The following is a 259,491-nucleotide window of genomic DNA, read 5'->3' as shown; positions in this document are numbered from 1 at the left end:
TCAACCAACCTGACTGGATGCGGTAAGGGAGGCGAATGACATATGTATGCATATATATAGTGGAACGGCTCCGGTCATACACATCACGTTTCAGACAAATGCCTCAAGGAATTTTCTAAAATAATATTTTGTCGATGCCTTTGCGCGAACTGCACGGGCGACACGGGTAGCACCATAATAGCAAATCAAATGTCGAAGTTCGTGATATGGGCGCGTTCATCGCTATTCGGTTCGGCGTCCGTTTAACTATCAATAACTACGCTTGGCAACATTGACATCTGGCAATTTTCATATAAAATTTTTCCCCGCATGTGAAAAGTGGTTTTTCATGTACATAAAAGCGCAGCGTAGCATGTCAACTGCTTCCCATTTAGAAAATAAATGATCGTTAGAAAATAAATGAGAAACCCGTCCAATTCCAAACGCTTATTGCTCATTCATGTCGGCACTCCATAATAATTTTTCACATTGAATAAAATAATATATATCATGTAACTAACTATCGAACAATTAAAAAACCCCTATCCAAACAGAGATAACTAGTCCTGATTGGTCGAAATTGACGTCATTTGACAATTGCATGACAATCGAGTAGGAGGTGCCTACTTCACACATACCAAATGATATAAAAGGATGGAGCATTCGTGGATTTGATTCATTTTTACAACGGACGTGGAACGGACAACAGTGGAGAGCAGGAGCAGTGGACGCGGCTAATATATAGACGAGCATCGAAGCTGTGTGGTCAATAGGCTAGCTGTGCCTCACATCGAGCTTCTATGGCAGTATAAGCAGCGGCAAACTACTACTACTCTACTACTAGCATTTCGGGCACGCTCTCTCCATCAGAAGTGCGAGCACACGCTTCTTGGAATCGTGAAAGTGCAGCAGCGAACTTCAAGACGAGCATCGAATCTGAGCGGCCAACAATTGAGCTGTGTCTCATATCGAACTTAAGTGGCAGTAGCAGCAGCAGCGGCGGTAAACATCGAGGCCTAACATCAACAATCGAGCTGTGTCTCGCATCGGTCCAGTACTAATGGCAACAAGTTTCAGGCATGCTCTCTCTTTCTGCTGCTGCTGCTACTCAGTCAGATTTCTCATTTTGTTCGAGGCTCAGATCGATGAACATCTATGTTTTAGTGTTTCAAGTGTGATCACATCAGATCAACATCAACCAACATGACTTCATGCGGCAAGGAAGACAAAGGAGGATCGAAGCGTATCGCAAGGTTCTACATAACAATATCCAGTGTATCAAACTCGCTATCCGCCGTTTAGCTCGACGTGGTGGTGTCAACGAAAACCACCAAAATAAAAACAGAAATAAGCAGCAGCGGCTCCGAATAAAGCTACCGCTGCCAAAAAAACAACAGAAGTGAATTGTTGTTTTTGTTGCTCCATAAAGTTTTACGCGAGTAAATATGTCGGAATATATGTTCACGCAATATGAGCGCCAATCACGTAAACGTGCATCGGAGCTGAAACAACTTTCTATCACTGATACCGAAAGCTCGATTGTAACACTGGTGAAGTGAACAAAAAATACCAAATAACCAAACCAAACGGCCCTTTTTAGGGCCATCAAACATATCAAAGAGTTTAACAATATATTTTTTCAAACATATCCAAAATCAGCATGCGACAGATAGCCCAACGTAATCCTACGTCAACTATGCGGTCGTGTCTCGGACACAATCTTCTGTGACTTTTCATCATTATTTACTAATCTTACTCAAACAGCAACAAAATAAAGTAATATACGCTATGTTTCTGGGTTCTGGGTTTGAAGTGAAATATGCGTTATATCGAAGATACTCTGTAAATGTTCTCCCGAATTTTATACATTCTTCGTTTGGTTTCTCTGTGTGTAAACAAAGATAAAGGCCAACAATTTCGGCAGCATCGGAATCAAACCGTTGTGAGCGTCCATTGCAAATCGCTAACAACTAATTCACGAAAATTTCGGTAAACTAATCGTTTGGAAACCAACTGGCATATACGCAGTCATCCGCAGCTTCTTCAGATAACGCTGCAAGGTGTAAAGATGATGCTACAATGTACAGGCAAACCTGTTTTTATGCGTTTTTTTTTTGACGTAGGACTACGTCTTTCATTTCTATACCGGGGTGTAAAATCATAGTTTCGAAAACGAAAGCGTTACGCCGGACACCGAGATTTTGGGCGTTAATAGCTTTTAAACAACTGAACGAAATGGTATGATACATACTTCATTCGAAAGATAAAATGTCTACGCGTTATATACTTGTTACTTTTTCATCCAAGAACTTGTTTCAATAGCCTTAAAATTGCTTTCAAAGCAGGCTATTGAAATCACCAATCGGTATATAAGCGAGCGCCGCTCGTAAACCCACTCAGTTATAATTGAACAGCGATTGGAGCATGCTGTCGCTGTTGTGGTGAAGCTCTTCGTTTATCATGAAAGCGCGGATGAACGGTGTCACCAAGAGCCTGTTTGTGCACCTTAGGCCAGAAGAGAATCCATCAGGAGGGGAGTGATGCCACAAACGGTTCCCCGGGAAAAGATCGGATCAGCCGCCACACACACACACACACATACACGCGCGGAACTCTTCGTTTGGGTGCCATTCAGCATCGAGAAAATTCCGGAAAGATTCAATCGTTGCTGAAAAATAATCTGCCAGTTCCCCTGGGAACTGAAAGATACATTCATGCGAAAGAGTTTATTTTAATGTTTTCTAATCATATAACACAGCGATCAAATACATTTGGTTTTGTGATTTTTCAATCAAGTACAATTAACAGGTGGTTATCAAGTTGGCATTAACCACTGGTGGTGGACTTCGAGAAAAATCGAGAAGAATTCGGAAAGACGTTACTGCAAAATAATCTGCCAGTTCCCCTTGCAATTGAAAATTACATTCAAGCGTAAGAGTTTATTTTAACGTTTTCTATCCATGTTATACTGCGACCAAATACAATTGGTTTTGTGATTTTTCAATCAAGTGCTATTAACAGGTGGTTATCGAGTTAGCATTAACCACTGGTGGGCTTCGAGTATCGAGGAAAATCTGGAAAGAACTAAGCGTTGCTGAAAAATACTCTGCCAGTTCCCCTGGGAATTGAAAAATACATTGATGCGAAAGAGTTTATTCTAATGTTTTCTATCCATACAACACTGCAACGGAAAATGTTTCGCTTCGTGAAAATTATGTAACTTTCAATCGATTATTGCTCAGTTGCCGAAAGTTTCAAACTCAGAGAGTTCATTCCCCTCTAGTTTGCCTTCCAAATTGCCATCGTAAACCACACCTTCTCTTGATTCAATCACGCACAAAAAGCATACTTAAGCGATATTCTGGTGGTGAAACGCATTCATTTTTCGTGAAGATATCGACATAACAACATCGTAATTGAACGAGGTGAACGTGCTGGACGGCGAGGGATCGAGGGATTCGTTACCTAGCCTGATCTGACCTGAAAGACATGCAGTTTATTTGGAACAGTGAGGGAGGGCAGAAAAGCCGAGCCATCAGAAGGAGAAGAGAAGGTGACCAAAAGAGTATCAGCAAAGATATTATCGTTGCTGATAAATAATTACCAGTTTCCCCTGGGAATTGAAAAATACATTCATGCGAAAGAATTTTGTTTTAATGTTTTCTAACATATAACGCAACGACCAAATACTTTTGGTTTTGTGATTTTTCAATCAAATGCAATCAGCAGGAAAGCTTCTGAATATTATTCTTCCCCATCAGTAGGATATGTTCGTTTCCAATATTGGATGCGTGCGCAACGGAAAATGTTTCACATCGCGAAAAACATAATTCTCAATCGATTATTGCTCAGTCGCCGAAAGTTTCAAACTCAGAGAGTTCATTCGCCTCTAGTTTGCCTTCCAAATTGCCATCGTAAACCACACCTTCTTTCGATTCAGTCACGGACAAAAAGCATACTTAAGCGATATTCTGGTGGTGAAACGCACCATTCTTTGTGTGGACACCGACTGGACAACATCGTTGCTGGACGAGCTGGACGGCGAGGGATCGAGTGCCTTTCTCAAGGCAATGAGGGTGGAGGTATAATGCAGGAGTTAGAGTAGAGTTCCAAGGGCCTTTCTCAAGGAGCGCAGAAAAGTCGATCCATCAGAAGAAGAGAAGACGACCGAGAGAATACCAGCATCGAAAATTGGTTCCGCTTGAGACATCGGAGCAACCGCCACACACACACACATACACGCGCGCAACTCTTTACGTTTGCTGGTTATCGAGAAGAATCCGGAAAGAAGTGATCGTTGCTGCAAAATAATCTGCCAGTTCCCCTTGGAATTGAAAATTACATTCAAGCGAAAGAGTTTATTTTAACGTTTTCTGTCCATATAATACTGCGACCAAACACATTTGGATTTGTGATTTTTCAATCGAGGGCAATTAACAGGTGGTTATCGAGTTAGCATTACCCACTGGTGGTGGACTTCGGGAAGAATCCGGTAAGATACCGCTGCTGCAAAATAATTTGCCAGTTCCCCTTTGTTGGCGCGTTCCTCAGCGCCAAGGCAGTGGACTGTATAAGTGGAAGACTGGTCAACTGCGTGGAAATAAAACTCTTTCTCCGCCTTGAAAAAGGCAGGCAATGGTTTCCACAGCAGTCTACTAGCCAGATATCGATGGTGCGAAGGTTTGCTCGGAAGGCAAGAGTGCAGAATGGAAATCAAAAAACACTGGTACTTTTCTCCTAGGTTTTATTTAACGATGTTACAATATAACGTGTAAAAACTGAATACCTTAATTCCTCGACCGCCACATCATTTTATGTGAAAGTGAACGTGTGGCGCTAGCGATGTAATTCGGTGCGCAGTGCTGTCGGCGATGAATAAATCTGCCCCGCGCATGCGCTCAATGTGTGCATCGATGACGTCATTCCGGAGCGGTCGAATCGGGCGCGAACATACTCCCGCCGGGCTGGCAAGAATTTATGAGTCTCGAATCCTGATACTTGTTGCTCCTAGTAATTTATCGGGACCTCGGCTGGACAGCGAATTTCTCACTAACTGGCTGGGTTTTTGGGGTTTTGTAAATATCGGCGTATGTCTCTTCTTGATTGCTGGAACGATATGAACGGTTGTCAGCTTATGCTGCGGTTTCTCGTCATCGGGGATGTCATTCGTGGTTTCTGATATGTATTTGATACTAAGGTAACCTTGGGCATAACAAGATGATTTGCAATGATCGGTTTTCTTCTGCAGATTTATTTCCGGTGGAAGGAAGCGTCGTATTGTCGGATTCCGGTTGTTTTCATTATCTTGAAACGATACTCGCGATGGCTGGGTTACCACATATCTCCTAGTGTCGTCTATATTGATCATTGGCTGCAACAACTTCTCGCGCTTCGGAACCGTTGGTACTGCGGAAATTACTTCGGTGCCAACAAAACATTGTTGAATGTTGGAAAAGTCGATATCGCCGGCAACTACCCATCCGAGATGCGTTTCAAGTAACTCCGGCAGGTTGTCGCCTAGTTGGAGGCGCCCGGCCTTCAACAAGCGCAAAAATTGTGACACGCCGATCAGCATATCGATGGCTCCTGGGTGGTTGAAGTTTGGATCTGCGAGGGGTAGGTTTCTATCAATCGGCCATGATGAAACGTTTATTTTTGTTGCTGGGATTGCTTCCGTTATAGTTGGAACCACTAAACATTCGACATCAGTGCCGAAATTGGAGTGTGTCGATTTTATTTGCACCATCACTTTTTCCTTGGCGAAGGTTTCGGCTCCACCGATTCCTGCAATGGGTACTCGTGCTGGTCGTCGAGTGACAAACAAACGGTCAACTAAATCTTTGTGAATGAAGTTCACTTGCGATCCACTATCCAGTAAAACTCGGCAAGGTGTTGTGCGTCCACGATTGTCCTTGAGTTGAACTATAGCCGTCATGAGCATCACTGTTCTAGCACCCCTGTGACAACTGCAGGAAACGACGGTATTGGTGATTGGCTCGAATTCATGGGGTTCATCCGTCGTGACCGAACGGGAATGGTGTTGTTCTTGTAACTTGTAATCAAAAAGCTGTTCCTCTGTATACGATGGCTCTTGGTGCAATAGAGTGTGGTGCTTTCGCTGGCAACGAGAGCAGGTCTTCTTGGATGAGCAGTCAAGTGTGCGATGTCCTGGACGGAGACAGTTGAAGCAGATTTTCAAGTTTTTTACCTTATCATAACGCTGATCCGGAGATAGCTTGTGTAATTCTGGACACTCGAAATGACGATGATTTTCTTTGCATAAAAGACAGGATTCAGCTGTTGTATATGATTTCTGATTCGACTGCTTAGAACTCACGAACGGCTTGATTTGTGTCTGTTTCGGTGTAGCCTGGTATCGGTTTTGGAATCTTTCCAATATCTGACATTCGCTTCGAAGAAAAGCTACAGTGTCTTTCAGGTTCGGTAATGTGGCGTGCTGCTGGTTTCTCTCCCAAAGCTGCAGTGTTTGGTCGTCCAATCGTGACGTTAGGATTTTCGTTAGAATGAGGTCTGAAAGTTCATCCACTTCTAGCCCCTGGTACTCAAGTCCACCAACGTGGCGATTAAACGTTTTCACCAGCTCGAGTAAATCCTTTTGGTTTCGCTTGGTCATCGGCTTCAAATCAAGCAATCCGTCGATATGTGTGTCGACGATCACTCTCGGATTTTCGTACTGGTCGATGAGCTGCTGCCATGTTTGCTGGAAGTTGTTGTCCAGAACCATCTTTGCTGTGATCCAACCCGCTGCATCGTCTTTTAGAGCCTTGTCGAGATGGTGCAGTTTAACTGCATCGGAATCTCCACTGCGAGCGAAAATATCCTCAAACATCGTGCGGAACTTCGGCCAGTTCTCCACTTTGCCGTCGAAGGTTGGTACAGGAGCTCTGATTGGTTGTTGGACAGTAATGTTGGGACTCGAAACTGGTTGTTTGTTATTGCTGGCAGGCGAAAGTGACTCGGTGAGTTGCTCCAACAAAATGAGAGTGTTTGTATGAAGCGCATCAAATTCATTCAACACTTCACCTTCCGCCTCGTTGTCAGATGATACGGTGGCTGCAAGTATTTCACGATGTACTTCTGTGAACTCCTTGTAATGAAGCTCCAGTTTCTTCGCGAACACCTTCAGCAATGATGTGCTTATTTGTTGTGGCTTATTTTCGGCTTCCTCAAGATGGTGACTAATCATTTTTATTTTCCTGGTGATCTGCTGACGCTGGTAGCATAATTTTTCTCTGGAATCCACTGCTTCTTTCTTCGTTGGTGTGGCAGCTTTCACCTGCTGTCGCTGACAGCATAAGGATTCTCTGGAATCTTCCTCCTTCTTCGATGGTGTGGCGGCTTCTTTATTCGAATCTCGGTCGAATTTCGGTGTGTGTCGTACTCTCGGCATTCTCAACGTTTTCTTACGCGATTTCCGGTTTACTTTTTCCCTATCTGACTTCCGTTCGCAACACTCTCACCGGATAACCAATTCGCATAGCACGTTGATTCGAGATCCGGTTCGAAGGACCATATGTTGGCGCGTTCCTCAGCGCCAAGGCAGTGGACTGTATAAGTGGAAGACTGGTCAACTGCGTGGAAATAAAACTCTTTCTCCGCCTTGAAAAAGGCAGGCAATGGTTTCCACAGCAGTCTACTAGCCAGATATCGATGGTGCGAAGGTTTGCTCGGAAGGCAAGAGTGCAGAATGGAAATCAAAAAACACTGGTACTTTTCTCCTAGGTTTTATTTAACGATGTTACAATATAACGTGTAAAAACTGAATACCTTAATTCCTCGACCGCCACATCATTTTATGTGAAAGTGAACGTGTGGCGCTAGCGATGTAATTCGGTGCGCAGTGCTGTCGGCGATGAATAAATCTGCCCCGCGCATGCGCTCAATGTGTGCATCGATGACGTCATTCCGGAGCGGTCGAATCGGGCGCGAACACCCTTGGCATTGAAAATAACATGCAAGCGAAAGAGTTTATTTTAATGTTTTCTAACCATATAACACTGCGACCAAATACATTTGGTTCTGTGATTTTTCAATCAAGTGTAGTGTGTGGATGGTGAATGTAATCTCCCTTTTATATCTAACGTATTCCTCCCGAAATGCGCAGTCTAACCTTTTATACATACCGTGTCTATGCGATGCAGCCCTGTCATACATATTTCGCCCGCTTTGAGGTTTGCCCCAGCCCTGCATCATGCAACCAAATCACGCAGCACCAGTTCTCGTCCTCTTTCTCATTCGGACTGCGGACAAGGTAAGTCATGTTCTCTACGACTGTCTAGATCGTATCCAAAATGGCTGGGGTCCGAGTGGCTAAAACCACACATGTAGTTAGCAGGGAAGCTTCTGAAGATTATTCTTCCCCATCAGTAGGATATTTTCGTATCCAATATTAGATGCATAAAACCTTGTACCTCCAACGTAACGCTCTCGTTTTCGAAGTCCCCCAAATATTCATTTATTCATCATTCAGAATGGATTCAGATTCAACAACACTAAATCAACGATAGTCCTACGTCACCATTGCGGTTATACCATAGACATAACCCACTCCCTGTTTTTTGTAAGCTAGAGAATCGGTTTTTCAGCTCGCTGTCCGATGTGACATGTGACGATTTTGACCGCCTTTGTATTTTCCGACGAAAGCGATCAAAGCGCGATTCACATACAACATCCACGTCATGTTCACGTCACGTCACGTTGCGTCAATTATTCTACCATGAAATTCCTATTGAAGCATTCACATATACCAGCAACGGCAAGTCGAAGTTGCCGTTACCGGTGTATGTGAATGTTTGCATAAGAACTGCTTGGAAGAATAATTGACGCAGCGTGACGGGACGGAACGTGAACGTGACGTGGATGTTGTATGTGAATCGCACTTAATTCACTCCAACATTCCCACCCTATTTTTATCTTCCACTTTCATCCCGGGTCCCCGGCTTTTAACAGCAAGAAAAATTACCAGTGCGTTTAGTTATTCGGTTCCAAATCGAAAGACTTATAAAAGTGCTTTTACCATGGTTGAAAACATACGTTGAATAGAAAAGAAACGATGAACATTGATAACCCTATGCTTGCAACTACCATGAATAAAATTGCCCGATCAACTGGAAAAATTCTACCGATTAGCCGATTACCGATTACATTCAAACGTGATTCGAAATAAACTCTTTAATTTTGATTGGCTTTAGGAAAGGGATCGGGGCAACTATCGTTTTTCGGGTTGTTTGGTTTGCTTCTTGCACCCTGTTTTGGTTTGGTATACAGACTTAATTAATTTAATTTTAATTTTCTAGGAAACATTCCGGAAACGCTCCTAGATATGCAATTGAACACAAGAAGTTCGAATAAGAACATGACTCGATAAAATTGAGTCGATTCACAATTTTTTTTTCCAATTTATACCATACAAACAGAACACAAATTTCTGCAAAACTCGAGTAAATTAATAAAGTCAAGTTAATAGAGTTACTAGAGTAAATAGAGCCAAAATTTTAATGTGACTGTTTAAGAGTACAAGAAAAGTAATGTAAATACTCTGGAATAAGAAGGAGGGTCCCATAAAAATATTACATAAGCGTTTTTAGTTCATTTGATGTTTGCGCTAATGAAATTGATCTTTGTTCGAAAGTGGAAATGGATTTTCAGGTTAAAAAACCGGAAGTGGGTTATATCTATGGTATAACCGCAAGGGTGACGTAGGACTATTGTTGATTTAGAGATCATTTGTTTGAAGTTGAATCTAAATCCATTCTGAATAAATGAATAAATGAATACAGTAATCGTTCGCTAACTGGTCCTGGTTTAACTGGTCTGCTGTTTAACTGGGCGAACGTTAACTGGTCCTTGGACCAGTTAAAAAGCAGAATTTCGTAAACAATCGACGCCATATTCAAATGGAAGATTTGCTGTGAGGGGCATTCGAATGTAATTTTAAATGTTATGAAAATTGACATTATTTTCGCACGACAAAAACATTGATTAAACTACAGAAAAATAATTTACTCAAATAATATGGTATACCTGTTGTCGCACTCAATGCGAAACTTCCATTGGAATCATTTTGTTTATCCAATTACAGGAATAATGCGAAACAAACAATTCATTGAAGTTTCCCTCGATTTTATTTGACGTTTAACATGCCGGACCAGTTAAAACGCGAATGTCGATAAGTGGTCTTCCCTTTTCGCCCAGTTAGTGAATGTTTACTGTATTTGGGGGACTTCGAAAACGAGAGCGTTACGTTGGAGGCACAAGGTTTTATGCATCCAATATAGGATACTGAAAAACCTTGTTCTGAAGAATAGTCTTCAATAGCTTTCCTGCTAACTGCACTTGATTGACAAATCACAAAACCAAAGGTATTATATGGATATTTTATGGATAGAAAACATTAAAATAAACTCTTTCGCTTGAATGTAATTTTCAATTCAAAGGGGAACTGGCAGATTATTTTCCAGCAACGATTAGATATTTCCACATTTTCCTCGATACTGGAAGCCCACCAGTTAATACTAACTCGATAACCACCTGTTAATAGCACTTGATTGAAAAATATTTGGTCAGTGTTACATGGATAGAAAACATTAAAATAAACTCTTTCACATGAATGTGTTTTTAAATTCCCAGAGGAACTGGCAGATTATTTCCCAGCAATGATTAGATCTTTCCGGAACTTTCTCGATGCTGAATGGCATCCAAACGGAAAGAATTCTGCGCGTGTATGTGTCGATCCTTCGCCGTCCACCTCCTCCAGCACGTTAGGCAACGATGTTGTCTTGTCGATGTCCTCACGAAAAATGAATGCGTCTCACCACCAGAATATCGCTTAAGTATGTTTTTTGTTTGTGATTGAATCGAGAGAAGGTGTGGTTTACGATGGCAATTTGGAAGGCAAACTAGAGGGTAATGAACTCTCTAAGCTCGAAACTTTCGGCGACTGAGCAGTAATCGATTGCGTGCGCATACAATATCGGATACGGAAATATCCTACTGATGGGGAAGAATAATCTTCAGAAGCTTTCCTGCTAATTACACTTAGTTGAAAAATTACAAAATCAAATGTATTTGTTCGCTGTGTTATTTGGTTAGAAAACATTAAAATAAACTCTTTCACATGAATGTATTTTTAAATTCCCAGAGGAACTGGCAGATTATTTCCCAGCAATGATTAGATCTTTCCGGAACTTTCTCGATGCTGAATGGCATCCAAACGGAAAGAATTCCGCGCGTGTATGTGTGTGTGTAGCGATGTCTTCCCGGGGAACCGTTTGTGGCATCACTCTCCTCCTGATGGATTCCCTTCTGGCCTAAGGTGCACAAACACGCTCTTGGTGACACCGTTCATCCGCGCTTTCATGATAAACATGATAAATTAGAACTGAGTGGATTTCCGAGCGGCGCTCGCTTATATACCGATTGGTGATTTCAATAGCCTGTTTTGAGAACAATTTTAAGGCTATTGAAACTAGTTTTTGGATTAAAAAGTAACAAGTATATAACGCGTAGACATTTTATCTTTCGAATGGAGTGTTTATCACACCATTTCGTTCAGTTGTTTAGGAGCTATTAACGCTCAAAATCTCGGTCTCCGGCGTAACGCTTTCGGTTTCGAAACTTTGATTTTACACCCCGGTATAGAAATGAAAGACGTAGTCCTACGTCAAAATATCCTCCTATATCTTCTTACTATAGAAATAAAAATGAATCGCCAAATATGTTGGTAAGTCCAAAACTCGTGAAAGGAATAGTCCGATTTGAGCTGTCTTCATTTTATTATATTTTCTGTATCAAACATGTATTCCATGTAACGGAAAACATATTATTTGCAAGTAACTGAAGAATCTTGAACGCGAATTGTGTCTGAATATAATGTTATACTATGGGCCCTATGGGAGACGAGCGCTCGTCTCGTTTATTTTCATATTCCAGAAGCCGAGCTCGACTAAAAACAGACGAGTAGCTCGTCTGGTTCGACGACCGTTTGGCCGCGCTCGTCAATGAATCAGCCGAATCGTCTAGTTTGTTTGATGTGTTTTGTTGATTGAAAGCATCGGTATTCTTCTGATACGCCTTTATCTTCGAAAATTGTTTCACGGCTGAACTATTATTGCATAAGCAATGTATGTTTTCAACTGCAACCATCAAATTCAATTCAGTAATTGCAAGATTTTACAGATTTTCACATGGGCCTCTTCTAAACAACACAACCAAATGTAAACATTGAACTCACTCATATCCAGGGATGCTAGATGACTGTTTTGAATCTATTAACATGGCACGAAAAGGGTCTTCACATATTGAACGAAAACGGGTAATTCAAAACAACTACTTTATTCTAAATGCATATATATAGATTTGAAATTTTTCTTGATAAATCATTGATTAGGTGAACAAACATTGCCTCCAATAAATCCATAATAACAAAACGTCTGAGTGATGAAACCATACGCTCGAGGAAAAATATCAATAAAACCAAAAGATATATGAAATTCATTCATTTTTGTTATGTTTTTTTAAATATTTTGGCACTGAGAAAAGAGTATTGATTGAACAATTTTAAAACTGTTTGTTGTTTTTCTCAACAAAAACAAAAACATGTCTTCTCATCTGACATCACTGATCATACCGAGAAAAAATGACTGAAGTCTCTCCAGTCTACCAAATAAAACATTTCAATGAAACTCGTGTACGGGAATGGGATATTTTGCTCGTCTCGACAGTGACTGAAGGCGAGACGAGACGAGACGAATTCTCGCGTAACTTTTGAAAAGGTCCTATGTAACAAATGTAAACAAATCGAATTAATGGATGCACGCTATTAGTTTTCAATCATTGAATGTATTACAAAAACAATCGTTCACGTATCTATCTTCTTCATCTTTTTATCGCCGATACAAAAAATATCCAATGTACAGATTCGAATTTTAAGCACCCGGCTGTTACTTCGGACGCCACTTTCCTCCGACGGCCGAAACGTCCGAAGTAACAAAGCAGTCAATACAACTCGCAGTCGTACTTCGGTCGTTTTGGAATTTGTTTCTTACAGGTGTTGTTATCGATTTCAGTGCAATTCAACGAGTGATAACAATAATAATCAGTCTTTAGAACGAAATGTTGATATTTGGATTGTTGTTTATTAGTTAGTTTCAATTTTTTATAGTGCAACGTAATATGTCCAATGTGCAAACGCGGGCAGTCAAAACGTCCAATGTAACATTTATCGCTCCGAAGCTTCAACCTTAATCTCAAATCACGGAACAATAGTTACGATTGGTTTGACGGAGTTATTCTTGACAGCTAGTGGTGAAAACAGTGGTAAAGATTGATAGCTTTTAAGACAATTCGCGAAATAATGTTCGGGTCTTCAACTACGTTTTTCTCGAGTTGGCGAAAATGTTACATTGGACCTTTTCAAAAGTTACGCGAGAATTGTTCGTCTCGTTTTATGGAATAGGGCCCTATATCGATGGAAACTCATGCTTCACAAAACTTAAAGGCGGTTTCTTGCAATTCAATATACTGTTTTTCGGATTTTTTGGCCAAATATTTAATAAAAAAGTGTTCTTCAATGTTTTTTGAAAAGTACAACTTTTTTTTCAATGCGGGTATAATGGACATATAGTGGGGGGAATGTTGAGTATTTAAAAAATGTATTTCATAATGATTCCACATTATGAAGCAGAGTTTTTGTGGAATGTCAGGAAATTTATAAACAAATTGTTAAGTAAAAGTCAGGTCTTTTACGTTAACTACAAGTTTAATTAACATGTTGAGCCCCGCGTCGATCCCTGGGCATTAAAACTGATGTTTTCTTCTTCGACAACAACGAGGTCTTAAAACTATTTTCAGGAAAGTCCGCTATAGACACGTTGGAACCGACGTGGGTCAGATGAAAATATTGAATCATTTAATAATAAGATAGATAATAAACGAAATGAAAAGCATAACACAAGTACGAACCAGAGATTTTTTTATGTAGGGAATTATGACAGTTCCCATTTACAACCAGGAAAACTTCGGCAGGGGCAAGGAAAGTGAAGCGGAAGGTAAAACGTAATGTCAGAATTGCCGTTCGGACCTATCCCGTAAGTTTAATTTATTTACATAGATGGTATCCAAACAACACTAAACATTGACTACAGTTTCGTGCCGGTGATTGCCGTTATGAACCAGCACAAAAAACAAAGCTGCAAATTATGCGCCAGTGGTGGTACCACGATCAAAGCATTCCCTGAATAAATCATATCACATTAGCCGAGCCAGCGGCTAAGGAAGCATATGCATAAAGGTTACTAGGTTACTATTTTCAACGACAACTGTTTATTTATTATACTGCTTCAAATACCTTCGACAAAATCAAATGTAACCATACCAAGTAATAACATAAACAAATCCAAACTTTTCGCCTTGCCATTCCTCATACGTCTTTTCTAAATAGTGTAAATTACAAGCCACCTGTTAACTCCACCATCTTGGGCCTTCAGCAGGGATCCGAGTATTTTGAAAACGAATAATTTTCACTCCAATAAAGCAAAAAGTATAAAAATCAGGAACATTTAATAAACTCAGGCAAAATTGAGCGTTGGTCAGGATATCAGGGAATGTGCCTAAAAGTCTGAGAAATCCTAAAAAAATCAAGAAGGTTGGCATCCCTGAGAATAGGTAAGAATTTACTATAAATGGAAGAACATATAATTCCTCAGAACAAACTCATCGAAACAAAAAAGATAAGAAAATAGAAAATTGATTTTGTTGGGCTTCCCCGGGCAGGAAGAAAAACAAACGTGGATGTAACCGTGAATAACAAAAGAAAGCGGAATAGTTTTTTTTATCCCATTTATTAGGCTCATTAGCATTTTATCTGTAACAGAGCCGGGTTTTATCGTGTACATGTACATATGTTTATGTTTCTATAAATTGTAAATTACACAGTAGTAGTAGTAGCTATTTAGGCGTTAGGTTTTTCTGTTCCATTACATTATGGTAAATTTCACTGTAGTAGCCCATTTAGGCGAAAGGGTTTTCTATCTGTTCTTCCATTGTTCAGCAGACCGGACAGCGGAGACAGTTGATATTGATCATTGTTGGGTTATTTATAGAACAGCAGCCCGATGTTTCTTGCAGAGCAGAGCAGTTTTATGGATACTCGATCTTTGTTCCACCGTGGATCGATTTCCATCGCTGATGATTGTTGCGTGGACGTAGTTATTCTACAACAACACAAAGATGGTCAATTGAGGGCCCTGAGTTTGAACTCACGATCGATCGCTTAGTAAGCGAACGCGTAACCAAGTGACTACGAAGACCCCCCATCGAATAGTTTTGGTTTTAAACATTTTGAATATGAACTTGAAGGAAATGAAAATGTGACTTGCACATATTCAAAACAATTATTAAGGTTTCGCATATTATTATTGCAATACTTTTTATTGTTTTGATGGGATACATATGCATTCAGTTATCTTGTTTTCAAACAGCATTTTCTTAAATGTTCAACATGAGAAGCCTATTGTAACGTATTATTATGACTATCATTCACGGACTTTGATTTTTGCCACCTAAACTTAGACAATTATGATTAGATAAGTCAGCATTTAACACTCGCGCTTACGATATTTGGTTACGTTTATGCGCTGCTCAAAGCATCAACACCAGGCAAAACTTTGCCTTCCAGCAATTCCAGAGAAGCACCACCGCCAGTGGACACATGTGAGACTTGAGATTCTGTTCCCCACTTAGCGCAGCACGAAGCGGTGTCACCACCGCCAATGATGCTTACACATCCTGCCTTGGTAGTAGCGACTACACCATCCATGAGAGCTTTAGTTCCTTGGGCAAAGTTTGCGAATTCGAACACGCCTGGGGGACCGTTCCACACAATAATCTTTGCGCGAGCAATCGGTGCAGCGAATGCTTCGCGAGATTTTGGTCCAATATCTAGACCCATATGACCAGCAGGAATTCCGGCCTCTACAGTAGCGGATCCAACAGCGGCATTTTCGGCAAACTTATCCCCGGTGACAAAATCAACAGGCAGATGCAGTTGAACGTTGTTCTTTTTCGCTTTGTCCACAAGCTTTTGTACAATCTTTGACCCCTCCTCGTCAAACAACGAACCTCCAATTTCCATGTTGTTCAACACCTTCAAGAAGGTAAATGCCATACCACCACCAATAATCATCTCGTTAACTTTGTCGAGCAAATTTTCAATCAACTGAATCTTATCAGCTACTTTGGCGCCACCCAGGATGGCAAGGAATGGACGGGGTGGATTATCAAGAGCTTGCGAGAAGTAACGCAATTCTTTGTTCAATAACAGTCCTGCGGCACGCTGATTGTATCCCTCGCCCATCATAGAACTGTGAGCTCGGTGAGCTGTTCCGAAAGCATCATTGATGTACACATCGGCGAGCTTGGCCAGACTCTCGCGGAACACCTTCACCTTCTCCTTGTCGGCCTTTACCTGTGTAATTCAACAGTGCAGAATAAGACGATAACGACAGTTGATTAATGATTAAAATGACGTAATGTTATGCAATAGATTTCATCTCAACGGATACTTAAACAAACATGGTCAAAAATAGAATGTTACTGCCGTGGTAACTTACTTTATTGCCAGACGCGTCGACGCCTTTGCCTTCCTCCTCGACGTAAAAACGAACATTCTCTAGCAGAATCACCGAGCCGGGTGCTGGGTCCTTACAAGCAGCTTCAACCTCAGCACCAACACAATCATTCAGGAAGGTCACATCCTTTCCCAATAGAGTTTTCAACTCGACAGCTACTGGGGCCAAAGTGTACTTGGCATTTTTATTGCCATCTGGACGGCCCAAGTGCGACGCAAGGACAACTGATTTAGCCCCCTTTTCTAGGGCATATTTAATACTGTCCAAAGCGGCAACGATTCGTTGGCTACTGGTGATTTTTCCTTCCTTGATTGGAACATTGAAATCAACGCTAATAACAGGAACAATAGGATGAATACTTATCGATACGATTTAGCTCAAGAGTAATAGTTACCGCATGAAAACTCTCTTTCCCTTCAGATCAACGTTCTCGATGCTAAGCTTATTCAGAGCCATTCTTGCTTTACTTAGTTGAAATTTGCAAAACTGAGCTAGAAATTCACTAATTTTCACACACAACGAAACCGATAGTACTCTAGCGAATGCCTCCCCGATAATGATTCTCTGGACGCAGCAAAAACTGAATTGAATGTCGGGCCAAGGGCAAACAAGACAGCCGCTGTGAAACATTAAGGCGCGTTGCACAACACAGCGTGTTGGAAAACCGTCGCTTCTATTTTGTATTGTGCCATTTTTGGATAGCATTTTTTCTGATCCCTAAGATATTGAAATTATAAAATTACCAAACACCTAACGTAACACAGGAGCTGTACTTGAGCAACAGTTTTCCTCCTTTAAATATCAACATAAAAACTTCAGAAAAGGCTCTGGCAACCATATCCCAACTAACACAAATCCGCGTTGATGGCATTGAGCTTCGTTTACTAGTTTAGAGGAGCATTAAAGAATAATTGATTTTCAGGTGGAATGAACGCGTTTTTGAAATTAAGATTATGAATTAAAATTAACTTTTTCGTTTCAAATTAGTATTCTATTTGAATGAGAAACAGTTTTTTGCATGTGGCGAAAGAATTTTACAAAAAAAAAATGTTTTTGAAGACAACTTTATATTATGATGAAAAGATCCAGTAAGAATGTTGGAAATGTATAGATAAATGATCAAATAAAAGTCAGAAATACGTGTTTCAAGTAAATCAAAAACATTATGTGAAAATTTTCATTCAAATTTTAACATTTTAAAACTGGCTCCGTGTCTTCTAGTCTGATAGAAATGACACTAACGAGTTTAGGACCCAAATTATGCCTCTAATTGGAAGTCGCTACCAGTCGTTGACACCAAGGCGCCTAGAAGTATATCCTAAGGTGAGACCGTTTCGTCACTAAGCTGGTTAGGGAGGCGGTATATAAAAACAGTACGGAAGAAAGCAGAAGGGGAATTATTTGCTTGAAGCGTGTAAGAGACAGGCTGATAACGAGCGAGCTTGGGCACTAATGTATTGTGTTTTGTTTACAAACAAAACACAGTAGACTTCCAAGATGGCTAAAGAGTGGTTTTAGCAAGTTTAGGATATACCACCTTAGGATATACCAAGACGGGTCTATGGTACTAGGTAGAGCCGTTTCGTCACTAAGTCGGGAGCGGTATATGAAAACAGTACGGAAGAAAGCAGAAGGGGAATTATTTACTTGTTTGGATACCCATCCGGAAAATCACTACTACAGGATCGCGCGGAGCACTTCATTTTTAATTTCAGGTTATGATTTCTATGCTCATGCTTGTCTATGCTGGCTATAGAAAGGCAGACATCTTAGCAATCCCTTGACTATCGCCCTGTCGTTGCGAATTGAGCGTAGACAACATAAAGCAGGGCTCGCGCTCAGGGGGCTCACGTATTATTTACTGTTTGGAGTCATATATGTTCAACATTTGATTACGTTGGATAGTTTCCTTTGACAAGCGATGTATGGATACCCATCCAAAAGTGTTCTAGGCAATTTCCAATTAAAATCACTGCTGCAGGATCGTGCGAAACACTTCAGTTTTAATTTCAGGTTAACGTTAACTGGGCTGTGGCCCAGTTAAAAAGCAGCAATGCGTAAACTATTGACGTCATACTAAATTTGAAATATTTTGCTGTGGGGAGGCGCATTCGAATGTAATTAGAGATGTCATCAATATTGACAATATTTCCGCATGACAAAAGCATTGATTAAATTACAGAGAAAAAATTCTCCAAATTATATTGCATACCTGTCGTCGCACTCAATGTGTGCATGAAGCTAATAAAGGTTAACATAGATAAATAAACACATTTCTACATGAAAATAATGAACGATGATTAAATTTTCGTTTTGATTGAGTATCCTTTAATAAAGTATCAATTTTTTGTAGATCTATTGAAAAATAATAATACTGGTCGAGTAAGAGTAAGTACTAAGAATTAAGGAAAGCCAAGAACGTCAATCAATTATTACGGGTCTTTGTAGCCTAATTGGTTGCGTGTCCACTACCAATTAAACGATCATGAGCTTGAATCTCAGGACCAGGGCTCTGCATAGTCATAGCCAACTGAGGATAGTCAGCTGACTAACTAACTGACTATATCCGTATTCAGTTAGTAATGACTTTAGACTTCTTCACGCAGTTTCTCCGTCAAAACGACTAAACAGTCATGTCGTGACTTTTTTTTTCATTCAATGGAAAATGCACCGATAACGCACTTATGCGACCGTTCGCTTCAAAATTACTCGAGAGAATAGTCTTTTGTAGATTTTATGATATACATCAGATGTAGAGAGAATGAGATTCCTGAAACTCTCATTTTTCTCATACTCACCTTCTGAATTTTGTTCAGAACATAGAAGGCATATCGACGCATATTTATTATGCGCTTTTACTCTCTACTGCTCTCACTTCCATCTCTTTCATTTATGGGGAGTCCAAAATCTCCCTTTACGCTCAGTCTCAAATTCGCAAAGATTTGGAACAGACAAAGTACTAGGAATGTTTACACCAGATTTGTCACTTTTAATATTTAGTTTCAGTTCATTTAATTATCTTTATCTTATCTCCCACAAGTCAGTCGGGCGTTTTGTCGCTATCTCCCTCTACCAACTCGACTATATCTTTCATTCTTCCCAGTCAAATTGTCCTCATTGCATTTTGAAGTGACTTCCCCCAAAACGAATTCGTTCCTCTCTTTCTCTCTCCCATGTACATGTTCCAGCATCGATGTTTGAGTTCAACGTGGTTTGACATACGCTACAGGTGAGCTAGATTCTTTTGTATCGTACACGAAAATTACTCACACGTACACAATAGCGTGCAGTGTGTGTGCGCTATTTTGCACGCTATTTACTAATACTAACGCGAGCATACTTGATAGATGTCTAAGTTCGTTGGTTTGAGTTCAGGATGAGTAGACAATAAACCGTCCATTGATGGGGTAACTTCTTTTTTGCATCAGAAATCATGTTTTCGTTCCTCTTTATATGGACGTAAAAATAAGACTGCGTACGCGGGTATAAAATTAGTGTCAGGGGGAAATGCGTGTGTGAAGTGTGGATTGAAGTTAGTTGAATGAAGAGGCAGATTTGCATTCATTAGTCGAGTCAGTTAAAATAACTACTGACCGGACTAATTCACCAGTCATCCTCGCTAGTCAAGTAACTTTTTTTTTGTGCGACTGCCCACAAAAAAAAAAGTTACTAGTCGAAGTCGTTCTAGTCGAAGTGAAGCTACTGAGAGTAGAGTCGGTCCTCATTTTTCACCTTCGAAGATTTCGGGCCCTGTTCAGGACCCTCAATAGTGTGTTATTCTAGCTACTACGTCCACGCAACAATCATCATGTGACGGTGATCCCAGCCTCTCACCGTTCACAATGCTTGCAGCATGTAACATCGGTTACATTGAAACTGTCCCGCTGTGTGCGGTCCAACTGTGAACATTCGAACAATAGGAATACTCTTACGCCAAAAAGTCGACATTGTGTGTAATTTACAATATGTTATAGATTAAATAAAAATAAACACGAATGAACCCGGCTATGTTACTGCTGAAGTACTAAATGAGCCTACAAAATAAACAGATGGGAGAAAAAAAATCAATCAATTATTTTCATTCAAGATTAAAAAAAAAGCTGTCTTCAGGGATGAGAATCTGAAAGAGGTTACACACACTCTACTACAAATCAAGACTATCATAGAGGGCTATCAAATCAAATTATCAAGTTAATAAATTTAACAGCACAATAGTGGTGCAGTGCGTAAGGCTTATGAAATTGTTTGAAGAAATAGCAAAAGTTACAAGTTTTGGCCGCTTATATCCGAGGTAATTTCGCATGTTGCCGCATAAAAAAGAATTTGGACAAAAACGAGACTGCACATAGAACACTGAACTTACCTCGCATGAAAGTAAATATGCTGGGTTGGGATGCCATTCAATTACTTAGATCAACTACCACTCAGATTTGGATTAAGATCCAAATTACCTGATTGCGACCCTTTTGGAACTGAAGTTCAAGTCAGACGAGTAAGGGGTTCTTGAAAAGGTATCAAATCTTTTGGAGTATATAAAATATCTTACGGCGAATCTTCAGAGAGCAACAGCTCGTCGACGTCTGTTATACGAAGTTATACGAAGCAAAAGAGACGAAACTGAAACAAACCTCACGACATCTTTCGGGACTGTTTCAACGAAGTGGCAAATGAAAATAATAGTCAGTGTCGCGTTTAGGTAAAACATCCCATTGCTAACAAAATTGAATGTTATGTGAAAACATTTCGAATCGGTCGCAATCATGATCGTTAATTTGATCATTAACTACTAAGCAGTGCCCCCAATTGGCAAGGTTAGCTAGAGTTTATCTCTCAGCTCCTTTCAGTTGGGTTTACAGCAAAAGATAGTTGTCTGTTTTTTTAAGCGGCGAGGAACGCTCTATCAGCGTTGTCTAGGAAGGGTCAACCCAGACGTTGAGTGGGGCTTTCACCCACTAAAACCAAGCCCTCTGTTCGAAGCCTCATTCCCTCCGGGACTACATTTAGGCGACTACTTCGGGGGCGACTGTGCTCATGCACTTCCTCTGTCTGCAACGCTGAACAACGTTGTTTGTACCCTTTTTTATTCTTTCTTCGTTCCATTCCATTCCGTTTACCCGTCGAGACGTGCACCGATTAGGAACTGCCCTCCAACTTGACGCGCAATCCCTCACAGTCCCCCTCGCGGAATTTCTCTTCCCAACGGAGCGCCGATTAGGCAGTGTCCTCCATCATGACGCGCACTCCGTCAGAGCTATTCTCGTGGAGTATACACCGGTTTAATGGTGACTCCATCCATGCCACGATCAGGCGTTCTCAGGCAGGCATGTTGTTGTTCTCCGCGCCAGTATCCGTTTACCCGTCGAGAGTCTACCGGTTAGGAAGCGCCCTCCAACTTGACGCGCGCCCGGTCACAGCCACCCTCACAGAATTTTCAAAATCCGGATTTTTAGCGTTACGTAATTTGTGCACGACGCCTTACGAGTTGCCTGGTGTATAAAGCAAAGCGTTCGACAGTCCAGATCAGATTACGACTGGGCGTCCGACGACAGTCCTCATTTCTACCCTGCGTTAGGTCCTCCAGTTAGGTTTGTAATACGACATCTAGGCCACCGCTTAAGCCGTATCGCTTTCGAACGTCCGCAGTTCGCACACATTCCGTTGTGGGACATACCCACTGTCAGGCAGGTGCCACAACAGGTCGGGGCTTTTCTTTTCTTGATAGGAAGTTATAAGTCAGCCTTCTTGGATGGCACTAACGTTCCCAGTGGAACTTCTGCCTTCTCAACGTAGGTATTACTTGCGTCATTTTTATTAGTAGAACTTAGTTGAAATGTCTATGCCGGATAACACGCCTTGAATGTATTCTGCAGCGGCAAGCTCTAGAATACGCGTGACCACAGTGCAAGTCGGAAGAAATTTCTTGGACCAAAAATCCCGGTCAGAAAGGGAATCGAACCCAAACCCCCGGCATGATAATGTGGGATGCTAATCACATTTGTACGCAGAACACATCAATGGTTTAAGGTGAAATTTGACTCTGTAAATGTTAGATGATATGTAATTTAGTCTAATAAACGTTTTTGAAAAAAAAAACATGATGGTGCGCAAATATGATAAGAAACTTCATTACAATAATGATAATAATTTTGTATATTTTTGCTAATTTCATATTCAATCTGATTGAGGATATATTTTTACTTATTTAATGCAGATAAATCAATTATTTCTCTCCATAGTTCGTTCTTTTTTCTCACATTTCAATCCTAAACCCATATGCATATGTGGAAATTAAACATTTTCTGTGTATAGTTAGAATCGTGTATTACATTTTTTTCTGTTATTAATTACCTGTTAAACAAGTAAGTATGTATATGCTAAGGTAAGATAATTGATTCAACTTCACGTTCAATAACAAACATCTAAGTAAAACATCCCGCTAGTACAAATATGTTATGTTTTACTATTTTCGCACATGTCCTTGTTTAATACATATATTTCTAAATTGGGAAAATAATTGTGAAGTAATAAAAAATTTTAATGAATCATAAGAGACAATGATAACTATTACCACTTTCCCATGAATGCTTTACGATATCGCAACGCTCTGGTACGGTTCTGCGAGATGCTTCGGCCAGGCGAGGCTGATTTACAGTGATGATGATAACAGTCGTGGGATTGTTCCTCTTGTTGTGATCCTTCTTCATCGCCCTCATCCTCTTCCTCGATGGTATCATTCTCATCCTCATCCCCATCGTCACTCGGCGGGCGTTGGATATAGTGACCATAGAATATCGTTCTATCATTGCCGTTTACCTCACTGCCATCAACCATTCGCTGACATTTCGGGTTATCATTGTTAACCATTGATGTCGTAATATTGTTACTATTGTTGTGTATATGCTCATTGGATGCGGCGGTGTTGTTGTTACTATAAGTGAATTTGAATCGGTTGCTAAATCTGTTCCCGTTGCAATCCAGCTAGCTCAAAATAGTTCGGATTTCTTTGTGCATGTGACAGAGGAAGTCCACATAGCTGGCAGAGCCATCGGTCATTCCACGATCCTCGACCAGGAAATGGCGCAATACGTTCTCCAACTTGTCACGTTGCTTCACCAGTGTGAGCTGTGTGAGTGTCAAAAAAAAAAAAGATTGTTCAAATCTACATGGTGAAAAACCTATGAAAAGAATACTGACCCTCATGTATCGATGTTTCTCACTCTGTATACTGTCTACAATTCCTCTCACACGCTTGGAAAGTGTATTATCAAATACTGGTAAACCCGTACGATCGGTATCAATTTGTTGCGTACACTGCGTTCCAAAAACTGACTGTGTGAATTCCGTCGATAGTCCCAGACCGAGCCACAAGAACATGTGAATACCATTCTCTGTAAGTGTAGTTCAATATTGAGGAAACAGTCATTTACAGGTTAGTAAAAAATTTAAACGCACCCAAGATATAAGCACCATCCTCCATCATTTTGTCCGCTGTGCATCTGATTGAGGCCGGAACATTAGTTCCTTCAACGTTGACATCGTGAATCGGAATCAACCGAGGATAGAAGTATTGGACCGATGTCGGTAAATCCATGCACATGACATAGTAAATTACATAAGATCTGTCATCTAGGGTTATGTCAGAACCACCCGAAAAGGCGTCATTTTTCAGCAAACACGAAATGTACAATGGCAACAATTTCATACACTCTGGGAGTATCAACTGCCCGGCCGAGGTGGGCGATGCGCAATTCTTTCTGTAGCAAGCCAATATCTGCGCGGCCCGGGTAACAAGGGAATCCTTGATGGCCTTCGGATTATTCTCCAGCAGTTTGAACAAACCCTGCTTCGCGAAGAATAGAATCGTTGTATCTAGATCACAACAGCGGAACAGGTCAGCCAGTTGAGTGCAAGTCTTTAGGCTAAGATTGAGTATGCGCAAACGACGCTGCCCGCCGCAGGACGTGTATAGTAGCGCCACCTGAATGAACACATTCTCGTCGGTCAGCTTGTCGTCATGCTTAATCTCAACGGCTACCGATTTGCTACTATCTGTAAGTATTTTCCGTGAGAATTGATTAGCGATGTGTTTGAAACTTGAGCCTTTACTTACCAATACTTGCGATCTCCATATCGGTAGTGTTAGACATGAAAAAGTGACCAAAGAAATCGGTCGGTCTGACACCTGTAGACGTGCGAACACGCATCACCGTATCGAAAGCGATTGGTCTGGAGATGTTTTTGATCACATCGTTAACCAACCGTTGTCCGTCTATATCAGCCTGCAATATAATTGTGTTTATTATGTATTTGTTGAATGTTTGCGCCTTGCATTGAAAATATTAAGTTTGATTAACTGAAAACCAGACACGAAACATGTTTACCCAAAAAACGTTCGTGTGAATTTAACAAAAATGATATTCGAGGCTCATCCGAATATAACACCAATCCGAATGTAACATTTACTCGAATTTGGCATTTGTCCGTAGTAATATTTACCCGAATAGAGACGGAAAAATAAAAATAAATTGATCGTAATTTTTGTGAAATCTCCTTAATAAGTCAATACAACATGAGATACGAGGGTCACTATTTATATTTCGGGAATTGGCAACACTGATGCCATGTGAGTTCATCTGACGGTTCCATCGTAAAGTTTGACATTTTTGACGATATACGTACTCAGAACATTTTGTCATACGGACGCTATTTGTTTATTTTATAATTAGTTGAAAGTTTGGTCTCGGCAAAAAAATGGAGCTGAATCGTGAACATTTTCGTGCGATGATTTTTTACGACTTTCGACGTGGATTATCACAAGAGTGCATCAATCAACTTAATTTGACTTTTGGCGATGAAGCTCCATCAAAAATCACTGTGTATCGCTGGTATAATGAATTCAATCGTGGTCGTAGTTCGCTGTCCGACGAGTTTCGTGAAGGTCGTCCAAAATCGACTGCAGTGCCAGAAAACATCGATGCTGTGCACGAAATGATTAAGCAAGATCGTCATGTAACCTATTGTGAGATTGAGGCATCCCTAAGCATTAGTTCCACCAGCATATATGCGATTTTACACGAACATTTAGTTGTGCGAAAATTATGTTCACGTTGGATCCCACATAATTTGACAATCGCTCAAAAAAAAGGCTCGTGTCGATTGGAATAAATGCTTTGAAAATTGGTTTAAGCGCATGCAAAAGTGTATCGATCATCGTGTCGAGTACTTTGAAAAACAATAAAAATATATTCGCAGCTTAACTATTTGTTTTTGTTCCTATTCCCGAAATATAAATAGTGACCCTCGTATTAATAATCGTACTATGTAATAGAAGTACCAGTAAGTTTCTTCGTTTTTTTCAAAAATTAATGCTTTATTCTGCAAAAATGGTTACAAATTTAATATTCAAAGTATTGCCCATCGCTAGTCACAACTTTTTCCTGTCATAGATGAACCAGCCTTCGGCTGAAAATCTCTTTAATAAAGAAAGAAAAGCAAAAAAACTTTTTCCCATCTTTCTGGCAATTCACGGATCCCTTTGCGGAAATAATTGGTCGGTTTGTCGGCTAACCACGAATCGATTCTCCATTTTTGACTTCACCAAATTTGGAGAAATGCTGGTCAACCAGGCCATGTTGCATCGATCGAAAAAGGAAGTAATCGGACGGAGTAATGTCTCGAGAATACGGCGGGTGTGATAGGACCTCTCATTTCAGCGTTTCCAAGTATGACCGGTTTCGCGACGGTCGACCATTGTCATGCTGCAAAATAACTTTATTGTGTCTTTGCTCGTATTGTGGCCGTTTTTCCTCCAGTGCAAGGCTCAAACGCATCAATTGTCGTCGGTAGAGGTCCTCTGTAATGGTTTCATTCGGTTTTAGCAGCTTATAGTACACCACACCCAACTGGTCCCACCAAATAGACAGCATAACCTTCTGGCCGTGAATATTCCATACGTTGCCCGACGTTCAGGATTGTTTTACTGATTTCCAACCTATCTCTGTGTGATTATATCTTTCATGAAGCAAGGAAACATGAGTCTATATCTTCTGTCAGAAATGTCTAAAGCTACCACTCGATATATGTTTTGTACATTCACAACCCGTGATTTCGGAGTTCCAACACGACTTCGATAAAAAAAAAACGTGGCGTATGCTGACTAACAGATTCGAAAAGCGGCAACAAGTATTTTGCGTCGGTTTTTCTGAAGCTCTTGATGAAGTTCCCCACGACCTTGCGAATGGATAGACATTACCATCCTGGGTCATAAACTGCTTCGTATTTATCATCCCGCAAAGCTCTGCTCAAGATTCACGGTGCTAAGTCCAAAGAGTTTACGTTTTCATCTGGTGTGCCACAATGAAGCATCCTCGGTCCTCTGAACTATATTTTATTCTTGGCGTAGGACTGCGACTTTCAGTAAGAACGCCATATCGGAAAACAGGTCACGATTTGAGGCAATAGTTGCTAACGGGTTTTGATGAACTGCATACCATTTGAATTGAGCTTTGTATTGGGATTTGTTTGATACAATATATTTTGCAATTCCCTAATCTGTTAAAAGTTTAAGTAGTGGAAATGGATATCATTTCCATTCTTCCACACATTTCTTTTGACAGTTCTGTCCTCGCCTACCTCCGTCATCCGTAACAAGCATCTAATGCAGCTGTGAAACACAGTTATTATAAACCACTACCATTGTTAAGCCTGTTGTCCCAGTCGCACATAAATCGCTCACCCGAAATACAAATGCAGTACAGGAGAAGGAGAGAAGTATTGCAATGTTAGCTCTGCCTTTGAATTGTGGTGAGCATTGAAGGAAATTTAGGAAAGGAAGTTAGTTTTCCTGATTGGCCTTTTCAAGGCTAGAGGCGACTGAACTGAAAACGTTAAGCCTGAAAGAAACCTAACTAAGAAACTGAAAACGTTATGTGTCATGAATATGTTTTATTATTGTATTTACCGCAACGCATTCTCAATCTTGTTTTTTATACCTCTTAAACTGTAGAAATGAAAAGATGCACGGCATCGGTTCCATACCGTCAGGTGGAGAGTGTTTGTGTATGATTGAAAAACACGTAGGCATGATATATATTAGTGTGTTGCAAAATTTTTTACACTTCTGTTTTTTTCATTGAATCCGTGTCAGATTCTTTTTTTAGTCTGTAAAGGGCTTCGATTGATAATTGGTGCATGAAATCAATGAAAAACTCTATTTCCGGTCGCAAGCCCGGAAATGAACAGCGTTGAATGTTAAAACTTAGTCCCAAGCTTTGTAGAATCATGTGGGTAACCCCGTGATCCGTATCCGGGTATCCGTGATAAGGCATGAATGGCCAAAGGGGTTTAAAAGATAGTCTGTCTCTAGCGGAACCTGTGGCGGGCCAGAACACTTTTTATTTTAATTTTTTGTGCAACGTAAGAACTTTCACGACGCGACGCGAGACAAGACAAAACACTCATTGTTCTTACTATTTTGGGCCAGGACACTCTCCACAATATTTTGCTCTTACTATGTTACAGCAAGGCACTGACACAGTGGATCGTTAAGTCCCTTGCGACTCGTGGGATGCAAATGAGTGCAACCGTGAAACAGAAGAAAAGAAGAACAAAAGGACCGAGCGAAAACAGAACGTTAATCGTTCTAGTCGAAAAATTGAAGGAAAACCAGATGCCTCTTCAGCTACTGCCAGCACCTCTGGTAGCTTCAAGCCCGTTGAGTATGACTCAGAGTCAGCATGTTATCTCGATCAAATGATGATGATGATGTTGAATTAAAGAGGCTTTAAACTTTTCGGTTCATTCGCCTCTAACCTCGATCAAAGAAACAAAGGGCTTGATTGAACAGCTTGAGGGTAAGTCAGATGCCTTATTTCAATAATTCGTTCTGTGCCTTAATGTATGAAGCATAGCATTACAGTAAAGTGTTATGAAAAAAAAACACTGAGACCAAACTCATCATCTCCTAAGATAAAAACAACGAGGACACCCTTTAGCACACTCCAACCGGGACACACCCATCGGTATACGAACCTTATATATCCAGTAAGCGCTAATTCTCCGATCGAACAGTGTTCCGGTTAGCGGTGCAAGTCTAGTGAACCATCTCATCAGGGATGGTCGCAGCGGACTAAAAAAGCTAAGCGAGTACAATGATGATGATGTTGAATTGAAGAGGCTTTAAACTTTTCAGTTCATTCGCCTCTAATAGCGAGTACAAGTTGGTGATGTCACGTTTTATACTATGAGGGGAAGTGCGGGCATAGTGGTCGCCTTAAGAAATATGCCCATTTCCAGCGTCCACATACCGCTTCAATTCCCGTTTCTCGAAAAATATTATAGTTCAACCTATACACATAAAGCCTATACACATAAAGTTTCAATTTAAATTTTCTCATGCGAACACAAACGTAGTAAGAAATACATAACGTTCCGCATTGTCGTAACGTGAATAACGCCGACAATCGGTAAAACGGACAGAGCCCGATCTGAGCGAGAGTGAAGTGAAAAAGAGATAGATAGAAGACAGACATGTATAAAAAGGAACAGGAATAATATACGATGATGACTTTTGTGTAAACTACTAACCAAACAGTTTTATTTCGTCAGTACCCGTGAGAAACCCCGTTTATTTCACTCATAATAAGGCTTGGTTTAGTTGGTGTGACATATTTATCCTGGGACAAAGTCACAAAAAGATCCTCTTCAAGAGCAGAATGTGATGCGGTATATCAGATTTAGTAAACAGAACATTGTAAGTTGTTATTCACCTATGACCACTTTGCCCCCAAACATCAAAGTAATTTCTATGCTAATTAATCGCTGAGATTAAACAAAACATCTGTTTACCTCTCCTAGAATATGTGAACAGTCGTCCAAACTGATGATTTGTCCATATCATCAAATATCAGATAGAATAAACTAAATTTTACGAGAAATTTCTTAGATACCATGCGCACAGAACTATCTATACGGCATCTATAGTCAATAGTTATACTACTAAACAAGCAGGTGACCACTTTGCCCCCACTACCCCTAAGGGTTGAGCTGAAATGATAAGTCGATAGAACGAGGCAATTCTAGTAAATATTTTATCAAGCAGATAAATAACCCTTGTGCACAGGGTTGCCACATTTGATTCTGTAAAATTTTCTGTATCGAAAAATTATGGGGAAAAAGTGAAGTTTTTTTTCACTTTGAACTTATTTTTCTTATGCATGGGTTGTTAAAGTCGTGTAAATACAATCAATTAAATCATAGAAAAGCTGTTCGCCTCTGAATTGTAAGATGTTTTTACATGGTTTTGTTGAACTTTGCCTTCAAATTTTCCTTCAACTTCATCCTTGACGCTCCTCCTTGAGCCGATACATATGTAGTTCTTCACATTTATAATTGTGGGAGCCAACCGATTTCCGGACTTCGTTTTGCTGGCACTGTAAAGTAAAAATATTCGCTCAACACAAGCTGATGAATGTCATCAAAAAATGTCTTACAAACGACCTTAGCAATGGATACAAAAATTTCCCATCACACCTTTTGACATCCAACAGCTGAGACCAAGTTATATTTGTGTCACTCGATTTTCGCCCCATAAAATTGGACTTGAGTAGCCTGAACTCGTTATCCAATCCTTGTTTATTACCTGCTTCAATGAATTGAGGAAATTGGCGCATCTAATCATTGAGGTCTGGGAGCTTGACCAAATTTTGAAGGTTTACCATGGCCGCAGTTATGTTACACCTGTTCAATATAGAAGTCACGACAAATCGATTTGAAGATCAACTTTCTAGCTTCATTCAATCCATTTTCAGCTTCTTCTGCATCGATACCAACGCAAACATCCTAGGGCTTCTTCAGAATGTCTTCAAAATCTTTCACATCAAGGTCAGCATCAGCGAATCGTTGCACGAGGATCGCCAAACATGGGTTGCCCAACATGGTCAACAATAACATTCTTGTCTCATTTTAAAGTTCACAAAATTGAGAACTTTCTGATTGAAAAGTGCGCCTGACGTTATTGATGAGCGTTAGAACAATGTTTAGTCATAGGATCGTTTTAATGAGTCAATTTACAATTGGAAGATTATGGTCATACTCAACTTGGAACGAAAGGAAAAGTTTAAGCTATTCAAATCGCTCAAGATTTCGCTTAATAACTCACTTCAACGAAAGCCATCTCGTTGCGTTGCGCTAAACATTTTTATAAATCAAGGTAGTTATGTTTTATTTTTATTTTCAAAAAGTCTGTCTATTCTGTACCTTTGCTGAAAATCTGTAATTCTGTATATCTTCTTCTTCTTATATGGCACTAACGTTCCTAGAGGAACTCCGCCGTCTCAACGTAGTATTACTTGCGTCATTTTCATTAGTACTTAGTTGAGATTTCTATGCCAAATAACACGCCTTGAATGCATTCTGAGTCCAGGCCGGTGTGCGGATCTCAAGAGATCTGTCGGAATCGTTTGGGACTGTCTGCTCTCCAACGTGACATTGGAAAGTGTTATGCGGAGATCGGGCTTCAACATTCGAGGAACGATTTTCAACAAGTCTCAGTTTATCTGCTTCGCCGATGACATGTACATAAAAATAGGGGTCTCCGTAGCCAAATAGTCACGTGTGCTTACTAATCGAAGATTGTGGATTGAATCCCAGGATTCTTCATTGATTGATTTTAATTGGCCTTTTCAAGGCTAGATGGTAATGATTTTGAGTTTTGAAAGCTCTATAATAATCAATCAATCAATATGTTAGCAAAATTAAAGATAAAAAACCCAAAATCGAGAAATGTTGCGAAAATTCGAAAATGTTCCATTTGAAAAAAATGTGAAAAATATATCCAGTTGAATGGAAAACGGGTCAACGTTCTTCGTGTAAACGTTACATAACCACAGATTCAATGCAGACGAAGTAGTGTATGATGTTCTATGTTCATATCAATTACCTGAAAGTAAGTGTACTTGTAGATTTCCCCTCCGGTTAAACGTGATACTTGTCCTATTGTAGCCAAGTCAACATACGCATTGTTAAAGACAAACAAATCGACTGATACACCTGCCCCAACACACTCTTGGCCCAACATGTTGTAAACATTAGACTGTGGAGCTAAAAAAAGTGAAAACATGAAAACAAGCTACAACAATCAAACACTTTCTTTCAACTCACTCAAAACTGTTTTTTCTTTATCAGTTCCCAGCAACTTGCGCTCATCGCGTGACTTGAGCTTACCCGGCGCTTCGAATGTTGGTAGCGAAGAGTGGAACACGTACAGTTTTCCTGCACACTCTGATGCTTTCAATGCTTCCAGACCAGCTTGAATGGCTGGCAGTAGGATTGTTTCGGTTTCCCGTGTATCCCCGAACATTTTCGGAATCTGTTCCATGAGGGCATCGATCACGGCACTGGATTCCTCTGGATCAACAAGGAATCCATCCAACAGAGGCATAAACATTTCCTAGAAGAAAAAACAGAAAACAAACGTTATTTACTTTTCTTCCTCATTGGCTGCTGGAAAACTTACTTGAACATCACCCACGACCATCATTTGCGGTTGAGCTAGACTGCTTTTAACGTTGTAGAAATGAACCGAGTTATTATAGGTTATGAAGCCCACTTTCATAGCTGTACGTTCCTGGCCTTGATCTACCGGTAAATTACGGATAATGTTTTTCATTTCCGAACAGAGTAAATGTACCAATCCTGACTTAACGTTATTGTAGGAAACGTCAATTACAAATACCATTGCAGGAGGTTTGGGTGGTGTGTTATTACGGCAATAGTCTTTCGTGGCGACAAACTCATAGGTGCCCAAAACCAGTTCGGGGCGTTCAAATTTATCCATTCGCTGCCCGGTGTGATCTAAATGTTGAAAATATTCTGCCGGAACATCGGTGGTAGCCTTACAGAACAGGCATTGGAAGCGACGACCACCGTCAATGAACTGCATAAAGGGACACATGTATGCCTTGCAGCGAATGCATCGAATTGGTCCCAGCTCACCAAAGTTAACAATTGGAGGTGCATGCTCATTTTCTGCATTACATGCTAATGGAGATATAATCAGTGAAAAGGGGACTGCACTCAGCTTCATCATATCCGTGGTCGTCGGAACGTTGTACATGGATGAACGGATAAATCTAGGACCGGAATTTCCCTGATCCTGAGTAACGAACTTCGTGGTTACCAATGGGGGAACCAAACCAGCCTGGTTTGTTGTGAATACACCGCCACAAAAATGTTGATTTTCGCTAATAACCTGAATAGGATTCGGCATGCTGTCCGGATCAAGACGCTTCTGCTGGGGTGGCGGAGACATGCCACCGGCACCGGGAAACTGGGGCGCGCCAGGGCCTTGTTGAAATTGTTGTCCCGGCATTTGGTTGTACCCTGCAGGGACAGATTGCTGCTGTTGCTGTTGTTGCTAAAAAGAGATAACATTTCTAAATTTTTGTACTTATAATTGAAGTAAACGAATGAATATTTCTGTGTCCAATATTGATTATACTCATAGCCAAGTACTATCTAGAGCCGACTCAGGTCACATTAGGTGCTCTCTAATTTATTTGATTCAACACATACAATTGAACTTACGTTATATCCGCGCTGATGAGGCGGCAGCATGTGTGGAGCACCTGGCATAGGGGGCATTTGTGCCGACTGTGGCGGATAGCCTGGAGCTCCACTGGGTGCATTATTCGGCATAGGAGGCATTCCAGGATTCATTGCGGGTGGCATACCCGCCCCTTGGCTGGGTTGATATTGATTTGGAATACCAGCTGGTGGCATGGGCGGCATTCCACCAGATTGTGGAGCTCTCGGTTGGCCTGGATATAGCTGTTGCGGTGCTGTGTGTTGCGTAAACTGCTGTTGAAGATGTGGTGGATATTGCTGCGGCTGCGGTTGTTGTTGTTGTTGTGGTTGTTGTTGTTGTGGTTGTTGTTGTTGTGGTTGTTGTTGTTGTGGTTGTTGTTGGAAAGGTTGAGCAGATTGATTGGGAAATCCCATTTGAGTTCCAGGCATAGGTGGCATTTGTTGTCCCAGCGTTGGCATCGGCTGGCCAGGTCTTGGTGGACCAACCGTAACAGGGGGGAATTGGGATGATGTTGCAGCGGGTGGTCCAGATAATGCTGGCGGAGCAGGCGTTGCGCCCATGGGCTGTTGATGGCCATTTTGGATACCATAACTGGGCAAAGGGGGTCTTACCGCCTCAGTTGTAGGACCATTATGCACAGTTGTTTGTACCTGAGGCATTGGAGGAAATCCTCCTGATACCGGACCTTGGGCCGAAGGAGGGCGACCAACCATCGGTTGATTGGGAAATGGAGGTCCATTAGAGTTTGCTTTCGGTGGACCACCAATAGACATGTTTTGAAACTGATTTGGGAGCTGTAGAAACATAAATTTCGTTTATAATTTGCCCATAACCGAATGAAGAATCTACGTTTCTAGAACTTACGCCTTGTGGAGTTCCATTGATAGGCGGAGGACCCTGAACTACGCCTTGCTGTGCCCATCCCTGTGGTGGCTGAGCATATGAATTCATTTGTGGATTCATTATCAGCTACAGCCTGATCAGCGTTAGACTATTTGAAACAAGCTTAACCGTATAATTCTCATACACTATTTCTCGGTCACTGCGTACACATTGATGACTTGGAACCTCTTAAATCAAAGCAGACAGTGGTACTGGAATTTGCGAAGGAGCGAACAGTTGAATTTCTCTTTGTGTGCACTCTCCTGAAAACCATATATCCGTCACCTACACTGTACTTGGACAACTGAATTGTATTTTGATCAAAAAAGCAGTCTGTATGGCATAAATCAGGAGTCTTGAACGCAGAAAACCACCCGAGCCACAACTTTTGCTGCAATTTCCACGTCAGACATGTACAAGAAAACAGAAAAGTGTCAAATTCAGTCGTGTACCTTCCTCCCCCCACAGCCGTCGGCTTTGCAGCAACATTCAACTGTACGATAGGCGAGGGGAGGAATACCAATTATTTTGATTAGCACGGTATATGTCAATTCCTTCATGCCACGTATTTAACGAATTTTCAACGAAACCAAATAGGGTAAACTTCTGAAAAGGTGCTTTTCTTTGGAAAGAAAAATTAAAGTTTTTTGATGTCGTGTTTGGTGGTGATATCAATCCAATAAGACCAATCCTTCAGGTAACCTTAGTTATTGTTTCTAAATTCAATATAAATCTTGTTAGAATCCGATACAATTTCCAACAAAACTAATAAGAATTTGATTGTAGTAGAATTTACAAATTTATGAATTGCACAGGTTTACCTTGTTGCCCAAATCTAAAGCCGGGTTCAGACGGTGCGAGTAAGCATACGAGTAGGTCTAGTCAGTTACTGCAGTGCAGCTACTCACACCGTGTGAACACATCATGCCAGTTAGTGTCATGTGTAATCCGGCGTGCGAGCTACTTCAAAGTTTTTTGAATTCACTCGCACTCGCAACTCTCAAAACGTCAAAAACAGAATTTAGCCTCCGAATCAGGGATGCCAAATGTAAAGACATGTCTCTATTTTTAAGGTATTTGAAAATATGCGAAGATATTTATAGACTTGAAAATTATTGGAAAAACAAATAAAACCCTCATAGTTTCTAAACGAAATCGTTGTTATTTTGATATGCACGCTGGCTGGGCACGCTTTCTTTTTGAGATAGCTTTCTTGAGAATCTCTAATATAGAATCATTATCAGGCATAATTTTAATTCAAAATTTACTCACAACTTGCAAAGAAAGTATTGTTCTAAAAACATAATACACATCCGATTTTAAAAAGTACATTTTCATTCATTATTTCAATTTTGACGCGTATTTATTCCACCTGCAAATCTACCATCATTTTTATTTCAAAAATTGGTACACGAAGCTGCTGGCAAGGCAAACTAAATAAAATTTAAAAAAAATCTTTTAGGTTGTCATTTATAGCATCACATACTTCCGGAATTATCTTAGCTATGAATGCTTTCGAGATTCTAAAAAATATCGACAACAATCTGAACGATATTCCAGAAGCAAGGCACATCAATGTCGTTTTTTAATTTCACTCTTGCAGGTATAGCATCCCTCATGAGTGTATCTTGGCGTTGTATTTTTGGACCAATGGAATCCAACAGTGTTTCCTCTAATTCAGGTGTTTTTCTCAACACTGCTCTGTACTCCAGAGGATCATCATCAAAGAGTTCCTTCCATATTTTTTTTATTGCTCCTTTTCCTTGCATTCAATTCCTGGCCCAAATCATTTCGCCTTTCTGCTTTTTCGGATAGTACCTTCAGTTCGAAGAAATTCAGCACAAAGTATTTTTATTATAAAATTGTGCAACTAAATAAAATATATTCATCTGAAAACCTGAGACGAATACTGCCAATAAAGAAGTCGATTTCGGATCAATCATCTGACAAATTCGGATCTGATTGCTGTTTCTGACGATTTGATGGACATTTGAAAAACCGCCTGGCATCTCTGGAAAACCTGTGCCGTAGTATCTAGTTTCTTGCCAGCAGCTCACATTGTGTGAACGGACAAGGCGAGTCAACCATTTGTCAAGCGAGTTCACCGGGTCAGTAGCTGCTCATTGTGAAGCCAGCTACTAGCAACGTATAAATGGGCCTTAAAGAATCTGAACCGGAATGAATTTCGATGCATTGGGTTATAATTACATTTATAACATAACGATTTGCCATTTATATATATGAGAATATTTATGTTTGTAGAAACAAAAACTATTCAATTGGCTTTTAGTGACAATGGACAATGGAATAAAATTTGTGGTTAAAAAAAGACGGATGGGTAATGTCGGGGACATAACCGGAGTGACGTAGGACTATACATAGGGGACACCTTTTGCTAAATATATATTTTAAATTATTGTTTTATTTTCTTCTCCTACGTGAATATCTACCTATCTACCTGAAAAAATGGATTAGTTTACTGTTTATTCTTTATGAACATGTTGGGGGTTCTGAAAAGAACCAGTGGTGTTGTGTTTTTGCGTTTTTTTTTACAAACTTTCTCAATTTTTTCTCACTATCTTATAGTTGCTTCTTGATTTTTTCTGAAGGCTTTGTACTTATTAAATGTTCAACGCCGGGCATCTTTTGGCGTATGCACATATCGTACAATCAAAATGATGGCTGTAATAGGGAATTCATAGGTGGTCATCAGCTCATTCACTATCATATATTTCACTATTGAGCACATTACCGTATCTTAAACTGTGGTTTCGGGGACGAATGAATTGTAAGATTTGTAGTCTCCGCAAACAATGAAAAAGAACTGAGGTTTTGGAGACGAACTCTACGATATGTCAAGAAATAGACGAGCTATAAGCGTTCTGAAAAACCAACAGTATATACAAGGACGGATGACCTTCGGATTAAAGTCCTTTAAAATAAGAGCAGAGCAGCAGGAAATACATAGCTCATCAAGTTGCTCCTTATTTATGTTCTATACAATGCAGATGTAACGTCAGTCAATTTTCAACATAAGTTATCAACCCAAAAAAAGCAGTTCTTGCTACCGAGAAAATTCGTTAATGCCATCCTGCATACAATGTGTTGTAATTTGAAGCCACTTTTAATTCGGGAACCATGCATGGGTTTGTGAAAACTGAATGATCAATTCAAAAGACCCCAACCACCAATAAGTTCAAAAACAAGCATAAACAAAATAAATCAGTTCATATTATGTCACTTTAGAATGCATTGGTATTGTGAATAACTTTTAATAACTCTTATTTGAAAGGTGCCCTGAAAAGCGCTGTGTTTTACGGTGGCTGGATTTGCCACCAAAGCAGTCTGTATAAACAAAATTTTTCCTTCTTCTACCTGCTGTCGTTTTGCGATTGTGTTTGCCACTCGCTGAAACTAGTTGTTGTCACCGAACCGAATGTGCTCTGTTCTGTAGGCGGGTTTTCTTATTCTCGTGAGCAGCTTTGCAAGCCAACTCGAGTACTCCAGCGGTCGAAGCAGGCTAAAAAGGGTCCTTTTCAGGATCACAAAATTATCTTTAATCTAAAGAGTTTATTGTTTTGTTATCACTCGATATCCCCATCTTGTTCGGCTAAACCTTCCTGTTTAGCGATTGCTGTTGTCACTCGCCACAGCTTTCACAGTTGGAAAATTTCTTCCCATCCAGCTTGTGACATGTTGTACAGTAAATTACATTTAATGCGACGTGCCGAAGCACCACTCAGTGTCAGATTGGAGGCGATTTTAACCTGTAATTGAACATTTGCGATGACAGTGGTACAGTGTCGGCATTCAATGTGGGGTCATAATTTGGACCCCGCACTCTATGTTTACAAAAATATCTAAATAAATATCGCAGTACATGTCCGTCCAATTAGTTAGATGTCGGACTACATGTAACTTACTGTACTTTCAATCTGGAAGCAATTTAAGAATTGGTGAAAATTGAATAATCGGAAAAGGAAAACCATCAAGAAGCTCAGAACAACTGCCAAATTCACATACTCATCATATCCTGGCAAACAAATTATGAAAAAATCAATTTGTGTTTTATTATTATTTTGGATATTGTTTTAGAAAGCATTGAACTGTATTTCGTAAACTCTTTTTTGGATGGATTAATGGCCCTGAAAAGCGCCGTGTTTTATGGAATGGTTCCAATTTAGAAAACTTAGTACTCGTGGTTTTGAAAAAAAAACCATTTCGAACGCCCTCGATGCCGCCTTGTTCTGGATTTACCCCTAAAGCAGTTTGTATCAAGAACAAACTTTTTTCTTCTGCTACCTGCTGCCGTTATGCGATTGTGTTTGCTACTCGTCACTCGCTGCAACTGCCTGTTGTTGTCTTGATGTCCACCGAACCGAATGTGTTCTGTTCTGAATGCGGTTTTTCTTATCGTCGCGAGCAGCTCTGCCAGCCAACTCGATCACTTCGGCGGTCGAAACTATATAATGGCGGCTAGGTGGACTGGTGCACTGGTACTAACGCGCTCGGCCTAGCTACCCTTGCGGGGAACTCCAGACAAACACGGTTCGAGCGGGATTTTGCCTTTCCCTTCACTTTTCCTCCTTTGCCATGTCCAGACATGGCTGCTTGTGTTGGTTTGTTGATGTGATGTGATGCGAAACGATGTGGTGTACGGTTTGGATGATAATGATCGTTACGGCAGCGGAGCGGGGATTTTTAAGCTGACTGGCTGGCTCGAGAATTACGCATGTGTGAGACTGCGACCAATGTTTCGTTCATTTTTTCTTTTTCCTTTCCAATCGTGCTTCATTCTATTTCGCTGCTGCTCTGGTTGCCCGTTTTGGTCGGTACGATTTGAGGAGCACAAAATGGACCAATCAAAAATGGGCACATAGTGAATTTGGACAATGCTTGATATTTCACAATTATTCAATTGTTTATCTCATGAAAAATGAAATGTTATTCGTTATGATAGATGCGTAGATATATTTCCTATCGATTGATGCAAACGCCTTTGCGATCTATTGAGAAATGCTCGAGTTATAAGCATTTCAAATCTTGCATTTTTTCCTACTTTTCAGTGCCTAGATTTTCATTTTACCTCCCTATATCTTCCGGTTAGACGTAGTCCTACGTCAAAACTGCTTCGATGGGATTCAGGCTTTGGTTGATGGTCATGAGCAGGAATTATAGGTGGTGCAGATGGTAGAGTTTGCGAGCGTAGTGTGCGTGATAGCATGCGCTGCCATAGCTGATTTTCAAATCGTGACGTCAAAACAATACAAGTGATAATTTGTGTGTCTTTTTCACTCTCTCACCTTCATAGAAATAAACGAATCTTAATTATACTCGCGATAAGATTATGATATTTTCGATATTTTCAAGGTTCACAGAATCAGTGTATGTGATTTGAGAAAATAGTTTACAGCTAAACAATATATCACTGAAAATGATACCACTCCCGAGGACTAAGAATGATATTGTTCTCTCAATCATTTTGGCTCCTAAAATAACTGGGAAAATTTCGAAAAAACATGTTGAAATCGAAAAGCAAATTACGTCAGTGCAAATTATCTCCAGCGACACTCCTCACTTCTTTCTACCACGGTGCCTATAACGATTTGACTGCTGGCTCGATAGAAATATCAGTTCATTCTCGATGTCACTGAATGATCAAACCGCAAATATCACCTTTCATTTCATCCTAGTGGAATTAAACCCAGTACTCGAATGTGTCATTGCCTATTGCAGTGTGTGCAGTAAGCGGCACAAAAAATGGGACCAGGCTAGAAACAAACTAGGAAAACTTCCACACGAACACGCCTTTAAACGTCTGATGTGGTGTCAGTGAGATGATATTTCTCTGAATGGAATTTTGTTCTCTTCCACTGTCAGTTGACCGAAGATGAGTATGAATATTTCGGGTGTTCATTCTCAGTAATACTTATGACAGACATACAGCTGTACTTGCGTTGTACTTCGAAAATTGTATGTCTGTCACCATGTACAGCGCTAGAACCATGCAAGCAACTCGGTACAATCGCTGTACCTGTACCGACCTGTTTTACCGCTGTACATGGCTACAGTTGTACTGTGCGCAGCGCCATAGACGGTTAGTGGTGGGTAGCATGAACAAGCAGAATCAAATCACTTGATAAACGTTCTTTTCATTGACTTTCTTTTAAGTTAATAACTCAGATTGGAAACTTTTTTGTTGTGTTTGATAGTTAAGACACTAAATAAAAACCTTTTTCATTGAAATATGGGGTGGAAATTGGAAAAATATCTGATTGTCAGTTTGACATACGGTACAATATACAACCAAAGTATGTCTGTCATGGTACGATGGTACCTGTACAACGCTGTACACGTACAACGCAAGTACAGCTGTATGTCTGTCCCTGGTATAAGACAGACGAGTATGAGTATGGGAAATAATGCAAAAACCAAATGTTCCACGTGGCAGAGTGTCGATTTCATGCAATCAAACTCGGTTCGGTTCATATCTTGCGCAGTCAGTAAAATGAATATGAGATTTTGTTACCCTGGTTATATCCTATTACGACTTAATATGTCGTGATAAATGAAATCCATTTTTTCGCATTTTATACGATTTTAGATGTATAGATGTACACATTGTTGATCGGCATTATATACGATTTTAATTCGATCTCACTTTATGTGCGACTCAGAATATGACAAGTTATTCGATTTAATGTAAGCTGGGTGGGAATAGTATACGCCCCCATTTAGTATTGCTATACAAGCGGTTTAATTGTTTTCAAAAATATGTTTGTAACTTAGTGGAGACTCTAAAAATTGTTTCTTCTTTGTAAAAAAAGTCACAGGAGGGTTGTGCCCGAGACACGACCGCATATTTGGCGTAGGATTCCGTTAGGCTATCTGTTGATTTTGAATATGTTTGAAGAATTACATCGTTAAACTCTTTGATAATGATTTGGTGGCCCTGAAAAGGGCTGCTTTGTTTGGTTGTCGGGTATTGTTTGTTCACTCCACCAGTGTTTACCGAGTAATGATGACAGAAGGATGGTAGACAGTCGGTGGTTGGCGTATCAGATAGAAGAAGATACTGAAGTGGAACGAGATATGATGAAAACCGCCCTCTGAGATCCTAGACGAGATGCCTCCTGTGATATGTATGGAAGGAAAAAAGGAAAAAAAAACCAATGTAATATAAGATAATTACTAATACCGAACACAATTATCAATTTTTCTCATCAGTAAAAACATAATATAGTATAGAGAAAACATATTTTAAAGCTAAACTTTCCTTGGGTGAAAATGAACACAACAAAACAGACAGCTTAAACCAAACGACCCGTTCTCAAGCGGGAACACACTTTGGTTTTTATTTATGAACATTGAAATAAATCGTTTCATATATCAAATCATATTTAACGCAGCTGATACCATATACAATTTTACTTTTACATTTGTGCTAAATTTTTCACAATCCTATCACTCACCCTATTTGCAATACAAAAATGTCCCCGACTTGCATATATTTGTAATGCCGATTTCCCCCAGGCAGCTTGATTTTGATGTCTCTGTTAGGGAATACATTTCGGTAGGAACAAAAACTCTCCCTACTTTCATGTATTTGCAATGCCGATTTCCCCCAGGCAGCTTGGTTTTGATGTCTCTGTTAGGGATCCGCCACATGTTTCGTCAATTTCGTCCGATCAGAATAGGGTATTTCCGTTAGGATAGGGGTTAAGATTATTCGATAGTTAGTTTCATGACATATATTATTTTCTTCAATATGAAAAATTGTTATGGAGTGCCGGAACCGATTGACGCAAAAATTTCATCAATCCATCATGAAATGACTGAGCAATAAGCGTTTGAAATTGGACAATTTTCGAGATGTACTCGATTTACGATTTATATGTTCCCGAAAGACGTAATCCTACGTCAAAAATAAATGAAACTACCCAGCAAACATTAAATCACATAACAAGCGTATATATTATATAACATCATATGTCCTAAATTTTGGTTGGCATATTATGCGCCTAACTGGCATATGCATGCAAAAGTGGAGGCCATATACATACATAGCAAATGCTTACCGAATTAGTTTGGATGAATATGCAACTTTGACCGGCTATAATAGCGATTATGTTGAAATTGAATTGTGATCTAATATGAATATATTCATGAATTGTCAAAGCGACTTTTGCCATACTCATATACGATTTATTACAGAGATTACAGATAGAAAAAAAACAAATGGCGCAAAATATTTTCGTGAAATGTTTATTATAGCCTCACGAAGCGCCATTTTTATGTATGAGTATTTATGTTTGTAGAAATAATAATTGTTTTATAGACTGGTGTTGGGAGTGGAATATAAATGTTTAAAATGGCACAGATTGATGTTTGGTCAAAACTGCTTCGAAGTGGGTTCGAACTCCGGTCGTCTGGATTATCATCCACCAGCTATCTCGCGCGGCTATCTGAAATTTAATTTAACAGCGGTTAAAACTCATACATATAATTCGATATGATATAAACTAATACATTCTATGCAGTAGGATCAGTCATTCCTGGTTGCCAATTTTATCATTTAACTATGTTCCAAAGAAAAAGATCTTTGATTTCCCTATCATAGAAACCAAATTTATAATATCATTGAACTGGAATAATAAAAAATAAATGAATATCATTAGCACTATCTCTATTTTTATTACAATTTTCACTGTAAAATTTGTTTTCTCAATCATATTCAACTAAATTCTGATTACTATTACAATAAATATAATAAATCAATCTGGCAACCGTTGCAACCGGATGTTTGCCGTTGTTACTTTCATCGAACATCAGCAATTTGGAGTGCATTTCATTGACATTTCAATATGATGTAATATGTTCTGTATTAGGATCTAATATGATTTTCTGTTTCATGATTTTCTTCAGCATGCAGCACGATTTACTACAGTACTGAATCGATTTAAATTATACGCTTATACGACACACAAACTGCATCAGCGTAATATACGCATATGATGCGGATTAAATATATTTTACGACAATGTACATCATAAAATTGATGTTTATTATACCGAATTGCGACTTAATTTGATAATGCCCAGCAAACATTAAATCGTATAATTTTGCACGTGCCAAGTCTTACAAGAAATCCGAATAAATCATAATCGCATATAATATCAATCAAAGTATGTGTCGTGTATATTTGAAATCGCATAAAATGCAAAAACTCGATTTTATATACCATTATCAAATTAAGTCGCAATTCGGTATAACAAACATCAATTTTATGATGTACATTGTCGTAAAATATATTTAATCCGCATCATATGCGTATATTACGGTGATGCAGTTTGTGTGTCGTATAAGCGTATAATTTAAATCGATTCAGTACTGTAGTAAATCGTGTTGCATGCTGAAGAAAATCATGAAACAGTAAATCATATTAGATCCTAATAAAGAACATATTACATCATATTGAAATGTCAATGAAATTCTGATGCACTCGAAAGTTTCAACCGCTGTTGAATTAAATTTCAGATAGCCGCGCGAGATAGCTGGTGGATGATAATCCAGACGACCGGAGTTCGAACCCACATCGGAGCAGTTTTCACCAAACATTAATCTGTGCCATTTTAAACATTCATATTCCACGCCCAACACAAGTCAATCAAACAATTATTATTTCAACAAACATAAATACTCATATATAAAAATGGCGATTCGTGAGGCTATAATAAACATTTCACGAAAATATTTTGCGCCATTTGTTTTTTTTCTATGTCTGTAATAAATCGTATATGAGTATTGCAAAAGTCGCTATTATAGCCGGTCAAAGTTGCATATTCATCCAAACAAATTCGGTAAGCATTTGCCATGTATGTATATGGCCTCCACTTTTGCATGCATATGCCAGTTAGGCGCATTATATGCCAACCAAATTTTAGGGCATATGATGTTGTATATACGCTTGTTATGCGATTTAATGTTTGCTGGGTGGTATATAAAATCTAATTTTTACATTTTATGCGATTTCAAATATACACTGATGGGTGCGAATGCTTATGGGACGGGGTTTCTCCAAAGCCTTTCTAGCTCGGGTGATTTTTGGAAATATAATCGCGATCGCCACGTGGATCGCGGATGGTTTTGGCGGGGAACACTTCGTAGCGAGAACACTATGTAAATTGTTTCTCTTCTAATCCAATCGGATCTAGAGCACTATAAGGCAAGGCGCAAATTGAGAAGCGTATAGCGCTCATAAACGAACACGAGACTAGCAACACGACTCATACGTGCCACAAACGTAGCGTGGTGGAGCGCATATTCAGTCGCAGTTTGGTGTAAATAACGTGCCACTCGCATACAACGTCTGATTCATACAGATTTGCGCGATATATTTATTTACTAACACAATCACCCAACCAGTACGACCAGCTCGAGAAACTGTGGTTCAGCCACAGCGTCGCGCGAGTCGTGTCTCACGAGCGCTTCACACTCTCGCGTCATCTGGCCAATTTGCGCCGTTCTATCTGTTTTCATTAGTCACAAAACAGGCGCTATATCGTGGCATTATACGATTTAAGGCTAGGCGCAAATTGAGAAGCGTATACACTCGTAAGCGAGCGTGAGACTACCAACACGACTCATACGTGCAAACGTAGCGTGATGGAGCGCATATTGAGTCGCAGTTTGGTATCGCGGCAGTTGTGTGATATATTTATTTACTAACACAATCACCCGACCAGTACAGCCATACAGTGTCAAACCCACGGCGCTATATGATTGTTCACCAACATAACTACCACAACCGGCATGACCAGCACGAGAAACTGTGGTTCAGCCACAGTGTCGCGCGAGTCGTGTCTCACGAGCGCTCCACCATCTCGCGTCATCTGGCCAATTTGCGCCGTTCTATCTGTTTTCATTAGCCACAAAAACAGGTGCTATATCGCGCCAAGTTACTCGCGCTATATGCGTCTCAATTTGCGCCTTGCCTACACTGGTGTTGCTACTGGCAACGCTTCCGATTACACATCCAATACCAACCAAACAGAACCGAAGTGACAGGTTCTTAGAACTGTCACAATTGTTGAATTAAACAATAGAAAAACGATTACTTAAAACTAGAGGAAGATAGGTTCTATTAATTGGCAATTTTCACTGATTGATTTGTTTATAATAAAAATACGAGGTGAGCAATACATTATATAGAAATATAGAAATAATGATTATATTTCTAAATTGAACGTAAAAAATATTATATTTTCTAGTGTTCATACACAATCACATTCGCCATTGCTTAACCTAAAACTAATTTGTTCTGGAACAAGGAAACAAAAAGCACTGAATTTGTAAGGATTTTTTTATATATATCTTTAGATTACGTAAATTCCTGAAATAAATATTTTTTGTAGCTTAAAGCACTACGCTAACGAGAATCGTGCGTTATTCCATCCGTTCCCGAACAAAACTTTAAGAAATTCATCACAATGAATGTTCAAGGTGAGAGCAACCTAACCACGGATAATAGCAACACCTACAGTTGCCCTGCTTGCCAGAGGCCCGACTCCGCCGATAACCTTGTCGGCTGCGACAAGTGTGAGAGTTGGTGGCACTACTCGTGTGTCGGAGTGGATGATTCCGTGCAGCAACAGAAGTGGTACTGCCTCAAATGTATCCCACCACCAGCAAAAACAGTTTCCAACGCCTCGTCAGCGTCCCGGAAAGCTCGCTTGGATCTGGGCATGAAGCGTCTGGAGGAAAAACGAGAGCTTGATAGGAAGCAATTAGATCTGGAGAGGAAATACGTCGATGAGAAGTACCAGTTGATGGAGAATTCACTGTTCGAAGAGGTCGAGAATAAAAGTGTTCGAAGTCGGGTCGATGAGATTGAGTCTCGGAAGCAAGTTACTGACTGGGTGAAGAACCAAGCAGCAGGACAACTATCTTCAGATGTACCACGCGATTCATTAGCAGTACCACTAAACGTACAGCAAAACAATTCAGTTCCGAAGGTTGATAGCATGAATGAGGGAGCGGTTGGAGGGATCCAAGGTGCGAATAGAGTTCCACCAGTCGAAACTAAAAACGATGCATTTCGTTTGCTACAACAAAAGCTAAAAGATTGCCAGGAGATTCAGCTGCCAACTTTGCAGCAAATTCTGGAATTACAAGAACAGCTACAGTTTTGTCAGCTCCAGTTACAACATCAGTCTACACCTATTTCCTCTCGTCCTGTAGACGTAGCGAAAGGAGCTGTTCCTAAAGTACCTCCGAAAAACTTAGGCGAACGGAAGAAAGGGCAGCAGCCTAAACAGTTCTGGCCCAAACAACAAGTGGAAAATAATCCTGCGGGCGAAGAGCCGAAAAGTCAACTCAACAACGAGCAGCAGCGAGACCAATTCGCGCCCTCATTACCGAATGTTCCTCCACATCAACAGCAGCAGCGAGATCAATTTGCGCCACCACCGCCTGTCCCTCAACAGTATCAAGTTCCTGCTGGTAATTCTTCCGTGATTAGACCACTGGGTCCGTCGTCAGAACAGCTTGTCGCCCGACAAGTAATGCCTAGGGACTTGCCAGAATTTTCCGGCAACCCCGAAGAGTGGCCGATGTTCATGAGCAGCTTCAAAAACACAACATCTGCTTGTGGCTTCAACAACGCCGAAAATCTTTCTCGACTTCAGCGGTGTTTGAAAGGAGCCGCACTTAAAATATCTGTTGTCACCAGAATCGGTTCCGGACGTAATGCGAACACTACAAACCCTCTACGGTCGTCCTGAGATAATAATCGGCAAGCTAATCAAAACCGTGCGTGAAACTCCATCTCCGAAGCCGGAGAAGTTAGAGACATTGATTGAGTTCGGAATGGCGGTAAGGAACCTAACTCAGCATCTCATCGTAGCCGGGCAGCAATCACACCTTTCCAACCCGATCCTCTTGCAAGAGCTGGTGGAGAAACTCCCGGCTGGTGTAAAATTGCAGTGGGCTCAACATCTGCAAAATCACCCAGTGGCAACACTGCAAATTTTCAGTGAGTTCATGACGACTGTGGTGGATTCCGTCAGCAAAGTTGTAGTGTACGTCGAACCGCCACAGAAAAATGAAAGATCAGGAGGCCGTGAGAAAGGATACATTCATGCGCACACCGATGCAAGTGGACCAGGAACCCAAACGCCGTTGAAACGTTGTCTGGTTTGTGACAGAGAAGGTCATCGTGTAGCAGATTGTGCTGTCTTCAAGAAGTACAACGTAGAGAATCGATGGAAAACGGTTACTACCTTAAAACTATGCCGTACCTGCCTCAACTTCCACGGTCGCCGAACATGTTGGAACAACAATCGTTGCGGTGTCAATGGTTGTGAGCTGCGCCACCATTCGCTACTCCACACAACTCGTTCTACTATTTCCTCATCTGTAACAACGAGTATGAATCAGTCTCCCGAAAATCACACCCACCACCACTGTGGGCAATCGATATTGTTCCGAATTATTCCTGTTATCCTGCACGGGGCATCTAAGTCCATCAAAGTGTTCGCTTTTCTTGACGAGGGTTCTTCGGCGACTCTGATTGAACACAGTCTTGCAGAACAGTTGGAAATCGAAGGGCCGAGTGCACCATTGTGCCTAAAATGGACGGCAAACATGTCTCGACTGGAATCGGAGTCGCAGCTAATTTCTCTGGATGTGTCGGGGATAAATCAGCAGAAACGCTATCAGCTTACGAACGTTAGAACTGTTGGAAGTCTCAACCTTCCCACTCAGACTCTGCGTTTTGGGGAACTGCAACGAAAATTCCACCATTTAGGGGGCATCTCCGTCCAAAGTTATGAGAACGCTACACCACGTCTGCTGTTAGGACTTCGTGATATAGGACTCGCTGTGCCACAGGAGACGAGAGAAGGGAACCGTGGACCGGTGGCAACCAAAACACGATTAGGTTGGTGCGTGTATGGCAGCATTGATAACACTCTTAAAACAGAACACGTCAACTATCACATCTGCGATTGTGAAATTGGCGGGAAATTCGATGCTCTCATGAGAGAATATTTTAACGCGGACTGCATTGGAGTGCAGCCTACGCCACCTCTGGACTCCGAAGAAAACCAAAGAGCAATTCGGATTATGGAAACAACAACGTCCAGAGTGGACGATCGGTTTGAAACCGGTCTAATCTGGCGATATGATCAAATCGATCTTCCGGACAGCTTTCCCATGGCTCTGCAACGTCTAAAGTGCCTGGAACGGCGCATGCAACGGGACGAAGGACTGAAAGAGAACCTTCATCGTCAGATCCGCGAGTACCAGGAAAAGGGATACGCCCACCGAGCAACGGATGAAGAATTACAGTCGGCTGATCCAAAGCGAGTGTGGTACCTTCCCATTAGCGTTGTTACCAATCCCAATAAGCCGGGAAAAAATAGATTAGTGTGGGATGCCGCGGCTAAAGTTGACGGTATCTCCTTGAATTCCCTTCTTTTGCCAGGTCCTGACCTCCTAGTACCACTAACTCACGTGCTGTTCCGCTTCCGTCAATTTCCGGTCGCAATCTCCAGCGACATCAAGGAGATGTTCCATCAGCTTCGAATCATCGAGTCTGACCGCCAATTCCAGCGGTTCCTGTGGCGTGATAGTCCTGATCAACCTCCACAAGTTTACATCATGGACGTCGCGATATTTGGTGCAACCTGCTCGCCATCTTCCGCACAATTCATCAAAAACACTAATGCGAAGGCATTCGCGGAGCGATATCCCAGAGCGGTGGAGGAAATTATCAAATCCCACTATGTGGATGATTACCTCAGTAGTTTCGAGACGATCGAAGATGCGAAGGTGGTGGCAGAGGATGTGAAGATGATACATTCCAAAGGCGGATTTATAATTCGCAATTGGGCCTCAAACAGCCGAGATGTTTTGGATCATCTAGGCGAAGGTTCAGCGGACGGAGTTAAAGAGCTGAACTTGACTGGAAACGGAAACACTGAGCGCGTGTTGGGAATGCTCTGGAAGTCTGCGGAAGATGATTTAATATATTCTACATCATTTCGAAAGGACATCGCTTCAATCATCGATTCGGGAGTGAGACCAACTAAAAGACAGATTCTCAAGTGTATCATGAGCCTATTTGATCCGCTCGGGCTCTTGGCATCTTTTCTGGTCCACGGCAAGATTTTGATGCAGGAAGTATGGCGCCAAAAGATACAGTGGGACGAGCGTGTCAACGATCATATCTACAGCCGTTGGACAAAATGGATCTCGTTATTCAACCAAGTGCGGGAAATCCGCATTCGACGCTGCTATTTTGAAAACGCAAGTTCCAGCATGAATGAAACCCTAGAAGTCCACACATTCGTTGACGCCAGTGAGGATGCCTATTCTGCCGTTGTGTATTTCCGCGTCAAGGCCCTGAACGGCACCATTCAGTGCACAATAGTGGCTGCAAAAACGAAGGTTGCACCTATTCAACATGCTACGATTCCTCGGCTTGAGTTGATGGCTGCACTGCTAGGCGTTCGTCTTACAAATTTCGTTGTCGATGGGCATTCGGTCACTGTACGGCGACGAGTATTCTGGTCCGATTCAAGGACCGTGCTAGCTTGGATTGGGTCCGAGCACCGCCGTTATCGCCAATTTGTTGCTTGTCGAGTCGGCGAAATATTGTCGTCAACGAACGCGAACGAATGGAGATGGTCGCCAAGCAATCTGAACGTAGCGGACGAAGCCACCAAGTGGGGGAAAGGCCCTTGCTTTGACGCTTCCAGTCGTTGGTTCATCGGGCCTCAGTTCTTGTACTCGAATGAACAAAATTGGCCACAGTCGGTACAGGGGATTTCTTCTACCGATGAAGAGTTGCGTCCATGCAATGTCCATCAAGTAGCACCTCTATCACTGATTCAATTTGACCGTTTTTCGAACTGGCATCGCTTGCTACGGACTGTAGCTTATATTAAACGTTTTGTGAACGCCAGCAAAAAGAAAATGCAGCAACCCTTTAAGAAAGAAATCCTAAGTCAGCAAGAATTGCAGACCGCTGAGAATTTGTTATGGAGAATTGTTCAGCTAGATGCGTACACAGATGAGATCACCATTTTGCAGAAAAACGAGCGATTGCCATTGCATCCGACGCTTCATAGGCAGACGAGGTGCCCCGATCGAGATCTACTCCGATAATGGGAGAAATTTCATCGGAGCCGAGCGCATCCTGAAGGATCAGGTTAGACGGATTCATGAGGATTCAGCGGTTGTCTTCACCAACGTCGACACAAAGTGGATATTCATACCACCTTCCGCTCCTCACATGGGCGGTTCCTGGGAGCGCTTAGTGAGGTCTGTCAAAATTGCAATGAGCAGCCTTCCCCAAGAGCGAAAGTTGGACGATGAAGCACTACGGTATACAGCAGTGGAAGCTGAAGCTATCGTGAACGCACGTCCATTGACTTATTTGCCATTAGACGCGGCTGAACAAGAAGCCCTTACGCCAAACCACTTTTTGCTCGGGTCTTCAAGTGGCGTAAAACAACCGACCGTGAAGATGATAGATCATTCTTCAGCAGTAGGCAGTACGTGGAAATTGATGCAGCACACCCTTGATCTCTTCTGGAAGCGATGGATCAAGGAGTACCTTCCTACACTAACGAAGAGAACAAGGTGGTTCGGGGAAACGAAAATGGTGCAGCCAGGAGATTTGGTTGTGATCATAGACGATTCAAGGCGGAACGGATGGGTTCGGGGAAAAGTATTGTTGGTGACCGCAGGGAAAGATGGTAGAGTTAGACAAGCAGTAGTCCAGACGTCGAACGGATTGTTCCGGCGACCCGTATCGAAGTTGTCGGTATTGGAAATAGACCAGATAGGTAAAGCTGAAGCTGATAGCCATCTTTACGAGGCGGGGGATGTTGCTACTGGCAACGCTTCCGATTACACATCCAATACCAACCAAACAGAACCGAAGTGACAGGTTCTTAGAACTGTCACAATTGTTGAATTAAACAATAGAAAAACGATTACTTAAAACTAGAGGAAGATAGGTTCTATTAATTGGCAATTTTCACTGATTGATTTGTTTATAATAAAAATACGAGGTGAGCAATACATTATATAGAAATATAGAAATAATGATTATATTTCTAAATTGAACGTAAAAAATATTATATTTTCTAGTATTCATACACAATCACATTCGCCATTGCTTAACCTAAAACTAATTTGTTCTGGAACAAGGAAACAAAAAGCACTGAATTTGTAAGGATTTTTTTATATATATCTTTAGATTACGTAAATTCCTGAAATAAATATTTTTTGTAGCTTAAAGCACTACGCTAACGAGAATCGTGCGTTATTCCATCCGTTCCCGAACAACTGGAGAAAAAATTTAGTAAACGCAGCTACCAAATCTTTAGTAGTCGAAGCATTGGTAAAATGTACACATTTTTTGTACATATTACCAAATTTTGTAAAACTGATGTCAGATGCAACGCACATCGCTACCACCTTGAGTGTTTTTATTCTTAAGCAAATGTGTGTGTGTTTGCAATCGCCATTTCTCTAGTGGAAACAACCCAGCAAACATTAAATCGCATCACAAGCGTATATATAACATCATATGCCCTAAAATGTGGTTGGCATATAATGCGCCTAACTGGCATATGCATGCAAAAGTGGAGGCCATATACATACATGGCAAATGCTTACCGAATTTGTTTGGATGAATATGCAACTTTGACCGGCTATAATAGCGACTTGTGCCATACTCATATACGATTTATTACAGACATAGAAAAAAAACAAATGGCGCAACATATTTTCGTGAAATGTTTATTATAGCCTCACGAATCGCCATTTTTATATATGAGTATTTATGTTTGTAGAAATAATAATTGTTTGATTGACTTGTGTTGGGAGTAGAATTGAATGTTTAAAATGGCACAGATTGATGTTTGGTGAAAACTGCTCCGATATGGGTTCGAACTCCGGTCGTCTGGATTATCATCCACCAGCTATCTCGCGCGGCTATCTGCAATTTAATTCAACAGCGGTTAAAACTTCCGAGTGCATCAGCATTTCATTGACATTTCAATATGATGTAATATGTCCTTTATTAGGATCTAATATGATTTACTGTTTCATGATTTTCTTCAGCATGCAACACGATTTACTACAGTACTGAATCGATTTAAATTATACGCTTATACGACACACAAACTGCATCAGCGTAATAAACGCATATGATGCGGATTAAATATGTTTTACGACAATGTACATCATAAAATTGATGTTTATTATACCGATATGCGACTTAACCATTATCAAAATGGTATATAAAATCGAGTTTTTACATTTTATGCGATTTCAAATATACACGATACACACTTTGATTGATATTATATGCGATTATGATTTATTCTGATTTCTTGTAAGACCTAGTACGTGCAAAATTATACGATTTAATGTTTGCTGGGAAAGCAATTCGGAGGTAAACATTTGGATATGTTTCATTATATATAAATATTTTTCTTTTTCAGCATCTAATCGTAGAAAAATATTCAGAGCAACATAATTGCATAAAGGCAATTCGCAATTCGGAGTAAGTATTTTGTTTTTATTGATTTAAAACATGCATCCGTCTTCTCGGTCTAGAAACTATCTTCATGTTTCCACCGGGAAGAAACTTTAATCGATAACATTTCATCATAATTAACCTTCTTTTTCAGTTGGTTTTTAAATGTCATATGCGATCATCAGGTGCTAGAATCAAACAAAAGGTCGGAGCAGCCGCAGAGAAGATTGTAGTTCTAGTACCGGTCAGCCTGGTGCACCGGCCAAATATCAGCTTAGAACAGCCGGATAGATGATTGTTCCTGCTACCGCCATTCGTCCTGGCACACAGCTAAAGGTGAGTGCACGTTTTGTTTCGTTGGGTGATATAGTTGAAACCGTTGTAGACCGTGTATATCGCTCTGAAGTCAACATAAACTTCAAATAGAAGTTTTGATAGTATTATCAAATAAACTGATATAGAAATTTTGCATCGTTCCATTTTTTCTTAGTTATTTTCAACTCCAGCTTCGAGTTTCATATCGCAGGAATGTGTGACTGGAAACTGACCAATCACAGAGTGACGTGCAGTCCACACCAGAAGCAAGCAACAAAAGACGCTTAAACGCCGCCCAAAGACGAGGCTCGGTATTGAGTCTTGTTATTTAGCATTACCGATCTTCTAGTTTGCGTAGATTGTCAAAAGACTCCAAGGTGTGCACAAGAACTTCCACAGGCCGCCACTTACTTGCAGGCTCTTGAAGAGGGTGTTATGTGAGATGCCGTTTAACCACATATTCAACGAAATAAAACGAGCGGTAAGAAGAATTTGTTGGTAGAACTGGAGTGAGGAGTGTTTGTGACGAACTTTTCTCCTTGCAGATGGAATTTAAAAGGAATGAACGTCGCACCAACTAGTTTTTATGGCCATTATCCCATTGATGAATTACTAAAAGGCATTTCTGCAACCAAAGCATTAAGCTGCTTTAAACTGTATTTATTCATTTTTGTTTTTGTCGCTAGTTCGCTAGGATTACTTTTTTTCTGTTAGTTTTTGTTGTGTGGCTCATACTCCTTTCGATTACAGAAGGCCTTTGCAACCAATATTTTGTAGAATTATTTCAATTGAATAGAGAATAAGTTATGAGTGTTGTGTTCTTAGTATGTAGAATAGTATGTAATTCAATAGAGTATTTGAATTAATAATTGATTATTAAAAAAAAATATAATCCCTTACAAATAAAGAATAAAACATTCACTGATATTTTACCAACAAATCTGCCATTTGTCAACCTACAAATCGCTTTTATTGAGTCGATGTTGATCCAACCCTGGGCTTACAAATAGAAGTTTGGCACCTACCAATTTTTTTTCGTAAAATATACTAATAATTAGTAGGGTCGAAAATGACTAGTGAATTGGTAACATGTACCAAAAAATTCGTTATATTTACTAATCATTTCTCTCAGTATAATGTTTGCTGGATAGAAATAAAATTAATCGAACTTGCAATAATTTACTTTATGAAATTCAAAATTTAACGAAAGTTATGATCAAAGTCGAACTAATATCTTGTATACCTAATGGTGGACTAATTTCTAATTTGCTTATGTCAAATTGTCATAAGTCAATGCAAGGCAATCAAAATATTCCATCCACAATCGTCTCTCGTCAACTCTGGTGAGAATAAAGGAAACTCGCCCAATTTTCTAGTTTAGAAGTACATGCTGGATGACAACACCGACCGATAAGAGAATAATTAATGTAAATACGGGGATTACAAACTAAAGGATTATTACCGTAGAGAACAGTGTTTCAAAAATGTCAGAAAGCAACAAAAAACCGGAAAGCTCGGGAGGCTCCGGCGACAAAGAACTTGACGACCTGCTCGACAGTAAGCATTATATAATCTGTTTTTTTTTATTTAATAGTTTTGCGCACTAATTTATGTTAATTGTATGATTTGCAAAGGTGCCCTGGAGGATTTCAGTAAACACTCGGAAGAAAGCCAAAAATCAGCGAGTGCCTCAGAATCACAGCAGCATGATGATCCTCCAACCGAACAATTATGGAATGAGGAATTTATCAGGTAAGTTTGATAGAAGAAACAGTTTTTTTAAATGTAAATCATTGTTCAACAACATCAACACCATCTTTTTTGCGTCTATGTGGAACAGAAACAGAACTAAAATATTTACATTTTATAGTTCACAGGCAAAATTGTTCGAAGAAAAAATGGCTTCCTTGTTCGGAGGAGGAGACGCAGTGGACGCGGATCAGATAGCACTCGGTTTCCAAAGAATTGCAGAAGCAGCTGCCCTCGCTGTTCGTACCGATCCAGCAACAATGCCAACCGATTCGGTGGATCCCTCCGTTAGTCAGAGTATTACAGATGCTCTGCGTGGACTAAGTGAGGGTAGGGAAAATCTTCAGGCACCGTTCAGTCCCGAGGACATCGCAGGGATGTTTGGTAACATCGATCTGAACGATAGCGGCGAAAACAATGCGTTTTTGCCTTTTATGCAAGGTATGATGCAGAGTTTACTCTCGGCTGATGTGCTGCTGCCCAGTTTGAAGGATCTTACCGAAAAGTACCCAGAGTGGCTGCGTGAAAACGGTGACAAAATCTCCACCGAAGATAAAGAGAGATACGAAAAGCAGCTGAAATTAATGGAGGACGTGTGTCGAGAGCTGGAAAAGGAGAAACCAGATGACTCAGCAGAAGTGAAACGAGTTCGGTTCCAAAGTGTACTGGATATGATGCAACATATGCAAGATTTAGGACAGCCGCCCGCCGATTTAGTAGGCGATATGGGTCCAGGTAATCTGAATATACCCATGATAGATCCGACTGCCTTCAACGATCCGAACCAATGCGCCACAAGCTAATTATTTAGCTAATGGTCGGAGGCTATGGGCTTTATTGTTAGTTGTTGGGGCTAAATTTTTCAATTTACCAGTCATCCTTCCGCATCGAGAGCAACTGTGTAACATCCTAGTGGGTTTCTCGCAACACGTTTTTATGAGTTATTAGTAGGGTAATATGGTACAGTGTATTACCTTTTCAGTTTCAGAAAAACGTTTGGCGCTAATTTTACTATCGACTATTTTTAGAACAAACTGCTGGATAGTTATCATTTGCAGATGGCTATATTTATACTTTTGATAAATCAAAATTCAATAAACAGACGAAAATCATTAATCTAGTTGTTCTATTTTTTCGGTGACAAATTATTATAAAAGGACAATTCAACCATCTCTGCCCCATTTTCATTCCAATTATGCATATTCAATATTCAAAGCTTCGATGTGCAGAAATGACAATAGATGTTTTTGTAGAATTTTGAAATTATTATCTTGAGTAATATAGCAACAGTGAAAACCATTTATACAAATTCATTTATCTGTAATGCGTCGATACTTATTTGTTTCTTCATTTACAACGAAACTTAAATATCTTTACGTGCTTTCTCCTTTACAATTTTTTTGGATGACATTTCTCACGTTCAAGTCGCTACTGCTCACTAGGTATAGGCATAGCAACCATGCCCCGATAGGGATTGCGGTTGGTTGTAAGATCACTCCACCGTGTTTTCATTCTACCTAATCGGCGATGTCTAGAACGAACCTGTGGATTCATCTACATTCCACTTCTGTTTCCACCTTCTCATTGAACCAGATCTTGCTCTTGCCTGCACTTCTCTATTGCTCTGCATTTTTGCAATTCTTTTCCTGTAACGCATAGCGTCTTCGCATAGAGCAGTGTTTTTCAACCTTTTTTGCTGCATTCCCCCCTTTACGATAAATAATCCCAGTGCTTCCCCCTATCAGTAATTTGTAAGAAAATCTGTAGCATATCAGTAATATAATAAAAGAATACAAACGGTTTTCGAGTTATATTCGCAATAAATGTGATTTTATACTTGTATCTGATTACAAAAAGGTATATAAAGTTTGGCAAGTCAGTATGGCACCTGCGGATGAACTGTTTTGTTTCAAGAACTTAATAACATGCCTACACGCATGTTTTCGTCCGCCATGGCGAATGTTCCAGTTAACTGCCGGAAGCCGTTCGCAAGGGCGTGGATTTTTTTTGCAAGTAAGCTAATATAATTACCTTCCATGGGAAATTTATCAAACTCAATTATCTGTCATAGTCTTTTTTTGACGTAACGTCTTTCAATAAGGGTGCCAAATCAGAAAACAGGTCACTTTTTCATGAAATAAAGTTAACGTTAATAACTATTTCTACTGCGAACGGATTTCGACGGTTTGCATATTAATCGAATCGGAAATTCTCTAAGATTTGTTTAATATGCAATACATTATAATCCCATAGCATGGAAAAGGTTTAAACTGATGAAAATTGGAAGCACACCTATTTTTCCATACATTTGTTCTGTCCATTTGTGTGCTTACCTAGCCATACCGTTAATGACGATAAAGTTATGCAGATGTAAGAATAGAATCACAGAAGGGGATAACGAAAAGAGAATATTTGCGACGTAAACTCCACCCTTGCACAGTATGAACGCTGATGAAACAAATATTTAATCGTATATAGCCGAGTGCGTGAGTGTGTCAAATGCGAAAAAGACTATCGGGAGCGCGATGAATACTCAGTGCAATGCGTGCATTGAAATATCGAAACAAATTTCGACCCATGAACAGTTCTCGCAAAGGCACTAAAGAATCACTGCTTTTACAAAGCGAAGGATTAATGACTTATACTTTTCTTAGACTCACCTAAACTATCTAATAAAGAGAGATTTATGTAATTTTTTAGCAGTTATAAATAATACATGAATAAAACGAATTTGTAGTCCTACGTCCTAAGCGGTCATGTCTTGGATACAACTAGACTTTCCGAGATCTCGCACAGCACGCAAAAGAAACAGTGTACTTTGCGTTATCCAGTCTCGCATCTCACAAAGTCATTGGGAAATGTCTGCAACAAATGAGTGAGGTAGAAGGCAGCCGAGCGAGCATACTTCCTATGCGCGCTGAAATTCCGAGAGACGAGTATCGATTTTTTCTTCCTCATAGCCCTTCCATGTGCAAGCGATGAGACCGGGCTTTAGCACGCGAGCTTGAGATTGGCTCTTGCTCTTCTCTTAGGTAAAATTTTGTGATGTGTTCAGGAAATGCCTCGTCGCGCTTCGATGCGAACGATGCACATGTGTTGTGTACACGAAGAGATGCTCGTGCATTAGTGCTCGCGAGACTTTCTCGTGTACCTGCCTCAAAGTGACATTTGGTTAGGCCTTCTGAGATCTCGCACAGCACGTAGAAGAGACAATGTGCTTTGCCCTATTCAGCCTCATATCTCACACAATCATTGCGAGCTGTGTGCAACCAATGAATGAATTGATTGGATGACTTTAGCAGCGATATTTATGTGAAACAGTTCTTCATCACTAATTGTTCTACGTGCCATATTACGAATATTAAAATTTTAGCACCAGAAGCACAACTTCCTCCGACAGCACCAAATGTCACTTTGAGGCAGGCACACGAAAAAGTCTCGCGAGCACCAACACATGTGCATCACTCATATTGAGGTGCAACAAAGTATTCTTAAGCGGACCTTACACGGTCAAATTTATTGACAATATGATGACATTTGAGAGCATAATGACAGCTGAACATGGCCGACAACGCAGAAATCCGGATTTTCTGATTTTCGGGCATCAATATCGTGACATTTCATATGGATGCATGATGTTGACGTTTTACCTCACGGACTTCCAGACTGAGTTGCCAGATTTGCAAGCGGACATTTAATGTTTGTTAGTCTTTTTTGCGATTGCAATTAAAATTTATAAACTTCTGAAATTGTAGGAATCATAAATGAAAGCTTTTGGTTTGGAAAGCTGATATAGTAATTTACATTTAATGCGACATGCCGGAGAACCACTCAGTGTCGCACTGGACGCGATTTGACCTGTAATTGGACATTGAAGATGAGAGTGGTACAGCGTCGACGTCTGGCGGCGAATGTCAATGTGGGGCCATAATTTGGGCCTGAACTCGATGTTTACAAAAATGTCTAACTAAACGTGTCGCATACAGGTCTGTCCAATTAGAAAAATGTCGCATTAAATGTAAATTACTGTACCTAAAATAGCAAAATACAGTACTTTTCGCGATACAAATCAAAACCTCAAAGTAACTGACAATGTGATGGTGAGAGAGTGAATGAAAATTAACAACGTCTTAGGAATGTTTTTAACATTGAACTCGGTCATTCTTTGCGTTAGCGAGCGGGGCAGTCACTTTAGTCTAAGTTGTGTGTTTCTTCACACTCTGCTATAAAATTTGGAGAATGAGAAGATCTGGGAAAATCACAGGTGAAAAAACATCACGTGTTAATTCAAGTTACAGTAGAATCCCGATTATCCGTGAATAGTCGGGATGATTTTTAAACATAGAAACTATGTTTTATCAATACAGGAATAGATACAGATACAGATAATCGGGGTACAGATACAGATACAGATAATCGGGGTTCTACTGTCATAGTCTTATTTATCGAATAAAAACATTTGCTTGCAGATAATATAATTTGCATATATTTTCACAATCTAAAATAATTTGGCATCCCTGAAACTGAAAGGATCAGTCTGTATTTGTGAAGCGAGTATTATGATGTGTTTTTGAGAAGGAAAAACGAGTTTTAAAGTGTAAATTATGAATGAAAATTAACTTTTCCAAATCAAATTAGTATTCTATGTGAATGAAAATCACTTTTTTTCTGCAAGTGGTGAGAAAATCCCATACAAAAATTGTATCTGAAACTGACGTTATATAATAATAATAAATTTTAGTAGGAATATCTGAAAATTCATAGAAAATAGGTTAAGTTGGAGTTAGGACTACGCGCTTCAACTAATTAAATAATACCAAGTAGATATTTTCATTCAAATTTTACCAATTGAAAATTGCCTTTTAGCCTTCTAATCTGATGGAGAATAGTTTGGATCCCAAACTCGAATGTCACCACTAGCCATCGCGGATATTTTCGTTGTCTCGGGTTGAGGGCGATATTGACCGTGTAAGGTGGCAAAATATTGATTGAGGTTAGATCGGATGTCGAAAGCCTAGCTGTCACGATATAGAAGACACTTATTGTCAATCAGTTTGATCGTGTAAGGTGCCCATTAAGCACATCTCGATATTTCACGAAAGAGAAGAGAAGGAGCCGAACGCAGGCTCGTGTGCTAAAGCCCGGTCTCATCGCTTGCACATGAAGAGGTTGTGAGGAGAAAATCAATACTCGTCTCTCGAAATTTAGCCGCGTGCACAGGAAGTCTGAAAACCTCTCAATATTTTACGAAAGAAAAGAGAAAAAGTCAATCCCAAGCTCGCGTGCTAAAGCCCGATATCATCGCTTGCACATGGAAGGGTTGTGAGGAAGAGAAAATCGATACTCGTCTCTCGAAAATAAAGCGCGCGCACAGGAAGTCTGGATACAACCCCCTTTATTTTTTGACGTAGAACTACGTCTTTCATTAAGGGTGCCAAATCAGAAAACAGGTCACGTTTTTATGAAATAAAGTTAACGTTAATAACTATTTTTGCCGAGAACGGATTTTGGCGATTTACATTCCAAACAAATCGGAAGTTCCCTAAGATTCGTTTGATATGCTATACAACGAGCAATTTATCGACGAGCAACGAAGGGGAAATCATGAGATTTAAAATCTCCGTGAACAAAGGAAAAGAGAAAGAACGAAGGGAAATATCTGCCTAGTGTATAAACAGTGCATCTCGCTGAGGCAAACTTTCATTCTTTTTGAGGACACCGACTGGATAACATCGCTGGAGGAGCAGGACGGCGAGGGATCGAGTGCTTTTCTCAAGGCAATGAGGGTGGAGGTGTAGTGCAGGAGTAGAGTCAAGTTTTCCAAGAGCCTTTCTCAAGGCTAGAGACGAATGAACTGGAAAAGCTTAAAGTCTATAATACAAAACCTGACTTGACCTGGCAAACTTTCAGTTTTGTTCTGTATTTAAGGTAATGAACGTCGCTTGCTCTTCCATGTTTTGCATCATCACATGTCTACGTTTCGGATTGAGCTTTGGACGCGACCAAATTACTCACTCGCTGATGTCTCTGGAATTGCAATCATGACTGACACATTGGGGAATTATCAAGCTATATATGTTCTGGAGTTTTGTATGTGATTTGGTTTCGCTTACCAGTAGCAAACCTTTCTCCACTAAGGACGACAGCTGCGCTTATCTGCGCTTATCATTGTTGTTGTTTCCATGCGGTGCCAAAGATATATTGATGTAGTTGTCGTATCCGTCCATTTCTTCTCTGAGCATCTCCTCGATGCACGTCAATCCGCCTTGAAAGTAGCCAAGAGAATCACGAATAGTGATCCCCGATAATCGTTCGATTAATCGATTAATCGAATACTTCCTACAGAAATCGATTATTAATCGAACGAATACTGCACAACCCACAATCCAATCGACGAAAAAAACATCGACCTAACAACGACCGTAACGCTGTTACCTATTCACGATGACGACGATTAGGTATCGACATCTGGATACGGCATTAGTTTGTATGAGGCAAACTATTCTCTATCATATTAGTCGGCCCGAATCAGTTTATATTTGCTAAAATTTGTATGAAATTTTTTTCTTGGCATAATTTTTTCTACTTAAAGTACGTTGTCATGACCCTAATTTGAATTATTTTCTATAGACGTTCAGATATTCTCAAAAAAACTTGTCATTATAATATAAAATTATCTCAAAACATATTTTTTTATGACGTTTTTTCACCACTTGCAGGCAATGGTGATTTTCACTTACATAGAGTACTAATTTGATTAAGGAAAAATCATGTTCATTCATAATTTTCATTTTAAAAGTGTATTGATTCCTTCTGCAAATCCATACTGTCATGCCTATTACCCAATATCGTCAACGCGGATAGTTCGTTAGTCGAAAATACTGAATAATTAAACAAACCAAATGGCATCACTGGTGGTTCTTTTTTCCACTCCGCTAAACTGTCATCTCAAACAAAAACAAATGGATCATACAACTGGTGAGTATGAAATATATTTCGGCTTTTTAATTATTAATTATTTTATCTTGTCTTATCAGCTATGAATACATTCGACTCGTTTGCTTCCATCAATCGGTAAGTGAGAAAGATGATTTCTCCCATCACCACAGTACGGATTTCCACTTCTATCACAGCAGCCAACAACATCCGTTTTCCTGCAGTAGTAACCTTCAACCCCTGTTGGCAATGCCGGGGGACAGCATCAACAGCAGCAGCAGCAGAATTTGACCATGGTATGGTATTGCGAAGAACTTTCCCCATTAGAGGTTCCGTGCTTCGCGCACATTCAAAATCCTCTTCAGACACGAAAACTCAACGACAAGGAGGTATTTATCAACTTGCTCAGCTGAATTACCACCCGGAGGAACCCGAATGCACTGATTCCGTTGTATAGTAGAATGAAAATAGGCGAGGTAAGCGAACGTAATCGCATGATATTTTAATAGTTCGCATTTTTATCCGGATCATACAACTGGTGAGTAGGGAATTCATTTCTGCTTTTCACTTACTAATCATTTTATTTTGTTTCAGCTATGAATACATCCGACTCAATCAATCGGCGAGTGAGAAAGATGATTTCCCTCATCACCACATTGCTTATTTCCACTTCTGTCACGCCAGCCAACAGCATCAGCTTTCCCGCAGCAGTATCCTTTAAGTCCAGGGTGCTATTCCGGGCAACAGCATCATCAGTAACAGCAGCAGGACCTGGCCATCGATAGTATTTCGAGCAATTTTCCCCATCGGAGATCCCGTGCTTCACGCACATTGAAGAAACCTCCTCAGCCACATATGTGTGTCAAGGAGAAAAAGGAGCTGGATTCGAATCGTCAATCCAGACAACCCGAATGCACCGATTACATTATATATCTTGTTTATATTTTATATGCATTTTGTGTTTTTTTGAATAAAATGATTAAAATCGATCAATGTTTTTCCTTTTCATGTTTCATAACAAACCAATACAAACAAGAGACGATCAGTGTTGGAAGCTAGGTAGTGCGGACTGGATCAAAACGGCTGTCTAAAAAGATCCAATTGAAATGTCAAAAGAGATCCAACGATCAGGAGTGTTATTTTTCTTATGATAATCAACACTATAAAAGAGGTATTGTTGTCAAGGGCAAAAATAAGTAAAATTATAAAATGAACGAACTACATTTTTCCGTCAATTGTTTAATTAACCATTGCATCTCTAAAAGAGCATCTCAGCCTTTCACTGAGCAACGCATTTTTAATGTCCCCTCTCTTTGTCATAACGTTTTTCCGAACGTAATAAAAACAAACAAAGTCAGAGTCACGTAAATGTTTACTCCTGCAATTTGGAAATATTCGATAAAAAGTGGAAGGAAGAGCTGCCAGATGATTTAAAAAAAAAGTCTGTAAAAACATGTGAATGTCTGTTAAAAATGTGGAAAAGTCTGTAAAAGTGTGCAGATCTATAGAAATGTCTTTTAACGTTAATTTTCACTTATTCTTTAATACTTTGTACATCACGATGCACGTAAGATTGTATTCTGTATATATATATATATACAGCCATTCCATGCCAAACTAATATAGTGGTTCTCAGCTCTTCGTCAAGAGTGGTAATTTTGTTCTTTATCGCAAAACATTAAACTCGTATTTTTTTAATTTGTCATTAGGGTGCCCATTTCCATTTTAGGGTGACCCCAAAAATCATTTTTTCCACTTTTTCCCAAAATGACTTTTTTCAAAAATTTATAACTTTCGAACCACTCAACCGATTTAGATGATCGACATATCAAATTTAAGCCAATGAGCTTTAATTGAGAAATATTTAACTTGCATATAATATGGATACTATTTTTAATATGGATTGAAAGCTGAGAATTTTTGCATAAAATATCTCGATATCAGAGATGCTATTTTTTTCGTTTTAGAAATATGATTTTGCAAAACTAATCGATGGTTCGAAAAACAATTTTTCCCCATTTTTCCCACTACAAAAAGTCATAACTTTCAAACTATTGGACCGATTCATATTATCGACATATAAAATTGAAGCTTATGAGTTATTTTTCTTTGAAAAAATATTACTTGTGCGAAAAAATTAAATTTTGTTTTTGTAATTATGGATTGAGTTAGTTTTTCATAGTTTTCTCGGTTAAAGATAGGAGCGCTATATTTTTTTATATTTTTTATGGAAAGCTGAGGAGTATTTACTTAACATATCTCGATATCAGAGATGCTATAATTATCGTTTTTAAGTTAGAATTTTGTAAATTTAACATGTTTTAAGTCTTCGATCAATATTCATATGTGACTAAACTAGACCTATGCTACTAAAATCCAATCTTCCCGCAAGTGTGAATTTTGCTTATTGGCTTCAATTTAATATATCGATCATCTAAATCGGTTCAGTAGTTCAAATGTTATGATTTTTGCAGAAAGTTATTTTTGGACAAATGGGGAAAAATTATTTTTTTTTAAAATCATATCTAAAAAACGAAAAAATAGCAACCCTGATATCGAGATATGTTGTGTAAAAAATCCTCAGCTTTCAAGAAAAAATATAAAAATATATAGCGCCCTCTAGTCCAAAGTCATAAAAAAATAAAAAACGACTACAATCAATAATTATAATTATGTTTTTCGCAAGTTAAATATTTTTTTATAAAAGGCTAGGTCAATTTTATATGTCGATCATCTAAATCAATTCAGTGATTCAAAAGTTATTAATTTTCATTTGTCATTTTTGGGAAAAAGTGGAAAAAAATGATTTTTCGGACCACTTAATAACTTATGTGCTGTAAGTGTGTTTAAATGTTTCAACGATCTACACATACATACATACACACACATACACAAACATACGCGTTGTTAATTTTTATAAAACACAGTATTTCTCCGTTGATATATTGGACATCCATCAAGGCTTGCGGTCTTGTCGTTTTTATTTATAAAAAAATGCAGTGTATATTTTCCATCCGCCATGCAAGGCTATACAAGTTTTGGATCACCACACGGCCATGAACCATGTCTGTCGTAACAATATCGAACAGTAACCCATATTTCGTCATAAGCAGACCCGAAAGCAAATGTAACTTGTTGAAAATAGAATGAAAAATTTTTTCGATGTTGTTTAAATACTTAGAAGACATAGTCCTGACCCTAACTTAACTATTTTTCGATAAATCTCCTTGCATTTCAGCAAAACAATCTTGTCTAGAACAGAAAATAATTATCAGAGACAATTTTCGTTCAAGATTTTTCCTTACCTGCAGAGAATGCAATTGTTCATTAATTGTGAATAACCGTATCCTCTTTTTCGTCTGCAATGATGTCAAGGCAAAAGTACTTATGTGTATGAGTTCCGAACATCATACACACCAGATGGGCCAACAAGAAGGACTGCCGGGCCGCAGGTTGAATATCGCTGGTCTAACGTCATGTGTATTGATATATACTAAATATAATAACTTTTCTGTATTAAAACTATGGAAAAATGTCATATGGTGAGTCAAATATTTTTGATGTGATGAATGTTTTACAGATATGTCTGTAAATTTACAAACATATTTGTAAATCTGGCATCTCTGGTGGTCTGAGAATTTATTGCAAGAAATCGCTTGAAAACATGCATGAATTTGCTTGAGAATGAAGTGGATTGAGTCCGCACCACTTAGGTTGGAAGCAGCGTTACATGCAGGTCGACGCCTTGCATATGTTGGCAAAAAAGTGGCGTCAAGTTGTTCGATGAATGCATATGAAAGGTCGATAAATCGATTGCAAGGTGGCAGCATTTGAGGTCGATTGTTGACATTTCATCGACCCGATCTTGGCAGGCAAAACGGATTGTGGGAACCAATAATCGAAGCGAACGAATAATTTACATCAATTAATCGATTCAAACCCAGAGCAAAAAAACCGTACAGCCGCTGCAGTTTTATCCTGAAAATCAATAATTATCTTTGACGCTCTCCTAAACTCCTAAAAGAAGTTCAATGCCGTCGATGCGAGATGAGCTTCGTTTACGAGTTTAGGGGAGCGTAAAAGATAATAATTGATTTTCAGGCGTAATGAACACTTTTTTGATTCCAGATGGCTTTCTAACAAATGAGAAATATTAGTCTAACTAATTATTTCTCTCAGTGTGACGATTAATCGCTTAATCGATTATTTGGATCGATTAATCGTATCGAATAAGAATTCCCACATTCCGTTTTGCCTGCCAAGATCGGGTCGATGAAATGTCAACAATCGACCTCAAATGCTGCCACCTTGCAATCGAGTTATCGACCTTTCATATGCATTCATCAAACAACTTGACGCCACTTTTTCGCCAACATGTGCAAGGCGTCGACCTGCTTGCAGCGCTGCTTCCAGCACTGCTTGCTGCTTGTTTGTATTGGTTTGTTATTGAAAGTGAAAAGAAAATACATTGATCGATTTTAATCATTTTATTGAAAAAAAATAATAAAAATCCATGTATAATAAAAATAAGGTATATAATGGAATCGGTGCATCCGGTGCATTCAAATCCGACTGAGTACATTGATGAATACCTCCTTGCCCTTGATGACACAGATATGTGTCTGAGGAGGATTCTTCAATTTGCGTGAAGCACGAGATTTCCGAGGGGGAAAATTGCTCGAAATACTATCGATGGGCAGGTCCTGCTGCTGTTGCTGTTGATGCTGTTCCCCGGAATAGCAGCCTGGACTTAAAGGATACTGCTGCGGGAAAGCTGATGGTGTTGGCTGGTGTGACAGAAGTGGAAATAAGCAATGTGGTGATGAGGGAAATCATCTTTCTCACTCGCCGATTGATTGAGGATGTATTCATAGCTGAAACAAAATAAAATGATTAGTAAATGAAAAGCAGAAATGAATTCCCTACTCACCAGTTGTATGATCCGGATAAAAATGCGAACATTAAAATATCATGCGATTACGTTCGCTTACCTCGCCTATTTTCATTCTACTATACAACGGAATCAGTGTATTCGGGTTCCTCCGGGTGGTAATTCAGCTGAGCAAGTTGATAAATACCTCCTTGTCGTTGAGTTTTCGTGTCTGAAGAGGATTTTTGAATGTGCGCGAAGCACGGAACCTCTAATGGGGAAAGTTCTTCGCAATACCATACCATGGTCAAATTCTGCTGCTGCTGCTGTTGATGCTGTCCCCCGGCATTGCCAACAGGGGTTGGAGGTTACTACTGCAGGAAAACGGATGTTGTTGGCTGCTGTGATAGAAGTGGAAATCCACACTGTGCTGATGGGAGAAATCATCTTTCTCACTTACCGATTGATGGAAGCAAACGAGTCGAATGTATTCATAGCTGATAAGACAAGATAAAATAATTAATAATTAAAAAGCCGAAATATATTTCATACTCACCAGTTGTATGATCCATTTGTTTTTGTTTGAGATGACAGTTTAGCGGAGTGGAAAAAAGAACCACCAGTGATGCCATTTGGTTTGTTTAATTATTCAGTATTTTCGACTAACGAACTATCCGCGTTGACGATATTGGGGAATAGGCATGACAGTATGGATTTGCAGAAGGAATGAATACACTTTTAAAATGAAAATTATGAATGAACATGATTTTTCCTTAATCAAATTAGTACTCTATGTAAGTGAAAATCACCATTGCCTGCAAGTGGTGAAAAAACGTCATAAAAAATATGTTTTGAGATAATTTTATATTATTATGACAAGTTTTTTTTGAGAATATCTGAACGTCTATAGAAAATAATTCAAATTAGGGTCATGACAACGTACTTTAAGTAGAAAAAAATATGCAAAGAAAAAAATTTCATACAAATTTTAGCAAATATAAACTGATTCAGACCGACTAATATGATAGAGAATAGTTTGCCTCATACAAACTAATGCTGTATCCAGATGTCGATACCTAATCGTCGTCATCGTGAATAGGTAACAGCGTTACGGTCGTTGTTAGGTCGATGTTTTTTTCATCGATTGGATTGTGGGAAACTGCTTAAAAGTATTCGATTAGTGGATGAACGATTAATTTCAAAAATCGGGGATCACTAATCACGAACCTCTCGTTCGGACTTGTGCTGCTCACCGACATTCGTTTGCATCCGAATGCGAACGAGGGGCTCTGAAATGTTAGAATTACATAAATTTGCATTACATTTATGTAATTACAATTTACAGCGTTTATAGACGTGTATTTGAAACTCGTGTATTAAAACATTCCGTTCACCTAATATTAATTTTCTCTTTATTTAAATCTTTTTTTTTCTACATCCAATTCCCATCCTCTACAGTAGTTATGAGGAATAATGGTGCTGGTGCAACAAGTATATAACCGACCGTAGCCGAGTCTATGTCAATTTCGAAGAGGCCATGCACTGACATGACTATCCGGAGTCATAAACAAGCGAATTATATTAAAGAACAGTAGTTTGCAGGCGATCTGGCGTGGTGGTAACATCCATACCTCTTACGCTCAAGGTCACGAGTTCAATTCTCACTCCCGACATTCTTCCAAAATTGAAGTAAAAGTGACGAACCAGCCAAAAGTGTTGAAAGTCACTATAATACAGACAAAAAAAAAACAGCGTAGTTCTACCTCAACAATGCGGTCGTATCTTGGATACAACCTCCTATAATTTTTTAGCGCCATCCGAAAAAGTCCATTTTTTAATGCAAACGATATTCCCTTGCACAAATCCCCTCTTTTTAATGACTAAATTCCCCACTAGGGGGGATTTCCCACCTAATCATTGCGGCAATGACGCATACTGCTTCTGCAGATATCGTTCTATAAACGCTCACCCCATTCATCGCCATTATACTGTGTGCTCTGTTCAGCCGCTTGCGGTTTTGTTGCAGTTCGAGCGCTGCCGTCCGTGCCGGATCACCATATCGGAATATTGAAATGGCTACGCTGGCCAGAAAACGCCTCTTGTTACTACTTAGGCTGATGTCACATTAGGCGGATTCGCCGCCGCGGATTCCGCGAGTAAAACCGCAGCGGAGGATCTACAGGGTATTGTGAATTAGCCATGTCACACAGAGCGGGGCGGTTTTGGAAGCGAATTCATATCGAGAAAAAAACCGTCGCAATATCCGCGGCGGCGAATCCGCCTAAAGCCTGGTTTAGAGTTCCCGTGAACGTGAACTTGAACAGGTGGTGGAATAGTACGATCATTTCACGGTGAACTACATTGCGAACATACAACTCAAAAAATCGTGGTGAATAGAATAATTTTGTTCACATTCACGTTCATATTAAAAGTTCGGCAATAAACGTGAAGTAAATAAACATCGATCTTCAATAAAGTAATTCGGATAAAATATACAGTTGTTCACGAATCAACCCGAAGCAACGAAGTTTTTTAACCCGCGCAGAGATCCGATTGAATGAAATTGCATCCATATCAAAATTTTCATTCAAAACTAGAAAATTGCTAAACATATCCTATTACAGTTCACGGTGAAATAATTTTCAGAATGCCTTGGGACATTCGAACGTGAACATGAACGGGGAAATATTTTGACGTCTATATTCACCACTGTTTTCATGTTCACGTTCACCGAAGTCGGTGAACTATGGTGAGTTCACCAACATCTCGATTCCACGGTGGAAATTCAGAACCGTTGTGAAATATTGAATTAATCCACTTTTATCAATATGAATTGTGTTTAAACATGTTTTTCAACTAGAAAATGTTTCTTCCTATCGTTTCAAGATGTTTTCCTCGCGATTTATATATCGACTGATGAATTATTAACAAAAAAGTGTTTGCCCGCGTTCACGTTCACGGGAACTCTAAACCTACTTTAATGTGACATCAGCCTTATATATACGAGAGCGATTTCATTATTCTAAAGAGACGAGTTTAAAGTCTCTTTAATTCAATACCGTTACCGTTATTCTGCCAGAGAACTGTCAGTTTCATTTGTTTTGTTATAGCGAATTCGTTTTTAAAACTGAGTCAGTGCCACACTGACTCTGTAATAAAAAACGTTTTCAGTTTCACGAATGCGGTGGTTTGTTGGTGTGCGTTGTATAGTCTGATTTGTTTATATTTGCGACGACAAATGTACAGTGTCGACGTCTGGTGGAGATATTAGTGCTTGGGAGGTAAAGTATTCTCTATAAGATCAGAAGGGCCAAGTGCAGTGTAAAAATATAAAAGTTTGAATGAATATTTTTACTTCATATTGTTTGATTACCTAACACATGTAGTCCTGACACTCACTTAACCATTTGTCGATGCATTTCCTGTTTGTTCCACAAATAATTACTATTATAATATAAAATCATCATTAGACACAGTTTTCGTTCAATGTTTCTGCGATATCGGAAAAAACCCTCTTATTTCATCACATAAAATAAATATTCGATACGTTAAAGTAAATTTTCATTCCTAATTTTGATTTTGAGAGCATGTTTATTCCTCCTGAATATCCATAATAATTTTCGCCTCCCAATGAAAGCACACGGAGCTTAATGCCGTCTACTCGAATATACTCTTCAAAATCAGAATCCGAATTGGATTACGATTCAAATAATACAAAAGCAAGAGCAGCATGTTTTCCATTTTCATAGTCTTTATTCTTAGATTTTCCAAAACAATACTCGGAACTTGACAGTTCAGTATAGTTGTATTGGTGAACCCGAGTGCCAACCCGTGAAACATCTCAGTGCGAAACTAACAGCTTTCGGGGCGAACTAGTGCGACACTGAGTGCGAAACTGAGAGAATAAAAAAACGTTTTGACAGCAGTTAGTGCGGCACTGGGGTTGAAACTGAACAAAAACGAATTCGCTATTAAAGAGTTTTGTGTCATTTCCACGGCTGAGATGCTGGAACAAAAAATAGTCAACAATAAACATAATATTAAATTGATTGAGTCTTATAGACTTACAGAATCATTTATTTCTTGAAAATCGATACTCTATTATACTATTATACTCCTGCGAGTATATTACGGGATCGTGTTGTTTGTTGTTGGAAAATGACAGTAGAGTTCAAGTGTGCGCGTTTGACAATATTGATGCATAATACACGACATTTCGATGACTGTATAATCGAGTGGATCCATGGCATGCTCACACACAGGCAAATCACCTCGGAGCTGGACGGGTCGCCGATATCTGCAACAAAAGGTTGCCCACAAGGAGGAGTTCCATCAGCTCTCCTTTGGTCACTAGTGGTTACACTGGCGTCGAGTGAAGCTTTTGCACCCAGAGAGGAAGAGTTGATTTGTATCCCCGTTCCGCCAGAAAAATAGAAACATTTGAACCCAAGGATCAGTCGATTTGCACTTCCCCCCTCGTTAGAATCATATTTACCCCACTTCTTCATATAAATTCGGTTCATTCTGCACCCCTAAAATCGCGCCCCCGGGGGCGGTCCGCCCTCTTCGCACCACCCAGTCGACGCCACTGAGTGGTTGACGACCTTCTAAGCAGCTTAGATGGGAAAGGTTTCGAAGTCGTGGGCTTTGATGACGATCTAGTCATAATGGTTTGTGGAAAGCTCGACGACGTGATATCCAGCAGGATACAGATAGCCTAAAACCTTACACAATAATCATGGTGTAACATAGAAGGTCTGAGCATAAATCTCTAAAAACTAAAACCAAAAAGGAAAAAAAAGCATCTGAAATAGCTAGGCGTAATCCTAGATGATAAACTGGAATACACACTTAGATTCAGTTATTAATAAAGCCAAATAGCCCTATTACCATATTCTAAAACGATAGGCAGATCATTGGGCCTTAAACCATGTGAGTTATGTGAATCTACATCGCCATTGTGCGGCTTAGAATATCCTATGTCTCATAAGTATGGTGGCCAAAGACTACGGAGACGATAGCTACAAAAAAGGTAAACTAACTCCAACGACTGGCATGCGTTGTTTTCTGGAGTTTCCATTCAAATATATCTTTTTCTTCAAATAATACCGATAACGCCTAAAAATACTCAATAGCAATGTTACAGAGGCACGCAAAGTCTGTTAGTATACGAGTATACGAGTTTTGCGCGAGTACAGGAGGTTTTAAACTATCAAGTGCTCTTCAAAAATTGTCTGGGAATGCATTTGCCTTTTACGGCAGCTAAGCCAGATAAGTTCGGTGCAACTGTACTGGATTCAAGGCCACTGCGGTAAAGAACAAGCAGATGAACTTGCAAGAAATGGCTCAAGCTCACCCTCCACTGGTTCAGTACCATTCTGTGGAATTTCTGATTGTGTATTGAAGAATGAGCAGAAGAAATGGGAAGACAGGAAAGTGATGGCCATCTGGATGGCTGTACAACTTATTCAGTCAAAAACATATCACGCCCAGTACTAACCCTTTGCGGTCGTATTTAATTTGGGCATGGGTGTCGTACTGGTCGGAATTATTTTTCCTTGAAAAAGCAGTGATAAATACAATATTATGAAAAATAAACATTGTTTTTATTTTTTGTAAACTATGTATATGTGTTAACTTAACAATGTGTTTTGATGTGGTGTTTTTATATAAAATTATATTTTATAATTCGTCTTCATGTGAAATCTTCCGAAACCTTCTCCAAGAGTAAATCATATGAAGTATAATCAACACATAATTTTAGTTTTATTATCCGTTGAATATGAGACATTTTTGCCATTGATGTAATAAATGTGTAATTAATGCCAGCAATGTGTATCCAAAAAGATCAGTACTTTTCTCTTTTAACAAACAAAGGTTTTTTTTACATGAGATTATTCAGATTACATGAGATTATTCAGATTACCTAATACACTTATGCAAACAATTATTTTGCTCTTTGAAAACAACTACTCTAACATAATTTAAACCAGTAGTTACTCAAATAATGATTTCTGTGGTCCGAGATTATCAAAACTTTTCGCTTTAGAAGAACAAAGATTTTGTCGCTTGAGACACTTATGCGATTATTCAAATAATATGAGACACTTATGCAAACAGTAGTTCTGATACTAATGAACAATCTTTTCCATCACAACGAAGTGTTACTATGCTTAAATTCTGCTGTTATGATTTTTGTCCCACATTCCTATGCATTCAACACATTGTGGGTTGTCTTTCGAGGGTCACTACTTTGTTTGATACTGAGTACCGTTATCTATTACTCATAGAAGTACCGTATTGATCCGTGGACAGGTTCAGTAGACCTGTCCACGGTAGCTTCGTTTAGGAAAAGCATAAACTGATACTTGGTTGAGTAAAATATAAGATTAGCATGGTTTCTTGCTGTGATGGCTGAGAGCAGACAATCGACCAGAACGGTAAAAAAGGTATGGTGGCTGAGAGCAGACAAACGACCACAAAGAGTTAAAACTATTCAACCATTGTTGATTCTTAATAAGAAATACCTCGGTACATTCACTGGACTTATAACAGGACACTGTCCGAGCAAACAACGTAAGTTTCACGAGATGGTATTTGTCACTTTTGTAATGTCGATAGCGAAACCTCGGAACATTTGGTCTGCAATTGCGGAACTATGACAAGACGCAGACTTCAACATCTTGATAATGCTATTCTGGAGCCCAAAGAGGTTTGATTTGTGTTGCCGATCAGGATTACAAATTTCTCTAGACAGATATATCTCGCTATGGCTTTCAGTCTACTGCTTTATCAAAAAGCAGTAGAAATGTTTTGGCATACCGCAATAGTTCAAAACAATGGGCGCAGTGGTTCCCAGCAGGGTTACCATATTTACAGAATAATCTGTATTTATACAGATTTTTCAGACTTTTTGGAACCAAGAATCTGTAGTTACAATAGTTTTTTTTGTTTTCTTACAGATTTTTCAAAATAACGATCTAATATTAGTTATGGCTGTAGTGTAGTTCTGCTTTCTCATGTTCAATCTAAGGCAAATTGACACAAAAGTCTGTTGGCTAGCTTTACAATAAATAAATAACACTGTTTACCTTTTTCCTACTGAAACGCAGTGAATGCGAATTCCTACGTGAATGCCATCAACATCGTCAAATTCATAATGACTATGTCTATCAATGATACTAAAGCTAAGTTTTTGCTTCAAAATTGTGCTTATGAATTTAAGATAGATAAAATATAAATTAGATGTGTTGAGCCCAAAAGACAGATTTTATTATGACAACCCTGGTTCCCACCCAACAGGGGAAAAATAATCCCTCTATTATACTCTTTATTTTATCCACGGGGCGTTGTTGGATTTTTACCACAATTAATTTGTTGGGAGCTTTCAGTAAAATATGAGTAATTTCATTAAAAAATCGTATCCAATTCAGATCAGTTCTGATTGAGAGTAGTGGTGATTATTTTGCATATATTCAAATTGTATATTCAGCCCAAGAAATTCTTCAATGACGAATGCAAATTTGACCAGTATCCTGAGAGAAAACTACCAGAACCGGCGGAAATTCGAGGTCTATGTTATACGTTGAGTGCATACAGTAGTGATATATACGCATACAATAATATACAGTTCGGTCCGATATCAGAAGATGACTTTCAACTGCCAAGAGAAAGCAGAAAGCGTAGCCGCGTCAAGCTAAATAATTTTGGCTTTAGGACTATATCAAGAAAAACACAATGATTTTTTTTTTGTTTTATTACCTGAACTCACCACATCAACTTCATACAGGTCTAAATTTACTAAACACTATCGCTTACAAAAAGAATCGCCTCCTGCCCTCCATCATGTGGCGCTTGTTGGTGATCATCCACTCGTAATCTCCACATTTGCTGTCGAACAGACCCTGCTGTAGCGAGCGTAATTTCAGCGTGAAACGAGGACCCAACTCACGCAGCTTCACCCTTTTGCCATTCTTATCGAACTCGTATATGTGATGGCGGAAGAATATATAATCACGCTGGTTGTGGAATGTTGCCACGCGGCGACCTTGAAATTCCGGTTCGTAGTGGAAAAGCGCCCCAAGCATCCGGCCTATGGTTAAACCCAACCGAGTACTGAAGTTCGTCAGTATGACCTCCGGTCTGTGTGTTGTAATGTTTGTTGGGCGCTTCTTGAGATCTTTTAGCGATTTGAAATTACTCAGTTTGAAATGGGCTGTAGGACCTTCAGGCAGATGAATCACGAGCAAACCTTCTGGCTTCTTGTTATTTTCGTTGATCACAACAATATCCGTAAATTCCTCTCGAATGGCACTCTGGCAAACATTTTTCAACTTAGCTTTGTTTCTTGCATGTACCACAGAATTTGGTACTATTTTTTCCAGCTCTGTACCAAATTTCCTTGTTCTAGAGTGGGGAGTAGCGCTGTAAGTAATTAGCACCTTCGGCTCATAGGATTTCTTGTAGTAATCATTAAATTCATCAATCTCTAAATCTTTTGCAACCTCTTCATGGTCATCTTCGGCAATATTGGCAATTGACGTCTGATCCTGTTCTCTCAAACTCTCGATTGTATGGCCTTTGGATTTCGGCCCGTCTTCCAACTTACGAGCTTTTCTTGCCAATTTTTCCTCCTTCTTTTTAGAGCCTTGCAAACGCTTGAATTTTCTGGCCCTGATTTCTTTATTCTTAATTAAATTGATTGGGTTGATAACTGGATAGCTGACTTCTTCTGCCTCTTCCTGGTCCTCAGTTAAACCTCTTTTGCGGCGTTTCCTTAGCGCATCTTCGGCTCGTTCCGTAGCATCACGAATCACTTTCTCATCAAGATAATCTTGTAAACGCTTTTTCTTCTTTGATTCATTTTGCTTTGGAGGTGGAGTTTCCATATCAGAACCACTGTCGTCGCTGGACATATTTAGTAAATCTAAATCACAGATATTTATTATTTCGATAATACTCCAGCTATGCAGAACACTCGAACCACGTTGTTTTGTTTTAAGCCGCGATATAAATGAAATGTCAAACAGCAGCAGGGTTTTGCTATGAAAAGTTGCCCTTGAATCAGCGAACCAAATTTACCGAGTCATTTTTGTTGTCATTTTCTGTATACAGTGATTTGCTTCTAACTGTACTAGCGTTGTCCGTGTACAGCGTTGTACAGGTACCATCGTAGCATGACAGACATACTTTGGTTGTACATTGCACCGCAAGCCAAACTGACAATCAAGAATTCGACCAATTTTCACCACATGTTTCAATGAAAAAGTTTTTTTATTCAGCGTCTGAACCATCAAACACAATAAACAAATTTCCAATCTGAATTATTAACTCAAGAGAAAGTCAATGAAAATAATGTTTACCAAGTGTTTTGATTCAGTTTGTTCATGCTACCCACCACTAACCCACCACTGGCGCTGCGCACAGTACAACTGTAGCCATGTACAGCGGTAAAATAGGTCGGTACAGGTACAGCGATTATACCGAGTTGCTTGCATGGTTCTAGCGCTGTACATGGTGACAGACATACAATTTTCGAAGTACAACGGTAGTACAGCTGTATGTCTGTCATAAGTATTAGAGGCATTATATGCCTAAGAATCGTAAGAGGCATTATATGCCTAAGAAGAGTAAGAAACCAGTTGTCATGGTTTCTTACTCTTCTTCCTCGTCCAAGCGCGAACAACAGAATTGCCAAACCACTCGAGATGTCAAGTTTCCAAATGAGATATGGTTTCGGAAGATTATTTTTCTATATCAGTAACATATGTTTTCCGTATAATATATTCTATGATTTTTTTTTATATTCTATGAATATTTGGATGCTGTAAAGCAAAATTGCATATTTTGCAACAAATTGTACTTTACTGTAATGCTTCATCCATGAGCACGCTATGTAGAAGCGTATTTTCAAATAATATTGGCAACCTTTTAGAATTGACCAATCAACAGCTGATCCGAAAATTATGGCGTACAGACAAATCTTTTTTTGTACAATTCTTTTATGTGCGAATTTCTATTCTTGTGTGATTTTTTGTACGGTATATGAAAAGGAGCATATTTGACGAAGTCATCGTCCATTTAGTTTTTTTCAATGTTTGATATGCCTTTCATCGAACTACATAGGTATTGTGCCTGCCAATTACCAGTCGTATGCTTATTTAGTTTGTTTTCACGTATAAGTAGGAGTTTTTTCCAATAAATAAAAGAGTTGATTTTCTGGTCGGCGTAAAAAAAACATGCTTTTTATTTTTCAATTTTAATAATAATTGACGTCCAGATTTAACGCTTTCTCGTTCCCGGACCATTACGATAAAATTTATTTCGAAGCGTAAGTTGTTCGCAACCGACAGAGCGAAAAGAGCATATTTATCTCTAAATTATCCACATCTCAAATCTTTCCCATCCTTCCATCAAATGCACTATGTTGCGCATGACATAATTTTTTATAGCAACAAGTTTCGACATGCAACTAAAAGCACAACACAGCAACCCGCAACCGAAAAGGCGAGCTGTTCCATCCAGGGATGCCAGGTGATTTTGACGTAGGATTACGTCTTTCGGGAACATATTGAAAATCCAAAATCGAGCACAACGTGAAAGTTGTCCAATTTCAAAAGCTAATTGCTCAGTCATTTCATGATGGATTGATGAAATTTTTGCGTCAATCGATCTCGGTACTCCATAACAATTTTTTATATTGAAGAAAATAATATATGTCATGAAACTAACTATCGAACAATTGGAAAATCTCAGCCCCCATCCTAACGGAAATACCCACTTCTGATTGGTTGAAATTGATGACAAATGCGGCGGGTCTCTAACAGAGACATCAAAATCAAGCCTGGGGGAAATCGACATTGCAAATGCATGAAAGTAGGGGGAGCTTTTGTTCCTACCGAAATGTGTTCCCTAACAGAGACATCGAAATTAAGCTGCTGGGGAAAATCGACATTGCAAATGCATGAAAGTAGGGGGTGCTTTTGTTCCTACCAAAATGTATTCCCTAACAGAGACATCAAAACCGATTTGCCTGGGGGAAATCCGCATTGCAAATACATGAAAGTAGGGGATGCTTTTGTTCCAAATATATGTAATTCGGGGGCATTTTTATATTGCAAGTAAGATGAGTAATACGATTAATTCTAGCAAATAAAATTTAAATAAAATTTAAAAATAAACTTTAATGTTGGTTGCTTCGTGAAATTTCATATCAATGACCGATCGTGTATTGTGGAAAATTTTGCACAAGTGTAAGTGTAAAATTGTACATGGTATCAGTTGTGTTAAAAATGACTTGATATATGAAACGTTGTATTTCAATTTTCATAAATAAAAACAAAGGTGCGTTTGGTTTAAGCTGTCTGTTATGTTGTGTTCATTTTCACCCAAGGAAAGTTGACACTGTCAGTCCAACTAAAATTCGCATTGGGTTGAATAAACACTCAGAAAATAAAAGATATAAAAGAAAATTACCTTTTCCATTTCAAATATGTTTTATCTATATTAAAGTAACATGTTTTTACTGATGAGAAAAAAGTGATAATTGTGTTCGGTGTTGGTAATTATCTTATATTACATTAGTGAGTTTTTTTTCTCTTTATTTCATCCATACATAACATAGGAGGCATCTCGTCTAGGATCACATCATATCTCGTTCCACTTCGGTATCTTTTATCTGATACGCACCATCCAACGTCTATTTACCATCCTTCTGTCATCATCACTCGATAAACTCGGTGGAGTTCTAACGGAATCCTACGTATGCGGTCGTGTCTCGGACACAACCCTCCTGTGACTTTTTTCAAATGTCTTCACAATCATGTCGAAGTCTCATTTTTTGTTGACAGATAAATATGTCAAGACATGTATTATTAAATCAAGTAATGGATTTTCAATGTAAGTAATAGACAGCTTCTTACCGGCTTACAATTCGATTTATTCATTATTTGCGTTGATCAGTGAGGTTTTCCATGAATTCAATCACCCCTCATAAAAAGCAACGATTCAAATAGGAAGCTGAAATGACTTCAGAATCCAACAGTCAAGTAAACTCTCAATCAACCTTATTCCGGTTCACGATCGGGTTTGAAATTAGCACAATGTTGCATTCTGTAACCCGAACGTGATCGACTTGTGTATTCTAAAATCCATCCAAGGTTCAAATCAAATCGACATATGCAAAAGTAGCAACATTGACTTGACGCGAAACAAACGTCAAAATAATTCGTATTCGTGAAGCATTTTACTCCCTATCATATTAAGATGGTGAATGCTGTTTTAAATTATTGAAATATAAAAGAAAATTATCGCTTGGTGTTATTCCAATACTTTGAATATGTATTTGTCACCCTAACTTGACTATTTCTTATAATTTGACAGCCTTTTGTCTCGTCAAAGTCCTGAGCGGAGTCAATTCAGCCCTGATTCCTTCAATATTTTCTGAGCTGCCTCCACGCTAGAACCTCCAGTCGTACAACAAGTACTTTGAGACCGATCGTTTTGGAAGCATTACCAATTCCGTTAGTAATGGTGGCACAGTTTACATTCACCAAAATCGGTTTTACGTTTTGATCTGAGGTTAAAATTTGGAACGCTTTGGAACGCTAATACTTGCTCTTCCTTCACATTACCGTCCATATCTAGAAAGTTTTCCTGGTTGCCTCCGTTCAATTTGGTGAAGTCCATAATTGCCATTACCAAGCCGGCTTCATTCATCAAACAACCAATGTTACCCTCCATGGCGATATAGTTTGTATTGTTTGCTTCCACTCCCTTCGGGTCGGTATCTTCGTAAACATCCATCGCGAAAATGTATCTCAGTCGAAACTCGACGTTGTCATCAAAATTCAACTTGGCCTAAACGGAAAATATTCGGCCGCCATCGGTTTCCACCGGGCGGTTAATCTCAATTCGTATCGCATATTATTTCATAAGTGTGGGGATCTCCGTAGCCACATTGGTTGCGCGTTCGCTTAGTAAGCGATCGATCGTGAGTTCAAAACTCAGGACCCTCATTGACCATCTTTGTGTAGTTACAGAATAGCTACGTCCACGCAACAACCATCAGCGATGGAGATCGATCCACGGTCGAAATAAGATCGATTCATCCATACCACTGCTCTGCTCTGCAAGACACATCGGGCTGCTGTTCTATAAATAACTCAACAATGATCAATCAACTGTCTCCGCTGTCCGGTGGTCCAACTGGATAATGGAAGAACGGAAAGAATACTCTTACGCCTAAATGGCTACTGGGTGAATGTACCATATGTAATGGTATAGAAGGAATACTGGCGAACGGCAACTGTGTAATGTGCTAATTGTAGATATGATAACCATGTGACATGTACACGATTAAAATTCGGCTCTGTTACAGCTAAAATGCTAATGAGCTTTAAATAAATAAATGGGATAAAAAAAAATTATTTCATAAGTAATTTACATAATTTTTCAATCTCACCGGTGGCCTTTCCCGCTAGTGCTCCTTTGAACTCCAGGAAACGGGTAACATCCCCGCATCTGGAAGAAAATATAGAAGAAAAACAATAAACAACATTCATCTTTTCGTCCGATACAATCGATAATCACTGCTTGGAGATATAAACACCTCCCCTGAAGCCATTAATGATCTTTGCCTCGGCGCTAGCGAGAATCTATGCCTTCACAACATATTCACGAATGTCTGAAAGATTCAATTATCAATGACGTTACATGGGTTGCGCTCGCAAACATATAAAGGTGATATGGATTCACTGAAATCCTTTGTCAAGTCAAGGCTGTAATATACCAAGGAAACAGTTTAAAAAGACTCTTTCTTAGAGCTATTTAAAAAAACGTATTTACAGTTCAACTTCAAAAATAAGACGGCCTTTATTCGTCGATGTATAGCTACCCTATTCAATTGACACTCATATATTGAGTTGAGAACTGAGAATCCTACCAGCGGTTTTATCCTTTTTACCGAGTGAACCTTGCCACTACAATGGCTATGTTGCCACTTTTGCGCATGTCGATTGGGTTTGAATCTTGGACGAATTGTAGAATCTAGAAGTCGATCTCGTTCGGGTGGCAGAATGAAAAGTCGATTTCGATCGGACTGTGAAATCCAATCGCCGATCGTGCACCGGAATAGAAGTGAATATCTCTAAAAAATTCACATACGTTATGATACTAAAATGTCTTCACATATTCCATAATGTCTCCAAAATGTCTTTACAAAATCAAATGTCTTCACAATAAGTCAAATGTCTTCAAAATGAAGCCATGTCTTCAAATTTGGCATCCCTGGTTCCATCGCACAGCATGAAAACAAAAGGAAATCAAACGGTGGACAACTACTCTGCTCTGCATGACACATCGGGCTGCTGTTCTATAAATAACTCAACAATGATCAATCAACTGTCTCCGCTGTCCGGTGGTCCCACTGGATAATGGAAGAACAGAAAGAATACTCTTACGCCTAAATGGCTACTGTGTGAATGTACCATATGTAATGGTATAGAAGGAATACTGGCGAACGGCAACTGTGTAATTTGCTAATTATAGATATGATAACCATGTGACATGTACTCGATTAAAATTCGGCTCTGTTACAGCTAAAATGCTAATGAGCTTTAAATAAATAAATGGGATAAAAAAAGGTGGATGGTGTGGATTAGAGTTATTGTCTTGGGGAAACTTTTTTATGCGGTCCCTATCCATCGCACAAAAAAAGTTTTTTTTTCAAATTGTGTATCGAACACGAATTGTTTAAGCTACTGGTGAAATTTTGAACGATTTTTTGTGCGGTCCCTATCCCTCGTTCATCCTATGCTGGTACGAGAAGGATCTGCAGTATTTGAAGTGAAACATATGATATCCATCGTTAATGTAATGCCTAGTAAAAATGTAAATTAAAACACTTATTCCAAGCCATTCTCCATATGTTATGAATGAAACAATATAAAATGATGATTTTACGATGAATACTGAGTACCGGAAAATATATGGAGAAAAATTCTGATATTTGTTGAAAATGTTACTTATATAAAACCAAAAAATAAAACAAAGCATCATTATTTTAATCGCTGCCATCTGGTTGCAAATCTAACGTAGATTCGTCAAATACGATTTCAATCTTGCTGAACATATATGGTCTTCAAGCACGTGTCAAAATCATCACCTGTAACTATAGATATTTTGGGTGAAACGACCCAGTAGTAGGATAGTACCAATATTTTAGTTCTGTGTCGAACACGAATGTTTCCGCTGCATTCATTCATTCTAGTGAAAACTCTTGTTGGATTCGGATGATTTTTTTACGGTTTTTGGTGAATCTTTTCTTAATTTTACTGTTAAGGTGATTTTTAAAAAAGTCGAATTGTTTTAGCGTTGCAATAGTGTCTTGTGATACAATTAACTCCGTTCTCTGTAAGTACTGGAAATTGAAGTTTTAGAGAAAGAAATTGTGGCTTGCATTAAAGGAGCCATCTTGAAAAGAGAACGCAAATCGCACTTTTGTCTTGCTCCTATCTGTCGTGAAAACGTGGTTAGCTGTTCTGTAAATTTATGCGCGTTTTTACGCTGAATGTATTGTGCAAAAGACTATTAGATTGATTATAAGAATTTTATAAATATGAAATGATTAGAATGATAGTAGGTTCTTTTTCAATTTGATCGTAATGAAAACGTGTTTTTTACTATTGAAAGAAGGTTGCCGTCGTATATCTTGAACGATTCCGATATTCTGGATATTTGTTCATCAATATCGTGAACTTGTGTTTTTTTTCTTCTATACAACCTTGCTTTTCTTTTGTGAAAATATCTAAATAGTGAAAACATGTAGCTGAAAGTTCTGTTCATCGCTGCAACTTTTATGTTTAATGTTCAATTTATCTGAAATGAAAATAACAGCTGACATATTTTTTTTATCGAATGAACACTATAAATAGACTTACCATGTGAGTATAAAAATATATACAAATCTTGTGGGAAAAAAAGTAACCTGAAAGAATTAAAGACGCGGTCAGGATCCTATTACAGCTTCAGATGATGCCAACATCCAGTGGGATTCAAAAAGCTCAGCTGTGTTTAGCCTATCTCAGTGAATTTGTCTATTTTATTTTCCGCTCCAATATTGCAGTTTCTAATCATACTTCTCGGGTTTTCTCTAATCTTCTGCCCCCTCCCTATCTGCCAAGTCTCTTCCACCAAGGTACCAACGCTCGCAGGTATGAATTTCCTCGACTGTCAAGATTCATAGATGTTGTGTAGACCAAGATGGTGGAGTTAACAGGTGGCTCGTAATTTACACTATTTAGAAAAGACGTTTGAGGAATGGCAAGATGAAAAGTTTGGATTTGTTTATGTTATTACTTTGGTATGGTTACATTTGATTTCGTCGAAGGTATTTGAAGCAGTATAATAAATAATCAGTTGTCGTTGAAAATAGTAACCTAGTAACCTTTATGCATATGCTTCCGCCAGCTGGCTCGGCTAATTTGATTTAGGGAGTGCTTTAATCGTGGTACCGCCACTGGCGCATAATTTGAAGCTTAGTTTTTTTTGTGCTGGTTCATAACGACAATCAACCGTGCCGGCGAAACTGTAGTCAATGTTTAGTGTTGTTTGGATACCATCTATGTAAATAAATTCAAACTTACGGGATACGTCCGAACGGCAATTCTGACATTACGTTTTACCTTCCACTTCACTTTCCTTGCCTTAGACATAGTGTATTAATTCCGGATTATGGACCCTACAGGCAGGGCGATTGTATAAATGTTTAATATAGAGGCGTCTTGCCTACAAGCTAGCGCAACTGTCAGACGCAGGGTTGCCAACAATTATTTTCAAAAAACAGGAAGAATGAAAATAAAAATCAGGATGAAGTCAGGATACCTCACGTTTGGGCTGTACGGAAAGTTTGTGGCGATTTTTGGTAAAACAAAAGCACAATTTTTATAGGCAAACTCACACATTCAATTTTATTCTACTATACAGCTTAAATACAGCATCTTCCATACAGCTTAAAAATTGTATCCTCCCAGAACATGTTTGTTTTCTCGTATTTTTTATGTTGGTCATAGAATTGATGATTTTATCATTTAGTGAATTTTGCAAGGATCTTTTGATCGTTTATATCTTTTTCTCAAAAACTCCACTACATTGCATTGCTGTGAAATCAATATTCAAAATTCCTTTGAATTCATCGTTCACACTTTGGAATGATTCTCTACTCATTGAATGAGGTAAGCATATCAGCAGTGGATGAATTGTTGAATGTTACTTAATTTTGATGTTGTTTGATACGATTATAGATACATTTCCTATAATTTCGTTATTGAACTAGATTCTACTTTGAATCTGACGAACAAATGTTATAGAACATTTTGTTGTATTGACAATAAATTCTTGAAGTTTCTCTTGAGTAATATTACACGTATCCCTTCATTTTGTTAAACTTTTTATCAATATTATTTCTTAAATTCGTCAAATATTCTGCTGGTACGGTGGTGCTGACATCTTGCAGATACGGTATTTGTGTCCAAATATTACACCCAATATTGGCTAGCTTGGATTTTTTTTCTCGCGGTGTTGTGGTGTGTTTTTGTTTATCTCATCTGTTTTTATGCTATTCAAGTTTATCAGCACTTCAGCTGTAACAAAGCCGGATTTATTCGTGTACATTTTATTTTATCGATAAAATGTGGTAAATTACTCAATGTCGCTTTTCTGGCGTATGAGTATTTCCATTGTTCCATCGTTCAGAATTGGATCGTACAAAAGCGGGAAAATTGATTGTTGTGTTTTTAATATGTAGTATCAATAGTCCGATGTTTCTTGCTGCAAGCAGCAGGCGTGTGTGAGCAAGAGAGATGATTGTTGTGTGGACGTAGTAGCTAGAACACATAAAGGTCGATTGAGAGACCTGAGTTTTTAGCTCACGATCTTTCGCTTAGTAGCGATCACGCAACCAGATAGGCTACTTCTTCTACTTCTTAAATGGCACTAACGTTTCTATTTTATGTGAATGTGGATTGATGCCTGACCAATAACGCATATTTTGTTTATTGACGGAGCCATTCAGCCTGAAATGAGCCTCATCACTGAAGATGATTTTTCGATGAAAATCAGGATCATTTTGAAGTTGTTGCTCAGTCCAATTCACGAACATACGACGCTTCTGGTGGTTAAGCGGCTTTAGTTCTTGCGTCAATTTGATGTTATTTTTTTTTAAAAGGCTAGCTAGTAGGCTTCAATTTGATACGTCGATCATCTGAATCGGTCCAGTAGTTCAATAGTAATAATTTTTTGAAAAAAGTCACAGAACTTGAAGTTGCAGAACTCTAGAACTAATCAATAAAACGGATCCAAATTTGGATCCTCTTTTTAAGAGAGGGCTGCCATACAAATGAAACACAAATTTATGCAGAACTTTATTGAGTTCTGCATAAAGTTAGTTCTAACGAACTAATCAATAAAACGGAACCAAATTTGGCATGTGGAGGTTTTAGGAAGCACGAAACGGTTTTATGGTATTTCGAGACTCCTACCTGCTCTCTAAAGGTGGGCTACCATACAAATGAAACACAAATTTATGATTTCCCATGTGAGGATTTTAGAGGACAGTAAATGTTTCTATGGTGGTTCGACACTACTCCCCCTCTCGATAGGGGAAAGGAGATGCCATACAAATGAAATTCAAATTTTTGCATATCTCGGGAACTAATCAAACAAATGGAACCAAAATTGGAATGTGAGGATTTTACAGTACAATAAATATTCCTATGATGGTATGTCACCCCTCTCTTCTCTGGAAGGGGAAGGGGGGTCCCATAAAAATATCCACATATTTCAATGAACCATATTCGAACCAAACATGACAAATGAAAATTTTCGAAAAACACTGAAGGAAAATGGAAAAATGCGGAAAATTGAATTCCCATATGTTCTACAATTACATCGTTATAAGCGTTGTTAGTCCATTTGATGTTTGTTGTCTATATAAATAAAAGTGGATCGCCAGATGTGTTGGTAAGTGCAAAACTCGAGAAAGGAATCGTCCGATTTGAGCTGTCTTTATTTTATTTTATTTTTATATCAAACATGTATTTCATGAAACGGTAAAATATGCTGTTTGCGAGTGCTAGAAGAATCATGAACGAGTATTGTGAATATTATACGAGAACGAGAATGACGAGTTTTGGTTGAAGCACTAGAAAACTTGTAGTAAAAGGAAATTGTAATTAGAACGTTGAACGTTCTTAAGAAAACGTGTATGTTTGAAAGCATTCACAACAAAAAAATCCATTCTGGGACGGGACGCGGGACGAAGTTTGACGGGTCTGCTAGTAGATAAATAAATTAGCAATAGTAAAAACGAAAATTTTTCAAATGTAAGCTCGGGATGTTAAGAATTTCAATAATTGTGGTTTTCTTTCGCAATATTTGTTTTCTGTAGGATTGAAGCTAAAGTATATTGAAATATATTTCTTTGATTAGTGTTAACAATCTTCAAAATATAAATTTTCATTGAAATATTCTGAAGTTTGTTAAACAATAACTCGTAGGTCCCACTGTCTTTTGCAGACGGATTGAGTTCATAATGAAATCTACTATAAGAAACCAAACGTCAAATGACTGGAAACAACAACCGGTCGATATGTTTATATTTCCCTTTCATCAGCGCAATGCTGTAGAGTACTCTGTCTTGCACAATACTCTGTATAGCTTGTACCAACTTCAGTGTGCGAAGTCAGTACTACTTTGTGTTGCCGGTTAGTATTCGGTAAGAAAATTTATGTGGTGGTTTACTGGTAGCTGTTAGATAAAGCACCAAACTGCGAGTTTAGTTCAGGTGAGCACGAGTAGCATATCTATGGATTGACTGCACATGGGCGAGGGAAGCAAAACTATGGAAATAGCGGCGAAGAGATTGAGTCAAGGCATTTTCGTGCGGCGCGCGATCACTCGCAAGCTAAGTTGTCACTCATCCGCAAACAATTAATGCAATGGAGTAGCGTAGTTTCTACTGTTTCTCTGCTGTTTGGTCAGTTTTTCTCGTTTCGAAATAATTGATATCTCACTTTCTTTTCTTTTTAACTTATTTCTTAACGGTGATTAATTTTTAATCATATGTACTATTTTCCATCTATTCGTTTCTGCAGCGGACATATCTGATTACTTCTTCTCAGTACGTTAGCAACAACATGAGCGAATGGGAAGAAAATGTGAGTAGTTCAGTTGTAATAATTTTCCGTTCTGCATATTCAGCAGATCTTTTCTCTCGACATGAAAGAAAGGAGACGAGTTCTGCATTTCATTTGTTTTACAAGAATTTTGTTTCTTTCTTTAATCATTGTATGTCATTTTAGGAGGAAGCCGGAAAGTCCTTCGGCCACACAAATTATGGTGAAGGGGATGATAATCAGCAAGATAGTGGTTATTCGGAAAATAGGCGAGGTGGTTTTAGAGGTTTGTAAACTGTATGAAAGAATAATTATACGCAATGAATTAATCCTATAAATTTCTTGGTAGGGCGGGGAGGGCGTGGAGGACGAGGAGGTCGTGGCGGACGGGGTGGTCGAGATGGTGATGGTGGCGGCGGTGGTCGAAATTACGAAAACAATGATAGGCGGAACTACGAAAACGGTAACAGACGGAATTATGAAAATGGTGACTCAAATGGCAACGGCGATGAAAACGGAAACGAAGGCTATGGAGGCGACCGAGGAAGCTTCAGGGGCCGTGGTCGCGGTGGACGAGGAGGACGCGGTGGTCGCGGTGGAGGTCGCGATTACGGCGGAGATGATAACGGTGAAGATGGCGGATTTAACCGCAGAGGAGGTGATAGAGGAAATCGTTTTCGTGATACAGAAGATGGCAATAATTATGAAAACGGAGGCGATGAAAATGTAAAGACTGAGAAAGCCAGGGAGTTGTACATTCCACCGGCACCCACTGAGGATGAGAATGAAATATTCGGATCGGGGATTAGCTCAGGAATAAATTTTGACAAGTTTGACGATATCAGAGTGAACGTAACTGGGGAGAACCCACCTGATCCAATCATCTCGTTTGACAAATCCGGGCTACGTGAATATCTTTTGAATAATGTACGCAGATCAAATTATACTAAGCCAACACCAATTCAAAAATATGCCATTCCGATTATCATGGACCAACGCGATTTGATGGCCTGTGCTCAGACTGGTTCTGGTAAAACGGCTGCTTTTCTACTCCCAATAATTAACACGCTTCTGAATAACAACGATGACATGAAACCGGGAAATCCGTTTGTGGTAATCATCGTCCCAACCCGTGAATTGGCGTTACAAGTAAATACATCGTTTTCAAGAAATTCATATAATATATAATAATATTTTCGTTTACAGATTTTCCAAGAAGCACGAAAATTTGCTTTGGGAACGATTCTCAAGGTGTGCGTTGCTTATGGGGGTACTGCGACTCGTCATCAGATGGACAATTTGAACAACGGCTGCCACATCCTAGTTGCGACACCAGGTCGTTTGCTGGATTTCGTCGATAAACAAGCGATCAGTTTTGATAGAGTCAAATTCGTCGTACTCGACGAGGCAGATCGCATGTTGGACATGGGATTTATGCCATCGGTGGAGAAAGTGATGAACCATGAAACAATGCAGCCGAAAAACTCTCGTCAGACTTTGATGTTTTCTGCAACATTTCCGCCGGAAATTCAAGAACTTGCTGGCCAGTTTTTGAGCAATTACATTTTCGTTGCCGTTGGAATTGTTGGCGGGGCCAGTACCGATGTGGAGCAATCTATCTATCAGGTTGCAAAGTTCCAAAAACGTAAAAAGCTCGAAGAAATTCTCGAATCCGGTGACCCAAAAGGCACGTTAGTCTTTGTTGAAACTAAACGCAATGCTGATTATCTGGCATCTCTGCTGTCTGAAACAAAATTTCCTACCACATCAATACACGGTGATCGGCTACAACGCGAGCGAGAGGAAGCTCTGCGGGATTTCAAGAGTGGACAAATGTATATATTGATCGCCACTTCGGTTGCTGCTCGCGGTTTAGACATCAAAAACGTCTCACATGTCATTAATTATGACCTGCCCAAGAGTATCGACGATTATGTTCACCGTATTGGACGGACTGGGCGTGTTGGAAATAAAGGGCGAGCAACCAGCTTCTACGATCCTGAGAATGATGCGGCTATCGGAGCAGATTTGGTGAAAATTTTGACACAGGCAGAACAGAATGTTCCCGACTTCTTGCAAGGCTTGTCAAGTGACGGAGGTTCATTCGGTGGTGCAAGTCAATTCGGCGCCCGAGATATCCGTAATCGGGACACCGAGGGATCACGTTTCGACGCACAGCCTAAACAGCTAGAACCTGAGGAGGAATGGGGTTAAATATCACAAGAGTGACAATAATATTAACAAATGATAAAATGCAAAGCACGTTATTTTTTACGCAACTTGAACTCTGAATTTGCGAATGAGTATTTTTTGTTCTACATACATTTTGAAGAATGTAACTTTTTTTTGATTAGGTAGGTCAGGAAAATTTCATGGAAATATGACCATAAACGTACAATAATGATTTTGTTGTTTTATTTATCAACCATAATGTGCAATGAAGAAGGTTGTTTCTAATTCTGATATATTATAACAAGAATCAATTATGTTTTCGCAGATTATTCATAGTGGACGGTTTATTTGCTTAGAGATTTAGCGTTCAAGAGGATTGATAGAAAAATAGCTTCATATCAGTATAGAAGAATTTAACCAAATGTCATAGTGTAATTTCACGCTGAGGCGAAAATCGATTTTCACCTCATTGGTAGAAGTCTAATTTGCCACAGTTAATGATTTATTTGGAATCAAGCATACGCAGAAGTACGTTGCAGTTTGTTCATAAAAGAACTGTTCTTCGAACGCATTTTTTCATGAGCTAGATTTTTAAAGTGTTTCAAAAAACCGTGCATACGTACTTCTAAGGCGTGGTATACAAATTGGAAATTTGTATTTCCAATCTATCCAGTTGAAGGATATTATCGGCCAAAAGAGGGCCTAGGAGATTTTGCGGATTAAAACATATTTTTTTCCCATTTGGAAAACGCTTGCGTCTATTTATGCGGATAATCAATCGTTTCAATGAACATTTGTTCGCATAGCTAGACGTAATTTATTTAATGTCAAACGTCTTCGACCTAATGGTTGTACAGACTGCTTATAGGGACTTAATTCTATTCTTATAGATTAACCTACTAATATTAAAATCGAACAGTTCAGATACCTCGTTAAAGACGCGGCAGCAAGCGTCTAATGGATTATTTTGCCCATATATGGTACGGTGATTAGGCATCGCCAGGACTCGATGGTGGCGTAGCTGTCGGGATGGTGCGTGTAGGCTAACGTTTCGAAGTAGATAGCTGCAGTCAATTTTGTCTGTCAATACATCGAAAATAAAAGTTCTCTGTAGCATGAATCGTCGGCTTTCCAGGGTTTGCATTCCAATAAGTGCACAGCGCTGTTCATAGGGTGGTAGGTTGGTTGGATCATTCCAGGGCAGGCCACGTAGAGCATACCTTACGAAGCGTTTCTGAACACGTTCGATGCGCTGGATATGTACAGCGTGATATGGGGCCCATACTTGTACTGCGTATTCCAAGACGCTGCGAACAAAAGCACAGTACAACGACTTCAGAGCGTAGACGTCATCGAAATGAGCTGTGTTGCGTCTCAAAAATCCAACCATCGCATTTGCTCTTGAAATTGTGACCGAGACGTGCTCATGGAAACGCAGCTTGCTGTCAAGAAGAACTCCCAGATCTTTGATTCTATTGACTCTCTGCAGTGGCGAGAGATTCAACATGTATCCGTGTACAATAGGGGAGCGAGAGCGCGTAAATGTGATGGCCTTGCATTTTTCAGCGTTTACATGCATTCCATTTTCCTGGCACCAAACCGTTAATCGCTCAATGTCAGCTTGCAGTATGCAGCAGTCTAAATTTGAATGTATTACTCGGTAAATTTTCAAATCATCCGCATATAAAATTTTCTCCGAACATAACCTTTCGCACAGATCGTTAACGAATAATACAAAAATCAGAGGACTAAGAATGCTTCCTTGTGGCACACCAGATGGAATCGTAAATTCGTTGGATCTAGTACCGTGGACCTTGACAAAAGCTTTGCGGGATGATAAGTATGAGGTTAGCAGGTTTATGATCCAGGATGGTAAACCAAGTCGATCCATTTTCAGAATAGCAAGGTCGTGGGGTACTTTGTCAAAAGCTTTGGAGAAATCGACGTAAACAGCATCAACTTGTTGCCGCTTCTCGATTTTGTTGATTAGCATGTGAGTGTATGCCATAAGGTTCGTGGTGGTTGCGCGTTTTTTAACGAAGCCGTGTTGGAACTCTGAAATCACAGGCTGTACAATCGGACATAGTGCACCATGAACTAGACTCTCGAGCACTTTTGCTAGGCAGTTTAAAATCGATATCGGGCGATTGTTTTCGACATCGTGAAAGCTGCCTTTCTTGTGGACTGGAGTTATCGATGCAAGCTTCCAAGTCTCGGGAAAAATACCCTCGCGCAGAGATTGGTTGTAAACCATAGAAACTGGTCTGGCGACAATCACAAGGTTGCTATCAGACGCTATCATGAAAGGTATGTTTGGACTCTACAAAGAATGTGATTCAAATGTAAATTTATCTTGCAGCACATAATACTGGTAATTATTGATTTTCGAACGATGTATGAAAGCTGATTTTTATTTTCGAACGATAACTGTAACGGTGTGGGTCTTTTGAAATAAATCCGAGAGTCCCCGCACACTGCAGACTTTTTCTAAGCCGATAGTTTGGTCGGAATTGGATGGTTGGTGTATTATTTTATGAAAGTTAAACAACTACTAATGGGAGTACCGGTAAGTTTCTTGGATTTTTTTCTTACAAAAATTAATACTTTATTCTGCAAAAATGGTTACAAACTTAATATTCAAAGTATTGTCCATCGCTAGTCAAAGCTTTTTCCCATCTTTCTGGTGATTCACGGATCCCTTTGCGGAAATAATCGGTCGGTTTGTCGGCTAACCAAAAATTGAACCAATTTTTGACTTCATCAAAATTGGAGAAGTGCTACCAGGTAGTAATCGGACGGAGCAATGTCTGGAGAATGCGGCGGGTGGGATAGGACCTCCCATTTCAGCGTTTCCAAGTATGTTTTGACCAGTTTCGCGACATGCGGCCGAGCATTGTTGTGCTGCAAAATAACTTTATCGTGTCATTGCTCGTGCACGGCTCAAGCGCATCAATTGTCGTCGGTAGAGGTCCCCCGTAAGGGTTTAATTCGGTTTTAGCAGCTCATTGAACACCACACCTAGCTTGTCCCACCAAATAGACAGCACAACCTTCTGGCCGTGAATATTCCACGCGGTCGTCGATGTTGATGCATGGCTGGGGCATCCATTCGTTGTCCGACGTTTAGGATTGTCGTACTGGATCCACTTTTCATCGCCAGTAAAGATTCGATGCAAAAAAAACCCTTTCTTTTATGCCGTTGGAGCAGTTCGCACGTGAAAAAACGGCGTTTGACGCCTCGTGGCTTCAATTCATACGGCACCCAATGTCCTATCTTTCGGATCATTTCCATTGCTTTTCACTGGATTAATAATCAAGTTACGCCATCTGTTGTAAAACCGAAGAAACTTATAAACACCTACATCTACACCTAATACATTTTATAATATTGTTGAAACATTTGCATAAAAACCTGCATTTTTTTCTCTAGGAGGTTCAATCGAATGGTTTTTTTTAAGTAGAACTACGTCTTTCATTAAGGGTGCCAAATCAGAAAACAGGTCACGTTTTTATGAAATAAAGTTAACGTTAATAACTATTTTTGTCGCGAACGGATTTTGGCGATTTACATACCAAACGAATCGGAAATTCCCTAAGATTTGTCTGATATGCTATACATTACAATCCCATGGTGTGTAAATGGTTAAAATTCATGAAAACTATAAGCATTCCCATTTTTCCATACATTTGTTCTGTCCATTTGTGTGCTTTCCCGAACAGAGCTCTCAATAACGGGCAACTTATCGACGAGCAACGAAGGGGAAATCGTAACAATTGAAGTCTCCGTGAACAAAAGAAAAGAAGAAGAACGGGGAATGGGGAATATTTGCCTAGATTATAAACGGTGGATCTCGCTGAGGCAAACTTTCGGTTAGAAGCGAATGAACAGCAAAGTTTAAAGCCTCTTAAAAACAAAGAAGGAAGGAAGGAAGGCAAACTTTGATTCGTTTCAACATCGTTGCTGGGCGAGCTGGTGGACGAATGCCTTTCTCAAAGCAATGGGGGTGGAGGAGTAATACGAGGAAAAAGTAAAGTTTTCCAAGGGCCTTTTTGAAGGTTAGAGACGAATGAACTGAAGAAGTTTAAAATCTCACATGTCTTAGTTTCGGATTCAGTTGAGGATGCGACCAAATTAATGACTCGCTGATGTCTGTAGCATTGCAATTATTGCATCAAATTGACGTCATTGCATTGAGGTTCTGAGCTACACAATTGTGTGGGGAATCATCAAGCTAGGCTATCGTCAGCTCAGCAAGAAAATAAATGTTCTGGAATTGTGTCCGTGATTTGGTTTCGCATGACGCTAGCAAAACTCTCTCTACAAAGGATGACAGCTGAGCTGATCTAGACTGGCAATATTAACAAAAAGGGCTTCTGTTGAGAAGAGCGCAAAACGGAGATAAGTGTGTGTATATTTAATTGCTTCAAGCCATCGATATATGGATATTTGTGTGCGTACGTGCGTGCATTTTAACGTATTGCGCTGTTGCGAGTGAACATGTAGATCCGAACGTGGCGACAAGGAGGGAATATAGCGGGAGGGAAATATTTGCGCTAGGGTATTAGTAATGAATCTCTGCTGAGGCAAATATTCAGCCTTTTTCCAAGCAGTTGACATTGTTTGTTTTACGTCATCATAAAGGCTTCGTTGGTGCCTTTGACATTGCATCAATGCATTGAACTGACGCTATGGTGAAGCAGGTGTTAGGGTTGTGCACCAACATCTTTTTCTGGGGAATACCAAGTTATTCAATAAGGTATAATAGGTTATAAATTTATTTGGGTTCGCGTGCCAGTTGCAGAACTCCCTTCAACTAGGATTGCATTTGCGCTAATCTTGATCATAATGAAGCAGTGGTACTCTTTTCGAGGTTGTTGAAATTAACAGAAACAGTTTATTTCGTTTATTTAGTCACCAAGAAAGTAAATGTCAGTCTGGAATTTTCTATGTGATTTGGTTTCGCTTGCCAGTAGCAAAACTTTCTCCACTAAGGATGATAACTGTGCTTATCCTGAGCATGTATTGTTCTGCGAGGACAATAATGAATCATCAAAGATTCTACAATTTAAAAAAAAAATGAAACAAAGCAATACTCCTTCGACAAATTCAAGACACCCGGTGTAGTGATGGTACTCATATGCCCATTCTAAGGCCTACGGAAAATAAACACATGTACTTTTTTCCCACTCCGAAACTTTCCGCACCGGGGTCCCCCGCTCATTAGGTGCATTCTTTAAACTGTCCCATAATTTGCGAGGAGTCCTCTTCGCATCAGGAGTGTTTAACAAATTTCGGGCGAGAGCGGAATGTTCCTCCATGAACTCCGTCAAATGCTCCATAAGTGTTGATGCTTATTGAATTTCTTTGTGATTCCATAGTGCTAAAATGACAAGTGTTTAATTATGCAACATACTTAAAGTATTGTATTTATACTCACTTACTGGTACAAATGGACGTAAACCTAAAGGAAATGCAATTGAAATTTTGTTTGATGAAGGTTTAGTATTAAAATCGACGTTTCACTAGCATTTTCCCATATGACGATCAACTCGCTTCGAGATCCACAATGGCAAAAGTGGTCGAAACGAGTAAAAATCACTCGTTTCGAAATGCGAAATGCCACCCCAGATTTGTGAAAGGATAACACTTGGATTTTGCACCACGATAATGCAAATTTTTGATAAAAAATGGCACGAATATAAGTGTTAAGATGACCGGATTGTTCGTTGAAGAAAATGTATTGCTTCAAACGGGGCCTATTTTGAAGGGGATAATATAAATTTAAACGATAAATACAACATTTTCTTCTAAAATTCAAATTCACGGTATATATTTGACAAAATATACTATACACTCAGGTTTTTTTTAAGCGGGGGTATCCTCTTTGTTAAAACACCGCGTTAATTCGAAAATCCGCGTTAATTTGAAAATCCATGCTCCGTTTGATTTGTGAGGATTTTAGTTGGGAATACGTCACTTTAATCGCTTACATGCAATTCCCGGAATTTTTTGCTACTATGCCTCCTTATTTGGCAGAGGAACAAGATTAAATACTTTTAATGTTTGAATATAAATACGAAATTGGTATTCCCTGTTTAAAGAAAAGGCTAAACACATAGAATAAGCAGATAAATTGAAAAAAAGTTTTTTTTTCAAAGATTGGTACTGATTTAATCAGTGGAAAATCGATCTTTTTATAAAGATCGCCCAATCATACGGTGTTGACATCTGGATACGAAATTAGTTTTCCACTAAAACTTATCATTATAATATAAAATTATCTTCAGATATAATATTCGTAAGAGATTATTTTACCACATGAAAAAAAAGTTTTCACTTCACATTGAACACTAATTCGATACGAGAAGTTAATTTTCATTCATAACTTCTATTTGAAAAATGTTCAAGGATAATAATGGAATTTCAATGCCTGAAATTCCATTATTATCCTTGACGCTTCACTAACTCGTAAAGCTGAGTTCAATGATATGCCGTTCATTTCGTTTTCACCGTGAAATGTATACGGGAATAAGGCCCACAATTTTTAGGAATAGTAATGCTACATTTTTCGACTAAGTCTTTCCTTATTAAACACTTAGAAGTGTTTCGCTCTTTAACTGCGTTAGTTCGAAAATCCGCAAAAAAACGCGTTAATTCGAAAATTCGTGTAAAAAACTCCTAAAAAAACCAGGGTGTATCGCATTATCGATTTATGCAAAAATCAATCACACCCGTGGTCGAGTGGTTAGCGTCTCACATTATCATGCCGGGTGGTCAGGTTCGATTCCCGTTCTGACCGGGGGATTTTTCGTCAGAGAAATTTCCTTCGACTTGCACTGTGGTCACGCGTATTCTAAAGCTCGCCTCTCGGTATACATTGAAGGCGTGTTATTTGGCTTAAGAAATCTCAAATTAATAAATGACGCTAGTTAATGCATACGTTGAGACGGCAATAGATCCACAGGGAACGTTAACGCCATTCAAGAAGAGGTGTAACAGAATGGACTTTAATATGTTTATTCCTTCTGATCAACTCTCGACAAATTGTGTTCTGATAAATTATATATTGTAATGCATCGAAATCCGGACACTTAAGCGCTTACGATGATAACTTCAATTCAGAGATCGAAATCCTCGCTCGATGCACGATAAATATTCAGTCAATCAATCTAGTTTTCGATGAACCGTGTATTGTTTATATTTTCGTCTCATATTTTTCACCGAAAATTCTTTTTCAGAGAGAAAGAGATGTGGAAAATCTCTATCTCGGAAGTTCAACGAGAATGCTTTTTCGTCTCTCATTTGGTACTGAAAATATGGAGCGAAAAATCATAGCTAACTTTACCAACGTTAGTCTGTTAGGACAGCGTCCAAACTATCTACATTTGGACAGCGTCTGAATTGTACAAGTTTTAATCCATCTCATGTTCACTTCACGATGAAACCCAATATTGCCGCATATTTTCATGCAACGTTTTCAGCTGTACTGAAGAAGTGAAAAACCATTATCGGCATCAAGGAGTCACTGAAAACGAAACCATTTTTCGGCAATCATAACTCGATGAAAAATAAAAATAAAGCATTGAATTTCTCGCGAGAATCGAAGTGAGCGTATAACATTCTCTCGCCTCCTATATTCTCAGCTATTTTTCTTTGTGGATGAAAACGGATGTTTTTCGTCTCAAATCGGCGAGCATTTCGATCTCTGCTTCAATTACTAAAAAATATTGACACATAACAGCATGAAAAATTACTGTTCCTATATAAATAGGCTTTCATGTAAGTGAATCACAGAATTCCAAAAAATATATTATATTTGTTCAAAATTTGTAATTTTTTTCATTGTGTTGTGATTTTTAATCCGGACCCTTTTGTATTTCAAGATTTGAATTCCGAACAATTTTGTTTTTGATTCCGGACGCTCTTACGCAATTCCTTCAATAAGAAATTTCATCGTTTACTTTGATCCGCCGTCCGGTTTTTTACAATCGTCTTCTGAATGTGCTTTTTATTCTGGACATGGGTTTGTGAAACACAAATACAGTGAGTTACATTTAATGCGACATTTAGCTAATTGAACATACCTGTAATGCGACACGTTTAATTGGACATTTTTGGAAACATCGAGTTCGGGGCCCAAATTATGGCCCCACATTGAAAAGTCGTCACCATACGTCGACACTGTACCACTCTCATCGCCAATGTCTAATTACAGGTCAAAATCGCCTCCAATGCGACACTGAGTGGTGCCTCGGCATGTCGCATTAAATGTAAATTAATGTATTTGTTTTGATATTTGCCTGTTTTATCAACAGGTACAATTCTTGACACTACACTAAATTGATACAATAGTAACTATATGTCACATTAATTCAACATGCAAAAGATGGTATGGGTTTGGTCTAACCTATTGAGTGCGCAAATTTTGTGAGCATATGCCAAAAATTCGGTTGAGTTTGGGTATAATTATTAAAAATCTAATGATCGTAGATTACTAATCAGTCACAAAAGTCACAAAAGTTGTGTTGATGAAACAAAAATATATAAAAAATGTGGTTTATAAAATTTATATATTAGGCTGTCAAAAAAGTCCTACGGTAATTCCGCGAGTGTTGTTGTAAGCGCGTAGTTCTAGTTGTATTCATTGTATCGAGTCATACTATAGCTTGTTGGAAAGGTATTTTTGCGCGCTATAATATAGTCCTTGACAGTGTTTTGTTTGGTTAAGTCGTTCGGGAGTTATAGTGTCGCAAATATGGAGCAAAATAAAGAGAAAATCCGACATATTTTACAGTACTACTATGACAAAGGCAAAAATGCATCTCAAGCTGCCAATACAATTAGTGCAGTTTATGGACCGGATACAGTTTCCAATTCCACCGCACCACGATGGTTTCAACGTTTTCGTTCTGGTGTAGAGGTCGTCGAAGATGCGCCACGCTCCGGAAGGCCTGTCGTCGAAAATTGCGACAAAATCGCTGAATTAGCCGAGAAAGACCGGCATAGTAGCAGCCGTAGCATCGGCCAAGAGCTGGGGATAAGTCATCAAACCGTTATTAACCATTTGAAGAAGCTTGGATTCACAAAGAAGCTCGATGTATGGGTGCCACACACGTTGACGCAAAAAAAAACATCTTTGACCGTATCGACGCATGTGAATCGCTGCTGAATCGCAACAAAATCGACTCGTTTCTGAAGCGGATGGTGACTGGCGATGAAAAGTGCCAAGCCCTCATTAACGGCCAGGAAGGTTCTGCTGTGTGTTTGGTGGGATTGTCAAGGAATAATCTATTATGAGCTGCTTCCCTATGGCCAAACGCTCAATTCGGACCTGTACTGCCAACAACTGGACCGCTTGAAGGTAGCACTCATGAAGAAGAGGCCATCTTTGATAAACAGAGGCCGCATTGTCTTCCATCAGGACAACGCCAGGCCACACACTTTGGTGACGCGCCAGAAGCTCCGGGAGCTCGGATGGGAGGTTCTTTTGCATCCGCCGTATAGTCCGACCCTTGCACCAAGTGACCTGTTTTTGACCATGGCGAACGAGCTAGGTAGTCAGAAGTTAGCCACAAAAGAGGCCTGTGAAAATTGGCTATCCGAGTTTTTTGCCAATAAGGAAGCGAGCTTCTATAACAGGGGTATTATGAAGTTGGCATCTCGTTGGGAACAAGTCATCGAACAAAACGGCGCATATTTGACTTAAAACAGATGATTGTAACTAATTTTATGAACAAATGAAAATTCAAAAAAAATACCGCAGGACTTTTTTGACAGCCTAATATATATATAATATATATTTTTTTTTAAATAATAAGAAAATGATATTTACACTATTTCATTCACAATTATGGTTTGCTGGACCAAACGCGTGAGGTCCTTTTTTAGAAATGCTCCCGAAAGACGAAATCCTACGTTAAAATGTGCCAAGTCGAAAATGTTAGCATGAAACAAGACGAACGCTATCGCGCTCCCTGCGTTTTTGGCATATAACAAGAGGAGCACTATCGCGCTCGGATTCAATCGGTTCATATTGAATATGTATAAAGAAAAGTGTCCGGATTCATAAGCATCACTGTGTCCGAAGCAGAATTTTTCGGGCGTATTATTCGGGTATTCGAGGCAGTTGGTTGAGGAAATCGTGTGTAGAAAAATATCCAGGATGTGGACCTATGAAACATTGAAGGTATATCGTGTCGAACATATACAGCTGACACAAACAATCATACCTCCGTGGCTCATATCAAAACAATCACTTCTTCACAACCCGGGACGACTCTGCGCCTCATTGATGTTTGTTATGATCATTAGCACACCGTTTTCACGTGGTCTTCCGGGGGGGGAATTTTCGCTATATTCTTGTTGGCGCGAAAGGATTCCTTCGTTATGTTGTTGACATTCGTGAGTGTTCTGTCAGGAGCCGGCTTTCATGCGGCGCACGCGTCCTGCGAGCAGGAGTTCACACGAGGGAACTCATTGTTTGGTACGGCTGCAAGATCGTCATTCGTGTCACAGACAAGCTGTCGTGCAGTACGTGTTTTTCGTTATCCGGTGCGTTTTTTCTCCCCTTCATACTAAAATTTGCAAGTCTATTTGTGGGTGTACAGTGAACTTTTTTGCCTTCGAGTAGTTCTTTGTCCTGTGTGAAAGGATAATTAGAGTTTTTTCTGTATTGTTTTGCCACTTGGCAGAATAATAAATAAAAGTGTTGAAAAAGGATACCTTTCGGTTTTGAAATGCTTGTACGACATACCCAGAGAAGTAATTTAAATTTGGGGTGGCAGTTTCGTAATCGATCGAAAAAGTAAATTTGCGGCGTAATCGATTAGTTAGCGTGCGAACGTTTGAGGGCAATTTTCTTCGCTTCATTGGCAAGAGAGTAAGAAGTTTCTGCAACCATGATTTAGATTCTCAACGTTGTTCAGTGTTCTGATAGTACATGCAACTTGATACGATAAAATCAAAATCGCGTGAAGATATAAACGAGTAGAGTAACACTAAAGTAGTTCGAGCAAAAATTGCAAATGAGTATGAGAATCAGTGCTACTATCACGTAAGGTTTGCAGCAGTGTTGAAGTGAAATAAGTGCTTTCTTTCTTTTTCCCTTTATTACGAGCGTGGAAGGATACTGTGAGTGTAAATTAGCGTGGGCGTTGGGAATTGGTGCGAGAGTGCACTACTTCTAGACGAAGTTGAGAAAAGCCAAATATTTGTACGAAGAACATAACGTGAGCAGAAAAAGTGCTGCTACGCCATGATATCTGCGTAATTGATGTTTTTCGTTCGTGTAAGCGAATTTCGTCTGTTTGGACATCCAGTCAAGGTCCTCATTGTTAGCCGTATCAGCAAGATGTTTGGATAATTATCTAATTGAAACGAAGGATACTGAACAGAAGAAGTATCAAAATCAGCATTCCAATGCGTTACAGGAATTGAAATAGGATTATTCCTGCAATTCAATTATATCGAAACGAAGTCGATTTGTTGCCGTTGTGTGTCGTAGTTTGAGTTTTGGTGTGTTTGCTGCTGGTGATTGGCACGACATAGGCCGTCGCATCGCTGTGACATCATCATGGATCAACATCCACTGCTGCTGGGGAATGAAAGCATCCACGACAGTGGCATCATCGAAGATGTCCACCAGGAGTCAGAGGACACCGGAAATGAGGAGTATGGGGACGAGAGCAATTTAGAATCCAATTTGCGACGCCGAAAAGGCAAAATCATCTCGTGCGTGGAAAATGGTGAGCGAAACATGATATTTTACTACCCATGTTGTTGTTTTAGTTATTTTTTGTGGGAACAGTTACTCCACCGGTAATGTAGTTGATATTGAACATGTTATTATAGGGGCACGCACTCGAGCTTTTACTCAAAACAAAGTCAGTCAATGTGATGTGTCAGTCTGTTTAATGCAAAAAACACCTCATAATACATCATCAACGCAAATTATTTTTTATCGAATACCAAAAAAAAAACAACTCAATATATAGCGGTCTAAATCAACGTTGTTGCTGCTTGGTTTAGCTATTTAGATAACATATCACACAATAAGTTTGAAGGAAAATATATGGCTCTTTACCCTTATTCCGAGATCCGATCGCACTTGAAATTCGATCGTATTTCACCCCTCGGTCGTAATCGACTTCAGCATTCTGCAATCCTTTCGACTCAAATCATACCGACATGTGCAAATGTGGCAACGCAAAATAAAAGTCAAAATAATTTATCCGTATTTGTGAAGCAATTTGCTCTCTATCTAATCAGCATACCCAAAGGCAGTTTTACAGGTCGGACTCGATCATCCGGAGTATTGATTTTTTTTCACTCCGGATAATCGAATCCTCCGGATAATTGAGTCAAAACAATTTTTATTCTTTATTTGTTTTTTTTTGCATGTATTTTTGGTTTTTTGAAAATAAAAGAGGAATTTGATTTTTGATTCATCCCCTTAAAGTCAGAAAACACCTTTCTCACTTTAAAAAAAATAATTTATCCAGATTCTCTCAGGAGATGATAGACCATCATATTTGATGAAAAAAATCCTCCTACGCATATGTTCGAATTTCAACAATGACAGAGTTACAGAACTTTTTTTTTGTTTCGGACTTTGTTGTTTTACACTGGTTCTACATTAAAAAGTACGCTACGGAAGACGATTCTGATGCTTTCATTTGAAAGATGAGAAAATTTGGTACAGGCTATAGTAGTGGAACAACTCAATTAGTGAATTTTAATAACCTTTTAGAAGTGAAACACTTAAAATTTAATAATTTTTAATGTGTTATTATTAATTTTATCCTAAAAGTTTATATTAAACTAGATTGTCTCTATCAATTAAATTGAAGTTCTTTAACCGCTCCACAATTTGTTCTTTGACGCACAACTTCTATCTTTCTTAATTTGGCTGCAATATCGATATAAACAATTCCTGGTGAAAATTCAAGCAAAATCTTCAAAAATCACGATTTTTATCCCACTGTACATGTGATAGCCATTTAAACTTCACCTTAACGTTGAAAGGTTACATTTTTTCATGAAATAATCCATATTTGAAATATAAAAACAATATTTTTTACAACCTGAATATAATCGAGTCAAAAATTGTATACAATCGAATCACATATAATCGAATCTGTATATAATCGAGTCCGACCTGTACTGCACTCTATTAGTCAAATCATTTCATTAGATACCAATATTGAGGAGATTGCAAAAAATACATAGTCAACCATTTTGTGGCGGCGACCTTTTCGAATTTATGTTGTTGATAGTGTAGTGTATTCTCCAGATCAAGCCATTCAGCCATTTTTTTGCGGCGGCCAAATTGAATTTTTCAAGATCATGGAATACGCAGTTTTAAAATGACAGTAGAATTAAATGTATATTCCAAATTTCAGATCAATCATTCAACTGGAACGGGGTCAATTTTCCATTAATGTGGGACAACCCAACAAACATAGAAACAGTTCAAGCTGAATGAAACCATTCAAAAAGTAATTAGTTGTTTGGAACTGCGGCCATCTTGAAATTGGGTTTTTCATTATCTGCTATGTTCTACTAGTCGAGAACTTTCTTTTGATACATTTTTGGACATTTTTCATAATTAACTGTGTTAAGCCTATTCATTTGATACCCATATTGATGGAGTTCTGAGAAAATAGGTAATCCGCAATTTTGTAGTGGCCGTCATCTTAGATTTGCATTTTTCATAAATAACTGTACTGTACTAGTCAAGCCCTTTCATTTGATACCCATATTGATGGGGTTTTGAAAAAAACATATATGGCGCCATCTTGCGGTGGTGGTCATTTTGGATTTCCATTTTTCATAAATAACTGTGTTCTACTTGTCAAGCCCTTTCATTAGATACACATATTAATGGGGTTCTAAGAAAATATGTAATCCGCCATTTTGTAGTGGCCGTCATCTTAGATTTGCATTTTTCATAAATAACTGTATTCTACTAGTCAAGCTCTTTCATTTGATACCCATATTGATGGGGTTTTGAAAAAAATATATATGGCGCCATCTTGCGATGGCGGTCATTTTGGATTTCAATTTTTCATAAATAACTGTGTTTTACTCGTCAAGCCCTTTCGTTAGATACACTATTGATGGGGTGTAAGAAAATATGTAATCCGCCATTTTGTAGTGGCCGCCATCTTAGATTTGCATTTTTCATTGATCACTGTATTCTACTAGTCAAGCTCTTTCATTTGATACCCATTTAGATGGGGTTTTGAAAAAAATATATATGGCGCCATCTAGCGGTGGCGGCCATTTTGGATTTACATTTTTCGTAAATAACTGTGTTCTACTAGTCAAGCCCTTTCATTTGATACCCATATTGATGGAGTTCTTATTCCATTATTCAAAATTTCCAAAAGTTAAAAATAAAATACTCCGGATAATCGAGTCTCCGGATAATCGAGTCCGACCTGTATATTGTTTTGATTTGAATGAAAATTATGACACGATGTTATTTGTTTTTCTAACACGTAGTCCCTTGGGGTCGATATTGGTTTCCCAGGGGTCGACATAAACGAAAACTGATTTTGGTGGTCAATGAGATCTAAAAAAAATACCATTATTGCCCATATTAATTCAAATTCTTATTTGAGACATTTGAGATAGTGTAGAAGTTGAGTTACGTTAACCAACTTGTTATAAAACTAATTAATACATCAGTGGGAATCATGATTCTTGTACTATTCAAAAACGCAACAAGTCGATACAAGATGGAAAGTTCGGCAATTAAACAAGCGCGAACAAGTTCTGACAAAACAAATAAATCGTTTAAAAACCAACGAACACCAATTTTGAACCGGATTTAGATAGATTGGTAGAAATTAATCAAGTTCATCTATCACATCACTGATTTTTTAATTTTTTTATATTTACTTTGCGTTTTTTTTTCAAATATTAATTATCTTGATATTTACTGAATATATATATATATATATATATATATATATATATATATATATATATATATATATATATATATATATATATATATATATATTTTGTTGAATTTGTATGAGAAAATGATGTCACTTAACAAACCGCAACGTTATTAAATTGGTAAGCATTTTGTATGAATAGGAAAAAACTAGAGATAGAATTTTTGAGTAAATTTTTCTATGACCCATATAGCCAAATTTATCACTCCATTCTGGAAAAGGGGTCTCTTGTCTAAAATAGTTTGAGAATACCTGCTCTAGAACATAGAAGCTTCATCAGACACAATCAGACATGAATCAAAATTTCATGTTTTTTTTTAAAAATCTTTATCATTGAAAATATTTCCTCTCGCCAAACTTAAATTGTATAATATCAGTTAATAAAAAGCTTCGAGCTGCTCGCTGTTTAATTAAATGTTTGGATCACAACATGTATTAATAGGTATTTTGATTATTGTAGGGCCAATGTTTCAGTCTTCTTTTTTTACTATGGACCATTGCTCGAATTATTCTTCGTATATGGCCCGTCACCTTCTCCATGAGCCTTTCCTCACTTGTTTGGCTGCCAAAGTTCCACTCTTTTTCTTCACTATGTGCTTCACAATTGACCAGTGTTTTGGCCTTAGTTCCGGAGTATTGCCTTGGAAACCACTGTAACGCAGTCTAATTTTGGAAAAAAAACTACGACTGTTTTTGACAGATCACGCATGATTCGTGCGCTGTGTCAAAACTAAAGTTGTGTAGTTTTCATTGCCATTATGGAAAGACTTACAAACGAACAACGCTTACAATTCATTGAATTCTATTATCAAAATCAAAATTCTGCCTTTTTTAGTTCTATCGGAAAATTTTCCATTTCTTGAAACGAATTTTGGCAAAACAGAAAAAATATTGTTGTCGATGGAAGTTTTGTCTCTGTTAACTGATAAATTAATGCAAACACAGTGACTCAAACTCGAAATCGTACTCTACCATGCAGGTCTTTTTTCACTACTTTTGAAAGTCGAAAAAGAGCATTCGAAGCACTCTATTAGGATTATGATATATACATTTTAAAGCTTAAACCTTCAGCTTTTGGAATATTTCACGAACATATTGTTATCTAGATGCAGTGGACAAAAATATCGAGAAGAAATAAAAAATCAATTTATTTCTGTTTTTACAGAAATTTTGTAAATTAACAAAATTTTGCAAATTCAATTAACCTCACCAACCAGCTTTCATTCGGTTCTTATAACGTTCATGTAGGACCTTTCCATACATAGATATTTTTGTTTGAATGAAAAATTACCCCTACGTCTTTGATGATGAATAATTCAATAAACAACGAACACACTGCAAACCGTAATGAAGTTTTGAAAACTCAAATATGTTATGTACAAGTTTAATTTGTTGCTTTGACGAAATTTAAAAAGTGCCAAAAACAGGGTTTTAGAAAATCATCTGTAATTTTGTATCCAAAAAACACCTGTGAACGTTTCATTATGATACGTTCAGCCGTTTTTTTAGTCGATCGGTCAAAATTTGGAGTAAATTAAAGAAGCACTTCAACGCATATAGTACCAGAAGTTCAAAATGCTACGCGTACTCTTTCGTTTTCGTGCGTTAGGATTGCAAGGAGTGATGATACTCACACGTATAATAGCTCGGCTGAAAATTTTATAAGGTAACACAGTGAACCTTTTTTTTGCAAAATTTAATTTTATTATGCAACATAATTGCCTTCGAGGGCGATACAGCGATTATAGCGATCTTGCACCTTGATACCATTCTTATAGTACTCTTTCGGTTTTCCCTAAAACTAGGCCTCAGTTTCGGTAATTACTGCATCATCGTTCTTAAATTTCTTGCCAGCGAGCATTCTCTTCAGGTCTGCGAACAGAAAAAAGTCGCTGGGGGCCAGACCTGGAGAAAACGGTGGATGCGGAAGTAATTCGAAGCCCAATTCATGCAATTTTGCCATCGCTTTCATTGATTTGTGATTTTTCCATTTTTTTTTCACAATAACACTCCACAATCAATGCTGTAACTCACGAGCCAATTGACCGATTGCTGTCAAATTTTGACACGTATCCATTTGACGAATTTACGTTAGATTTACAACCAGATGGCGCAGCGAGTAAAATGATGAGGTTTTGTTTTATGGTATGTAATTCGTACAATTTTTTTTTGGAAAAAACAGAATTTATCTTCAGATTACCTGATTTCACGTATTCTTTCTACGCTAAAAAGGTTAGAAAATTATCATTTTACAATGAGGTATGTATATTATGAAGTATGGCTTGGTATAAGTGTTGTAACTTTAATTTTTTTTCAACTAGATAAACGATGAAAGGCATGTATTGCGCTAAAAATACTGCAAATCCTTCTTGTGTCGGGCCCTACATAATCAACGATATTAGTCAACTAAATATGATATCGATTTCATCGCCATTATTCACAGTATTCATAACTTGTATGCATTATCAAATTTAAATTTTTTGAAGATTATCTATGACTTTGGTGAAATCGTGTGTTGAAACCATCGTAAATATACAAAACTCTAACTTTCTTACCATATACTGACGACATTTAATGGTTGAAATGAATCTAAATAGAAATAAAATGGATAGAATCTTGCTTTTCAGTGCCTAGAATGAACAAACATCATCACTTTTGTGGCTCTGAGCTCTAATGTAGGTGTCACATTAGATGATTCAGCATTGCGTAAATTCGTCAATTGAAAGATGGTGCTGTGTGATAGTCAAGTAGATTTTTACAAGAGGCGCCATCTAGACGTCTACCTTATGAACTTTTCAGCCGAACTGTTACATACGCATTCTTACATATACATGTACTTCTCATTCACAAGCTCACGAAAACGAAAGCTTATTAAATTATTCATCATCAAAATTTTCCATTCAAATAAAAATATCTCCGTGTTAAAAGATCCTGCAGACACATTATAGGGATCAAATGAAAGCTGGTTGATGTTAAATTGATTTTCTATTGACTGAATTAGTTGCTGAAGTTAAAGCTGAAGCTTTGAAAAAATGTATATATCATTATCTTAATAGAATGTATCGAAAGCTTATTTTCGACTTTCAAAGGTAGTGAAAAGAGATATGTATGGTGGGGTGCGATTTCGAGTTTAAGTCGCTGTAGTTCGATTCGTTGACGTATACTGGTCACTGACGTTAGTCTGTGTGTCTTAAGTGCAGCGTTAATAGACAAGTCTTGTGCGAGTCTGCCTGCACGGAGGCGCTACAGAAATTTTTGGTAATATTCAAGAGACCTAGGAACCATAAAAAATGCATGGTTTTTCATGAAGCTTAAAAGATTCAAAAGTTGCCTCGAATGAACTGCAAAGTTTAAACAAACAAGCAAAGCAAAGCTGCCGTGACAACTTCGAAAACGAAGACCTTTAGCAAGCCGACTTGATGAAAATACGGTGGAAGTGCGTGATTTTTGTTTTGATACCTAAGGGTCATTGGAATATGAACACCAATTTTGAACCGGATTTAGATAGATTGGTAGAAATTAATCAAGTTCATCTATCACATCACTGATTTTTTAATTTTTTTATATTTACTTTGCGTTTTTTTTTCAAATATTAATTATCTTGATATTTACTGAATATATATATATATATATATATATATATATATATATATATATATATATATATATATATATATATATATATATATATATATATATATTTTGTTGAATTTGTATGAGAAAATGATGTCACTTAACAAACCGCAACGTTATTAAATTGGTAAGCATTTTGTATGAATAGGAAAAAACTAGAGATAGAATTTTTGAGTAAATTTTTCTATGACCCATATAGCCAAATTTATCACTCCATTCTGGAAAAGGGGTCTCTTGTCTAAAATAGTTTGAGAATACCTGCTCTAGAACATAGAAGCTTCATCAGACACAATCAGACATGAATCAAAATTTCATGTTTTTTTTTAAAAATCTTTATCATTGAAAATATTTCCTCTCGCCAAACTTAAATTGTATAATATCAGTTAATAAAAAGCTTCGAGCTGCTCGCTGTTTAATTAAATGTTTGGATCACAACATGTATTAATAGGTATTTTGATTATTGTAGGGCCAATGTTTCAGTCTTCTTTTTTTACTATGGACCATTGCTCGAATTATTCTTCGTATATGGCCCGTCACCTTCTCCATGAGCCTTTCCTCACTTGTTTGGCTGCCAAAGTTCCACTCTTTTTCTTCACTATGTGCTTCACAATTGACCAGTGTTTTGGCCTTAGTTCCGGAGTATTGCCTTGGAAACCACTGTAACGCAGTCTAATTTTGGAAAAAAAACTACGACTGTTTTTGACAGATCACGCATGATTCGTGCGCTGTGTCAAAACTAAAGTTGTGTAGTTTTCATTGCCATTATGGAAAGACTTACAAACGAACAACGCTTACAATTCATTGAATTCTATTATCAAAATCAAAATTCTGCCTTTTTTAGTTCTATCGGAAAATTTTCCATTTCTTGAAACGAATTTTGGCAAAACAGAAAAAATATTGTTGTCGATGGAAGTTTTGTCTCTGTTAACTGATAAATTAATGCAAACACAGTGACTCAAACTCGAAATCGTACTCTACCATGCAGGTCTTTTTTCACTACTTTTGAAAGTCGAAAAAGAGCATTCGAAGCACTCTATTAGGATTATGATATATACATTTTAAAGCTTAAACCTTCAGCTTTTGGAATATTTCACGAACATATTGTTATCTAGATGCAGTGGACAAAAATATCGAGAAGAAATAAAAAATCACTTTATTTCTGTTTTTACAGAAATTTTGTAAATTAACAAAATTTTGCAAATTCAATTAACCTCACCAACCAGCTTTCATTCGGTTCTTATAACGTTCATGTAGGACCTTTCCATACATAGATATTTTTGTTTGAATGAAAAATTACCCCTACGTCTTTGATGATGAATAATTCAATAAACAACGAACACACTGCAAACCGTAAGGAAGTTTTGAAAACTCAAATATGTTATGTACAAGTTTAATTTGTTGCTTTGACGAAATTTAAAAAGTGCCAAAAACAGGGTTTTAGAAAATCATCTGTAATTTTGTATCCAAAAAACACCTGTGAACGTTTCATTATGATACGTTCAGCCGTTTTTTTAGTCGATCGGTCAAAATTTGGAGTAAATTAAAGAAGCACTTCAACGCATATAGTACCAGAAGTTCAAAATGCTACGCGTACTCTTTCGTTTTCGTGCGTTAGGATTGCAAGGAGTGATGATACTCACACGTATAAAAGCTCGGCTGAAAATTTTATAAGGTAACACAGTGAACCTTTTTTTTGCAAAATTTAATTTTATTATGCAACATAATTGCCTTCGAGGGCGATACAGCGATTATAGCGATCTTGCACCTTGATACCATTCTTATAGTACTCTTTCGGTTTTCCCTAAAACTAGGCCTCAGTTTCGGTAATTACTGCATCATCGTTCTTAAATTTCTTGCCAGCGAGCATTCTCTTCAGGTCTGCGAACAGAAAAAAGTCGCTGGGGGCCAGACCTGGAGAAAACGGTGGATGCGGAAGTAATTCGAAGCCCAATTCATGCAATTTTGCCATCGCTTTCATTGATTTGTGATTTTTCCATTTTTTTTTCACAATAACACTCCACAATCAATGCTGTAACTCACGAGCCAATTGACCGATTGCTGTCAAATTTTGACACGTATCCATTTGACGAATTTACGTTAGATTTACAACCAGATGGCGCAGCGAGTAAAATGATGAGGTTTTGTTTTATGGTATGTAATTCGTACAATTTTTTTTTGGAAAAAACAGAATTTATCTTCAGATTACCTGATTTCACGTATTCTTTCTACGCTAAAAAGGTTAGAAAATTATCATTTTACAATGAGGTATGTATATTATGAAGTATGGCTTGGTATAAGTGTTGTAACTTTAATTTTTTTTCAACTAGATAAACGATGAAAGGCATGTATTGCGCTAAAAATACTGCAAATCCTTCTTGTGTCGGGCCCTACATAATCAACGATATTAGTCAACTAAATATGATATCGATTTCATCGCCATTATTCACAGTATTCATAACTTGTATGCATTATCAAATTTAAATTTTTTGAAGATTATCTATGACTTTGGTGAAATCGTGTGTTGAAACCATCGTAAATATACAAAACTCTAACTTTCTTACCATATACTGACGACATTTAATGGTTGAAATGAATCTAAATAGAAATAAAATGGATAGAATCTTGCTTTTCAGTGCCTAGAATGAACAAACATCATCACTTTTGTGGCTCTGAGCTCTAATGTAGGTGTCACATTAGATGATTCAGCATTGCGTAAATTCGTCAATTGAAAGATGGTGCTGTGTGATAGTCAAGTAGATTTTTACAAGAGGCGCCATCTAGACGTCTACCTTATGAACTTTTCAGCCGAACTGTTACATACGCATTCTTACATATACATGTACTTCTCATTCACAAGCTCACGAAAACGAAAGCTTATTAAATTATTCATCATCAAAATTTTCCATTCAAATAAAAATATCTCCGTGTTAAAAGATCCTGCAGACACATTATAGGGATCAAATGAAAGCTGGTTGATGTTAAATTGATTTTCTATTGACTGAATTAGTTGCTGAAGTTAAAGCTGAAGCTTTGAAAAAATGTATATATCATTATCTTAATAGAATGTATCGAAAGCTTATTTTCGACTTTCAAAGGTAGTGAAAAGAGATATGTATGGTGGGGTGCGATTTCGAGTTTAAGTCGCTGTAGTTCGATTCGTTGACGTATACTGGTCACTGACGTTAGTCTGTGTGTCTTAAGTGCAGCGTTAATAGACAAGTCTTGTGCGAGTCTGCCTGCACGGAGGCGCTACAGAAATTTTTGGTAATATTCAAGAGACCTAGGAACCATAAAAAATGCATGGTTTTTCATGAAGCTTAAAAGATTCAAAAGTTGCCTCGAATGAACTGCAAAGTTTAAACAAACAAGCAAAGCAAAGCTGCCGTGACAACTTCGAAAACGAAGACCTTTAGCAAGCCGACTTGATGAAAATACGGTGGAAGTGCGTGATTTTTGTTTTGATACCTAAGGGTCATTGGAATATGAGCTCAAGAAATCAACTATCCCGGGATAATGAAATAAAAAGTTTTGATGTAGGACTATGGTTTTGATTTCTATATGAAGCAGTTCCAGGCCAAATCATCCGGCCACTACCCCGACCCCATCCGATTGTTTTTGTCACAACTTTTGGGTTCTTCCGGAGGGCCTGCTTCATAATCGCCCAATATTTCTCTATTGGGCGAAGCTCCGGCGCGTTGGGCGGGTTCATTTCCTTTGGCACGAAGGTGACCTCGTTGGCTTCGTACCACTCCAACACGTCCTTTGAATAGTGGCACGAAGCGAGATCCGGCCAGAAGATGGTCAGGCCCTCGTGCTGCTTCAATAGTGGTAGTTAGCGCTTCTGTAGGCACTCCTTAAGGTAAACCTGCCCGTTTACCGTGCCGGTCATCACGAAGGGGGCGCTCTGCTTTCCGTAAGAGCAGATCGCTTGCCACACCATGTACTTTTTGGCAAACTTGGATAGTTTCTGCTCGCGAATCTCCTCCGGAACGCTGAATTTGTCCTCTGCGGAGAAGAACAACAGGCCCGGCAGCTGACGAAAGTCCGCTTTGACGTAGGTTTCGTCGTCCATTACCAGGCAATGCGGCTTCGTCAGCATTTCGGTGTACAGCTTCCGGGCTCGCGTCTTCCCCACCATGTTTTGCCTTTCGTCGCGGTTAGGAGCCTTCTGAACCTTGTATGTACGCAGGCCCTCCCGCTGCTTGGTCCGCTGGACGAATGAACTTGACAAATTCAGCTTATTGGCGACATTCCGGACCGAACTTCTCGGATCACGTCTAAACTGCTTAACTACGCGCTTGTGATCTTTTTCACTGACGGAGCATCCATTTTTGCCGTTCTTCACCTTCCGGTCGATGGTTAGGTTCTCGAAGTATCGTTTTAGTACTCTGCTGACCGTGGATTGGACGATTCACAGCATCTTACCGATGTCCCGATGTGACAACTCCGGATTCTCGAAATGAGTGCGCAGGATTAATTCACGACGCTATTTTTCATTCGACGACATTTTTCCAAATTTACGAAAAATTGACAGTGAAGCATGGCCAACGTGATCTATACACTCTTATCTGATTATAAACGAAAGCTGAAGATATAATTCCTAAAAATTAAATTTCTACAGCGTTTTTTTCGTGATGCAATTTGATGTGACACACCCTTTATACAACAAATTTGTCCTGTATCATATTTTAATCAGACATCTTGATTTCGAGTAATGTTTTTTTTTTGCAAAAAAAAAAGATTCTGGATACTCCGTTTTCTTATTTGTTCTTACACTGTTATTTTTTTGTTATTTTTCATTATATCTTCTTCTTAAATGGCACTAACAACCCTACGCGTGACCACAGTGCAAGTCGGAGCCAATATCTTTGACGAAAAATTCCCCCGACAAGAACGGGAATCGAAACCGAACCCCCGGCATGATAGTGTGGGACGCTAACCACTCGGCCACGGGAGCATATTTTCATTATATGAAATTGGTTATATCTCAAGAATGGTTAGTCCTAGGATGTATTCGGATTGAATATTTTATGTTACTTTTCTTAAATGGTTACGATTTCTCAAAGTATAGAAATTTAATATTTTTTTTTTAAATCCTATTTTTATTCTGGTGAGTTCAACGCCGCATCACGTCAGACAGCAAGCACTTATCAGTGGGCATAAACGAAGGAGACGTTTTGGAAGAAGGCGGCACTTTTTATCCACAAAGTTTCGACGAGAGTCTAGGTTAAACATTGATAGAGATTTCATTAGAATGGTTGCTGTCCAATCATATCATGCTCAATGCATGCCTCTATCATGTAGGCCTTACTATTAACATTTTTTGTACAAGTATATCATACCATTGGGTACGTTGGTAACATGGAGAAATTTGCAATAAAAAAACTAAAATGGCTGCCGACTAAGAGGTCGAAAGGGTACATTAAGCTTAAATTTTTAGTTTTTGCTTATCAATTTGAGTTTCTCAATTGGGAGAAATTGGAAGAGTCATTTCGATGAAATCCAGTCTGCTTTCACTATGCAACGGAAATGTCAATTGGGAAGCTGGCCAAAATTTATTTTTATGTACTTTTCGTCGGTCGACGACATAATTGTTTCAGCTCCAATCATGCTTGCATTGTAGCTCTTGATCGTAGGTGTACCGAACAATAAATTAATATTACTATGGAACTTCATTTCGCGGATGATCAGTGTTCTACTGTATTTGATAATTTTCGAATCTGAACACGTAGATTTTCCGACTGGTTTTCCAGGATTAGTTCTATTCTTTAAGTTTCCACCGTCACAACTTTTCTAGAACTGATTGAATCATAACAAAACTTCCGTCACTGAGAAAGGACAACTCACTCAAAAATTTGCCCTCAAAACATTTCAGAAGCAACCATGATGTGTGCTGCGACAAAATTATAATGTGTCTAGACTTTAAGTGAATCGATCATCATTATTCTGATTCTTGAATGTGTGCCTAAAGTATTTATCCTACTATCAATATAGTTCCAACGAATCGAGACGAGCTGATAGCTGATCCAGCAGTTATTTATTTTTATAGTTATTTCGCCATGCGCAATATGAGTTTGGAATGACCTTTTGGAGCTTCTTAACTTACGAATAAATGTAACCAGAGTGTTTTTTGTTTTACACCTGGTTTTAGTAAATACAGGGTGGACTCGATTATATACAGTCTCGGAATTCTTTTCATTTTATATCATCGAATCCTGTATATAATCGAGTCTAAAAAATATTGTTTTTATTTGTTTTTTATACTCTTATTTTTCGTTTTTTGAATATAAAAGAATTTGATTTTTGATTCATCCCCTTAAAGTCATAAAATATCTTTCCCATAGAAAAAATCCGAATTCTTTCAGGAGTTGAAAGAGGATCATATTTGATGATAAAAATCCTTCTATGTATATGTTCGAGTTCGAACAATGACGGAGTTATTGAACTTTTTCTCTTCTTCGGACTTTGTTTGCCTAAAATTGGCTCTAATTCAAAAATTGCTTCCATTCGAAAGATAAGAAAATTTTATACAGGATACAGTTAAAAAACTTCTAATCTTCATCGTTCATAGTTTTCATCGTTTTACAAAAATGACGTCGGAATGTGAGGGACTATGTTGATGAACCTAATAAGTGATATGTTTTGTTTTGATACCTAAGGGTCATTGGAATATGAGCTCAAGAAATCAACTATCCCGGGATAATGAAATAAAAAGTTTTGATGTAGGACTATGGTTTTGATTTCTATATGAAGCAGTTCCAGGCCAAATCATCCGGCCACTACCCCGACCCCATCCGATTGTTTTTGTCACAACTTTTGGGTTCTTCCGGAGGGCCTGCTTCATAATCGCCCAATATTTCTCTATTGGGCGAAGCTCCGGCGCGTTGGGCGGGTTCATTTCCTTTGGCACGAAGGTGACCTCGTTGGCTTCGTACCACTCCAACACGTCCTTTGAATAGTGGCACGAAGCGAGATCCGGCCAGAAGATGGTCAGGCCCTCGTGCTGCTTCAATAGTGGTAGTTAGCGCTTCTGTAGGCACTCCTTAAGGTAAACCTGCCCGTTTACCGTGCCGGTCATCACGAAGGGGGCGCTCTGCTTTCCGTAAGAGCAGATCGCTTGCCACACCATGTACTTTTTGGCAAACTTGGATAGTTTCTGCTCGCGAATCTCCTCCGGAACGCTGAATTTGTCCTCTGCGGAGAAGAACAACAGGCCCGGCAGCTGACGAAAGTCCGCTTTGACGTAGGTTTCGTCGTCCATTACCAGGCAATGCGGCTTCGTCAGCATTTCGGTGTACAGCTTCCGGGCTCGCGTCTTCCCCACCATGTTTTGCCTTTCGTCGCGGTTAGGAGCCTTCTGAACCTTGTATGTACGCAGGCCCTCCCGCTGCTTGGTCCGCTGGACGAATGAACTTGACAAATTCAGCTTATTGGCGACATTCCGGACCGAACTTCTCGGATCACGTCTAAACTGCTTAACTACGCGCTTGTGATCTTTTTCACTGACGGAGCATCCATTTTTGCCGTTCTTCACCTTCCGGTCGATGGTTAGGTTCTCGAAGTATCGTTTTAGTACTCTGCTGACCGTGGATTGGACGATTCACAGCATCTTACCGATGTCCCGATGTGACAACTCCGGATTCTCGAAATGAGTGCGCAGGATTAATTCACGACGCTATTTTTCATTCGACGACATTTTTCCAAATTTACGAAAAATTGACAGTGAAGCATGGCCAACGTGATCTATACACTCTTATCTGATTATAAACGAAAGCTGAAGATATAATTCCTAAAAATTAAATTTCTACAGCGTTTTTTCCGTGATGCAATTTGATGTGACACACCCTTTATACAACAAATTTGTCCTGTATCATATTTTAATCAGACATCTTGATTTCGAGTAATGTTTTTTTTTTGCAAAAAAAAAAAGATTCTGGATACTCCGTTTTCTTATTTGTTCTTACACTGTTATTTTTTTGTTATTTTTCATTATATCTTCTTCTTAAATGGCACTAACAACCCTACGCGTGACCACAGTGCAAGTCGGAGCCAATATCTTTGACGAAAAATTCCCCCGACAAGAACGGGAATCGAAACCGAACCCCCGGCATGATAGTGTGGGACGCTAACCACTCGGCCACGGGAGCATATTTTCATTATATGAAATTGGTTATATCTCAAGAATGGTTAGTCCTAGGATGTATTCGGATTGAATATTTTATGTTACTTTTCTTAAATGGTTACGATTTCTCAAAGTATAGAAATTTAATATTTTTTTTTTAAATCCTATTTTTATTCTGGTGAGTTCAACGCCGCATCACGTCAGACAGCAAGCACTTATCAGTGGGCATAATCGAAGGAGACGTTTTGGAAGAAGGCGGCACTTTTTATCCACAAAGTTTCGACGAGAGTCTAGGTTAAACATTGATAGAGATTTCATTAGAATGGTTGCTGTCCAATCATATCATGCTCAATGCATGCCTCTATCATGTAGGCCTTACTATTAACATTTTTTGTACAAGTATATCATACCATTGGGTACGTTGGTAACATGGAGAAATTTGCAATAAAAAAACTAAAATGGCTGCCGACTAAGAGGTCGAAAGGGTACATTAAGCTTAAATTTTTAGTTTTTGCTTATCAATTTGAGTTTCTCAATTGGGAGAAATTGGAAGAGTCATTTCGATGAAATCCAGTCTGCTTTCACTATGCAACGGAAATGTCAATTGGGAAGCTGGCCAAAATTTATTTTTATGTACTTTTCGTCGGTCGACGACATAATTGTTTCAGCTCCAATCATGCTTGCATTGTAGCTCTTGATCGTAGGTGTACCGAACAATAAATTAATATTACTATGGAACTTCATTTCGCGGATGATCAGTGTTCTACTGTATTTGATAATTTTCGAATCTGAACACGTAGATTTTCCGACTGGTTTTCCAGGATTAGTTCTATTCTTTAAGTTTCCACCGTCACAACTTTTCTAGAACTGATTGAATCATAACAAAACTTCCGTCACTGAGAAAGGACAACTCACTCAAAAATTTGCCCTCAAAACATTTCAGAAGCAACCATGATGTGTGCTGCGACAAAATTATAATGTGTCTAGACTTTAAGTGAATCGATCATCATTATTCTGATTCTTGAATGTGTGCCTAAAGTATTTATCCTACTATCAATATAGTTCCAACGAATCGAGACGAGCTGATAGCTGATCCAGCAGTTATTTATTTTTATAGTTATTTCGCCATGCGCAATATGAGTTTGGAATGACCTTTTGGAGCTTCTTAACTTACGAATAAATGTAACCAGAGTGTTTTTTGTTTTACACCTGGTTTTAGTAAATACAGGGTGGACTCGATTATATACAGTCTCGGAATTCTTTTCATTTTATATCATCGAATCCTGTATATAATCGAGTCTAAAAAATATTGTTTTTATTTGTTTTTTATACTCTTATTTTTCGTTTTTTGAATATAAAAGAATTTGATTTTTGATTCATCCCCTTAAAGTCATAAAATATCTTTCCCATAGAAAAAATCCGAATTCTTTCAGGAGTTGAAAGAGGATCATATTTGATGATAAAAATCCTTCTATGTATATGTTCGAGTTCGAACAATGACGGAGTTATTGAACTTTTTCTCTTCTTCGGACTTTGTTTGCCTAAAATTGGCTCTAATTCAAAAATTGCTTCCATTCGAAAGATAAGAAAATTTTATACAGGATACAGTTAAAAAACTTCTAATCTTCAAGCGATATCTACTAAAATCACGATTTTTACTTCACTCTACTCGTAGTAGCCAATTAAATTTCACTTTAACGTTGATACATTTCATTTTCGCCTGAAAGTAGTCTTATTTGAGATTTAAAAAAAAATTGGAACTGTATATAATCGAGTATAAAATTTTATATAATCCAATCATATATAATCGAGTCAGACTGTATCAATTCTAGAGCAACATGTCAAAAGGGCCTATCTTCTTTGATCGATTCTCTTTATCTACATTCTCTTTCATTAATGACTCAGCGGTTAAAGCTTTTCCTGATGTGTTCGCCGATAAGGAATATGAAAGGGAAGTTCGTGTATCAAACTATATGACAAAACTGGAGCAAAATTTATCTGAAAAGCCGTGATTATCGCAAAAGAAAATCGATCAAGAGAATCGATCAAAGAAGATAGGCCCTTTTGACATGTTGCTCTAGAATTATTGTCCTGAACTCTTCCGGTTGAGTAACATCCCGAAGCAATCGATTCTGATGTTATTTCATTTTTTCCATCAAATAAAAAATAAAAAAATAGAAAAAGAATGAACCCTTTACAAGACCATGCACCGTGTCACAATTTGCAGACAACAATGACAAATTGCACAAATTGCACTTTGAATCACTTTTCCATTCATCGAACCCTCTGAGTCTGGCAGCTAGCGACTGCTTCCTGCTTTCATGTCTGTTGAGCTCTAGGAGAAAAGATCTAAGTGCAATGAAACTGAAGCGTGTTCTTAGGACAAGAATAAATCGTTTTACAAAAATGACGTCGGAATGTGAGGGACTATGTTGATGAACCTAATAAGTGATATGTTATATTGCCAGTTGTCAGTCTTTTGTTTATGTATAATTTTGATATGAATGTTATTATTCCTCAGTTGATTCTTATGAATTTAAGATTATTTCCGTTGTCAAATTTCTGGATGTAACGACATGTTTCTATGTCGTTACTGAAACTTGCTTATTTTACCATTGATTTACAATTGATGAGCCAGTATTATATTAGGTTGGGGAAAAAGTAATCCATTATTTTTGGGTTAAATTCAAAACTATTTTCAATATGCTTCGGATTGTCCGATTTGGGTCAAATATGCATCGTTTACTTGCAAAATTGGTTGCCATTCTAAAAGCTTCGTAATGTCTCTATCTTAGAGGTCTTGGTCCTTATTAACAATAAACTCTTGCAATAGACTTTTACAATCTTCTCTTCATCCCAATTTCTTATCACTCTGGATATTTTGCAATGCGAGGAAAAGGTGGTAATCGCTTGGTGCCGGGTCCGGACTATAAGGTGGATGCATAAAAACATCCCAATCAAGCTCTCGGAAATCTGTGGCCTTGCGTTGTCCTGATGCAACACAATAAAAATTAAAAAAAAATTAGAAAAAAAAATTTAAAACAAAGTTTAAAAAAAATTTGAAAAATAAATTAAGTTGCACGTATTTTATTGTTGCAGTATCGGCAAAATACACATCAATCGCTATTTCAGCGGCCTGACTTGCATTTTCGCATTTATAAAAACAAAAGTGTAAAATGTACCGATTTTTCCCTTTGTTGACCTTCATTGTTAATACCCTGTAACTCACAACTGAATTGAACAACAAAAAACAGCAAAAGATTTTTTTTTACTTTACAACGAGTCTATACCTGAAATTGCATGATCGATATTACGCGAGATATTGATCACTAAAGCCAGGTATCGAGAAAATAATGGATAACTTTTTCCCGAACCTAATATGTTGTTTGATGTTTTTGCAACACTGTATGCATGTTCATTCAGTCCAACATGGTTCCACCAGTTAGCCTTCAATCAATAATAAATAGAATTTTGAGTACAAGACACGCCACAGATGCAGCTGAAAAAAAAACAATACAATCAAGTTCATCAGTCTGACATAAAACAGGGAACGGGAACCTTACTTCAGACATTATCCTTTCATTCGTTACGATGAATTTATCGATTTTCGTTTCTATCCCACTGTCTTTGTCCTTATGTAACCGAAAATGTGGTCTGTAATGTCGGCCAATCTACACATCAAGGAAGGATATCCAACTCATCGGTTTACTTCGTGCTGCAGGTTTTGGAGTGAATCCTATTTCTAATACTTTTCTTTCGAATCGTTTATAGAAAGAACAGACAAACAATTCGGCTGCCGGTTATTTTGGATGGCGTCAACAACTTCCCATTCCTGCTTTTTTCATTTCGTTTCTCCGGGTTTTTCACCTTCCAGCAATTCTGTCTTACAATAGGTCCCTAGTGTATCGTGGTTTCCTTCTTTAGTGTTTCAGGCCTGGCAGGAAGGTTTGTTCTGTTGATTGCAGTGGGAATTTAATCGTTTTAATGTATCCAGAAACATTAATGAAAGGGAGTCATATTTGAGTTGTTTCTTGAATTAAGCATTAATGTTAGGCTTCGTTGAAATACAAAGCACAGTGAAATATATAGCTTCTGAGGCTTGTCCCAATAGTAATACATAAAACAGTACTACTGCTTAGTAGATGACTTAATACAACACTTGAGGATTCAGCACAAATTTTTTGATTGCATGATTTTGGAGGTTCAATGGCGTGCAATGGGAATTTTTTGTGGCTCTGTGTTGATTTAGGATTCAGTTTTTTTGTATCTAAGTGTAAACAGAGATTTTCCGGTCGAATTACTTGATATGGTGTGGAATACAAAGTCTCGCCGTGAATGTGATGCACTTTATTTATGCCATAACGGAAAACAGCTAATTATTTCTTCTCTTTTTCTTTTTTATTATCACGGTAAAGAAGTGAAGCTACAATGGAATTAACTCAGTTGAAATATTTCGCGCTTGTATTTGATTATGGGTCACAACAATTTTTGGCAAACAGTTCTTCGTGTAGCTATCTCCGATTTCGGATACTGTCCAAGCATCCGGAAGACACGCTCTCGGAGGAAACTCTGTTCCGCGACCTTCATAGTAAACAAAAGAAAACACACTTAGCAGGAACAACGCCCACAAAGAGGAAAACAAAACCACACATAGCTGTTTGTCTCTCTCTAGCGCGTGTGGCGGAAAAAAAGGTGACATAAATTTAGTCCCGCTATTTATGACTCACTCGTCAATACGTTTTCAAACCGGATTTGCAATTGCGGATTTGGAAATGGAAGAGATTATTTGCGTTATTATTAAAGAAAATGCTGATCTTGTAACGCTTCATCTGCTATTCCCCATGCTTCCACTCGTTTTTGATTCAAACGCACGTTTTCAGAGGCATTTGACCCGTTTTTGTACTTTTTCCAAAATCTAGCCGTGCTTTCTCTTTATTGAGAATCATTTGCGGTAATCGGATAGTGATAGCTGAAGTGAATTTCCTTGCTTGAATTGCTATTGATGGATTTTTCTTTAGTTATTTCCCGGATAATCATCGCGTCAGTACGATGGTCAGTTGCACGCATACCTCCTCTTCAGGTTCTGTCAGCCACAAATCCGAGCTCCTGGTACTTCTGTAAAATTCCCTAAACAGCTCCATAACTAGTACAATATTTTTCAAAATACTTTTGTTTTGATACATCGTCCAAACAATCTTTTACTACCAACTTTCGGATGGAAATCGAGATTCGTTGACTTGCTATGGTTTTTTCGATTATGTCATATCGATATTTCGGTTAAATACCCGAAAGACAGTTACCCGAACGACCGCATATAATGCGTTGAAAGGAGATAAAAGAACAGTATTATAACACAGCGAGATTCTATAGTGTCGAGATTTACTGTTGTCTCGATAAAATGACTTTGGTGCTCCGTCGTGTTTCGTCGTTTGTTTTCCGTTTCGTGCAATTTCCAGACATTTGGCATCACTTTTTTTAAAACCCCGAAAACCGACAACTTCGGGACGATAATATTTGGCTACTCGATCAGTCTGATCGGATGGTGTCAAGTGTCAAGATCTATAATTTAAGGTTAACATTGTTGATATTTGTGAATGATTGTCCGCTTGAGATCGTGCCGTTGGTGAAATCTCTAGTAAAATGCTTTGTGTATCGAACAGTCACTCATATTCCAGAATCCGATTGGTTTGAAACTCAATCGAATTTCTAGATTCGATCGAAATCGACTTTTGCACCCTTAATCCGTTCGGCTCAAATTCAATCGTTCCATGCAAATGGGGCATCTTGCTTTGTCGCAAAACAAACGTCGAAATAATTCATCCATATTCGTACACTCTATTGACGAATTTACGTTGGATTTACAACCAGATGGCGCAGCGAGTAAATTGAGGTTTTTTTATTTTTTATCCAAAATATATATTTTATTAAGGCTCATATGGCGTCAGCCTAACGGGGCCGGGAGTTCAATATTTTGACAATGTTTGCTTAGACTATGTTAGTAATATGTAACCGATTACTCGCGGTTGACTCGAGGTTAGTATTACAAGTGTTCTCATAATTGGTATGTCGCAGTCTTCGATGCTCTGTACGTGTGCCCGACACGGGATACTTCCTATTGGGATGCAGCTGACCATTAATCAGCAACGCCCCCCTTGTCTGTACCCCATATCTAGCGTGGTGCGTCTTTCTCGACTCGAGGAATCCAGGATAGAATGGTCACTAGCCGGCGCAATCATCAGCTCGTGTAGAGTTGTCATGAGCGGTACAACCTTTGGCTCTTGTTGAATAATCAGTGGACTGCACAACCTTCGGCCCGTGCATCTGTAAAGAGTGTGTGTATGTATTGCCGCGACTAAGTAAAAGTTTATCGATCGGATAGGAGGGATATGAAACGGGGACACAACGAAGGAAACATCATTAAACGTTGACATCGGCGTTTCTGAGGAACAGGTATAGATGAAGCAGAAGATCAGGATCCCGGCTACCTAAGATATCCTGGACGGGGATATCCGATTGTCTGCCTTGTGCTCTCAGTGCTCTAGAGAGCTGAGAGCGAGCAGCATGGAACCGGATACACGACCAGACAACATGCTCGATGTCGTGGTAGCCATCGCCACAATCACAAAGATTGTTTGCTGCGAGCCCAATGCGATAGAGATGCGCGTCTAGGTTGTAGTGATTGGACATAAGCCGAGCTATCACGCGAATGAAATCACGACCTACATTCAATCCCTTGAACCATGCACTCGTCGAGACCTTAGGGATAATCGTGTGTAACCAACGACCGAACTCATCATCACTCCACATGCGCTGCCAACTTACGAGCGTATACTGACGAGGAATGTGGAAAAATTCATTATAAGCAATTTGCCTTTCAAAAAGTGTGCCTTCTAAAGCGCCCACCTTAGCTAGCGAGTCCGCTTTCTCATTCCCCGGAATCGAGCAATGAGAGGGAACCCATGCTAAGGTAATCTTGAATAATTTTTTGACCAAAACACTCAATAGTTGTCTTATTCTTGTTAGGAAATAAGATGAGCGTTTATCAACTTTCATTGAGCGGATTGCCTCTATTGAGCTGAGACTGTCTGAAAAAATAAAATAGTGGTCGATGGGCAATGTTTCAATGATCTCTAATGCGTAATATATCGCACCCAGTTCAGCGACATACACGGAACAAGGATCTTTGAGTTTGAAAGAGGCACTGGAATTTTCATTGAAGATGCCGAAGCCAGTGGACCCGTTTATGAATGAACCGTCAGTAAAGAACATTTTATCAGATCTAACTTTCCCATATTCTGCCGAAAATATCGGCGGAATAGAATCGGAGCGTAGGTGATCTGGGATTCCATGGATTTTTTGTCGCATGGACAGATCAAAAATGACAGAGGAATTGCAGAAGTATGGGAAGCAAACTTGGTTGGAGATGCCTGGTGAAGGGTGCACGTCGTGAGTAAGGTACTCATGGTATAAAGGCATAAAACTTGACTGAGGAGTCAGTTGGAGTAGATTTTCGAAGTTATCAATTACCAATGGATTCATGATCTTGCAACGGATGAGAAATCTGTAGGATAATTCTGTGAACCGAAGAGTAAGCGGGGGTACTCCTGCCAAAACTTCGAGACTCATCGTATGTGTCGAATGCAAACACCCCATGGCTATACGCAAGCAACGATATTGTATTCTCTCCAGCTTGAGAATATGAATCCTGGCAGCTGATCGGAAGCAAAAACTGCCATATTCTAACACTGATAATATCGTTGTTTTGTACAACTGAATGAGGTCTCCTGGAGGTTGTTTTGTTTTTTTGGTATGAAATTCGTTCAAATTTTCTAGAAAAATCAGACTTTATCTTCAAATTTCCCGGTTTCATGTATTCTTTCCACGCTGAAAAGGTTAGAAAATCATCATTTTACAATGTGCTATGTACATTACGAGGAATGGCTTGTTATAAGTATTGTAACATTAATTTTTTTCAACTAAGTAAACAATGAATAAGGCGTTTTGCGCTAAAAATACTGCAAATTCTTCTCGTATCGGCCCCTACATAATCAATGATATCAGCCAATTTGATGTGATATCGATTTCATCGCAGTTATCCATAGTATCAATAACCGGTATGCATCATCAAACATAAAATTTTCGAAGATTATCTATGACATTGGTCAAATCGCGTATTGAAACCATCGTATATATACAAAACTCCAACTTTCTTACTATATACTGACGACATTCAATGGCTGAAATGAATCAATCGTCAGATTGACGAATTTACGCAAAGCTGAATCAGCTCATGCGACACCTACATTAGATTACCGGTTATTGATACTATGGATAATTTCGATATTATATCAAATTGACTGATATCATTGATTATGTAGGGGTCGATACGAGAAGGATTTGCAGTATTTTTAGCGCAAAACACCCTATTCATCGTTTACTTAGTCCTCATTTTACTCGCTGCGCCATCTGGTTGTAAATCCAACGTAAATTCGTCAATTGTGTAACGTCGTGTTTGACCTCGTCGAAACTGACAGTTTTCGACTAGCGCTATCTGTATGTCGACAGGGAAGTTGCATCGTTTCGTGTCTCGATGTGATGGTCTCCACTGAAACTTCCCTGCGACTTTTGAGGGAGATACGCCACCCACGAAAAAAAGGACAGTCTAGAAGTGGGAGAAGTATAGGAGATTTAAGAGGTAGAGTGCGCGTGGTCCGAAAAGCTGGGACACTAGTGGGGAGCGCCGAACCCGTGAGTCGTGGAAAAATAAAACACAAAAAGAAAAAAAAAGACGCGAGATGATAAGTGCGGTTTGAGTTTCGGGTTTGATGGTTCCTTTTTTCTGTCGTTCAGTTATCCGGTAGTTTTCTGTTCGTTACATTTGGCGCCCAACGTGGGGCTCTGTTCACAAAGATAATTTATTCGTATAGATAATTTCAGGTTACCTCACAAATAAATAAAGTATTTGGATGTTTTTTCCTAGGAATTACAAATTACTTGTTGTTCTGTTCCAGTCATGGAAGAATAATTAGCCTTTTTGTTATGCGTTGTTTTAACTATGAAGAAAATAGGTAAAATTTTGTGTTTTGTATTGTTCAATGAATAGTTGTTTTTAATTGTCGGTCATTCAAGGAGCTGATTGTCGTCTAAGTTGAATTGCATGGCAGGGTTGACACATTTGCACAACTCGATTGGGCTTGAGTCGAACGGATTACAGAATACAAAATTTGGATCCGTTCGGGTAATTCGGACACGATCAAATTTCAGAATACGGCTGAGAAGTTGATCAGAAGACAGATCTGGAAATTCTGAGAAAATCGAATTCCTCAGGGCGTATTTTGTCAACTAATCGAACTAAAATTTTGTGTATGAGGCAATTCTCGCTTCTTTAATTCAATTGAATGCATCCAGCAATATGCGGGACCGAATAATTTGTTCTGTTTGAAAAACGAAGGACGGTTAAATTATTTGATTATTGTTTATACAAACATATCAAAATCGCGATTAAAAATAGGGGATAGGGGTTCAAAACTTGTGGTTATATATGGTTGGAAACCAAATTTCAGAAAAAAAACACAAAATTTTTTTTTTCTGCATAGGGCATCCTCAATCGGTATTTAATATATGGTAATCGGTACCCTACATATACATTTTTTACACACATATTTGGAACAAAAATAACATGATTTTGTGGAATTCCGTGATTCATAACTTACATGCAAGCCTTCTAATTCTATAGGAACGTTAATTTTTGATGCTCTGATATGTCAATATTGTTTAGTAGTTGAATGCTCTACTTCGAAAAGTACGTTACGTAGAAAGATTCTATTGCTTCCATATGAAAGACATGACAATATTGTCAAGATATAGTTGAGAATCCTCTAAATAAGTGGATTTAAATAACACTTTGAAAGCGATAAACATAGAAGTTAGTGGTTGTTAAAGTGTTATTGCTAATATTACCCCAAAAATGCTTCTATCAACCAAATTAAAGTTCTCTAACCCCTCTACAAATTGTTGTTTGACACCCAACATGTATCTTTCTCAATTTCGCTGCAATGTCATTTAGAATAATACCCAGCGAAAATTTCAAAAATTACGATTTTTGTTCAGCTGTACGTGGGCACCCTGATAAAAAAAATAAAAAATAGGCGGTCTATTGTTTTGCGATAAAGAACGAAATTACCACTTTTGACGAAAATCTGAGAACCGCTATATCTGTTGGGCATGGAATGGCTGTATAAGTGCATGGTTTCAAGCAGTACACTCTGTCCAACTTCTATAAGACCAGGATTTATCTTGCTGCTTTGTGTCATTGTAAACAAACAATGCATCAATTTATATTCTAGTGTGTAGGTATTGGTGACTACAATACGCTGCATGATTTTCATATGTGTGTGTGCAAGCGCTGAGCGTAAACGAATGTTTTTGTATTTTTCAAGTGTCAAGTTTCTATAAGACCAGTTACATTTTTCGTTGTTTTAGTTGTTTTGATCAATAAATCTGGAAAACGCCGAAGGGAAAAGTGCTCACGGAGAGAGAAGAAAGACAAATCGAATGCGTTTCACCAAGAAAATTTTGGTATCAGAGAAATTGCTCGTAGGATTGGACAATCCAATCAAGTAGTGCTCAATTATTTGGCGAATCCTCAAGAATACGGTAAGAAGGAAAGAGCTCCACGTAAAGCGAAGCTCTCTGATTGGGATAAGCGGAAAATAGCTAGAACAGCTTCGAATACTTCAAAATCGTTTATGCAAATAAAGCAATATTTCAATTTCAATGTTACTCGGGTGACAGTTCGTCATGTTTTGGTGAAAAATCCTCACATAAAGAGGGTTTAAAAGGTTAAAGCTCGTCATCTTACACCATCTCACATCGGGAGACGTTTGAATTTCACCAAAGCCCACATGAACTGACAGTGAGACATGGTATGTTGTGACAAAGACATGGTTTCCAAAAAATACATTTTGCTATATACAATAACTAAAAGTTCTTCAATGTATAGGTTATTTTCATTGACGAAAAAAAGTACAATTTGGATGGTCCTGACCAGTTTCAACGGGTACTGGCATGATTTACAGAAGAAGGAACAGTATTTTTCAACCAGAAGTTTTGGTGAAGGCTCGTGCATGGTTTGGGAGAGATTCTGTGCAACCGGAAAGTTCAAGAGTTTTCAAATCATTTAAGGATAACATACATGTTCTGGAATCTTCTCTCCTACCGTTTTTTGCGTGGATATCGTCATAAAAAAATCACATTCCAGCAAATCAATGCTCCTACTCATATCAGCAAAGAAACTAAGCAATGGATTAAGGAAAGAAAACTTAACTGTTTGGACTGCCCGGCTCCAGACTTGAATCCTGTTGAAAATCTCAGGAGGATCCTTGTACGTAGAATCTACACTGGGGAAAAACGGTACACCACGATTGAAGAGCTCAAGGTCGCAATTTCGGAAACATGGAAAAATATCGAGAAATCCGTTCAGCAGAATTTTGTAAATAGTATCCCAACACGAATTTTCCAGGTTATTATCCAAAATGACAAGGTTGCCAATTATTGACATGTGAATCAGTCGATCGTTTTGAATTTTTCATTGATAATACTTATGAATTTTGAAATGGTCTTATAGAAACTGGACATATTTAAGCAAAATAAATAAACAAACAACTCTTTTAAACGAAATTGACGTTAAATATACTTCATTATAAGCATTCAACAATGTATGAATGTATCTTGTTGAAATTCTAACTGTTTGAGTTGCAACGAAATAAAATAAGGGTGGTCTAATAGAAGTTGGACAGAGTGTAGGAGTATATCTCAAGGTTTTTGAAGTTATGTACATACCTGATAACCCAACAAGTGTCTACATTATGGATGAGTTCTACATCGAAAAGTATTTGTTTTAGTAAGCTCTAAAAGTCGTCCGAAGACAGTTTGCATGTAGAATGTGGAATGTAAAAGTTAGAGCATAAAACAGTTTTTTTCATGGTGAACCTAACGTAACATAGAACAAAAGCGCTAAATCGTATTGAAAGATAGACAAAAAAAAGTTCTATAAAGTTGCTTAAAATAACTGGAGCTACAACAATATCGAACTATGTTTACATCTATCTATAATGATAAGAACTTAAATTTGTTCCCTGGACCATTGTGCATTGTATTGACTTGTGAAAATGCAATAATTGAATTAATAAAAAAGTCACAGGAGGGTTGTGTCCGAGACACGACCGCATAATTGACGTAGGATTCCGTTAGGTTATCTGTTGATTTTGGATAATTACATCGTTAAACTCTTTGATAATGATTAGGTGGACCTGAAAAGGACTGTTTTGTTTGGTTGTTGGGTATTTGTCCATTCCACCAGTGTTTACCGGGTGATGATGACAGAAGGATGATAAACAGTCGTTGGATGGTGCGTATCAGATAAAGGATACCGAAGTGGAACGAGATATGATGAGAACCGCCCTCTATAATCCTAGACGAGATGCCTCTTGTGATACGTGTTGATGAAATAAAGAAAAAAAATTCACCAATGTAATATAAGATAATTATTAATACCGAACACAATTATCAATTTTTCTTATCAGTTAAAACATGTTACTTTAATATAGCGAAAACATATTTGAAATGGGAAAGGTAATTTTCTTTTATAATTTTTACTTTCTGATTGTTTATTCAACCCAATGTGAATTTTAATTGGACTAACAATACCTAATACTATATGTACTATATGTAGTGAGACTCTATGTTGTACGGGAAAGGGTTAACACAACGGCTATCGTATACAATTTTACACCTACCCTTGTGCAAAATTTTTCACAATACACGATCGGACATTGATATGGAGTTTCACGAAGCAACCAACATTAATGTTCCAAATTTAAATTTTATTTGCTAGAATTATTCGTATCACTCTTCTTACTTGCAATATAAAAATGCCCCCGACTTTCATGTATTTACAATGCCGATTTCCATCAGGCAGCTTGGTTTTGATGTCTCTGTTTGGGAACACATCTCGGCGGGAGCAAAAGCTCCCCCTACTTTCATGTATTTGCAATTCCGATTTCCTCTAGGCAGCTTGGTTTTGATGTCTCTGTTAGGGAACCGCCGCATGTGTCGTCAATTTCGACCAATCAGAAGTGGGTATTTCCGTTAGGATAGGGGTTGAGATTTTTCAATTGTGTGATAGTTAGTTTAATGATATATATTATTTTATTCAATATAAAAATTGTTATGGAGTGCCGAAATCGATTAACGCAAAAATTTCATCAATCCATCATGAAATGACTGAGCAATAAGCGTTTGAAAATGGACAATTTTCGCGATGTGCTCGATTCTCGATTTTCAATTTGTACCCCAATATGTTCCCGAAAGACGTAATCCTACGTCAAAAAAACTTTTTTACCCAACGTGTTTCCATTTAGTCCCGCTACTCATGACGCACCGGTTTATAAGTGTTACAATAATTAATAAATAATTAGTCTCAAAAAAATGCTGCTGACAACATGTGCCGGAATTAATAGCAAAATTGATCGGAATTCAAATCACGATTAAAAAAGTGAGCGGATTTTATCTCACGGCACAATGAAGAAATTTTCAATGTTTGAACAAATATAACATGATTTTGTGGAATTCTGTGATTTATAACTCACATGAATGTCTTCTAATTCTATAGAGACGGTAATTTTTCATACTATTTGTCAATATCTTTTAGCAGTTGATGTTATTATCGTAGGCGCTTAAGTGTCCGGATTTCGATGCATTATGATAAATGAAGCTTTTTTTAAAATACAAATTCTCGGTATATATTTGACAGAATGTATCAATACATATTTGGTACCCCTGGTTTCCAAGATATAGTTTAAGTACTGGAACAAAAATGACACACTGTGCGCATTAGAACCAAATTACAAATTACCTAGAAATTTTTTTAATCTTGATATTTTCATTCAAAAGGTTGAGTCTCATTGATTTATCAATGTTAGTGTTAGGGTCAGACCTCTCGTTATCTCCGATATTTCTTCGATCTGTTCAGGGCGATTCTACCATTCATTATTTCTTGTTTATGCTAGTGTTTCTTTGCCGAAATTCACTTTAGGCGCAATGCTGTTGTTTCAAATCAAACATTTTAATGCTCTCTGAATGAGCATTTTTCCAAGGCCATCAAATTGGGCACGGTTTTATGTTCGTCAAATCAAACACTCCCATCATTAGCAGTAACACCAATAAACAAAAAATGATTCAACTCCGTGGATAGTATACTGCGTGCCTGAACTCTCGTTTATTTTTTACCTTGTACAACACAACTTTTCAGAAGCTTTCGTGTAGATTTTTTTTTCTTGTTGGATTGTTCACAAACTACATCGCTGATATAACTTTTCAGCTGGATGTTTTCACTTGTCGTTTTTCACAGCGTACCTTCCATAAATGTTTTGTTCACATGCGAGAAGTGAGCAGAAACTTTAATTTCGAAAAACACTATGTTGCATGCTATCAGTAGTCATTTAATTTCTTTCAGTTCTAGCGATACGAAGTTCATGAATGAGAATGGGGTTGTTTTTTTTTTTTAATCAACTCTCTGACTCGTTCTCGTGTTTGTTATATTGCTCGTAAACAGATCTGGTTTGGGAACTACGGTTTATTTAAACAGTTGTCAAATTTGGATATTGTTCAGCTTGTAATTTGTTTAGTTTAAGGTACGTAATTTCCTAAGGGTGAATTTTCATCACAATCATAGAAATGCAAGATGAACACAGTTTGTTTACATGTGTTTGCATTGCAAAACTATGAATTGAATACTTTTCTACTTTTGTGAAAACATAACAAAAACAACAAATAAATAAATTTCCGCATTTTCCGAGAATGGTTCGCCTTCCGACAGTAAGTACCATTATTGAGCTTAAACAACACAAACTTTGTGATTTAGCATCATGGTTAACTATGTAAAATTGACCGGGAAATATTAAAAGAGTTTTAAATGACTATAGATCGCTGAATTCGATTCAAATATCGCAATTCAGAAAGTTTGACTTTTCTGCATGTTAATGCTGCATCACATTTCACTGATCGTGTCGATTTTTGGCTCAAAATTGTGTTTCGGTCATAAATTATCCATGACGAAGAAAATAATGACATTCACCTCATTAGTAACAGTGTAATTCACTGCCTGGGCAAATTATTTTAAATTCTCGTATGCGCGCTTCTATCTCACATAAATAGTACATTCGACAAACTCATTTTCTAACTCATGCGGCCGTAGGATTAATACTACGCTTTTTGGTACGTGCTCCGCCTCCAGTATTTTACTTCGTTACCACATCCGAAGGCTTTGCGGTTCGGTTGAGAAAAGCCACATTGAGGGTTTATCCAGTAAGGTCAGCACGTTGCTGAACTGGAAACTATCTGTTTCGGCTCTGCTGATTTATCGGTGTGTGTGTCAAAAAGAGCTAACATGCAGTATCCGGTGTCACAGAATACTGGAAATGTAAATTTATTGCCGCTGCACAAAACCTAGACACGAGTTTCGTGAGCTCCCCTGATAGCTCTGAGTTGATGAGATTACCGGAAATTAACATTACGTGAAATACATCATTCTAATGATTACAACTTATTTGTTAGTTTAATTAGGAATGACTTTGGATGACGATCAAAATACAAGTTTCCATTGTATGCAGCTGATTGTTAATACGAGGATTGCGGAATTGTATATTGTGTCCAACCCTGATGCCTTACGGAAACGAAAAAATGTCGAAATCTCAACGATCCATAAGCTGAATAACGTGTTTCAATTAAAAAGTTATTCGATGATGAATTTATTATTATAACATTGAAATCACACCAGTTGGGGTGGTATTTTGATAGGGTTTTAGCAAGGAAACATGTTCAATGGAACATAGCGTTGTTTTATGAAGTTGTGCTGCTTTCGGTTGTGTCGAGAAGTTTTGCTTGAGAATAATCTAATACGGCTTTCTCCTTCAGGCGGAATGTGATGTGACGTACCTTGAAACATTTAATCAATAATTTGGACTCTGCTTCACCACCTCTGTGGCGGTGGGAGCGGGAGTACGATGAATGATGAATCCCTAACGATTTTGCTGTGACAGACGTTGAATGAAGGCTTTATGAAGCACTCTATACAAAACTTTTTTGTTACTACGATTGATCAAACAAGTTTAGCTTATTGTGTCTGTTTGACTTGTAGGATGGTATAGCGACACAACAGTGTTATAATACAGTAATAGTTATTATAATAATAGTATCTGAAGGATTGTGAGCTATGCTCCTGTGGCCGAGTGACCAAATCGCACGTATCATGCTGAAGGTTCAGGTTCGATTCCCGTTCTGGGGGATTTTTCGTCGAAGAAAATTTCTCTCACACTTGCACTGTGGTTCCGCGTATTCTAGAGCTCACCATAGAAATCTCAATTAAGTACCGTAAACCGGGGCAAATTGATCACAATTTTCAGAAAACGTGAATATTTTCCATTTTTTTCTGTTTAATTTACACCAATTATATTTAAAACTAGTTCGTTAGTTTGGATAAAAAAAATTGTGAAAAATTTTAAAAGATAGCTTTGGGGTGAAATTTGTCAGTCTATTTTTTTTAAATTAGTGTAATACACTGCGTTTCACAACTATAGAACCACTCATTTTTTTTGAGTTTCCAGAGATATGTAAGAAGTCGGTTGAATTGAAGTACAGGGGTTTCCAACTTTAAATTTCGAAAGTAAATTGAAATAAAACACACTTATAATTCGAATTTCGATGAAACTTTTATTTCAAATTAAAGTTTGGTTTATGCTATTATGTGTGAAATACAACATCATTCAAATGTCCACCTAGGGCTTCCTCGCACACCTTGATCCGGAACAGGTAATTTTCGATGACTTTTCGGCACATATTGCGTGGTATCTCGGTCATAACTACACGAAATTCAAATGTTCAAGAGTTTGCGGAGAGTTGGCATAGACACGGTCTTTCGCATAACCCCACAAAAAAAAGTCTAGCGGGTTCAAATCGCATGATCTGGACGGCCAATTGGCATCACCAAAACGCGAAATTATGTGTCCCTCAAATTTCGTTCGCAATATGGCCATGTTCGGTCGTGTTGTGTGGCACGTGGCGCCGTTCTGCTGAAACCACATGTCATCCGTATCCATAGCTTCAATTTGTGGCAAAAAAAAATCAGTTAACATGCGGCCATAGCGCTCACCATTCACAGTTACCGTCTCGCTGTCCTCATTTTCAAAGAAATACGGCCCGATGACTCCACCAGATAATGCGCACCAAACAGTGACTTTTGGCGGATGCAATGGCCTCTCAACAATGACGTGTGGATTTTCTGAGCCCCATATACGGAAATTTTGGGTGTTCACATAGCCACCGAGCTCGAAATGTGCCTCATCGCTGAAGAAAATTTGATGCGAAAATTCAGCATTTTGCTGCTGTTGTTTGTTCACCCAATCGACGTATGCCCGACGCATTCCATGGTCACCACGCTCTAATTTTTGTACCAGTTGGACTTTATATGGATGTAGGTGCAATTTCAAATGCAAAATTCGCCACAATGATGTGTTTGACAAGCCCAATTGCTGAGCACGCCGTGGAATCGGAACATTCGGGTCATCCTCCACACTGGCAGCAACAGCAGCAATATTTTCGGCCGAACGCACATTACGATGATGCACAGGTTTCACAATATCCGCTACGGATCCAGTTTGTTCGAATTTACGCACTACATTAGCGATTGTGTGCTCTGTAGACCGTCCATGACGACCAAAATCCGTCCGTAATGCTCGAAAAACATTTGCCGGTTTTTCATCATTTTTATAGTATAATTTAACAAAATTAACACGTTGTGCGATGCTAAAACGATCCATATTGTAAAATGGCAGACATTCAACTAACGATATGACGCTTTGGTTGACAGCTATGTTAAACGGTTGTCAGCGCAGGGCTGTATACTTTCGGAAGCCCGAAATGGAAAACCCTGTATATAGTGTAGAGTATTATAACTATCTTCATTCATAAGACTGGCCATTTCAACTTATTATTGTGTTCAGGCGCGAAACATTAAAAAAACTATAATTCCAGTGTTTCATAACTTTAGAACCAGATGGAAAAACTCTCACTCCTTTACAAAATTAACGCCAATTTAACATGAATTACGATAAGTTTTTAATTCGTAGGTCATCTTTAGTTCTCAATCAGTTCAAATAACCTATTCGGGGTGTTACGACTAAGCTGCGCCATGTTGTAGTGGATATCTCGTTTAAGCTCTTCAAATCACTCATACTGCTGGTAAGCTACATCTACTATTCGTCCGATCACTCCTCATAAGCTCCTGACAGGATTTTGATTTGGTAAACAAGCTGACCAGTCCAGAATCTGAAGCCCCTTTTCATTAAACCATGTCATGACCTTCCAGATTTTATGAATTGTTGCCAAATTACCCAATTATCACATTGTTTTTATGCAAAACAGCCGTAAATGATTCTTCGTACTTCGTACTTCGTTGCACTTCTGACTGTTCATTCGTGTGGATGGTAATCTATTTGAACCAAATCATCAAACTGCCGCCGGCAATGTTACGAGTTGAACAATTAAACGACACGTTCGGTAAATCATTCCAGTATGAAGAAATTCTATTCAAGCTGAATTTTCTCAGTCAGAGATGTTCTCCTGAAATAGTGAAACCCATGGGATTAGCTTCCGCATTAGTTTTTGGTTCCGAAACTTTGGATATGGGATTTTCATAGTTTAGGGAGAATTTTCCCAAAAAGGCCAGGTTTAGATAGCTTACCATCAACACAAATGAACAGTCAAAAGTACAACGAAGTACTTAGAATTATTTTCGGCTGTTTTCGCATCAAAAACAATGTGATAATTGGGTAATTTGGCATCAATTCATTATATCTGGAAGGTCATGGCATGGTTTAATGAATAGGAGCTCCAGATTATGGACTGGTCAGCTTGTTTACCAAATCAAAATCCTGTCAGGAACTTATGAGCAAGTATGGAGAAGTTCATTCGCTCATTTCTCCACACCTAGTTATAAATCACTCTCGTATCTGCTTGGAATAATCATGGCGAAAAGAATGCAGCAAGCAATCGTGAGATTGCACGATTAATCATTTTTCACTCCTCGACCATCTTCGATCGGGACTGAGAGAGAAAGTAACAAAACAAAGAGTGGAAAACAACATTCAATGAATGAATACTCCTTTGGAAGGATCGCACGAAACAAAATAACGAGTGAAAATAGACTGAATCTGCTTGTATGTATGATTTTATTTTCCCTTGTGCTCTTTTCCTTGTCAGCATTCAAGTGCACATGAATCCACCATCCCGCTCACCAATAACTTGCGTTAATATGGTCTTTTGCGTTGGCTTAGATCGTTTCATACTAGAAACAAAAAAAAAAGTCATTGCAATAGTGTACAGGAAATAACTCTATTTCAACTTTCTACCTATATTTTACTGCCGCGGGCGAGGCTGAATGATTGCTATTTGAGTGAAAAACGAATGATTTTACGGAGACACTCGCTGGCTCAAGAAAAAGTTTCCAATTTGATTCTATCACTATCTAACGTCATTCCGAAAGCCAAATGAGGGAATGAAAAATTCTCTGAGAATAGATGAGCGGAATCGAGACAGTATTTTTCCGTTAAACTCGAGAAGGAACTTTGCGAAGATGATAGGTGAATGTTTTCTGTCTCAAATAAAGTGAGGCATAAACGGAGAATAGAATGATGAGTTTTATATGTGGATGAGTGTTGTTGAACGAATTTCGATGCGATTTTGCCCATACCTGCTTATGAGGAGTGAGCGAACGAATAGTAGATGTAGCTTATCAGCAGTATGAGTGACTTGAAAAGCTTAAACGAGCAGTATCCTCTGCGTAGAACGAGATACACTACAACATGACGCAGCTTGGTCGTAACCACTCCGAATGGGTTATTTGAACTGATTGAGAACTAAAGATGATCTACGAATTAGAAACTTATCATAATTCATGTTAAATTGGCGTTAATTTTGTAAAGGAGTGAGAGTTTTTCCATCTGGTTCTATAGTTATGAAACACTGGAATTTCGGATTTTCAAATGTTTCGCGCTTGAACACAACAATAAAGTTGAAATGGCCAGTCTTATAAACGAAGATAGTTATTGTACTCTACACTATATACTTCAATTCAACCGACTTCTGACATATCTCTGGAAACTCAGAAAAAAACGAGTGGTTCTAGAGTTGTGAAACGCAGTGTATACACGAGAATGTACAGAAATTCTCTGATTCCGTTACCTTCGATCATTCAAATGATGATTCAAAGTTTTAAGGATACAAAACCTGATTCAATCCATCTATAGGTGTAGTTGTTCGTTTCTCATATCTCGATCTAAAGTTTGATCTGCAAGTCATCCGGTGACCATTCTTAGTTATCCAAATGTGGTTGAAATGGTCACCAATGAGCTAGTTTTAACGAACTATGAAGTTTTACATTTTGCATGACGGGATTTGGTTCTGGTCATAAAGTGATCCGGTCTTCCTAAGTTCGAAGCCGCCGGACGCATATATTTCGTGATCGTGTATCGTTGAAGTGATACCGTTATTCTCGTGACTGGTCAAGTGATTGTGCGCAATAACGGGATTCCCTAGATTATAACTGGATTGAATTGAAGCGGACACAACAAGCAGGAGGAAGAAGGCCTGCAGCGCGGGCGCTGTGTGCTGTGTGCTGGTGAATTTATCGCCTCTCGTCATCGACACCATTATCGTGCTGTGGTGCGATACACCGGTTCAGCTGCACCGAAGGATTGATACGCGTTGGAGATTATCCGCATTGGTGTGGTGTGCATTATAAGTATCAATAATTTTATTAGGTTAAGTTTATTAGGTTTGGAAAGAAAAAACAAACAAAAAATTGAAAAATTAACTAAAAAGTGTACATCTGCCACTTTAAATGGCAGATGAAGAAGGAACCGTTGACATGGAGATTGAATCCACTGTCTACCCCTCCATATCTACGGGAGCTGGAAAGTCGCTTAAACGCGTTCCCCCCTCGGATGTCTCTTTAGAGGGAGAGTTAAGTCACCTAAACAAGCCCCCCTCAAGAAAATTTGCAAACCTTTCCTCTTCACCCCCTCAATCTCCTGCTCCCGCTTCCGATCAACTCCCGAACTTGCCTCCCAGCCCTACTGTTCCTGATCCCGCTCAACAATCGACCTCGTCCCCCTCAGTTGTTTCCTCTCCTCGTGTCAAGGTCTATCCAGAAGATTCACCTGGATCTGGCCCATGGGTTGTTTTCTTCCGGCCCAAACCAAAAGGAAAATCTCTAAATGTCATTCAAATTTCTAAAGATCTGGCAAGATATTATTCTTCCGTGATCGAAATTAGAAAGGCTAGACCGAACAAACTGCGTGTTGTCGTGGCTAATCGGAAGCACGCTAACGATATTGTTGTCGACAATCGTTTTGTAATAGAATATCGCGTATATGTGCCCTGCCATAACGTAGAAATTGCGGGGGTGATTACAGAAACGGGTCTGACGAGCGAAATAATAAAAGAGGGAGATGGCAGATTTAAACAGCTCCCTTTGAAGCAAATTAAAATTTTGGACTGCCAGCAACTAGGAAAAGTTTCCCAGAATGGGGAAGAAAAAAAATTCACGCCGTCCGACTCGTTTCGAGTAACTTTTGCTGGTTCCGCCCTCTCTGACTACGTTATGGTGGATAAATAAGGCTTCCAGTGCGACTCTTCGTGCCAAAGCCCATGACTTGCAACAAATGCAAGTCAGTTGGTCATACAGCAGATTATTGCGCCAACAAGGAGCGCTGTGCCACTTGCGGAGAGCAACATGAGGGGAAATCCTGCAGTGCGACTGAGCATAAATGTCCATATTGCGGGGGATCCCCATATGAGCTCTCAGCTTGTGAAACTTACAAGAGTCGCTGGGATAAACAGAAGCGCTCTTTTAAGGAACGCTCGAAGCGCACTTTTGCGGAAATTTTGAAGGGCGCTTCTCCACTGGCTCAAGAGCAACAACCAATCAACACACATAATGTTTTCGCTACGTTGCCAGTTGACGAAATAGAAGCGGACACAGCTAGCGGGGGCACAACGGTTATTTCCAAAGGGAATCCCCGGCGCAAAAATGTGACCACTCCCAAAGTTCAAGGACAAGTCCCTCCGGTGATACCCCCTGTTAGCTTGCCTAAAAAATTGAGTGCAGCGGACAAGCAAAATCAGGTTCCCCCTGGTTTCCGTGGGAATAGTTCATCTTCGAACGACCCAGCACTCGAGGGGACATCAAAAACCCCAACTGTCCCTATATTTCCGTCCAGCTCAACTTCCCAATCGGGATTTATAAAGTTGTCTGACCTTTTGGATCAAATCTTCAAGTGTTTTAATGTTTCCGACTCCATCAGAACCATTGTCATCTCAATGCTTCCAGTATTGAAGACAATTTTGCAACAATTGATGCAAACATGGCCCCTCCTTGCAATGATTATCTCTCTTGATGTCTAATTTAAATAGAGAGGTCGGAGATATCACTGTTTTACAGTGGAATTGTCGTAGTCTTATCCCTAAATTGGATACATTCAAATTTCTAATTCATAAAGTCAATTGTGATGTTTTTGCACTGTCCGAAACCTGGCTCTCTTCTCAAAATGATCTCTCTTTCCACGATTTTAATATAATGCGCTTGGACCGCGATGACAGATACGGAGGGGTACTATTGGGGATCAATAAGTGTCACTCTTTTTTTAGAATTGACCTTTCACCTATTGGAGGGATCGAAGCTGTTGCCTGTCATGCAAACATCAGAGGTAAAGACCTTTGTATAGTCAGCTTGTATTGGCCTCCGAGATCTGCGGTTAGCCGCAAGCAACTTGTTGACATGTGCTCACTCCTTCCTGAGCCACGATTGATCTTGGGAGACTTCAACTCTCACGGAACTGCCTGGGGGGAACAGTACGACGACAATCGTTCATCGTTGATATATGACCTTTGTAACAGCTTCAATATGACCGTTGCCATGCCATGTTTATAGATTCAGAAGAATTCGACCCAATGGTGATGGAAATTTCGATTGGCAAGTGATCACTACCGTTGGGATCCTGGATTACATTCCACTTGCAATCTAACGATAGTGAATTCGAGCAAAGCGAGAGGTCAAGAGCACTTGGGTTAGCAGGAGGTTTAGGTACACGTGTTGTTTCCCCAGTGTTCAATGTCTCCAGAAAACAGAGATGGTGGTTTTTTCTAGGAAGCATAGACCAGCAAAACCAAAGCTTCAACTTTTGGGTAAACCGATCACTCATGCTATGTCATTCAAGTATCTTGGTGTCTGGTTCGACTCCAAATGTACTTGGGGGGCCCATATTAGGTATCTGAGTAAAAAATGCCAACAAAGAATAAACTTTCTCCGTACAATTACCGGCACCTGGTGGGGAGCCCACCCAGAAGATCTTATAATGTTGTATCGAACAACTATTCTCTCAGTGATGGAGTATGGCAGTTTCTGTTTTCAATCAGCTGCCAAAACACACCTCATTAAACTCGAGCGAATTCAGTATCTTTGTCTCCGTATCGCGTTGGGATGTATGCCCTCAACACATACCATGAGTCTGGAGGTTTTGGCAGGCCTACTCCCACTAAAAGATCGCTTCAATTTATTATCTCTTCGGTTCCTCATCCGGTGTAAGGTTATGAACCCATTGGTGATCAGAAATTTTGAGCAGCTGATCGAGCTAAATTTTCATTCTGGATTCATGAGCTCATATCATGAATTCGTCTCCATGCAGGTTGATCATTCTTCGTATATTCCCAACCGTGTTTGTTTTCCTGACTACATCAATTCCTCTGTACATTTTGATCTGTCCATGAAGCAGGATATCCATGGAATTCCAGATTATCATCGATCGGGGATCGTTCCTACGATTTTCGAAGCAAAGTATGGGCGTGTCAATTGTGATAATATGTACTTTACTGATGGGTCCTCTATGAATGAGTCCACAGGATTCGGAGTGTTCCACAATTTTTTTAGCACCTCACACAGTCTTCAGTATCCTTGCTCAGTGTATATTGCTGAATTGGCAGCAATACACTGGGCGCTGGACAGCGTCGCCTCACGACCTGTTGAACACTATTACATTGTAACGGATAGTCTGAGCTCTGTCGAAGCTATCCGTTCAGTGAGGCCGGAAAAGCATTCGCCGTACTTCCTTGAGAGAATACGAGAAATTTTGAGTGCTTTAACCAGACGCTGTTATGTCATTACCTTTGTCTGGGTCCCTTCACATTGCTCAATTCCGGGTAATGAGAGGGCTGACTCATTAGCAAAGGTAGGTGCAATTGAAGGCGAAATTTATCAGCGTCAAATCGCTTTCAATGAATTTTATTCTTTAGTTCGTAAAAATACCATCGTTAACTGACAACGCAAATGGAACGAAGATGAATTGGGCCGGTGGCTCCACTCAATTATCCCTAAGGTTAGCCTCAAACCATGGTTCAAAAGTGTGGACTTGAGTCGGGACTTTATTCGCACCTTCTCCCGACTCATGTCCAATCACTGTTCGTTAAACGCGCTACTCTTTCGTTTTGATCTTGCCGACAGCAATATCTGTGCCTGCGGCCAAGGTTACCACGACGTCGAACACGTTGTTTGGTCGTGCGAGGAGTATCTTGTTGCCAGATCGAACTTTGAAAACTCTCTTCGGGCTAGAGGAAGGCAGACCAATGTGCCGGTGAGAGATGTGTTGGCTGGTTTAGACCTTGATTACATGTCCCAAATATATGTCTTCCTAAAAGTTATCGATCTTCGTGTCTGATTATCCTTATATCCTTATATTCTCCTTTTCCTTTTTCTTCGCGAGAAATCAAAACCCTTCTTATTAACAATAGAATAAGGTGAAATGTAAAAACATTTTAGATATAAGATAGGCTTAAGAATTGAGTGTAATGAATGTGAGTGTGAATGTGAGAGTGAACATTGTCAACATATCCTTTTATCCCTTCCTTTTCTTGAAGAAAATATGTCACCCTTCTAAACTCGAGTAGACCGCGAGTAATCGGTTTTCTACACCATTAACATTAGAATTAAGGAAAAATGTTTATATATACTTGTAACAATACAGTCAGGAGTTTGGCTCCTTTAAACTTATGTAACTGAGCCTGTAAAAATAAACGATTTAATAAAAAATAAATAAATAAATAAAGTGATCCCTCGGGAACCTGCTCCGGAACTTGGATTTATCACAAATAAGCTAGTTTTGAAAATTATAAAGTTTGATATACCGCAAAACGGGTTTTGTGTAGTTTTATGTTCTGGAATCTATGGCTCCGGAACCTGTTCCAATGTGCCCAATTTGTTCGATTTCGAATATGGTTTCTGGCATACCTGATTTTCGTAGCCGGCTGACTCCTTGGAACTTCGATCGGGAGATCCAGTATTCCGATCATTTTCGGAAACAATGATCGTGTATCAGCGATAAATGTCTTCCAAGTCGAGAAAAGTCTGCGGCTTACCGGGGTAGACCAGATACTTCACATAGTCCCACATAGAACGCTCAACGGTGTTAAATTGCAAGTTCACGGCGGCCAATTCACCGGTCCATTTCGCAAAATTTTTCGTTCGCCGAACGTTTTTTTCGTTAAACTTCGCACGCGCGGTTTGGTATGTAGAGTACTAGCAATAGATAAAAATACACTCTGTTAGTTCTAAAAATGTAATCAAAACGGAGAATAAATCAAAGCAGTTATCGAGATTTTATTTTTCCAGGATTATAATTGCATGTTATCCTACCAAGTGAGAAAAAAAGAAAAAAGTTTCGTTAAAGTTTGGTTTGTTCTTCAAAATAGTTAAATGAATATTAATTGCTCATTTTGGCCTGGCAAATAAAAGAATGCATGTCGTATTTGAAACAAAAGCATAACAAAACAGTTACTAGTATTTCATGTGTCCTCCTTTTGTACCTCTCCAAGCTAGCTCAAAACGAATTCACATCCGTGATTAAAATTGTATTTATCGTTTAACGTAACCTTAATCATTGGACTTATAGAAACATTGAGTAAAGTGCTCCCGTGGCCGAGTGATTAGCGTCTCACCTATGATGGAGTTCGGGTTCGGTTTCCGTTCTAGCCGGGGGATTTTTCATCGAATGGAATTTTCTCCGGCTTGCACTGTGATTTGGTCACGAGTATTCTAGAGCTTGCCACTCATAATACATTCAAGGTTTGTTATTTGGCATAGAAATCTCAACTGAGTACCTCTAGGAATGCTAGTTCCTCTAAAGAAGAAGATTATATAAAAGGTAAAACTTAAAATTATTATCAACTTAGCCATGCTTGAATCTATAGTACGGACAAATACTCATGCATTAATCTATAGTACGAACAGATAGTACGGTTAGAGCAAAACTGATTGAAACTTACTCAACCAGTGTAACTTACTCAAAATTTCCAAATCCTGAACTGAAAGAGAATAAATAACCCATAAAAAGGCGACAAAACGTACCGTTGTTGGGGGTGAGATTGGGTCAAAAAAGCAAGTTTTCGATTTTGTTGTTGAATAACTGTCGTAAATTAGAGTGGAACGCACTTCTGATTGTGTAAATATGTTCTCTAGGATTGCAATGGATGTATGGAAAAAACTTCATCATCGAATTTCAAAAACCGACCATGTACATTTTGTTCATTGGCCCAAAAAATGATCTGTGCAAACTTTCAGCACAATCGGACATGATTTAGGGGCGCTCAAAGTTTTGATTTTTTCATCCTCGAAAATCTTCCAAGGAAATTTGGAAAATCGAAAAACTAAATTCCGATTCGAAATGACTTAAAAATGTATAAAACGTCGAGATTTGGTGTCATCTCGAAAAAAAAAATTTGGCCGAAAATCGTCCTTTTAGGACTGAGGCACCCCTAAATCATGCCCGATTAAGCTGAAATTTTGCAAAGGTCATTTTTAGGGCCAATAAACAAAATGTACTTGGTCGGTTCTTTAAATTAGATAATATTTTATTTTCTATACCTTCATTGCCTCTCAGGCTAAGTCTCAAAAGGTCGATTTTTGGCCAAAAATTTTGGTGACATCAAATCTCGACGTTTCATAAAGCATGCATTTTTTTTCGATTTTTCAAATTTCCTTACTCCCTTGGAAGATTTTCGAGGATTAAAAAAAACAAAACTTTGAGCGCTTTGAGGCACCTCTAAATCATATACGATTGAACTGAAACTAATAGGTATTTTTTTGGGCCAATAAACAAAATGTACATGGTCGGTTTTTGAAATTTGGCATGACCATTTTCGCTGCCACCCTAATGTTCTCTAATAGTGTGTTTACTAGTGTTCAGAAATTTTTTGAAAAGTATTATTTTTCACTGAACTGCGATTAAATGAAAGTTAACCCATTGTCACCCCTTCTAAGAGGTGAGAGTATGTATATTGTATATTGTTTTCTTTTGAGCACAACATGAAAGTGTTGTGATTTCTTGAATCCCGAAATCAAGTTGCTCTTTTTATTGTGTTTAAGGCTTTCAATTAGTGGCTTCAGCAATCCTGGAAGTGTGGCTTCTGCGAAGTTGTCGCTAAGGAAACGCTTTTCTCCTTATACGTGCGCATAATTTGCCTTCAATTCCTCTTCATAGGTCCGGATTTCGATGCGTTTTTGAAGCGAGTCACAGACCGAGATGCACTCTATTAAAGGTTTTTTGTGTCCAAGTTATGTGTAACCCACACATCGTGACGATTTACGTAACCAAGCTTCACCAGATCCACATGAACGGTTGTTTTGGGTATCTGTAGAGAATGTGCCTATTCATTTGTTGTGTCCCGAAGATTATTCTTGATCAACGTTTCGATTTGGCATTCATCTGAGGCGGCACGAATTTTTCAAGCAACTTTATATAGATTAACCAATATTTTTTATTTCTAAATGTTTCTTACACCGATTTGATGTATTTAGATGTTATTGGCTGCAAAATATAACGGAACCTGTATCTTTTTTACCTAGCTCTACATAATTCTTAGTGACTAACATTCTTATCATTGTTTCCGTTCCTTGTATATTCTTTTAATCTTCGTTTTATTAATATTAAATTGAAAGAAAAGTCGTTCAACCGATGGAATTGATTAGCATGGTATAAACTCTCCTAGAAGAGGGAAAATCAGTGTGTCGCCGGATCTTTTGATCGTTTACATTTTTCCCAAAAACCTGCAGCACTACAATAAATTACAAAGCTTCCTATATTCAGGATTTATCTGTATTCATGGTCCGTGTTTTGAACTGAATATTTACTTACCAAATGAGGAAAGTACATCCGCTGAGGAATTGAATTTTTTTTCAAATGTTGATGTTATTTGGTTCGATTATATAAATCTTATTATATTGACTTTCAAATCATTTTTTTCTTTTGGGTAATTTTACACGCTGAAACGTTTTCCTTCGTCAAGAACATTGCGGCTTCTCCTACATACACATCATCCTCATTCAAGTAATGGTGTGCCTCAAACTTAATTTCAATAATAATATACAATACAATTGATAAACAACAATAACAACAATATAAACAACAATAAACAACAATAAACAATTTGTCAAATATTCTGAATTCATGGAATTATTCTGCACTGTTTTGAAAATCCTAGAGAAGTTTAAGTGCAGTAAATATAATTCGGGATTTTCATTTTGAAAAAAAGTTTATTCAGTCGGTTTACAACTGGCAATATGTATGATACAAAATTCCGGCACAGATTAGTACCAGAAATATTTCAGTAGTGATCCTAGTGTGTTTATAATGGATAACAGTCCATTGAAAATAGGCACATTTAGCGAACGATCAATTTAAAGAAGCGCGACACACGGCTCGCATATAATTCTAACATAATAGTTCTAGCTGGCTCAAATTGAATGCGCTTAAATGGACAAAGAAATGCCCACACTCAGATTCAGTAATAAGCTCTGAATCTGAATGATACAATGGAAAACCGGCCCGTGAATCTCTTATGCTACTGAACCCAATACAGGCAAACCTTTTTTGTACGGTGGATTGGGACCGCATAAAAAAAATGTGCAAAACTTCACCAGCAGCTTTAAAAAATCGTGTTCGGTACAAATTTTGAAAAAAACTTTTTTTGTGCGGTAGATAGGGACCACATAAAAAAAGTTTTCCCCAAGAAAATAACTCAAATCCACGCCATACACCGTTCAATTTCCTTTTGTTTCCCTGCTTTGCGATGGGACAGTTTGCCTCTTCGGTTGCGCGTGGCTGTTTTGTGCTTTTAGTTGCATGTCGAAACATGTTGCTATTAGAAATCATGTCATGCAAAAACTTAGAAAAACTTAGAGCGTTTGATGAGAGGAGGGGAATGATTTCAGAAGTGGATAATTGAGACGCAAATATGCTTTTTTCGCACTGAAATGCATATAATCCATCGAAAAAAACTAAATGGACGATAACTTCTAACGTCAAATATGCTTGTTTTTATACACCACAAAAAAATCCCATTATGCACCGCAAAAAAATCCCACAAAAAAAAACGTACAAAAAAACCGCACAAGAACAGAAAATCGTACAAAAAAAAATCGCACAAAAACAGGTTTTACTGTATACAGCTTACGACTTATGTTCAGAAAACAAGAGAGTATTGCTAGACTCTCTTCGGATTCTCACGGCTTTTTAACGTTATGAGTACAAGTTCTTCAGCCATATGCATGAAAACATTCGTTCTCGCTTTTATCCCGCGCGTGGTATCTTCAGTGCAAACATCAGTTGCTCGGCACGTTAACGTGAGAGCTTCAGAGCGACTGAACTGTTTTACGGTTGTTTCATTCAAATTTAAATGAATGGTGAAAGTACTGCTAATTATGAAAAGCCAAATTACTAACATTGAATAAATCACCAGAGCCATTGCACTGTTTGTTTTACGGTGACATTCCTGACGAATATACACAAATACAACGGTTGCTTTCAATTGACGGTGCGAATATTGTTGAAAATAGTGGATGCAATCCAACATTTAGAGTAATACTTGGATTTATTCAACAATTTTGAAACTACAACCAAATATACAGACTGAAGGACAAATTCACAATCACTGTTACCGCCAGTGAATAATGAACAGAAATTCGTCAAATAAATTTGTTTAGCTATTACGTGATGCGATTCACTATGTTTTAAAACGTCAGTTCATTCGATAATTCCAAAAAATACTTCAAGAACACAACGTTTTGTTTCGGTTATTCAAGACAGCGTTGGGAAATATGTCTGCTGACGACCACTAAGTTGCTTAATATTTCTTTATATCGAAATTATTCAGATAAAAAGGCGGGTGGCTAATGTCGGAGACATAATAGGAGAAACGTTGGACTACACCAAGAGCTATCAATTTGAATAACTTATCGAGCTTTTTTATATCTCTAAGATATAATCCACAAATTATACTATGCAACACAACAGATAATCCGGAATTGATTGTGTTGGCAATAGCAATCGCAGTGGAATGAATTTTTACCTTCAGTTTTCAACCGAAGAACACTGCTCTCACTATCGGGAAATTCCTTCTGGTTTGCATTGTTTTGTACTTTGACCTAACCTTCAATCCAGAAACAATTCATGAATTCATGAAAATTTAATGATCGATCGGAAGGTTACCAACCATCAATAAGTCCTAAAACACTCCTACATTCGCACTGCGGCGCTTATGCCATCAATGAAGTTTTGCCTTTTAATAAAACAAACTTTGGAAGTATCGCAAAACACTTCTGTTCAGGTAATTTCATACACACTTCAGCATTCGTTGTTGTTTCCCCACGGGCTGTTTAAAGGGTTAAAAAACACTCATCTTCATGGCTTATACAATTAATTGAGGTCATCAAAGTGCTAATAAAAGTTTATGAGATCGTCCAACAGGGTTTACTCAAAACATTCGGGAAACGTTTTCCACTAGGAGAACAATGCCTGTTTCCATATTCGTTTGTAAATTTCCATACTTGTGCGTTAGGTATAATGAAAATTTTAATAATTAATGCTGAACTTCTCTCTTCCCTTCCATCCACGTCGACCTATAGCTTCCAGACTGATTCGACGGCGGGTGCCATGTGCAGGACATTTGATGACGCCACGGCGATTATGGCTGAACAAAATTCCTACCCAGTGTGATGTGGTGATTGAATTTCCAGGTGAGTGTTGGATGTGTGCTTTGCCATGCAGTCACACGTGTATTGTTTCCATTTTTCATGCTAATCAATTATTTTCAACGCATTCGAAACGATGACAGAAGATGCACCGGACGATGCGCTCCGATGGTTATTAAATAAAATTAAGGCAACCCCACCAGACGGGTTAGGTTTATCAACACTGGTGAGAGCACATGACAGTACAAAACGAACCGCATTTTATGTCACAGCTCCGATGAATGTGTAAGTTTCCCTTTTACTTCCCTTTATCGAAAGGAATCAATTGTGTTGTTGATGACGTTGCTAAATAGGAGTATACCATACATCTCCTACAATTTTGGAATTGGGTTCGGGTCAGTACTCGTCTGAGCTATTCTTTTGAATTTTTTCTCTACTCTATCAACATGCTAGGCTGTTCAAAGCAGCAGAGGAAGCCCGGCTACCGAAAAGACTTCGCACCGATCTTGGTGGGGCTCTGAAGGAATTTACGAAGCGGGAAAGTCACTGTTTCGCCCAAACAAAGGACAGTGAGGGTGCAAACACACTATTCACGTCTCAAGAGCGACAATGGCTGGTGTTGCAGGTAAGTGGAAAAGCGGAAAATGGACCGTTTGTATGAAGAGTTTATTTACTAGGCTTAAAAAAAACTGCTTGTATAAGCCTGTTCTGTGTGGATTCCGGTTTGCGGTCAGTTCTTCATTAACCTTTGTTTAACTTTGTCGTACGTTGGTATAAATTCCCAAACAGACTTTCGTTGAAACAGAGCAATACTCGTTTGGGATGATTTTGCCTTTTCTGTTTACCCTAGATGTTGTTTGGTTTTTTTTTTATAATGAAAATACACGTATGAAGTATATGTCTATCACGGCGGCTGCTCTCTATAATTGACCAAAACCAGAAAAATTCTTCCCGTAGGGGAAATGGGGGGAAATTGGACCCTCTAAGCTAAAGTGACCAGATGGTCAGAGGTCTAACGCAGGACACAAAAAACAAAACGTTATGTATATACGTTATGTGAACATAAACCATAGTTTAGAGAGTTTCATTCATTCGTGAAACTCCTAGCATATGTCCTAGCAATTAAACCTGACCTGTAATCACTCAGTTGTGATTTTTCGGTGGTTTAGATTTTGTTTACGCCTTAAAGTCTCTCACTCGGTCAGGGCATTTAGGTCTGGCAAGCACGATTCAAATTCTACAATTTTCTTCAAAAAATTGAATGCTCGAAAATTCCAATCCATTTTTCATCGATTTTAGTGTTAACGTATGCATAAAAAAATGGACTAATTTCGGATGGCGAAAATTACAAAAGATAATTTAATGGAACAAATTTTCCTTAAACGTTAGGTTTATTAAGCATACAACAAAAATAATTCAAGGCTGTTGATTCGCAGCAGCAGCACTGTCAAGCAACTTGATGAGTTTTTCATACTGCCAGCTCCACCCCACAGCGAAGGAGTTGGACATTATGAGGCACTTTGTGTCCGCCAGATATAGCCAATCTGGTATTTAAAGGGTGTGTCACATCAAATTGCATCACGGAAAAAACGCTGTAGAAATTTAATTTTTAGGAATTATATCTTCAGCTTTCGCTTATAATCAGATAAGAATGTATAGATCACGTTGGCCATGCTTCACTGTTAATTTTTCGTAAATTTGGAAAAATGTCGTCGAACGAAAAAGAGCGTCGTGAGTTAATCCTGCGCACTCATTTCGAGAATCCGGAGTTGTCACATCGGGACATCGGTAAGATGCTGGGAATCGTCCAATCCACGGTCAGCAGAGTACTAAAACGATACTTCGAGAACCTAACCATCGACCGGAAGGTGAAGAACGGCAAAAATGGATGCTCCGTCAGTGAAAAAGATCACAAGCACGTAGTTAAGCAGTTTAGACGTGATCCAAGAAGTTCGGTCCGGGATGTCGCCAATAAGCTGAATTTGTCAAGTTCATTCGTCCGGATCAGATCAGAAGGCTCCTAACCGCGACGAAAGGCAAAACATGGTGGGGAAGACGCGAGCCCGGAAGCTGTACACCGAAATGCTGACGAAGCTGCATTGCCTGGCAATGGGCGACGAAACCTACGTCAAAGCGGACTTTCGTCAGTTACCGGGCCTGTTGTTCTTCTCCGCAGAGGACAAATTCAGCGTTCCGGAGGAGATTCGCAAGCAGAAACTATCCAAGTTTGCCAAAAAGTACATGGTGTGGCAAGCGATCTGCTCTTGCGGAAAGCGGAGCGCCCCCTTCGTGATGACCGGCACGGTAAACGGGCAGGTTTACCTTAAGGAGTGCCTACAGAAGCGCTTACTACCACTATTGAAGCAGCACGAGGACCCGACCATCTTCTGGCCGGATCTCGCTTCGTGCCACTATTCAAAGGACGTGTTGGAGTGGTACGAAGCCAACGGGGTCACCTTCGTGCCAAAGGAAATGAACCCGCCCAACGCGCCGGAGCTTCGCCCAATAGAGAAATATTGGGCGATTATGAAGCAGGCCCTCCGGAAAAACCCAAAAGTTGTCAAATCGGAGGCGGACTTCAAGAGAAAATGGATTTCTGTTCAAAAAAAACTACAACCTGACGTTGTACAGAACCTTATGGACGGGGTAAAGAGGAAGGTGCGAGCATACGGGCTTGGGCTCGAAGTATGAATAAAAAGAAAATGCCAAAAGTTGTTTAATAGTTTTTATTTTACTGTCTAAAATTTTCAAAAGGATCGGTCTACTGGGCGAATTTCTACAGCGTTTTTTCCGTGATGCAATTTGATGTGACACACCCTTTACAATATCCTCTCTCTGCCGCTCCTTAAGCCGGGAAATCGATGCAACCGGTCGAATGATGAAGGAGAATCTGGCCAAAATGGACATTTTTATGCGGAAGCGTCAGACGAGACCGACCGTATCTGAGCAGCAGGCAATCATCCAGAAGGAGTAGCTTGAGGTACCGGTGAAAAACATCTTTCCGGTTAAAGAAGTGAAAACTTCTTTTCGTACTCATAATGGAAGACAAAACGTACTTGATGCTAGAATTCAACGAATGCAAGGGACCGGATACGTTACGTTTCCCAGATAAGTGATGGCGACGAATATATCACCCACATCAAGTTCTCCAAGAAGGTCATTCTCTGACAAACGAGAAGGGAATGTCGAAGCCGCTCTTCTTTCCAGTCATATGGTAAACTGAGATATATACAGTACGAAGTGCTTGCCGGAAGTTGCGAAGGTGATGTGGTCGAACCTGGGATCAGCCCATTATGCTAAAAGATCACTGGAGGATGGGTCGGCTGGAGATAAACCGCCAACCTTCCCAACATCCCCCAGCTGCGACCGATAGAAAACTTTTGGGCGAATGGCCAAAATGGAGAGACAGCCGACCACCAAAGCCACGAAAAGGTAAAAGAACACACTGACATACTTCTTCTCATCGGCCATAGTTGAAGTTCCAGCCAACTTCCATGAGGCCGCCAAGCGTTTCATTTACGATACTTCATCAAACAACGCTGTCTTTTCCTGTGCCGTATACACTAGTTATTCCGGCTTATTTAACACGTTAAGCTCTGACCGAGCTAGGGGACCAAAGATGAACTTTTCGTCTGACTCACGTTGGTCCCTGCGGATCAATAGGGGACTTTTATGAAAATCATTTTCTAAATTTGTTGCTGTCGTTTCCATTTGACACTCTCTAAACAAAAAGTCCACTGTCGGTGCGATGAAACCAGCTCAACGTATTAATCATTTGATGCATTGGAAGATCTTTTGAACAGTTTGTCAAAAAAAAGTTTTTTTTGTGGTTCATCCATTTCATAAAATCAACATGATCAAATTGTAATATTGAAATACATTTATATCGCGGGACATTTTCGTTTCTTTTGCCAAATGCGGGACGTTTCGCGGGACGTAATCTTACGCGGGACATTTTGTTGAAATGCGGGACTGTCCCGCGTAACGCGGGCCATCTGGCCAGTTTACCCTAAGCAAATCGCCTGGTATTTCCAAACCAATACGGTCTAAATAAAGAATGTCACATTGTACGCTGAGCTACACCTGTTTTCTCTCAATCAATAATGTTTGGTCATTATATGAAGCTCCAAATTACCAAATATATCATAATGTAAAAGAGATTTTTGGACACTCAAATTCGATCCGGAGTGATTTGGACCGTCTGTGGGAGATTTGTTCTAGTGTATGTTTCTTCGAAAAAACCATACTTATGTTTATGTAAAGTAATTCAAGATAATATTACAATCAGTAACAGTGTTCTGGGATCGATACCAAGTGTCTTGGCCAGAAGCAAGACCAGAAAAATTGCATTGAGACCATTCCGAATTCTGCATGGATCTTTCACTGTTGTTCGAGCATTTTCAAACACTTTCGATGCTTGGTCAAAGAAAATCCATCCTTGATCGCCTGGGTTGCTCTTTCAAGCTCCTCCTTCTCCCAACGTTGTCTGCTCATCCTTTTTTTTGTAATTCAGTGGCATATGGAATCAATTAGACCAAAGTAAAGCCTCAAATCTGTAGGACCAATTCACCCCACACAACATACAAAAATTAAAATGTAATTGATTCCATTTATTGTTATCAAACTTACAATTTCGCTGCATCAAATTGTTCCTCTTCTGTAGGCGAACAGAACTTTACTGCACAATACACGAAAAGTTTGTTTAACCAGTAGAAAAAAAACTTAAAACCACGATCGAAAAACTCATATTTTCTGACAATCAAAGTGCCTTCTGTGTTCATGCTTCCGTTTCCCTTCACCTGTTAAATTTTATCAAAGTTTTTTTATGTTAGGTACATACGGTTCAACAATAGAAGGAGATAACATTATAAAAAATCCAAGTTGAGCCGTACTTTTCGAGATAAAGGGGTGGTCCAAATCACCCCAACTTACCCTATATGTTTCACACGGTTGGGAAGCAGATTCAGGTTACCATTCAAAAAGGACCACGAAAGAGGAAAAGCCATACATACTGTTGACAAAATTTAACACGTTTCATCTGACACAGAAATGATGCTGACAGTAATTCGACTATAAATTGCTGAAAAATAACTCCTCGCAAACTGAAAAGATTTTATTTTTTTGTATCCACTTCAACACGCTCGTGACACAGAGTAAAGGAGATAATGAGAAAGTAAAACAGAATTTTGATCCCACATTTTCATTTACTCTTGTTTATACGGGTTTCATATTTGTCTGTACGTTTTGCTTATTTTGCATAAGGTGCTGCAAGGACTACGGGCAGGAGTGTCAGATCTCAAAGCGTTGCAAGGAAGATCCCAAGTCGAGGAAGGTCAAAGCATAGGTAAGTACACAAGTGCCAGGGGAAATGTACACTTCATCATTGAGCGTTGTTTGTGAACCTGAAGTCATTACCACCTTCCGCATTCTATGCCACGAACGACGAAATCATCTGCCTGGATGTTTGATGAAGGTTGGGGTGGGTGGATATGTTCCCTATACTTTGGAGAACATTTTTCAAAGTGCACACATACATACATACACATGGATGGCAAAAGATCATATAACTTGGGGTTAAAATAATACTCTAGTGCTGATGGGACAGTTTTGCAGTATCAAATCGAACAGATGAGTTTTGAGTAGTAATCCACATTGACAGAAAACTTTTTATTTGAAATACCGTTCGCGTGAAGTAGGTATACTGAATGAATGAATGGAATCAGCTTTCGTTGACAGGAAGCTAATCATATATGAGCACAAACTGTATTTCAATTTTCAAAATTGTAAATTACTCCTGTGAGCGTCCTTTCACTACCAATCAAGCTCGGTCCGGGCTCTGATTAAGTTGAGGTGGTTTGTCGCCTATTGCTTCTTATGATTCGCATTCTTGCTTACCCACAAGGAAATGCACTCGTGTCAAAAGAAAACAAGAAAATCTACTACCGGTCTGAATTTGGTCGTGTTGGTGACGAACTGAAACTAAACTCAGGGAAAGGAATCAAATTAGCATGTGGGGGGATAACTCTTCCTTTGAACGTGTATCGATTTGTGTGTTTTGCTTCTTCCACAAATCAACCCCGAATGGGTTATTTGAACTAATTGAGAACTAAAGATGACCTACGAATTAGAAACTTATTGTAATTCATGTGAAATTGACGTTAATTTTGCAAATGAGAGAGAGTTTTTCCATCTGGTTCTATAATTATGCAACACTGGAATTTTACTTTTTTCAATGTTTCGCGCCTGATCACAACAGTAATGTCCAAATGGGAAGTCTTAAGACGCGTCCACATTACGCCAATCGGCCTTGGCCGCTCGGTAAAACCGACTAAATGTGGACGTACCGCCCGGGCTTGCCGATGTGCCGAAAACCGACTCGAATCAAATCGAACCCAACCCGAAACAAGTGGGTCCGGTTCGAGAAAGTCGAACCAAAACAAAACGAAGCAAATTAGCGTTGACGACATTGTGCTTCGTGTGTTCGTGACGGCTTCGTGCATCCGATGGCGCTTCGGCTTCGTGAACCCGATGGGGCGTCCACACTACATAACCAACCGAATATGCCGCCTGGTACAGGCCGATCGGCATTATTCGGCATAATGTGGACGCACCTTTATAAATGAAGATATTTATTATATCGGTTGTGTCCCATTCACCCGAAACACGTTTACCCGAAGCACATTTACTCGAATGTAACACATACTCGAATGACATTCACCCGAATGTAACACATACCCGAATGCAACATATACCTGATTGAGCATTTATCTGAATACGACAAATACCCGAATGGACATTTACCCGAATGCAATGTTTATTCGAATTTATCAATTACCTAAACGAGACATTTACCCGAACGCAACATTTACCCGAATGGAATGTTTACCCGAATGAAGAAAGAAAAAATCCGAAAATCAGACAATGAATTCTGTCGAGTCTTCTGATACGAAGTAAAATGAGAAATTCTAATGAGGAAATTCGAAAAAGATGTTGAATACTTCGCTGTGTCATTTTTAGAAATTAATGTAGGCACAATTGACATGACGTCTTTCCTTTCCGTATTGCTCTTTAAGGTCCAGAGATCATTCATAAAAGAGCATTGGTTATTGGTTATATACACAGTTTTTATCATGAATTTATTATTTCGTGATGAAATTTATTCTGAGAACAATATAAGAGGGGGCGAAGTCCCCATTCAACGAGGATAAGCAACCGAGGTGGCACCAAGCCATCGAGGTGAAGCAATCCGAGTCGGACGCCGATCCACCGTCGGAAGCGGCGACCTCTCGCAAGCGAAACCTCTGTTCCACCAATCGCCCGGTTTGTTTGAAATATATGAGACTATCCTTTGGTCAGGTCCGGCCGAGCATTAGCATTACGGTGCATTACGTTTGTCCGGTTGATTATGCATCTCAGACTAAATTTTATTTGCGAAAAAATAAATTCAAAATTGCACTTCAGTCCCATAATACGTGTGTACGAAAACAGTCAGATTTCTTTCAAGTAAACGGGCTGCGTTATCCATTTGAATGAATAAACTACATAATACGTTATAAAACTGCATTCTTTCACTTTCCATTTTTTTAAAAAGGATTTTATTCAAATCCACTATTTCTCAAGTTGCACTACCCACGAAAAATACTGTTTGAATGGGAATGAACGTACGAGACAAATATAATCTTCATATTACAATGATCAAAAATAAATATACATATACTGTCAAATAATAAAATTTGCGTCGCATTCGAGTAAATGTTAAATTCGGGTAATTGTTGCTTTCGGGTAAATGTCGTGTTCGGGCAAGTGTCAGATAGGGTAGATGTTACATTGTTACATGTTAGATGTAGCTGTCGCATTCGGGCTTTTGTTGAATTCGGGTGAGTGGAATTCGGGTGAATGTCTTTCGGGTGAGTGGGTTTCGGGTAAATGTGACACAGTCATTATATCCTACACTATATACAGCGCGGACTCGATTATATACAGTTTTTGGTTTTTATCCAATGTATATAATCGAATCCTGTATATAATCGAGTGAAAAAAAATTTTTTAATTGTTTTTTTTTGCATGTATTTTTCGTTTTTTTTTCAAAAAAAAAGAGAAATTTGATTTTTGATTCGTCCCCTTAAAGTCAGAAAATACCTTTCTCACATGAAAAAAAATAAATTTATCCAGATTCTCTCAGAAGGTGATAGAGGATCATATTTGATGAAAAAAAATTCTCCTACGCATATGTTCGAATTTCAGCAATAACAGAGTTATAGAACTTTTTTTTGTTTCGTATTCTGTTGCCTCAAACCGGCTCTACATTAAAAAGTACGTTCTAGAAGACGATTCTGATACTCTCATTTGAAAGATGAGAAAATTTAGTACAGGATATACAGGAACAACTGAATTAGTGGATTTTAATAACATTTTGGAAGTGAAAAACTTAAAAATTAATAATTTTTAACGTGTTATTATTAATTTTATCCTAGAAATTTATATGAAACTAGAATGTTTCTATCAATTAAACGAAAGCTCTTTAATCGCTCTACAATTTGTTCTTTGGCACCCAACTTCTATCTTTCTTAATTTAGCTGCATCGATATAAAAACTACTGGTGAAAATTCAAGCAAAATCTTCAAAAATCACGATGTTTAGCCCACTGTACATATAATAGCCACTTAAACTTCACCTTAACATTGAAAGGTTACATTTCTTCTTGAAAACAGTCATATCTGAAATAAAAAAAATATAGCTTTTTCCAAACTGCATATAATCGAGTCCGACCTGTACTTCAATTCAATCGACTTCTTACATATATCTGGAAACTCAGATAAATGGAGTGGTTCTATAGTTATAAAACGCATGTATGGGCAGAGACAGTAGAGAGGTCGGAGATATCACTGTTTTCCAGTGGAACTGTCGTAATCTTATCTCTAAAAAGAATACGTTCAAATGTTTGATTCATAATATTCATTGCGATGTTTTTGCTTTGTCCGGAACGTGAATTTCTTCACGAAAGGATCTCTCTTTCCGCGATTTCAATATTATACGCTTGGACCGTTATGACATATACGGAGGGGTGCCATTGGAATCAAGAAATGCCACTCATTTTTTCGAATTGACCTTCACCTATTGGAAGAATCGAAGCTGTTGCATGTCATGCAAACATCAGAGGCAAAGGGCTCTGTATTGTCAGCTTGTATTGGCCTCCGAGAGCTGTGGTTAGCCGCAGCCAACTTGTTGACCTGTGCTCACTCTTTCCTGAGCCACGATTGATCCTGGGAGACTCCAATTCTCACGGAACCGCCTGGGAAGGAACAGTACGACGACAACCGTTCATTGTTGATATACAGGGCGGACTCGGTTATATACAGTTTTGGATTTATTTTCACTGTATATAATCTAGTCAAAAAAAATTTTTTTTAGTCGTTTTTTATGCATATATTTTTGAAAATCCGGATTCATTCAGAAGGGGATAGAGCATAATAATTGACGAAAAAAAATCCTTCTACGCGTATGTTCGAATTTCAACAATGACAGAGTTATACAACTTTTTGTTTGTTTCGGACTCTGTTATATCAAACTGGCTCTACATTAAAAAGTACGCTACAGAAGATTTCATTTCATTTGAAAGATGAGTACAGGATATAGTCGTGAAACTTATAAATTAATGGATTTAAATAACATTTTAGAAGTGAAAAACTTCAAAGTTAGTAATTTTTAATGTTTTTTTTGTGTTTTTTAATTAATGTGTTAAAATTCATACTGAACTTGATTGTTTCTATCAATTAAATTAAAGCTTTTGAATCGCTCTACAATTTGTTCTTTGACATTAAGCTTCTATCTATCTTAATTTCGCTGCAAACCATTCATGGTGAAAATTGAAGCAAAGTCTTCAAAAATTACGATTTTACCCCACTATACATATAAAAGCTACTTAAATTTCACCATAACGTTGAAAGGTATTTTTTTTTCTTGAAATAAGTCATAATTGAAAAATAAAAAAAAATCAAACTGTATATAATCGAGTCCAAAATTGTATATGATCGAATCACTTATAATCGAGTCTGTATATAATCGTGTCCGACCTGTATAACCTTGTAACAGCTTCAATATGACGGTTTTGAACGCTGGGAAAACAACACGTGTACCGAAACCTCTTGTTAACCCAAGTGCTCTTGATCACTCGATTTGCTCGAATTTACTATCGTTAGATTGCAAGTGGAATGTAATCCGTGATCCCAACAGTAGTGATCACTTGTCAATCAAAATTTCCATCACCAATTGGTTGAATTCTTCTAAATCAATAAATATGGCATACGACCTCACAAGACACATTGACTGGAAAGAATATGCGGACAAGATTGCTCTAGCCATCAATTCTAGATCACTCGATTTGCTCGAATTTACTATCGTTAGATTGCAAGTGGAATGTAATCCAGGATCCCAACAGTAGTGATCACTTGTCAATCAAAATTTCCATCACCAATTGGTTGAACTCTTCTAAATCAATAAATATGGCATACGACCTCACAAGACACATTGACTGGAAAGAATATGCGGACAAGATTGCTCTAGCCATCAATTCTAGAGATTGCTTACCTCCATTGGAGGAGTATAACATCCTTTCTCGTTCGATCTATGAAAGCGCGGTTCGAAACCCATCCCAGGTTCCACTATTCGTCGAAGACCTCCCAATCCATGGTGGGATAGTCAGTGTTCTAAGCTCTTCGGAGACGTGGAACCATTGATAACTTTCAAACGTATTTAACCCTTGAGAATCAGAGCTAAATATTAAAGGGAAAAAACGTGCCCATTAGCGAAATTTCGAGGGAGGTTTGTCACGAGAAACGTCAATAAAAAAATTATGGAAAGTGGCTCGGAACATGAGAAATCGTTCTTCAACGAAAGAAAGCAAGGAATTTTCACATCGATGGATTTTTTTGTCTTGCGTTGCTTTCTTGAGAAGTTCAAATGGCTTACGCCGATAAAAAACAATGGCTTCAGTATTCTTGGACATGAAGGGGGCCTTCGATTCAGTTTCAATAGAGGTTTTGTCAGACAAATTACAGTCTCGGGGTCTGCGCCTCTATTGAATTCTATGTTATATGACTTGCTTTGTGAGAAACATTTGAACTTTTCCCACGGAGATTCGGCAGTAAATTGGGTCTCTTACATGGACCTCCCCCAGGTATCATGTTTGAGCCCCCTTTTGTACAACTTCTATGTAAGTGACATTGACAATTGCCTTATACAAAATTGTAGCCTGAGACAACTTGCAGATGATGGAGTGGTGTCTGTCGTAGGATCAAATGAATCCGACCTGCAAGGACCCTTACAAGATACTTTAAACAATTTTTCAACCTGGGTCATTGGTCTTTGGTTATTGGTCATTGGTTAAACAATTTGGGATTGAGTTCTTCACGGAAAAACAGAGATGGTCGTCTTTTCTAGCAAGCAAAAACCTGCAAAACGAAAGCTTCAACGTTTGAGTAAAATGAATACTCATGCCGTTTCATGCAAGTACCTTGTGATCTGGTTCGACTTCAAGTGTACTTGGGGCCCATATTGGGTATCTGAGTAAAATGCCAACATAGAAAAAACTTTCTCCGCACAATTACCGGCACCTGGTGGGGAGTCCATCTAGAAGATCTTATAATGTTGTATCGAACAACTATTCTCTCAGTGATGGAGTATGGCAATTTCTGTTTCAATCAGCTGCCAAAACACACCTCATTAAACTCGAGCGAATATTCAGTATCTTTGTCTCTGTATTGCGTTGGGATGTATGCCCTCAACGCGCACCATGGGTCTCGAGGTTTTGGCATGCGTACTCCCACTAAAAGATCGCTTCAATTTATTATCTCTTCGGTTCCTCATCCGGTGTAAGGTCATGAACCCATTGGTGATTGGAAATTTTGAGCAGCTGATCGAGTTGAGCATGAAGCAGGATATCCATGGAATTCCAGATTATCTTCGATCGGAGTTCATTCCATGGATCTTCGAAGCAAAGTATGGACGTATCAATTGTGATAATATGTACTTTACTGATGGCTCCTCTATGAACGTGTCCACAGGATTTGGAGTGTTCAACGAATTTTTTAGCACCTCCCACAGTCTTCAGTATCCTTGCTCAGTGTATATTGATGAATTGGCAGCGATTCACTGGACGCCTTACAACCTGATGAACACGATTACATTGTAACGGAGAGTCTTAGCTCTGTTGAAGCTATTCGTTCAGTGAGGCCGGAATAGCAATCGTCGTACTTCCTTGAGAGAGTACGAGAAATTTTGAGTTATTCACCCACACGCTGTTATGTCACCACTTTTGTCTGGGTCCCTGCACCTTGCTCAATTCCGGGTATTTAGAGGGCTGACTCATTAGCAAAGGTGAGTGCGATTGAAGGCGACATTTATCAGCGTCAAATCGCCTTCAATTAATTTTATTCTTTAGTCTGTAAACATACCATCGCTAATTGGCAACGCGAGTGGAACAAAGGTGAATTGGGCCGGTAGTTTCACTGGATTATTCCTAAGGTTAGCCTCAAAACATGGTTCAAAAGTCTGGACTTTAGTCGGAACTTTATTCGCTTCTTCTCCCGACTCATGTCCATTCACTGTTCTTTAGATGCCCTATACTTTCGTTTCAATCTTGCCGACGGTAATATCTGCGTTTGTGGTCATGTTTACAATGACATCGAACACGTTGTTTGGTCGTGCGAGATTTATCTTGTCGCCTGATCGAATTTAGAAAACTCCCTTCGGGCCCGAGGAAGGCTACCCGATGTGCCAGTGAGAGATGTGTTGCCTCGGTTAGACCTTGATTCTTCTTCTTCTTCAATGGCACTAACGTTCCTAGAGGAACTTCGCCGTCTCAACGTAGTATTACTTGCGTCATTTTTATTAGTACTTAGTTGAGATTTCTATGCCAAATAACACGCCTTGAATGCATTCTGAGTGGCAAGCTCTAGAATACGCGTGATCACGTGATCAAAAATTCCCCCGACCAGAACGGGAATCGAACCCGAACACCCGGCATGTTAGTTATGACGCTAACCACTCGGCCAAGGGAGCACTAAACCTTGATTACATGTTCCAAATATATGTTTTCCTTAAAGCTATCGATATTTGAGTGTGATTGTTCCTACATCCTTATTCCCTCATGTCAGCCCATCGCGAGCTATCGGTTCCCTAACATTAGAATAAGTTAAATTGTAAACATATAATACTTGTACATATAAGAATAGCTTTGGGAATTGAACGTGATGTGTGTGTTATCCTTTTCCTGAAGAAAATGTGTCACCCTCTAAACTCGATTAGACCGCGAGTAATCGGTTTCCATTTTTTTTAAATTTTAGAATAAAGGAAACATGTTAATATATTATGATAAAAATATAGTTAGGAGTTCGACTCATTTAAACCTATGTAAGTAACTGAGCCTGAAAAATAAACGGATTAATAAAAAAATTAAAAAAAAGATGAGAAAATATTATTAACATCAAGCCTATTGGAAAAAGATGAGAAAATATTATTAACATCAACTATTATTGGATCGACGGCGCCAGTGGTTGTGTGGTTAGCGTAACAGCCTCACAATCCGATCGGCCTGGGTTCAATCCCAGCTGGCGTCGTTGGGATTTTCTGAGGCGAAAAATCTCTAGTTACGTCTTCCTTCGGAGGGGAAGTAAAATAAGTTGACTCGGCTCATGAGTTGTTGAATCTGATAGGTAGGAACAGGTGGAGTCGCCTCCCTGATGTCGGTGGCACTGAAGTGGCGGAAATAGGCCGACGAAAAATAAGCGAAGATTATTGGAACGTTCTTTTAAAAAATTTGTATATTCTGTATGAAACCCAAACAATCGAAAAAATCGAAAAATCTGTTGAAACACATCATCTAGATCAACTTTACAAATCTGAACGATAACATACAAAATATTTTGAAATATGTTCCTTATTTTTACCAACAAAAATATTCTAGAACATCTACTTTTACTTAAGGTGTCCCTAGAACAACGTTTGCTGGGTCAGATAGTTCAAAATAAAAGTATAATTTATCAATAATGCATAAGTGTCCCTCTTCCCTATCGGTGTTTCTCGACTTTCTCCTAAGTGCTTCCTCTCCGTTCTTGATCAATAGAAATTTTCCAAAAAAACTCTGCCGATCGACGATTAACCTATAATTACGCTCGAACTTTGCTATCTAGGAAAGTGCCTGGAATTGGATTTTCTTGAAGGTTTCCATTCCATTCCTAGCAGTTATTTTTTTAGGAATTGCACAACATTAATTTTCGATTTCTTTTTGTTTGTTCATAACATGTGGAACACAGTTAACGTTAACAATTTAATTTTCCTAAATGAATGTCACTTTACAGAATTAACTGAATGTGTTGTCAGTTTCTCGAAAGTTGTTCTTCATTCTGAAAACATTTTTGGGGACTCATGTTTCCCAAAACTGAAATGCAGTGTTTTTCAGTTCAATATACTTTTTCCGAATTATCCAAATGTTTCACAAAAAATAGTTTTTCAATGTTTTTTACTGAAATAAAAACAGACCGAAAAGTAGGACATTTTTTGTGATGCGGGTAGCACGGACATATAGTGGGAGTGAAACGGACAGTTATATAATATACGAAGCGTAGGAGTTTATCGCTCGTGAGAGGAATAATTTTATTCAGTCAAGGTCTGAACTCATCACGAATATCCGTTAAATGTTGAAAAAACCGAATTAATCCACCTAGAAGTAATATTGCTTTATAAACGGTCATACCTTTAACTATATCGCTACTGGTTCTTGTCAGCTACTAGGCAGTCCACATCTGGCGATTTGATTCCCATAGATAGACGCGGGGCATTACTTAGGAATGGAGACGATCTGGCGTAGTGGTAACATTCGTACCGATCATCCATCCGAAAATCTGAGAACCACTATTTCGGTTTGGCATGGAATGGCTGAATGCAGAAAAAATCCTTAGGAATAGAATAAACTGACTTTCCACAGCCCGTCTCACTCCCACTGGAAACTGTCCGTTTCGACTCAACCGTACACTTATTTCAATAATTTAATTTTTTGATTAACAATCGAATTTGAATTTCATGCGTAGGTGTTAACGTCAATACCTGAATATAATTACCACTGAATTAAATTTTGAATTAAACCACTCAAAATGCTTAATATCGAAGCCGCAAAAATTACATCTGCACGCGGTATCATTTATGATTTTCAGTTTTTGTTATCGATGTTTTGTTGTTTAACCGAAAATGGGGTTGTTATCCAAAATGAGCTCATAAGTACTATTAAAATTGGGTTAATCTTTTTAATGAGTAGGTGGAATTTTTTTTTGAGTATTTTAAGAATAATTTACAATGAAACATCGCATAGCTAGCAGCTGCGGAATGAAAACGCACGAATAAATAAATAGTAATCCAATTGCACTCATTATTACCATTACGCCGATATTGGCACCGATTCTTGTAATCCATCCGGCGCCGTATGCGACGAGACGCCATTATTTATAATTGCATTTGCTACATACTATATTGTTTCTACCATTACAATGTCTGGAAACGACCCCCCCCCCCTCCCGGGGAGATAATGTTGAGCAGCTAGTGCTGATGTGCGAAGTTGGAAAATTGAATGGGAAGCGAAATGGAGTGTACTTCATTCTATTCCAAAGAGACTTTCCCTCACATCGTAAATCAATGCACACAGCGATATGGAGCTTTATCGAAAAGAATGTTGCAATTGCTTTAAGTGCTCTCAAGCTTTAGAAATTGCGTTTTTGAATATTCATTAACTGATTCTGATCTGTTTTGAAGGAAATCCCATGAAAAACACATGTTTTGGTGAACTAAAATTATTCTTAAATACATTCAGACTGCGCTATATCTTCCATAGTTTTACATTCTCCTAGGATTATGTACATCAAAATAGATCCGTATGCTTCATGAAGTTGTATATCTCTTTGGGTTTCTTTCTCCTTTTCAGTGGCCGCCTGGCAGGAACTAGGACTGATAACACAAGTGTTTCCCTTACACGAAACAAGCGCCTTACAGCAGCTACAGTCAAGCTGGGTCCGGAAGTTTTTTGCACCCCAGCCGTTAGGTAATTACGATAAAATGTCACGCTTTGCCGTATAGCTTGTTCCTTCAGCCTGGAGCGTGTGTGTCGCCATCTAAGGCGAAGGAACAACTTTACAACGTCAGAGCACGTTGTTGGCCATAATGCGGGAATCTACTATATGCTCTATCATTGTCCATCCCATCCCTGTGATCCAAGACGATATCGCGGCATACTTTGGAGTGAAAGTTGCGTTATACTTCGCCTGGTTGGGACATTACACGTGTGCACTGTGTGTTCCAGCCGTTCTGGGAACCATTCTTTACGCAGGACTTTGGGGTCGGGGACAGGTGAGTGACCATTTAACCGCACTTTGGTGGAATTGATTTAGCATTAAAATTCGCCCACAGACAGCACAGGATATCGGTCATGTTATTTTTTCCCTGTTCAACGTGGCGTGGGCATCCCTTTACCTGGAAGCCTGGAGACGATATTCAGTTGAGATGGCATTCCGGTGGGGTACACTCTCGACTCCACCGGAATTGCTGGAACCACCTAGACCCTTGTATAAGGTAAGACAACCTTGTTGGTTTTAAGTGATTTGGATGGATTATCGATCAATTGTAATCGTTTGCTATATTTACTGTTGTCTACAAAGGGCCCGCTGGAAGAGAGTCCTGTGACGGGTCGACTAGAACCTAAGGAAACACCCGCTTGGCAGCGCCGTGCGTTTCGGTATTTAGTTAGCTTTCCAATTATCGGACTCTGTTTAGTGCTAGTGTTTGTAGTGATGTTCCTAATGTTACGACTTCAGGTATTTATTCTCAATATTGTTTCTTCCGTTCAAAAACGCAATAATCGTTCTACACGCTTGAGATGACACAAACTCTGTCTATGAACCATTCATAACAACCGCTATCATCGCTTGTTTTGTATTTTAGTTTCTTTACCCTGTTGAACTAGGTAACTGTTGTTGCTTTCAAGCTATGATGTATTCATTTCCCTATTTCCCAAAAGTACTCTGCCGTTGTACGCATAAATAAAATTGGTGTGGGGAACACATCATGCTTGTTTACGGGTACCTCTTATTAAAGCTTCCAGAATCACAAAAAAACAATTGCATCTCGGGATTAGTTAAAGGTACAAACAATGTTTCTATATCAAAATGCAGATAATTTATTGTTCAAGAATATCGATATACAGGGCGGACTCGATTATATACAGCCTCGGATTTATTTTCACTGTATATAATTAGGGATTGTTAACCGGTTTTACCGTTACCGATTTTACCGGTAAAACCGGATCATTTTCCGTTACCGAATTACCGGTAATTTTACAATCAATAACCGGTAATTTCGGTAATTTTTAGTTTTACACCATAAAAATATTTGTCTTTGAGCAGCTTTGAAATATTACTCGAGAATCAAATAAGATCGAAAAAACACAATTGGCAGTAATGCGCCGATTTTATGACCTCCGAACTACAGTTCAAAAATCACTGCTCTATCTGAAAACGAAACACAAGATAAGCTTCAGTGATGAAAAACTGACAGCGATAAATGAATTGGTTGATACCCTCGAACCAGTTCTGGTCGCTGTTGAACTGCTATTGCGGAAGAAATGCATCCTTTTTGAAGTTGACGTAAGATTGCATTTTATGCTAGAACAGCTATCGGATCAACCATCAGAAATTTCGAACCAGCTGCTTGAAGTCATCATTGGAAGGATTGCAGAAAGACGTTTCGTATATGCAGATTTGTTCCCGTATATGAATAATCATTCTGCTCGTGGTCGTGACACAATTAATGAGGATTTTTTGTTCCTGACTTGATCAAATTTGACGATGATGATATTGCTTCAGTAGCTGGACAACAGGAGGAAAAAAATTCACTGGACGATGCGAAACCTGCAGAACACTTCTTTGTGAATCCAAGCTTCTTCAAATGGTTAATAACGATTTGATGACTTATCCCCAGCTCTTGGCCGATGCTACGGCTGCTACTATGCCGGTCTTTCTCGGCTAATTCAGCGATTTTGTCGCAATTTTCGACGACAGGCCTTCCGGAGCGTGGCGCATCTTCGACGACCTCTACACCAGAACGAAAACGTTGAAACCATCGTTGTGCGGTGGAAATGGAAACTGTATCGGGTCCATAAACTGCACAAATTTTATTGGCAGCTTGAGATGCATTTTTGCCTTTGTCATAGTACAGGGTGGGCCATTTAAGGTGGAAGGATTTGTTTTTGCAATAGCAAAGTAAAGAAGTGGAATTTTAATTTTTTTTTTGAAATTCATTTATTTTGGTCCAAGGAGATTTGTTCTAACTACTTTTTGATTATGATATCTCGTAAATGACCGCCTCTGGCCTTGACCGCAAAATGTGCCCTTTTTTCGGCATTTTCCATCACTTTGCCCAATGTTTCGGCCGATATGGCAGCAATTTCTTGTCGGATATTGTCTTTCAGTCAGGAGGCGTTAAATCAGGTGATCTCGGTGGCCAGTCATAATCGCCGTTTTTCGATATTAATCTTCCGGGGAACATTTCGCGCAATAATTTGGTCGTGGCAGCCGCTGTATGGCATGTAGCGCCGTCCTGTTGGAACCAGTAATTGTCCAATTCATTTTCACGAACAAATGGCAATAAAAAATCGATTATCATTGTCCGATAACGCTCCCCATTCACGGTTACCGTTGCTCCATTTTCGTTTTCAAAGAAGTACGGGCCGATGACTTTATCGGCATAAATGCCACACCACACAGTAACTTTTTGGTCGTAAAGAGGTTGCGTTTCGATGAATTGAGGGTTTTTAGTAGCATAAAACCGACAATTTTGTTTATTCACTCCTCCATTCAAGTTGAAATGCGCCTCATCAGACATTATGATTTTTTGCCAAAAGCCACGTTCATTTTTGGCCATTTCGATGGTCCATTTCGCAATATCAAGTCGACGTGGTAAGTCAGATGGGTTAAGTTGTTGAGCCATTTGAATTTTATACGGAAACATTTTCAAATCAACACGAATTATGCGTCGGAGAGTGGTTGCGAACGATGGCGACCTGATGTCGATGGAGTCTCTGCAACACTGGCTCGAACGGCATCAATATTCTCGTCGAAACGTCTTGGTCGTTGTCTGGACAGATGACTGGCATTACCAACACTACCAGACGATATAAATTTGGCATATAATCGACGTATAGTGTTGTCTACAGGCGATGTTTTAACTTTATTTTTATTTTTCCACGCACGTTTAGTTAACACAATTGAGAAGTTATTTTGAATGTACAGCTGAACAATTTCAGCGCGTTGTTTAGGTGTGTATTGTTCCATGGTTAAAATTGTACTGAAATGACGCTTCCAACGCGATATGACATTTGTTAATCTGACATCTCTGTCAAAAGTTATGGGGTTGCCAGATGCTTCCACTTTAAATGGCCCACCCTGTAGTACTGTAAAATATGTCAGATTTTCTCTTTATTTTGCTCCATATTTGCGACACTATAACTCACGAACGACTTAACCAAACAAAACACTGTCAAGGACTATAAATACCTTTCCAACAAGCTACAGTATGACTCGATACAATGAATACAACTAGAACTACGCGCTTACAACGACACCTCGCGGAAATACCGCAGGACTTTTTTGAAAGCCTAATATAATCGAATCCTGTATATAATCGAGTCAAAAAAAAGTTTTCTTCTAATCGTTTTTTATGCATATATTTTTCGTTTTTTTGGAAATAAAAGAATAGCGCGCAAAAATACCTTTCCAACAAGCTACAGTATGACTCGATACAATGAATACAACTAGAACTACGCGCTTACAACGACACCTCGCGGAAATACCGCAGGACTTTTTTGAAAGCCTAATATAATCGAATCCTGTATATAATCGAGTCAAAAAAAAGTTTTCTTCTAATCGTTTTTTATGCATATATTTTTCGTTTTATTGGAAATAAAAGAAGAATCTAATTTTTGATTCATCCCCTTAAAGTCATAACATACCTTTCTCACATAAAAGACGAATTCATTCGGGAGGTGATAGAGGATCATATTTGATGAAAAAAAAATCCTTCTACGCATATGTTCTAATTTCAACAATGACAGAGTTATAGAACTTTTTGTTTGTTTCGGACTCTGTTGCCCGAAACTGGCGCTACATTGAAAAGTACGCTACAGAAGACGATTCTGTTGTTTCCATTAAAAAGATGAGAAAATTTAGTCCAGGAAATAGTTGTGAAACATCTAAATTATTGGATTTAAATAACATTTTGGAAGTGAAAAACTTCAAAGTTAGTAATTTTTAATGTGTTATCATTAATTTTATTCTAAAAGCCATATGAAACATGGTTCATTGTTCAAAATTGGTTCAAACATGGTTTTCTATCAATTAAATCAAAGCTCTCTAACCGCTCTACAATTTGTTCTTTGATATCCTACTTCTATCTGTCTTAGTTTCGCTGCAATATCGATATAAACAATTCCATGGTGACAATTCAAGCTAAATCTTCAAAAAACGAATACAATCAATAATTACGAAAATAAAATCCATTTCTTTTGCAAGTTTAATATTTTTAATAAAAGGCTAGCTAATTGGCTTCAATTTGATATAATCATCTAGTTCGGTTCAGTGGTTCAAAAGTTATGATTTATTTAAAAAAATGCATTTACGGGAAAAAGTGGAAAAAATTGATTTTTGGGACCATCCAAAAATGGAAATAGGTATCCTAATAAAAAAATTAAAAAACTACGGATCTAATGTTTTGCGTAAAGAACAAAATTACCACTTTTGATGAAAATCTGAGAACCACTATATCGGGTTGGCATGAAATGGCTGCCTAATACTTTCAGAAGAAAATATTTAAAAAAATATTCCGTTGCAGTTTTGTTGAATTTTTGTACTTCTCTTCGGATATCCTCCATCAAATTTTGGACTGTCTGTTGGTCTCTGGTTGGGGAGGAATGATGCCTTCCTCAATGACTTAATTGACTCCATTGCACAATGGTCCAGGAGATGCATTTAAGTGGAAATTAGCATTTAGAGCTTGACAGTTATTCTCTAGACAACGCTCGTTTTTATGTTGTCAAAAATAAGGTGACCAAAATTGTCGATGAAATAAAAAATCTAACTTTTTTATCTTTATAGATAGAGGTAAACATAGTTCGACAATGTTGTAGCTCCAATTATTTGAGACATCTTTGTAGAACAAAGTTTTTCTCTATCTCTTGAAATAACCGATATAGCGCCTTTTTCTAAGTTACGTTAGGGTTACCATGAAAAAAACTGTTTTTTTGCTCTAACTTTTATATTTAAAATTTTACATGTAAACTGTCTTCGAAAGACTTTTAGAGCTTACTAATACAAACATTTTTCGATGCAGAACTTGTCAATATCTCCACTTCACTCAAAGTTATTGATATTTATTCTCAAAAAACATGCTCTTTTCATTTGTTTGTCATTCTTTCTGGGGCAAACGCAAACAAAGTTTATTGGCGGCATTTGAATGAGCATATTTCACTCTACATGATGTGTGATTTTCAAAAGTATGTTATTTTTTGTATTTGAGTAAATTAAAATTGGAATCATGAGTTTTTGGGTAAAGAACCATCAATAACTTTGAGTAGTAGTAAGATATAGACAAGTTCTGCATCGCAAAATATTGGTGTCGATGAACTCTAAAAGTCGTACGAAGACAGTTTTAATGTAGAATTTGAAATATGAAAGTTAAAGCAGAAAAAACACGTTTTTTTCATGGTAACCCTAATGCAACTTATAAAAAAGCGTTAAATCGATTATTTTAAAAGATAGAAAAAAGCTTTGTTCAACAAAGTTGTTCAAAATAACTGGGGCTACAACATTGTTGAACTATGTTTATCTCTATCTATAATGATAAGAAAGTTAGATTTTTCATTTCATCGACAATTTTGGTCACCCTATTTTTTATAACATAAAAATGAGCGCTCTATCATATGTATCAACTTTGTCTAAGACAGTTTTTGTATAAACAATAAATATCTCACACAAAGTTGTTTTAGCGCCTCCTATCTGAGTTGCATTAGGGTGACTATGAAAAAACGGGTTTTTCACTCTAACTTTTATATTTAAAATTCTACATCAAAATGGTCTTCGTACGAATTTTAGAGCTTATCAATACCAACATTTTGCGATGCAGAACATGTCAATATCTTAATCCTGCTCTAGTTATTGATGGGTTTTCATCCAAAAACTCACGATTTCTATTTTAATTTACTCAAACACAAAAAACAACATAGTTTTGAAAATTACATATTATATAGAGTGAAATCTGTTCTTTCAAATTCTGTCAACAAAAATTTGTTTATGTTTGCCCCAGAAAGAATGACAAACAAATGAAAAGAGCGTGTTTTTTGAGAAGAAATATCAATAACTTTGAGTGAAGTTAAGATATTGTCAAGTTCTGCATCGAAAATTTTTTGTATTAGTAAGCTCTAAATGTCTTTCCAAGACAGTTTGCATGTAAAAATTTAAAATATAAAAGTTAGAGCAAAAAAACAGTTTTTTTCATGTTGACACTAACGTAACTTAGAAAAAGGCGCTATATCGGTTATTTCAAGAGATAGACAAAAACTTTGTTCTACAAAGATGTCTTAAACAATTGGATCTATAACATTGTCGAACTGTATTTAACTCTATCTATAAAGATAAGAAAGTTAGATTTTTTATTTCATCGACAATTTTGGTCACCCTATTTTTGACAACATAAAAACGAGCGCTCTATCATGAGTAACAACTTTGTCTAAGACAGTTTTTGTCTAGAGAATAACTGTCAAGCTCTAAATGCTAATTTCCACTTAAATGCATCTCCTGGAGCATTGTGCATTGTCACGGTACCACTGAAACCATTCTCGACTGTAGTTGCAGCTAGCCAAATCTGACCAAAACTTCATCGGTCCTTTGTGAGCCTTCATAAACCGAAGAAGGCGTTCTGCGAAGGACTCTTCTCTATACATTTTCGAGTCCATTGTCTTGTATGTGACATGTGCCTTGGTTTTCTGTCCACAGCTGCAAATTCCTTGCCAAATCAAGAACTTCCTGGCAAATTTATCAATCTCTTCTGGAGTAGCCTTATAAAATTTCAGGCTTGGGAGTTGTCCAGAATCCTTCCTTCTTACTTCGTTAAAATCTTGTTGTTCAACTTTTGAGCGCGTCTTTTGACCACCAGATTTTGTTTCAGCGTTTGCTTTCTTGTAGGCAGGGAAATTACGATAACTTTCTCGCATACGGATTCTCTGGATGTGTTTTTTGGCCTTAGTCCGAGAGTTCCGAGTTTGCCTTAATTGTTCGCAATGTCAGCTTCCGATCGTAAGTTCCACTAAGACGCGTCCTAATCTGAACAACAGTGGTATTTTCACGGAAACGATTCAGTACATCATACACGTTCGATTTAGCCACTTTCAGCGATTTCGCGATTTTAGTGCCTGGCCACTGAGGATTGCTTATATGGGTGTCCAAAATCAAATTTCATCTCTCCTGCACAATTTTTCTAAACAAAACGGATTAACACGATTTTTTTGCCGTCGAAAGATACAGGTTTTCCAAACAAATTGCTGTTAAAAGATCTCGGATACACCTTCTACGACCTTTGTTATATAATGAACAGTGATTCCGGATTCTAACTGATTCAACCATTAACTACTACTTTGCTACGATCTTGCGTACTGGGTAATGACATAAGTAACAGAAAATACTAATTTATGACAGAATCAGGCCTGAGTCATGATTTTGGTGATATTTTAAGCCCTATATATTAAATATTAAATTCAAATTTGAGATTCTCTTATTACTGGTCAAACATTGTTGCGTTGAAAATGTGTTCACATATTCATCAAGCAATCAGTAAGTGGAAAATCCAATATGTATTAAATATGAACAATCAGCACCACTAAATTATTGTTGCGTACAGCGGTAGAACCCTCGGAAGGCCTTCTATATTCTCTACATTTTCAGTAAAATACGTACACCTGCATACACACTGGTCATGATTCCTCGTTTCCATTAACACTGACACAAATTGCAGGATTGGCTCGATCAACATTTACCAAATTCCAACGATGGCCCCTGGGATTGCATGTGCATGGTGTCAAAGGTCTGAATTCCACTAATTTTAAGCTTCGTTAGCAATAAAAGAGCGCGCGCGCAACGTCCGTGATGAGAGCATAGTTTGTTATCATATTCTAGACAAGCAGTATTATCCTTCGGTTGCGCTTCACACGTTCACCTCATTAGTATCACGTAGAGATAACAGAAAAAATGCACTCAGAATTAATAAAAAAAATAATTATGCAAACGCTGCTGTCTTTGCCGCAGCCGTGGTCGCTCAGTGGACTGTCAATATACTGATAGGATCGCAAAAAGGTTCACGTTACCTAACAAATGAGATTGTCATGCATAAATTTTCCTTATAATTATTTTACTTACATAATTATCATAAACCTACAGTAAAAGCCAAAAAAAATATTTTTTTTAATGTTTACTACAATGTCCTATCTGAACATGCGTAAACATGTAAAGTCGTATCAGTTGGTAACCAAATAAATTTCACAAAAACTAAATTAATATAACTAAAATCAATTCTGTACACATATGATAACGTCGATGAGACTATTATCGCCTGTATAATGTGATGTTGACTATACGTAGCGAATAGATAATTGATATTTGATTGGCCTAATAATTGCTCTCCATGGCGCCTTCACAGGACAGCAGATACGAATACAATGACGCTTCGAAAGGATAGCATCAATGAGAACAAACAGCTCTTCTCAACGAACAAGCTTTTTTTGTGATGATGTGCTAACATTCAGATGTTATCTCGATTAGCAGATAGCCTGAAATTTACGATGACATTTTTTACAAGCGATACGAAACTGAGCCCTCAAATAGAATTTATTTAATGTTTTGCCAATCAACTCAATTAGTTCCTATCGGTTTATAATCAACCGTATGACAATAGTTAAATACAGTTATAAAGTGGGTTTTTCTGTCAAACAGTCATCTTTTGGAACGTATTTAACGGAAATGGCTTTATTTTAGTTGTTTCTTTTTGGATCTTGGCTCAACGGGTAGTAATCGAAGCGTGTCCGGATTTAAACTTACTGACTTTATTTGTCGAACCATTGTTTTGAATTATCGTATAATTTTGTATAAGTGTATGTTTTTGTCAGTTGGGGCTTTCAAATTGACAATGACGTGTGCGTTGTTTACTCAAAATGCAAAGCATCGCGTCAACAGGTAGCGAGGAATAACATTTTGGAGAAATGGCTTCAAAAAATCCGAACCGAAGTTTCCGAAGTTACCCTCATTATATTGATGACAATAACAAACGAGTTCATTTTGTTCATATCGGTGATGCATGAACAATTTTGCTATAATGAATGAATGCGGCATTGAGTGGGGTTCTTTACTTCGCTGTTATTTATACTTTGAATATCAAAAGCAATAAATTGATATTCATCACATTCGAAACGATATTCGTTCTAGTAGTGAATTTGAGTCAAAATTCGGGAATAAATAAAATTGGTTAGGCTGAACCATTTAGAGAACAAAAACACCAGAGTTCAATGAAACGAACTTTGCAAAATATCGAGCAGGATGTTATTTGACGAGACGGTAACAACGGCATATGCAAAACGGATGCAACATCGTGACATCGGGAACAGCTGGTATACATTTGGCTAAAATGAAATTCAATTCCGACGTCTTCAATAATCAAGACGAAAATGACACTAGGTGGAAAAATAAACTTCAAATCATATTGAAGAATAGAAGTTCATTTGCTTATATTCACTGGTTGTCTGGATCTGTCATTTCGATTTTCGTTTGGAGTATATAGGTTTTCGATGCAACCTAGCCCGAAAATCTATGCATTTGAGCTTAGCGAAGATGATTTTTTTCAACACTGCTGCCAAATAAGCGGAAAACCCTTTCTAGTGAAAATGATGTTGGACCGCATTCGGGGAAACGTTCAAGTAATGGGCTATGGTAAGCAAGGTCTTGCCACGGAACCCTTGTTGGAAAACCCAGATTTTCGTATCAGATTTCTTTCCGTTTCCAATCTTTAGATACAGCTATTTGCATTTGACGGGAAACTCAATTTAGTTTTCTCATTTCTGACTTTTTAGATTGATTATCCTGGAAATGCTAGTGGAGGGTTGATAGATAGAGTTTGAAAGTTGATGGAGAGTTGAAGTCGTTAAGAACCCCTATGTATCCATTTTCATTTCGACACCAAAAACAACCGAGATATAGCCATACTCCGGGCTCCGGATTGTTAATGGATCTCAACACTCCGAGTATTATAAATCGATTATATTAAAAGATAGAAAAAAGCTTTGTTCTACAAAGTTGTTTGAAATAATTTGGGCTACAACATTGTTGAACTATATTTATCTCTATCTATAAAGATAAGAAAGTTTTATTTTTTATTTCATCGAGAATTTTGGTCACCCTATTTTTGATAACATAAAAATGAGCGCTATATCATATGTAACAACTTTGTCGAATACAGTTTTTGCCTGAAGAATAAATATCTTACACAAAGTTGTTTTTTATCTAAGTTGCATTAGGGTAACCATGAAAAAAAACCGGTTTTTTATATTTAAAATTCTACATCAAAATTTTCTTCGTACGACTTTCAGAGCTTATAAATACCAACATTTTGCGATGCAGAATTCGTCAATATCTTAATCCTGCTCAATGTTATTGATGGGTTTTAACCAAAAAACTCATGATTCCAATTTTAATTTGCTCAAATACTAAAAATAGCATATCTTTGAAAATCACATATTATATAGAGTGAGATTTGTTCTTTCAAATTCCGTCAACATACATTTTTTATATTTTCCTCAGAAAGAATGGAAAGCAATTGAAGAGAGTGTATTTGTAAACTCTGTAATTGAAAATTAATTTACATTAAACTGAAACACTAGAAAACTAATCCAATCGAATGTGCAGCAACAGATGTTGAGAAGCAGTCCACTGAGCCCCATTTGACGGCCAAATTCGGCAGCGCTCGCCGGAAATCATCGCTTAGAATTCATAATTATGCGACACAATCCACTCACGTTAGATCTAGCTGTAGGAAATATAGAGCCCTGTTCCGTCGTATTTGTCGTCGTCGAATCGAATATTCAATAGATATTTAATGCTCAAAACGCAATCACAATCATCTGTGGTACATTTGCTCTCGTTATTTTTTCTTCATCTCTCCTGGGACATTTTGTTCGGCTATTTGTTTCCCAACGACAGGATTGGTGGGATGAGAAGCTACCCGAAACGGGAGTTTTCAGTTGTTTGAGTGTGATACCGAAGGTTCTTCTTGCCGGCGCTATTACTCTAATGGATGAGGCGTATTACAAGCTGGCTGTATGGTTGAATGATAAAGGTAAGCTTGCCAAACTGGTGCTGCTCCGCCGAAGTCTTACAATCGATTGCGTAAACTTTCAGAAAATTATCGACTACAGTCCAAATATGAGAATCATCTCATCGCAAAAGTGGCATTATTTCAGTTCGTGAACAGCTTCCTGTCATTGTTTTATATTGCATTTTATCTACGCGACCAGGATAAGTTGAAAGAGGTAATTTTTCTTTTTGTTTGAAGCGGGCGAAATAGTAATTTGAACTTTTTTTACAGCAACTGGCTGGTCTACTCATTTCTCGTCAAATTATCGGCAATCTCCGAGAGTCGGCGTGGCCATATCTGGTGGAGCAGTGGAAGCTGGCTAAGCTAAGTTTCAAAATGTGGGGCGCCCTGAGTCCAACCCAGGAGCTCCCACCACCCACTGACAGCAAACAAGTGGGCGACAGCAAACGTTCGTCGGATTGCACAACGTCTACACCTAAAAGATCCATCGGACAAGCTGAAATTGAAAGCTCTCTGTACAAATATGATGGGACGTTCTCTGATCACCTCGAAATGCTCGTCCAAATGGGGTATGTTGTGTTGTTTTCGGCAGCATTTCCTTTGGCCGGATTGTGTGCCTTGGCAAATAATTTGCTGGAGATAAGGTCCGATGCTTTCAAATTAGCTCATGTGCATCAGAGACCATTCGGGCAGAGGGTGGCAAACATCGGCACGTGGCAGAATGCCCTGGGGATGTTAGGACTGGCAGCAGTGATAGTAAATTGTGCACTAATTGGCTTATCCGGTCAGGTTTCCCGTCTCTGGCCCGGTCTTACTTCAACGCAGACTGTGATATTGATAGTTGCGCTTGAGCATGTCATGCTTGGCTTACGCTCAGCTCTGACATGGCTTCTACCAGAACTTCCCTCGTGGTTGGCCGCCGAGATAGCACGCGCCGAACACTGTCGCCGAGAGATGCAATGCAAAGGTACGTCCCCGCGTCAATCTCCTCCATCGCCACCATCATCCACATCGTTGTCTCATCACGATCAGGACTTCAACAGCAATCAGGATCTTTTCGGCAAAACCGAACAATCAGTTGGCAGGTACTGCAATGTTGTTTCTGTGTGAATTATTTCGTTTTCAGAACAGGATTTTAAATTCGTCCAATCGCTTTTTTCACCAACCAAGATTTCACATCTCCTCTAGTCACGATAATCAGGCTAATGATTTGGAGCGGGTCACGCTCATAGACGTAGCGGCCAAGCTAGACAATCTGAGCAGCCGGCAGCAACAATCTCACCCGCAATCGCCGCACCAGCATCAACACATCCTCCAGCAGCAGCAGAAGGAATCGCGCAGCAGCAGTGACCACATCGATATTTTCGGCATTGAGACACGCGAGGTCACACCAGAGTCACCGATTTCTCAGGTATTGGAAAATTTAGCTCCATTCCTCTCGCTTCCAACTGATTTGGCCCATTTCTTGTTTATTCTTTTAGCCATTTCGCTACTCACATTTTTTTTTCTTTTGAATTGTACCTTTTTCTACATCACGCAAAAAAAAACAAAAAAAACTGCCGAAAAGAAGTAACCCAATTACGTGCATTTACTAATGAAATCTGCGAAAATTTATTTTTGCTTTTGCGTTTTGACAAAATATTGGCAAATCGACGATGTAATGTGCCTTAAATAGAACACCATAATTAAGTAAATTCAATGATCTAAAAGCGCAATTTGTTAAAACAAAATTTCAGCTTGTGTCATATTATCCGCTAAGTCGAATTCGTCATGTACTATATTTCAAGTTGTGTAGGGTGAATCTATGCTCGTGATCTCAGTTTCAAGATCGAAAAGTTGTCAATTTTGATTTTTGTTTCGAATTCCTTTCGTGAAATATTAAGGTTTTCTCCTTTTTTTATCCCATCTGTTTATTTTATTAGGATCATTCAGCAATCCAGCTGTGACAAAGCCGTGTAAATTTTTATCTCGCGATAATAAGTTGTATATTACACAGTAGCCATTGAGGCGTATGATTAATCCTATCTTATCGATGAACATGTCGCCTTTTTCGGTGTAAGAATAGTCCTATTGTTAGAATGTTCCTAGTTGGACCATACACAGCGGGACTGTTGATATGAGGTTTCCATTGTTGTGTTTATTAAAAGTACCAATTACCGATGCAGCAGACCGTAATGTGAGCGGTAAGGAACTAGATTAGCGATTGCCTAAACTAGTAATTTGAATTTGCAGTGTATTTGTAGGTCTGTAGGTTTAACACGAAAAACAGTAATAATTCAATACCACAGAAATGTTGTACTGAATATGAGTTTTCTGTGGTTGAGACATTTCTTCCATCAAAAAGCAGAATTGCTTTTGTGAACTCCAAATTTATTCGTATAACTATAATTGAACTCGAACGGAAATTGTCAGAAAATTGATACGCTGAGAATATTTTTTCGTCGTCTGGTCCACTCAGCATATGAAATTCGTAAATCTGCTCTATACATGATTGATTCGACATAAGAAAAATTAACAGCATTCAGAATGCAAATTTTGAATGGTACTTTCAAAAAAAAATTAAAATTATTCCGACACGCTTCGGATAAAATCGCGATCTTTTTGGGATTACCCATCATCCTCTTTTGCACATGTTGCAGCCAGTTTGTCCCAAAATTTTACCATCTGTTAAGCACCTCGAATCTACTTTCCTGTTTTCTTAGGGTTTGCCTTAATAATTTTTTAAATTATTTTTCGATTGGGCGTAATTGAGAGTAATTTGATGGATTTTCGATATGGTACACGGAGGTGTCACTTCGCATTTTCACGTATGTTTCGTCGTTTATGAGCAAGCTTCGCCAGAACCTGGTCGTACAACTTCCGAGGGCGTGTCCTGACCATTGGGTTCTACTTAAACCTCCTGTACTCGTGCGCCAAATCATAACTCGTATACATAATACTTTACTCACAGACTGTGTATGTCTCTGTAATATTGCTATTGTGTATGTTTAGGTGTTATTGGTATTTATTTAAAGAAAAATATATAATTGAATGAAAAAACATCAGAAAATATTTTTCCTTCAACTTCATTTAGTTTTAATAGACATTTAATTCAGCCTCCCCAAAACAAAATTATCAATTCTCGTTCCAGGAGGCGATCTGGCGTAGTGGTAACATCCATACCTCTCACGCAGAGATCACGAGTTCAATTCTCACTCCTGACATTCTTCCAAAAATGGAAGTAAAAGTGACGAACCAGTCGAAATGTGTTGAAAGTCACTATAATAGAGAGAAGAAAAAAAATCTCGTTCTGTGAGACCGTACGCGCGAGTATAGGAGAGTTGAAGGGGTATTCTATTGTACAGTCATGAATTTCGGACGTTTTTTCGAGCTCTGAAATAATTGAAACAACGAATTTTTTTACTATACATTATTTCATTATTTGTTTATTTATCTTTAAACAGTAAAAAAATAAATGAAAAAAATATTCAAAATTATAATTGTTCCAATGAAGTTAGGAGATTCTCGATCAGTAAAGATGTTGCTATCATATGAATTTTGGTCAAGCCAGAAAAGTTATTTGTGACAAAATGGCGGCCGTTTTAACCCTTTACGGTCGTATGTCTGCTCTTAGCTACCACAGCAAGGAATCATACTAAATTCTTTATCCAACCTTATGTAATGTTTCCATTTGTCTTTCCAATTGTTTGTCCGATAGAACTTGAACTGATGACGTGGAAGTAGCCCAAAATATATTTCTTCGGGACACGTAATTTCACAACAAGCATGCTTTTTATATCGCCGCGCTTGACACGGAACGAAAAAAAAAAGAATTTCCTTCATACATTCCTGCAACTTCCTGCAAAGTTTTTCGTACTACAACAGAAGAACAGAAGAACAGAAGAACAGAAGAACAGAAGAACAGAAGAACAGAAGAACAGAAGAACAGAAGAACAGAAGAACAGAAGAACAGAAGAACAGAAGAACAGAAGAACAGAAGAACAGAAGAACAGAAGAACAGAAGAACAGAAGAACAGAAGAACAGAAGAACAGAAGAACAGAAGAACAGAAGAACAGAAGAACAGAAGAACAGAAGAACAGAAGAACAGAAGAACAGAAGAACAGAAGAACAGAAGAACAGAAGAACAGAATAACTTCAGAATCAGAGTTATCAGAGACCAACCAGAGTATGGTTAGTTTTTACCATTGAACGAGGTAATTAACCCGATGAAATGCGGGATCTCGTGTGGGACGCTGTTGTGATTATAGCCGAGGTTTCCCTCAATTCCGAAGGGTCCCGATATGCAATTTAAATTCATTCAAAATAAGAAAACGGAATAGGAAATTTTAATTTCGAATGACGATGAACAAAGACTACAGAAGATAACTCAATTGACAAAAAATCGCTTAAATACTACGTTTATTAAGCTTTCTACAAAAATGCTTCGTCGCCCTACCTTGCGGTCTTACGGTACTTGGCAGGAGCCTTAGTCATGTCCGATGAAAAGAGGGATGCTGGCATGTTCTTCAGCTCTTTCGTGGCCTTGGCGATCAGTTGCTTCTCCGTTTTGGCCACGATATTATTGGAGTAGATTCTCCGTTTGCTGGTGGACGTTAAAGCACATGAAAAATAAGAATGTTCATGATACGATTATCAATCATGCAGTATGTCGTTGGTTCGTTTTGATGAGTAGGTATTCTCTCAGTATCTTTCTCAGCTTGCCTATAGAGATCATCCGCCGTTGGGATTTATATTTAGGGAAAGCGATACGATGAGTCACATAATATATCCACGTTCAGTTAATCGAACATTCTGTCAATCATATACCGGGAATTTATTCTTCTAAAGAAAAGAAAAAAAAATACAATAAAGAGAAAATGCCTTATTTATCATCTAAATTGATATTATCTACTTCAAAATAGGCCCCTGCTGAAGCAATACACTTTTCTCAACGAACAATCCAGTCATCGAAACACACGGGGCCATATCTGGAGAGTACGATGCTTGTTCATATTCATATTCACATTCATATTCGTGTCATTTTGGTCAAACATTCATTCACAATGATCGATCGATGCATTATCGTGATTCACAATCCAAATGTTATCGTCGCAAACGGTCATCACGAATATCGGAAGAAACAGTCAACCTTACCTTCACTTTTGATCGACTTTGACGTGGTTTTTCGGGTTCGACTCGTTCGCAGGGGTCTATGCTGATAATTGTGGTCTCGTTTGCTTGTCATACTTGTACACTCATGTCTTCATCAACCAAAATATTACGAACGGTCTCGTGAGATATATTTAATTCACCGGCTAGCTTTCTCAGACGTAAATGACGATTTCCGAGCACCTTTTCGTTCATTTTGTCGATGTTTTCATCAGTTGAAGAGGTGGATAGTCTTCTTTGAAGTGGCAAATCCTTCATCTCTTTTCGGCCGTCTTTGAATGCCTCATACCATCCATATACCCGTGTTTTCGACATAGTTGAGTCATCAAATGTATTCTGTAACATTTTCAACATTTCGGCCCAAGAAATGTTGTTTGCAACACACAATTTACCCAATATTCTCTCGTAATCGAATTTTCTCTCGTAAACGTAATATAATTATGATTTGCACTTATTTATTAAACGGTTTTATCAAGCTTGGACCCGTTTGTATGTTTGTGACTTTGTTACTTTGTAACTTTGTCTGTAGCGCTGTACTAGATTAATAGAAATTTTACCCCCTTCCTGTTGACCGTTTGATCTGAAATTTGGAACACATCTTTATCTCTGGTGTCATCAATAACTGTGTTCTACTAGTCTACTACCCTTTAATTTGATATACATATTGATGGGGTGCTGTGAAAATATGTAATCCGCAATCTTGTAGCGGCCTTCATCTTTGAATTACATGTTTCATAAATAACTGTGCTCTACTGGTCAAGGCCCTCATTCGATACCCATATTGATGGGATTTTGAGAAAATATGTGCATAATCCGCCATTTTGTACCGGCTGCCATCTTGGATTTCGAAGATCATGGAATACGCAGTTTTATAATGGCAGTAGAATTAAAGGTATATTCCAAAATTCAGATCACTCAGTGATCAGGAACGGGGCCAAATTTCATTTGATGTGGGACAACTCTACAAACACTCAAATATACATACAAACAGGGCAAGCTGAATGAAACCATTAAAAAGTATTTGTTTATTTGGGAACTGTGGCCATCTTGGATTTGGATTTCTCATGATCTACTGTGTTCTACCAGTCGAGCACTTTCATTTGATATTTGAGTTTGGATATTTGGCGGCCACTTTGGATTTGCATTTTTCATGAATAACTGTGTTCTACTAATCAATCCCTTTCATTTGATATCCATATTGATAGAGTTGTGAAAAATATATATGGCGCCATCTTGTGGTGGCGGCCATTTTGGATTTGCATTTTTCATAAATAACTGTGTTCTACTAATCAATCACTTTCATTTGATATTCATATTAATGGGGTTCTGAGAAAATATGTAATCTGCCATTCTGTAGTGGCCGCCATCTTGGATTTGCATTTTTCATTAATAACTGTGTTCTACTAGTCATGCCCTTTCATTTGATTATACAAATTGTCAAAACTTTCCGAAAATCAAAAATAAAATACTCCGGATAATCGAGTCCGATCTGTACTATCAATTTTTGGTCAATTTCTACCGGACGTATTATTCGTACCTATTACGCGATATAAATGGTAAACAAGTGTCAAACCGAGAGTATAAGTTGTCGGTTCAACGTTGGTTTGACATACACCGAAAATGATTCAAATTAACTTACAAATTAATACGTAATTATTCTTGCTATCCGCACGGTGAAATTTGAAAGCTATGTTTTCTTCGCGGTTGCCAGGAATGCCGTATAGTAAAATGTAGGTTAATCGTTGGTAGGGATGTGTATTGCTTCTCGTTTATGTAAAAATTTATCCAGCAATAGCTGCTTTTCTGATGGATTGATTTTTGTGGTCGCAATTTATGTCATGACGTTGAACTGATTGTCAACGGTGAGGTTTTCTTGATTTCGTCGAATCTATAGGATGGTTGCGGCAGTGTTACCGCGTTGTACATGTCCAGCACTTCATAGGGGTTGCCCTGCGACGTTTGAGAAGGCTCATTGTAGCGGTGAAGAGTCAAACCGTCTTCAATTTCTGGCTGGACGCGGTGGTTGTTTAGTTTTGCTATTTCATAATGCTGCTCCAAATGTCGACTCTCTCGCGTCAAATTAAGACACGAACTTGGATTCAGTCTGCATAACCAATGAAATGCATTCTAGAACAAGAATTATAACATATTTTAATCGCACAATACGTAATTGGGTTTCTCTACGGGAAAACACGTGAATATTGTCATATCTTTCGATTCCATTTCAGTTTTGCATTAGTTCTAGCCTACATTTATAATTCATGTTCCAGTTTAATCCTTCTATACTAGCTCTAGCCAGATGTATATCAATATATTAACTGTAAATTGTTTTCCGATACTATAAATATCCATATTTTTCCAACTATCTTTCTTCAAATGCAACAAACCAAAACTCATCTATTTTCGACCAATTTTTCGTCGCCAAAAAACCATTTCGACCAAATTTTTTTTTCCCGATAGACCAGCACAGTACTATTACGACCTGCCCAAGATTCTCCCCTTAGTGGTCAATCAGCACAAACTGTTGCATTAGAATCTACACAGTCGAACACGGGGTATGACATATCTCTTTATTTCTAGCAAATTGTGTTGTGTGTTGTTTTGCTATTGTTATGTTCGTTGATTTCTGCTCTCTGAACTTTTTGGCTTTTGTAATTAGTGTTTGTGGCTTTCCCAGATAGCGCGTAGGGTCAATATATAAAGGTTATGAATTACCCGCGGCTACATCCCTAGAGCTGTATCAGACCATCAGCAATTATTCTCGACGAATGATGTGCTGAGTAGTTGTTACTCACGAAGAATGAGTATTTTGGGCACTGCGGACTGCAACTTCGATGCATAATGAATGCTGGAAATTCAGCACCCCAACTACACACATCCTCTTCCCACGCTGCAGCTTTTCATCGACGTAAACACACGATGCATAGTGTTTCGATTAGTTTCCATTCGTTTGTGTGGCTTATTGCATTGTGACTACATAATACCATGTGCTGTTGCAGTTCAACGTTGAGACGGTGATCAAAAACTGGTTATGTTCCCATCGAGAGAACTGACGACGATGGTGTCCAGCAGGTGTGGGAGGACGAACTAGAATATTTTGAATAAAACGAGGAGTGGCTTGATATGGGAATATACACGCTGCTCACGATTGAGCCGCCACACACATAATCGCTCTGATTCGAAAGCAAATAATCGGTTGAATGGAGAGTGGTTCTGGTATAATACAACTGTGGGATTGAAAATGTTGCTCTATCAAAAGGATGGGTTATGAGTGCGTTGGTTGCCGGAAGTAGAATGCTGAGAAGTGTTGATACCTTTGACATATATGATATTTTCTGTGGAAAGGCGAAAGCTTTCCATGGTGTTCAATAATTCAATGAGACTGGAAAGCTACTTTTCATGATTATTTGTTCTGAGCGCATGGCTATCTCCTATTAAATGCTGTATATCAAACCACTCCTTAAATACATGCTATTTTGTATAAACTGCTATTCGAAATGCTTTGTCTTTTTTTAGCAATCTGTCCGAATTCATCTCGTCAAGGCGATTCCTGACAACATAAAACCTATGCGTAAATCAGCCATGAAATAGGTGATATATATTTTTTTCGCGTAGGTTTATGTTTGAAGAAGAATCGTGACGAGAGAAATTCAAAAATATATAAAATATTATACTTCAATTCAGTCGCACCGTCTATTGGTTTTTTCCGCTGTGTTCTATTTAATGGTAAGTACGAAATTATGGCCACACAGTATTTTTCATATAAAATTGGATGTGTTGAGCGGAATAAAGCCATATTTTAGAGGAAGTTTTGTATATTCCTATCGCGGGTATTGGCATCACGTTAAAGGTGTTCATCAAGGTTTGAATAGTTATATAGTTGGTTTAAAGACCTTAATCCAGATCCTTCATTGACCTAATTAACGTAACGTTGTGATTACGTCACAAGTTAGCAGGTTATCTCCATTCCGGCAGTAAGTAATCCCACAAATACGCAATTGAAAGCATGCGAACAAGGCACTACAAAAACAGAAACAGTGCTAAAGTTTTTGGTTTATTTCTGTTGAGTGGCGAAAATGTTACAGATATTTGAAACAGTGGCAATGATTTCGTGCTCACCCTTTATTTATTGTGTATATGTACATGGTGTATGTAAATAATCGTTTTGTTGCATTGAAAGTTCACAATGGGTGGAGAACACTCTGAGTAATATGAAATCTGAGAAAAATCCACAGTCATTTCGTCAATCTTGAAAAATGATTTCAAATTGTTCCGATTGCTCTCGGCCTTTTTCTCGATATATTTCCAGTATTTTTGCTACACATTTTTTATAATTACAATTATAGTGCATGCCCAAAGAAGCCAAGCATTAAACTCGCCGAAATTCCGCCATACCGTGGAGAGTCGATGAAACACAGTTATAGTATTCACGATAAGCGAAGCATCAATCTTGGGTATGATTTTTTGAAATTTTCCCCTTTTTCAAACCATCTAGATGTTTATTTTTCGTACTATAGAACGCTTATATTGTCCAAACTCGCCAAATTTGCAACCTTTGTTTTGTTTTTTCAAAAATGTCTTCAGCTTGCGCCTCATTTTAAAATATTCCTGATTCTCACATAATTCGGTTTACTATGCGATACCTAGAACGATTGGATGTTAGTTGAACGAAGAACCAGTTAACCGTGGTGACCCCCTTTTCGTTGACAATTTCAGTGAAACTATGAGCCCCCGAATATCCTCGCCACCTATACAGATTCCAGAGATTCCACCTTTTCGCAAGCAAGCACACTCCACAATGCACTCGCCGGTCAGCCAGAGTCCGTTGGCGAATGCTTCCCCGCCAAGGATAGCCGAAATACCACCCTTCCGACCGCGTAACAAGTCCAAGGAATGGATGCCTAACATCGAGGTGAGCCGACTGAAGGTATCTGAACCTTTTAATACTAACCACGTGTGTTTCCCTTCTTCTTTCTCTTCTCTCGCTTGTCTGTCACACTTTGAACCTTCCTCTCGTACTGGCCGCCACATCATGTTAACACTGCAATTACAATTCTCTCAAATATATAATAACAAACTAAAAGCACACCGAACACCATCTCACGATCGGGCCCAGTGGAGGTGCCGAGTGGGCCAAGCGTTTGAAGGCCGTAGATCCTTCCATTATTCACAGAAGCACCGACTGTATTGTAGCGAAGGTAACTGCAAGCGATGCATTTTTTGTTTCGATGGCGTACCTCTTATTGTTTGTGCAGCTGGAATTCACAATTGGCCTACACCGCACCGTGTTCACTAAATTGCAAACAAACGATAATTGTTGCACTTAAGAAATACTGTTCTAGATTAAGTATTTCGAGATGTAGCGGGCTGCCGCTTGCACATCTCTGAATTGGATATATCTATATATCTATATCTAGGAATAATTTCTACTGTTATTAGAACAATGCCCAATCTCATTGTAGCACTTTTTCAAAAGATTCGTTTTTCGTTTGCTTTGTCTCGCATGCATGCAAAATCGATATTTATGTATGTGATCAGTCCAAAAAATATTACATATTGTATTTTTGTTGTTTTGTTTGTCATAATAAGATTCTACAGTGTTATTACGTAAATCGTGCAATCTGGTAGGATGTTATTAAAAGTTGAACATACAGGGTTTTCCATTTCGGGCTTCCGAAAGTATACAGCCCTGCGCTGACAACCGTTTGACATAGCTGTCAACCAAAGCGTCATATCGTTAGTTGAATGTCTGCCATTTTACAAAATGGATCGTTTTAGCATCGCACAACGTGTTAATTTTGTTAAATTATACTATAAAAATGATGAAAAACCGGCAAATGTTTTTCGAGCATTACGGACGGATTTTGGTCGTCATGGACGGCCTACAGAGCACACAATCGCTAATGTAGTGCGTAAACTCGAACAAACTGGATCCGTAGCGGATATTATGAAACCTGTGCATCATCGTAATATGCGTTCGGCCGAAAATATTGCTGCTGTTGCTGCCAGTGTGGAGGATGACCCGAATGTTTCGATTCCACGGCGTGCTCAGCAATTGGGCTTGTCAAACACATCATTGTGGCGAATTTTGCATTTGGACTTGCACCTACATCCATATAAAGTCCAACTGGTACAAAAATTAGAGCGTGGTGACCATGGAATGCGTCGAGCATACGTCGATTGGGTGAACGAACAACAGCAACAAAATGCTGAATTTTCGCATCAAATTTTCTTCAGCGATGAGGCACATTTCGAGCTCGATGGCTATGTGAACACTCAAAATTTCCGTATATGGGGCTCAGAAAATCCACACATGATTGTTGAGAGGCCATTGCATCCGCCAAAAGTCACTGTTTGGTGCGCATTATGGTCTGGTGGAGTTACCGGGCCGTATTTCTTTGAAAATGAGGACGGCGAGACGGTAACTGTGAATGGTGAGCGCTATGGCCTCATGTTAACCGATTTTTTTTGCCACAAATTGAAGATATTGATACAGATGACATGTGGTTTCAGCAGGACGGCCCCACGTGCCAAACAACACGACCGAACATGGCCATATTGCAAACGAAATTTGAGGGACGCATAATTTCGCGTTTTGGTGATGCCAATTGGCCGTCCAGATCATGCGATTTGAACCCGCTAGACTTTTTTTTGTGGGGTTATGCGAAAGACCGTGTCTATGCCAACTCTCCGCACTCTTGAACATTTGAAAGACAACATTCGTGTAGTTATGACCGAGATACCACCCCATATGTGTCGAAAAGTCATCGAAAATTACCTGTTCCGGATCAAGGTGTGCGAGGAAGCCCTAGGTGGACATTTGAATGATGTTGTATTTCACACATAATGGCATAAACCAAACTTTAATTTGAAATAAAAGTTTAATCGAAATTCGAATTCTAAGTGTGTTTTATTTCAATTTACTTTCGGAATTTAAAGTTGGAAAACCCTGTATATGCTCACATTGTTGTATAGAATTTCCTCGTTCTGTACAAATTGATTTACTGTTGAAGTAAAGTCAGTCAGAAGTATCCAAATCTCTTTCATTGTACAACATTGTGATTATTGACGAAATGTGACGTCATCAGCATGAATCAGAAATCGAGCCTCAAATTGTAAAATTGAAGTGTCTAGAGGTGTCCGAATTCGTGAATGATGAATTCGACGAATTCGTGAATAACGACACCATCTACATGTTATTATGCTAACTTAATGAGTGCTATTTTGATGCATCGTATCGCATTCGTCTGATCCACTGTAATTTTAATTTCTACCTAGCGAAAAAGCATTGAACGATGAGTAGAAAATGCTGAAATGATGACCTTCAAAAAGATTGCACAGACATTCTCGAGGAAACCCTAAACACGAACTACAGACCAAATCACTGCGGAGAGTCAAGGACATTTTTTTAAATAAAATAAACATTCTTTGTAACGCATTTCGTGTTGATTTGTGAACCTACATTATTGCACTGCACCAAATCGGATTGAAATAGTGTCTTCAAACATTATTGTATCAATTATTGTTCGTTTCTATCAGTTTACATACATTTTGCCCATTCTCATTTTGAATCTCACCCACGAAATCACTATTTGATCTGAGATAAACAAATTTCGTGTAAGAAAGCACGCACAAAAATACCTGCTCTCGATTATACTTTTTAATTTCTGCCCGCTGTGTTTCAACAAACATTACTCACATTACAAAGCCTTGCGATGATAGACATAATTCACGTCAAAATGTATCTGATTGTAGAAGCCTCGCCAATACACTTTGGCACTATAATAACTCTCTGTTTAAACGTTTACAGCATCAGGAGTTGGCAACGGGATCCGATTCGGAGCTACTGAAGGCGGCACCGTCGTGGAACACTATGGTGCCCAAAGTCAGCGAACAGTCGGGAACTAGCACGAGTGCACCGTCCGTGAAAGCACAAACCGAGGAGGAAGATAAAGGTAAGACAAAAAAAAAAACAAACACAAAAAAAGGATTTGCATTGTGTTGAACAACAAAGCTTCCTTATTCTCATTACAATTCAGAATTGTGCAATTTTCATCAATGTAGTTTCTGAGGATTCACATCTGCAACAATTTTTTTTACAATGGTTGGATGCTCTAACTCGTTTATCAAAAACGTTATCGAAAACTAAAAAAACGTCGTTGAAATCATAGAGATTTTTAACTTGAAATTCACAAACCGGTAATCATCAAGATAGCTGAAGTCACCAAGGTATCATTCGGATCTTATCTGGATCTTGAGGATTTGGGCCTCAAACGAGTTCGGTGCCAATGGAACCGAATCTCTTGCAAAAAATAACACCGAACTAAGAGTTCAGGATGCTTCCATTGTCAATACTTTCCTAAAACAGCCGTTATGATGGGAAGTTGCGACCCCTAAATACTAGATTAATCAGGAGAAGGGCCAAAGATAAGTCAAGTTCTAGAAACCCATGTGGGGTTCAGTAAAATAAAAAAAATCACTGTTCACTGTTTTATTCCAACTTTGTGTGGGATTACAATGTTATGAATACGTCGTTATGATACGGTTAGTGAAATGAATTATCAGGTATTCACCAAAAAGACTTTTCCGCGGATATTGTACTTAGAAACTTTGAATATATACTTTGAATATTGTATAAACAATTATGATACTTCAAATATTGTTGGTCTACTTGATTGTTTGTCCATGAGATCGTCGTTAGGTTCCGCGCCTAGACACTCCTCCTAGATCCGTTCAGGTAAAATAAAACGTACCTGGCACAATGTTGTAGCAGGTTCTTGGTGTACTATTAAATTTCTTTGGATCTTTGTTCGAGACTATCCGGCTTCAATTGATGAATGAAGCTTTTGGTTGTCCTCTCTCGGATTTTGCAGGATTTTATTCACCGGCTCATGAAAATCTTTTAACAATTTGTGGGTCCAAAGGAGTTCTTGGCAAGCTTCTGAACAAGGCACCGGTCGATCTTGATGTGACGCAGATTTGTTTCTTGCTGCCCAGCTAACCGCACCACCAACAATACGAAATGAAGAGCCCGCAATTAGATTCACAAACCTGGTGATCACCTGTCTAATCTATATCAGCATACGCTTGAAGACCACCTTTTGCGTCTTACAGACCACCCACGTTAAGTTTCGAAAATGGAAAAGAAGGAATACGTATTTCGATCAAACATTGTTTTTTGATGGAAAAAAAACTCCTGAACAATCAATGCAGTGGTTGACGAAACATCATCCCACTTCTGCTCCTTCGGGAACAACAGTTTATCGGTGGTTTAGTGAATCTGAGATGGGCCGTACAAGCACCGCTGATGCACCTCGCTCTGGAAAACCTAAATAGGCTACGAATCCATAAATCGTAATACAAGTGCATCGACTCGTTTTGAACGATCGTAAAGCGAAGCTACGCGAGTTAGCTGAGCCTGTAGGCATTCCAAAAGAACGAGTGGGATACATTTTGCACGACATTCTGAACATGAAAAAGCTATCCGAAGACGGGTGCCGCGTTTGCTGATCGTCGACCAAAAACAGCGGCGCGTTGATGATTCAACAGCTGGTGCCAGCCGAAGCGACCAAAAGAGCAACGGTCGGCTGGGATGGTTTTAGCCTTCGTTGTTTGGGATGCGCATGGCATAATCTTCATCGATTACCTGCAGAATAGAAAAATAATTACCGGAGAGTATTATGCAGCGTTATTGGACAAACTGAACGACGAAATAAAGAAAAAACGGCCCCATATGGCGAAGAAAAAAAGTTATGTACCATCACGACAGCACACCGTTGCATACGTCCTTAAAAGCTATGGCCAAGTTGGACCAATTACGATTCCAATAGGTTGCTCACCCACCATATTGTCCAGATTTGGCCCCAGCGACTACTATATGTTCCCAAGCTTTAACACGTTGAGCCTCGATTTTTTTTGTTGCGCTTTCCAAATAAATCGAATATATTTTCATTTTCTTATTTTGTAACTGTCAGTCCCAGTTAGTCAGCGCTTTCCTACTAAAAAGCTTAACGTCCTCTAGTCGGTCCCCTAGGGACCGACGCGGGGCTCAACGTGTTAAGTGGTTTGTGCGCGTGCATGTTTGTGCGTATGCGTGCTTGGGTGCGTGTGTGTAAGTGTGTGCTTGTGTGCGTGTGTGTAAGTGTGTGTTTGTGCGAGCGCTCGCGTTTCAGCGTAGGCACGCAGAAAATTTTCGGATCAAATCGCGTTAAAAAAATCGCGTAATTTCAAGAAAATCGTTAAAAAAAGTCACGTAATGTTAAACAAATCGCATAAAAAAAAGAATCCAGTGTATTATATTTTGAAAATTTATGGAATTTCAATACTTTGTGAAATAGTTACCATTTAAGGAAAGTAACATGAAAAATTAAATCTCCATGCGATTCTACATGAACAAATATATATATATATATATATATATATATATATATATAACGTTTTATCCTATAACTAACCATTCTCGAGATATAACCAATTTAATATAATTAAAATCATGTTCGTGAAATATTAGAAAATGCATACTGCTGCTAGACATGCTGGATTATGGTTTCGACATCGTATAGAAATTTCATCAACATTATTTTCACTATAAAGGAAAGGTTATATCTCGAGAACGGTTAGCCCTTGTATAAAACGTTCTATTTATGTAGAATCGAATGTAGATTCAATTTTTCTGTTACGTTTCCTAAATGGTTACGATTTAACTATGTATTGAAAATTCAAAAATTCAAATCTCCATTTTGGTGAGTTTACCCCGGCACCACTGTACGTATAACTTTGTTAAATTTGAAAGGCTTTTCAATAAAAATATACCAAAAAAATTCTAACAGTACATTTTAAATGTGATTTTTCCCAAATGGTTCATTTATTTTCTACCAACTTTGTCAACGATAATATTTGAATCGGACATCTGGATTTTGAGATACGATTTTTTTAATATGAGTTCAATGTTTCTGCATACGCCCTTAAAAAAATCAGTCGTAATTAAAATTGATCATAACATAATGAAAATTGGAATTTTGGGTAGTTCATCATGCACCCGTGGCCGAGTGGTTAGCGTCTCACATTGTCATGCCGGGTGTTCGGGTTCGATTCCCGTTCTGGCCGGGGAATTTTTTCGTCAAAGAAATTTCCTTTGACTTGCACTGTGGCATTCTAGGCGTGTTATTTGGCTTAAAAATCTCAACTAAGTATTAATAAATGACGCTAGTTAATTCATACGTTGAGAGGCAAAAGTTCCACAGGGAACGTTAACGCCATTCAAGAAGAATTCATCAGTGCGCTACACATACAGCGCCACCGTCCCGTCAACTATTCTCTTGGACTTATTTTGCCGACATCAAAGTTGCCGGTGATTGGGTATGTGAATGCTACCATACGATTTTGATGGGAGAATATTTGACATTTCATTCCTTTACGTTGACTTCACGGTGACGGGACGTTGTATGTGTAGCGCACTATCATCATAAGTACCAAGTTTCAATAAAATCGGAGAGGGTCACGTCAAAATTTGTTGTTTTGGAGCCTATTTGGGGTGGAATTTCTCTAATGAAAACCCTAACATTCTTCGGGTTATCGGCTTCATTTACATCATTTACAGATATCACATCGGACTATAATTTTCAATACTAAGCATTTGTAAAAAAGTGATTATCAAAACCAGTGATAAAATGTTTGCGTTAGCAAATTCCGTAAAAATGTATCGGTTTTCCATTTTTTGTAATAATAATAATAATAATAACAATAATAATAGTTGTTTTAACTATTTTTTTATGTTTTCATGTTAAGTTCTAGGAAAAAGTAATAATCGACTTTAAATGCATGAACAAATGATCTTTTATACAGAAATCTTAATTAAAATGAAAATTTAGTATTAGTATTATTATTAGGAATTTGCGACAAAACGGTGTCTCACGATGTTCAAATTGCAGAACTTCTTGTACTTTCCGATGACAGTATCAAATGAAAATCGCCGAAAGCGTTTATTTGAGACCTTGCTTGAATGTCACCAACAATGGTGCGAACGTTACACGACAAAATCTATATAGATAATCTTGTAAAGTTTAAATTACGTAAAATCGGTTATTCTCCTGGAAATTTCGGTAGAAGTAGTTTAGAGTGTATTATTTACACTGTACTTTTATCGCTGTCAGTGTTTCGAAAATTTGAAAAAATGGCGTCACCCGCGAATTGATTTGTTATCACGAAACTCTGAGCATCGAACAGAAGGAGAAATGCGGTCAGAATGGATGTTCTATTAGTGATCAGCATCACAAGCGTGTCGTGAGGCTTTTAACAGGGATGTGGCCAAAAAATTTAATCTGTCCAAGTCTTTCATTCAGAGAGCCAAGGACCTGGAGGGACATACTTACAGAGTACAGAAGGCTCCAAATCGTGACGACCGGCAAAATACGGTGGAAAAGTAATGGGTCTGGAAACTGTACACCTAGATGCTGACGAAGCCTCATTGTCTCATCATAGATGATGAGACTCACGTCAAGGTGAACTTCCGGCAGCTTCCGAGGATACTGTTCTTCACCGCCCAGCACAAGTTTGATGTTCCGGAGGAAGTAAGGAAGCAGAAACTTTCAAAGTTTGCCAAGAAATACATGATTTGGGCTCGCTTGCCGGTTATGGTATTGAAGTTTAATGAAATAAATATGCCAAAAGCTTTCAAGGAAGAATATTAAAAAATATTGTGCCCTTGATCCCGAAGCCATGTAAACTATGAATAACAATTACAATCAATAACTACGAAAACAAAATCCGATTTTTTTCCGAGTGTAATACTTTTTTAAACAAGACTAGCTCATTGGCTTTGATTTGATATGTCGTTAACTGAATCGGTCCAATAGTTCATTGCAGTAGACCATTGGTTGATTTTGAAAAATCATAACTCAAGAGCAAAAAACAACGCCCTTTGAATTTTGGATCTGTTATGTAAAAAGCTTTCAAGGAAAGATATAGAATATAGAGCGTCCTTGGTCCCGAGATCATGTAAACTAAAAAAAAAAACGAATACAATCAATAAAGGTGGCCGTACACTGTTTGCCCGGAGGTCAAATATTTGATATTTTTTGACAGATAAGGTTTGATTTGATATTTGTACAAACACTATTTTGTTTGCCACTCTTCAATTTTCAACAGTAGTAAACAATATCAAACACCGAACATGGAAAATTCAACTGAAATATTCAAGGTAACCTAACCATGTACCGACAGGTTCGAAGAACAGACTGAAAAAATATTTTAGGCATCCAATAATTGAATATTTGCTTGTCGTGTTTTGTGTAGAATATATTTGATCAGTACACGTTGACCAAATTTTATCTGTCAAAAAGAGCCAAATATTTGGCTTCGGTCAAACAGTGTATGAGCACCCTAAGAATGAAAAATAAAAAAAGTATGCGAAATAAAAATAGCATCATTTCTTTTTATTGTAAAAATCAAATTTGAATAGTATTCTGATCGATTCGCTGCCAACACTCTCGAATTCGACATTTGAGCATGTTTACGTTGTCAAATTGCTTGCCATTCTCGTAAATACGGCGCGCGAGTATAGACCAAAGGTTTTCGATGGGGTTCAAATCCGGAGAACAGGCTGGCCAATCAAGAACTTCGATATTTCTATCAGAAAACCACGCTTTTGTCAGTTTTGAGTTATGGATAGCAGCATTGTCGTTAGTACTGCCAGCCATCTGTTCCATCAAGGTTGAACTTTTTTCAACCGAAAAGAGCACGTTGTTCCAATCCTCGGTCCTGTTCTTTTCTGGTTCACTGCAATTCTACGAATTCTCCGTATATCCATCGCCGAGAGCTTACTTTTCTTTTCCTGTTTCTCAACGCGGTCACCTTTATGACCGTTTTTCAAGAAAATTCCAACAGCCGTGTGTGCCCGATGAATCTTTCGATCGATTTCTCTATTAGAGCGGCCTGCATCGTTGTAGGCTTTGATTTTCACCTTTTCCTCGAACGTAAGATGCTTTGATCGACCCATGATGTCTGAATGACATAGGAAAACTTTGATCTCACTACCAAACGAACCCACTTTGAACACCACTTCGACTATTTTGAAAATCATAACAAACACCTGTCGAAAGGAGGAGGAAAGGGTGAATTTATTACAGGGTGGTGCTATTTATATTTCGCACTGATTTTTTGGAAATGTTGGAATTAAATGTAAACAGTCCACAGAATAACCATCATAATGTTGGCAAAAGATGATATACAGGACAAAGGCAAGCTGTGATGCAAAATCAGATATTTATACAGGGAATTTTGAATGAAATCGCCAAAAAACGCAGTGGTGCTATTTTTAATTCACTTAGTGTATATTGGGTTGGGGAAAAAGAAGTGTCGTATATTGTCAATATATGGCAACACTTAAACATATGTTGTGTTGTACTTATCGCATCGGGTCATACTATACGGCTATTTAAAGACGACAATCTGTGCTACAAGTGTCGTTTTGACAGTGTTGTGATTGTCCTTGTCCTCAAGTTATAGTGCGTCAAAGATGGAGTCCACCAAGCAAGAAATTTGCCATATTTTACGTTTTTACTACCTGCGAGGTAAAACTGCAACGAAGGCGGCCGAAAAAATTCATGTAGTTTATGGACCCGATACTGTAACGATTTGCACAGCACAGCGTTGGTTTGATCGATTTCGTTCTGGTGTAGTGGCTGTCGAAGATACACCCCGTACTGGTAGGCCAATTGTCGTGGAAACCGAGAAAATCGTTGAAATCAGAGATCGAAATTCTCGCTCGGCTGCGCGATAAATATTCATTCAATCAATCTAGTTTTCGATGAACTGTGTATTGTTGATATTTTCGTCTCTTCCTTTTCACCGAAAATTCTTTTTCAGAGAAAAAGAGATGTCGAAAATCTCTATCTCGGAAGTTCAACGAGAATGCTTTTTCGTCTCTCATTTGGTACTGAAAATATGGAGCGAAATTCAAAGCTAACTCTACCAACATTAGTCTGTTAGAGCAGCGTCCAAACGATCTGCATTTGGACAGCATGTGAATTGTACAAATATTAATACATCTCATGTTCACTTCACGATGAAACCCAATATTGCCGCATGTTTTCAGCTGTACTGGGGAAGTGAAAAACCATTATCGGCATCAAGGAGTCACTGAAAACGAGAACATTTTTCGGCAATCATAACTCACCGAAAAATAAAAATCGGCTCTGCGTTTCTCGCGGGAATCGAAGTGAGCGTATAATATTCTTTCGCCTCCTATATTTTCAGCTATGTTTCTCTGTGGGTGAAAATAGATGTTTTTCGTCTCAAATCGGCGAGCATTTCGATCTCTGGTTGAAATCATCCAAGTAGACCGGCATGTGAGCATTCGCTCGATTGGCCAGGAACTGGGTATAGACCATAAAACCGTTTGGAACCATTTGCAGAAGATTGGATTCCAAAAAAAGCTGGATGTGTGGGTGTCACACGAGTTGACGCAAAAAAATCTTTTAGACCGAATCAACGCCTGCGATGCACTGCTGAAACGGAACAAACTCGACTCATTTTGCGAAGAAGATGGTGACTGGTGATGAAAAGTGGATCACGTACGACAACCTAAAACGAAAAAAGTCGTGGTCGATGCGCGGTGAGCCGGCCCAAATAATCGCCAAGCCCGGATTGACGGCCAGGAAGGTTTTGCTGTGTGTTTGGTGGTATTGGAAGGGAATCATCCACTATGAGCTGCTCAACTACGGCCAGACCTTCAACTCGGTTCTCTACTGTGAGCAGCTTAACCGTTTGAAGCAGACCAGAAGCGGCCAGAAATGAACAATAGGAATGGTGTTGTTTTCCACCAGGACAACGCTCGGCCTCACACATCTTTGATGACCCGCCAGAACCTACGGTAGGTCGGTTGGGATGTCCTATTGCACCCACCGCATAGTCCGGACCTGGCTCCAAGTGATTATCATCTCTTCCGGTCTATGCAAAACGCTCTTGGTGATACTAAGTTGGCCTCAAAAGAGGCTTGCGAAAATTGGCTGTCCGAGTTTTTTGAAAATAAGGACGGACGGACGTACGACATTTCTTTTTCCCCAACCCTATATTTTATTGTCTGAAGCTACAGCGTTTTTTCCGTGATGCAATTTGATGTGGGACATCCTTTATCATAGTACAATTGTTGAACTGTAAGTGAGCCTGTAAAAATAAACGAATTATAAAAAAATGCTGAGCCTCTCGAACTGTGCGCTGAAACAAAAGTGACAAGTGAGACTCATAGCACAATCATATGCACGAAATGCAATAGAACTGTAGATGAACTGAAACGCAAATCAGTTGTGTATATTGGTGGAATTGTTGGGGTGAAGACTATAGTAATAAAACATCTACGGAAATGTATGATTTGTGAAATGTGATTTAATTACTTTTATTTTATTTTATTACGAAACCTAAGCAGAGCTGAATGAAAACCTTTTCATCTTTTTCGCTCCTTTTACAGCAGCTGCTGAGCTAGCAGCGAAGAAATCACGCCTCAAGCAGAGCCTGGTAAAGCGAGCGCGTTCAGTGGCAATATTTTCTCTGAAACTAAAGGAGCAACGAGCAAAACGTGCCGAGAAGGCAGCTCAGGAAGCGAGAGTAAACATTCATAAATATATTTTCAGTTTGTACTTCATTGTTACAATTGTAGGATGCACTTCCGGCGCCTCCACCAGGTGGTGAACTGTCACTGATTCCTATCGAACAACTGATCCAAGTGGACGATGTCCTCAATCAACTAAATCTTAACCACAGCAGAAACGAATCCCACACCGGCAACAGCAGCAGCAGTACCCATACCCACAGCAACAACAACAACGGCTCAGGAAATACGTAAAATTGGACGTCGGCATCAGTCACCACGGGGAATTGAATGTTGTACAGCATAAAACGGAGAAATTCCTTAAATATTAGCACACAGTCATCCTAAAACTAAGGTCTGATTATGTTGAATATGTTTGGAATGTGAAAATATATATATATATATATACGCGCAGTATACGCGCAGATCAGAATGAACTGTACATTACGGGAAGCTTGTGGCGAAAACAGTTTGAAACATATTTTAATCCTAGTCATCTGCAATAGGGCGTAGATGTTCATGCATTTTACAGTAGGTAATCTAAGAGTAGAAATTACATCAGGAAATACAATTTAGTGAATAAAAAAGGCTGATGGTGGTTATGGTTCGTCGGATGAGCTATCGAAGGTATGAAGCTGTATCCCCGCATAAGATGACTAAAGTTCGATAATAGTTTTGGACATATTTTTTACAAAATTGAATAGGATCGATACGAACACTTGTGCTATATAGCGGCCAAAGAGAAAATTACAAAAAAAACTACATTATTTAGTGCGCCAGCTTGATTAAATGTTTAAAAAATAAGTAGTAAATGCGGCAGATTTTTACTGCAAATCATAATTTTGAAATGTTTGACAGATCTTTTTGTGCTATGATCAATTTTTCAGCATGTGAACAGTACAATCGGTAACTAACTTAGCCAAACACAATCGTTTCGCACGAATCATATTGTATAATCATTTCAACTATTACGAGCTTTTTGGCTTTCATTTCCTTATCGAGTACAGTTGAAAAGTTGAGAATAAGTGCGACTTGCGAATGAGTTTAACGAAATGGTGTATTTTGATATTTCATTCCTCGCAGGTTTTTATATCACAGCTTCAATTTCCACAAGTATGAATGAAGAAACGAACGAATCTTTACCAACTACGTTTTTCGGAAATTCAGATCGATTTTGAATCGGAATTGAATCCCAATGAATCAACTACATATCTCCACACCACTCCTTTTATTATCGAACTACAGCCAGTGCTTGCAGGTTATTCCGGCAAATGATGCAATTTAGTTGTTAACAAACGGTGTTAATGTAATGAGTGTATTTATACGATCGTTTCTTCATTCCTACTTGTAGAAAATGAATATTTCATCAAATAATGCAAAGACAAAAAACGATACAAAATTTTCAAAGTGTTGCTTACAATAATTGCCAATACAATGTACTCTCAGCATGGAGAATAGTCATACAAGTTCATTCAAAATAGCGTGGGTAACATTTCATCAATACGGTAAAACTTGTCCGGATGTCATCACAGTCATAATCCATTATTAATTTTGGTGTCATTATTTTTTTATTAAAATTTTTCTATTACTTTAGTATTGAGTGGTTCTGTTGTTTTTCTTCTTATCAAACTATTAGTTAAACTAATGGGTATTTCAACAGGGACGCTACAAAAATAGAGCGATAAAGACAGCAAACGACGCCATATTTTTTTCCGCTCTCTTGACCTGTAAAATGAATGTCAGATACAATGTACAACCCTTCCGGAGGTTAGTATATTTTACTCGATAACATAAGTAAACTTGATTGTTGTCATATCTGAAGAATGTGGTGAGAAAAGCGCGTATTAATATTTTTTTGTTGTTGCCGTAAGGCAATACGGAGGTTACAGTTTTGATATAGTTCTAATAGGGGAGATGCGGTTGAAATGAATAGTGTTGGTTAAATGAACCGGTGCTCAAATACCGATAATTCAGCTAAAAACTACACTACACTTCTTGATTATCCTATTCTTAGAACATATGAAGCTATTTAAGAAACCCTGTTATTCATGAAACTGTCAAATGTAGAAAAAAAAAATAAAACAGAAATTTCTCTCACAGCATCCATTCAGATGCAATTTTGCGCGCATCGTATTTAAGGAATTTCCCGTGAAATTTAAGTTATTCGACCTGATATCTTCGACAAATTATCAGTTTGGACGACTGTTCACATATTCGATTAGAGGTAAACATATATTTTGTTTGATTTCATGTTTTCTATGTTTTCTGGAGCTGATATACTTTTCACATGGTGTTGCTTTTGTGGCTTTGATCCTGGGAAAATATGCTACCCCAAACGAAACCAATCCTCAATATGTGAAGCGTTATGTGTTTCTTATTACGTTTTTGTACGTATGAGAAAATTCTAATTACTACTCTAGGTGAATAAGCCCAGATCATTTCATGGATATATCTATTTTCTCAATAATTATTCAAACAAATTTGGACATGAAACAACGTATAAATCTAACCCATTTAACATGATATGTACAGGTGTTCGTTTGACCACGGTTAATTAGCCGCACACTAAAAAAATGTTTCATTTTACAACTTTTTTTCTTTTAAATAAATATGTACTATTTTTATTTTTTAGAATAAAAACTGTTTGATATCTTACACAACAATTAGTTAAGCTAAGATATTTTTCGAAGAACGAAGATTATAGCGATATGCGGAAGCATTAAATGGGCATATTCCTTAGGGTGTTCTTCTTCTTTGTTTTTAAGAGGCTTTAAACTTTGTAGTTCATTCGCCTCAAACCTTAGGGTGTTCATTTTAACCGCATTTCCCCCACATACGTGCATTTTCTCCGAGAAAATGTAGCCGATATTGGGCTTACATATCATGGTTCTGCTCGGAGACGAATGAATCAAATGATTTAAAGCCTTCGTAAACAAAGGAAAAGAGGAAGAATAATTATTCTGCTTGACATATATGTTTACCAATTTCTCCTCGTTGGATACATCAATCATTAGTACGGTGGAAAATTGCTATTGGTTCATAGCATTTATCAAAAAAAAAAGTTATATTCACTAGAAATGTCTCTCAGTGTATGTGCACACAAGGTGGGATATTTCAATAAAGCATGAGCGTTATCGGCAAGGTTATCATTATAAGCACGTAGCGCGACACAGCCTCCTACTTACCAAAAAAACAGGAAAACGCGAAGTCGTTCATTGATTTCAGATAAGAAATTCAATGATTTCTGACAGCATATACCATTTAGCTATGTGATTGCATGAGAGGAAAATCCTCTTAATCAGTTTGCGATCAACATCTAATCGATAATTCGAATTCTAGAAGGCTAGAAATATCATTACCAGATTCGTTTATTATCTAATCAAACGTTTGGTTTGCGAGCTTTAGCTGAAGAAAACTGATCCACAATTACATCTAAATTAAGGTCTGCTAACGATTCTTGAAGATCGAATGTATTACCAAGGCTTAGGTTCATTCTAGAACACAGATAGCTTTTAAACAATTCAAGCTTGCTGAAACTGTGTTCGCACGATACCACTATAACTGCAAGCGTCAGGAAAATTCGTAGCGCTGTAGCTGCGTCTTGAACACTTTCACCTCTGATACAAGATCCTCTGTATCAACGTCTGAAGAACACTTCCGTCCGAAATTTGACGCAGCCTGCTTCAATTAATACATGCTCATAGATGTTAGTCCGTCTTTTGTTATAAATGAAAAATCCAACTGCAATATTATTTTCTCGAATACAGAGATAACCTCCAGTCAAAAGCTATCTCCAATCGTTATGGGGCTATGGAGTTTCTAGTTTTTTGTTTGTTTTCCGTGGTTGAGTAGCTTATAAATTGTCAGGGATTCCAAGTAGAATACACTTTTCATTTGCACACTGAATGACATGATTAAACTTTTTCATCTCCTCGAATCATGCACGCAAGGCTCTAAGCCTTTAAAAGGCCGTGGAAACTAGGTAAGGAATCGATTCAAACTTCATATTTAGCTTTGATTAAAAAATAAAGGATTGAATCAGTTGATAAAATTGGTGGCAACATAGTTGCCACTGCCAGTTAACCACAAAAACACTGTTTGCCGCTACCTTGTAAGTTCACTTTATTTGGGTTTTGCAAAAATTAAATCAATATTTCTAGGGAAGCGAAAACTAATAACCTTTTGAATAGACTAACAAACAAAAAATTTAAAATTTGAACTTTTCATCAAATCCATCATTTAATTTATTGAGAAACTGCGTAATCTTACTAAATAGAACGCTTACAGTGAAAAACTAATCAACTTGTTGCATTTTCAACGAATTTCAACGTAATTTTCAGCCGGCGCTCCAAAATCGCGATTTTTCTACATAAAAATATCTCCCAAATTAATATCGTACATTTTTAGCAGCCCAAAAAAATTGAGTATCACCAGATATCTTTAAAAGTCTTTTGTTAAGCAAAATATTGAAATAAAATTCCAAGTGCAGCGAAAAAATATTGTTCGTGGGTGGCAATACAGTCAAAGCTCTCTATAGCGACAATTTATATAGAGACAATTCCTTCTATAACGACATGTCCAAAGCTCCCTTCAAAATCGCATAAAAATTCTTTTCTTCATTGCGACATTTCTCTGTAACGACCATTCCCTGTAGCGACACATTACCGCTCATACATATCATTCTCTATTGCGACAGTTTTTAATGCCCCTCCATTCACAGTGCTATACTGCCGTTCTACGCATAGTTGTCTCAAGTTCCAAAATCAGCAACTGAGAAAAACGCAATCATAGTTTCCTAGCATATTAGTCTACCAGAAGCTTCAAGCATTTCAGTTTAGCAATACACCGGGCTTTTTATGAGCAGTAAACTATTGTCCAATGAAATGTGAAAAATTCCCCTCACTTGAATCAATCAACTTTGATTATAAGTTTAAAAATTCATGCCTAGAATATCAACATGGAACAATTGAACTTGATGTTGTTTTTTGAAATACTGGGAACAAACAATAAGCTTTTAAGAGTATTTTTTCCGGAAGGTTATGCATAAAACAAATAATCTGCAACACCTTCGCAGAATATAAATCTCAATGTTATTAGGCATTCACTAACAAGGTGTATACGTGTTCTGTTGAACTTTTTTTCTTATTTTTTTGAAAATCAGCTCGCTCTTCCAAACTAGAAATGAGTGAATTAGCGTTGCTGAAAGCGTGGCCTTAAATTCTTGTACTTGAACCTATTGATTTATTATGGATCTTCAAAAAATACATGACGGGACAATTATGCCTAGAATATCAACATGGAACAATTGAGCTTGGTGTTGTTTTTCAAAATCTGGGAATAAACAATAACTTTTTCTGTGTTTTTCAAGTAGATTATGTATAAAAACATCGTTTAATGGAGAAAAGTGAAAATTGTCAAAAAGTAACATGGGAAAACTATGCGTAGATCGGCAGTATAATAATTAGCTAAATGGAATTTAGTATATGACCATGAGCGAAAATAGTCTATGTTAAGTTTTGCGAACATTAACCATCTGTTCGCGCATAACTAATATAAATTCTCGGATACTTTACAAAAACGGAGAAATTTAAATTTGAAACATGATACCAAACCTGAAAACATATTCAGATGCGATTCTGCTAACGGTAAATTTTGAAATTCTGTTCCAATTCTGCTGCACATAATCAGCTGTACCATTTCGTAAAACAAAAGGGCAATCAAAAAAATAACTTTTGAAAGTGACGTGATCGCTCTGAAGCTCTCGTGATTCCAGTGAGAAACAAACTCAGCGATACTGTGTGTAAGTAAAATTGAATTATAATTAAGTTTTAAGAACAATACTGAAATTTCAGTATCTACCAAAATGTCAGTTGAGCCCTCATGATTTAGAACGCATATTTGGTGAAAAAATGTTGTTCGTTCATTTTCATTAATTGGATTATTTTTGCCTTTAATAACAATGCATTCTCTATGTAGTGGATTTTTATAAGAAAAGAAGCACTTTTCCCCCTCCTAATTATTGGATCTCTTTTTTTCTTTTCTATTGGATTATGTTTAACAACCAATTTATTCTATCCGCATGACTCAGCTCAAAATGATCCTGGCGCAAACAAAATTCATTCCCGCAAAAACAGTGCAAGAGATGTTTTTAAATGTTTTTAAACATTATCTATCTAAATATCCAAAAAAAAATCGTGAAATTGCAAACTGCAATATTTTCCTCTACACATGACCTCTGTGCTTCAACCACTTGAACTTGGAATAATGGAAGCATTGGAAGTGCTTTTATTCTTTTGAAGGTTTGGTTATAAATGGATAGTATTTTCAAATATCATTTGTAAATACAAACTTCGATTATACCTTCGATGATATTTGAAAAAATACGACCAATAAATACAAACTTCGATTATACCTTCTATGTCTGGCTTCTAATCCAGACTATGTGACTTTTGACAACTACTTATGCGAAGGAGCAACTTTGTCTGGCGATGACATAATAAAAACATTGCTCTTGCAATGTTTTTATTATGTCATCGCCAGACGACATTGATGATGAAACTCATTCAGTGTCTGACGAAGTAGTTGACAGTGGAACTATAAGCCCATCCTCTTAAATCCAGCTAGAAGATGCTTTCCAAACTATTTATGCTGATTTATCCACAGACACAAATTTACCAAAGAACAGCATTTCATTTTTTTTCATTGAACAAAAAGGGTTAGGGGACAAATGAGCTGAATTTTGTATATATTGTTCAATGTTTTGTTGTTTTTTTTCGAAATAATTCAATTTGGTTGTTTCGTGTGAACTCGAGCGTTTCTTTCTCTATAACAACATCCGAATTTTTTAAAGCGACAGTTCTTTATAGCGTCAATTCTCTATAACGACGGTCCCTTGCGATGTCACTATAGAGAGTTTTCACTGTATATTACCACGGCCTTTTAAAGGGTTGAGGAGTTTACTTGTTACGTCGGTTTCATGTACGTACAGAAGCAGTTGCTTCTTTCATGATGGATGTTTTTTACTCGATTGAAAGATGAAATATAATACGGGAAAAAATGCTATTGAAAATTCTTGGATTTTGGCGCCCCAAAGGGTCAGCGCCCCCGGCAAATGTCGGGTTTTCCACCCGCTGACTACGCTGCTGAAATGAATTATTTATCATCTGACGGAGAATAAAATATGAGAAATATTCTTGAAATCTATTCCCTCAATGAAAACAACTGTTACGGAAATTCCGAGACTACTCACATAGATGAATGGTCCAAAAGTAGAACATTACCTGTTTTACTGCTATTCTTTGCGTCTCATTCCGAATAGGGAGATTCAATTATAAGACGAATACGTTGTAGCATTCATGTTCATAAATACTTGGACGAAGTCTAGATGTTTTGAGTGAACTGTAGGGTAAGCTGGAGTCATTTGGACATACGATACATACAGCAACTATAGAATCACTCCATTTTTCTGAGTTTCCAGAGATATGTAAGAAGTCGGTTGAATTGAAGTATGTAGTGTAGGATATAATAACTATCTTCATATAATAGACTGGTCATCTGAACTTTATTGTTATGTCCAGGCGCGAAACATTCAAAAAACTTATATTCCAGTGTTTCATAACTATAGAACCAGATGGAAAAAATCTTACTCCTACACAAAATTAACGTCAATTTCACATGAATTACAATAAGTTTTATAATTTGTAGGACATCTTTAGTTCTCAATCAGTTCAAATAACCCATTCGGGGCGGTTTCGACCAAGCTGCGCCATGTTGTAGTATGTATCTCGTTCAACGCAGAGAATACTGCTCGTTTAAGTTCTTCAAATCACTCATACTGCATGTAAACTGCATTTACAATTCGTACGATCACTCCTCATAAGTTCTTGATGGGATTTTGATTTGGTAAACAACCTGACCAGTCCAGAATCTGAAGCCCCTATTCATTAAACTCTGTCATGACCTTCCGGATTTTAAGAATTGATGCCAAATTACCCAATTATCACGGTGTTTTTGATGCTAAAACAAAAGTAAATGACTTCTGACTGTGCGTTCGTGTTAATGAAAAGCTGTCTGAACCAGGTCTTTTTGAAAATATTTTCCTCAAACCATCAAACTGCCGCATGCAAAATCAAGAGTTGAAACATTACATGACACGTTCCGTGAGACTTTCCAATATGAAGGAATTCTATTCAAGTTGGTTTTTTTTTCATCGGAGAGGTTCTCCTGGAATAGTGAAACCCATGGGATTGGGCTCCACATTAGGTTTTGGACCCGGAGCTTTGGTGATGGGATTTTTATGGCATGGGGAGAATTTTCTCGAAAACGCCTGGTTTAGATAGCTTACCATCAACAAGAATGAACAGTCAGAAGTGCAACAAAGTACCTCAGAATCATTTACTGTTGTTTTAGCATCATATACAATGGTATAATTGGGTAATTTGGCATCAATTTGTAAAATCCGGAAGATCATGGCATGGTTTAACGAATAGGGGCTCAGATTCTGGACTGGTTAACCAAATCAAAATCCTGTCAAGAACTTACGAGTAGTGATGGTACGAATAGTAGATGCAGTTTACAAGCAGTATGAGTGATTTGAAGAGCTTAAACGAGCAGTATACTCTGCGTAGAACTAAATACACACTACAACATGTCGCAGCTTGGTTGAAACCACCCCGAATGGGTTATTTGAACTGTTTGAGAACTATAGGTGTCTTACGAATTGGAAACTTATTGTAATTCATGTGACATTGACGTTAATTTTGTAAAAGAGTGAGATTTTTTCCATCTGGTTCTATAGTTATGAAACACTGGAATTTTAGTTTTATAAAGGTTTTGCGTCTGGACACAACAATAAAGCTCAATTGGCCAGTCTTATAAATGAAGTTAGTTATTATGTCCTACACTATATACTTCAATCCAACAAACTTCTTACATATCTCTGAAAACTCAGGAAAATGGAGTGGTTCTATAGTTATGAAACGCAGTGTAGTAGAACTATTGATATTCTTTTTTAATGCTGAGGTGTAAATCTAGTTTTTCTTTAAATTTCTCATTTCATCAAATTTTTAATTTTTTTTTCATCAATCAGAAAACATTTGAAGCATCATGAAATTTCAAACGATGTTTGAAAAAGACGGTTTTTTTTTAGATTATTTGAATTAAGATGTTCACATTAAGGTGAACCCACATTATCTATAATGTTGCTCGTACGTCTATTCTCTGTGCTAACAGCATGCCTCAACTATAGTTTACGCTGACAATCGACTAAAGCACTGATGTTGGGCTTATATCTGATAATCAGTTGAAGCCGTTCCGTTCTATTCACGATACATGCCATATCTGTTCATTTACGGAATGTAAAACACAATGCAATAATATTTACAAAATAATCAAACATAGCATATTCCTATATTTACTGCTTACGGCATACAGTTGCCACTGGGCCTAGTTTGCATCTAAACAATAGTGAAATGAATCCGTCGAGTCAATTAAATCAGGCGAAATTTAGCGAGCCAGGCAGCACACAACCCAAAGCCGTCTTCATATGAGAATTCAGCTGAATTGCATAGATCCAATTCTCACCGATGTATAGCATCCTATTCTGACAGCTGAAATGATACCGTAAGCACAACTCTCACACGAGAAACACTACAACAATTGAAGTCAACTATACTATCTAGTCTTTGTACATAGCAATTTTATCCCTAGCAAGAAGACAGAGCCCTTCTCTACTCATTGTAGTTTACTTCCTCTGGAAAAATCTTCATCTCTCAACGGAAAAATTACGAACATTAATCCAATCACAAAATCGACAGAAGCTATTCCTAATCCTAAGCATAAATAGAAATTTTGCTACGTCCATTGACGTTGTATAGTTTTCAACCAATTTTTATTGCAATTTATCTTATGTTCCATAATTAAATGCTAATGCCATTGATTTGAATTGAAAGCATTGAAAACAAAAAAAAAATTGGAATGCAGATTATTACTCTTGAAAAGATCGCATTTGAACCGAATTTTCTCAAATATCGAGCATCGCAAACTTTATGTTAGGCATTGTGAATTGATGATCGTTGATTGCGTGCGTACACTTTTTATAAACGCCATTTTTGTCGGCTTATTGTTAGTTTCTAAACGTTTAGTTTCTATTGTTTCCTTCGTGTATGGAACCCACCAAGTAGCAGAGTTTCAATTTGCACACCAGCTAAACTACTAATCTAAATTCAAACAAATTAAAAGACGTTGTTGAATATATCAGAGCTAAAATAAACGCAGTAAAAGTTGATTAGTTAAATCAAATATTCGATAAGAACTGTACAATATTTCTTTTCAGGAATAAAATGTTGATGTTACTTGAAAATGCATGTTGTTTTGATTTATGAGATAAATATTGTGCAATCATTTATACACCGGAAATGTCAACGGATCGAGAAGCAATAAATTCAGTCTTAACATTGTGGACAACAAATAACGGAGGAGCATCCTGTTGAAACCCCTTAGGTTTACTGTTCAACAACTGAACAGTAGAAATTTCAGCACTGTAGTTTCTAGGCACTGAAATAACCAAGATGTAAGTTGCATTCCTTTGGAAAACGTCTCATAGTTCTAAGACGATCCGAAGGCCATAATGATTGTTTAACTTTTAAACGATAATGTGTGTTGTCGTCTTTCCACTGAGGAGCGCTTTAAATCCCACAAACATCAACGACCAATGGCGGAACGTGATGAACCAGCAGCGACACCAAAGTGTACAGCATCTCTGCCTGGCCATATGAATGACCCGGAGGTGATGAATGGGAAAGAAACTAAGCGCAATTAAAAATCCGTATGTGTTTTTGCCCTCGCCTCAAAAATTTCATAGTGATTAAATTAATTATGTTTTTTTGATTTATATGTGATGTAGCGAGTCTTACTCCAGTTTACGGTCAGCTTCTCGCGCATAGCTGTCCTCTCCTGGGTGTACTTTTAGGTTGTAATTATAATTGTAAGTTTGTAATTTACAGTCCAGCCGAATAGGTTTGCGCTGGCCGAGGAGATAACAAGCCGGTGCTGTCTAGGTGATATGTGGAGCAAAAAGATATGTTGTGTCTTGTACCGGTGAGCAATTTTACCTCGCTGCGTTTCAAAAACATTTTTCTCAGCAATCTTTTAATCCGAGAACAAGTACAGATTGCCCTCATGCCGCGTAAAAGTTGAAGCCATGGACGGTGTCCGTTGTTCCTGGGAATCCGGTGTAAACATCGTTACGCTGAATGAGAAATATTGTTGCCTTTTGCGGAAGTATACTTCTCTAATTGCTTCATAGATTAAATATGGGTTTCAGATGGAATATTCAATAATGTGAAGTGTTATTAACGAAGAAAAATATCTCCATTCGATTTTATTCCACACCGTTTCTTCCGCAGTGGATCGGACTCGATCATATCGAAGCGCTGATCTTAACGCATCATCATAAAATGTAGATTAGCATTAACGAGACTATTTTCAAATTAAAATATTATCCATTTAACTCATCTTTATCGGGTTTCTAAACGATATAAATACCACGTATCGAAGATAAACCCCGCTGTATACGATATCGAACTCAATTCGGTTTGAATAAATAACATATATTTAACAAAGGTGACAAATTATTTGCTCACTCTGCAGCCGTGTCGTATTGGTGTTGTGATAGCTGTGACGACACTTGTCGAAACCGTCCGATGGGCGATAAAATTGTCACCTCCAGCTGCTCGACGACTTAGAGCTGCTCAAATTATCTCTGGAGGTGTTATTCGATATCTACGCATTCGAATTCGTAAGAGTTGTGTTTAACCATCAAAATTAATGTTGATAACGGAAATAGGCTCTGATAAAGTTGTGTAACTAACACTGCGCGAAATTACATTGATGGAATTCAGTTTCGCAGTCCGTTGAGTTGTATCAAATTGCTGAGGAACTAGCAAAGTATTTATTATTTCCATTTTTATTATTATTCTTTTTGAATACGTATTGCCGAATCAAACGGATAGCGGCATTTACGTTAGTGAAAATATCGCCGATTGTGTTGGCTATTCTGTCCCGGGACAACGATTTTCCGCTCGACTCGCCATTGGAACAAATTGAACGCCATCACCGCCATCCTGCGTATTGATTAATTCTCCATCGATATTTGCCGGAATAGGATCAAAACCCTCGTATTTTGAAGTGGATCAACGCTAACCACCTTCATTATCGATCTGTAGCATCAGATTCCTGCAATAAAGGGTGTGTCACATCAAATTGCATCACGGAAAAAACGCTGTAGAAATTTTATTTTTAGGAATTATATCTTCAGCTTTCGCTTCAGATAAGAGTGTATAGTTCACGTTGGCCATGCTTCACTGTCAATTTTTTGTAAATTTGGAAAAATGTCGTCGAACGAAAAAGAGCGTCGTGAATTAATCCTGCGCACTCATTTCGAGAATCCGGAGTTGTCACATCGGGACATCGGTAAGATGCTGGGAATCGTCCAATCCACGGCCAGCAGAGTACTAAAACGATACTTCGAGAACCTAACCATCGACCGGAAGGTGAAGAACGGCAAAAATGGATGCTCCGTCAGTGAAAAAGATCACAAGCGCGTAGTTAAGCAGTTTAGACGTGATCCGAGAAGTTCGGTCCGGGATGTCGCCAAAAAGCTGAATTTGTCAAGTTCATTCGTCCAGCGGACCAAGCAGCGGGAGGGCCTGCGTACATACAAGGTTCAGAAGGCTCCTAACCGCGACGAAAGGCAAAACATGGTGGGGAAGACGCGAGCCCGGAAGCTGTACACCGAAATGCTGACGAAGCCGCATTGCCTGGTAATGGACGACGAAACCTACGTCAAAGCGGACTTTCGTCAGCTGCCGGGCCTGTTGTTCTTCTCCGCAGAGGACAAATTCAGTGTTCCGGAGGAGATTCGCAAGCAGAAACTATCCAAGTTTGCCAAAAAGTACATGGTGTGGCAAGCGATCTGCTCTTGCGGAAAGCGGAGCGACCCCTTCGTGATGACTTCGTGATGTAGCGATCGAAACGGCATGCACATGCAAAACTAGAAAAATCTATCTAAAAGCGCCCGAAATACGAAGAAGGGTAATTGGACATGTAATTACCTTTTGCCAGAACAAGCCCTGATTTTTTTTTATAAATCAGGAACCAGAACAGGGACTAAAGAGTGTGTCACATCAAATTGCATCACGGAAAAAACGCTGTAGAAATTCGCCCAGTAGACCGATCCTTTTGAAAATTTTAGACAGTAAAATAAAACCTATCAAACAACTTTTGGCATTTTCTTTTTATTCATACTTCGAGCCCAAGCCCGTATGCTCGCACCTTCCTCTTTACCCTGTCCATAAGGTTCTGTACAACGTCAGGTTGTAGTTTTTTTTGAACAGAAATCCATTTTCTCTTGAAGTCCGCCTCCGGTTTGACAACTTTTGGGTTCTTCCGGAGGGCCTGCTTCATAATCGCCCAATATTTCTCTATTGCGCGAAGCTCCGGCGCGTTGGGCGGGTTCATTTCCTTTGGCACGAACGTGACCCCGTTGGCTTCGTACCACTCCAACACGTCCTTTGAATAGTGGCACGAAGCGAGATCCGGCCAGAAGATGGCCGGGGCCTCGTGCTGCTTCAATAGTGGTAGTAAGCGCTTCTGTAGGCACTCCTTAAGGTAAACCTGCCCGTTTACCGTGCCGGTCATCACGAAGGGGGCGCTCCGCTTTCCGCAAGAGCAGATCGCTTGCCACACCATGTACTTTTTGGCAAACTTGGATAGTTTCTGCTTGCGAATCTCCTCCGGAACGCTGAATTTGTCCTCTGCGGAGAAGAACAACAGGCCCGGCAGCTGACGAAAGTCCGCTTTGACGTAGGTTTCGTCGTCCATTACCAGGCAATGCGGCTTCGTCAGCATTTCGGTGTACAGCTTTCGGGCTCGCGTCTTCCCCACCATGTTTTGCCTTTCGTCGCGGTTAGGAGCCTTTTGAACCTTGTATGTACGCAGGCCCTCCCGCTGCTTGGTCCGCTGGACGAATGAACTTGACAAATTCAGCTTATTGGCGACATCCCGGACCGAACTTCTCGGATCACGTCTAAACTGCTTAACTACGCGCTTGTGATCTTTTTCACTGACGGAGCATCCATTTTTGCCGTTCTTCACCTTCCGGTCGATGGTTAGGTTCTCAAAGTATCGTTTTAGTACTCTGCTGACCGTGGATTGAACGATTCCCAGCATCTTACCGATGTCCCGATGTGACAACTCCGGATTCTCGAAATGAGTGCACAGGATTAATTCACGACGCTCTTTTTCGTTCGACGACATTTTTCCAAATTTACGAAAAATTGACAGTGAAGCATGGCCAACGTGATCTATACACTCTGACAGTTCTCAAGACTGTTGTTGCCCAATGTTGACAGCTCTAGTACTGCATTGTATTAACACAACGTAGGGTAAACAGCCAGTAGATTACGAAACAACCTTCTTCCTAATCCAACCTTCGAGGAATAAAGATCGCAAATTAAATTCGTTGTCATAAGTTCGGTTTTTTTTTATCTGTGATCCGAGTGTGGTTCCTGGGATAAATTATCTGCCGGAAATCACGATTCTGCCCTATCATTTTGGTGCCGTGACCAGGATCAAGATTTCCTCCCGTAATCCCGCTATCACACTTGGAAATCGACAGCATCCGCCATCCTTTTGTTTCATCACCATTGTTCTGGATTATTGCCATTGCGCTGGCATTGTTAAGGACAATCACCTTTTGTATTTGAGCGCCATCGAGAAAACTCTGCACCCACCTTCCAGCTGGAACTTCGAATTAAATTCAAGGCCTGTTACGTACAGGTACACGGTACGTATTATTCCAACGTGTGCAGGAGTTAACCACAGGTGGTTTGAGATTTTCTCTATTTTCCGACATCTGCATCACTAACTGTTACGGAAATCCGAGCATCTACTGCACTGCTGAGCTGCCAATCGGAGAATTTATTTCCCCTGCGAGAAAACCACCAAAAGTTCCCGTTAATTTCCGCTTGCATCGCTGGAATCCTGAGCATTGTTCCTGCATTTAAATTATACAAGGCAGAAAACTAGCCTTGAAAAGGTTAGTACCGCTCCAATTGCTCTACTTCTTTTGCTCGGCTCTACCGGGTCTTTTTTTGTGTACTCCGATCTAGTGAACAAAGCGAGATTTCCGTTTCTGCAATGGCGGATGAGCACTCGAAACAACAGCTCCTTAACCGGCGAACCATATTGATGGGATCTCTGGAGAGAGCGGAGCAGTTCGTCCAGAATTACGTGGCGGAACGGGATCGAGGCCAAGTTCAATTACGTATCGAACATCTGGACACCGTGTGGATCGGACTGGAGAATGTGCAATCCCAGCTCGAAGACCTAGAAGTCACCGACGAAGGTATGACGCATAACCTGCAATTCCGTTCCCAATACGAAACTTTACTCTTCCAAATAAAAGCCAACTTGCAATCCTATATTCCCGCTTTACCTTCTTCAACAAATGTGATCCCTCAACCTGCATGCTCTGGGCTCTCTGGGATTAAACTGCCAACAATAACCCTACCTATAACTATGTCTTTATACCATGAGTACCTTACCCACGACGTGCACCCTTCACCAGGCATCTCCAACCAAGTTTGCTTCCCATACTTTTGCAATTCCTCTGTCATTTTTGATCTGTCCATGCGACAAAAAATCCATGGAATACCAGATCACCTACGCTCCAATGTTATTCCGTCGATATTTTCGGAAAAATATGGGAAAGTTGGATCTGATAAAATGTTCTTTACTGACGGTTCATTCATAAACGGGTCCACTGGCTTCGGCATCTTCAATGAAAATTCCAGTGCCTCTTTCAAACTCAAAGATCCTTGTCAAATGTTTTTCTACCCATTCTCAACTCACGGTTGTCATCAACTGTTTTTAGTTCACAAACACGGTCAACATCAAATAACTTCTATACACTTTATTTCTCATTTTTTTTTTTGTACCAAAGACACGATACTCTTTATATTAAATTATCTGAAGAAAACTCAACACGACCTATCGCGTGGCGTGTGTCTCTAGAACTGCCTTAACACTGGTTACTAAAGTCCTAAGCTAGTAGTTACAACAATTTGTGTAGAGTTTCACTGGGAGGAGCCAAGTTGATTTCAAAGGGGAATAGCCAATCAATCGAATGCAGTGTTCGATGTGAATGGGGTCAAGAAATAATAATGCTTACTGCACTCGTAAGCGCGCATATCGATTTCATGGGAAATCGTAAAGTGTCACGACGACTTTGTATATGGTCGCGTATTTCATCAGAATAGAACTAGGTTTGTTTTGGCTACTGGTTTATTGCCTTTAGCTGCGCGCGATATGATGTAAGAGTACATTCATATCGTCAGCGCACGTTGGCTTGTTTCTATGGATGAATGTGGGGAAAAGCAATTAACTAAATAATGCAGTTGTGCTTGAGGAATGTTTCATGGGAATTGTAAATCGAAGTGACTACGCATGAGTCATTTATTAAGAAACAATCAACTGCTTATGAGGATGGGTTTTGGGGATGGATTTAAAAAATGGGTTATGGAATGATATATGGCCTATGAAATATGGGATTTGAAATGAGATTTGGAAATCGGATTTGAAATCATACTACACCATCCCTCTTCGGGAGAATGATGTAATAAAATGAAATCATTCTTAGTATTCTGGTTTTCAAATAATTGTTCCTTGGCTTCTCTCAATGTTACAAAGTTTGATACATATAGTTTTTATTTAATTGATATAAATTTTATTCGAAAGTTCATGTGAATATTTTTAAATATATATATTGGATTTGTAAGATACTTAATAAATAATGTAATTTTAAACAGTTACCAAGATATTAAGGATAATTAAAAGTTTAACTAACTACTATACTCTTGTAATTGAAATATTTTTGAAATTATAGGGAAAAAAAAAAAAATTTTTTTTTTTTTTTGTGTTAAAAAAAATTCGTTTGGAATGGAATACAAATTGTTTGTCATATTTCTTGTTTATGTTTTTATTAATCTATTTTTGTGTACAACTTTTTCATGGTTTGTTCTAGGGTTTAAAATTTTACAATTAGGATCTAATAGTTCCTGCACTATGTATGGTCCATCGTAGAAAGGATCTAATTTCCTTCTGTTTTCTATTTTCAAATAAACTTTATCGTTTATATTTAAATGAATTGGGTTACAATTGTTTTCAGTATTGGTTGCTCTTTGAACTTTCTGATTTATTAACTTATCTCTTGCAATTTCGTTAGAACGTTGTATTTTAAATTTCAATTCTTTGCTATATTGTTCAAAATTATATATTGGTTCTGTTCCATTTTTGAATAATTCCTGTGGTAGTTTAGCTTTATTTCCAAAAACGAGTTCATGTGGTGTAAAACCATGGTCTGAATGTGGGGTTGTATTATAGTTGAAAGCATAGAATTTTAACCATTCATCCCAATCAGTTTGATGTTCATTAACGAAAGATCTCAGGTATTCATTTAAACACCTGTGATTTCTCTCTAACGATCCAATCGTCTGAGGGTGATAAGCTGTACTGAATTTTTGTTCGATTTTAAGCATTTTACAGATCTGCTCAAAGACTTCGTTATTATACTCAGTTCCTTGATCAGAACGTAAAGTTAGAAATGTTCCATAAGTCAAAATAAAATTGTCTACTAATGCTTTAGCAATTACATTAGCTTCTTTTGTGGGCACAGGAATCAATACGACATATTTTGTCAAGTCGCATTGGACACTAACTGCATATCTATTGTTGTTGTGACTTCTAGGTAAAGGTCCAACTGTGTCTATGGAAATAATTTCGAATGGATAAGATGAAGTTGTAGTTACTACTTGTTTTTCCTTGGTATGCTTTATGATTTTGTTTCGTTTGCATAATTCACAGGCCTTAATGAATTCTGCAATCGATCTTTTCATATTGCTCCAATTGTACACCTCTCTTATTTGAAGGTATAATCTATGTTGTCCGATATGTCCTCCAGTAGGGGTATTATGATAATTGTATAATACTTTTTGAATATTTTCCCTTTTTGTTAAAAATGTTGGTGGATTGTAAATAATAATTTCTATTAAATACACTCGTGCATTTGCTAACGTTTTAAAGTTTTCAATTGATAGCATTTTAAAAATTTCATCTTTAGTTGAGAGCGCTAATTTATTTTGGTTCATTTTAATCATTGATTCTTCCACTTTTAGAAGTGCAGATTCTAATGTCTGACTCCCATTTAAAATTCTTTGATGCACTTGCGCAATAATTTTATTGTTTTTCTTTAATATAAATTTTATTTCATTTTTGTCAACTTTTGTTTCAAGTTTAATTAATTTGTTGGTTTCTGATGGATTATTTGTCATGTACGTAGAGAAGTGATCAAGTTCTCTTGGTACAGAAATCTCTTTATCTGTTGATGTTACTATTCTGTCATCATTTTTTATGTTACTAGTCATTGCTCTCGTGCTTACTCCTAATATGTTTAAATTTTTTAGTTCGTCAGAAGTTGTTATTATTCTCGACAAAGCATCTGCTCCTACATTCGATTTTCCTGATATATATTCAATTGAAAAATCATATTCTTCTAAATCAAGACGCATTCTGGTTAATTTTGATGTTGGATTTTTCATTCCGAACAGATAAACTAATGGTCTATGGTCTGTTTGTACTAAAAATTTTCTACCGTATAGGTAAGGTTTGAAATAATTAATAGCCCAATGTATGGCTGTTAATTCCTTCAGAATAACTGGTTTATTTTTCTCGCCAGGTGTAAAAGTTTTACTTGCAAATGCTATTGGTAAATTTCCGTTTAGTGTTTGTTGTGACAATACAGCTCCACAGCCAATGTCTGAAGCATCTGTTGTTAATATAAATTGCTTCGTAAAATCTGGATATTGGAGTAATCTAGGTGACATTAATGAATTTCGTAATATGTTGAATGCGTTTTGGCAATTATCTGTCCATCTGAATTTTGAATCCTTTTTTAGAAGTTGGTTAAGTGGATTTGCAATCAATGCAAAATTTGGTACAAATTTTCGATAATAATTACAAAATGCAACGAATCTTCTGACTTCATCTGCATTTTTTGGGATTGGGTAATTTTGAATTACTGAAAATTTAGAATCATCTGGTAACATGCCATGCTCTGTTATTTTATGACCTAGAAAGGTAACTTCAGTGCTAAAAAATTTGCATTTCTGAGCATTAAGTTTCAAATTATAAAATCTTAATCGTTCAAAAACTTGAGTCAAATTTGAAATATGATGATTAACTGAACATCCCGTGACGATAATATCGTCAATATAAATAAAGGATATTTCTGGAGTTAAACCAGCCATTGCAATGGTCATCATGCGTTGAAAACTGTTTGGGCTTATATTTAATCCAAACGGTAATCTCGTAAACTGATAATGTCCATTTTGTGTTGAAAATGCTGTAAATTTTCTAGACTCATTGTCCAAAGGTATTTGATGAAAACCTGACATGAGATCTAAAGTTGAAAAATATTTTGCTCTTCCAAGTTGGTCTAAAATATCATCAATTCTTGGTAGAGGAAATTTGTCTGCTAAAATTTTCTTGTTCAGTTGTCTGAAATCGACAACTAAACGCCATTTCTTGTCATTGTCACAAGATTTTTTTGGTACAAGAAGAATTGGTGAATTATATGGTGAAACCGAGGGTTCGATTATATTACTCTCTAACATTTTATTCACTTGTCTACTTATTTCATTATGTTGAGCATGAATCGTCTTGTAATTAGGAATATATACAGGTACTTTGTCGTTAAGAACAATATTCTGTGAATAGAAATTGTTTCTAGTCACATCCTCCTCTGGGAGACAAAATATATCTTGATATCTAGCAATTAAATTTTTAAACTTGTCTTTAGCATATATGGGGATTTTTTCTGTATCTATGATTTTAAAAATTTCATCGAATCTCTTATTATTTTTGTTATTACTATTAAGTATTGTATAATTATTTAAAATACTTAATGTAGGTTTAAATTCTGAATAGTGTATATACAAAGGTTTGTTTGTGGTATTTACAAATTTTACATAGGGTTTTGCTGGTGAAATTATAGTATTTCCACAGAAAACTCCTGGATAAATTTCTTCCGAATGAACTACCATATCTTCTATAATATTTAAATATGGTATCCTTCTAACTACTTCACTACGGCTTGGTAACATGAAGCCTTCTTTTAAATTATCTTCTATTGGTATTGAAATCTGTACATTAGCTATATTAAAGGTAAGTAGCCAATATTCATAGTCTATTAAACACTTATAATTTATTAAAAAATCCCTTCCTAGTATACCGTCTGCTTGTATTGGTAGGTCTGCGGTAACTAGATGAAAATCATGATTTAAAGTTAAAGTATTATTAAAACACATAGCTGTATTTGTTATACCTAAAGTTTCTACACTGTTTTCCGTAATTCCGGTTAATTTAATTTTATTGTTACTATTTACAGGTTGAGTTGGGAGAATATTTCGTGCTTTAAACAACGAAATATCTGCACCGGTGTCAATGATTAGGTTGCATACTTTATTTCCAGTCATGTGCACTTTGACCTGAATAAAGTTTGATGCATTTAAATTTATTGTCAAAATCGGTGAGTCTGACCGTAACAATTGTCCAGTTAGTCGACATCTGCGTTCAATTGTTACTGGTTGACTAAAAAATAATCAGAATTGTAATTTCCTGATTGCGTCGTTTGATTGTTGGGGTTAGGTACTGTATTGTTGTTATTGAATGGTACCAAAGCTTGGCAATTATTATCCGATTCAATTTGTGGATAAAATTGATTATTGTTAGTATGTGCGTTCCGTCGAGGAATATTTTGATGATTTACAGCGTACATCCTAGCTGGAATGTTATTTCTATTGTAAGTTCCGTTAGGATTTCTATTGTTATTCTGGTAGAAATTTCTTTGAGTAGGATATTGTTGTGACCCTTGGTTGAAATTTCTGTTAATGGGATATTGTTGCCAATTCCGATTGAAATTTCTGTTGTTATTTGGGTATCTATTCTGATATCCGCATTGAGAATAATTTCTCTGGTTGAATCGATCGGTCATCATTGAATTTCTATGGTTAATATTGTGGTTTAAGTACTTGTTATTATTCTGTCCAGAATTGTTTGGTTGCCTGTTTTTTATCGAATGCAGTACTACTGCATTTGTGTCTCTATTTCCCGTCTTCTCGTTCTCCACCATGACATTGATGGCTTCTTGGAGATTATCAAATTTTCCAATTCTTAACATCATTTTCGTTTCTTTATTTGATGTCTCGTCGATAAGTGTTTGGATTGCTGCCTTTTGAGACATTTTCCTCGCTACATTGTCAGGAATTTGTTCTCTAATATAAGTGTCTTTCAATTTGTCTGCTAAAACATCGAGTTGTTTAATAAAATTCTCGATTTCATTGGCGTTTTTCAATTTTAAATTTTTCAAATTAGCTAATGCTAAATCTGAATTTCCTTTTTCTTCACAATTTGATTTTATCTTGGTTGTGATCTCGTCGTATTCGATGGGAGTTGTGGAAAATAAGTTTCTTGCTTTTCCACTCAACTTTGTCAATATTACTTGAATCGCTGCAGCTTTATTTACATCTGGTACTATTGTACTAGTCAGATTAACTGCATCAATAAAGGATTTTACTCCACCTGGACTTCCATCATAGGTGGGTATAAGTGTTGCTAGTTCAGCAGCTGTCTTAATACTTAACGCCATTATCTTTTTGTTGTTTGCTCTTAGATACCAAACTACAATTTTTGCTAGTATTTTGAGCTTAAATTTTCTCTTGACCAGATTTATTTCACTGCGCACTCTTAACAATGAGTCTTCAGTGTCTGGTTTCAAATATTGGAGTAAGCCAGGAGGTTTTTCGCTTGTTTCCGGCTCACTGTCATATTCTCGTTGTATAACTTGAGAATTGTCAAGTAATTTTATACACTTTTGGTATATTACCTTCAATGCTCCGTAGGTTTCTACTTCTTCATTCCACTTAGATGCATTGATTCTGAATTCGAATGTTTTTAAAACTATTCTATATTCCTCCAAGTTTTCTTGTATTTGCTGTCTTTTTATTTCAATATTTTGTAAGGTCCTAGGTCGAAGTTTATTTTTGGTTAGGTTTTGAAATTCTTTCTTTAAATGGAATTCGATTTCTCTAAGTCGATCCATTGAAGAGAACTTGTTCGTTTAATTTGTACACCCTACTTCTCATTTTGTTGGTGTAATCTCTTGCCAGTTTCATAATCTATCCAGGTAATTGGATCATCTCCAGGCAATTCACGTATTCGAGTTAACAATTCTTCCCAAGAATTGAATACTTCGCTCGTTTGTAATGGAGCAAATGGTCCCGTTCCTTTACCTTTTCCTACTTCATCTAGGAATTCTAGAAATTCTTTGAGCTCGACTTCCGAAATCATTTTGTATGTTATTTGTATTTAATTATTGATGAGAAAAAGATTAAATTTATTTTTAAATAGGAGGAGAGAGGAAGAGAGAAAAAAAAAAATGTATATACGCATATGTGTTTTTATGCTATCTCCTGTAGACCAGCGATAGTTCGAGCGGCTCTCAAAGCTTCTGTCCGCGTACAATTTTTATACAGTTTGTAAACTTTGTTTAATGCAAGCAATAGTGTGATGATTAAAATCACACACAATATAACTTCATTAGTTTCATGGAATCGAGAATGCTGCTCAAGGTAATTTAGAACTGTGACCTGTGGATCTCCAGTATTCGTTACCTTTTTAGAGCTAAACAATCCCATGTTAGTTCATATTCGAATTCCTTAAAGTTTCATTATTATTCGTGTTACATTCGTGATTCATTAATTTATTTCATTAATTTATTTCATTAATTCGTTGATGATATTTGAATGATAAAAATTATTTAATTGTATAATATCTACTTGCATTTCATTTATTTAGTCTTCTTTTTTTTTTTCAAATAACTCACTCTTGTTTCATCATATCATTTTGATTAAAAAAAAATTTCTGAAGTGAACTTTCATCGTATATAATCTACAGACGTAATCGATAAAAAAAACAGATTTAATCATTTACTTGAAAACTTCCTTTGGACCACCGTCTAGGTTGATTTGCTGCTCATCTTTTTGCTGCTCACGCTGCTGCTGCTAGTTGATGGCCTTCGCCGGGAATTTTCTTCTGCGCCTCTTTTGGTTTTCTATCTACCCGCCTGCCAGTTCCTTACTGCTGGCAGTGGTCTCGCCTTCCAAGGAGCACTTGCGAGCCAACTCTTAGGCAGCTTTTTTCCATGTTCATTGCACAGGTCGTTGTTCACTGGACACTTCGGTAATTGTTGTTACAGTCCGTTATCTGACTTTTTTTTTTTTACATGGCCCTTTCGCACTGCGATACAGTTAGTCTTTCTTCTGGCACTTGTTCTCTCACTACTCAGTTAGCTGCTTTTTTTTTTTTCTCTGGCACCGTTTCGCACTGCGATAAAAAAGTTCTGAAGTGATAATCAGTAATGTCCATGCTTTGTTCACTCCAATTTTTGGGTTCACATTTACTATCACAGTTTAGTACATTGTTGTGATACGGCTGGTTGGTTTTGCACACACTTTTTCTTGCTTTGTTTCACTCAGCCACACCAAGAATTTCGATTACTAATTCTTATCAGCGAACTTCATTTCACTCTTGCACCGCAGTACTCTTGCTCACTTTCATCCTCAATAATATTGCACTGGATCTCCTGGAATTCATCGCTTTTCCTGTGGCTCGTTTTACGTGTCGAGCACTATCATATCGCACTCGCATCCGAAGATTACATGAATTCTTTTTAAAACACGGTCGCCATCAAATGTTTTTCTACCCATTCTCAACTCACGGTTGTCATCAACTGTTTTTAGTTCACAAACACGGTCAACATCAAATAACTTCTATACACTTTATTTCTCATTTTTTTTTTTTGTACCAAAGACACGATACTCTTTATATTAAATTATCTGAAGAAAACTCAACACGACCTATCGCGTGGCGTGTGTCTCTAGAACTGCCTTAACACTGGTTACTAAAGTCCTAAGCTAGTAGTTACAACAATTTGTGTAGAGTTTCACTGGGAGGAGCCAAGTTGATTTCAAAGGGGAATAGCCAATCAATCGAATGCAGTGTTCGATGTGAATGGGGTCAAGAAATAATAATGCTTACTGCACTCGTAAGCGCGCATATCGATTTCATGGGAAATCGTAAAGTGTCACGACGACTTTGTATATGGTCGCGTATTTCATCAGAATAGAACTAGGTTTGTTTTGGCTACTGGTTTATTGCCTTTAGCTGCGCGCGATATGATGTAAGAGTACATTCATATCGTCAGCGCACGTTGGCTTGTTTCTATGGATGAATGTGGGGAAAAGCAATTAACTAAATAATGCAGTTGTGCTTGAGGAATGTTTCATGGGAATTGTAAATCGAAGTGACTACGCATGAGTCATTTATTAAGAAACAATCAACTGCTTATGAGGATGGGTTTTGGGGATGGATTTAAAAAATGGGTTATGGAATGATATATGGCCTATGAAATATGGGATTTGAAATGAGATTTGGAAATCGGATTTGAAATCATACTACACTTGTTCCGTGTATGTCGCAGAAATGGGTGCGATATACTATGCTCTAGGGATCATTGAAACACTGCCCATCGACCATTATTTTATTATAGCGGATATTTATTTTATCCGCTCAATGAAAGTTGATAAACGCTCATCTTATTTCCTAACAAGAATAAGACATCTATTGAGTGTTTTGGTCGAAAAATTATTCAAGATTACCTTAGCATGGGTTCCCTCTCATTGCTCGATTCCGGGGAATGAGAAAGCGGACTCGCTAGCTAAGGTGGGCGCTTCAGAAGGCACACTTTTTGAAAGGCAAATTGCCTATAATGAATTTTTTCACATTCCTCGTCAGGACACACTCGTTAGTTGGCAGCGCATGTGGAGTGAAGATGAGTTCGGTCGTTGGTTACACACGATTATCCCTAAGGTCTCGACGAGTGCATGGTTTAAGGGATTGAATGTAGGTCGTGATTTCATTCGCGTGATATCTCGGCTTATGTCCAATCACTACAACCTAAACGCGCATCTCTATCGCATTGGGCTCGCAGCAAACAATCTTTGTGATTGTGGCGAAGGCTACCACGACATCGAGCATGTTGTCTGGTCGTGTATCCGGTTCCATGCTGCTCGCTCTCAGCTCTCTAGAGCACTGAGAGCAAAAGGCAGACAATCGGATATCCCCGTCCGGGATATCTTAGGTAGTCGGGATCCTGATCTTCTGCTTCATCCATACCTGTTCCTCAGAAACGCCGATGTCAACGTTTAATGATGTTTCCTTCGTTGTGTCCCCGTTTCATATCCCTCCTAGCGATCGAGAAACTTTTACTTATTCGCAGCAATACATACACACACTCTTTACAGATGCACGGGCCAAAGGTTGTGCAGTCCACTGATCATTCAACAAGAGCCAAAGGTTGTACCGCTCATGACAACTCTACACGAACTGATGATTGCGCCGGCTAGTGACCATTCTATCCTGGATTCCTCGAGTCGAGAAAGACGCACCACGCTAGATATGGGGTACAGACTAGGGAGCGTTGCTGATTAATGGTCAGCTGCATCCCAATAGGAAGTAGCCCGTGTCGGGCACACGTATAGAGCATCGAAGACTGCAACATACCAATTATGAGAACACTTGTAATACTAACCTCGAGCCAACCGCGAGTAATCGGTTACATATTACTAACATAGTTGTAAGACAAAATATGTCAAAATATTGGACTCCCGGCCCCGTCAGGCTAACGCCACATGTGCCTTAATAAAAATTATATTTTGGGAAAAAAAAAAAATAACCCTACCTGAGTTCGACGGTGACTACAATCAGTGGTTAGCCTTTCACGACACTTTCATTGCTCTGATTCACTCTAACCCGGAAGTTCATGACATCCAAAAATTCCACTACCTTCGCGCTGCGGTTAAGGGAGAGGCAGCACAGCTGATCGAATCTATCGGCATTAGTTCCGCCAACTATACCATCGCTTGGCAAACCTTAGTCTCGCGCTACGCAAACGAACATTTGCTTAAAAAGCGTCATCTGCAAGCCCTTCTGGATTGCCCACGGATGAAAAAAGAAACCGCCGCTGCATTGCATTCCGTCGTTGACGAATTTGAACGTCACACCAATACCCTCCGACAGCTTGGAGAACCGATCGATGCTTGGAGCACAATGCTAGAACACCTACTTTGTTTGCGCCTTGACGACGGTACGTTGAAAGCCTGGGAAGATTTCGCTACCACTGCAGAAAACCCCGACTACAATTGTCTAATTGAATTCCTGCAACGTCGCATCCGTGTCTTGGAATCGATGTCTGTGAACCAACAATCCCAACCAGCACTGAGCCAACAACCACCCTTGTTTCGCAAACCATCATTCTACAAAACCGTCTCCCATACTGCAGCTGAATCGCCCCAACGAAAATGTTACTCCTGCGATCAACATCATCCGCTTTTTCAATGCCCCAGATTCGATAAAATGTCTATCTCTGATCGCTTAAATCTCGTGAACAACCAATACCTTTGCCACAATTGTTTCCGCCGTGATCACATTGCCAGAAATTGCCAATCAAAATTCTCCTGTCGTCATTGCAAAAAACGACATCATTCGTTACTACACCCTGGCTATCACCCAACCGATGCTGATCAGCAACCATCCACATCCCGCACTGCCGCATATACAGTGAAATCCAACGAGAGGCGGGACACCGCAGCGACCAGCCATCGATCAACCACGAATGCGTCCACCGTTCAGATAAGCAACCCATCCCAATCATCAAATGCAAGCATTCTGCTGTCCACAGTCGTTTTGATGATTATCGACGCCAATGCAAAAGCGCACCCCGCACGAGCATTGTTGGACAATGGTTCACAATCGAACATCATCAGCGAAAGACTTTGTCAACTCCTCCGACTGGAGCGCAACAAGATAAATATTCCTGTGTTCGGTGTAGGTGAGGCGATTTCAAATATCAAACACTCAGTTTGGACTACCATTCGATCGAGAAAGTGCAATTTTGAAATCGGTCTCGACTTTCTCGTCATGCCCCGCATCACGATTGATTTAACCGTTGTATCCACTTTTACTGATAACTGGTGTGCATCATCTAATCTGTTCTTGGCAGACCCAACCTTCAACAAGACCGGTGCAATTGATATTCTACTCGGAGCAGAACATTTTTTCACTTTCGTGAACTCTGGAACACGTATCGAGCAAGCGCCAAATTTGATCTTCATCGATAGTGTTTTCGGTTGGATCGTCACTGGTAGAAACCATTCCCCGCTGAAATCACACCCCGTAGCATGTCACTTAACGCTTTCCGACCCGCTTCATAAGGCCCTCGAACGTTTCTGGCACATTGAGGAAATTGAGAGTCGGCTCAACTATTCTGTGGAGGAGCAACAGTGCGAGTCTCATTATGTTTCCCACCATTCACGCACACCGGAGGGAAGGTACATTGTTCGCCTACCACGTCATTCCAATTTCGATCAAATGCTGGGTGAATCGAAATCAACAGCACTTCGTCGCTTCCTCTGTCTTGAAAAACGCCTTTGCAGAGAACCAATGTTGAAGGACCATTACCACTCATTCATGTCTGAATATTTGTCGCTTGGACATATGAGGCTGGTTTCCGCTAGCGAACACGAACCGCACCAGACTCACTACTTACCACATCATGCCGTTCTGAAAGAGGCCAGTACAACCACGAAAGTTCGAGTGGTGTTTGATGGATCAGCCAAAACATCGACTGGCCATTCCTTAAACGACGCGCTACAAGTTGGTCCAATCGTGCAAGACGAATTATTAACGCTAATACTTCGTTTTCGCAAATACCCAATAGCACTCGTTGCAGATATTGCAAAAATGTATCGCCAAGTGATGCTCCACCCAAAAGATACACCGCTGCAACGTATTCTATGGCGCTTCAATCCCAATGAACCCGTTTCCACTTTTGAGTTACAAACTGTAACGTACGGCTTGGCCCCATCATCCTACCTTGCCACCCGCACTCTTCAGCAACTTGCCACGGACGAAGGAGATTGCTATCCGCTCGGGGGTCCAGCGCTACGGAAGGGGTTTTATGTAGACGACTATATAGGGGGAGCAGACACGACAGAAGAGGCAATCCAAACCCGCAACGAACTCGATGAGCTGCTATCAAAGGGAGGCTTTGAGTTGAGAAAGTGGACGTCAAATAGCTTAACCGTGCTGGAAGGACAAATCAAAAATTGGTACCCAACCGATGTTTAAATTTGATCACGGAGAATCAATCAAAGCATTAGGCGTCAGCTGGGAACCGGTAGCAGACCAGTTACATTTCGATTCCACTTCGACCGAGGAAGGCGGATGTCCGACCAAGCGATCCATATTATCATCGGTATCGAAGCATTTCGATCCACTTGGCCTAACAGCACCAGTTATCATTCGCGCAAAAATGCTACTCCAGGAACTATGGCTGCAACCTTGTGGATGGGACGAAGAAATTTCTGACAGCATACGAGCAAAATGGGAAACCTATTGTTCTGAACTCAAACACATTTCCTCTTATCGAGTCAATCGCTATGCATTCTTGCCTAATTCTACTGTACAGCTGCATACATTCGCGGATGCATCCCAGCAAGCATACGGTGCTTGCATATATGGCCGATCCACTGATTCCGAAGGTCATGTCCACGTTCAGCTGATTGCCTCGAAGACAAAAGTCGCACCGCTCAAACGTATCACTATTTCCCGCCTGGAACTGTCAGCTGCTGTACTTGCCGCCCGGCTGCATTAAAGGGTTACCGTCGCAATGGATATGCCCTTCTCCGAATCCCATTTTTGGTCCGATTCAACAGTCACACTTGAATGGTTGCGCTCACCTCCGTACACCTGGACAACATTTGTTGCAAACAGAGTGTCCGAAATACAAACAACCACCCAGGGATCCCATTGGCATCATGTTGCTGGTAAACAGAATCCAGCGGACCTCGTCACGAGAGGAATGACAGTGAATAACTTTCTCGGCAGTGATCTTTGGCACCATGGACCAACGTGGCTAAAACTCCCCGAAGCAGAGTGGCCAGTGATATCCCAACAGCAGAATACACCTGAAGACATTCTAGAAAGGCTAAAGATGGTGGCGGCGGTTCAAAACAGGCCTAGCACGAATGCATTTTTTGGCATATCGTCTTCGTACAGCCGTTTGATTCGATTGACAGCATATTGCCTGCGTTTCATCAGAGCATGTCGTCATCAACTACCAATCGAGTGCACAGGGAAAACGAAAATTATCACCGTGGACGAAATGTCAACAGCTCGTTTAAAATTAATTAAGCTCGCCCAAGCAGACGTTTTTGTAGAGGAAATGAAAGACCTGAAAAAGGGAAATGTCGTATCGAAACATTCGCATTTGCGCCTTTTGAATCCATTCATTGACTCAGACGGAATTCTCAGAGTAGGAGGCAGACTGAGACTCTCAGACCAGCCCTATTTAACCAAACATCCCATTCTCCTTCCTAGTTCCCATCCATTTTCAAGGTTAGTTGCCCGTTATTACCATCTTAAACTACTGCACGGTGGCGGCCGCGCCACTCTCGCGGCCATTCGGCAAGAATATTGGCCTATTCAAGGACGCCGGATGGTAAACAGCATCATGAGGAACTGCTTTCGATGCGTTCGTGCCTCTCCCGTTCCCGCCAGGCAACACACTGGCCAGCTACCAATTCAAAGAATCACTCCAAGTCGTCCGTTTTCGGTCACCGGAGTTGACTACGCTGGCCCAGTGTACATGAAGCCAATTCACAAACGAGCAGCACCGACCAAGGCCTATATCAGCGTTTTCGTATGCTTCGTAACTAAAGCCGTGCACATCGAGCTTGTGAGCGACTTATCCACCCCCGCATTTCTTAATGCACTACGAAGGTTCATCGCTCGACGTGGCTGCCCCGGACACATTCATTCCGACAACGGAAAAAATTTTGAAGGAGCGCGAAACGAGCTTCGCGAATTATTTAAGCTGCTGCAGAAGGAAAAATCATCCGGAGAAATTGCCACTTACTGTGCGAACGAGGGAATCAAGTGGCATATGATTCCCCCGAAGGCCCCACATTTCGGTGGATTGTGGGAGGCTGCCGTGAAAATCGCCAAGAAACACTTGCACAGACATCTTGGTAACGCGATGCTTTCGTTTGAAAATATGGCCACAGTTTTGGCAGAAATAGAAGCAGCGATGAACTCCCGGCCGTTGACACCGCTTTCAGAGGACCCAAACGACCTGGCCGCACTCACACCGGCCCACTTTCTCATTGGCACTACGCTGTCAACTCTTCCAGACGCCGATGTCAGCCAGATTCCGATCAGTCGACTGGATCAATATCAACGCCTCCAACATCGAGTACAACAGTTCTGGCATCAATGGAAATACGATTATTTGCAAGAGCTCTAAAAGGAAAACAGGCACATCTCTCCGAACACTGCAATCCAGCCAGGCAGATTGGTCGTCATCGTCGATGAATTTCTTGCACCTTTGAAGTGGCCGCTAGCGAGAATTGTTGGCACCAGTCCCGGACCAGATGGACTTATCCGTGTCGTCGATCTCCGAACCAGCAAGGGAATCATTCGTCGTCCGATCACTAAAATTTGCTTGCTACCTATTGAAGAGAAATCAAATGAGGAAACCAATAATGTTTCGGATACGAATTAAAATAAGCATCTGTTTATATCGATATTCGTTAATGTATTGAAGTGGCAGTAGTTAGGCAGAGTGAAATTCAGTAATTTCAGGTGGCGGCGATGACAGTTCTCAAGACTATTGTTGCCCAATGTTGACAGCTCTAGTACTGCATTGTATTAACACAACGTAGGGTAAACAGCCAGTAGATTACGAAACAACCTTCTTCCTAATCCAACCTTCGAGGAATAAAGATCGCAAATTAAATTCGTTGTCATAAGTTCGGTTTTTTTTATCTGTGATCCGAGTGTGGTTCCTGGGATAAATTATCTGCCGGAAATCACGATTCTGCCCTATCACACTCTTATCTAATAATAAGCGAAAGCTGAAGATATAATTCCTAAAAATAAAATTTCTACAGCGTTTTTTCCGTGATGCAATTTGATGTGACACACCCTTTATAATCATTATTAATTACTAGGCTCGGTAATTCAATACGTAAATGCCGTCTGGAAATGAACATGGCTTTCGTTTTGGATGAATTTATTGGAAGAAGATTCCTTAATGCCCTTAGCGAAACATTTCTCAAATCATTGTTGATTGAACAAATCATTTCGTCGACAGATGTATCAATTGAGCAATGATATAATTGAACATCATCTGCAAACATGTGAATCCTGCAGGTTTGTAGTACTGAGGGAAGGTCATTGATGAATAGAGAAAATAAAATTGGACCCAACACTAATCCTTGAGGTACACCTGATAATATACTGATGGGTGCAGAGTGTTTACCATCTATATCAACCACCTGAGAACGAGCACTTAAATAATGTACAGCCTTACGAGAGAATCCGAACTGGTGGGATAATTTTTTCATCAGTTTGACGTAAGAAACCCTGTCAAACGCTTTGGCAAAGTCAATAATTAATAAGAAAGCAACTCTCCTCCTATAAATAAATTTGTGTATATCATCGTGAAATTTAAGCAATGAAGAAGTTGTACTGTGCCCTGATCCGAAACCTGTTTTTTAGGGACTGAGCAGGTCAAATCGATTTATATACTCTTGAACCTGGTTTTTAAGGATCTTTTCGGAAGCCTTAGACAAAGAGCAAAGGATGCTAATGGAACGAAGGTTATTTAAAATTGTGCCTGTTACTTTTTTCCTGATTGGAATTACTTTTGAGATCTTCCACGCCCGAGGAAATTTACCACTTGATATAATCAAAAATTGGGGCTATAACGAAAGGCAGGATTTGCTTAATAAATTTTAAGGGAATTCCATCTAAGCCAATTGCATTGGAAGTTAAAGTTAAGATAGCCGACAAAATTTCCGAGTTACTAAAAGGAGGAATATTGAAACCATCAGCGTTCACATGTGGTATCGCTGGTAGTTCGCAGTTATAGTGAAGTTTCACAAAAAAATGCATTTACTTCATCGGGAAAACTGTTAAACTTTATGCTGTTATTAGAACTACTAACACATTCAAATGCTTTACTTTTTTCCACGTCTCTTTGCCAGAGTTAGCAGATTCCATGAAAGTACTTAAGTAGTTACGTTTAACCTTGTTTATCAAATGAGTTACACGATTACGTAACCTTCTAAACTGCATGTGATCTTGTTCATTTTTTGAAGTGACCCAAAGTCTGTACGCAACATCTCTCTCAATCATTGCGATCAATATATCATCATTAAACCACTTTGCTCTTGAGTTGATCCTCACTGGTCGTAGAGGGACAAAAAATTCAAAGAAACTTACTATATTCGTATTAAAAAATTCAAGAGCTAGGTCGGAATCAGTAATACTATATAATCGGGACCAATCATAATTTGTCAGCGCGGCTTGTAACAAAGAATAATCAATGCGATTATAATCTCTAAAAAACTTCTGATCACTACGAATTATGTTGAGGGATGAGAAAATAATATCGTGTTGAAAGAAACCAGGAGCAGCAACTTGATTGAAATTTAGTACGAAATCAGTGTCATTTGTTATCAATAAAACAATTAATGAACTTCCACTCGAATAAAAGTGTGTTGGCTCATTGTTGACGACGGTAAATCCATAATTTTCTAAAACGCTACGAAAACTTGAAGTTCTAACGCCAGGATGTCGTAAATTAGTATTTAAATCTCCCGTCAAGATTACATTAGAATAATTAAGAGACAATTCTGAAAGCTTTTGGTTCAAAAAGATAGAGCAGTCTATTCGAGGAGGAGAATAAATAACACCGCCGAGAAGAAATGAGTAATTCCAAATTAAATCGACAAATGACAAAACATGAGTATTTTTGATTCGATTGAAAGTGTGTATTCCGTTTGGGTTAGAGGAAATATGAATTTTCCACAGCAATTGGGAGTTTTTTGACTCAAGCGTAACTTTTGAAAAGGACGTATCGATTTGAGTAAGAGAAATCTTTGATAATTTATATCTCAAAAACTATGAGTCGTACCGAAATAGTGTCTTAAAAAGAATTATAGAGTATTGATGGTTGAATATGAAAAAAATGTAAACTGAGAAAAAAATTAGTACTCTTTCTTTTATTTACAAAATAAAAATTCAATTTGCAATATCCAAAATACATATTTTTAAATTTTTATTTAATTTTTTCATACAACATAGAAGTCATGCAAAAAATTTAAAAAATGGGCCCAAGATGGTAAAACTATTTTTGACAAACTTTGTGGAACATCGAATTTTTATGAATTTTCGAAACATCGAATTTTTGTATGTTAGCAATCATTCTTAGCCACAAATTATGAATTCTGATGTGATTTAAAACAAAAAAGGTTATTATCAATCTCCTTCTAAATGCAACCATTCTCGAGATATTTAAAAAAAATATTTCTAATTTATAATATTTTTTATAGTAAATATTCCCTTTTATAATGTTTGTCGTGTTATACCGTCATGTTTATGAAATTTTATGAATTTGCTTATAATTTCCAACAACTTTTCCAAATACATCATCATGGTTCATTTTTCGACTCAAGCGTAACTTTTGAAAAGGGCGTATCGATTTGAGTAAGAAAAATCTTTGATAATTTATATCTCAAAAAGTATGAGTCGTACCGAAATAGTGTGTTAGAAAGAGTTATAGAGTATTGTTGGCTTAATTTATAGTATGTATTTTTTAATATATTTTTTTCATTTTTTCATAAAAAAAAGAAGTCATGTAGAAAAATTAAAAAATGGGCCCAAGATGGTAAAACTATTTTTGACGAAATTTGTGGAATATCGAATTTTTATGAATTTTCGAAACATCGAATTTTTGTATGTTAGCAATCATTCTTACCCACAAATTATGAATTCTGATGTGATTTAAAACAAAAAAGGTTATTATCAATCTCCTTCTAAATGCAACCATTCTCGAGATATTTTTAAAAATATTTCTAATTTATAATATTTTTTATAGTAAATAATCTCTTTTAATTTACCGTGTTTGTCGTGTTATACCGTCATGTTCATGAAATTTTATGAATTTTCTTATAATTTCCAACAATTTTTATTGATTGATTGAAGTTTGTATTAAGATAAAAAAAGATTTTTTAGTTTCGCTACGTTTTGTATTAATCCACATGTCTTCGAATGTTTCGTAACGTAACTCCTAAACATATGTCTCTACCATAATGATGTATTTTGAAAAGTTGTTGGAAATTATAAGCGAATTCATAAAATCTCATAAACATGTTGGTATAACACGACAAACATTTTTAAAGGGCTTATTTACTATTAAAAAGACAATAGATTACAAATATTTTTTTAAATATCTCGAGAATGGCTACATTTAGAAGGAGATTGATAATAACCTTTTTTGTTTTAAATAACATCAGGATTCATAATTTGTGATTAAAAATGACTGCTAAAATACAAAAACTCGAAGTTTCAAAAATTTCTAAAAAATCGATGTTCCACAAAGTTTGTCAAAAATAGTTTTACCATCTTGGGCTCATTTTTTAAATTTTCCACATGACTTCTATTTTATATGAAAAAAACTGAAAAAAATATTAAAAAATACATATTTTTTGATATCGCAAATTAAAATTTTATTTTGTAAATAAAAAAAAGAGTACTAATTTTTCTTCTCAGTGTATATTTTTTCAAATTAAGCCAACAATACTCTATAACTCTTTCTAAGACACTATTTCGGTACGACTCATAGTTTTTGAGATATAAATTATCGAAGATTTCTCTTACTAAAATCGATACGCCCTTTTCAAAAGTTACGCTTGAGTCAAAAAATTCCATCTCCGCTAACACCTCAGAAACATCGATTACTTTACATTTGAGATCTAGTTTGTAGTAAATACAAACGCCTCGACCTCGTCTGTACCGTCGATCATTTCTTAAAAGTTGATAACCATCCATAGCAATTGTGCTATCGCAGATACTCTTATTTAACCAGGTTTCAGACAAGCAAATTATATCAATTTTACTGTCGGTAAAGCTTTGCTTAAATTCATTGAACTTGGTTAATTGACGAGCACATAAGTTAATACTTTTACAGAAGGTTTATTTTAAAAAAATATTTTTTTGACACCAACGTGTCTTTATTCACTCTTGCTTAATAACTGAACATAGAATTTTAGGATACTGCTATATATAATCTCGCTGTGCCCTGATTCTAGTCTTATCGCTAAATACTGCATTATGGCAAATAATGGAAATGTTTGTTTATTTGGATCTTGGGTCGTGAGATTGTTTATGATGTGATGTGGCTGAGTGGTCCGATGTCTGGAGTTTGTTGATAATGAATTATCGCTTCGCGGGTGGTCCGTTGCTGGCCAGATGGTTGGTGACTTAACTCTTCCCCTCTTAAATGACTTTGTCCTCAAAGTTTAATGGTTCGAAAGGGTGATGGCATGTCGATGAAAGATTGGATTTCGTTTTCGCGTTCTGCTGATAGTTCTGATGACTGTGTCTTGGAGTTTGTGATGATTTCGTTTTTGCTGACGGAAACAGTTTCCGTGAGAATGATGTCGTCTTTGTTAATAGTTGGAATGCTGAATTTGGCGTTGATGATTGTTTTTCTAGAAAGATATAGGAAAACTCCAATTGTGGCAATTATTGATACTACCGTGAATCCTCCAATGGATCCAAACAGGTGTAGCTTCCAGGTGAGAGAGTTACTTTGAAGTTTCAATATTTCCAATTCGTCTCGATGTTCTAATGTCAGGTTCTATAGATATTCAACAGGTGGTGAGTCCAGGGTATCGAGCTCGGTAACTATTAGGCCGGTTGTAGGGTGATACGGTCGTCCAGGTAGAATAGTTTCAAAGTTAGAGAAGAATTCTCCGTTGATTCGTAGAGTGCATCCTTCAAATTGGATTAGAAATGAACCATTGAGTTGTTGGTTCGAGTTACTGCAGTTGGATGAGACTTGCACAAGTGCGTTGTTGATAAGTATGGAGGCGTCGTCTATTCGTTTGACTAAACCTCTTGAATATATTTTTTCGAAGATGCAATTGGAATGTTGTCCACGTATTAGTTTTTCTATGCAGTCATTGCTTGGGGTTAAAGTTGAAGTTTCGCAAAGAAAATAATTTCCTTGATCCTCACATGGTTGGTTTGACTCGTAAATGTGTGTCAAATTACGCATTAGATAATTGCGTTGCAGTGAGATGCGTTTGTTGTTCTTTATAATGGAATCAATGTATTCATATTCATACATGTCTTTTGAAAATTGTGGTACTTTTAAAATATACGCAATGTGCGTGTTGTTCAATGTTACTTGTGCCGTTGATTGTGATAATAGTTCCTCAAATGATGTGACGAATATGTCGTGGTCTCCCAGGAAGGTTGCGATCGTATTGAAGTCGCGCATTGATAACAGCTTGCTACTCGGTATACCATGTTTTGCCATTAGAATTGCTTCCTCAAGTGTTTCTATCTGGTCCTGAAGTGAGGCTAAGTTGGACAGTATCATTAAATGATTAATTTCAATCGAATGATTTTTAACTTTTTGTTTTTCCATTAACAGCATTTGATTAGCCAAATCGGTTACTTCTTGTATTCTATTGCTTATAGCTTGGTTTATCATTACTTGCTTGTTGTTTTGGGTGATGAGGGAGTTAAGTGTAGCGTTGATGATACGAAGGTCGTCTGCATCAGGGTTGCCTGCTACCCACTTCCATACAGTGCCTATAGTATCCCATCTTTTTTGTCTTTTTATAAAAGGTTTCAATTTGAGAAAGGTTTCATACAATTTATAATTCTTAATTTGCATCAATTCGTATAAAGGATTAACTGAAGGGTTTGATTGTATTTCATCATTCACGTTGGATATGGTGTTTCCTATTTGACTCAAATCTATGGGATGTACTATCCTTACGTAGCCTGTTTTTATCCTAGCTTTCCCTAATGGTATGATAGCTAGTGGATTATTTGTGAGGTCATGTACGTGAATACTGGAGTGTATGGCCGACACGCAGAAGGCGAGTCTGGAATGAAAGGATTGAAGAATTAATTAGATTTCCGTAGATTGACCTTATGTATTTTCCTGCCTGTAGTGTCTATTATAAAAGTGTTATGATCTTCTTTGATTTTAATGTGTTTGTACCTGCTTTTTCTTTTTGATATATCATTGGTTTTTTCGAAAGCATATGAGCCTGGTTGAATGATTGGGTATGTTTTTTCAATAATATTTTCGTTTTTGGCCTGATGTAAATTATATATTTTTTCAAAAGTTTTTTCTCTTTGTTTGGCAAAATCTTCAAATGGTAAGTTGTTATAATTTGTTCCAATATATACATTGCGAGGTGTGTCTTTGATAAAGGAATGGAAAGTATTATTGTACCTATGAACTGATTGTTGAATCAAATCTATTATTGACCAGTCTGGGTTTAAGAATTTCAAGCATCTTGAGATTTCTCTAATAGTAGAATGACAACGTTCTACTTGGCCATTTGTTTCTGATCGGTGTACAGGTGTTTTGAAAATTTTAATACCGATACTCTTGATTTCCTGTTCTATGACATTTGATATAAAACTGCTTTCGTTGTCTATTACTATTTGCGCAGGCACATCCCAATCATATAATAGTTGTATCAAGGCATCTTTGATATGTAGGATTGATTTCGATTTGATAGGTCGGATTTTAAGGAATTTGGAGAATTTATCAAGGGATGTTAGAAAAAGATTATTTTGATTATAGACAAAGATGTCTATGTGGATGATATCTGCAGGATAACATGGGACAGGTGTTTTGACGGGGATGAATTTCTGGGGGTTGCGTTCATATTTCTCTGTTTTACAAATTTCACAAGTCTTAACGTATTCCTGTGTTATTTTTGTCATTTTCGGAAAGTAGCATTTTCTCAAAAGTTGAAGTGAATTTTCCTTAGCATTTCTATGTGCAAAATTATGTATCGTTTTAATTTCTTCTAATTGTTGTTCTTGATCATTAATGTCTTCAACTTTCGATTGTGAGAATCGTGCACGCACTAATTTTGGATTATAGTTTTCTTTGTAGATTTCTTGAATAGTAGCCATGATAGGTTCGTCGGTCATTATTCCATTTAAAAGTCCTGGAATGAGATATCTTTTCATTTTGTCTTTTAGAAAGTCAATAGTGAATTGTGGTTCAGTAAAAATGTGTCTTTTGTATCCTTCGAATGGAATGTTTTGTTCGTAGGCAGAGTTTTGACCGATTTGAAATATTATTTGATTACGGAAAACATTAATAGGGGCTTCAGTGGATGGAATGTAAGATGAATCGTCGTTGTCAGAAGAATGTTGAGTTGGTGTAAGAGAGTTAATTTGAATTCTAGAAAGAGCGTCAGCTACAACATTGGATTTGCCTGGTTTATATTGTATCTCATAATCATGTTCTTCTAAATATGCTTTCCAACGTTTTAGCTTTGCGTTATTATTTTTTGGTGATAAGGTGAAGGTTAGTGGCATATGATCGGTGTAAATTTTTATTTTGGTACCATAAATGAAATTTCGTAATGCATTTAATGCCCATATGATGGCTAACATTTCTTTTTCATTTGTGGCATAGTTTTCCTCTGTTTGTGAAAGTGTACGTGATATGAATGTAATTGGTCGTTCACCGTTTGAAAATTGTTGTGAGAGAACTGCACCGATTGCTTTATCAGAAGCGTCGGTTGTTAGAATAAAAGGTTTTCCAAAATCAGGGAATACTAGGACGTCTTCAGATGATAAGACTTCCTTCAAAAGTATAAAAGCTTGCTTGGCCTCTTCGTTGAACTTGATAGGAAAATTTTTTGATTGTGATTTTGATATTTGGCGATGGCCATCCTCCCCTCTTAAAAGTTTTGTTAAAGGTTTTGCAAGTTTTGCATAATCTTTGATAAAACGTCTGTAATATCCAGAAAGTCCAAGGAAGGCACGTAATTCTTTTAAATTAGTAGGTTCGGTGTATTTTCGGATGCAATCAACTTTTTTCATGTTTGGTTTTAATCCGTCCGCAGAAACAATAAATCCAAGAAACTCAACTTCGGATTTTAGAAATTCACATTTGTCTGATTGAATTTTGAAATTGGTTTTCCTGAGCGTTTCTAGAATAGTTTTTAAATTTTCCAAATGTTCATCAATAGTTTTTCCAAAAACAATGATATCATCTATATATACATGACAAATTTTTCCAATGTGTTCGCGTAGTATGTCATCCATTACTCGTTGGAAAATACTTGGAGCGTTTTTGAGACCAAATGGCATACGGAGAAATTCGTATTTACCATTATTAACAGAGAATGCAGTCTTTTCTATGTCTTTATGTGCCATTGGAATTTGATGAAAGCCAGATGCTAAGTCTAATGTTGTGAAATATTTGTTATTTCCTAAGTTTGCTAGAACAGTCGATGTGTCTGGAATTGGATATTTATCACTGATAGTTTTGGTATTAATTTTTCTGTAATCAATGACCATGCGATATTTTTTTTCGCCTGATGCATCAAATTTTTTGGGTACTATCCAAACTGGTGAATTATATGGTGATCGGGATGGTTGAATTATACCATCTCGTAAAAGTTGATCTAGCTGTTTAGTAATTTCTGTTTTAAGGGCTTGCGGATAAGGATAGGATTTGCTGTAAACTGGATTTTCATTGATTGTTCGAATTTCGGCTTTTACCTCTGTGATAAATGATAGTTTACTGTCTGGAGGCTGGAAGAGATCTTTAAAATTTGTTAGTAAATTTGATAATTTTTCCTTTTGCGTTGATGACAGGTGATCGTCTCGTACCTGGATTTTGTTCACTGCTTGAAACTGATGCTGTAGTAAAGGAATAATATTTTGATTAATAATAAGTTGTTCATTTGATGTATTTATTATGGCACCTAATTCTTTTAGGGTATCATGTCCAATGATGGCATCGAATGTTTTTAGATTTTTCATGTGATAAAGTTTAACATTGATGTTGGAATATGGTCTAAATAATCGTACTTGAGAAAATTTGGTAATTTCAATGTCACCTGCTACAGAAGATACAGGAAAGGGTTTTTCAACATCGTGAGAGATTTTTGCATGTTTTGGATGTATGTAGTTTTTGTTTGATCCAGTGTCGACTAAGAATTTCAAAGGAGTATCTGTTTTACCATAGAAAAGGAAATATGGTAACGTGGATTTTATTCTAAAAAATTAAGTTCGGTAGGTTCATCATTATTATTTGATTCGTCTTGTTCTTCTATTTCAATGTTGTCACTGTATCGTTCAAAAGATGTTCCTTGTGGGCAACTTTCTTCTGCGAGGTATGGGACTTGTTCAAAATATTGGGATACATCAGGATCATTTTCTGTATATTCATTAGTTTCTATATTAAAATATCTGGGTCGTTTATTCGGAATTTGTGGCCGGTTTGTATAATTCACTTGTCGAGATCGAATCGAAGGGTCTACTTCCATTGGTTCGACTTTATTATTGGGTTTTGGAACAAATGGGTTGTTTTGCTGAGCTTGAAATCTTGGTTGAGGTTGAGGATTTTGAGGTTGAAATTTTTGTGGTTGAAATTGGTTTGAAATCATTGGTCTAAACATTTTTTGTTGTTGATGTTGTCGATTAAAATTGTGAACAGGATTAAACATTGGCTGTTGACGAGCAGTATGCTGAATATACGTCGGTCTTGAAATAAAAGGTTGTTGTTGAATTTTGGGAGGAATTCTAGGTGGTATTCTAGGATAATCTTCAATTCCGTGTCTTGTTTTTGTCATTGTTTTTCTGTATTCAATATTTTGGTATGTAATACAATATGCGTATGCATTTGCTAATGATTCTGGTTCGTGATTTTTTAAAAATTTGCCGACATCTCCATTTAATCCGCGAGTGAAAGCATCTATTGCTTTTCTATTGTATATGTCAATCATGGCCTTTGATGCTTCTGGGTGTCTATAGGCTGGGTTAGTTTTAATTTGTCCAGCAATAAGAGAAAGAAGTTTATTAATTTCATCGTAGAAACATTCCAAACTTTTACCAGATTGTGTTGTGTTCATCAATTGATAATCGAGAGTTGTCAGATCTCTCTTTTCACCATAATATGTCAAAAGAGGTTTCTTTATTAAATTCCAGTTTATATTTACATCGGAATTTACTAATGCACTGTTGGCTTCTCCTTTTATTTTCCTTCTTATTGCTGTGCAGATGGCATAAAATTTATTCCGTTGATCGGTTGTGCTATTAATATTGGGTGTGTATGCTCTTACGAGAACATCAACATCACGTATCCAGCTGCTTAATTCATCGGATTTACCATCAAAAACAGGTATTTCCTTAATTAAATCTGGTAATTTTTCAATAGAGGATGGATCTGCAGGTGATCCATCTGGGTTTGAATAAAAAAGAACTGGATCTTTATAATCCAAGTCTGGTAATGGAGCATTTAAACTTTCTAAAATGCTTAACCTATTTAAAATATCTTGCATTTGTTCTGCCATTTTATTGAATCTGATTAAGTATGTATTTTTTTAAAAATTATATTAAAACACAACTAGTTTAGTTAATTCACTTTTTTTATTATAATTGTATTTCTTATATTTTGATTTGAATATTGTTTCGCTTTTCTTCACTTTTTATTAATAATTTTAGTAAAAATTTTTCACTTTGATTTTGATTAATTCACTTAATTGAAATAAAAAATTTACTTACACAATAATTCCAAACATTCTGTGGGTATGCCACAGAACTGCGGGACACGTGGCTCCGTTCCCAATCCTTTTGCAGTGGAAATCTGGAAGCCTTTCGAGCGCGTGTTTGGTTGTTACCGAGTCCTATTACCTCCGGATCCAAGCGTCGGGTGAGCTCGAAGTGATGAGGATCCGTGGAACCCAGGTGAAGCACACACTTCCCGGTGCGGTGGTGTTTTCCTTTTTGGATGAAGCACTAGTATTTCTCTGTGTTTTCGTCCTACTGGGGCACCTATCCGCACGTCCGCTTTAAACGAGGTTGGTGTTGCGCGAGTTATCAATTCGAACCGATGGTTGCTTTATCGCACCAAGTCGTTGTTCGAAACGCGGTGGAAAATTAAACGGGCTGTCGATTGCTTTTTCGCACCGAGTCTTGCTCCCGTTCACTTCACTAATTTTCCACTGATAACACTAATCACTCTGGGTCCCTATTCGGGCGCCAGTTAATACTTTTACAGAAGGTTTATTTTAAAAAAATATTTTTTTGACACCAACGTGTCTTTATTCACTCTTGCTTAATAACTGAACATAGAATTTTAGGATACTGCTATATATAATCTCGCTGTGCCCTGATTCTAGTCTTATCGCTAAATACTGCATTATGGCAAATAATGGAAATGTTTGTTTATTTGGATCTTGGGTCGTGAGATTGTTTATGATGTGATGTGGCTGAGTGGTCCGATGTCTGGAGTTTGTTGATAATGAATTATCGCTTCGCGGGTGGTCCGTTGCTGGCCAGATGGTTGGTGACTTAACTCATATTCGATGTCTATTGATGTTTGACTTTCAGGAGGGAAGATAACAAGAATAAATAAAGGAGTGGAAAGACGGGACGAAAATAATGAAGGAATAAACAATAACTTACTTAAATAACTTGTAAGGAAAGGGTTTCATGTCAACAGTTGTTGGTGTTCTTCGGTTGAAACTTCGCTAACTGATCCACATTATATATCGGCAGCGCTTGTGTATCCTCAGTCGGCTTCACGAAAATAGTTTCATCCTTGGAGTAAATAAGTTGAATTATCCCACGTTGCTTCAGCTTAAGAGCAATCCCTTTGATACGATAAGAGCCCCCGCAGATTGCAGACTGATTTATCGGCCGATAGTTTGGTCGGCTTCTTAATCAGTACGGAGAGGTATGCATGTGTGCACATTACGCCGATTCAGTTGGGTCGGTTTTTGCACCAGAAGGCCGACCCGACCAAACTGTTGGTTGGCAGATTGTCTGTAGTATGCGGGGGCTCTAAGCCGATTCGGTGAGATTTTCATTTACGTAAATGCGTCTGTTGACATCATATCCAAACTGGGCCAAACTCAGATTCCTTTTGGCGAGGTAACGATGAAAGAATTCATCCCGGGATGCCCTGAAGGCAAACTGGATTAGAATGGGTGGAGTTGCGCCTGCAACGATAGGTGCTCGGGCCAAACGTTTGGTGTACATCAGTGGAACTTTTGTATCGCAATATCCAAAAGCAATGGATACTTCTTGCACCACAATGTCAGTGTTTTCTGTAGAACTGTATAGAACACCGGTAAGGTCGTTAGGTTTTGATAGCTTGTTAACAGCATTCCTATTTTTGTGTACATCCGATTCCAGTTACTGCCCATGTTTGTATAGGAGACGTAAACGACAAAATGAACAAAATCGACTTTTTCGCTGTTTCGCACTCTACACAATGTAATACGTTTGCTGAACATGCAAACAAACATTTTTTGTTCGAAAACATTTGAGCAATTGTAAAAAAAAAATTCCGAAAAATCACTGTTTGTCCGCATAACAGACGTAGTTTCATACAGCTTCCATACATCGTTCGAAAATCAACAATTGCCAGCATTATGTGCTATAAGCTAAATCTACATTTGAATCACATTCTTTGTAGAGTACAAACATGTTTGTCACGATAGTGTCTTATTACTAAGTGTTTCCTGATAGATGAATATAAGAAACCATTGAAACGCTGCTCATGTAATTACTGTTTTCTGTACACGATGAACAAAGAGAAGCAATTGTGTTTTTAGTGTTATAATTACCTAAATTTCTGCATTTGAATCTTCAAGTAGATAATGAAACAATCAGATCAGTAGTGAAATTAAAATAATATTGGTTCTTAGCATTCGATGAGTTATCGAATTCAACATTGAATTATTCCACATACTCAGCATTTACTCATACCGTTGGAATAAGTTACTCCACCATCTTTATGCGATTGATCGTGATATCGGTAAATCATGTTGCTAAAATTACCAACATTGCAGATTGCCTTTACAAATTTAATTAACTGAAAAAACACGAACCTGCTGTTCTTATCATATCCCAGAGTATTCTTCAGAAAAAAAGCACTATCATAGACTCGCAACAAATCAGGAGCAGCTTTTCCAGACATTTCACTAAATTTCTTCCAAACCTTTTCGATTTTATCCGATAACAACTGAAACTACCGACGGAGACGTTTTGATTATTATCGGAATTGTGAATACTAATTCTACAAACAGAGCAACCTGGTGATTACGTCTAGCTATGCGGAAAAATGTTCTTTGAAACGATTGATTGTCCGCATAAATAGACGCAAGCGTTTTCCAAATGAAAAAAAATTGTTTTAATCCGCAAAATCACCTAGGCCCTCTTTTTGCCGATAATATCCATCAACTGGACAGATCATTTCATCGGAAATTTGCATGGTTATGCTTGTAGGCCAGAAAACAACAAAAACGCGTTTTCCCAACACTAATGGTGTTGTCGATTACGTCTCCTATGCAATCATGGGCAGAGTTGTGCGTGAGAATCATTCAACTTGTTTAGATCACGTGCATAATCGGTTTTTAACTGATTTAACATCGATTGTTTTATTTGCAGCAGTAAGCTGTCGAAGATTTCAAATTGTTTCTCGGTCTTATCCAGTCTTCCCTTGATCGCTTTTTGTTTTGGTTCTCACTGTTAGTAACAGTAGACAAAGCAATAACAGTTTTACCCATCTTCGCAGCAACAGCACGAGTCAATGCTTTGTTGGTGTTCATCCAGTGAATGGTTAATACGGTGTTTGTGTATAACAATGCGGATGAACACTTTTTTATTAGATAGTCGCACTTTAAAATTGGTTTAATTTTACTTGCGTCAACAATGTTCGTAAACTCCACACTGCTCAGGTGAGTCTTAACAGAGCCTATTTCCGTTATAAACATTAATTTTGATGATTTAACCCAACTCTTACGAGTTAGAAAGCGTAGCTATCGAAAAACACCTCCAGAAATAACTTGAGCAGCTTTAAGTCTTCGAGAAGCTGGAGGTGACAATTTTGTCGCCCATCGATCGGTTTCGACAAGTGTCGTCAACACTTGCTGTTGCTGCGTATTATAAAAATACAAGGTAAATTCCCTGCCTTTGTCAAGTGAGAAACTCTCCAAGGATATTATATTTCTGCGCCAGCGCTTCCTGGTATTTTGTTTGCGAGGTTCATACTGCCATACCAAAAGTCATACCGCCAGCATCATGGCTGATACTCAGAGGAAGCCAATTTTAGAATCCCGTCGCGCAATCGTTCCATGACGGAATACCAGGAGAACGGGACAAGCTTGATGTGGAAGTGAGGCTGGAGAACTTGAACATGATCTGGAAGGATTGGATTATGCGCAAACCGGATTGGATGAAATGGAGGAAGACGATGAAGATGTTGTGAACGATTCGTCCTTTCGTTCTAATTTTGAATCGCTGCTTTTTAAAATAAAAGCTTCTCCATGCTCTAAGCATCCTACTATCGTAATGCCTTCCACTCTAAAGGGTCTGAAACTGCCAACTATCTATTTGCCAAGACTGGCTAGCAACACTTTTCAGCACTAATTTCACAACAAAAAATTTCAAATATCAGGAAAAATGAGAATAAAAATAAGGAAGAAATAAGGATAGCTCATATTGGGTTGTCCGAAAAGTTCGTGCCGATTTTCGAGAGAACAAATGTGTATTTTTTGTTGACAAACGTAAATTTATTAATTTTATTATGAACAGTTTTGTTCAATTTTTAGTCTATCGCCATCCTTCACGAAACTTGAAAATTCCATCCCCCAAGAATATGTTTGCTTTTTCGTCGAAAACAGTGAAATATTTTTAGCATGCTGTCCATAGAGTTGAAATTCTTGCCCTTGAGAGAATTTCGCAGGAACCTAAACCTATGATAATTTGAAGATAGATTAGTTGGCGAGAGAGCCAATCTCCGTCAGACTCCAAAATAAAACTTGAAACATTTAAAATCCGGAATCACTGTTCATTTTATAGCAGCGGACGTAGTAGGCGTATCTGAAATCTTTTGACAGCAATTTTTTTTGGAAAACCTGAGGTTGGTATTGAGAAAAATTAAAGCAAACTCGGGACTCTCGGACTACGAAATCGCCAAAAAAACACAACTCAAACCAAAATACCATCCGGAGAATCGTGCGAGAAGGTTACCATGCCTGTGACAAACAAACAAGTAAAATCTGGTGGCCAAAAGACGCACTCGAAAGTTGTACAACAAGGTTTAGACGATGTACGAAGGACTCATGCTGATGGATCACGAAACTAACGGGGAGATGGATTTTGGACAGCTCCCAGTCCTAATATTTGTGAGCAATGTGTGGTAACAAAAGTATTTACTGTGTATAAAATAAGATCATAATTGTATTCACCACTCGTAGCGCTTCAAGCAAACTAATGTTTTTCGCTTGAAATAGAATTTCTGTTTATTTGTAGTAAAAATACAAGCGGTACCTAATCCTAAAACACAATTGTAAATATAAAATATTATTTATATAATGCGAAAATTCATTTAATCGAAACCCAAACCAGCCAGACGCCACAAAAGGTACCATGCCATATTCACCACAACCAAGGATCCGGGGGATTGAAGGGTCTTCGTAGCCTAATTGGTTGCGTGTCCGCTACTAAGCGAACGATCATGAGCTCGTAACTCAGGTCCCTTAATTGATCATCTTTGTGTGTTATTCTAGCTACTACGTCCACGCAACAATCATCATGTGACAATAATCCCAGTCCCTTACCGCTCGCATTACGGTCTGCTGCATCGGTAATTGGCACTATTAATAACACAACAATGGAAGCCTCATATCAACGGTTCCGCTGTGAACAGTCCAACTGTGAACATTCGAACAATAGGAATATTCTTACGCCGAAAAAGGTGACATGTGTATCGATAGAATAGGAATACTCTTACGCCTAAATAGCTATTATGTAATAGATAAATTTATTTTATCACCGTCTCGAATTGTGACTGAATCTGAAGACTGAATCCTTATATTGCAAATCTATGGAATTATAAACAATTAGAGACGGTGATAAAAAATTAATAAATAAAAATAAAATAAACGATTATCGATAGATAGGAATACTCTTACGCCTAAAAAAGTGGCTACAGTGTAATGTACAACAAAAATGATCTTAAGCAGCCATTCCATACCAAACCGGTATAGTGGTTCTCCGATTTTACTACACACTACACAAAACCTGTCGTTTGGAGTATCAAACTTCATGATTTTTCAAAAATAACTTATTCGTTATTAATTCAAGCCTATATGACCCCATTGACGTAAACCGAATATGTACCGAATCAGGTTTCCGAGAGAAGTGGCTACCTTAAGATTAGAACCAAATTTCATGGTTTGTCAAAACTAGCTCATTGGTGACCATTACAAAGTTTACAAAGTGCAGCTTAAACTTTAGATCGAAATATGAAAAAGGTACGACTACAACTTTAGATGGATGCAATCAGATTAGGTATCCTCAAACCCTAGAATTATGATTTATATGACCATAGGTAAAGAAATCAAATCATATTTTTCAAAAATTCAAAACGATGTATCGCTTACCCAAGCCCATGAAAAACCATAGGTAGAGCTCCTGGCAGAAGAAAAGTTGTATTTTTTCAGCACTGTGTTATTGAAAATAATGACAAATTGAAAAAAAGATTTTATATATACAGCCATTCTATGCCAAACCGATATAGTGATCTCTCAGATATGAATGAAAAGTGATAATTTTGTTCTTTATCGCAAAACATTATATCAAAAATTACTTTTTTAAAAATTCATAACTTTTGAACCACTGAACCGATTTAGATTATCGACATAAGAAATTGAAGCCAATGAGCAAGAGCTTTTATTAAAAAATATTGAACCAGCAAAAAAATGGATTTGATTTCTCATTTATCATGCTTGCAACAATTAAAAATCATCATCGCATCGAATCCGATGGGAACAGAAAAAAAAGAAAAAGAGAAGCCTAGCGAGCGATGTAGTGGACCATATGAAGCAGAGCTTGGCAAGAATTGGTGCGACCCGGAGTTGAAGAACTGCAACGATGGAACGTGTTTGTGACCAAAACTATGTTGTGAATAAGATACAATCTCCTCATGGGATGTAGCATCATTGTAAATTTAAAAAAAAAATACAGTGAGAGGCATAAAAAAGTCTACCTTGCATATTTAAAACCTTTTCTCGATTTCTGGAGAATTTCATCAAAAATTACTACCGTAATTTCATTGAATTGTATATTAATTTTTACTCGTTCAAGAAATCAACAAGTTTTGCCATTTTTGTTAGATTTTGTTCACTTCCTTACATGACTTCTTGAAAGTATGCAAATATGCGATGACAAAAATATAAGCTCATCCCCAAAAAATAATATTAAAATCATTCAAAACTTTGAGTAACCCCTCGTTTTCACATGTTATGACAGCTAGGGCTGTGCGATATTATTTAAAACCTTTCAGTGATTCAGTTGACGCGATATATACAAAGTGTTGTTTACGTTGGCACATAAAAGTCGATTATTGTTGTCTTCACAAACAGTTTTCAACTAAACCCAGATGGGTGGAAAATCAGCATGCAAGTCCGAGATCTTGTTGTTCAGGATCATTTGCAGCAGATTTCATAGCGGAAGATTGCAGAGAAATTCGGAATAAGCCGGGGAGCAGTCCATGAAATTGTGCACAAGCACAAAGCCTACGGTTTGCTTGCTGACAGATCCGGAAGAGGCCGTCGTCGGAAGACCGATGGCCGGACAATCAACGAATCATCCGGGAAGTGAAGAAATCTCCAAAAATATCAGTCAAAGTCATTCAGACTAGCTGAGCATGGACTCAAGAGCAGGTTTACAAAAAAACGTCTGTCAGCAAGAAAAATAAACTGAAACGGTTGGAATTGAACATGTTAACAAAGCCAAAGACTTTTAGAAAAAAGTACTTAGGACTAAAGAATCGAAATTTGAGCTTCTCAACAAGAAGCGGCACGAAAGAGTGTGGCGGAAGGATGATGAAGGATGTCAAGAACGTCATTAGCAGGCTACAGTCAAGCACGGAGGAGGCAATGTATTGGTGTGGGGATACTTTTCCTGGGCTGGTGTTCCGTTCACGCATAGTAAAACCTCTTGAATGGCCACCACAAAGTCCTGATCTCAACCCGATTGCGAACCTGTAGGTCATTCTCGACAACAGAGTGGTGAAAGATGGTGTCACTAATAAGCACACTTATTTCACGACTCTCCTGAAGGCGTGGAACGAAAACGACTCTTAGCACTTCCAGTTATTACTCGAACTCGGGCTTTTATACATGTTTTCTATTTATATTTTGCGTGCAATTGAAATAAAATGTTTGGTTTAAGTTTTATGAATTGAATTCAGCTAATTATGATGGAAATGTAATGAAAAAATGTTGTTTTTCCAATAAAGACTCATGAAACTGATATTCTTACTTAGCAAAATTGTTTTTCATCCAAACAAAATTGAGAAAATCATTATCTAATGCTGCTTTTAATACAATGTAAGCAAAACTGCTTCAATATCGATCGCTCACAATACCGCACAGCTCTAACTGTCATAACACAAAGGAGCGAGGGGTTACTCAGGTTTTGAGTGATTTCAATATTATTTTTTGGGGGTAGACTTTTATTTTTGTCAACACATATTTGCACACATTAAAGAAGCGATTTAAGGAAGTAACCAAATTTAACAAAAAATTGTTGAAAGAGTAAAAGTTAAAGTTGGAGTAAAAGTTAACAAACAATTCTATAAAATTACGGTAGTAGTTTTTGATAAAATAGTCCAGAAATTGAGCAAAGTTTCTATACATCCAAGGTGGTTTTTTTATGCATATTACTGTATATCCGAGAAACTAATACGAAGGGAAATACAGAGTTTCAACGATGATTACGAGCCAAATAGTGAGAAAAATATACAAATCATTATTTATACAATAGTTGGGAAGTTGGGATCATAAAATATATTTTTATTCCTCAAAAATTGTTTCATTTTCTATATTTATCAAGGCTACGGTCCCGTCAAAAACTCGTTCAAAATGTGCGCAGCTGATGGCCATCATCGACACAATGTGTCCACGCTGAGCAGGAGATGATGGGTGTCGAATTTTTTTCACTCCCTGTTTCAGCTGAGACTCGCCCCAATGTCCTACGTTCATCAGCACAACATTTTATGTGGTTCAATATTGGAATATTATGCTAATTTCTGTTGGTTCAGCAGCGTGTCCAGCGCATTGGTCCCGCTCGTTAATGTGATGTTATTCTGGCCTGGTTTATTTCCATTTTTTCTGCTCATAAAAACATCAATGAATGAGATTTGCTTTTCGGTATTTGGTGTAAAATAAGAATGGAGGCCGTTTTCTTCACGGTGGCCCGTGTTCATCTTGCCGGAGAAAAATGGCGAGAACAAGAATTTAACGTTCGGATTACGGGTTGATGTTGAGCACATTTGCTGTGAATGAATTTTTAAATCTTAGCGATGGAAGCGTTTGATGTTATCATTTAAAAAATTTTAACATTACATAATTCACCGTGCTCAACTTTGCAACTCATGTATAAATGGTATATCAAACTGCTCGAATATATTCCAAAACTTTATCCACTATTTCTTGATGTTCAACATCAACATTTACGTTTATTGAAACCGTTCAACGTATGATAATAAAATTATATCGTATTCTTCCACTCACGAACATTGATTTCCTTAAAAACTCCTACAATCCGCCAAATCTCGGACCGGATCTATCAAAAATTTGTGGCCTACACGATAGCGATAGGAGCCTAATACAACCAATAAATCTCTACATCCCGCTCGTATGCAAATTGGTTTGAGTAGAAAGCGAATTTTGCGTTTTCTGTTCAAGTGCACTGAACCGACTCGTCTCTACGTCTCTACGTTCCAAAATTGTGGGTGTGGCGTTGGCCATCAGATGTATAAATTTGATGTGAGAGGAAGAGGCATGTCGGTAGAAGTCGGTGATAATGGTAGATTTTTCGAACCTTGTTCCAAGCTTGTAGTGTAGTTTGGTATTCGTAATTGCATTCCTAATTTAGCCTGTGGTACTCAGAATAAAACGAATAAATTTAATCTAAAACTAAATTCAGAATACATAAGTCGATTTTTTTAAATATCTTTGACATTGACATTGGCGGAAAAATGATTAGAAAATCCTTTCAGATAGTCTAATTAAACTCCCTTCAAAGATAGACATCAATTTATTCTAATATTTAATAAATAAATGGATAAAATAATCACATTCCTAACTTCTCCAGTTCAATTTGAGACCAATACGTGATTCAAAAATGTCCGAAAAGTCGAAGAGTTGATGAGAAGAAACCAACGAAAGAAACGTTTGTTGCGCTCAGGGAGACACTCTCGTGGTCCGATGTCACACAGAATAACAGGTCCTCGGTGAGTCGTCTTGTTCTCATGTTTCAATTAATTTCTTATGTGTAGCAATTAGGGTCTAATTTTTTGGATGAAGGATTCCCGGTAGGATGTGTCGCCTCAGCTTTCCTCCAGGATTCATATCTGCTTGTGGATGACAAGGTGGAGGGGAACGCAAGATAAACATCGGAGCTTCAACTCCGACTACGAGGCCTTTATGCTTCCATTTGCATTTAGATTAATTGGTTCGCTTCTGTGATGCATTCTACTCTCCATCTCCCTTCCTCGGTGGCTTACGGGATGTGCGGTCAGAGCAGACCACATTGGATGGTATATGCCTTTTGATTTATTAACATGGCATCACGTCTCCGGCCGTTGGAGATGGTTGCTGGTCCTGCTATACAACAGATTTTATTTTCAACACCAAATTAAACGAACATAAAACGCATAGGTAGTTAAGCTTCTAGGGAATTGCCGAGCCAAAAGGAAGGACAAAAAAATACTTCGGTCAGGTGAGTACCTGCTGAAGTGTGAGGTCAAATGTCACTTGTTTTCGTTTTAAGAGTAAAGGAATGTTGTTACAGGTGGATTAAGCACCAATTAAATTAAAAATGAGAATTACTATTTTTTATTTCTTGTAAGAAAATGCCAACGTTATGTCGGGGTGCTGTGGATGATTTGTTGTGTGGACAAAATGTATCAGCCAGACAAGAGTAGTTTTTTGGTTCGAGAAGATCTCGTGGGAATAGAAAATGGGTGCAAGTAGAATCGTCATCGTTATTCCCTATATATACGATTTCAGGAACAAGAAAAGAATAATTTCATTTAATTATTATTTCTTTTTCTTGTGCTTTTGTATAGCACATGGGTGTGAGGAATAATTATTCAACGTTAAGCACCGCGAACGCAAATTTGTATGCTTCTCGTTCTTCTCAAGCTTGTGAACACAGCATCTTCTACATGAGGAACACAACGAATATGACAATGTTCGCAAGCGGATCGAAACTGCTGGTTTTGATATTATCCTGCGCATTAAGGGGTAAAAATCCTGTGCATTAGTCTAGAAATTTGAAATAAATCGATTTTTTTCTTTTTTTCCCAATTGTTTATACATTTAGGCTCATTAGCATTTTAGCTGTAACAAATCCGGATTTTAGTCGTATACATGTCACATGTTCATGGTTTCTATAAATTATGAATTACACAGTAGTCATTTTTAGGCATAATAGTATGAGAAATTCCAAATGAAATCGACAAATGACAGAACATGAGCATTTTTGATTCGAATAAATGTTTGTATTTCGTTCGGGTTGGAGGAAATATGAGTTTTCCACACCGATTGGGAATTTTTTGACTCAAGTATAACTTTTGAAAAAGGCGTATCGATTTTCATAACAGAGATCTTTGATAATTTATATCTCAAAATCTATGAGTCGTATCGAAAAAAGTGTCATAGGAAGAGTTATAGAGTCTTGATGTTTAACACGTTGGCTGCCACGTCAGTCACCGGTGACTGTCAGTATAACATATGATAATAAAGGTAAATAATATAAGCATATAAGCTCATAAGCATTCCCTTTCGTACAGAAATACATTCCACTACGATAAGAAACGATGATCCTAATACGTCCATCCAATCGATATAAAATCGTGGCACTCAATGTGTTAAACGTGAAAAAAAAAATACACTGAAAAAATAATATAGTATTTTTTTTTATTTACAAAAACAATATTAATTTGCAATATTTAAAATGCGTATTATCTCTATATACAGTAGGGTACCCATGAAAATGGTCATCTTGAATTTCAAAAAGTTACCCCATAAAAAATGTTCACCACCTCGAAAAAACACCCTATGCAAAATTCCGGTTCAATCGGACTTAAGGGGGTGGTACACTATGGAAACTTGAAAAAAAATCTGGCCTAAAATGTTCTCTGAGATGTCTTTTTCACTGCAGTTTTTGTCCCAGGTTTGTCCGATGCTCGGTTCCGAAGTTACAAGCCAATTGGTGAACCTAAGCCTTTGCATAAGGAGCGCGGAACTAAAATTCAGAACGCGAAACCAAGGTTGAACTATGTTTTGCAAACTGGTGGGAGTTCTACCTCCGGAACGGTCCATCCGTTTTGGATGAAATAGTTTTTCCCAGATTCTTCACTAAATTTTTTGTCATCGTACCGTAGGATTTTTTTGATATTTTGAAAAATTAAGTTTTGGTGAATGTTTTTGTCTCGATTTTTGAGGCAGAAACGCAATTTTTTTTACAAAAAATGTCGCCATTTCGTCAAAAATCAATATTTTGAAAAAATCCTACGTACGATGACAGGAAAAATATCCAAGATTACGTAAAAAAATCATTGGTTGAAATCGGTCCACTAGAAAAACTTGTAGAACTCCCACCAGTTTACAAAGTTTCGGCTGCAACATTTCAACAAACCGGTTGCGGTTATTCAGGGGACAGTTCAATTGACATCAATATATTTTTTGTTTTGACGTAGGACTACGTCTTTCATTTCTATACCGGGATGTAAAATCAAAGTTTCGAAAACGAAAGCGTTACGCCGGAGACCGAGATTTTGAGCGTTAATAGCTCCTAAACAGCTGAACGAAATGGTATTATTAACACTTCAATCTAAAGATAAAATGTCTACGCGTTATATACTTGTTACTTTTTGATCCAAAAACTTGTTTCAATAGTCTTAAAATTGCTTTCAAAACAGGCTATTGAAATCACCAATCAGTATATAAGCGAGCGCCACTCGGAAATTCACTCAGTTATAATTGAACAGTGATTGGAGCATGTTGTCGCTGTTGTGGTGAAGCTCTTCGTTTATCATGAAAGCGCGGATGAACGGTGTCACCAAGAGCCTGTTTGTGCACCTTAGGCCGAAAGGGAATCCATCAGGAGGAGAGTGATGCCACAAACGGTTCCGCTTGAAACATCGGAGCAGCCAACACACACACATACACGCGCGGAACTATTTTCGTTTGGATGCCATTCAGCATCGAGAAATTTCAGGAAAGATGCAATCGTTGAAAAATAATCTGCCAGTTCCCCTGAGAACTGAAAAATACATTCATGCGAAAGAGTTCATTTTAATGTTTTCTATCCATGTAACACTGCGACCAAATATTTTTCAATTAAGTGCTATTAACAGGTGGTTATTGAGTTAGCATTAACCACTGGTGGGGTATCGAGGAAAATCAGGAAAGAACTAATCGTTGCTGAAAAATACTCTGTCAGTTCCCCTGGGAATTTAAAATTACATTGATGAGAAAGAGTTTATTCTAATGTTTTCCATCCATATAACAATGCAACCAAATACATTTGGTTTTGTGATTTTTCAATTGATCGCAATTAACAGGAAAGCTTCTGAAAATTTTTCTTTTTCGGCGAGGAATCAAGGGATCGAGGGATTCATTACCTAGCCTGACCTGACCTGAAAGACATGCAGTTTGTTTGGAACTGTGAGGGAGGGCAGAAAAGCCAGGAGGCAGGAGGCAGGAGAAGAAAAGATGGTGACCAAGAGAGTATCAGCACCGAAAAACGGTTCCGATTGAGACATCGGAGCAGCCACCACACACACATACACGCGCGGAACTATTTTTGTTTGGTTGCCATCCAGCATCGAGAAGATTCCGGAAAGATATTATCGTTGCGGAAAAATAATCTGCCAGATCCCTTGGGAATTGAAAATTACATTCAAGCGAAAGAGTTTATTTTAACGTTTTCTATCCATATAATACTGCGACCAAATACAATTGATTTTGTGGTTTTTCAATCATGTGCAATTAACAGGTGGTTATCGAGTTAGCATTAACCACTGGTGGTGGACTTCGAGAAGAATCCGGAAAGATATCGCTGCTGCAAAATAATCTGACAGTTCCTCTCGGCATTGAAAATAACATGCAAGCGAAAGAGTTCTCGTTTTCGAAGTGCCTCAAATATTCATTTGGTCATTCATTCAGAATGGACTCAGATTCAACTTCAAACAAATGATCACTGAATCAACGATAGTCCTACGTCACCATTGCAGTTATACCATAGATATAACCCACTTCCTGTTTTTTAAGTATATACCTAAGAAACTGTGATATAAGATCAATCATAGTAATTCATTTTCTCGTTGAAAAAAATCGCTAAAATCACATACTTTTTATTATGTTCATAGTGTGCTACCCCCTTAAGGGAGAGTGGCACAAAGCGGTCAATGTTTGAGTTTTTTAAAAAATCGAAAGATCACCCAAGGGAAGGAAAATCACCCAAGGTAAAGGAAAATAGTGTTTTCGAATTTTTGTTTTTGATGCCAAATGTTTCAAAATTGCATGAAACGTCGAGTTCTATCGTCATATAAAAAAAAACAAAAATCGACACTCTGGGACTTGGTTTTTTCCTCGGAATACGAGGCGAAACGTATGATTTTGGGTGCCAATAAAAATAGTAATCTCGATTTTTCATTCGGAACTTGCTGCGAAATGTTAATTTGCACGATAATATGCTCAATCCAAAATATTAGCTCAATCGGACTTCATTTACTAATGTCGCAGACGTTGAAATTTAAGTTTTTGGAAACCAAAAAATCACCGAAAATCAAGGTTTTCAACAAAAAATCGATGCCAAATGTGTTACAAACGTACGAAACGTCGAGATTTACTGTTATCTCTAAAAATTTTGATGTCAAAAGAAAATATTTTTTTGGTATTGGCTGTTTTTCCGTCTGAATAGTCGATTTTTGACAAAACAATTTTTTTTAGATGACTGTAAATCTCGACGAGTCATGCAATTTTAAGACATCTGGCATCAAATAATTTTATTTGAAAACGACTCCTCGGTTTTCAAAAAACTAAAATTTTTACGTTTGTGAAACTAGTAAATGAAGTATGAATGAGCTAATGTTTTGCATAGGGTATATAATTGTGCGAATCAACGTTTCGCAGCAAGTTCTGATTGAAAAATCGAGATAACTATTTTTATTGGCACCCAAAACCATAAGTTATGCCTCGTATTCCGAAAAAAAAATCGAGTCCCAGAGTGAACCAGAGAATTTGACGTTTCATGCAATTTTAAGACATTTGGCAACAAATATTTTTTTTCGATAACCCCGATTCCCTTTACTCCCCCATTGGGTGATTTGGGTGATTTTTCGATTTTCAAAAAACTCAAGCTTGAACCGCTTTGGGCCATTCTCCCCTAAGTTCGATTGAACTAAAATTTTACATAGGGTGTTTTTTGGAGGTGGTGAAAATTTTGTTGGGTAATTTTTTGAAATTTTAAGATCGATTTTTCATTTTCATTCATTGGCACCCTGATATACAGCCATTCCATGTCAAATGGGTATAGTGTTTCTCAGAATTTCGTGAAAAATGATAGCTTTATTTCTCATCGCAGAATCCTAGACCCGTATTTTTTTTTCGTTAGGGTAACCATTTCGGTTTTAGGGTAGTTCGACTTTCTTCCCATTTTTGTTCCCTAAAATTCATAACTTTTGAATTACTGGATTGATTTATGTGATCGACATTTTTCACATAACATATTGGAAAATTAGACATTTGTTTTGACGTAGGACTACGTCTTTCATTGCTATACCGGGGTATAAAATCAAAGTTTCGAAAACGAAAGCGTTACGCCGAAGACCGAGATTTTGAGTGTTAATAGCTCCTAAACAACTGAACGAAATGGTATGATAAACACTTCATTCGAAAGATAAAATGTCTACGCGTTCTATACTTGTTACTTTCGGATCCAAAAAAACTTGTTTCAATAGACTTAAATTTGCTTTCAAAATAGGCTATTGAAATCACCAATCCATATATAAGCGAGCGCCCCTCGGAAATCCACTCAGTTCTAATTGAACAGCGATTGGAGCATGTTGTCGCTGTTGTGGTGAAGCTCTTCATTTATCATGAAAGCGCGGATGAACGGTGTCACCAAGAGCCTGTTTGTGCACCTTAGGCCAGAAGGGAATCCATCAGGAGGAGAGTGATGCTACAAACGGTTCCCCGGGAAGATCTCGAAGCAGCCGCTACACACACACACATACACGCACGGAATTCTTTCCGTTTGGATCGAGAAAGATCCGGAAAATAATCTGCCAGTTCCTCTAGGAATTTAGAAATACATTCATGTGAAAGAGTTTATTTGAATGTTTTCTATCCATGTAACACTGTGACCAAATATGTTTCAATCGAGTGCTATTAACAGATGGTTATCGAGTTAGCATTAACCACTGGTGGGCTTCCAGTATCGAGGAAAATGTGGAAATATCTAATCGTTACTGAAAATAATCTGCCAGTTCCTCTGGGAATTTAAAATTACATTCATATGAAAGAGTTTATTTTAATGTTTTCTATCCATGTAACACTGTGACCAAATACATTAGGTTTTGTGATTTTTCAATCAATCGCAATCAACAGGATAGCTTCTGAAGATTATTCTTCCCCATCAGTAGGATATTTCCGTATCCAATATTGGATGCATAAAACCTTGTGCCTCCAACGTAACGCTCTCGTTTTCGAAGTTCTTCAAATATTCATTCATTCAGAATGAATTCAGATTCAACTTCATACAAATGATCTCTAAATCAACGATAGTCCTACGTCACCCTTGCGGTTATACCATAGATATAACCCACTTTCTGTTTTTTTTTTTCATATTTGAGTTATGATTTCTCAAAGTTAACATGTTTTCAGTCTTCGTTCAATATTTCTATGCGACTAGACTAAATCTATGTGACAAGATTCCAATTTTTCGCAGGTGTAGTATTTTTTTTAAAAGAAGACTAGCTCATTGTCTTCAATTCAACATGTAGATTATCTGAATCAGTTTAGCAGTTCAAACGTTATGAATTTTTGAAAAAAATCATTTTTGGAAAAGAGTGGAAAAATGATTTTGCGCTTCATTGGTTAACTTTGAAAAATCCTAACTCAATAACGAAAATGAACACTTCTCTGATTTTCGGATAGATTATGTAAAAAATCCTCAAGAATCCTTTCGAGAAAAAAATTCTTTCAAGAAAAAATATAAAAAAATATAGCGCCCTTGGTCCCGAGACCATGTAAACTATAAAGAAAAATGAGGGGCTTAGAATGAAAGGGGTGTAAGTGATTTGATCGATTTCTCCACATCGACTCTCTCTTTTGGTCATAACTTAGCTGCAAACTCATTCCCAGCTGTATTTGACAATGTGGAAGGTAGGTCAGAGCCTCATCTATCAGATTCTATAGCAAACTCAAATTGGAACGTTTTTGCAGTTGAGTTATTAATCAAAGAAAAAGTTGACGAAGAGAAATCGATCAAGTCACTTACACTCCTTGCATTCTGAGTCCCTCAAATATAATCAATAATTACGAAAAAAATATATTTTTTTGAAAGTTCAGTAAAAAACCTGCTAATTGGCTTTAACTTGGTATATCGATCATCTGAATTGGTCCGGAAGTTATGATTTTATTAAAAATGTCATTTTTGAAAATGGTCTTCGAAATGGTCACCCTAACGAAAAAATTATAGGAGGTTGTGTCCAAGACACGACCGCATTGTTGACGTAGAACTACGCTGTTATTTAATATAAACCGCTTGTTTATACCTTCGGATATTATTCTATAATGCTGTGAAATTTTCGAAACAACTGCTTAGTAGAATAATCTCTGAAATAGTTTTTTCATTGTAGAATCGGTTGACGATAATTGATTGATGATTCATTCTTGTTCTCGTAAAACACTAGCTGATCGTATGTCGCAATTTATTTCATGTCATTGCATTGAAAATTTACCTCCAATGCTATTCCAGCGGCCGTTTTCGCAATTGACATAGACTCGGCAACATTAGATTATATACATGTTGCACCAGCACCATTATTCCACATCTCATAACTACATCAATATATTTTTGGCACCGCATGGAAAGAATAATGACAACACTTGCAAGTATCAAATATCATGCTACATGTTATTTAGGATTGCTTCAGTGGAATCGCACCTCTAGGCATCGTTCGTATAACGTAAACCAAGCGCCAAACAAGCGTTTGCCATAGCATGCATACAGAGCCATACATTGGTGGCCTGAAACTACTAGGAATATAAACACTTCTCATCATTTTGCGCTATTCTAAAAAAACGCTTCTGTTAATATTACTGGCCTCAAAAAAGTTGCATTACTTTCTCATGCTCGAGAGAAGCGCAGCTGTAACCCTTAGTGGAGGAAGTTTTGCTACTGGCAAGCGAAACCTAATCACATAAAAAATTCCAGAACGAAATTTACTTTTTTTTTTCCCATTTATTTATTTAAGGCTCATTAGCATTTTAGCTGTAACAGAGCCGAATTTTAATTGTGTACATGTCACATGGTTATCATATCTATAATTAGCACATTACACAGTTGCCATTCGCCAGTATTCCTTCTATACCATTACACATGGTACATTCACGGAGTAGCCATTTAGGCGAAAGAGTTATTCTTTCTGTTCTTCCATTATCCAGTTGGACCACCGGACAGCGGAGACAGTTGATTGATCATTGTTGAGTTATTTATAGAACAGTAGCCCGATGTGTCTGGCAGAGCAGAGCAGTTGTATGGATGAATCGATCTTATTTCGACCGTGGATCGATCTCCATCGCTGATGATTGTTGCGTGGACGTAGCTATTCTGTAACAACACAAAGATGGTCAATGAGGGCCCTGAGTTTTGAACTCACGATCGATCGCTTACTAAGCGAACGCGCAACCAATGTGGCTACGGAGACCCCCGAAATTTACTTTGTTGGTGACTAATCAAGCGAAATAAACTCTTTTTTGTTAATATCAACAACCTCGAAAACAGTAGCAATGTTTCATTATGATCAATATTAGCGCAAATGCAATCCTAGTTGAAGGCAGTTTTGCGACTGGCACGCGAACCTAAACAACTTATAACATTTCAGTAAGACATTCAAGATGCTTGGTATTCCCCAAATATTTTTATAGAGCATAACCTTAACGCCTGCTTCACCATAACGTCAGTTTAATGCCTTGATGCATTCTCAAAGGAACCAAGGAAGCCCTTATGATAACGAAAAAGAGACAATGTTAACTGCTTGGAAGAAGACTGAATTATGCCACACAGCTTGTACTCTGCTGTAACACCCATCGATGCAAATTCGCTGATGAGTTTGGGGGAGCTTGATTTTGGTTGATGCCTGGGTAACGGCGTTTACATTTTCAACCGACGCGCCGAAATCGCCTACTTCGCTGTTGCGGTTTCACACTCGCCAAGGCTCGGTTCAGCGCGAGCGCTTTTCACTGCACCAACATCGCGTGCAATATTAGATGACGCTTGCCTCGAAATTTCATTGCCCCTGGCATTGCGTTCGTTTTTTGCAGGGCTCGAGCCTGCCTTCCTCTTCTTCTTGCTCATCACAAACTACGCGAAGCGTCCAATTTATGACGTGGGAAGAAAAACACACGATTCGAATAACGAATAACGAACAGAAAAAGCAAACGACGATATCCAAGTTGGATTACTACTGGTGGGGTCCATGGCTTAGATCGAAGCGCAGCGAAAGCAAAGTGAACTGAATTACTCAACAGTCCGATGCCGAATGAAAGTTTGCCTTCTTCTTCTTTCTTTGTTTTTAAGAGGCTTTAAACTTTGCAGTTCATTCGCCTCTATAGTTTGCCTCAGCGAGATCCACTGTTTATACTCTAGGCAAGTATTCCCCTTCATTCTCCTACTTTTCCTTTGTTCACGGAGGCTTCAAATCCTACGATTTCCCCTTCGTTGGTCGTCGATAAGTTGCTCGTTATTGATAGCTCTGTTCGGGAAAGCACACAAATGGACAGAACAAATGTATGGGAAAATGGAAACGCTTAGAGTTTTCATGAATTTTAACCATTTACAAACCAGGGGATTCTAATGTATAGCATATTAAACAAATCTTAGGGAATTTCCGATTCGTTTGGTATGTAAATCGCCAAAATCCGTTCGCGGCAAAAATAGTCATTAACGTTAACTTTATTTCATAAAAACGTGACCTGTTTTCTGATTTGGCACCCTTAATGAAAGACGTAGTTCTACGTCAAAAAATAAAAAAATTCGGGTCTAATATTTTGCAACAAGAAATAAAACGACCACTTTTCACAAAAATCCTGAGAATCACTATATTGGTGTGGCATGGTATGGCTGTTTAACAACATTTAGAAAACAATTTCGTTATATACTATAAGTAAAAAATGAAAATGTGTAAAATATATATGTATATATATGAGGGGCTTAGAATGAAAAGGGTGTAAGTCATTTCATCGATTTCTCTACATCGACTCTCTTTTTTGGTCATAACTTAGCTGCAAATACATTCCCAGCTGTATTTGTCAATGCGGAAGACAGGTCATAGCCTCATCTATCGGATTCTATAGCAAACTCAAATTGGAACGTTTTTGCAGTTGAGTTATTAACCGAAGAAAAAGTTGATGAAGAGAAATCGATCAAGTCACTTATACCCCTTGCATTCTAAGCCCCTCATATGTAAAATTGAGATAACTAAATCGGATAACGGAGATAGCGGATCGAAGTGTCGATATAGTGATATATATTATTCATATACTATTGGTGTTTGCATATTCAAACAAAATTTTGTCTGCACTACGATTGCGTCAAATTGACGCATATTCGTAAAAAGGGATATACCACGTAGAGATTTCGATAATTCAATACTTTTGAAGAAAATAGACATCAATATATATTTACCTCGAACAATGGATAAATTTCATTATAAGAAATCAAATGAAAATGCTACCATTTTATGTAGTTTTCCTTCTTAAATTCGAAATGCGTCAAAATGACGAGACCCGTAAACCCAATGTTAATACCGCTACGTTCGGTATTAACCCACATGTCTCTAAATGTTTTCCAACCTAACTCATAGACATATATTTTTACTATAATGATGTATTTGGAAAAGTTGTTGGAAGTTATAAGCAAATTAATAAAATTTCATATCAAACATATGAAAAAATATAAAGGGTATTTTTACTATAGAAAGACAAGAACAATAAATTTGAAACATTTTTTTTAGATACCTCGAGAATGGCTGCATTTAGAAGGAAACTGATAAAAAGCTTTTTAGTTTTTGATCACATCAGGATTCATAATTTGTGGCTAAAATTGATTGTTATCAAACAAAAAATCTATGTTTCAAAAATTCACGAAAAATCGATGTTCCACGAAGTCCGTTAAAATAGTTTTACCATCTAGGACTTATTTTTGAATTTTCTACATGACTTCTGTTTTGTATGATCAAAGTATTAAGTATTAATCTTTTTTCAGTGTATATTTTTTCACGTTCAAACATCAATACTCTCTTTTTGACGTGGGACTACGTCTAACCGGAGTATATGGGGGGTAAAATGAAAACCTAAACACAGAGCATGTAGGAAAAAATGAAAGATTCCGAATGCTTATAACTCGAACATTTCTTACTGGATCGGAAAGATGTTTGCATCAATTGATAGGGAATGTTTCTACGCTTCTTTCGCAATTAATAAAATGTTATTTTCCATTAGATAAACAATTGAATAACTGTAAAATGTTAAGCGTTATCTAAACGCCCTAACTCCCTCATTTTGATTGGCCCGATCTACGGTTTCCCTAACACAGCCATCAAAACCAAGCAGCCTTGGGGAAATCGGCATTGCAAATACATGAAAGTATGGGAACTTTCGCTCTCACCGAAATGTGTTCCCTAACACATACTTCAAAACCAAGCAGCGTTGGAGAGATCGGCATTGCAAATACATGAAATTCGGGGGTATTTTTGTTCTGACTGAAATGTGTTTCCCTAACACAGATTTTAAATACATGGAGCGTGGGGAAATTGACATTCCAAATACATATAAGTCGGGAGCTTTTTTGTTCCGACTGAAATGTGTTTCCCTAACACAGACTTCAAATCTATGGAGCGTGGGAAAATAGTCTCAGCAAATAAATGCAAACTGCGAGTACTTTTGTACTCGTTTGCCTTTGTGCAAACTAGAATATGT

General features: G+C 38.2%; 8 protein-coding genes and 2 long non-coding RNA genes across 25 annotated transcripts; 6 read left to right on the top strand and 4 right to left on the bottom strand.

The window, feature by feature from the left end:
• Positions 1-15,392: 15,392 nt before the first annotated feature.
• On the bottom strand, positions 15,393-17,213 carry LOC129775639 (phosphoglycerate kinase). The gene is made up of 3 exons (XM_055780608.1): positions 17,023-17,213; positions 16,611-16,959; positions 15,393-16,465 (listed from the first exon to the last, which is right to left on the bottom strand). Exons 1-3 carry the CDS (start codon positions 17,082-17,084, stop codon positions 15,629-15,631), a joined length of 1,248 nt encoding a protein of 415 aa, XP_055636583.1. The 5' UTR covers positions 17,085-17,213; the 3' UTR covers positions 15,393-15,628.
• Positions 17,214-22,760: 5,547 nt separating this feature from the next.
• On the bottom strand, positions 22,761-34,533 carry LOC129777712 (protein transport protein Sec24C). Of its 3 annotated transcripts, XR_008743284.1 has the most exons (10): positions 34,078-34,533; positions 33,213-34,007; positions 32,143-33,042; positions 31,788-32,076; positions 31,567-31,727; positions 24,739-24,907; positions 24,081-24,677; positions 23,823-24,016; positions 23,197-23,750; positions 22,761-23,125 (listed from the first exon to the last, which is right to left on the bottom strand). XR_008743284.1 is itself a non-coding variant. In XM_055784149.1 (9 exons), exons 1-9 carry the CDS (start codon positions 34,174-34,176, stop codon positions 23,607-23,609), a joined length of 3,348 nt encoding a protein of 1,115 aa, XP_055640124.1. In that variant the 5' UTR covers positions 34,177-34,533; the 3' UTR covers positions 22,761-23,606. The 3 variants fall into 3 exon arrangements, 2 of the variants coding, with proteins under 2 accessions (XP_055640124.1, XP_055640125.1); XM_055784149.1 differs by having other exon boundaries at positions 22,761-23,750; XM_055784150.1 differs by having other exon boundaries at positions 22,761-23,750; positions 32,143-33,033.
• Positions 34,534-54,245: 19,712 nt separating this feature from the next.
• LOC129776193 (peroxisomal biogenesis factor 19) lies at positions 54,246-55,831 on the top strand. The gene is made up of 3 exons (XM_055781687.1): positions 54,246-54,523; positions 54,601-54,718; positions 54,837-55,831. The coding sequence occupies exons 1-3, from the start codon at positions 54,451-54,453 to the stop codon at positions 55,516-55,518; spliced, it is 873 nt and encodes a 290-aa protein (XP_055637662.1). The 5' UTR covers positions 54,246-54,450; the 3' UTR covers positions 55,519-55,831.
• A 5,610-nt stretch (positions 55,832-61,441) lies between these two features.
• On the top strand, positions 61,442-62,640 carry LOC129778193 (uncharacterized). 3 transcript variants are annotated; one of them, XR_008743396.1, is made up of 4 exons: positions 61,444-61,693; positions 61,753-61,789; positions 61,852-62,189; positions 62,246-62,640. It is a non-coding gene; the product is annotated as an uncharacterized LOC129778193 (long non-coding RNA). The 3 variants fall into 3 exon arrangements; XR_008743395.1 differs by having other exon boundaries at positions 61,849-62,189; XR_008743394.1 differs by having other exon boundaries at positions 61,442-61,693; positions 61,753-62,189.
• A 3,528-nt stretch (positions 62,641-66,168) lies between these two features.
• LOC129778775 (uncharacterized) lies at positions 66,169-67,348 on the bottom strand. The gene is made up of 3 exons (XR_008743496.1): positions 67,078-67,348; positions 66,582-67,018; positions 66,169-66,525 (listed from the first exon to the last, which is right to left on the bottom strand). It is a non-coding gene; the product is annotated as an uncharacterized LOC129778775 (long non-coding RNA).
• Positions 67,349-74,271: 6,923 nt separating this feature from the next.
• LOC129778945 (probable ribosome production factor 1) lies at positions 74,272-75,519 on the bottom strand. The gene has a single exon (XM_055786139.1). It carries the CDS (start codon positions 75,434-75,436, stop codon positions 74,336-74,338), a length of 1,101 nt encoding a protein of 366 aa, XP_055642114.1. The 5' UTR covers positions 75,437-75,519; the 3' UTR covers positions 74,272-74,335.
• A 6,247-nt stretch (positions 75,520-81,766) lies between these two features.
• Positions 81,767-89,096, top strand: LOC129778944 (ATP-dependent RNA helicase vasa). Of its 5 annotated transcripts, none has more exons than XM_055786133.1 (5): positions 81,767-81,932; positions 86,672-86,734; positions 86,879-86,978; positions 87,042-87,841; positions 87,899-89,096. In XM_055786133.1, the coding sequence occupies exons 2-5, from the start codon at positions 86,714-86,716 to the stop codon at positions 88,904-88,906; spliced, it is 1,929 nt and encodes a 642-aa protein (XP_055642108.1). In that variant the 5' UTR covers positions 81,767-81,932; positions 86,672-86,713; the 3' UTR covers positions 88,907-89,096. The 5 variants fall into 5 exon arrangements, with proteins under 5 accessions (XP_055642108.1, XP_055642113.1, XP_055642109.1 ...); XM_055786138.1 differs by lacking the exon at positions 81,767-81,932 and adding an exon at positions 82,444-82,462; XM_055786134.1 differs by lacking the exon at positions 81,767-81,932 and adding an exon at positions 86,220-86,361.
• A 10,285-nt stretch (positions 89,097-99,381) lies between these two features.
• LOC129774749 (anoctamin-8) lies at positions 99,382-206,255 on the top strand. 8 transcript variants are annotated; one of them, XM_055778683.1, is made up of 21 exons: positions 99,382-100,608; positions 146,652-146,762; positions 146,861-147,002; positions 147,171-147,342; positions 151,980-152,061; positions 162,688-162,804; positions 162,979-163,109; positions 163,170-163,331; positions 163,418-163,573; positions 170,817-170,885; positions 174,047-174,182; positions 174,245-174,375; positions 174,432-175,246; positions 175,350-175,572; positions 181,771-181,865; positions 183,657-183,764; positions 184,027-184,237; positions 184,395-184,508; positions 187,121-187,265; positions 195,776-195,912; positions 195,965-206,255. In XM_055778683.1, exons 1-21 carry the CDS (start codon positions 100,437-100,439, stop codon positions 196,148-196,150), a joined length of 3,615 nt encoding a protein of 1,204 aa, XP_055634658.1. In that variant the 5' UTR covers positions 99,382-100,436; the 3' UTR covers positions 196,151-206,255. The 8 variants fall into 8 exon arrangements, with proteins under 8 accessions (XP_055634658.1, XP_055634657.1, XP_055634656.1 ...); XM_055778682.1 differs by having other exon boundaries at positions 175,332-175,572; positions 184,027-184,222; XM_055778681.1 differs by having other exon boundaries at positions 175,332-175,572; positions 195,779-195,912.
• A 15,818-nt stretch (positions 206,256-222,073) lies between these two features.
• LOC129773600 (uncharacterized) lies at positions 222,074-224,257 on the top strand. The gene has a single exon (XM_055777236.1). The coding sequence runs from the start codon at positions 222,074-222,076 to the stop codon at positions 224,255-224,257; it is 2,184 nt and encodes a 727-aa protein (XP_055633211.1).
• Positions 224,258-224,798: 541 nt separating this feature from the next.
• On the top strand, positions 224,799-226,433 carry LOC129773598 (uncharacterized). The gene has a single exon (XM_055777235.1). It carries the CDS (start codon positions 224,799-224,801, stop codon positions 226,431-226,433), a length of 1,635 nt encoding a protein of 544 aa, XP_055633210.1.
• The last annotated feature ends 33,058 nt before the right edge of the window (positions 226,434-259,491 follow it).

This window comes from Toxorhynchites rutilus, chromosome 3 (assembly GCF_029784135.1).
Source record: "Toxorhynchites rutilus septentrionalis strain SRP chromosome 3, ASM2978413v1, whole genome shotgun sequence".
NCBI classification, from domain to species: domain Eukaryota; kingdom Metazoa; phylum Arthropoda; class Insecta; order Diptera; family Culicidae; genus Toxorhynchites; species Toxorhynchites rutilus.
Note: the sequence above shows the minus strand (reverse complement) of the source record. Positions and strands in the feature narration are given on the sequence as shown.

Excerpts from the sequence above, each read along its gene's own strand:
- LOC129775639 (XM_055780608.1), bottom strand. The coding sequence starts at position 17,084 with ATGGCTCTGAATAAGCTTAGCATCGAGAACGTTGATCTGAAGGGAAAG. Across the intron at positions 16,960-17,022 it reads GGAAAGAGAGTTTTCATGCG|CGTTGATTTCAATGTTCCAA; the intron begins GTAACTATTACT and ends TCCTGTTATTAG. Across the intron at positions 16,466-16,610 it reads TCGACGCGTCTGGCAATAAA|GTAAAGGCCGACAAGGAGAA; the intron begins GTAAGTTACCAC and ends TGAATTACACAG.
- LOC129777712 (XM_055784149.1), bottom strand. The coding sequence starts at position 34,176 with ATGAATCCACAAATGAATTCATATGCTCAGCCACCACAGGGATGGGCA. Across the intron at positions 34,008-34,077 it reads TCAATGGAACTCCACAAGGC|CTCCCAAATCAGTTTCAAAA; the intron begins GTAAGTTCTAGA and ends ATGTTTCTACAG. Across the intron at positions 23,751-23,822 it reads AGAAACATCGATACATGAGG|CTCACACTGGTGAAGCAACG; the intron begins GTCAGTATTCTT and ends ACACTCACACAG.
- LOC129776193 (XM_055781687.1), top strand. The coding sequence starts at position 54,451 with ATGTCAGAAAGCAACAAAAAACCGGAAAGCTCGGGAGGCTCCGGCGAC. Across the intron at positions 54,524-54,600 it reads ACTTGACGACCTGCTCGACA|GTGCCCTGGAGGATTTCAGT; the intron begins GTAAGCATTATA and ends TGATTTGCAAAG. Across the intron at positions 54,719-54,836 it reads TGGAATGAGGAATTTATCAG|TTCACAGGCAAAATTGTTCG; the intron begins GTAAGTTTGATA and ends TACATTTTATAG.
- LOC129778945 (XM_055786139.1), bottom strand. The coding sequence starts at position 75,436 with ATGTCCAGCGACGACAGTGGTTCTGATATGGAAACTCCACCTCCAAAG.
- LOC129778944 (XM_055786133.1), top strand. The coding sequence starts at position 86,714 with ATGAGCGAATGGGAAGAAAAT. Across the intron at positions 86,979-87,041 it reads TAGGCGAGGTGGTTTTAGAG|GGCGGGGAGGGCGTGGAGGA; the intron begins GTTTGTAAACTG and ends ATTTCTTGGTAG. Across the intron at positions 87,842-87,898 it reads CCCGTGAATTGGCGTTACAA|ATTTTCCAAGAAGCACGAAA; the intron begins GTAAATACATCG and ends TTTCGTTTACAG.
- LOC129774749 (XM_055778680.1), top strand. The coding sequence starts at position 100,437 with ATGGATCAACATCCACTGCTGCTGGGGAATGAAAGCATCCACGACAGT. Across the intron at positions 162,805-162,978 it reads TTTTGCACCCCAGCCGTTAG|ACGATATCGCGGCATACTTT; the intron begins GTAATTACGATA and ends CTGTGATCCAAG. Across the intron at positions 174,376-174,431 it reads ACCAGGATAAGTTGAAAGAG|CAACTGGCTGGTCTACTCAT; the intron begins GTAATTTTTCTT and ends CTTTTTTTACAG.
- LOC129773600 (XM_055777236.1), top strand. The coding sequence starts at position 222,074 with ATGAAAAAAGAAACCGCCGCTGCATTGCATTCCGTCGTTGACGAATTT.
- LOC129773598 (XM_055777235.1), top strand. The coding sequence starts at position 224,799 with ATGGATATGCCCTTCTCCGAATCCCATTTTTGGTCCGATTCAACAGTC.